Raw genomic sequence first — 224,895 nt, forward strand, 5'->3', positions numbered from 1 at the left:
GAAAACAAACTCATTCACAACAATAAAATGGCCACAGTGTGTGATAAAAAGCCATTAGATATTGTTCTTGAAATAGAGAACATCTATCTGACACATGAACAGGTGATCCAGGTAAGCCATACCAATGCCACAAAATTGGGCAATAATTCACAGTAATACAAAGACTTCAGGTGAATAGGAATAAGAATGGCAGCCACGCTTATTCAAAAGTAACCAAAATGGGAAAAACAGCAGGAAATCCATTTCAAAGTGTTGAGGTTGTGGAGTCAGAAAGCAACACAGAAGCAAGACAGGTCACAAAGTGTTTCAATAGAGTCTAACAGGGTAATTCAAACAGTTTTGCTAATCTAAAGTAAGGAAGTGTCTTTGAAAACCAGAAAATTCAGTAATATATGTTCCCTTGGTGGAGTAAACGACCACAAACAAAAATTGTAGTCAGTCTCTTCAGAAGTTAAAGAATTCTAAACAGTGTTCAAACTGGACACTAGTGCAGTGTAACAGTACTGACTGACTTGATTACATTGGAATAGCTCAAAGCAATAAATAGCCAGCCAAAAAGAATTAAATTGCAAAGTCCAAGTGGCACAGGTCTTCAAGTAAAAGATCAGATCACTTCCACATGGGACAAGCGATTAATAAGACTCTACAGTTTACAAAACCAAAAGAACATTGTTACTAAGCAGAACTGTACAGTTGTTTTCTAATCAACTTGTTCAGACATGCAGTTACACACCACTGAAGCGGGTCAAACTTGAACCTAAGCCTCCTTGTCCCAGAGGTAGGACCTCACCCACTGCATTACAAGAGCCCTGGGTCTTCTGAATAAAGTAGATGAAATATTACAGCAGGATAATAGGGCAATACTCCAATAAGGATTCCCACAGATCCTTCAGGAGCATGGTAGGGTCAAACACAAATAATCACATTGCATTGCTTCAAGGCGATAAACCTATATGTCTATACACTCAAAAAAAAACACAACGCCCATTACTACACCTAGACTCCATGTAGACCTGTCACAGATAAATAAATCAATCCAGAGAGAAACCTATTACTTGTCTATTTTGGATGACAACTGGGCAAAACTTATCCATAGCAACATCATCTGCAAACTTAATGCCAATGGTTGGTTCAGGCCAATACCCTCAACCAACAGTCAAGCCTGTTGACATAGTTTATTATGCCGACCTTCCCGTTGCTGCCTCATCAGTTCCAGAGATATCCCAGCAGAGCATGTTGAACATTCTTAAAGGGAATAAAGGAATAATTAGATTATGTACTTATCAATGGCTCTACAAAACAGATGCTTTATCACAGAATCCATGAAGGTCTGAAAGTGTTACAGGAGACATGTTTCATCTTAAATCACAAATCTAGATTACCAAAACTATCATTAAATTTTTGGGATTCAGAATTCAACAAAAGAAGCATTGTAGTTGTCAGTCAAAAAGACAAAAGCCATCAGCAACTTTCCACAACTGAAGTGTGTTCATGATGTCCAGAGGTTCTTTGGAATGGTCACTCTATTTCAGAAATCCATTCTGAACCAAGCTGTAGAATGGTTGAAAATCTTTTGGGAAAAATTCAGCTATTGTTTTAGGATAATAAATTAATAATTGAGTTTCAGAAGATAAAGATAAGTCATCTCGTCAGATGTACTGGCACATTATAATCCCAGATTGTACTTATTCAAGTCTGGAAAGATGGTAAAAGAAAGTCAGTCTACCAGAGTATTGACTATGGTATGATTCTAGCTTCTGGTAATACCTGGTTGATCAGAACCTAGAAACCTGGCTTGATAGGCTCTTTTTTGTTTAGTTAGTTAATGCGATGGTTAGTCCATGACACATTCACACGAGGCTACAGATGTTCTTTAACAACATATTTTATTACGCATAAAAATAAATCTTAAATAACTATCTAACTATATCTGACAGTTAGGTAGATCACAGAACACACATCAAACAAAGTTTCAACCTGTTTCCAACACAATCTGTTACAAAAGAGGCTTAGACAGGGCAGAATTTGTTAAGAGGATTTCTTGAAACAGTATGTGGATAGTCCACTTAGAAAAGGGACCATACTGGACCATGTGGATCCTGTCCATCTTCTCTCCCACCTATCTGCCCCTCCCACCACACTAACCAATCAGTACCTGAACTCACCTATCACCATACCACCTACCTTCCCCAGCTCCACCCCACCTCTCTCTATTTATTTGAGCTCTTTTACCCCTCCTCATTTCTAAAGAAGGGTCCCTACCCAAAATGTCAACTTCCCTGCTCCTGATGCTGCCTGGCCTGCTGTGTTGTGTTATACTGGACCTCATGTTTGGCTAACAAGTCTGGCTAGGTGACTGACCTTTCAGTGGACAACATTTTAGAAACAGTGATCACAACTCCTTAAGTTTTAAGGTGCTATGAACAAGGATAAATCAGGACCTTGTGGGAAGGTACTAAATTAGATGAAGGCAAATTAGGTCAGTATTAGGCAGGGGTTAGGGAGTTTTAATCAGGAGAAGCTGTTATCTGGCAAGTCCACATTTGACATGTGGGAATTGTTTAAAGACCTGCTAATGAGAGTTCAAGACTGGTTCCAGTAAGAAGGAAGGGCAAGGAGAGCAGGGTAAGTGACCCTCGGATAATGAGGCAAGTTGTGAATTTAGTCACAATGTAAAAAGAAATATCTATCAGGTTTGGGAAGCTAAAATCAGAGAGAGCCCGTGAGGAATATAAGAGAAGCAGGAAAGTAATCGAGCACGGAATTAGTAGAAGAAGAGGCCATGAAATGATCTTTGCATGTCAGGTTAAAGAGAATCCCAAGGCATTCTATAGATACATCAAGAACAAGAGGTTAACTAGGGTGAAGGTAAGACTACTCAATGGTAAAGGAGGAACTTGTGCTTGGAGGCAGAGCATATGAATGAGATCCAAAATGACTACTTTGCATCGGCCCAGTGGTATCTAGACCATTGAGAGAGGCAAGAGAAGAGATTGCTGGCATCTTGACCAATAGCATTGTTTCCCCTCTAGCCACTGAAAGAGGTTATAGAAGACTGGTCAGTAGATCCTGTCATTCCTCTGCTCAAGAAGCAAAATACAGATAATCTAGGAAACTGTAGACCGATGAGTCTCACATCGGTGGTTGGGAATCTATTGGAGAGAATTCTTAGGATAGGATTTACTTGCATTTGGAAAAGCATGGCCTAATTAGGGGCAGCCAGTGTGGCTTTATGCAGAGCGGGTCATGCCTGACTAACTTGATTGAATTTTTCGCGAAGATGACAAAGGTCATCAATGAGGGTAGAGCAGTGGATGTGTGTACATGGATTTTAGTAAGTCTTTCAACAAGGTCCCTCATTGTAGGCTCATCTGGAAGTTTAAGCTGCCTGGGATCCACAGTGACTTGGCCACGTGGAATCAGAACTGGCTTACCCATAGAAGGCAGAGGGCAGTGGTGGAAAGCTCTTTTTCTGGCCACATGTCTGTGAATAGTGGTGCTCCACAGAGGTCTGTACTGGGACCTTTGCTGTTTATTATATATACACATAAATAACTTGGCACTGCACCCGGTGTGTCTTCCTCTACATTGGGGAAATCAAGCAGAGGCTTGGGGACCGCTTTGCAGAACACCTCCGCTCAGTTCGCAACAAACAACTGTACCTCCCAGTTGTGAACCATTTCAGCTCCCCTGCCCATTCCTCAGACGACATGTCCATCATGGGCCTCTAGCAGTGCCACAATGATGCCACCCGAAGGTTGCAAGAACAGCAACTCATATTCCACTTGGGAACCCTGCAGCCCACTGGTATCAATGTGGACTTCACAAGCTTCAAAATCTCCCCTTCCCCCACTGCATCACAAAACCAGCCCAGCCTGTCTCTGCTTCCCTAACCTATTCTTCCTCTCTCTCACCCATCCCTTCCTCCCACCTCAAGCCGCACCTTCATTTCCTACCTACCACCTCATCCCACCTCCTTGACCTGTCCATCTTCCCTGGACTTACCTATCCCCTCCCTATCTCCTCACCTACACTCTCCTCTCTACCTATCTTGTTTTCTCTCCATCTTCGGTCTGCCTCCCCCTCTCTCCCTATTTATTCCAGTTCCATCTCCCCATCCCCCTCTCTGATGAAGGGTCTAGGCCCGAAACATCAGCTTTTGTGCTCCTGAGATGCTGCTTGGCCTGCTGTGCTCATCCAGCTCCACACTTTGTTATCCTGGATTAAAGTGTAGATGGCTTGTTTAGTAAGTTTGAAGACAATACAAAGATTGGTGGATTTGTCGATGGAGTACAAGGTTGTCAAGGATACAGTGGGATATAGATTATTTGCAGATATGGGGAGAGAAATGGCTGATGGAGTTTAATCCAGGCAGATGTAAGGTGCTGCACTTTGGGAGATCAAATGTTAAGAAAAAGCGTATAGTCAATTTCCAAAGTTATACGGGGTCAGAGGTGAGCTTGCAAGATGGAGAAAAAACTGACTCGTTATAAAAGGCAGAGGGTAGCAGTGGAACGACGCATTTCTGAATGGATGGCTGTGACTAGTGACATTTCTCAGGGATCAGTGTGGGACCTTTACTGTTTGTAATATATATATAAATGATTTGGAGGAGAATGTAACTGGTCTGATTAGTAAGTTTGCTGATGGCACAACGGTTGGTGGAATCGCAGAGAGCGATGAGGACCGTCAAAGAATACAGCAGGACATAGATCGGTTGGTGATTTGGGCAAAGAGACAGCAGATGGAGTTTAATCCGGAAACATGTGAGGTAATGCATTTTGGAAGGTCTAATCCAGTTGGAAAATAAGCTGTAAATGGCAAAACCCTTAAGAATACTGATAGGCAGAGGGATCTGGTGGTACTGGTACATGGCTCACTGAAAGTAGCAACACAGTTGGAGCATGTAGTCAACAAGGCATATGGCATGCTCGCCTTCATTGGCTGGGGCACTGAGTTTAAAAATTGGCAGGTAATGTTGCAGCTTTAGAGAACCTTAGTTAGGCCACATTTGGAATATTGTGTTCAATTTTGGTCACCACACTACCAGAAGGATGTGGTGGTTTTAGAAAGGATACAGGAAAGGTTTACCAGGGTTTTGCCTAGTCTGGAGGGCATTCGCTATGAGGTGAGGTTGGCGTAACTTGGGTTGTTCTGACTGGAGCGATGGAGGTCGACAAGATCATGGACACAGTAGACAGTCAGAAGCTTTTTCCCCAGGGTGGAGAGTCAGTTACCAGGGTCCTTGAGTTTGAGGTACGAGGATCAAGGTTTAAAGGTGATGTACGAGGCAAGTTTTTTTTTCAAATAATACAGAGAGTGGTGGGTGCCTGGGCCTTGCTGCTGGTGGGGGGCTTAGTGTTAGGGTTATCATCACCACATTACAGGAAGGATGAGGAGGCTTTGGAGAGAGTGCAGATGAGGTTTTCCAGGATGCTGCCTGGCTTAGAGACTATGAGCTATAAGGAGAGGCTCGAAAAGCTCATATTGTTTTCTCTTGAGCAGCGGAGGCTGAGGGCATAGATGTCTATAAAATTATGAGATGCATAGATAGGGTTGACGGTCAGAATCTTTTTCACACAGTTGAAACATCTAATTTAAGCAGGCTTGCATTTAAGGTAAGGGGGAAAAATTCAAAGGGCATGTGAGGGGCAAGTTCTTTTACACAGAGTGGCAGGAGTCTGAAACACACTGCCAGATGTGGCAGTGGAGACAGATACGATAGGGACTTTTAAATAAGCACATGAATATGCAAGGAATGAAGGGATATAGACCAAGGGCAGGCAGAAGGAATTTGTTTCATTTGGCGTCCTGCTTGGCACAAGAATGTGGGCCAAAGGGCCGGCTCGTGCACTGTACTGTTGTATGTTCAAAAGATTCAATGAATCGAAATTACACATCCATCTCACCTCTTCAGGGTTCTGCTTATCGGACACCTGACAGTTCCCTTGCTATGGACTGAGATGACTATGTTACCAATCCAGATGCCGTTTAAATGTTGTAATTTTACATGCTTCCACCACATTCTCTGGCTGCTCATTCCATACATGCTCTGGGTGAAAAGGTTACCCCTCAGGTACTTTTATATCTTTCCCCTCATACATATGGCCTCAAAATTGGACTCCTCCACCCTCTGGAAAAATACCTTGGCTACTGACCTCATCCACGACCCTCATGATTTTATAAACCTCAATTAGGTCACCCCTCAGCCTCCAATGCTCCAGGGAAAAAAGCCCAAGCGGACTCAGCCTCTAGCTCCAACTCAAATCCTCTAAGTACTGGCAATATCCTTGTAAATCATTTCTACACCTCAAGTTTAACAACGTCCTTCCTATAGACGATTGTGTGCACAGCATAGGCCATCACAGAAACCAACATCCCATTCATCGACTCCAGTTACATCTCTCGTGGCAGCAGGAAGGCAGCCAACGCCAAAGACCCATTCCAGCCCAGTAATGCTCTCCTATAACCTCTTCCATCAGGGTGACGATATAGAAGCTTGAACACACACAAACACAAGAACGTTCAAGAACAGTTTCTTCCCTAGGAGTATTAGACTGATGAATGAACTCTATAACTTGAAATACTGTTGATCTTGTCGATGTTGATCTGACCTCACATACATCCTGTGTAGTGTAACCTGTATGCCTCACTCTGTCCAAGTTTTTTTCATCCTGTGACATGTACATCCCTCCTTATTATGATTTGTGTGTACTACTTCCAAATATTGCCTCTCTTTTCTTAGCTACAAGTGGCAATAAATGAAATCAAATCACATGACATTCCAACTCCTGTATTCAATATTCGGAACAATAAAGGCAAGCATGCCAAACGTCACCTTCACCACCCTGTCTACCTGTGTCTCCAGTTTGAAGAAAATATGCGTCTGCATCCCCAGGTCTCTTTGTTCAGTAACATCCCCAGGGCTGTCCCCATTTACTGTGTAAGCCCTGCCCTAGTTTGCATTACCAAAATGCAACACCTCGCATTTATCTAAATTAAACTCCATGGCCCATTGGTCTATCTGATCAAGGTCCCATTGTACTTGGAGATAATTTTTTTTCACTGTCCACTATACCACCTGCTTTGGTAATATTTGCAAACTTACTGACCGTGCATCCTATTTTCACATCCAAGTCTTTTATATAAATGACAAAAAGCACCAATCCTTGCAACATGCTGCTGATCACATGCCTCGAGCCTGAAAAGCAACATTCTACCATGAGCATCTATCTCCTACCTTCAATCCAATTGGCTTGCCTCCTGTGCATCCTATGTGATTTAACCTTTCTAACCAGTCTACCATGCAGAACCTTGTCAAACACTTAGCTGAATTCCACAGACAACATTTACTGTTCTACCTTCAACGATATTCTTTGTGACGTCAATCAAGTCTTGAAGACTTTTATCATATGACCCCGTGACCCTCTAAATTTTACAGAAAATAAGCCTAATTTGTCTCATCTCTCCTCATAGTTTAGTCTCTGATGTCCAGGTATAATTCATGCAAACTTACATTGTATTTCCTCCAAGAACATAATATCCTGGATGTGAGTTTGCTCGCTGAACTGGAAGGTTAGTTTTCAGACGTTTCATCACTTTTTTTTTATTTGAAAAAATATACTTTATTCATAAGATGTACAAAAAATAAAACATATTTACACACCTACCCAGTCATGCAGGCTGCTCCGGGTTACCCGGGGGTACATACACCAACTAAAGTAAAAAAACAAACAAAGAAGAAAAAAAAACAAAGCAAAGAAAATACCCCGGCAGTCGTCAACCCGCATAGTCCCCGTTGGCCCCCTGACCTGTTGGGGAAGGCGCCAGCTGGGCCCAGTTACCAGATAGGGCCCTTTTTTTCTATTCTGGACGAGGGGTTTCATACTGTGGTCTTTCCCCACCGCGCCTTGGCGGTGGCTGACCCAAGCTTTAGCACGTCCCTCAGCACATAGTCCTGGACCTTGGAGTGCGCCAGTCTGCAACACTCGGTCGGGGTCAGTTCTTTCAGCTGGCAGACCAGCAAGTTGCAGGCAAACGAAAGAGCGTCTTTCACCACATTGATGGTCCTCCAGGCACAGTTGATGTTGGTCTCAGTGTGCGTCCCGGGAAACAGCCCGTAGAGCACGGAGTCCCACGTCACGGAGCTGCTTGGGACAAACCTCGACAAATACCACTGCATCCACCTCCAGACCTCCTGCGCATAGGCACACTCCAGAAGGAGGTGATCGACAGTCTCGTCCCCCCCCGCAGCCACCTCGAGGGCAGCGTGCGGTGGCGCAGAGATTCCGGGCATGCATAAAGGATCTCACTGGCAGAGCCCCTCTCACCGCCAGCCAAGCAATGTCCTTGTGCTTGTTTGAAAGTTCTGGCGATGAGGCATTCTGCCAAACGACTTTGGCAGTCTGCGTGGGGAACCACACGACGGGATCCACCCTCTCCTTTTCCCGAAGGGTCTCGAGGATACTACGTGCTGACCACTGCCTGACGGCCTTGTGGTCAAAGGTGTTTCCTTTCAAAAATTTCTCCACGAAGGACAGGTGCTACGGAATGGTCCAACTACTCGGAGCGTTCTGCGGCAACGAGGCCAGGCCCATCCTTTACAAAACCGGGGACAGGTAGAACCTCAGTAAGTAGTGACACTTCGTGTTTGCGTACTGAGGGTCTACGCACAGCTTGATGCAGTCGCACACAAAGGTAGCCGTCAGGGCGAGGGTGGCGTTCGGTACGCCCTTTCCCCCATTTTCCAGGTCTTTGTACATGGTGTCCCTGCGGACCCGGTCCATCCTCGACCCCCAAATGAAGTGGAAGATAGCCCGGGTGACCGCAGTGGCGCAGGTCCAGGGAATAGGCCAGGCCTGCGCCACAGACAACACTACTGAAAGCCCCTCGCACCTGACAACCAGGTTCTTACCCGCAATGGAGAGGGACCGGATCGTCCACCTGACCAGCTTCTGCTTCAATTTGGTGATATGCTCCTCCCAAGTCTTAGTGCACACCCCAGCTCCACCAAACCAAACACCCAGCACCTTCAGGTAGTCTGTCCTGACGGTGAAGGGGATGAAGGAGCGATCGTCCCAGTTCCCAAAGAACATGACCTCGCTCTTGCCCCTATTGACTTTGGCACCCAAGGCCAGTTCAAACTGGCCGCAGATGTCCAATAGTCTACTCACCGACCGACGATCGGCGCAGAAGACGGCGACATCGTCCATGTACAGGGAGGTCTTGACCTGAAGGCCTCCGCTGCCTGGGATAGTCACGCCCTTCAGGATCACATCCTTCCTGATGGATGCGGCGAAGGGCTCCACAAAGCACACGAACAAGGCAGGAGAGAGCGGGCAGCCTTGCCTGACTCTAGATCTGACAGGAAAACTGTCCGATTCCCACCCGTTGATCGAGACTGAGTTAACGATGTTGGTGTAGAGCAGCCGGATCCAATTGCGGATGCCCTCTCCGAACCCCAATTTGGAGAGGATGTCCCTCATGTAAGCATGAGAGACCCTGTAGAAGGCCTTCTCCTGGTCCAGGCTGACAAGGCAGGTGTCCACCCGCCTGTCCTGTACGTAGGCGATCATATCCCTGATGAGCGCGAGGCTCTCAGTGATCTTCCTGCCCAGCACACCACAGGTTTGGTCAGGGTGAATCACCGACTCCAGGGCAGGCCTGACCCGGTTGACTATGACCTTGGCCAGGATTTTGTAGTCCACGTTCAACAGTGAAATGGGACGCCAATTCTAAATTTCTTCCCTCTCCCCCTTCCTCTTGTAAATGAGGGTGACGATGCCCTTCCTCATGGACTTGCACATTTCCCCTGCCTGAAGCGCACTATCGTACACCTCCAGCAGGTCCTGGCTGACCAGGTCCCACAGAACAGAATACAGCTCGACCGGTAATTCGTCGCTCCCGGGAGTCCTATTCCTCTCCAAGGACTTGAGGGCTCTGGTCAGCTCGTCAGGGATATCGGCCAGTCCAGCCATTCCCTCGTGCCGTCGTCTAAGACCTCCGTGATAGACGACAGGAACGACTCGGAGGCCGTGCTGTCCGTGGGCTTCGTGTCATACAGTCCAGCATAGAAGGATCTGCTGATCCTCAAAATGTAGGGCCAAGACGACGTCACCGAGCCGTCATCCTCCTTCAGCGGGTGAAGCACAGAGCTCTCTTTGTGCACCTTCTGAAAGAAGAAACGCGAGCACGTCTCGTCCTGCCCCACGGAGCGGACCCTGGACCGGAAGATTATCCTGGAGGCCTCCGCAGCGAAGAGCGAGGCCTGCTGGCCCCTCACCTCGCGGAGGTCCTCCGTGACATCAACTGCAGAAGGAGGATGTTCTGCACCCTTTTCTGGAGTCGCGACAGCTTTCCCCGCCTCTCTCTCGCCTTCCGAACACCCTCGAGGACAAAGAACCTCTTGATGTTCTCCTTCACCGTCTCCCACCAGTCGCCCGGAGACTCAAAGAGGGGTTTCACGGTTCTCCAACTGGTGTACTCCCTCTTAAGCTCCTCAACGTTCTCTGGGGTCAACAGAGTCGTGTTGAGCTTCCACGTCCCCTTGCCGGCCGGCTCGTCGTCCTGTAAGTGACAGTCGGCCAGCAGGAGGCAGTGGTCAGAAAAGTACACTGGCTCGACAACGGTGGACCTGACCGAGAACGCCCGTGACACAAACAGGAAGTCTATCCTTGAGCGAATAGACCCGTCTGGCCGTGACCCGGTGTACCTCCGCTGCGCTCCGTCTGCAGGGGTGCTGAAGACGTCGAGCATCTTGACGTCCTTCACCGTGCCCATCAGGAATCTGGACATGACGTCCAGTTGACTCCCCCCACCCGCTGTCCCCATGCTGGATCTTCCATCTGCATCGATGATGCAGTTGAAGTCTCCTCCTAGGATGAACAGCCTGGACGTAGCCAGCAGGGGTGGAAGCCGCTGCAGGACGACCAACCGCTCACTCCGTACCGCTGGGGCGTACACGTTGATCAGCCTCAGGGGAGCGTTCCTGTAGGTGACGTCAGCCACTAGGAGGCGCCCACCCCACCACCTCCTGAACTTGAGAGATGGTGAAGTCGCACCCCCGCAGCAGAATACCCAGGCCCTAGGAGTGACAGTCATTACCCCCCGACCAGATCGAAGGCCCACAGGTCCAGGCACCAGACCATTTCCCGTACCTGCCAAGGTGCGGTATCCCGCACTCCTGCGGAAACAGGAGGTCCGCCTTGATGGTGGTCAGGTAGCCAACGTGGATACACATCTTGCGGTGGACTTGACACTGCGCACATTAATGCTCGCAACTCGTACCCCCATTGTGGGCAGTGACCACAGTACCCTCCCCAATACCAAAGTCCAGCCCCTCCATCTGTCCCTTCATGCCCATTGCCTGGGCTAACTGCTGGACGCTCTCCGGGCTGAGGAAACCGTCCGTGCTGCCTTCCAGGTGGCATCCCCCTGCCGCGGGTACGGAGGCAGGAGGGTCCGGCTCTGGGTCAGGCTGGGGACACGCTGTTTCCTCTTTCCCACCTGGAAGTTCCGGGGGGCCCTCCAGTGCCCCAGCGGCATGTGACTGGGTGTCGGAGGGAGCCTCAGGACGCCTCCCATCACCTGGAAGTGTGGTGCTGCTTTCCTTCTCTCTGGAGATCTTTAACTTCTGCTTCGGGCGGGCCCTCTCCGAATCCCCCTCGTCAGAGGAGCTCTTACAGCCCCCCTGTAGCTATCTCTTCCCGCCTGATGATTGCGGTTCCTGGGCCCGCCGACGCACCTTCCTCCTCGCTTCCCGGACCATCGTCCACTCCTCTGGGTCGCCTGTTGCCGCCTCCATCGACTCCAGGTTGTTGTGGGGGGGCAGCGGAGCCTGCAGGGGAGCTGTGCTGGCCTCGGGCCCATCCTGCGGGGCTGGGGCCTCCTGCACGACCTGGCCCTCCTGCACACTAGTGGGGTCCTTGCAGGGCCCTGGTGCCTTCCTCTCCTCCGGGGGGGCTGGCCCCGCATTGCCCCTGCCAGCAACCTGGGTGTTGGTGGTACCCTGCCGCGGGCATGCCTATAGAGGTTGCCCGCTTCCCCGCAAAGGTTGCAGCTTTTCTCTTGTGGGCAATCCTTTGCAAGGTGTCCCTCCTCCCTGCAGTTCCTGCAGATGGTGGCTTTGCTGTCGGCCGCCACGTGACCTGACCTACCACAGGCATGGCAGACTTTAGGTTGCCCTGCATAGGTCAGGTAGCCCTTGCTCCCGCCGATCGCGAAGCTGAATGGTGGGTGTGCGACGTTCCCGTCCGCGCCCATCCTCAGCGTCACCTTGACCTGCGTCTTACTGGTCCAGATGCCAAAGGGGTCCATGATGTCAGTTAGGTCCCCTTGCACATTCACGTACCTTCCAAGGAAGGTCAGGACATCAACTGCTGGCACATGCGGGTTGTACATGTGTACAGTCACCATACGGCTCCTCTGCACCAGCATCACGAACAGCAGGACAGCGGTCAATACAGAGAGGGGGCCTTCACCTCCTTTCTCCTTGAAAACCTCCAGGAAGCACTCGCAAAGCTTGGCACTCCTGAAGGTCACATCATAAAAACCTCCTCCGGGGATATCCTGCAGGCAGGAAATGTCCGCAGCAGCGAACCCGCAACAGCCCAACAGGACCCTGTTCACGAAGAAGGTGCGGTCCACAGGTGCACCTTCATCCACCTTCTTTACGGAAACACGGATGGTGTTCCGGACCCCCTGACCTGGGGCACGAGCACTTGCCGCAGCCATCGTTGCAGGTTAGCTGCTCCCCTGAACCAGCGTTAGGCCGAAGCCAGCATTAAGATCCACTGGTTGCAAGGGTGTACAGCCAACCCGACGTCTTCCTTTCACCTCCAACACAGCACTCTGCTCCTCCCGGTACACAAGAGAGTGGGTCTTTATTTTGTTCCAGATGTAAGCTGGTTCACTGAGCTGGAAGGTTTGTTCCCAGACGTTTCATCACCATTCTAGGTAACATCATCAGTGAGCCTCCAACAAAGCGCTGGTGTTATGTCCCGCTTTCTATTTATCTGTTTAGGTTTCCTTGGGTTGGTGATGTCATTTCCTGTGTTGGTGTTGTATTTTCCTGTTCTTTTTTCTGACATCGCCAATGCAGGAAATGACAGCACCAACCCAAGGAAACCTAAACAGATAAATAGAAAGCGGGACATAACACCAGCGCTTTGTTGGAGGCTCACTGATGATGTTACCTAGAATGGTGATGAAACGTCTGGGAACAAACCTTCCAGCTCAGTGAACCAGCTTACATCTGGAACAAAATAAAGACCTACTCTTTTGTGGACTGAGAAGAGGAGAGCACAACTGTGTTGGAGGTGGAAGAAAGACGTCGGGTTGGCTGTGCACCCTTGCAACTGGTGGATCTTAATGCTAGCTTTGGCCTGACGCTGGTTCAGGGGAGCTGCCAAACTGCAACGATGGCTGCGGTGAGTGCTTGTGCCCCAGGTCAGGGGCTCCGGAACACCATCCGCATTTCCATGAAGAAGGTGGATGAAGGTGCACCTGTGGATCACACCTTCTTCGTGAAGAGGTTCCTGTTGGACTGTTGTGGGTTTGCTGCTGTGGACATTTACTGCCTGCAGGATTTCACCGGAGGAGGTTTCTACGATGTAACCTTCAGGAGTGCCAAGCTTTGCGAGCGCTTCCTGGAGGCTTTCAAGGAGAAAGGAGGTGAGGGCCCCCCTCTCTGTATTGACCGCTGTCCCGCTTTTCGTGATGCCAGTGCAGAGGAGCTGTATGGTGACTGTACACATGCACAACCCGCATGTGCCAGCAGTTGACGTCCTGACCTTCCTTGGAAGGTACGTGAAGGTGGAAGGGGACCTAACCAACATCATGGACCCCTTCGGGATCTGGACCAGTAAGAGGCAGGTCAAGGTGACGCCGAGGACGGGTGCGGACGGGAACATCGTACACCCACAATCCAGCTTCACGATCGGTGGGAGAAGGGCTACCTGACCTACGCAGGGCAACCTAAAGTCTGCCAAGCCTGCGGTAGGTCAGGTGAGATGGCAGCTGACTGCAAAGCCACCATCTGCAGGAACTGCAGAGTGGAGGGACACCTTGCAAAGGATTGCCCACAAGAAAAAAAGCTGCACCCTTTGCGGGGAAGTGGTCCACCTCTATAGGGCATGCCCGCGGCGGGGGACCACCAATGCCCAGGTCGCTGGCAGGGGCAATGCGGGGCAAGCCCCCCCGGAGGAGACGAAGGCACCAGGACCCTGCTAGCACCCGCTAATGTGCAGGAGGGCCAGGTCGTGCAGGAGGGCCCAGCCCCACAGGACGGACCCGAGGCCAGCAATGCGCCCCTGCAGGCTCCGCTCCCCCCAACCCCGACCCGACAACCCGGAGTCGATGGAGGAGGTGACAGGTGGCCCAGGGGAGTAGACAATGGTCCGGAAAGCGAGGAGGAAGGCGTGCCGGCGGGCTCAGGCACCGCAACCATCAGGCGGGAAGAGGCAGCTACAGGGGGGCTATAAGAGCTCCTCTGACGAAGGAGATTCGGAGGAGGCCCGCCCAAAGCAGAAGCTAAAGACCTCCAGGGAGAAGGAAAGCAGCACCCCGCTTCCAAGTGATGGGAGGCATTCTGAGGCTTCCTCTGACACCCAGCCACGTGCCACTGGGGCAGTGGAGGGACCCCCGGAACTTCCAGGTGGGAAGGAGGAAACAGCATGTCCCCAGCCTGACCCAGAGCCGGACTCTCCTGCCTTTGTACCCCCGATGGGGGGATGCCACCCGGAAGGCAGCACAGATGGCTTCCTGAGCCCGGAGAGCGTCCAGCAGTTAGCCCGGGCAATGGGCATTAAGGGACAGATGGAGGGGCTGGACCTTGGACTTGGGGAGGGTACTACGGTCACTGCCCACAATGGGGGTACGGGTTGCGAGCATTAATGTGCGCAGCATCAAATCCACTGCAAGATGTGTGTCGACGTTGGCCTACCTGACCACCATCAAGGCGGACCTCCTGTTTCCGCAGGAGTGCGTGATACCGCACCTCAGCAGGTACAGGAAATGGTCCAGCGCCTGAACCTGTGGGCCTTCAATTTGGTCGGGGGGTAACGACTGTTGCTTCTCGGGCCTGGCTATCCTGCGGGGGCGCAACTCACCATCTCTCGAGTTCAGGAGGTGGTGGGCGGGTGCCTCCTAGTGGCTGATGTCACCTGCAGGAATGCTCCCCTGAGGCTGATCAACGTGTACGCCCCAGCGGTACGGAGTGAGTGGTTGGCCGTCCTGCAGCGGCTTCCACCCCTGCTGGCTACGTCCAGGCCAGTCATCCTAGGCGGAGACTTCAGCTGCATCATCCATGCAGATGGAAGATCCGGCGTGGGGACAGCGGGTGGGGGGAGTCAACTGGACGTCATGTCCAGATTCCTGATGGGCACGGTGAAGGACGCCAAGCTGCTCAACGTCTTCAGCACCCCTGCAGATGGAGCGCAGCAGAGATACACCTGGTCGCGGCCAGACGGGTCTATCGGCTCAAGGATAGACTTCCTGTTTGTGTCACGGGCGTTCTCGGTCAGGTCCACCGGCGTCGAGCTGGTGTTCTTCTCCAACCACTGCCTCCTGCTGGCCAACAGTCACTTAGACGATGACCCGCAGGCCGGCAAGGGGACGCGAAAGCTCAACACTACTCTGTTGACCCCAGAGAACGTCGAGGAGCTTAAGAGGGAGTACGCTGGTTGGAGAACTGTGAAACCCCTCTTTGAGTCTCCGGGCGACTGGTGGGAGACAGTGAAGGAGAACATCAAGAGGTTCTTTGTCCTCAAGGGTGTTCGGAAGGCGAGAGAGAGGCGGGGAAAGCTGTCGCGACTCCAGAAAAGGGTGCAGAACCTGCTCCTTCTGCAGTTGATGGGGGTTGATGTCACAGAGGACCTCCGCGAGGTGAGGGGCCAGCGAGCCTCTCTCTTCGCTGTGGAGGCCTCCAGGATAATCTTCCGGTCCAGGGTCCGCTCCGTGGAGCAGGACGAGATGTGCTCGCATTTCTTCTTTCAGAAGGTGCACAAAGATTGTGTACAATTCTGGTCACCGCATTATAAGAAGGATGTGGAAGCTTTGGAAAGGGTGCAGAGGAGATTTACTAGGATGTTGCCTGGTATGGAGGGAGCTCGACGCCGGTGGACCTGACCGAGAACGCACGTGACACAAACAGGAAGTCTATCCTTGAGCCGATAGACCCGTCTGGCCGCGACCAGGTGTATCTCTGCTGCGCTCCATCTGCAGGGGTGCTGAAGACGTTGAGCAGCTTGGCGTCCTTCACCGTGCCCATCAGGAATCTGGACATGACGTCCAGTTGACTCCCCCCACCCGCTGTCCCCACGCCGGATCTTCCATCTGCATGGATGATGCAGCTGAAGTCTCCGCCTAGGATGACTGGCCTGGACGTAGCCAGCAGGGGTCTTACGAGGAAAGGCTGAGGGACTTGAGGCTGTTGTCGTTAGAGAGAAGAAGGTTGAGAGGTGACTTAATTGAAACATATAAAATAATCAAAGGGTTAGATAGGGTGGATAGGGAGGGCCTTTTTCCTAGGATGGTGACAGCAAGCACGAGGGGGCATAGCTTTAAATTGAGGGGTGAAAGATATAGGAGAGATGTCAGAGGTAGTTTCTTTACTCAGAGAGTAGTAAGGGAATGGAACATTTTGCCTGCAACGGTAGTAGATTCGCCAACTTTAGGTACATCTAAGTCGTCATTGGACAAGCATATGGACGTACATGGAATAGTGTAGGTTAGATGGGCTTGAGATTGGTATGACAGGTCGGCACAACATCGAGGGCTGAAGGGCCTGTACTGTGCTGTTATGTTCTGTGTTCAAAGAGAGCTCTGTGCTTAGCCGGCTGAAGGAGGCTGACGGCTCGGTGACATTGTCTCGGCCCAACATTTTGAGGATCAGCAGATCCTTCTATGCCAGACTGTACAACGCGAAGCCCCCAGACAGCACGGCCTCCAAGTTGTTCCTGTCATCTATCATGGAGGTCTTAGACGACGGCAAGAGGGAGTGGCTGGACCAGCCGATATCCCTGGATAAGTTGACCAGAGCCCTCAAGTCCTTGGAGAGGAATAAGACTCCCGGGAGCGACGGCTTACTAGTTGAACTGTTTTCCGCTCTGTGGGACCTGGTCAGCCAGGACCTGCTGGAGGTGTACGATGGTGCGCTTCGGGCAGGGGAATTGTGCAAGTCCATGAGGAAGGGCATCATCACCCTCATTTACAAGAGGAAGGAGGAGAGGGAAGAAATTAAGAATTGGCGTCCCATTTCAATATTGAACGTGGACTACAAAATCCTGGTCAAGGTCATAGCCAACCGGGTCAGGTCTGTCCTGGAGTCGGTGATTCACCCTGACCAAACCTGTGGTGTGCTGGGCAGGAAGATCGCTGAGAGCCTCGCGCTCATCAGGGATACTATGACCTGCATGTAGGCAAGGCGGTTGGATTCCTGCCTCGTCAGCCTGGACCAGGAGATGGCCTTCGACAGGGTCACTCATGCTTACATGAGGGACATCCTCTCCAAATTGGGGTTCGGGGAGGGCATCCACAATTGGATCTGGCTGCTCTACACCAACATCTTTAGCGCAGTTTCGATCAACGGGTGGGAATCTGACAGTTTTCCTGTCAGATCTAGAGTCAGGCAGGGCTGACCACTCTCTCCTGCCTTGTTCGTGTGCTGTGTGGAGCCCTTCGCCGCATCCATCAGGAAGGATGTGAGCCTGAAGGACGTGACTATCCCAGGCAGCGGAGGCCTTCAGGTCAAGACCTCCCTGTACATGGACGATGTCACCGTCTTCTGCACCGATCATCGGTCGGTGAGTAGGCTATTGGACATCTGCGGCCAGTTTGAACTGGCCTTGGGTGCCAAAGTCAGTAGGGGTAAGAGCGAGGCCATGTTCTTCAGGAACTGGGATGGCCGCTCCTTCATCCCCTTCACCATCAGGACAGACTACCTGAAGGTGCTGGGTGTTTGGTTCGGTGGAGCTGGGGCATGCACTAAGACTTGGGTGGAGTGTATCACCAAACTGAAGCAGAAGCTGGGCAGCTGGATGCTCCAGTCCCCCTCCATCGCAGGTAAGAACCTGGTTGTCAGGTCCGAGGGGCTTTCGGTGCTGTTGTATGTGGCGCAGGCCTGGCCTATTCCCTGGACCTGCGCCGCTGCGGTCATCCGGGCCATCTTCCACTTCATTTGGGGGTCGAGGATGGACCGGGTCCGCAGGGACACCATGTACAGAGACCTGGAAAATGGGGGAAAGGGCGTACCGAACGCCACCCTCGCCCTGATGGCTGCCTTTGTGTGCGGCTGCATCAAGCTGTGCGTGGATCCTCAGTACGCAAACACCAAGTGTCACTACTTACTGAGGTTCTACCTGACCCGGTGTTGCGAAGGATGGGCCTGGCCTCGTTGCCACGGAACGTTCCGAGTAGTTGGACCGTCCGGTACCACCTGTCCTTTGTGGAGAAATTTTTGAAGGGAAACACCTTTGACCACAAGGCCATCAGACAATGGTCAGCACATAGTATCCTCGAGACCCTTCAGGAAAAGGAGAGGGTGGATCCCGTCGTGTGGTTCCCAAAAGTCGTTTGGCAGAATGCTACATCGCCAGAACTTTCAAACAAGCACAAGGACATTGCTTGGCTGGCGGTGAGATGGGCTCTGCCCGTGAGATCCTTTATTAATACCCGGAATCTCTGCGCCACCACACGCTGCCCTCGAGGCGGCTGCGGGAGGGACGAGACTGTCGATCACCTCCTTCTGGAGTGTGCCTATGCGCAGGAGGTCTGGAGGTGGATGCAGTGGTATTTGTCGAGGTTCATCCCGAGCAGCTCCGTGATGCGGGACTCCATGCTCTCTGGGCTGTTTCCTGGGACACACACCGAGACCAACATCAACTGCGCCTGGAGGACCATCAATGCGGTGAAAAACTCTCTTTGGTCTGCCCGCAACTTGCTGGTCTGCCAGCTGAAAGAACTGACTCCGACCGAGTGTCGCAGACTGGCGCACTCCATGTCCAGGGCTACGTGCTGCGGAACGCGCTAAAACTTGGGGCAGCCGCCGCCAAGGCGCGGTGGGGAAAGACCACAGTATGAAACCCCTCGTCCAGAATAGAAAAAAGGGACCTATCTGGTAACTGGGCCCAGCTGGCGCCTTCCCCAACAGGTCAGGGGGCCAACGGAGACTGTGCGGGGGACGACTGCCAGGTATTTTCTTTGCTTTGTTTTTTTTTTCTTTTTTTTTCCTTTTAGTTGGTGTATGTACCACCTGGGTAACCCAGAGCGACTTGCATGACCGGGTAGGTGTATAAATATATTTTTTTTGTACATCTTATGAATAAAGTATATTTTTTCAAATTAAAAAAAGGTGACGAAATGTCTGAAAACTAACCTTCCAGCTCAGCGAGCAAACTCACATCCAGAACCTTAACCTGAGCTACAAATCTTCTCAAAACTCGCTAAGGTAATATCCTTCCTAAGTTCTGGTGCCCAAATCTGCTCAGTGTTTCAAATGGGGATAACCAGGATTTTCTATAACTACAGCATAACCTCTGTATCCTTATACTCCAGTCCTCTAGACATAAAGTCAATATTCCATTGGCTTTCTTGATTATTTTCTGCACCTGTTTACGACATTTTAAAGTTCTATGCACCTGAACACCAAGTTTCTTTGGACATCCAAGATAATAAAGTGTGAAGCTGGATGAATACAGCAGGCCAAGCAGCATCTCAGGAGCACAAAAGCTGACGTTTCGGGCCTAGACCCTTCATCAGAGAGGGGGATGTGGTGAGGGTTCTGGAATAAATAGGGAGAGATGGGGAGGCGGACTGAAGATGGAGAGAAAAGAAGATAGGTGGAGAGAAGAGTATAGGTAGGGAGGGGCTAGGTCAATCCAGGGAAGACGGACAGGTCAAGGAGGTAGGATGAGTTTAGTAGGTAGGAAATGGAGGTGCGGCTTGGGGTGGGTGGAAGGGATGGGTGAGAGGAAGAATAGGTTAGGGAGGCAGAGACAGGTTGGACTGGTTTTGGGATGCAGTGGGGGGAGGGGGAGATCTGGGCTGGTTTTGGGATGCAGTGGGGGAAGGGGGAGATTTTGTAGCTTGTGAAGTCCACATTGATACCATTGGGCTGCAGGGTTCCCAAGCGGAATATGAGTTGCTGTTCCTGCAACCTTCGGGTGGCATCATTGTGGCACTGCAGGAGGCCCATGATAGACATGTCATCTGAGGAATGGGAGGGGAAGTTAAAATGGTTCGCGACTGGGAGGTGCAGTTGTTTGTTGCAAATCGAGCGGAGGTGTTCTGCAACGCGGTCCCCAAGCCTCCGCTTGGTTTCCCCAATGTAGAGGAAGCCACACCGGGTACAATGGATACAGTATACCACATTGGCAGATGTGCAGGTGAACCTCTGCTTAATATGAAAAGTCATCTTGGGGCCTGGGATAGGGGAGAGGGAGGAGGTGTGGGGGCAAGTGTAGCACTTCCTGCGGTTGCAGGGGAAGGTGCCGGGTGTGGTGGGGTTGGAGGCCTCCCCCTCTCTCCCTATTTATTCCAGAACTCTCACTTCATCCCGCTCTCTGATGAAGGGTCTAGGCCCAAAATGTCAGCTTTTGTGCTCCTGAGATGGTGCTTGGCCTGCTGTGTTCATCCAGCTTCACACTTTATTATCTTGGATTCTCCAGCATCTGCAGTTCCCATTATCTCCTCTTTGGACATCCACTATGTTTAACTTTATACCATCTAGAAATTACTCAGATCTATCCTATCTCAATCCAAAAAGGATAACCTCACACTTAGTTACACTGAACTCCATCTACCATACTTCTGCTCATTCACTTTTTCTAGCAATATCCCTGTGATATAGTATGCTATCATCTGCACTCACAACAATGCTGCCCAAGTTTGATTAATCTCCAAGGTTGGAGATATGACTTTATATGTCATTATCCAAATCGTTAACAAATAATGTCAAAAATTGAGGCCCTAACTCAGATTGTTTTGGGACACTACTGGTCACATCCTGCCAGTTTGAGTCCCTACCCATTATCACTACTTTCTGTCAGTAATTCCATGGGTTTCAATCTTAGATAAGTCTATTCTATGGGACTTTATCAAATGCCTTCTGGAAATCTATATAAACCTGAAGTCCATGTTTGGAGGTCAGCAACAGCAGCAGTGGCAGAGAGAAGGAGAGCAAACCTGGGGGTTAACAGTGGTAATGGCAGTGGCAGCACATAGAGCATCTTGAGCTGCAAATGGACACACTATGGAGCATCTATGAGGCTGAGAATATTGTGAATAGCATGTTTAGCAAGTGATCACACCACTACTAAGAACATCATAGACACAGAATTGGGTGACAACCAAGAAGACTAAAAAGAGTGGGCAGGCAGTGCAGGAATCCCCTATGGCCATCCCCTCTCCAACAGGTAGACCATTTTAGACACTGTTGGGGGCTATGGCCTCTCTTGGGAAAGCAAGAGTAGCAGCCAGATCAGTGGGGCTATGGCTGAAAGTGTCGTACAGTAGGATGGGTCAATGTGTAGGTAAGCAGTTGTGATGGGGGACTCATTAGCCAGGGACACAGACAGATGTTTCCATAACCAAAAGCAAAAATCTGTTTGGAGTTTGCACATTGTCCTTGTGTCTGCGTGGGTTTCCTCCAGGTGCTCCAGTTTCCTTCCACAGACCAAAGATGTGCAGGGTAGGTGGACTGGCCATGCTAAATTGTCCATAGTGTTCACAATGTGTAGATTAGGTGGGTTATGGGGAATGGGTCTGGGTGAGATGCTCTGAGGGTTGGTATGGACTTGTTGGGCTGAAGGGCCTGTTTCCACAATGTAGGGATTCTAAGATCTAAGATTCTGAGAATCCAGAATGGTGCATTGCCTCACTAGCACCAGGGTCAATGATGTCTCTGAGCAGACACCAGATATTTTGAAGGGAGAGGATAAACAGCCAGAGGTTGTGGCCCATATTTGTATGAACAACATAGACAGAAAGAGAGATGAGGTCCTGTAAACAGAGTTCAGGGAGTTAGGCAGGAAGTTGAAAAGCCGAACCTAACTTCTGGATTATTTCCTGTGCCACTTGTCAGTAGGCTAGGAATAACAAGATGGTAGAATTAAATATGTGCTGAAGAGCTCATATAGGAGGGAGAGATTTAGGTGTGAGGACCATTGAGGTGTCTTTGGGAGAGGTGGAACCTGTACAAGAAGGATTGGTTGAGCCTAAACTGGAGGGGCACCAATATCTTGGCAGGAAAGTTTGCTAGCGCCACTCAGGAGGGTTCAAACTAGTATGGCAAGGGGGCAGGAACCAGAACAGTAGGTCAGCAAGTAAAACGACTTAGGAGGCAGAAACCAAGGCCCGTAAACTGAAGAGGAAGAACAGATGAAGATGTCTTACTAAAGACAGTAGGGCTGGCGGGCCTGAGGTATATTTCTTTCAATATGAGGAGTAAGACAGGTAGAGGCATATGAACCTAGAGTTTGGATTAATACATATTACTATGGTATTGTAGTTCTTAAAGGGAGAGAGAGAGAGGGACAAATACGGCAACTTAATGTTCCAGGCTTTAGATCTTTCATCCATGATAGAGAGGGATGTAAAAGAGGCAGGGGAGTAGTGTTACTGAGGAGGGAGAGTTTTACTGCTGACCTAAGGGAGCACACCTCGGAGGGCTCATTCAGTTTGGCCACATGGGTAGACGTCAGGAATAGGAAGTGTGCAATCACATTGATGGAAGTATATAGGAGGCCTTCCAACAATCAGCAGGTGATAGAGGAACAGATTTATGGACAGAGACATGGAAAATATAAAAGCAAAAGGGTTGTTGTTGTGGGTAATTTTAACTTCCCCTACATTGACTGGAACCACCCTGCTCCCCAAGTGTCAGCTGCTTGGATGGAGCGGGGAGTTTTATTAGGTGTGTCCAGACGGTTTTTTTTTGAGACGTTGTGTAAATTGTTTACTTGGGAAGAGGCCATATTACACCTGTTCTTGGGAATGGGCCCAGCCAGATGATCTACGTTTCAGTGGGGTACCATATCAGGAACAATGCCCATAATTCTGTAAGCTTTAAGTTACTTACGGTTAAGAATAAGAGTAGTCCTCAAGTCAAAGTACTAAACTGAGGAAGGCTAACTAACAATATTAGGCAGGAAGAGGGAAAGTAGGTTGGGGCAGCTGTATCAGGGTATATCCTTATCTGGCTTGTGGGAATCTTTTAAAGGCCAGTTGATTAGAGTTCAGGACTATCATGTTCTGATGAAAATGAAGTTAATGATGTCAAGAATCAGAACCTTGGGTGACAAGAGAAACTGACAGCTTAGTCAAAAAAGGAAAAGGAGGCATACCAAAGTTGTTAGAAACTGAAGACAGAGCCTTCAAAGAATACAAAGATATCAGGGAAGAACTCAAACAAGGAATTAGGAGGGCTAAAATATGCCAAAATATGTCTGGGCAAACAGGATTAAGGAAAATCCCAAGGTGTTTCATACATATATAACAGCAAGAGGATGCTTGGGAAAGGGTTGATCAAGGACAAAGGAGGGGATTTATGCATGGAACTGAAGTGGGTGAAGTCCTTAAGGAATAGCTTGTATTAATATTCACAAAGGAAAAGGACATGGTGGATGGTGAGTCTCAGGAAGGGTATGTTGATATTCTAGGGCATTTCGATACAAAAAAAGAGTTGTTGGGTGTTTAGAAAAGCACTAAGATAGACATATCTCAGGATCTGATGTGATCTATCTCAGAATGCTGAAGGAGCCAGGGGTCGAAAATGCTGGGACCTTGTGTGAAAACATTGTATCCTCCGAAGTCACAGGAGAGGTCCCAGAGGACTAGAAAATAGCCAATGTTATTCCTTTATTGAAGAGGGCAACAGGGATTATCTGGGAAATTACAGGCTGGTGATCCTTACGTCAGTTGTAAGGAAATTATTGGAAAAGTTTCTTAGAGATTTGATTTACTCACATTTGGAAAAATATGAACTTATTAGCAATAGGCAGCAAGACAAAGAGAAGGTTGTGTCGCACAAACTTACAGAGTCATACCACACAAAAACAAACCTTTGGGCCAATTTGTCTGAGGTGATCAGACATCCCAATCTAAACTAGTCCTGTTGGGCAGCATTTGGCCCATATCCCTCTAAGCCGTTTCTATTCACATTTCCATCCAGCTAGGTCTGCATGTCATTGACCATTTACCTTAGTCATAATTGTATTGACATACATCAAGTTTTGAAAAAATTTAATATGCAGCAATAAGAATGCATGATAAAGGAGTCCCTTAGAATCTGCAGAGATTCAACTGCTTCCATAACACTGAATTAGGAAGGAACACAAATTGATTTGTGTCCAATTTTGAAAGGGACATCTGAACACAATCTTGTCTTCTTTGAAAAAATATCAGTAACTATGTTGTGATTCCAATCCCTGATAACCTGACCACACTGCTCATAACTGTCACTATAACTAATGAGCATAATTACATATTTAAAATTATTGAGCTTTTCAATAAAACATGCGTACTTTTGAATAAAGGTTCAGAAATAGCCATTCACTTCTGCTTTCCCACAGATTGCTTTAATACTAATGTTAGTTATATTAATATGTAGGAATCTCAGTGTCATAAACTTTATAGTTTATGGCAGCATGGTGAATTCCTTTACTAACAAAACAAAAAGATTAACTGCATAGTGCTACTATGAACTAGCTGACTCCTGTGGCGGAGTGAACGGGCAACTGCCGGAGCAGAGAGAGAGTGAGTCCTGGATGGTGGCTGGCACATGGTGGTAGTCTGGCCTGGTGCTCTGGGGCCTGCAGGCATTGACTGGAACTTACGTATTTATGGTCACTTATTATCATACTGGACTTTTTCACTGCTACATGCTAATCTTTAGTTTTTTTTACTCTGTAACAACACTTTTAGATTTGCACCTAGGTACTTGTACCCAAGATGGTGGCATTAAAAGCAACAATTCTCAAAACTTTTCACTGTATTTCCATATCTCTCTGTTGGAGTACATGTGACAATGAAGGAAATTCTATTCTATCCATCTGCATCAGGATAGCCTGAAGGGTCGCAGCTTCTTCTTTTGGAAAATGGCTATAATGTATCAATATATAAAAAAAGCGCACTGCTGAATATTTACATATTTCCGCGTACCCCCAACTGTGGTTTATAGATCCCAAACTATGTCTCAACCATCTCACATACCCCTTCCCCACCCTCCCAGAACAACAATAGCATTCTCTTTGTGCTCAGTTTCCACTCCAGCAGACTCTGCATGCAAATGATCATTCTCCACCATTTCCATTACTTCCCGTAAGATACCGCTATCTGCCCTCTTCTCCACTGTCCGCATTCCACGAGGATGATTCCGTCTATGACACCCTGGTCCCCTCTCAATCACTACTAACAATTTCTCACTCCCCCATGGCAGCTTGCCAGCAATCGCAGAAGATGTGACACTTACCCATTCACCTCTTCATTGTCCGAGGTCCCAAACATATGTTCCAGGTGAAGCAGTGTTTTCCTTATAGTTCTTTCAATCTCGTCTACTGTATTCGCTACTCACTGTGCAGCTTCCTTTGCATTGGCGAGAGCAAACCCTGAGTGGGTCACTGCCAGGAGGAACACTTCTGCTCAGTCCGTAACAATGACTCTGCCCTCTCAGTTGCTTGCCGTTTCAACAAACCACTTTGCTCCCATGCTAATAAAATGTGAGGCTGGATGAACACAGCAGGCCAAGCAGCATCTCAGGAGCACAAAAGCTGACGTTTCGGGCCTAGACCCTTCATCAGAGAGCCATGCTAACGTTTTCATCTTCGGATTGTCACGATTGAAGCACAACACAAGCTGGAGGAACCACGTTATTTTTTTGCTGAGGCACTTCAAAGCCTATATAACTCAGCATTGAATTTCACAATTTCACTTCCGTTACTGCCCTGTCCTACCCCGTGCCCCGCACCATCTTATCTGTGTCTTTGGGGCATGCACTAAGACTTGGGAGGAGCGTATCTCCAAATTTAAGCAGAAGCTGGGCAGGTGGACGCTCCGGTCCCTCTCCATCGCGGGTAAGAACCTGGTTGTCAGGTGCGAGGGGCTTTCGGTACTGTTGTATGTGGCGCAGGCCTGGCCTATTACCTGGACCTGCGCCGCTGCGGTCACCCGGGCCATCTTCCACTTCATTTGGGGGTCGAGGATGGACCGGGTCCGCAGAGATACCATGTACAAAGACCTGGGAAATGGGGGAAAGGGCGTACCGAACGCCACCCTCGCCCTGACGGCTACCTTTGTGTGCAGCTGCATCAAGCTGTGCGTAGATCCTCAGTACGCAAACACCAAGTGTCACTACTTACTGAGGTTCTACCTATCCCCGGTGTTGCGAAGGATGGGCCTGGCCTCGTTGCCGCGGAACGCTCCGAGTAGTTGGACCGTTCCGTACCACCTGTCCTTCGTGGAGAAATTTTTGAAAGGAAACACCTTTGACCACAAGGCCGTCAGGCAGTGGTCAGCACGTAGTATCCTCAGGACCCTTCGGGAAAAGGAGAGGGTGGATCCCGTCGTGTGGTTCCCCACGCAGACTGCCAAAGTCGTTTGGCAGAATGCCTCATCGCCAGAACTTTCAAACAAGCACAAGGACGTTGCTTGGCTGGCGGTGAGAGGGGCTCTGCCAGTGAGATCCTTTATGCATGCCCGGAATCTCTGCGCCACCGCACGCTGCCCTCGAGGTGGCTGCGGGGGGGACGAGACTGTTGATCACCTCCTTCTGGAGTGTGCCTATGCGCAGGAGGTCTGGAGGGGGATGCAGTGGTATTTGTCGAGGTTCGTCCCGAGCAGCTCCGTGACGCGGGACTCCGTGCTCTACGGGCTGTTTCCGGGGACACACACCGAGACCAACATCAACTGCGCCTGGAGGACCATCAATGCGGTGAAGGACGCTCTTTGGTCTGCCCGCAACTTGCTGGTCTGCCAGCTGAAAGAACTGACCCCGACCGAGTGTTGCAGACTGGCGCACTCCAAGGTCCAGGGCTACGTGCTGAGGGACGCGCTAAAGCTTGGGGCAGCCGCCGCCAAGGCGCGGTGGGGAAAGACCACCGTATGAGCCCCCTCGTCCAGAAAAGGGAAAAGAATCCTATCTGGTAACTGGGCCCAGCTGGCGCCTTCCCCAACTGGTCAGGGGACCAACTGGGACTGTGCGGGGTGACGACTGCCGGGGCGGTTTCTTTGCTTTGTTTTTTTTTCTGTTTTGTTTTTTTTCCCTTTAGTTGGTGTACGTACCCCCGGGTAACCCGGAGTGGCTTGCATGACTGGGTAGGTGTATAAATGTTTTATTTTTTGTACATTCTATGAATAAAGTATATTTTTTTCAAAAAAAAATCTTATCTGTGTCTTCTTCACTTTGCACTCCGCACAGCGGACCTATTTTATATTTTTCACGCCTTCATTTACTGTAGACCTATTTTGTATCTATATCCCTCCTTCACCTCCATCTGCAAACCTATTTGTCTTTTGTTCAGGGCATCCTCACAATCTGTTCTACTTGCTCCTCCTACCACTAGGTCAACAGCATTTAAACCACCATTTCTGAACCGGCCTTCCCTTGAACCATTTTTCTTCTGTTCCGACTTTTACCGTCTAGGCAGTGCAGTCAATGCTGCGATCCGTGTCGCAACCGATTGCCGTGTTTGGAATATCTGAGCGGTTGTGCAGTTCGGGGGAACGTTGTTTCCTGCCCATTCTGAAGGGCATGAAACTTAATTCTGTTTCATTCTCGGCAGATACTGCCAGACATTCTGAGCGTCTTTGTGTTTATTTCAAATGTTCAGCATCGGCAGTATTTTGCTTTTCCTTGAATTGCTAAAGTGGAGACTATGTGAAATGACGTTTTCCCGCAAGAAAACAACCTAACAGAGTTCAATATGTTGGAAGTAAGGAAAACTTTAATTCCATGTCAACAAAATCTCTTCATCTGAAATGAAATGTCAAAAAAACTTCGATTGGGAACAATCAATCGCGTTGCTTTAAAACATTGACAGCTGACTAGGGTCCTACAGATTACAAAGATGTTTTCAGAGATCTCGGATGCCTTTTGAACCATTTTGAATTAACGGAGAGTCAAAGTCTAACTGAATATCAGGAAAGGCAAAAAAAATCAGGTACGAGACCGAAAACTGGAACTGACTGCGAAGACCGGAAGGTGCTTCCAGCGGCGAGCTCGGGGACGTGGCCCTTTCAGCGTCGATGGGATTTGGCACTCTGGTGCTGCTTTACGCCCAGCGCCCGTGATTGGCGGATTTTTATCAATTGTTTGTCGTTTCCTGGTTACGGGGAGTGTCGTTGAAGTAGTGTGACATTGTAGGTGGGTATCCAGTGAATTACAGTAGAATTCGAAGAGAGGTGCAGCCGAGTTTGAGACAGCCAAGAAAAAGACGTTGCGTGTATCGTGATATGGTAAATATTTTGGGTTTATCCCCTCCTGGAGAGAGTTATGATTTTGTTCGAAGCACTCAGCAAACTAAATTACGCTGTCACTGTGATGAAGCCAGAGAGAAATACAGGTCCCCAAAATAGCGTTGGGATTTAGTCAAGCGAGACAAAACGTTGACCTTAAATCAATTATTTCTTAGCCCAAGATTGATTTTAGATGCAAGTGTCAAAAGCAATGTTTTAGAAGCAAATACGACTACATTCAGAAAATAGCACTTTGTAAAGTTCTAATTTATGAATTTTGCCAAAAATCATTGGTATCAACAAAATGTTCTAAAATGTTGTCATGGATTGTTTTAAGATGTTTTCTCAAAGTTGCCAGTTAGGAATGTATACGTAAAGATAATGGGAACTGCAGATGCTGGAGTATCCAAGACAACGAAGTGTAGAGCTGGATGAACACAGCAGGCTAAGCAACATCTTAGGAGCACAAAAGCTGACATTTCGGGCCTAGACCCTTCATCAAAAAAAAACGAAAAATATGTATACGTATGTGCATGACATGCCCATAAGTTTAAGGAGCGAGTTCTAACTAAGCATTTTCCACTTGTGTTTGTACTCGAAAAAGGAAGGTAAGTTTACTTGCAAATTCATCCACTGGCACTTCTCAAAGGAAGTGTCTCACATGCTCAAAGGTTAGTTAGAAGTGAAGATATAATGATTACATACAAAATGTTGAATGGTTTTAAATCTTTCATGATCAATTTTAATCGTTCTGGTCAGAGGGGAGATGCCAGAGGACTGGAGAACAGCTTTGACAGTGGGAGGTCCTTCCTAACAAATCTGGTGAAATTTTTTTGACATGGTGGCCAAGTGTTTGGCTGAGGATAGTGCAGTTGATGTAGTTTATATGGATTCCAGCAAAGCCTTTGATGAGGTGGCCACATGGGAACTGATAAAGAAGATAAAAGATAAAATAAGTAAAAGGATTAGGGATAGCTTGATTGGGTTAGTGATAGGAGACAGAAGGTAGTGGTAGAAGGGCGTTTGCATGTAGCCTACCACAGTGATCAGTGTTGGTTCCCTTATTGTTTGTGATATTCATCAACTGTGTAGATGACAGAGTGTGGGCAATGATAAGTCAGTTTGTGGATGTTACAAAGATTGGCCAGATGGTTGACAGTGAGGAGGAGGGTGTAAAGTGATAGGAGGATTTAAACAGTTGGTCAGATGGGAAGATAAGTGGCGCATGGAATTTAATCCTGATAAATTTGATAACTTTGGAATAAGGACCAAGACAAGAAATTACTCAATGAATGGCAAGTCACTAGGAAGTTCAGAGGAACAGGGAGCTTTTGGCGTGTTTGTCCACAAGTCCCTGAAGGTAGCAAGACAGATTAATAGGGTAGTTCAGAAGGCATCTGGAATTCTTGCTTTTATCAATTGTTGCATGCATTATAAGAAGTGGGACATGGGGTGGCACAGTGGCTCAGTGGTTAGCACTGCAGCCTCACAGCACCAGGGACCCAGGTTCAATCCCAACCTTGGGTGACTGTCTGTGTGGAGTTTGCACATTCTCCCCATGTGTGCATGGGTTTGCTCCGGTTTCCTCCCACATTCCAAAGATGTGCAGGTTAGGTGGATCAGCCATGCTAAATTGCCCGTAGTGTTCAGGGGTGTGTGGGTTATAGGGGGATGAGTCTGGGTGGAATGCTTCAAGGGGGGGTGTGGACTTGTTGGGCCGAAGGACAAGTTTCCACACTGTAGGGAATCTAATCTAATCTAACACTCTAGCTATGACCAAACCAATGGTCATACATGTCCGTATAATCTCCCTGCTCCTAAAACACCCTGCCTCGGCTAATCAAGGCAAGTATTCCATACGCCTTCTTTATGTATCTGTCTCCCTCCCTTAAGGAACCGGTGGACATACACACCAAGGTTGCTGTGAGATCGTAAGAACTGCTGATGTTGGAGTCAGAGATAACACAGTATGGAGCTGGAGGAACACAGCAGGCCAGGGACCATCAGGGGAGCAGGAAAATTGATGTATCAGGTTGGAACCCTTCTTCAGAAAATCTCTGATCCTTGGTACTTCCCAGGGTCAATCCGTTTACATGTATTCCCTTTTGGTTAGACCACACTTGGAATACTGCGTGCAGTTCTGGGCGCCCTATTATAGGAAAGATGTGGATGCTTTGGAGAGGGTTCAGAGGAGGTTTACCAGGATGCTGCCTGGACTGGAGGGCTTATCTTATGAAGAGAGGTTGACTGAGCTCGGTCTCTTTTCATTGGAGAAAAGGAGGAGGAGAGGGGACCTAATTGAGGTATACAAGATAATGAGAGGCATAGATAGAGTTGATAGCCAGAGACTATTTCCCAGGGCAGAAATGGCTAGCACGAGGGGTCATAGTTTTAAGCTGGTTGGTGGAAAGTATAGAGGGGATGTCAGAGGCAGGTTCTTTACGCAGAGAGTTGTGAGAGCATGGAATGCGTTGCCAGCAGCAGTTGTGGAAGCAAGGTCATTGGGGTCATTTAAGAGACTGCTGGACATGTATATGGTCACAGAAATTTGAGGGTGCATACATGAGGATCAATGGTCGGCACAACATTGTGGGCTGAAGGGCCTGTTCTGTGCTGTACTGTTCTATGTTCTATGTTCTATAAGCTTTGCACAGTCAGGACGGAGAGATCGTATCCAGGGTGAGGCACAGTCTCAAATATTTTGGGGATTTTAGAGCAGTGTGGGAATAGAACTGGTAAATATTTTCTTTTGTTAAGGTTAATTAAAAAGCTGACTGAGGGACAGTTATCAGTCAATCACCTGAAGCCTGAATAGGATCTCAATAGGTATTAATTACTATTGATGCTTACCCAATGTAAATTATCTCAGCTCTATTTAACAGAAGGTCTGCATTGCCTTTATCAGGTTTTGCTTGTTAATGTTTCACTAGCTTCATGGGTGGTGGAAAGTGTAGAATAAAATTTGAGCACCATGGCGTCTTTTTATTGTGTTACTGCACACAGCCATAGATGTTGTAGGGAAAATATAAGTGTATTGCCGAGCCCCCTTTGCAGTGGGGGAACAAAGAGAAAAATAAAAGGGAGAACTGTTCCATATTTTGATTTAAAAAAAATAAACAGGAGATTCAGAAGCTATCCTCAGTGGAAACAAAAAGGTGTTAAAAGGTCCATCTGTGTGGTTCACGTCAGGAAGGAGAGTTCACATCTGAAGTGAGGCACAGCTGAGTGAGTGTATTTTGGACAGCTTGGGGATTCATTGCAGAGGGGAGGAAGTGCTTATTACTTAATTTTTTAGGTTCATACTTTATAAGGTCTTCTTAACAACTGAAGCCCAGATTTGGATGCCCAGTGTAAATAAGGGAATGACATCATAGAAAAACCATAAGTTCATTGGTAATTGCTGCTAATTTGACTATCTATTACAAGTTACACTCAGATTGAAGAAATATTTATAGATTAAAAACTAAAAGACCAGGAGGAATTTTCATACAAAAAAATTAAGAAATAAATATAATAGAGATGCAGGCCCAGGCGATGAGTGGAACCTGCATGATGTGGAGCTAATGGAACCCATTGTGTTCAGAGTGGCCATATCTCAAGCAACCAACACTTGCTACAGGAGCTGTGGCTCAGAGTTGATGAACTAGAGTCTGGGCTTTGAACACTGGCACATCATGAAGGAGGATAGTTACCTGAATGTAGTGTTTCAGGAGGCAGTCACACTCCTCAGATTAATTACCACAAATTTGATCATGGCCAGGAGCAGGAGGGTATATGAGCAAGATAGACGGATACAGTAGATAGTGCTACAGGAGATTCAGTCCTTGAGCTTGTCTAACAGGTTTGAAAGTCTTTCTCCCTGTGTGGATGAGCTAGCTGACCATAGCACATGATACAGTGAACCATTCAAGAGGAGAAGGAGGAGGAGAAAAGAGAAATATCACCCCTACAGTTGGAAGCGGGCCATTTGGCCCATTGAGTTCACACTGACCCTCTGAAGGACATCCTATCCTATCCTTGTAATCCTGCATTTTCCATAACTAACCCACATTGCCTCCACATCCGTGAATGTCAGTCCACCTAACTTGCACATCTTTGGACTGTGAGAGAAAATCAGTGCACCCGAAGGAAGACCATGCAGACATGGGGAGAATGTGCAAACTCAACACAGACAGCTACCCAAGGGTGGAATTGAACCTGGTTCACTGGTGCTGTGAGGCTGTAGTGCTAACTACGGAACTACTGTACAGGTATAGTAAAGGCACCAGGAGTGGGGAAGGAGAGATCTAATGGGATGGGCTGTACCTAAATCATGCTGGGGCCGGAATCGGGGGATGAAAAATTATAAATTCAAAGGTAACGGAGAAGATAGGATTGCAGGTTAGTGATAGGGCTGATTGTTACCGGACAGAATATGTGAATGTCATATTGTAGGGATATTTGATAATACCAGCATTTTCCACTTCGAAGATTTGTAACTCATTTGATCATTAAGTCAACTGAGATGTGTAGCATGGCAAAAGGCACTCCAGTCTAACTCGTTCATACTGACCAGATATCCGAAGTAAATATACTCCCATTTGCCTGCATTTGGCCCATATGCCTCTAAACCCTTCCTGTTCATATGCCCATCGAGATGTCTTTTAAATGTTATAAACTGTACCAGCCTCCTCTGGCAGCCCCTTCCATATATGCAGCACCCTCTGCATGAAAACAATTGCCTCTGAAGGTCTCTTTTATGTCTTTCCCTCTCACCTTAAACCTCTGCCCTCTAGTTTTGGATACCCCTGGGGGTAGCACTGGGGGAGAAACCTTTTTGTGTCTCGAGTGTTTAGCACTGCTGCCTCACAGTATCAGGGACCTGGGTTTGATTCCACCCTCGAGCTGTGTGGATATTGCACATTCTCTCCATGTCTGCGTGGGTTTCCTCCGGTACTCCCATTTCCTCCCACAGTCCAAAGATGTGCAAGTCCAGTGGAATGACCATGCTAAATTGCCCGTAGTGTTCAGGGATGTGTAGCTTATGTGGATTATTTGGAGAAGGGTCTGGGTGAGATGCTCCAAGGGTCGGTGTGAACTTGGGCTGAAGGGCCTGTTTCCACACTGTGGGGATTCTGTGAACCACCCAGTTCAATTCCAGCCCTGGGCAATTGTGTGGAGTTTGCACGTTCTCCCCAAGTATGCACGAGTTCTACTAGATGCTTTGGTTTCCCCTTACAGTCCAAATATGTGCAGATTAAGTGGACTGGCCATGTTAAATTGCCTGTAGTGTCCAGGGATCTTCAGGTTAGGTGGACTTGACATGATAAATGTCGGTTTACAGGTTTAAGGTGGGCCTGGTTGGGATGCTCTTTGGATGATCGGTGCAGACTCAATGGGCCAAATAGGCCTGTAGGGATTCTATGATTCTATAAATGGAACCATCTTAAAGGCTTTGTATTTTAATGCACAAAACATTCAGAATAAGATGGCACAACTGATGGCACAAATCAAGATAAATGAATATGATATCATTGGCTGTTGTAGAAATATAGTTGCAAGTAGATCAAAATTGGGAACTTCATTCGTTTGGAGAGTTAGGAGCAATGGGCAAGATGGTGGTCATACTGTTAATAAGTGATAGAATGAGGACAGAGTTAGCAAGAACTGCAGATACTAGAATCAGAGATTTAAAAGAAAGTGTGGAGCTGGAGGAACACAGGCCAGGCAGCATCAGAGGAAGAGGAAAGCTGACATTTTGCGTCGGGACCCTTCAGGAATGAAGAAAAGTCCCAACCTGAAATGTCAGCTTTCCTGTTCCTCTCTTGCTGCCTGGCCTGCTGTGTTCCTCCAGCTCCGCCTTTTCTATTACAGAGACAGGAGCCTCAAAGGTCCAGCTTTCACTCTGAGAGCTGGCTGTGAATGTCAAGCATTTTATACATGTGAATAAAGAATGAGTTGGTGATGCAATACCTGGAGTGAGAGATTATCTAGGCTCAGATGATGTAGAATAAAAATCGAAGAACTTTGGAGCTGTAAATCAGAAACAAAAACAGTAGTTTCTGGAAAAGCTCAGCAGGTCTGGCAGCATCTGTGTATAAAAAATAGAGTTAACATTTTGGGTCCGGTGACCCATCCTCAGATGATGTAGAGGTAAGAATCTTCAAAGAAAAGATTTTAATAGGAGTACTGTACAGATCCCAAAACAGTAGCCATTCTGTGGGAAAGGCAATAATCCAATAAAGAATAGGAACATATAAAAGGAATACAGTAATAATCATGTGTGAATTAAATCTCCATGTTGATTTGGTTAATTAAATTTGAAAGGATAAATATGATAATGAATTCATAGAATGCATTAAGGGAGCTGGTTTGGGAAACAAGGAAATGGCAGAGGAGTTAAACGGACATTTTGCACCAGTTTTTACGTGAAAGGTAACTTGAACATCCCATTAATTAAAGAATAAGGGGGAGGAATTAAGAATCATCATCACTAGAGAAATAGTATTGGATAAAATAATAGGCTGAAAGACAGGTTCTCTAACCCTGATGACTTGCATCCTATGATGCTAGAAGAGGTCGCTACAGACATAGCAGCTGTGTTGGGTAGCAATTCTTCGAAAATAGTTATATTCTGGAGAAGTTGCAGAGGATTGGAAAACTGCTAATGTGACATCAAAAAGGGAGGAAGGCAAAAAGCAGGTAACTATAGGCCAATTAGTCTAATATCTATTGTTGGAAAGGTATTGGAATCAATTTTGAAGGAAACTGTAGTAATTGTAATCAGATCACCCAATTGGACCTCGTAGAATATGAGTTCCCTAAGTGGGCTGTTAACCTTGTCCAACCAGGGAGCCTATGAAGCCAATGAAATAAGATGGGAATAGAGCAATGTTGCCTCTGTCCTCTCCTGTGTGTTGCACCATGCAGTCTCTGTAAAATCTAGGTACATATGGACATTACAAGGGAGTGAGGCTTGTGTGTTGTACAATCCTGACTGCTGCATAACACCTCTCCTCCCACACTCAACCGTGCACAAAAAAGGGACAGAGGATATTGAGCTTATTGTTCAGTCCAAAAGATTTAAGTTAAAAAATGAGGAGAAGCCCTTCAAGCTACAGTTCCATGAGATTGGTAGAGAAGGTTAATTCAATTGAACTCCTTTTGCTATTGATAAGCCCATCAGTCCAGCTTGTCTATATCCTCCTGTAATCTAACTCTATTTTTAACAACGCCACCATTTTGTATCATTGGTCAAATTACTGATGAACTCTCCTAAATCATTTATAATACCAAACTGCTAGGGCCCAACACTGACCCCTGTGAAACCCCATTTGACACAGCTTTCCAGTCACAAAATGCCCTCAACTGTCACTCTTTGCTTCCTGCCATTCAGCCAATTCTGCATCCAATTAGCTAAATTTCCTTGTATCCCATGTGGGACTTTTCATGAACCTTGCTGAAATCCAAGTAGACTATGTCAAATGCAATGCGCCAATCTACACATCTAGTCCCATCCATGAGAAATTCAATCAGGTTAGTCAGACAAACCCTCCCCTTCAGAAAACCATGCTGACCAGATTTCATTAATCCCTGCCGTTCCAAGTGCTGATTAATTCTTTTCCTCAAAATTGCTTCCAATAGTTTCCCTACACCTGAGTTTACACTGATTGTAGTTTTCCGGTTTATGCCTTCCTCCCTTCTTGAATTTATTTTTTACATTCATTTGTGGGATGCATGCATCTCTGGCTGGCCAGCATTTATTGCCCCTTTTAGTTGCCCTTCAGGTGGTAGTGAGCTGCTTCTTGAAATGCTGCAGTCTACCTGCTATGGGTTGACCCACAATACCATTAGGGAGGGCAATTTAGTGTGGTCAGTCCACCTAGCCTGAACATCTTTGGACTGTGGGAGGAAACCACAGCACCCGCCAGAAACCCACGCGGACTTGGGGAGAATGTGCAAACTCCACAGTCGCCCTAAATGGGAATCAACCTGGGTCCCTAGCGCTAACCACTGAGCCATCACGTCACCAGGGGTCTACCTCAGTATGCAAGCACCAAGTGTCGCTATGAACTGAGGTTCTACCTGTCCCCAGTGCTGCGAAAGATGGGACTGGCCTTGCTGCCGCAGAATGCTCCAAGCAGTTGCACCATTCCGTATCACCTATCCATTATCAAGAAATTTGCAAAGCAAAACACTTTGACCATGAGTCCATCAGGAATTGGTCAGCACACAGCGTTTTCCAGACACTGTGGGAAAAGGAAAATATGGATGCTGTCACGTGGTTCCCTGAGCAAGCTGTCAAAGTCATTTGGCAGAATTCCTCATCACCAAAGCTTTCTAACAAGCACCAAGTCATCACTTGGCTGATGGTAAGAAGGGGCAGCGCTTGTGAGATCCTTTTATGTACACCCAGTAAGTCTGTACCACCACACACTGCTCTCAAAGTAGCTGCAGGGGTTTGAGACTGTCACACATCTTGTTCTGGAATGTGCCTTTCAAAGGAAGTGTGGAGGAAGATGCATTAGTTTGTGTTGAGGTTCACCTCGATCAGCTCCGTGATGTGGGACTCTGCGCTCTGCGCACACCAAGACAAACATCAACTGTGTCCACAGGATCATTAACTTGGTGAAAGTTAATTTATTTTTTACATTCATTTGTGGGATGCATGCATCTCTGGCTGGCCAGCATTTATTGCCCCTTTTAGTTGCCCTTCAGGTGGTAGTGAGCTGCTTCCTGAAATGCTGCAGTCTACCTGCTATGGGTTGACCCACAATACCATTAGGGAGGGCAATTTAGTGTGGTCAGTCCACCTAGCCTGAACATCTTTGGGAGAGTCTTTGCCTGAAACTTGTTGTTTTTCCAGAACAAGGAGTTGGCTTGCAGACTGACACATTCCAAGGTCCAGACTGTGTGCTGAGGGAGGCACTAAAGCTTGGGCAGTTGCCGCCAAGGCACAGTGGGGAAAGACCACTGTCGAAGGTCTTTTTGCCAAAGTTAAATAGGGTTCAGTTATTGTATCCTCCCCAGATGTCAAATGTATGTAAATTTAGTCTTGTACAAGTGAGAAATACCTTAGGTTTTTCAGCTGGATACGGTCAAATTCCAATGTTTGTAGTTGTACTCTGTTAGGAATACAGAGTAGGAGTGACAGAGCTGAGTTTGGCAAAAAGCAAATTATATTGTGTAGCCAATTCTTGAATGATTGTCTGAAGTCGATAAGGTTGATTTAGTCAAAATGGTTCACAATGGCAGCAAAATTTGGCCCTATGGAATGCTTCTCCTGCGATATATGGGAAATCAGGGACACTTCCAGTGTCCGTGGTGACTACATATTCAAGAAGTATGTTCAGCTGCTGCTCCTGACTTGCCACATGGAGTGCCTGGAGCTGTGGATGGACTTACTATGGGGCATCCATAAAGCTGAGAATGTCATGAACAGCATATTTAGCGAGTTGGGTACACAACTAGTAAGGGCAACACAGATAGAGAGAGTTGGATGACTCATCAGAAAGTGAGGTAAACGTGGGCAGGCAGTGCAGGAATGTCCAGTGACCATTTTAATCTCCAACAGGTATACTGCTTTGAATACTATTGAGGGTGATGGCCTCTCGGGGGAAGAAGCAGCAACAGCAGCCAATTAATGGCACCATAACTGGCACTGTTATCTAGCAGGGAATGTTGAAGTGTAGGTAAGCAGTAGTGAAAAGGGACTCTGCAGTCAGGTGTACAGATAGGCATTTCTGTGGCAATAAGTAGAACTGTAGGATGGTGCATTGCCTCCCTGGTGCTAGGGACATAGATGTTTTTGAGCAGGCACAGGATACTCTGAAGGTGGAGGGTGAGCAGCTAGAGATTGTAGTCCATATTGGCACGAACAACATGGGCAAAAAGATGATGAGGTCCTGTAAAGTGATTTCATGGAATTAGGTAGGAAAAATAGAACCTCTAGGGTTGTAATTTTGCGATTACTTCTTGTAGCACGTGCCGCTGAGGCTCTGAATAGGAAGATAGTATGGTTAAATACTGTATCTAAAGAGCTGATGTAGGAGGGAGGACTTGAGGTATGTAAATCATTATGATGTCTTCTGGGGCAAGAAGAACAAGTTGTACCAACACTGGAGGGCCACCAATATCCTGGCAGAGAGATTTGCTTGTCCCATTCAGGATGGGGGTGGAGGGATGGAGCCAGAGCAGTAGACGAGCAAGTAGAATCACCAAGAAGGAGTCAGAGAGCAAGTCACTAAGACCAAAAGGAAGAACAGACAGGGAGAGGTTACTGAACACTGGTTGTCTGAGGTGTATTTGTTTTAATGCAAGGGGTATGAAAGGTAAAGCACATGAACTTAGAACTTGGATTCGTACACACAACTACAATGTTCTGGCTTTGAAGAGACTTGGTTGAAAGAGAGGGACAAGATAGGCAGCTTAACATTCCAGGCTTTAGATGTTTCAGGCAACATTGAGAGGGATGTACAAGAGGTGGGGGAGTAGTTACTGATAAGGGAGAATATTATAGCTGTCCAGGGGGACGACACCTTGATGGCTCATCCATTGAGGCTACAAAGATAGAACAAGGGATAGGAACGGTGCAGTGACTTTGATTGGATTGTACTACAGGCCTCCCAACAGCCAGCAGTGAATGGAGGAACGGGCATGTGGACAGATTATGGAAAAATGTAAAAACAACAGGGTTTTTGTGGTGGGTGATTTTTAACTTCTTCTTTAGTGCCGGGGGTTTGGATGGGGACAAATTTGTTTGGTGTGTTGAGGATGGTTTTTCGAAACAATATTTAAGTAGCCCAACTAAGAAAGGGGCTATACTAGATCTGATGTTGGGGAATGAGCCCAGCAAGGTAATCGAAGTTTCAATGGGGAAACATTTCACTAATAGTGACCGTAACTCTAAGTTTAAAGTTACTTATCGGACAAAAGTAGTCCTCAGGTGAAAGTACTAAACTGGTGGAAGGCTAACTGCCTCAATATTAAGCAGGAACTGGAAAATGTAAATTGGGGCAGCTGTTTGAGGATAAATCCATATTGGCACATGGGAATCTTTTTAAAGGCCAGTTGATTAAATTTCAGGACCAAGTCGTTCTTGTGAAAATGAAGGATAAAGGTGGCAAGATTAGGGAATCTTTGGATGACAGGAGAAATTGAGACCTCCATCAAAAAGAAAATGGTTGCATATGTAAGGTTTAGGGAGTAGAAGACAGACAGAACCCTTGAAGAATACAAAGATAGCAGGAAAAAACTCAAACAAGAAATTAGGAGTGCGAAAAGGGATCATGAAATGGCTTTGGCAACAGTATTAAGGAAAGTCATAAGGTGTTTTATACATATGTAATGAGCAAGAGTGTAGCTAAGGAAAGGATAGGCCCACTGAAGGATAAAGGGAGGGATGTATGCATGGAGCCAGCAGGAGTGGTCGAGGTCCTTAACAACTACTTTATATTGGTATTTCACAATGGAGAAGGACATGGTCAATGGTGAGTCTTGGGAGGAGTATGTTGATATTCTAGGTCATGACAGTAGAAAAAGAAGAGGTGGTGTTGGATGTTTTGAAAAGCATTAAGGTGGAAAATTCCCCAGAATCTGATGGGATCCATTCCAGAATGCTGAGGAAGGCAGGTAAGGAAATTGCTGAGACCTTGTTTTGTCATAGGAGAGGTCCCAGAGAATTGGAGAATAGCTAATGTTGTTCTTTTGTTTAAGAAAGGCAATAGGGATAATCTAGGAAATTGCAGGCCAGTGAGCCTGACATTAATGGTAGGGAAATTATTGGACAAGATTCTTGGGGATAGGATTTACTGACATTTGGAAAAATATGCACAAATTAGCGATAGGAAGCTTGACTTTGTGCGGGGAAGGTCATGATTGAGTTTTTTTTGAGGAAGTGACAACGACGATTGATGAAGACAGGACAGTTGATGTTGTTTATGTGGACTTTGGAAAGGCTTTTGATGAGGTCTATCACGGCAGACTAAAGTCACAGGAGTCTGCGGTGAGTTGGTAAGATGAATACAGAAGCGGCTTAGTCATAGAAGGCAGAGTGTTGTGGTGAAAAGGTGTTTTTCAGATTGGAGATCTATGACCAGTGGTGATCTACAGGGATTTGTGCTGGGACCCCTGTTTTTGTAATGTATATAAATGATTTGGAGGAGAATATAAGTGACCTGCCTGGTAAGTTTGCAGACGATACAACAATCATGAGGAGGATTTCCAGAGGATACAGGAAGGTATAGATAGGCTGGAGTCTTGGGCAGAGAAATGGCAGACAGAGTTTAATTCAGGCAAAGGCGAAGTGATGCATTTTGGGAGATATAATGCAGGAGGGAAGTATACAGTAATTGGCAGACTCCTTAGTAGTATCAACATGCAGAGAGATCTTGCCATACAAATCTATGTTCCCTGAAAGTAGATAAAGTGGTCATATGGCATGCTTGCCTTCATTGGTCAGGACATAGAGTATAAAATTGGCAAGTTACATTGCAGCTGTATAGAAATCCTTTAGACAGGTCACTTTTGACATATTTTGTACAATTCTGGTCACTATGCTTCCAGAAGGATGTGGAAGCATTTCAGAGGGTACAGAAATAGTTTACTAGGATGTTGCCTGCTTTGAAAGGTATTAACTACAAGGGGAGACTTGAGAAACTTGGTTTGTTTTCACTTGAATGTCACAGGATGAGGTGTGACCTGATAGATACTTACAAAATTTTGAGATGCATGGATAGTCAGAGCCTTTTTCCCAGCGTGGAAATGTCAGTTATGAAGGGACATAGATTTAATACAAAAGTGGATAAGTTTAAAGGAGAAATGAAGTGAGTTTTTTTTACACACAAGGTGGTAAGTGCCTGAAATGTGCTGCCAGGGTAGTGGAGGCAGATATAAAAGCAGTGTTTAAGAGGCATTTGACAGATACATAAATAGGCAAGAAACTGAGATATGGACCGCATAGAAGTATAAAGACATCATGTGTCAGTTTTGGTGGTCCAAAGGATCTGTTCCTCTATTGTACTATTCTTTGTTCAAACATAGCAGCAACGTACAGCTTGTGACAGATAGTGTAGGAGTCAAGTAGTGGGAAAAACCTAATTGACCTAGTCTGCAGTGTTCAAAGAGAATCCTGCAGCTGACAACTGCTTCCGGTAAAATGTTCCTTGTGTCAAATTGCTTCCACCATCCTTTCTCACAATTTTAATGTGCAAGGCTTGCTAGTATTCAGTGGTGCAGGATAATTACTGATAACTAACAAGATGATCATTACATCATAGCTTGTAGTAGCTTATGATTGGTTCGCTACATTAACACTTGGCAGAGACATTATCTCCTCAGAGATAGTAACTAGGTCCATATTTCATGACTGTAGACTGTAAAACTGATTAACAACCAACAACTGTTCAGAATTTACTTACTCCCGCCACAAACAGTTATTGATATCCAAGTGGCAGAGTGATACCAACGCTATGATGATCAGTTCAATCACGTTATACAACAGAGAGGGTAAAGTGGTTGATGTGGTGTATATGGATTTTAGTAAAGCGTTTGATAAGGTTCCCCGTGGTAGGCTATTGCATCAAATACGGAGTCATGGGATTGAGGGTGATTTAACGGTTTGGATCAAAAATTGGCTAGTTGGAAGAAGACAGAGGGTGGTGATTGATGGGGAATGTTCATCCTGGAGTTCAGTTAATAGTGGTGCACTGCAAGGATGTGTTTTGGGGCCACTGCTGTTTGTCATGTTTTATAAATGACCTGGGTGAGGGCGTGCAAGAATAGGTTAGTAAATTTGCAGATGACACTAAAGTTGGTCGAGTTGTGGGTAGTGTGGACGGATGTTGCAGGTTACAGAGGGACATAGATAAGCTGCAGAGATAGGCTGAGAGGTGGCAAATGGAGTTTAATGCAGAAAAAGTGTGAGGTGATTCACTTTGGAACGAGTAACAAGAATACAGAGTAGATTAGATTAGATTCCTTTCAGTGTGGAAATAGGCCCTTTGGCCCAGCAAATCCACACTGCCCCTTGAAGCATCCCACCCAGACCCATGCCCCTATAACTCACACACCCCTGAACGCTATGGGCAATTTAACATGGCAGATCCACCTAGCCTGCACATCTTTGGAATGTGGGAGGAAACCGGAGCACCCAGAGGAAACCCACGCAGACATGGGGAGAACGTGCAAACTCCACATAGACAGTTACCCGAGGCTGGAATCGAACCCTGGTCCCTAGCACTGTGAGGCTGCAGTGCTAACCACTGAGCCACCGTGCTGCCTCCAAGTACTGGGCTAATAGTAAGATTCTTGGTAGTGTGGATAAGCAGAGAGATCTCGGTGTCCATGTGCATAGATCCTTGAAAGTTGCCACCCAGGTTGATAGGGTTGTAAGGAAGGCGTATGGTTGTGTTAGGTTTTATTGGTAGAGGGATTGAGTTTTGGAGCCATGAGGGCATGTTGCAGCTGTACAAAACTCTGGTGCAGCCACACTTGGAGTATTGTGTACAGTTCTGGTCGCTGCATTATAGGAAGGATGCAGAAGCATTGGAAAGGGTGCAGAGGAGATTTACCAGGGTGTTGCCTGGTATGGAGGGAAGGTCTTATGAGGAAAGGCTGAGGGACTTGAGGCTGTTTTCGTTAGAGAGAAGAAGGTTAAGAGGTGACCTATTATAGACATACAAGATGATCAGAGGATTGGATAGGGCGGACAGTGAGAGCCTTTTTCCTCAGATGGCGATGGCTAGTATGAGGGGACATAGCTTTAAATTGAGGGGTGATAGATATTGGACTGATGTCAGAGAAAGGTTCTTTACACAGAGAGTAGTAAGGGCATGGAATGCCCTGCCTGCAACAGTAGTAGACTTGCCAAGTTTAAGGGCTTTTAAATGGTCATTGGATAAACATATGATGGTAATGGAATATTGTAAGTTAGATGAGCTTCAGTTTGGTTTCACAGGTCAGCGCAACATCAAGGGCCAAAGGGCCTGTACTGTGCTGTAGTGTTCTATGTTCTACAACACTCAGCAATGTACCTACCTCCTGCAGGCACACTTCATAGAAATGTAGAAATTAGGAGTACAAGTTGACCATTTGACTCTTTGAGCATGCCCTGCCATTCAAATGTGACCTGTACTGAACATCCAAATCAGCAAACTGTTGCTGCTTTCTGCTCATAGCTTTTGATTCCTAACTCTAAGATTTATATCTTTCTGCTTCCTGAAAATGTTTGTTTTGACCTCAGCTGTTTTCTGAGGCAGAGATTGCCAGACTTACTACTTTCTGGGTGAAAATTTTCTCCTTGTTGCAGTCCGAAATGACCTACCCTGTATTCTTTGACTGTGAACCTTGGCTCTGTATTTGTTCTGCTTGAATTTTATAGGTTTCTGAGATCTCCCCCTCCACCCGCTCTTCGAATATCCAGTGTATATAGTCCTAGCTGGTGTTTCTTCACATGTCAGTCATCCCCGGAATCAGTCTTTGCTGGAATTGTTCCATAGCCAGATTATCCTTGCTCAGAAGCAAAGTTCAAAACTGCAGAATACTCCAGGCCCTGACCAAGGTCCTGTACAATTGCAGCAAGAAATCTCTGCTCCTGTACTCAAATCCTCTCGCTATAAGACCATTCACCTTCACTACCTGTTCAACTTGTATGTTTATTTTCAGCAATGAGGGGTCTGTTTCCATTTTGTACGACTTTATGACTGTAACAGGTGTACAAGGATACCCAGGTTTCCTTGCGCCCCCCTCTTTCCCAATCTCATCACCAATCAGATTTGTCTTTTCGTTTCTGCTACCAAAGTTGATAATGTTATATTTATCCATTTATACTTCATCAGCCATGCATTTGTCCACTCACTCATAGAGTCATAGAGCTGTTCAGCACTGAAAGAGACCATTTTGTTCAGGCCATGCCGACCAGACAACCTCAATAAATCATCTAATTTGCAAGCATTTGGTCCATATCCCTTTAAACCCTACCGATTCATGTACCCATCCAGATGCCTTTAAAATGTTTTAATTGTACCAGCGTCCACCATTCTGACAGCTCATTTCATACATGCACCATCCTGTATATGAAAAAGTTGCCCCTTAGTTCCCTTTTAAATTTTTGCCCTCTCACCTCCAGTTTTTGACTCCTCCACCCTTGGGGGGGAAAGATTTTGGCTATGCACCCTATTCATGCCCCTTATGATTTTCTAAACCTATATAACATCACCCCTCAGCCTCCGGCACTCCAGGGAAAATAGCCCCATCCCATCCAGCCTCTCCTTATAGCTCAAACCCTCCAATTTCCTTGTGAATATTTTCTAAATCCTTTCAAGTTTCACAATATCCTTCCTAAAACAGGGAGACTAGGATTGAATGTAATATTCCAAAAGTGGCCTAACCAATGACATGTACAGCTGCAACATGACCTGCCAACTTCTATACTCACTGCACTGACTAATAAAGACAACCATACCAAATGCCACCTTCACTATCCTGCCTACCTGGAACTCCATTTTTAAGGTGCTATAAACCTGCACTCTCAGGTCTCTTTGTTCAGCAACAGTCCCCAGGGCCTTACCATTAAGTGTATAAGACCTGCCCTGATTTGGCCTTCCAAAGTGCTGCACCTCACATTTATTTAAATTAAACTCCAACTGCCACTCCTTGGCCCATTGGCCCATCTGATCAAGATCCCATTGTACTGTGAGGTAACTTCCTTGGCTGTCCACTGCATCACCAATTTTGGTGTCCTCTGCAAACGTACTAACCATACCTCCTACTTTCACATCCAAATCATTTTCATAAATGACAAAAAGCAGTGGACCCGGCACTAACCCTTGTGGTACACTCCTGATCTCCAGTCTGAAAAGCAACTCTCCACCGCCACCCTCTTTCTCCTACCTTCAAGCCAGTTCTGTATCCAAATGGTTAGTTCTCCCTGTATTCCATGTGATCTAACCTTGCTAACCAGTCTAGCGTGCAGAACCTTATTGAATGCTTTACTGAAGTCCATATCGATCATATCCATCGCTCTGCCTTCATCAGTCCTCTTTATTACTTCTTCAAAACTCAATCAAGTTAATAAGACACGTGCAAAGCCATGTTGACTATCCTTAATTAATTCTCGCCTTTCCAAATACATGTAAATCCTGTCCCTCAGGATTTTAGCCAACAACTTGCCCAACACTGATGTAAGGCTCAATGGTCCATAGTTCTCAGACTTTTCCTTACCACCTTTCTTGAATAATGGCATCTGATTAACCAACCACCGGGCTTCTCACATCTCGCCTGTGCCTATCAATGGTACAGATATTTCAGCAAGGAGCCTATCCTTAGCTTCCCACGAAGTGTGAGGGTACTCCTGATCAGGTCCCAGGAATTTATCCACTTTTATGGATTGTAAGACATCCACCCACCACTCCTAAATAATACATTTTCCTGAAGTCCTCTAGCTTTTACATCTTATAACGTAGTAAATAGTGATGCAAAATACTCATTTTGTATCTCCCACATCTTCTGCAGTTCCACACATAGGCGGCCTTGCTGATTTTTAAGGGGCCATATTCTTTCCCTTTTGTCCTTTTAACGTATTTGTAGAATCCCTTTAGGCTCTCCTTAATCGTATTTGCCAAAGCTACATCATAAACCCTTTTTGCCCTCTTGATTTCCCTCGTAAGTATACTCCTACTCCCTTTATACTCTTCCAGGGATTTACTCCATCCTTGCCGTTTATACCCGACATATGCTTCCTTCTTTGTCTTGACCAAAACCTCAATTTCTTGAATCATACAGCATTCTCTACACCTACCAGCCTTGGTCAATGTGACATCAAGAAATGGCTGACTGTATTTGATATTGCAAACATTCCGGCTGTAATATTGGAAATTATGCTTCACTGTCACCATGCCCTAACCGAATCTGTTCCAATACAGTAACAACACTGGAATGTACCTTATAGTTGTGGAAATTTGTCAGGGTTCATAATGCTTTAATGGTTTAGGTTCTTGTGTGATTTCAGTGCTTTTAGTGGTGATGGTGCGACTGAATTTATTGCATTCAGATGAGAAATGGTCTGTGCTATGTTGTATTTCTTGTCCTGAACAAACAGCATGGCTCAATCACCAGCAAAAAGAAAAACATGAACTTCTAAACTTTGCTTTCCTGCTGTTCCTCATATTCAAGTATTTACTTTCTCTAAAATAGATCATTCAAAAAGCAGGCAGAAAAAAAAACATGCTGAACAGGTTTGGAACTTGTTCTTCTCCTTTTGAAATATAGCACACAATGCACAAAGCATTTGAGAGATTAGATTCCCTACAGTGTGGAAACAGGCCCTTTGGCCCAACAAGTGCATACCGCCCATTGAAGCATCCCACCCTGACCCTTCTCCCTGAACACTACGGACAATTTAGCGTAGCCAGTCCACCTAGTTTGCACATCTTTGGACTGTGGGAAGAAACCGGAGCACCTGGAGGAAACCCACGCACACGCAGAGAGAATATGCAAACTCCGCACAGACAGTCACCTGACCCTGGAATTGAACCCAGGTCCCTGGTGCTGTGAGGCTGCAGTGCTAACCACTGAGCCACCATGCTACCCTCATATTCAACATATGATATTCTTTCAGTCAGGAAGACTGAGTGCCCAGGTCACGGATGCAGTGCCCAGTACAGATAAAGGAGTTTCAGTCCAATTGAAGGTAAATACTTGCACCATGCAGCGTAGGGCCACTTTATCACTATTGTCATAGTATAACAGCATGCTGAGCAGTCGATGCAGTATCCAAAGATGTCTGTGAGGAGTGATGAGGTTGTCCGTGCCTTCTCCTCTAGTTCCTCCCTCACAGTCCAGATTGACCTGGGTACCAGGAAAATGAAGCATTATCTGGAGAATCAGCGTCATGTCAAAAAAGTTCACCAAGCACCAGAAAACACACTCGCACCTAAATCCAGTATTGCCTATTTCCTAGTGGGTTCCACTACAAGTTGCTGTACCCACACAGATTCTATACCATCTGACCCTACTTCATTTCTTGCAATTGATTTTAATTTCATTTCTTGCCAATAAGGCAACCCCACCCCTTCTGCCCACCTGCATATCTTTTCAATAAGATGTGTATCCTTCGATATTCAACTCCCGATCCTGATCCCCTTGCAGCCATGCCTCCGTGATGCACACCACATCATACCTGTCAATTTTGATCTGCACCATAAACTCATTTACTTTCTTTCTTCTACTGCATGCATTCAGGTATAACATCTTCAGTCCTCTAATAACTATCCCTCTTCTCATTGTCATTATTTTATCCAGTGTGTGTGCTTAACCCAATGCTTAACCCATTTTCCAAAATTCTGTCCTATGCAGTGGTCAGTTGGTTCATCCTCCCTGCAGCCCTTTTTCTTATCCACACAGGGAACAAGATGCGACCTAACCTTCCAGAGCAGCCGACCATGCGGAACCTCCTCAAAGGCTTCACTGAAATCCAAATTGACTATGTCTACCACACGGCCCTCATCAACATTCATCAAAGAACTCTAACAAATTTGTGAGGCATGATCTCCCATGCACAAAGCCATACTGACTACCCCTCGTCAAACCCTGTCTTTCTAAATGCATGTATGTCTTCTCCCTCAGAATCTTCTCAAGTAACTTACCTACCTTAGCTGTAATTTTTTCTCTAGCCTCTTGTGGAGTTCTTTGATATACCTGACCAGGACCGGGAGATTTATCTGCCTTCATACATTCTAATACTTCCAACCATTCTTCTACAGTTATATGGACTGTCCCCAAGATATCACTACTAACTTTCCCAAGTTCCCAAGTCATCATGTCTTTCTCCTCAGTAAACACAGAGGAGAAATAGTCATTGAGGACCTCATCCATTTCCAAAGGGTTCCATACATACATATCTGCATTGGTCTTTGAGGTGACCTATTCTCTGTCTGGCTATTCTTTTCCCTTTCATATACTTAAAGGTTCTTTTTGGATTCACCCTAATCTTTTCAGCCAAAGCTATCTTGTGCCCCTTTTTTTGTGGTCCTGATTTCCTTCTTCAGTAAACTTCTGTATCCCCTAATACTTGCAGGGATTCCCTTGATCCAATCTGCTAGTTCCTGAGACAGGCCTTTTTTTTGGTGAAAACCTCAATATGTCTTGTCACCCAGGGTACCCTGTTTCTGCCAACCTTGCCCTTTACCCTCACAGGAACAAATAGACCTTAAATTCTAGCTATCACACTTTTAAAGACCTCTCACTTGCCAGAGGCCCCTTTGCTTGCAAGCAAACTACTCCAATCAACCCCTGCAAGCTCCTGTCTGATTCCTTCAGAATTCACCTTGCCCCAGTTTAAAATTTGAACCTGTGGACCATAACTATTTTGAAATTAGTAGAACTGTGGTCATTGTTTGTCTTGTTTGTTCAGGCATAGGCAAGTATGGGTTCAATTGTTCTGCTTTTTTTTTGTTCTTCACTCAAATTTTCCCAAATTCTGACTGTAAGGGACCTCCATTTGGCTATGCTAATTTTTTTTTCTCTTCACCATGGAACATAGAACAATGCAGCACAGAAGAGGCCCTTCGGCCCTCGATGTTGCGCCAAACTGTCAACCCATCTAAGCCTCTCCCCCTACACTATCCCATCATTATCCATATGCTTATCCAAGGACTGTTTAAATGCCCCTAATGTGGCTGAGTTAACTACATTGGCAGGCAGGGCATTCCATGCCCTTACCACTCTCTGAGTAAAGAACCTGCCTCTGACATCTATCTTAAATCTATCACCCCTCAATTTGTAGCTATGCCCCTTTGTACAAGCTGAAGTCATCATCCTCGGAAAAAGACTTTCACTGTCCACCCTATCTAATCCTCTGATCATCTTGTATGTCTCTATTAAATCCCCTCGTAGCCTCCTTCTCTCCAGTGAGAACAGACCCAAGTCCCTCAGCCTTTCTTCATAAGCGCCTGTGCTCTAGACCAGGCAACATCCTGGGAAATCTCCTCTGCACCTTTTCCAATGCTTCCACATCCTTCCTGTAATGGGGCGACCAGAACTGCACGCAATATTCCAAATGAGGCCGCACTAGCGTTTTGAACGGTTGCAGCATGACATCACGGCTCTGGAACTCAATCCCTCTACCAATAAAACCTAACACACTGTAAGCCTTCTTAACAGCACGACCAACCTGAGTGGCAACTTTCAGGGATCTACGTACATGGACACCAAGATCCCTCTGCACATCCACACTACCAAGAATCTTTCCATTGACCCGGTATTCTGCCTTCCTATTATTCTTCCCAAAGTGAATCACCTCATATTTATCCGTATTAAACTCCATTTGCCACCTTTCAGCCCAATTCTGCAGTTTATCCAAGTCTCGCTGCAACCTGCAACAATCTTCCACACTGTCCACCACTCCACCGACTTTAGTGTCATCTGCAAACTTACTAACCCATCCACCTATGCCTGCATCCAAGTCATTTACAAAAATGACAAACAGCAGTGGTCCCAAAACAGATCCTTGAGGCACACCACTAGTGACCTGACTCCAGGCTGAATATTTTCCATCAACCAGCACTCGTTGCCTTCTTACAGAAAGCCACTTTCTAATCCAAACTGTGAAATCTCCTTCAATCCCGTGCCTCTGTATTTTTTCCAATAGCCTATCATGTGGAACCTTATCAAAGGCTTTACTGAAGTCCATGTACACCACTTCAACTGCCCTTACCTCATCCACATGCTTGGTCACCTTCTCAAAAAACTCAATGAGGTTTGTGAGACACGACTTGTCCTTGACGAATCCATGCTGACTATCTTCAGTCAAGTTGTTGCTTACTAGATGATTATAAATCCCATCTCTTATAATCCTTTCCAAAATTTTCCTCCAACAGACATAAGGCTCACAGGTCTATAATTACCTGGGTCATCCCTACTGCCCTTCTTGAACAAGGGCACAACATTTGCAATCCTCCAGTCCTCTGGCACTAAACCTGTAGACAATGAGGACTCAAAGATCAAGGCCAAAGGCTCCGCCACCTCCTCCCTAGTGTCCCAGACAATCCTCAGAAAAATCCTATCTGGCCCAGGGGATTTATCTACTGTCACACCTTCGAGAATTGATAACACCTTCTCCTTACTAACCTTAATCTTTTCGATTCTAGTCGGCCGTAACTCAGTCGCCTCCTTTACGATATTCTCCTGTTCCTCAGTGAAAACAGATGAGAAATAATCATTTAGCACGTCTCTGATCTCCACAGAGTCCACACACAACTTCCCACTTCTGTCTTTGACTGGCCCTATTCCTACCCTAGTCATCCTGTTATTCCTCACATACCTATAGAAAGCTTTAGGGTTCTCCTTTATTCTACCTGCTAATGTCTGCTCATGTCCCGTCCTTGCTCTTCTTAGCTTTATCTTTCAATCCTTCCTAGCTAATCTGTAACTCTCCATCACCTCATCTGAACCATCTCGTCTCATCATCACATAAGCCTCCCTCTTCCTCTTAACAAGAGATACAATTTCTTTATAGATAATAAAATGTGAGGCTGGATGAACACAGCAGGCCAAGCAGCATCTCAGGAGCACAAAAGCTGACGTTTCGGGCCTAGACCCTTCATCAGAGAGGGGGATGGGGAGAGGGAACTGGAATAAATAGGGAGAGAGGGGGAGGCGGACCGAAGATGGAGAGTAAAGAAGATAGGTGGAGAGTGTGTAGGTGGGGAGGTAGGGAGGGGATAGGTCAGTCCAGGGAAGACGGACAGGTCAAGGAGGTGGGATGAGGTTAGTAGGTAGCTGGGGGTGCGGCTTGGGGTGGGAGGAAGGTATGGGTGAGAGGAAGAACCGGTTAGGGAGGCAGAGACAGGTTGGACTGGTTTTGGGATGCAGTGGGTGGGGGGGGAAGAGCTGGGCTGGTTGTGTGGTGCAGTGGGGGGAGGGGACGAACTGGGCTGGTTTTGGGATGCAGTAGGGGAAGGGGAGATTTTGAAACTGGTGAAGTCCACATTGATACCATATGGCTGCAGGGTTCCCAGGCGGAATATGAGTTGCTGTTCCTGCAACCTTCGGGTGGCATCATTGTGGCAGTGCAGGAGGCCCATGATGGACATGTCATCTAGAGAATGGGAGGGGGAGTGGAAATGGTTTGCGACTGGGAGGTGCAGTTGTTTGTTGCGAACTGAGCGGAAGTGTTCTGCAAAGCGGTCCCCCAGCCTCCGCTTGGTTTCCCCAATGTAGAGGAAGCCGCACCGGGTACAGTGGATGCAGTATACCACATTGGCAGATGTGCAGGTGAACCTCTGCTTAATGTGGAATGTCATCTTGGGGCCTGGGATGGGGGTGAGGGAGGAGGTGTGGGGACAAGTGTAGCATTTCCTGCGGTTGCAAGGGAAGGTGTATCCACTGTACCCGGTGCGGCTTCCTCTACATTGGAGAAACCAAGCGGAGGCTGGGGGACCGCTTTGCAGAACACCTCCGCTCAGTTCGCAACAAACAACTGCACCTCCCAGTCGCAAACCATTTCCACTCCCCCTCCCATTCTCTAGATGACATCATGGGCCTCCTGCACTGCCACAATGATGCCACCCGAAGGTTGCAGGAACAGCAACTCATATTCCGCCTGGGAACCCTGCAGCCATATGGTATCAATGTGGACTTCACCAGTTTCAAAATCTCCCCTTCCCCTACTGCATCCCTAAACCAGCCCAGTTCGTCCCCTCCCCCCACTGCACCACACAACCAGCCCAGCTCTTCCCCCCCCACCCACTGCATCCCAAAACCAGTCCAACCTGTCTCTGCCTCCCTAACCGGTTCTTCCTCTCACCCATCCCTTCCTCCCACCCCAAGCCGCACCCCCAGCTACCTACTAACCTCATCCCATCTCCTTGACCTGTTCGTCTTCCCTGGACTGACCTATCCCCTCCCTACCTCCCCACCTACACTCTCTCCACCTATCTTCTTTACTCTCCATCTTCGGTCCCCATCCCCCTCTCTGATGAAGGGTCTAGGCCCGAAACGTCAGCTTTTGTGCTCCTGAGATGCTGCTTGGCCTGCTGTGTTCATCCAGCCTCACATTTTATTATCTTGGAATTCTCCAGCATCTGCAGTTCCCATTATCTCTGATACAATTTCTTTAGTAAACCACGGTTCCCTTACCTTATCACTTCCTCCCTGCTTGACAGGGACATACCTATCAAGGACACGCAGTATCTGTTCCTTAAACCAGCTCCACATTTCGATTGTCCCCATCCCCTGCATTTTGCTAACCCATTCTATGCCTCCTAAGTCTTGCCTGATCGCATTGTAATGACCTTGTTGACTATGAGGTTGTTGATTGGATTTGTTAACCTAGGCCAGTCAGGACAGCGCTGTCTGACAAATAGAACTGGGAGATTAGTTCTCCTCAGCAGAGGCGACAAATTCCGAGCTGGCTCACCGCTCAGAGTATTGTCCACAAGTAAATAAAGGTGACTTGGTAATGGGATACCAGCCTTGGTGCAGTTATTCCAGTGATGACGAGAAAAAAACAAGACCTGCCTGAAGAATATTCACTTGCTACAGTCACCTTGGAGTTAGAGTAAGCATTTCTGGCACCGTGCATTTATTTGGGAAGCTTGACTCATTTGATCTAGTATGTGGAAAGAATGTAATAATTCTTTCAGGCAAATGATATTGGGGCAGATGAAAAGTGAGTAATCCTTCAAACTGTTTGTGGACCCACAGCATTTCTAGTGATAAGGGGCTTAACTTTCCCAGAGGCACCAGATGCTAAAACCTTCCACGAGTTGGTTAAGAAATATCACAACCCCAAACCTTCTTCACCTCTGGGACACTACGTGTTTTATTAAGCTGTTAGAAAACCAGGAGAGTCCATGAAAGGGTTTTTGACAAGATTGAGACGACTCGCAGTGGTATGTGATTTTGGGTTAATAATGAATGAAATGCTGAGAAACCATCTGGTACGTGGAATTAATGATGTTACTATGCAGAAGTGTCTACGAGTTAAAGCCCAACTGGACTTCAAACAGGCACTACAACTGACATGATAACAAGGTGTAGAGCGGGATGAACACAGCAGGCCAAGCAGCATCTTAGGAGCAGGAAAGCTGATGTTTTGGGCCTAGACCCTTCATCCGCTTTCCTGTTCCTTAGATGCTGTTTGGTCTGCTGTGTTCATTCAGCTCTACACCTTGTTATCTCAGATTCTCCAGCATCTGCAGTTCCTATTATCTCTCTACTACAACTGACGTTGTCATTTAAAGAATCTGGCGAGTGGAGCATGGGAACTACAGGGCGTCCCAATGGAAGTGGGCTCCAACAACTCTCTGACTGACCTTGGAGAAGACTATTTCTCTGTGGGTAACGGCAGAGCCTCACACAGGGCATATCCTGAGTAGAGAGACCTTAGGCCAGCCCACAGCAGAACCCCACAACAAAGCTGAGTTTCGGCCAAGTGGCTAAAAAGTTCTTCAGAATCTTGGCCAGCAAACCATTATAGTTGCTGTGGGTATGTGGAGTTCAAACTGCAAAGGAGTCCTAGAAGGCCTGACTTGAGTAAGAAAACTTGCAGGCTAGCATCGAGGAGAGTGCACACCATGGAAAGTCACCCTACATATGGGTTGGAACAATTAATTGGCTTAGTGACATCCAAATTGGAACTGATTTAAAATTAATGTTTGGTTAAATGGTCACCGAGTTCCTATGGAGGTCAATACCAATGCAGCTGTATCTATAATGACAGAATCGGTCGTTAACAAGATTCACACCAAACTTCAAATCTTAAATTTGCACAAAACCTCAGCCAGACGAGAATATACACTGGGGAACTGTTGCAGAGTAAGAATACGACCTTGGTTCTGGGCCCCTATGAGAAGCAGTTGGTGCAGTTACCACTGATGGTAGTTAAAACCTTGGCCCTAAGCCTACTGGGGCAGCATTGGTTGAGAAAGATTCACCTAGATTGGGTCAACAATTTTTAATTAGAAAATGGCTGCTTTAGTGAAGTCCGAGTGAAATACCCAGGAATAATTCAGGAGGGGCTTAGGACTATCAAAGGGGCCAAAGCCATTTTACGTGTTGATGAGGAAGCAATTCTGAGATTTGGTCCATCTAGTGCCATTTGCCTTATGGGCAAAAGGAGAGGCAAAGATCAGGAGGCTGCAGAGAGACTGATTTGATGATTCTGTGGAGTTAGCAGAATGGGCAGAACCGGTTACACTGATTGTGAAGTCTGAGGCTCAGGTTGGTTACATGGGGATTTTAAGCAAACAGTAAACTGGGGAGGGGAGTGCTATATTTTACAATGCTTGATATGAGCCATGCCTACCTGCAATTGCGACTGGATGAGAAGTCCCAGAAGTCAGCTACAATTGATACTCATAAGGATTTACATCAACATACAAGACTGCCATTTGAGGTATCATCAGCCTACACCCTTTTCCATCGGACCATGGAGAACATTTTTCAAGCACTACTCCAGATTGCTATTTATCTGGATGATGTACTAATAACAGGGAAGATCATCAAAGGGCTCCTGGTGAATTTGGACAGTGTACTCAAACGTTTCTCACAGGCAGGCATATGTCTTAGAAAGGAATTTTCCTTCTTGAGGTACAGAATCAACAAAACTGACTTACAACCATTGGAAGAGAAAGTGAGGGTGATCAAAGGAGCCCCGACTCCCATGTCCATACTGGAGCTTAGGTTTCTCCTTGGGCTAGTAAAATTTTACAGAAAATTTATGCATAACCTAGCCTCTACCTTGGCACCCTTACACCTGCCATTGAAAAAGGGTCAGCCTTGGATATGGTCGTGTAGGCAAGAAGTAGCCTTTAAGGGGAATGAAACAAAAACAGCTATTGTCATAGAACATAGAAAAGTACAGCACAGTACAGGCCCTTCGGCCCACAATGTTGTGCCGTGGAATAATCCTTATCCAAAAATAACCTAACCTACATTCCCCTCAGTTCACTTCTGTCCATGTGCATGTCCAGTAGTCGCTTAAATGTCACTAATGACTCCGCTTTCTTAACAACCTTATCCACTTGGGTGGCAACTTTGAGGGAGCTATGTACTTGAACACCAAGATCCCACTGTTCCTCCACACTGCCGAGAATCCGGCCTTAAATCCTATATTCAGTATTTAAGTTCGACCTTCCAAAATGCATCACTTCGCATTTATCCAGGTTGAACTTCATCTGCCATTTCTCAGCCCAGCTCTGCATTCTGTCAATGTCTCGCTGAAGCCTGCAGTAGCCCTTGATACTATCAACAGCACCTCCAACCTTTGTGTCATCAGCAAACATACTAACCCATCCCTCCACCTCCTCATCCAAGTCATTTATAAAAACTACAAAGGGCAGAGGCACAAGAACAGAGCCCTCCGAGACACCACTCAGCACTGACCTCCAGGCAGAATACTTAGCATCTACAACCACTCTCTGCCTCCTGTCAGCCAACCAATTCTGAATCCAGACAGCCAAATCACCCTGTATCCCATACCTCCTGACTTTCTGAATGAGCCTGCCGTGGGGAACCTTATCAAATGCTTTGCTGAAGTCCATGTACACCACATCCACTGCTCAACCCTCGTCAACCTGTCTCAATACTTTCTCAAAGAACTCAATAAGATTTGTAAGTCATCTAAGGTGTTGGTCCACTGTGGTCAGAATCAAGACGTAGTACTGACATGCCATGTCTCCCCGTACGGTATCAGCGTAGTGTTGACTCACCAGTGGCCCAATGGAGAGGATCGCCTGATAGTGTGTACTTCCTGGACTTTTGCTGATGCTGAATGCAAATATAGAGAAGAAAGGCATGGCGGTCATCTTTTGGTATGAGGAACTTTCACCAGTACGTTTACGGATGGGAACAGATTACAAATCGCTGCTAGGGCTACTGAAGGAAGACAACGTGGTTCCGTCCATAGCTTATGTAGAATTTAGCATTGGGCCCTTCTCCCTACTGTGTACAAACACAAGTTAGAACACTCTCATGGAAGCCAAGTTACTAATGTGGTTGCCTTGAGCCGCCTGCCACTGACAGAAACTTCACCAGTGGGGTATCTCCTGGAAGAGTCGATTTTGGTTCTGAATATTCTGGACATCCTTTTAGTCATGGTTGACAATATCCGACTGTGGACACAAAAAGATCCAGTCCTAGGGAAACTAAAACAGCTGGTGGTAATCAGGGAAACAGAAGGGGCATTACAACCAGGATTGAAACCTTTCTGGACCTATCAAGACCACATCACCATAGACAATAGCACATTACTATGGGGAGCAAGGGTGTCGCCAGATACTGGCTGAACTCCACCAGGGTTTTCTGAGATGAAGATGCTAGCAAGAACCTATGTCTGGTGGCCGGGGTTGGATGCTGACAAAGCTGTGTTGTTGGGGCTGTGCCCAGAGTGCCACCACGAATGGAAATTACCACCAGCAGTTTCCCCACCTTCGAGGGACTAGCCATGTAAACCCTGGACTTGGTTGCACATTAACTGTGCCGCTCCTTTCATGGGCTGTATGTTTTTAGTCATTGTGGATGTCCATTCAAAGGGGCTGAACATATATAGAGTTCATTTGTCAAACACTGGGACGACAATTGAAAAGTTGTGAGCATGTTTTGCAATACACAGGCTTTCAGAGTTGCTGGTCACAGACAACAAGCTGTCAGTTACCAGCGGGGAGTCCAAGTGTTTCCTAAAGTTGAATGACATTCAGCATATAAGGACAGCTCCATACGGTACCTCATCTAATGGTCTAACCGAAAGAGCAGCCCAGAGTTTGAAGGTCGCCTTAAAAAAAACTTACTGCTTCAATGGATACCAAACTGTCATGGTTCCTGTTTGATTATAGGACCACCCCTCACACAACCATAATGACAGCACCAGTCAAGTTGCTAATGGGGAAAAGACTCTGCACCAGGTTAGATCTTTCTGAACCTGGAGGGCAGGGTGAAATGGCATCAGGAACGCCAACTCTGGACAAAATCCTCGAAGCAAAAGAGACACTTTACTTTAGGCATGAGGTTTGGTGTCAAAACCACGGGAATGACCCTGTGTAGATAAAAAGCATGGTCAATGTACCTCATGGGATTTTACCTCACAAGTTCGGATAGGAGACGTGGTCCTGAACAAGCACGTGGACCATATGAAAAATTGCAAACTCACAAATGGGACAGGAACAAAACATATCTGGCACCTCAGAACATCAGGAGGGGATAACACAGTGTGGAGCTGGAGGAAAACAGCAGTCCAGGCAGTATCAGAGGAGCAGGAAAGCTGACGTTTTGGCCTAGACCCTTTTTTCTGAAGAAGGATCTAGGCCCAAAAATGCCTTGGATATTCCTTAACTCTATCTGCCAAAGACGTTAGATATGTGGTTCTTCTTTGTTCTCCTAATTTCTTTTTTAAGCATCTTCTTATACTCTCTCAATTCCTGAATGGCCTGTACTCTTTTTAAATGCTCTGTACAGATGATTCTTTCTTTTTCTTTATCAACCTCTCAATGTCTCTGACAGCCAGTTCCCTGAACTTTCTGCCCCTGTCCTTCACTCTTAGAGGAAGATGTGAGACCTGAACACTCACAATACTCAAATGTATTGGATTGCAGTTGCCAATCCTCAACCCACTTCCCCATTTGATCAAGATCCCTCTGTAATTTTTGCTAACCTTCCTTACTATCAATGATATTTCCTAATTTTATATCATCTACAACCTTAATAATCTTGCCTTGTACATTTACATCCAGATCATTTATGTAATAACAAATAACAAAGGTTCCAGTACCAACCCCTATGGCACACCACTAATCACACACCTCCAATCTGAGAAACAATCTCCAACCAATTCCCTCTGCTTCCTACCATCGAGCCAATTTTGAATCCAATTAGCTAGCTCTACCCGGATCTCATGCATCCTGACTTTCATGTCTAAACTGCTGTGTGGGACCTTGTCAAAAGCCTTACTAAAATCCATACAGACAACATCCACTCCTCTACCCTTATCTATCATTTTAGATACCTCTTCGAAAATCTCTAATGATTTGTCACACAAATCTATGCTGACAATCCCGAATCAGACCTTAACTATCCAAATCTCACAACCTTCAAATAATATTTGTTTAAGTATTTGAAATGTCATAACATTCAAATCTATGGGCCTAATGTTGGAAAGTGTGGCTAGTGGAGATCCAAAGTAGCATTCTGTCAGTACAGACTTGATGGGCCAAAGTGCTTCTTCTGTATTGTATGATTCTGAGATAAAGAGACATACAAAACTTTGGTTAGGCCACAGCTGGAGTACTTGTGTAATGTAAGGCAAATATGTCATAGTCCTACTGAATCATAAGGCTGCTGTCATTAGAGAGAGATAAATGCTTGTGGTTTAACTTGAGGGTCATGACACCTCATGTGAGGGAGGAGATGAGAAAGAGAGCCCTTCATGGTTACTTTAGCTGATGCGGAAATTGAACCCAACTGGTTATTTTGCTTTGTGAACCAGCTGTCCAGCCAAATGACCTAACTGGCCTCTGAATGAGAGTTGACCTTATCGAAAACATAAAAGATTCTTAGGAAGGGTGTGATTGCACTGGATGGAGTGCAGAGGAGATTCACCAGGACGTTGCCTTGGCTGGAGAATTTTAGCTATCCAAGGATTCACAACATATTGAAAAGACAGGGAGGTGGGCAGAGGGGGTGGGGTTGCCTTGTTAGTTAAGAATGGCATTAAACCTATGACACTAAATGACATAGGGTCAGAAGATGTGGAGTCTGTGTGGGTGGAATTGAGGAACCACAAAGGCAAAAAAAAACTATAATGGGAGTTATGTACAGACCTCCAAACAGTGATCAGGACCAGGGGCGCAAGATGCACCGAGAAATAAATAGGGCATGTCAGAAAGGCAAGGTCACAGTGATCATGGGGGACTTCAATATGCAGGTGGATTGGGTGAATAATGTTGCTGGTGGATCCAAAGAAAGAAAATTCATGGAATGTTTGCAGGATGGCTTTTTGGAACAGCTTGTGATGGAGCCCACTAGGGAGCAGGCTATTCTGGACTTAGTGCTATGTAATGAGCCAGACTTTATAAAAGACCTTAAAGGAAGGGAACACTTAGGAGGCAGTGATCATAATATGGTAGAGTTCAGTCTGCAGTTTGAAAGAGAGAAGGCAAAATCGGATGTAATGGTGTTACAGTTAAATAAAGGTAATTACAGGGGCATGAGATAGGAATTGACGAAAATTGACTGGACTCAGAACTTAGCGGGGAAGACAGTAGACCAACAATGGCAGGAGTTTCTGGGTGTAATTGAGGACACAGTACAGAGGTTCATCCCAAAGAAAAGAAAGATTATCCGGGGTGGGATTAGACAGCCATGGCTGACAAAGGAAGTCAGGAAATATATCGAAGAAAAAGAGACAGCCTATAAAGTGGCCAAGAGCACTGGGAAATCAGATGATTGGGAAGGCTACAAAAACAGATAGAGAATAACAAAGAGAGCAATAAGGAAGGAGAAGATCAAATATGAATGTAGGCTAGCTAGTAATATTAGAAATGATAGTAACAGCTTCTTTCAATACATAAGAAACAAACGAGAGGCAAAAGTAGACTTTGGGCCGCTCCAAATTGATGCTGGAAGGCTAGTGATAGGAGATAAGGAAATAGCTGAAGAACTTAATAAGTACTTTGCGTCAGTCTTCACAGTGGAAGATGTGAGTAGTATGCCAACAATTAGGGAGAGCCAGAGGGCAGAGTTGAGTACGGTAGGCATTACAAAAGAGAAAGTGCTAGAAAAGCTAAAGGGTTGAAAAATTGATAAATCTCCTGGCCCCGATGGGCTACATCCTAGAGTTCTGAGGGAGTTGGCTGAGGAAATAGCGGAGGCTTTGGTCGTGATCTTTCAAAAGTCACTGGAGTCAGGGAAAGTCCCAGATGATTGGAAAATTGTTGTTGTAACTCCCTTGTTTAAGAAAGGATCAAGGCAAAAGATGGAAAATTATAGGCCGATTAGCCTAACCTCGGTAGTTGGTAAAATTCTGGAATCCATTGTCAAGGATGAGATTTCTAAATTCCTAGAAGTGCAGGGTCAGATTAAAACAAGTCAGCATGGTTTTAGTAAGGGGAGGTCATGCCTGACAAACCTGTTAGAATTCTTTGAAGAGGTAACAAGTACGTTAGACCAGGGAAACCCAGTAGATGTTATCTATCTAGACTTCCAAAAGGCCTTTGTTACAGTGCCTCACGGGAGGCTGCTGAGCAAGGTGGGGGCCCATGGTGTTCGTGGTGAGCTACTGGCTTGGATTGAGGATTGGCTGTCTGACAGAAGGCAGAGAGTTGGGATAAAAGGCTCTTTCTCGGAATGGCAACCGGTGACGAGAGGTATCCCGCAGGGTTCAGTGTTGGGGCCACACCTGTTCACCTTATATATTAATGATCTGGATGAAGTGACTGGGGGCATTCTGGCGAAGTTTGCTGATGATACGAAGATAGGTGGACAGGCGGGTAGTACTGAGGAGGTGGGGAAGCTGCAGAAAGATGTAGACAGTTTAGGAGAGTGGTCCAGGAAATGGCTGATGAAATTCAATGTGAGTAAATGTGAGGTTTTGCACTTTGGAAAAAAGAATACAGGCATGGACAATTTTCTAAATGGTGAGAAAATTCGCAAATCAGAAGTTCAAAGGGATCTGGGAGTGTTGTTCCAGGATTCTCTAAAGGTTAACTTGCAGGTAGAGTCCGTAATTAAGAAAGCGAATGTAATGTTGTCGTTTATCTCAAGAGGATTGGAATATAAAAGCAGCGATGTGCTTCTGAGGCTTTATAAGGCTCTAGTTAGCCCCCATTTAGAATACTGTGTCCAATTTTGGGCCCCACACCTCAGGAAGGACATACTAGCCCTGGAGCGTGTCCAGCGGAGATTCACACGGATGAGCCCTGGAATGGTAGGTTTAACTTATGATGAATGGCTAAGGATCCCGGGATTGTACTCATTAGAGTTTAGAAGGTTGAGGGGAGATCTAATAGAAGCTTACAAGATAATGTATAGTTTAGAAGGGGTGGACGCTAGGATGTTGTTTCCGTTAAGCAGGGAGACTAGGACTCGTGGGCACAGCCTTAAAATTAGAGGGGGTAAATTGAAAACTGAAATGAGATGACATTTCTTCAGCCAGAGAGTGGTGGGCTTGTGGAATTCATTGCCGCAGAGTGCAGTGGAGGGCGGGACGTTGGATGCCTTCAAGGCAGAGATCGACAAATTCTTGATCTCAAAAGGAATCAAGGGCTGCGGGGAGAGTGCAGGTAAGTGGTGTTGAAATGCCCATCAGCCATGATTTAAATGGCAGAGTGGACTTGATGAGCCGAATGGCCTTACTTCCACTCCTACGTCTTCAGGTTTTATGGTCTAAAAGAGGCATAATGGCTAAGATTCTTTTCTTCAGAGCACAGGAAGTTGAGGGATCTTGATCGACTTGGGATCAGTGTAGATAGGTTTTTTTTTGTCAGTTCACACTCAGTGGGCCTCTCTTCCATACAAGGAGACTCTATGACTCTAAGACGTTGAGAATTCTGGGCCTGTACTCATTCCAGTTCAGACGAATGAGTTGCAACCTTATTCAAATTTATAAGATTCTTATATGGCTTGACAACGTAAATGCTGAGTGGCTGTTTCCCTTGTGGGAGCGTCATAGAGATCTACAGCACAGAAGAAGGCCTTTAAGCCTGTTGTATCCACACCAGTTAGAAACAACCACCTAACAATTGTAATTTCATTTTCCAGCACGTGACCATTATATGCTTTGGCATCACAAGTGCACATCTAAATATTTTCAAACTGTTATGAAGGTTTCAGCCTCGATCACTCTTACTGGCAGTGAGTTTCAGATTCCTACCACCTCTTGGTGAAAACAGCTTTTCCTTACATCTTCTCTAAACTTTCTACGCCAAAATCTTAAACCTCTGCCCCCAATCATTGATCCCTTCAGCAAGGGGAAAAGTTTCTTCCCATCTAACCTGGCTATGCCTCTCATAATTTCATGCAACTCCATCATGTCCCCTCTCAATCTCCTGAGCTACAGGGAAAACAAATGCAGCTTACCCAATCTCTCTTCAACCTGAAACCCTCCAACCCAGGCAACATCCTGGTAAATCTCCTCCGCACCATTTCCAGCATTATCGCATCCTTCCTATAATGTGTAGGTTAGGTGGATTAGCCTTGGAGAACGTAGACATACAGGGATAGGGTAGAGGGTGGACCTGGGTGTGATGTTCTTCGAAATGTCGTTGTGGACTTGATGGACTGATTGCCCTGCTTCCACACTGTTGGGATTCTGTGATTTAATGTCAATTCCAGTGCCGTACAGAGTACTCTAGGTTTGGCCTAACCAGTGTTTTATACAATTTCACTAACCTCTCTGCTCTCAAATACTTTGCCATGATTAATGAAGACAAGTATCCCTTATGCCTTCTAATCACTTTATCCAATTGTCCTGATACATTTGTTCTGTCCAAGTGATTCACCTTACATTTATCGACAAATTCCATTTGCCTCTATTCCGTCCACTTGGCCAGCCCATCTATATCTTCTTACAGTCTAACAGTCTCATTTTCAGTATTTAGCACCCCACCAATTATTGTATCGCCTGAGAATTTATTGATCAGTTCTTTAACATTCAAGTCCAAATCACTGATATAAACCACAAACAGCAAGGGCCCTAACACTAAATCCTGTGGAGCTCCACTTGACACAGATTTTCAGTTGGAAAAACACCTAATGTGGTGATAATTGGCTGGCTTTGATTTGTCCTGTTTTTTGTGTATCCTCTGCTTCTTGCCACTCAACCAAAGGTGGATCCCAATTGCCAAATTTCTTTGGATCCCATACACTTTTAGCTTTATTATTTGCCTACCGCTCAGGACCTTATCAAAAACATTGTTGAATTCGAAGCCCTTATCCACACATCTGACTATCTCTTTGCAAAAATCAGTCGAGTTGTCAAACATGACCTCCTCTTAACAAAATAATGCTGATTGTTTTTGATTCATCCCTACCTCTCCGAATACAACTTAGAGTCTGGGACCAGAGGGCATAATCTCAGAGGAAGGTGGCACCCAGTTAAACAGAGATGAAGGGGAATTATTTATTTGATAGTGGTGAATCTATGAAATTATTTACTGTGGAGGGATGTAGAGGTTTATCAGATTGTTACATCTGACAATCTCATTGAATGACGGTGCAGAAATGTTGGATTGAATATTACTTTTACTCCTGCGTCTTATGGTCTAATGAGGCCAAAGAAGAATTCTACCCCAGGCTACCTGTCAATGTGGAAATGTGCCCAGTTATGTCTTATACACAAAAAGTAGGACAAACCTTAGCTAGCCAATTATCACCACATCGATCTACTTGATATTAGTAAAATGAAAGGAGTCATCAAAAGTGCGATCAAGCAGCACCTGCTTACTGACACCGATTTTGGGTACGACTCAGCTCCTGGCCGCATTACAGCCTTGGTTCAAACAATTCCAGAGGTGACAGTGACAGCCCTTGACATCAAAGCTGCATTTGACATTGAGCGTGTCATCAAGGAGCCCCAGCAAAACAGAAATCAATGGAATCAGGGTCAAAACTCTCCTTTGGCTGGAGTCATATCTGATGTAGAAAAAATGGTTGTGGTTGTTGGAGGACATCTGTGCTGTAGTTCCTCAGGATTGTGCCATAGGTCTATCTTCAACTGATTCATCACTACCTTCCTTCCATCGTATGGTCAGAGGTAGGATATGTTTACTGATGGTCACACAATGTTCAGCACCATTCTTGGCTTCTCAGATACTGAAGCAGTCCATTTTCATTTGCAACAAGATCTAGATAACAATCAGGCTTGAGCTGACAAGTATAATACCATTATATACAATACAATTCAATACAGCGTGGGAATAGGCCCTTCAACCCACCAAACATACACCAATTCCAACCCTTATTTAGACCGGCTACTTATTGTCCATGTGTGGTTTCTATCCCTCTGTTCCCCTCCCACTCACGTGTCTATCAAGATACACCTTAAACATTGATAACGTGCTTGCTTCCACCACGTCCATTGGCGGTGTGTTCCAGGCACCCACCACCCTTTGAGTAAAAATCTTACCCCACACCTCTCCCCTAAACTTTCCGTCCTCACCTTGAGCCTGTGCCATCTTTTATAGTTGGCCTTTTAACCCTGGGGAAAAGCTTCTGACTATCAAACCCTATCTATGCAATGAAACAATATTAGCCACCCTTCAGTCTTCTGGAACTTTACCAGTGATTAAATATGAAGCACGAATCTCTGCAAGGGTCTCTGTGATTTCTTCTCTTGCCTGCCACAACATCTGAGGATAATCTTGCTGAGGCCCAAGGGATTTATCCAACTTAATCCACTTTAAGGTTTCAAACACCTCCTCTCTGGCAATGTGTATGTGGTCCAAAACATTCCTACTTGTTTCCCTGATTTCTTTAGCATCCATGATTCTCTCCTCGGTAAACACTGATGAGAATGTTCATTGAAAATATCCTCTACCTCCTGTAATCTTTCAGGGAACCTATTCTCTCCCCAGCCACTCCTTTAATCTTAATATAGCTGTCGAACCTCTTGGGATTATCTTTAACCTTATCAGCCAGATCCATCTTATACCCTTTTTTTGGTCTTCTGATTTCCCTCTTCAGAGTGCTCCTACACTTTTTATAATCATGTAGGGATTCACTTGAGCCCGATAGAAAACCCAAAGTATGCATTCTTCTTTTTTCTGATCAGAACCTCAAAGTCCCTCATCAGTCAAGGATCCCTAAATCTGCCAACATTTCCATTCACTCTAACACCCTGTACTGTCCTAGACTCTTGATATCACACTTTTTTAAAAGCCTCCCATTTGCCAGTCATTCCTTTTCCTTCAAACAGAATCACCCAATCGACCTCTGCTTGATCCTGCCTAATGGCCCCAAAATTGGCCCTGTTCCAGTTTAGCACCTTAACATGTAGATCTGTCCTATCTTTTTCCAAGAGAGTTATGGTCACTGGACCCAAAGTGCTGTCCAATTGACACATCAGTCACTTGCCCGATCTTAATTCCTGAGAGGAGATCCAGTGTTCCACCATTCTGAGTACGACCCTCTACATTTTGATTTAGGAAAATTTCTTGGACACATTTGACAAATTCCATTCTATCTGGGCTTTTTACACTCTGGTTGGCCCAGTCAATACAGGAGAAAGAAAAATTTCCGACCAATTCTACACTGTTATTCCCATGGGTATCAGCAATTTCTCTACACATCTGCTCTCCTTGTACCCACTGGCTATTTGGGTGTCTGTAATATAGTCCCAACAGAGAATCCATCCCCTTCTTGTTTCTAAATATAGTTTCTAGTTATGACCTCATTTGATGACACCTTAAGGATATCCTCTCTCGGCACTAACGTTATGTCCTTCCTTATCAAAAGGACAATTCCTCTTCCTTGCTTATTTGTCCTTCTGTCACACCTGTGGCTTTTGAATCCTGGAACATTGAGCTGCCAGTCCTGCCCTTCTCTCAGCCATATTTCTGTTATGGCAATAATATCCCATTCTCCAGAGCCAATCCATGCTCTGAGATCATCTGCCTTACCAGTCAGGTGTGTGCGTTTAAACAAATGCTCTTTAAACCAGAAGTCTTTTCCCTCCTTTTTACTGTGGCCCTGGCTTTCCTGAGCATTAAACTTGCTCTTAATGGCTTTTGTATTTTCCCCTGACTTCTCCATGGCCCCTCTCTTATTAAGAGTCCCACCTCCCTGCCAAACTAGTTTAAATCCTCCTGGGTAACACCAGCAAATCTGCCCCCGAAGACAGTGGACCCCTTCTGGTTTAAGTGCAACCCATCCTTCATGAATAGGTCACGTCTACCCCAGAAGAGATCCCAATGATCCGAGAACTGAAATCTCTGCCTCATACACTGCTCCACAGCCATGCATTCATCTAGCCTGTCTTTGTATTTCTATTCTCACTGGTGCATGGCACTGAGAGTAATCCACAGATCACTATCCTTGAGGTCCTACTTTTTAACTTCTTACCTAACTCCCTAAACTCATTTCATAGGACCCCATCCCTTTGTCTACATATGTCATTTGTACTGATGTGCATAATGACCTCTGGCTGTTCACCCTCCCTCTTCAGAATGTTCTGCAACTGCTCAGAGACATCCTTGACTGTAGCACCCGGGAGCCAACACACTGTCCTGGTGTCTCTTCTGTGGCCACAGAATCTCCTACCTGCCACACTCACTTGGAATACTGCGTCCAGTTCTGGGCGCCCTATTATAGGAAAGATGTGGATGCTTTGGAGAGGGTTCAGAGGAGGTTTACCAGGATGCTGCCTGGACTGGAGGGCTTATCTTATGAAGAGAGGTTGACTGAGCTCGGTCTCTTTTCATTGGAGAAAAGGAGGAGGAGAGGGGACCTAATTGAGGTATACAAGATAATGAGAGGCATAGATAGAGTTGATAGCCAGAGACTATTTCCCAGGGCAGAAATGGCTAGCACGAGGGGTCATAGTTTTAAGCTGGTTGGTGGAAAGTATAGAGGGGATGTCAGAGGCAGGTTCTTTACGCAGAGAGTTGTGAGAGCATGGAATGCGTTGCCAGCAGCAGTTGTGGAAGCAAGGTCATTGGGGTCATTTAAGAGACTGCTGGACATGTATATGGTCACAGAAATTTGAGGGTGCATACATGAGGATCAATGGTCGGCACAACATTGTGGGCTGAAGGGCCTGTTCTGTGCTGTACTGTTCTATGTTCTATGTTCTATGTTCTATGTTCTAAGTATCCCATCAGTACTGTTCTGTCTGTCTGTCTGTCTAAGCCTCGGAGCCGGTTACAGTGTCACTGACATGGCTGCTGCTGCTAGCCCCTGAAAAGGTCATTCCCTGCCAACAGTTTCCAAAGTACTATACCAGCTTCTGAGGGGAATGGCCATAGGGGAATCCTGCATTATCTGCCTTAGTCCCTTACCTCTTCTGGTGGTCATAGAACATAGAACATAGAACATAGAACAGTACAGCACAGAACAGGCCCTTCAGCCCACAATGTTGTGCCGACCATTGATCCTCATGTATGCACCCTCAAATTTCTGTGACCATATACATGTCCAGCAGTCTCTTAAATGACCCCAATGACCTTGCTTCCACAACTGCTGCTGGCAACGCATTCCATGCTCTCACAACTCTCTGCGTAAAGAACCTGCCTCTGACATCCCCTCGATACTTTCCACCAACCAGCTTAAAACTATGACCCCTCGTGCTAGCCATTTCTGCCCTGGGAAATAGTCTGTGGCTATCAACTCTATCTATGCCTCTCATTATCTTGTATACCTCAATTAGGTCCCCTCTCCTCCTCCTTTTCTCCAATGAAAAGAGACCGAGCTCAGTCAACCTCTCTTCATAAGATAAGCCCTCCAGTCCAGGCAGCATCCTGGTAAACCTCCTCTGAACCCTCTCCAAAGCATCCACATCTTTCCTATAATAGGGTGCCCAGAACTGGACGCAGTATTCCAAGTGCGGTCTAACCAAAGTTTTATAGAGCTGCAACAAGATCTCACGACTCTTAAACTCAATCCCCCTGTTAATGAAAGCCAAAACACCATATGCTTTCTTAACAACCCTGTCCACTTGGGTGGCCATTTTAAGGGATCTATGTATCTGCTCACCAAGATCCCTCTGTTCCTCCACGCTGCCAAGAATCCTATCCTTAATCCTGTACTCAGCTTTCAAATTCGACCTTCCAAAATGCATCACCTCGCATTTATCCAGGTTGAACTCCATCTGCCACCTCTCGGCCCATCTCTGCATCCTGTCAATGTCCCGCTGCAGCCTACAACAGCCCTCTACACTGTCAACGACACCTCCGATCTTTGTGTCGTCTGCAAACTTGCTGACCCATCCTTCAATTCCCTCGTCCAAGTCATTAATAAAAATTACAAACAGTAGAGGCCCAAGGACAGAGCCCTGTGGAACTCCACTCACCACTGACTTCCAGGCAGAATATTTTCCTTCTACTACCACTCGCTGTCTTCTGTTGGCCAGCCAATTCTGTATCCAAGCAGCTAAGTTCCCCTGTATCCCATTCCTCCTGACCTTCTGAATGAGCCTACCATGGGGAACCTTATCAAATGCCTTACTGAAGTCCATATACACCACATCCACAGCTCGACCCTCATCAACCTTTCTAGTCACATCCTCAAAAAACTCGATAAGGTTTGTAAGGCATGACCTACCCCTCACAAAGCCGTGTTGACTGTATTTGATCAAGCCATGCTCTTCCAGATGGTCATAAATCTTATCCCTCAGAATCCTTTCTAACACCTTGCAGACGACAGACGTGAGACTTACCGGTCTATAATTGCCGGGGATTTCCCTATTTCCTTTCTTGAAGGGAGGAATTACATTTGCCTCTCTCCAGTCCTCATGTACGACTCCAGTGGAGAGCGAGGATGCAAAGATCTTCGCAAGTGGCGAAGCAATTGCATTTCTCGCTTCCCAAAGCAGCCGAGGACAAATCTGATCCGGGCCTGGCGACTTGTCAATCTTAATGTTTGACAAAATTTTCAGCACATCCGCTTCGTCTATCTCTATCCATTCCAACATGCACACCTGCTCTTCAAAGGTTTCATTCACTACAAAGTTGGTTTCTTTCGTAAAGACAGAAGCAAAAAACTCATTTAGGGCTTCCCCTACCTCCTCAGGCTCCACACACAAGTTCCCTATGCTATCCCTGATTGGCCCTACTCTTTCTTTGACCATTCTCTTATTCCTCACGTAAGTGTAAAATGCCTTTGTGTTTTCCCGGATTCCTTCTGCCAAGCCTTTCTCGTGCCCCCTCCTGGCTCTCCTCAGACCATTTTTGAGCTCCTTCCTTGCTTGCATGTAATCCTCTCTAGCTGAACTTGACCCTAGCTTCCTCCACCTTATGTAAGCTACCTTCTTCCTTTTCACTAGAAGCTCCACCGCTCTCGTCATCCAAGGTTCCTTAATCTTACCCCTTCTTGCCTGTCTCAGAGGGACATATTTACTCATCACTCCCAACAACTGTTCCTTAAACCGTCTCCACATGTCTATAGTTCCCTTACCATGGAACAACTGCTCCCAGTCCATGCTTCCTAACTCATGTCTAATCGCATCATAGTTTCCTCTTCCCCAATTAAATATCCTCCCATTCTGCCTAATCCTCTCCTTCTCCATAGCTATGTAGAATGTGAGGCAGTTATGGTCACTATCACCAAAATGCTCTCCCACCACAAGATCTGATACCTGCCCCGGCTCGTTTCCGAGCACCAAGTCTAGAATGGCCTCTCCCCTCGTCGGCCTGTCAACGTACTGCGTTAGGAAACCCTCCTGAACACACCTTACAAAAACAGCTCCATTCAAATCTTCTGCTCGAAGGAGGTTCCAATCAATATTAGGAAAGTTAAAGTCACCCATTACAACAACCCTACTGCGTGCACACTTTTCCAAAATCTGTCGACCTATGCTTTCTTCAATCTCCCTGCTGCTATTGGGGGGCCTGTAGTAAACCCCTAACGAGGTGACTACTCCCTTGCTGTTCCTAATTTCCACCCATACTGACTCAGTAGGCAGATCTTCCTCGACAAAGGAAGCTTCTGTAGCTGTGATACCCTCTCTGATTAGTAGTGCTACACCCCCTCCTCTTTTTCCCCCCTCCCTATTCTTTTTAAATGTTCTAAACCCTGGAACATCCAGCAACCATTCCTGCCCATGAGAAACCCATGTCTCTGTCACCCAGCTACCTGCAGCCTGCATCTTATGAGTGATCACTTCACTATAGCTCCTATCAATGATGTTCTCTGCATCCTGGATGATCCTAAGTGCATTCAGCTCCAGTTCCCTAACACGGTCTGCCAGGAGCTGTAGCCAGGTACACTTCTCACATGTGTAGCCACCAAGGTCACTGGAAATCTCCCTGATCCCACATCATACAAGAGGAGTATGCGACTGCCCTAACTGCCATCCCCACTAGAACATAGATCTTAGATCCCTACAGTGTGGAAACAGGCCCTATTGGCCCAACAATTCACACCGACCTTCAGAACATCCCACCCAAACCCATCACCCATAACCCACCTATTCGACACATCCCTACTCACTATGGGCAATTTAGCATAGCCAATCCACTTAACCTGCACATCTTTGAACTGTGGGAGGAAACTGGAGTTCCTGGAGGAAACCCATGCAGACATGGGGAGAATGTGCAAACTCCACACAAACTCCCCAAGGGTGGAACTGAACCCAGGTCCCTGGTGCTGTGAAGCAGCAGCGCTAACTATTCAACCACCAGACTGCCGATCTATCTACTACCCTCTGTCTAGACAAAAAGAGAGTTAAAGAGCCTCCAAATTTGTTCCCCCTCCTAGGACAAAAAATTCTGACCCAAAGGCATACAGTTAGAAAATAACTTTTTTCTAAAAAACTTAAATATTTTACTAAAGAGATCATTCAAAAGCTTGTCTTGTCTTTGTCTATTTTATGTTATACCAACAGACTCATACATCTATGTTCATTTTATAGTACGTAAATATAGCTTATGGGAATTACACAGTTCACTGTTTCATATGACAGGCAAAAGACGAATCCAAGATACTATGGAATGAAGGCAAGATTCAAAAAGCAGAATCAACTGAAAAATCAATCAATGGAAGGTAATGGACAATAAAATCATTTGCATGTTTTGATTTAATTGATCATGTGATCCTTTTCTAGCATCACTACACCATCATCCAGAAGGGCAGGATTATGGTTGACTTACTCCATTTCTGTCTGTTTAATTTTAGCCAAAGGTTACTCATCATTGACATCTTTTCCCATTCACGCATAATAACATCTGGTGTCTACAGATCATCAGACCTTGTCCCATTTTTATTGCTTGTTAACGAGTGTCCATGGCAATATTAGTCGAAACATAATGTCAGTTTTTACATTTCCACTATGAAATAACTCAATGAAGGCTCGTATCCTGTCAACAATTCATCCTTTATTTACATGTGCAGAGTTCATGGCACTGATTCAACTAACTCAGAGCCAGCTTCTAGAGTGAACAGAACCCCTGACACTTCTGTTTATATCTGTCAACCAGGACTCCCTGATTTAACAGCCCCAGTCAGGGAACTCGTATTCCATGTTGCCTGACCTCATTCCATTTTCTACATACTACCTCTTGATTTTACACCTCCTCAAAATGGTGAAACTCCAAGCTCAGAGGCAAAACACAACACTCGACAGCAACTAGAAAATGTAAAGTAGTTCTTCCTTCCCCTCTAGTCTGAATTTCTGCCTGCACCAAATTTTTAATTTAATCCATGAAGCACTTTGTGGGATAGCAAACAGTGGTGAGTTTTATACATAGCTTATGTCTCATTCCCCTATTTTGACTGAAAATTCAGTGACTTGCTACATTATTGACACTTAATAAAGCAACTATTTTTGTTTGATTGACAGTTCAGTGCCACTGTCAATATTTAACTAGCTTCTTTTGCAGTTATGAAGTTCAAAATCAAATTCTACCTTTTAAACTAAATGACAGCTTGAGTCTTGCATTGAATTTTCTGTCACTCTGGGAGTGGGAAGCAAGACAGCTCAGGGAATCTAAGTGTTGAGAATAATTCAGGTCCCAGCTGATCATCACTCTCAGGTCCTTCTTGGACTTTGGGAGGAGGACACAGCATTTCCAAGGAGAGCGCTTCTCCTTTATCAAGGCAGATTTGACACTCTACTGGGACCACCAAGATAGGTAGTTGATGGCTGTAACATAGTGTTCCGCATTCATAAGTAAGCTTGACCTTACTTGGCAAAAGTTACAGAAACAGGCAGTTGCTCCAGCCTCTGGTCACACAGTCACAGAGATATACAGCACAGAAACAAACCCTTCAGTCCAACTCATCTATGCCAACCAGATATCCTAAATTAATCTAGTCCCATTTGCTAGCATTTGGCCATATCCCTCCAAATGCTTCCCATTCATGTACCCATCCAGATGCCCTTTAAATATTGTAATTCTACCAGCCCCCACCACTTCCTCTGGCAGTTCATTCCATATATGCACCATTCTCTGCTTGAAGCAGTTGCCTCTAAGGTTCCTTTTAAATCTTTCCCCTCTCATCTTAACCCTCTACTTTTGAACTCCCCTACCTTGGGGAAAAGATCTTGAGTATTCACTTTATCCATGCTCCTCATAATTTAAAAAATTCCTCAAACTCGCATGCAGAGAAAATAACCCCAACCTATTCAGCCTCTCCCTATAATGCAAACCCTCCAACTCTGCAACACCCACGTAAATCTTTTCTGAACCCTTTCAAGTTTCACAACATCCTTCCTATAACAGGGGAACCAAAACTAAACGCACTATTCCAGAACTGGCCTAACCAATGTCCCGTACAACCACACCATGATCTTCTATCTCCAATTCTTGATGTACTGACCAATTCAGGCAAACATGCTAAATACCATCTTTATTACCTTGTCTACTTGTGACTCCATTTACAAAGAACCATAACCATGCCCTCCAAAGTTCCTTTCTTAGGCAATGTTCCCTAGCACCTTACCATTAAGTATATAAATCCTACCCCAATTTTCCTTATCAAAATGTAGCACCTCACAATTATTGAGACTAAACTCCATCTGCCTCTCTTCAGCCTATCTGATCAAGGTACTGTTTTAGTCTGAGGTAACCTTCTCCACTGTCCACTGCCCTCCAGACAAATTTGTATCCAAATGGCTAGTTCTTCCTGCATTCCATGTAATTTAATGTTTTAGTGAGATCACGCACCTGGCTAAATGACCTATTCAATGTTTCATACAGAAGACCAGTTTTTCTCCCCTGAACATCATCACGAAGGCCTAAGAATCACTTGCACTCACAATTCTGTCTCCAGTCATGTATAGTACACATGGAAAGGGCAGCAAAACCTTAAATGTTTCCTACTCCTGTGGAACATCCTTTCCATCAATACTCTCCAAGGCTCAGCATCTGTTGCCAACAGAGGGTTTCTTAGAACAGAGAACAATACAGCGCAGAACAGGCCCTTCGGCCCTCAATGTTGTGCCGACCTGTGAACTAATCTAAGCCTCTCCCCCTACACTATCCCATCATCATCCATATGCTTATCCAAGGACTGTTTAAATTCCCCGAAAGAGGCTGAGTTAATAACACTGGCAGGCAGGGCATTCCATGCGCTTACCACTCTCTGAGTAAAGAACCTGCCTCTGACATCTATCTTAAATCTATCACCCCTCAATTTGTAGCTATGCCCCCTTGTACAAGCTAAAGTCATCATCCTCGGAAAAAGACTCTTACTGTCCACCCTATCTAATCCTCTGATCATCTTGTATGTCTCTATTAAATCCCTTTGTAGCCTCCTTCTCTCCAGTGAGAACGGACCCAAGTCCTTCAGCCTTTCTTCATAGGGCCTGCACTCCAGACCAGGCAACATCCTGGGAAATCTCCTCTGCACCTTTTCCAATGCTTCCACATCCTTCCTGTAATGGGGCGACCAGAACTGCACGAAATATTCCAAATGAGGCCGCGCTAGCATTTTGTACAGTTGCAGCATGACATCACGGCTCCAGGACTCAATCCCTCTACCAATAAAACCGAAAACACCGTAAGTATTATAGGAAAGATGTGGATGCTTTGGAGAGGGTTCAGAGGAGGTTTACCAGGATGCTGCCTGGACTGGAGGGCTTATCTTATGAAGAGAGGTTGACTGAGCTTGGTCCCTTTTCATTGGAGAAAAGGAGGAGGAGAGGGGACCTAATTGAGGTATACAAGATAATGAGAGGCATAGATAGAGTTGATAGCCAGAGACTATTTCCCAGGGCAGAAATGGCTAGCACGAGGGGTCATAGTTTTAAGCTGGTTGGTGGAAAGTATAGAGGGGATGTCAGAGGCAGGTTCTTTACACAGAGAGTTGTGAGAGCATGGAATGCGTTGCCAGCAGCAGTTGTGGAAGCAAGGTCATTGGGGTCATTTAAGAGACTGCTGGACATGCATATGGTCACAGAAATTTGAGGGTGCATACATGAGGATCAATGGTCGGCACAACATTGTGGGCTGAAGGGCCTGTTCTGTGCTGTACTGTTCTATGTTCTATGTTCTAAGCCACCTTAACAGCACTATCAACCTGGGTGGCAACATGGACACCAAGATCCCTCTGCACATCCACACTACCAAGAATCTTTCCATTGACCCGGTATTCTGCCTTCCTATTATTCCTCCCAAAATGAATCATCTCACATTTATCCGCATTGAACTCCATTTGCCATCTTTCAGCCAAATTCTGCATTTATCCAAGTCTCCCTGCAACCTGCAACATTCTTCCACACTGAGCACCACTCCACCGACTTTAGTGTCATCTGCAAACTTACTAAGCCATCCACCAATGCCTGCGTCCAAGTCATTTATAAAACTGACAAACAGCAGTGGTCCCAGAACAGATCCTTGAGGCACACCACCAGTGACCTGACTCCAGGCTGAATATTTTCCATCAACCAGCTCTCGTTGCCTTCTTACAGAAAGCCAGTTTCTAATCCAAACTACTAAATCTCCCTCAATCCCGTGCTCTGTATTTTCTTCAATAGCCTATCATGTGGAACCTTATCAAAGGCTTTGCTGAAGTCCATGTACACCACGTCAACTGCCCTTCCCACATCTACATGCTGGCTCACCTCCTCAAAAAACTCAGTGAGGGTTATGAGACACGACCTGCCCTTGACGAATCCATGCTGACTATCTCCAATCAAAGTGTTGCTTGCTAAATCCTATCTCTTATAATCCTTTCCAAAACTTTTCCTACAACAGACATAAGGCTCACAGGACTATAATTACCTGGGTCATCCCTACTGCCCTTCTTGAATAAGGGCACAACATTTGCAATCCTCCAGTCCTCTGATACTAAACCGTTAGACAATGAGGACACAAAAATCAAGCCAAAGGCTCTGCCACCTCCTCCCTAGATTCCCAGACAATTCTCAGAAAAATCCCATCTGGCCCAGGGGATTTATCTACCTTCACACCTTCTAGAATTGATAACACCTCCTCCTTACTAAACTTAATCCTTTCAATTCTAGTAGCCCGTAACTCAGTCATCTCCTCTACAATATTCTCCTGTTCCTCAGTGAAAACAGATGAGAAATAATCATTTAGCACGTCTCCAATCTCCACAGGGTCCACACACAACTTCCCACTTCTGTCTTTGACTGGCCCTATTCCTACCCTAGTCATCCTGTTATTCCTCACATACCTATAGAAAGCTTTAGGGTTCTCCTTTATTCTACCTGCTAATGTCTGCTCCTTGCTCTTCTTAGCTTTATCTTTAAATCCTTCCTAGCTAATCTGCAACTCTCCATCGCCTCATCTGAACCATCTTGTCTCATCGTCACATAAGCCTCCCTCTTCCACTTAACAAGAGATACAATTTCTTCAGTAAACCGTTGTTCCCTTAGCTTATCACTTCCTCCCTGCTTGACAGGGACGTACCTATCAAGGACACGCAATATCTGTTCCTTAAACCAGCTCCACATTTCGATTGTCCCCATCCCCTGCATTTTGCTCACCCATTCTATGCCTCCTAAGTCTTGCCTGATCGCATTATAATTGCCCTTTCCCCATCTATAACTCTTGCTGTGTGGCATGTTCCTATCCCTTTCCATTGCTAAAGTAAACATAACCGAATTATAGTCACTCTCTCCAAAGTGCTCACCTGCCATTAAATATAACACCTGGCCTGGTTCATTACCAAGTACCAGATCCAGTGTGGCCTCCCCTCTTGTCGTTCCTTTTGACATACTGTGTCAGGAAACCCTCCTGCACACATTGGACAAAAACTGATCCATCCAATGTACTAGTGTTATCGCATTTCCAGTCAATGTTAGGGAAGTTAAAGTTTCCCATAATGACCATCCTGTTTATTTCACTCCTGCCCAGAATAGTTTTGCCAATCCTCTCCTCCGCATCCCTGGAACCTTGCGGAGGCCTACAAAAAAACTCCCAGCAGTGTTACCTCTCCTCTCCTGTTTCCTCAGCCCATACCACCTCAGTAGACGATTCCTCATCAAAAGTTCTTTCAGCCACCGTTATACTGTCATTGACTAATGAAGCCACACCTCTCCTTCTTTTACCACCTTCCCTGATCTTAATGAAAGATCTAAACCCTGGAACCTACAACATCCATTCCTGACCCTGCTGTATCCATGTCTCTGAAATGGCCACAACATCGAAGTCCCAGGTACCTATCCATGCTGCAAGCTCACCTACCTTGTACCGGATACTCCTGGCATTGAAGTAGACACACTTCAATCCAGCGTGCTGTCTGCCAGCACACTCCTGTGACAGTGAAGTCCTGTCCATGTCCTCCCTATTCTCGTCCTCCCGACTGTCATCCTCCTGTGTACTAGAACTGCGCCTCAGTTTCCCATCCCCATTCTGAGCTAGTTTAAATCCACCCGCATAGCACGAGCAAATTTCCCACCCAGGATATTAGTGCCCCTCTGGTTCAAGTGGAGACCGTCCTTTTTGTAGAGGTCCCACCTTCCCCAGAATGAACCCCAATTGTCCATGTACCTGAAGCCCTCCCTCCTGCACCATCCCTGCAGCCGTGTGTTTAGCTGAAATCTCTCCCTGTTCTTTGCCTGGCAGACAGAGATAACCACTATGTTTGTTGTGGCTCTCAGCTTCCACCCTAGCTCCCTGAAATCGTGCCTACTGATACATTAAGGACAAAAGAGTAGGAAGAGAGTAGGGTCCTGTTGTGTGGTGAGGTGGGTGAGATCTTTACGAGTAGTTTGGATCAGTATTTACTGTGGAGATGATATGGAAGCCAGAGAACTTGGGGAAATAAATAGCGATTTCTTGAAAAGTGTCTGTATTACAGAGGAAGAGGTGATAGATGTCTTAAAATGCCTAAAGATGGATAAATTTCCAGGACCGGATCAGGTGTACCCTAGAACTTTATGGGAAGCCAGGAAAGTGATTGCTGGGTCCATTGCTGAAATATTTCAAATCATTTGTAGCCACGGGTAAGGGGCCAGAAGACTGCAGATTGGCTAACATGGTGTCATTATTTAAGACAAGTAGTAAGGAAAAGCCGAGGAACTATAGAACGGTGAGTCTCACATCAAGTTGTTGGACGGGATTCTGAGGGACAGAATTTACATGTATTTGCAAAGGCAAGGACTGATGAAGGGTAGTCAACATGGAAACCACGTCTTAATAAGTTGATGAGTTTTTTGAAGCAGTGTTGAAGAGATTTGATGAAGGCAGAGAGGTGGACGTTGTCCATATGGACTTCAGCAAGGTATTCGACAAGGTTCCACATGAAGACTGTTTAATAAAAATACCATCTGTGCTTCACTCAGTGAAGCAAATTGCGTTCCAGCTAGCACAAAGTATGGTAGCCATGATAGGAAAGATGAACTTCCACATCTGACCCGTGCATCCTCCCGTCATATTGAGACTCCCAAAAACTATTTCCTGTCCTGACGGCCTTGTCCGTTTTGCACAGATATAAGTGAGACAATTTTCAGCAGAATCTTCCTGGCTTCCCAAACCTAGGGGATCTCAGTCAGACCATTTGAACAATTAGAATATAGATACATGTAGCTTGCTTCTAGTTCTGTTGAAGCCACAATGGGAGTACCACATTAGAACAGCAGAAGGAAAATGCTAGAGTGATCTGTGAACTGTGAATTTAGAACCACTCAAATGATACAGCATAGCCATGAGCCATTAGGTCCATCTTATCCATGCTAACCAAAAGACCTTTCCAATCTCATTTTCCTTTTCACGGCCCATGTCATTGCAGCTTACAGCACTTAAGGTGCAGATCCAGGTCCTTGTTAGAAGTGTTTGGGGTCTTTGCTTCCACCACCAACTCAGGCAGTGAATTCCAGACACACACCACCTTTTGTGTAAATAAGTTTTTCCTCACATCTCCTCTAAAACTTGTGAAACTTTTTGCTTGAATCTGCGACCCCTCGTCTCACCGATATCCATTTCAAGCCCACCGACTCCAACATCTACCTAGAATACACCTCCTCCCACCCACCTTCAGGCAAAAATGCCATCTGCTATTCCAAATTCCTTCACCTCTATTGCATCTGCTCCCAGGATGAGGCATTCCACTCCCGTACATCCCAGATATCCTCATTTTTCAAGGACCACAACTCTCCCGTTCAGTGGTCGAAAACACCCTCAACCGTGTCTCCCGTATTTCCCGCAACTCTTCCCTCACACCCTCTCCCCGCAATAACAACCAAATCAGAATCCCCCTCATCCTCACATACCATCCCACCAAACCAGATCCAACGCATCATCATCTGACATTTCCGCCACCTGCAATCTGACCCCATTACCAAAGACATTATTTCCTCCCCATCCTTGTCTGCTTTCCGGAGGGACCACTCTCTCCATGACACCTTTGTCCGCTCCATACTCCCCTCCAGCCCCACCACCCTCAGCACTTTTCTCTGCAACCGAAGCAAGTGTTACACCTGCCCCTGTACCATTCTAGGCCCCAAGAAGATTTTCCACTTCAAGTAGATGTTCACCTGCACATCTGTTAATGTGATATACTGTATCTGCTGTTCCCGTTGAGGCCTCCTCTACATCAGGGAAACCAAACAGAGGCTTGGGGACCGCTTTGCAGAACACTACGCTCAGTTCGCAACAAACAACTACACCTCCCAGTTGCGAACCATTTCAACTCCCCCACTCCCCAACACCCCACTCCTCGGATGACATGTCCATCCTGGGCCTCCTGCATTACCACGATGACGCCACCCAAAAGATGCAGGAACAGCATCTCATATTTTGCTTCAGAATCCTGAAGCCCAATGGTATCAATGTGGACTCCACAAGCTTCAAAATCTCCCCTCCCCCTATCGCATCTCAAAACAAGCCCAGCTAGTCCCCGCCTCCCTAACCATTACTCCCACGTCAAGCCCCAACCCCATCTCCTACCCACTAACCTCATCCCACCTTCTTGACCTGTCCGTCCTCCCTGGAGCCACCTATCTCCTCACTAACTCCCCACCTACATTCACCATCACTGGCTCTAACCCCGCCTCGTTGACATGTCTGTCACCCTGTCTTCTCCTTCATTCATCTTCTATCCGCCGCTCCCTGTCTCCCTATTTATTTCAGAATTCCCTTGCCCTCCCCCATTTCTGAAGAAGGGTCTTGACCCAAAACGTCAAACTTTCCTGCTCCTTTGATGCTGCTTGGCCTGCTGTGTTCATCCAGCTTCACAGTGTGTTATGAAATTATGTTCCCTTGTTCTTTATCTATTTGAATAAGATCACCTTTAATTTTTGTAAACTCCTGAAAATATAGGTGCAATCTATTTGACCATGCCTTGTACGTCAATCTCTCCATTTCAGCTATTAATTTGGTGCATCATTGTTTTATTCCCTCTAAATTATCCTTACATTGTTAAAGTTGATGTAATACCAGGGAAGTAGATTGAAACCTATCTTTGGTGAACATAAGTTTTATGTTTCTGTATATTTGCCATGGAGTGCAGTCACTGAACTTATTCACAAGAGGCAGCCAAAGATGTCCCCTCATGTGGGACAACATAGATTGGGAGAACGGGAGAATGGAATTCACTACCCAGACTGCACTAAATGCTGGGACATTGAGAAAGTAGATTTGCATTGGGTCCAAATTACCTGCTACTGCTCCAAGTTCTTACGTTCAATGTTATTTTAGCAAATAAGCATGAAAATTTATTGCATAAAAGAAAATCAAGTTCTTTATTATGCTACACAAGAACTACTTGAAACAATCCTATTACGAATATCAGAAAGAAAGATTCATACCTTTTTGGCAAGTTCCTGTGCTACTCAAAGTTCCTTAGCATCATGTTCCTTAACATCAAGAGCTTTGTAGGAAATCTTCCTGTTTGATACCTCTGCAGCTTTCAAAGTAACTGGGGATTCTCTAGACTTGGATTCTTAATGACAACACGTCTTCTGCTTGGTGACGTTTGAGTGGACTTGCTTCTGTCTAAACAAACATGTTTTTGTCTAAATGAACTTTTCAAGTCATCTAGACTGGAAATGTTAGCTTGCTGTCTCTCCATGGTCATTATCTGACCTGCTGTGATGTTCAGCATTGTTTTCAGTATACATGCTCCTGCAGTAATTTGCTCCCCTTCTAATTAATTCTGACTTGCTCCTTCCCTTGTCTTTGTTACCATTACTCAACTGCAATACCATTCCATACGATTCAATTTTCTCCCTCTCAAACTGCAGGAGGAATTCTATTATATAGTGATCACTGTCCCCTATGGTCCCTTCATCAGAGCTGATGAAGAGTCACCTAGATTCAAAATGTTAGCTTGCTGTCTGACCCGCTGTGATCTCCAGCATTTGTTGCTTTTAATTAGAAGGAGAGCATAGCATGGAAAATGGTGGGATAGTAATGGCAGGAATTTCTGGGGTATTTTGGGAGGCACAACAGAAATTCACCCCAAGGAATAAGAAACACACTAAGGGGAGAATGAGACCTATCAATTGGTGCAACTTGCCACAATCGCTTCAATAGTTAACTTTTTAAACAAACTGTGTATGTCTAATCCTGTCAACATGGTCCTCCAATTGTGAAATTGTATATGGGTCTATCTTTATTACTAACTTGACTTGGCGATAATCTATACACAATCGTGATTTATACACACATTTTGGTGAGTTCTTCTCACTCACTCAATTTGGAAATGTAATTGTCCATCATTAATTTGCTATTTTTTCCTCGCTTGGGCTAATCGCTCTGGGTTGACTATGTCAGGATAAATACTTTAGCTGCAGAGCAGTTGGGAGGCTGGCATTCTGAGATGAGTAACTCATTTCATATCGCTTCATTGTCTGTATGCCATATCCGAGAAGGGGAGGCAATGGCCTAGTGGTATTATCACCGAGCTGATAATCCAGAGACACAGATAACATTCTGGTACCTGGGTTTGAATCCCGCCATGGCAGATGGTGGAATTTGAATTCAACAAATATCTGTAATTAAGAATCTAACAATGACCATGAATCCATTGTCGATTGTTGGAAAAATCCATCTGGTTTGCTAATGTTCTTTAGGGAAGGAAATTGCTATCCTTACCTGGTCTGGTCTACGTGTGACTCCAGATCCACAGCAATATGGTAGACTCTTAACTGCCCTCTGGGCAATTAGCAACAGGCAATAAAAGCAACCTCGCCAGTGACGCCCCTCATCCCATGAATGAATGAAGAAAAAAAAGTCTACAAGGCACAAGTGAGGTGTGTGGTGGAATGTTCCCAACTTGGCTGGATGACTGCAGCTCCAATAACTTTCAAGAAGCTCGACACCATCCGGGACAAAGCAACCTGCTGATTGGCAACCCACCCATCACTTTAGAAACCTACTCCAGTCACCACCAGCAGAATGGGAGGAGTAAGACACATAGTCGGAACTTGCAAGGCATCTTCAACAGTGCCTTCTAGACCTGCGAGGTCAACGTTCTAGTAGGATACTGCAACTGCAAAGAACACCATCACCAGCATGTTCGTCTTCAAGCTACACATCATTCTGAGTTACGAACATAGGAACAGGAGTAGGTTATTCAGCCCATCGAGCCTGTTGTGCCATTCTGGATCATGGCCGATCATTTCCTCAAAAGCCTTTTACATGCACTATTTCCATATCCCTTAATGTCTGCAGAACCTATACATTTCTATCTTGAACATGGTTGATGATTCAGCTTCCACAGCCTGTTGGGTAGAGTTCCAAAGGCTCCCCACCCTCCGGGTGAAGAAAATCCTACTCATCTCAGTCTTACATGTTCTGTCCTTACCTGAGATTATATCCCCTAGCCCCAAAGTCACCTGCAAGGGGAAACACTGTCTTTCATACTCTGTAAGAATTTTGCCAATTTCAATGAAATCACCTTTCATTTTTTTGAAACTCGACAGAACGCAGACCCCCAGAATCCTCAAATATTGCCAATATGACAATCCTGCCTTCCAAGGATTAACCTGGTGAACCTCAGTTGCACCCCCTATACTCCTGTCTTGGACAAAGACACTGAAACAGAGCACAATTCTTGTGCCATCTCATCATGCTTCTATGCAACTGCATTACATCTGTACTCAAATCGCTTTTGTTGTCCATGTTTTGGTCACTTTGACTGATAGCTTCTGTCTGTTAAAACACCTTTCCCAATGTACTCTCGTCAGTGAGGTGGACAAAGAGACATAGAACTCGGTTTGCAATTCAACTCAATTTTATTAACAAAATATTCCTTATTTATGCTCACAACGTGAGCATTTCCTAAATTCCCACAGTATTTGATCTCTATCTAGTTGTATCTGTCTGAGAAAGGATTTACCCACAACAATCTGCATGTTTAAGCTGAGCCGTTGGAATCTTCTTCTCTGCAGGCTGGTTTTTTTCCACGAAGGTATGTTTTGCAGGTTATGGTAGAATCCCTCGGTCTTCTTGGCTTGCTGCTTGGACTTCTTCCACATATCTTACTATGAGTCTTCCCATGTGAGTCTTCACTGTGTTTTCACTGAGCAGGTGGCTCTCTGGTGTGCGTACTTATTCCTCCTCACCCCTGACCTTCCAGAATGTTCTGAGGTCTTGGTCAATGGAGTCATGCTGTGGGTTCAAATCGTCCAGTGGGATCATGGCAACACCCTTCACTATTGCCATACCGGCTGTCAAGATGTCAGAACATCGGAACAACACTTCTCCAACACACAGCTCTCAGACTGGTTGTAACCGGTTGCCTTTTGAACCTTTGTAACCGCTTGATCTTGGTTTTCACTGTTTTCTGTAGCTGTAGCTATAGCTGTTGGTTGCTCTTCAAATTAGTTTGACCAATTTTCTGTCAAGTCTGACTGCCGCAACTGTGGGTCAATTTAAAATGTCCAATTTTGTGCCTGTGATCACTTGACTCCAGTCCTTCCTATTGATCCTTGAAGCATCTAACCAAAGTGGGATCACGGGCTGAGACTTGTGCAGGCACGTAATAAATCTCTGCTGATAGCCTAACTCCGTCAGTATATGGATTCCCTATTGTGCATAAATTACCGCATAAATTGATAGCCCTGTTTTAAATATACTGAACATAGAACATTACGACACAGTACAGGCCCTTCGGCCCTCGATGTTGTGCCGACCTGTCATACCAATATGAAGCTGTCAAATCTCTTTGGCAATTAGCATCATTTGATGAAGTAAAATTCAAGCTGGGTAACAAGTTACATAGTCACTTTTGCAACGCAGTTTGGGTTCACTAATCTCTCGGCTTCTACTGTAGAAGCATAGAGTCCACAGTTAGTTTCTGGATGAGTTCCTTTGTCTAGCAGATGAATTTAACTATGAGAGCAGTAAGGTAGATCAAAGTAAATAGGATGCACAACACAGCCATTGGAGACATACCCATGGGTATATCTGCACAGTTTGACCCTACCCGTCCTAGAAATCATTGCACCAATTCGTCACCTTTTGTTTTCCCTGTTACCCTTTTGGATTTGCTCTGTCTTCGGAATTGAGGTAAATGCAATACTTTATCTGCATTTGCCAATTGTGTCCAGACATGCTGTAATTTTTTTCTGTTAGGAGCTCAGTGTATATGTCATGCTTTTGCGAATAACTCCCTTTAGGTTTGTCAGTTTGTTGCTGACATTGACAAAGACCTCACTCCTGTAGATGTTTGTGAGCTCGATTAAGCTTACGCTGGTTGTTATGTGTGGCCTGATAAAAAAGCTGGTGTTTGGGCTGTTACGTGTGCAGGTTGCGTACTGGTAGTGTTTTAGGGAAGCTGTGGTGCACGTTATAACCTACGCTGGTGATGTCTGTGTTCAAGCTCCAAATCTCTACATTATAATTTAGAATAGCATTTGCCTAGAAGCCACACAAAGCGTGTTTGTTTGAATATGTGGGATAGGGGCACAAATCACTTCGTTCACCTGTAAGATTTATCTGCAGCTGCACCTCCCAGTCGCAAACCATTTCCACTCCCCCTCCCATTCTTTACATGACATGTCCATCATGGGCCTCCTGCAGTGCCACAATGATGCCACCCGAAGGTTGCAGGAACAGCAACTCATATTCCGCTTGGGAACCCTGAATCCCAATGGTATCAATGTGGACTTCACCAGCTTCAAAATCTCCCCTTCCCCCACTGCATCCCAAAACCAGCCCAGTTCGTCCCCTCCCCCCACTGCACCACACAACCAGCCCAGCTCTTCCCCTCCACCCACTGCATCCCAAAACCAGTCCAACCTGTCTCTGCCTCCCTAACCTGTTCTTCCTCTCACCCATCCCTTCCTCCCACCCCAAGCCGCACCTCCATCTCCTACCTACTAACCTCATCCCACCTCCTTGACCTGTCCGTCTTCTCTGGACTGACCTATCCCCTCCTTACCTCCCCACCTACACTCTCCTCTCCACCTATCTTCTTTTCTCTCCATCTTCGGTCCGCCTCCCCCTCTCTCCCTATTTATTCCAGAACCCACACCCTATCCCCCTCTCTGATGAAGGGTCGAGGCCCGAAACGTCAGTTTTTGTGCTCCTGAGATGCTGCTTGGCCTGCTGTGTTCATCCAGCCTCACATTTTGTTGTCTTGGATTCTCCAGCATCTGCAGTTCCCATTATCTCCTGCTTAGTGATGCCCAGTTTGAGGCACACAATTCAGCTCTGAGATATTGTTATGCTCAGGGACTAGCAGCTGGTTGGATGCTGCATTGGTCAATCAAGGAAGCACTATTGTTGGCCAGCTGATCACAGAAAATATTGAAAAGAAAGAGAAAACAGGGAGTGAACAGTCTCATGGTGGCTCAGTGGTTAGCACTGCAGCCTCACAACTGTCCGTCAGAGTTTGCATATTCTCCCTGTGTCTGTGTAGGTTTCCTCCAGGTGCTCTGGTTTCCTCCCACGGTCCAAAGATGTGTGCAGGCTTGGTGGACTGGCCATGCAAAATTGCCTGTATTGTTCAGGGGTGTGTGGGTTATAGGGGGATGCGTCTGGGTAGGATGCTGCAAAGGGCAGTGTGGACTTGTTGGGCTGAAGGGCCTGTTTTCACACTGTAGCAATCTAATCTAACTGCGATTTAGGCAGGAGGCAGTTTGGCATTAGAAGTTCCCTGAGTAGGAAGCTGAATATTGGTTTTCTTCTTCCTAGAATTCATGAAGGACTGGTATTTCAACCAGTATTCAACCATTGTTGAAATTGTTATTGAACTTGCAAATTTTCATACTATTATTTTCTTTTTACTATGTGCCTTGTCTGTGTTGTCTGACTGTTGGTTGGTGAGTTGGAGTTTATATTCAAAGAAGAGTGAGCTCAGATTGTAGATTTTAATATGTCACTTAAACATTCGTCACTTGACATCCAAGCTTCACGGGATTTGACGGTCCCTCCCTTTCACTTTATTGGAACATGTTGGCCCTTGTTTCCTTCTTGAATGTATCCCACTGTTGTGAAACGGATTTATCTGAAAATATCTGCTTTGTTGAAATTATAAACATTGTGTCCAAGATCTGTTTTGTAAAATTTGGTGGGAACAATTGAGCAATTTTGAGGATCACTGAACATTTTAATTTTACTGTTATTCCAGCAATACTGCCACTGACTGGGTTTGGCTTATTGTGTAGGAACATAATTGGGACTTGGGGCCGAGATTTTCTAATACAGATAATATAGGTCTGAAATTGGATTTTTGGTGCATCTTAAATTCGGCACCCTGACACCAAGTTTGTATACAGACTTAAGATGCCACTAGAAGTTATTAAAGATTTTTTTAAAGAGTGTCACATTTGCCTGTTACTGTTGCATCTAATGCTAAATGACCATAATTTTCCAACCTGGAAATAACCTGGCTAGAGTAAGCTTAAAAGGCAGACTTTATAGATTTACAATTGAGGCAGTTGGATTTAATGGAAATACCAGAGAGGGATCAAGAAGACTAGGCAGGATAAGGGATAAATCAGTGAACCTGAGACAACCTGACCAGAAGACCTGGTCTCCCAGACAGTGGTGGATATATGGCATGCTCTGCCTCAGAAGGCAGTGGAGGCCAAGTCTCTAGTTACTTTCAAGAAAGAGATGGATAGAGCTCTTAAAGATAGTGGAATCAAGGGTTATGGGGATAAGGCAGGAACAGGATACTGATTGTGGATGATCAGCCATGATCATAATGAATGGTGGTGCTCGCTCAAAGAGCCAAATGGCCTACTCCTGCACCTACTGTCTATTGTCTGGGAATTGATCATCCAAGGGTAATGAGAAATGACATAAGTACAGGAGATCAAGATGTAGTATCAGTCTGGGTAGAAATAAGAATTAGCAAAGGGAAGAAGTACTTGGTGGAAGTAATCTATGGGTCCCCAAACAGTTGTTCCACAGTGCGTCATGCAGTGATACAGCCATCAATATAACGGAGGAAGAGGTAAGGGATGGTGCCAGTGTAACAGTGGAAAAGGGATTTTTGCAAGTATCCTACAAAAAGCCAGGCATAGCTTGGACCCATATGGGTGCCCATAGCCATCCGTTAGTTTGTAGGAAGTGGGAGGAGATAAAGGAGAAGTTGTTAAGGTAAGGACGAGTTCAGTTAAGCAGATGAGATTGTCGATGGAGGGAGACTGGTTGGGCCTGCAGGAGAGGAAGGAGTAGAGGGCTTTTAGGCCATCTGTGTGGGGGAGACAAGTGTACAGAGATTGGACGTCCATAATGAAGATGAGGCTTTGAGGGCCAGGGAATTAAGAGGAGGTGGAGGCTGTGGGTGTTGTCCTGGATGTAGGTGGGGAGTTTCTGGAGCGAGGGGAAAAGATAGAGTCAAGGTAAACAGACATGCGTTCAGTATATCATAGAGTCAGGGTAAAATATTTTATTTCTGGATAACAAGAAGTAATTAATGTGGTGCAACAGGCTTCGGTCCTTGGAGCCCACTTGTTTACAATCTACATTAATGACTCAGATACAGGGATAGAAGCCTGTATAACCAAATTTGCAGACATCACAAAAATAGGCAGGATGGTAAGTTGCAGTGAGGAAATAAGAACCTTACAAATGGAAATAAATAGGTTGGGACTGTGGGCCAAAATGTGGCGAATGGAGTTTAACATAATAATGTGAGGTTGTGCATTTTGTTCAGAAAAATGAGAAGGCAGCCTACTATCTAAATGGAGAGGGACTTTGGGGTACTCCGGTGCAGTGGAATCTGGGTGTTCTCATTCATGAGTCACAGAAAACTTGCATGCAGGTACAGCAGATAATAAATGAAGTGAATGGAATGTTGCCTTTTATAGCTAAAGGAATACAACATCAAGGTAAGGAAGTATTGCTGCAACTATACAAGGCATTGGTGACAATGTACCTGGAGAATTGTGCATAGTTTTAGTCCTATTATCTGTGGAAAGATGTAGTGGCATTGGAGGCAGTTCAGAGGACGTTCACTAGATTGATGTAAGAGATGAGGAGTTTTTCGTATGAAAAGATTGAACAGTCTAGGCCTATACTCTTTGGAATTTAGAAAAATGAGGGGAGATCAAATTGAGGTATTCAAGATGATAAAAGGTGTAGACAAAATAGACATGGAGTGGATGCATCCTTTTGTGGACATTCTAGGATGAAATATCATAGTCTTAGGATATGGGGTAGCAAATTTAAAACGTTGAGGAGAAAGTACTTCTCCCAAAGCGTTGCGAATCTGTGGAATTCACTACCACAAAGTGTGGCAGATGCTGGGACAGTGAGTAAATTTCAGGAGGAGTTAGATTTTAATTGGTAATGGATTGACATGTTATGGGGTGAAGGCAGGAAAATGGGCACGAGGAGCATATCAGCCATGATCAAATAGACTTCGATAGGCCAAATAGCTGAATTCTGCCTCATATCTTATGAACTTATGGATGTTTTGTTGCAGTTAAGGCAGCTGAAATGAGAAAATTGGAGATGGAATTCCAAAGAGATTTAGAACTGAAAAAGCTGAGGTAGAAAAAGAATTTCAAAGAGCATTCACGCATAAATTTGAAACAGAGAGGCAAGGGAAAAAAAAGGAAGAAAAAGCAAAAGAAAGAAAATTGACGTTATAAATGACGCAGCTTAAGCAAGCTAAACCATAAGTTAAAGCAGAAACTGGGAAGAGCTTGGAGAAGGAAATTCTGAGTTATAATCCGTAGATTCATAGGTTCATACAGTGCATAAAAGGCCCTTCAGTCCACTGAGTCTGCATCGATATAACTACCAATAAAAGTGCACCAATCCCAATGTCTTGCACTTGTCCCACATCCTTGAATGTTCTCTTTCAAGCGTTCATCCAAATATTTTGTAAAGGTTGTAAGATTTCCAGCCTTGAATGCCTTCCTAGGCAGTACAATCCAGATTCCCAGCCATCACTGAGTGAAACTCTTTTCCCAAATCCCCTCCAGGTCAGGTGATGTTTAAGGTAGTGCAGTCTCTGCCAAAATTTGAAGAGAAAGGAGAAAACTGATGTACTGAGATCAGATACCATTTGGCCAGTGTGGACTGGGAGCAGATACTTTCAAGTAAATCTCAGAACAGTAGCCTTCATTCAAGAAAAAATATGGAGAGGACAGGACCAACACATTCAATAAAAAAAAAGGGTCAGACCATCAAAACCGGTGAGCCCTGGATGTAAGATGACATACAGCATTGGATTACTTTGAAAGGAAGGCTTCTGGCAGACATCGGGGGCTCAAAATAACAGATGACATAGAGGAGCATAGAAACGCAAAAGGGAGATGGGTGAGCTAAAAGGGAATATGAAAGGATATTGGCAGGTAAAATAAAAGAAAATCATAAGTTATTCGACAAGCACATTTAAGGGCAAAACGATAATGAGAGAAATCATAGAGATCATTAAGAACAATATTAGTAATTAGTGTGTAGGTATGGGTCTAAGTAAATACCTCAGGTCATTGTTTATTAGTGAGAGGGGCATTAAGGGTCGAGAAATCAGAGAGAATGTCTGCAATAAAATTAAAGAAATTAGGATAGACAGAGACGAGGTTCTGAGCGATCTAGCCGCTTAAAAGTTGGTAAATTTCCACTGCTGGACAAAATATATCCCAGGCTGTTGAGTGAGGCAAAGGAGGAAATAGCCGGGGAATTGCTAATAATTTGCAATTCCTCTCTGACCACAGGAGAGGTGTTGGAGGACTAGGGGACAAACAGTGTTCAAGAATGTTGGAAGGGATATACCGGAAATGGCACGCCAGTCAGTGTAATCTTGGAGGTGGCTTTGGGAGCAATTCTGAGAGACAGAATTAATCTGCATTTGGGGTGCAGGTAAATAATTCCTTGAGAGTGGAGTTGCAGGTAGACAGGGTAGTGAAGGTGGCCTTTACTGGTCAGAATGTTGAGTGAAGGAGTTAGGACATCATGTTGCATCTGTACATGACATTGGTGAGGCCACTTTTAGAATACTGTGTACTATTCTGGTTGCTCTTCTACAGGAATGATGTTGTTAAATTTGAGAAATTTCAGAAAAGATTGGTAAGGATGTTGCCAGTATTGGAGGATTTGAGCTATAGGGATCAGCTGAATAGGCTAGGGCTTTTTTCTCTGGAATGTTGGCGGCTGAGGGGTGACCTTACAGAGGCTTATAAAATTGTGAGGAGCATGGATAGGGTGAATAGCAAAGGTGGAGTTCTAAGGCTCACCTTAAAATTTAAAAAGAACCTGAGGGATAACTTTTTCACAAGGAGTGTGGCGCGTGTATGGAATGAACTACCAGAGGAAGAGTGGAGGCACATTTGTTCAGGGTGCTTCCGTAAGTTCAAACCTCTGCCTGTATGTTTCTGGGGCTGATTCACATCATAATCTCCAGATGCTTCCACCAACAGGATGCATAAACCTTTTGTGCTTTGCTCGTTAATTTATCAAGTATAGGCAGTGTCCAATCTGCTTTTGATCATGCCATTTGCATGGCTACCTGATTAAACAACATGAGAAATGCTTCTGCGTCCATCTTATACAGCCCATGACATCTATGGTAGAGAGAAAAGCCTTTCAGTTCACTGCATCTGCACCGGTCAAAAACAATCACCTAACACTCGAAGATAACAAGGTGTAGAGCTGGATGAACACAGCAGGCCAAGCAGCATCAGAGGAGCAGGAAAGCAGGATGCTTTCTCCAGCATTGGCAGTTCCTAGTATCTGTACCTAACATTCGAATCCAACTTACACTCGGCCCACAGCCTTGCATGTCTTCGCATCACTTGCTTACATTGATTCTACTTAAATGTTATGAGGATTTGTGCATCTATCACCCTCTGGGTCAGATCAGATCTCCTCTTTGGTCACTGGTTCCTCCATCAAGGGGAAATATTTCTCCCTGTCTACCCTATCAATGGCCCTCATAATTTTGTACATCTCTATCATGTCCCCTCCCTGTCAATTCCTCTGCTTCAAGGAAAACAAGACCAGTCTATTTGATCTCTTTTCATAACTAAACTCACCAGCCCAAACAACTTCATGGTCAATCCCCTCTGCACGTTCTCCAGTGCAATCGCATCGCTCCTACAAAGTGGATTCCAGAACTACACACAGTCCTGTAAGCTGTGACCTAATCAATGTTTTATACTGTCCCATCATAGCCATCCTGCTCTTGAACACTATGCCTCAAATAATAAAGGCACTATATGCCTTCTTAACTACTTTATCCACTTGGTCTGATACTTTCAGGGACTTGTGCACATATATGCTAAGTTCTCGCTGAACCTTGGTGCTTGGCATGGCCCTGCTGTTCCTTTGCCTTTTTTGTCCTGCCCAAGTGCACCACCTCACATTTATCCAGATTGAAATCCATTTGCCACTGTACAGGACATTTGACCAGTCTGTTTATATCCTCTTGCTGTGTGAAGCAATCCTCCTCACACTGTACCATTCCACTAATTTTGTATTGTCTGTGAGCTCACTGACCAACCCTTCTACATTTAATTCTAAATCATTTATATAAACTGTAAACAGCAAGAGGCCCAGCACTGACCCTATGGGACCCCACAAACTTCCAGTTAAAAAACACTACTCAATTGACATCCTCTGCTTCCTGCAACTCAGCCAATTGTGGATCCAATTTGAATTTCCTTGGATCCCATGTTTTTACCAGGATGCTGCCTGGACTGGAGGGCTTATCTTATGAAGAGAGGTTGACTGAGCTCGGACTCTTTTCATTGGAGAAAAGGAGGAGGAGAGGGGACCTAATTGAGGTATACAAGATAATGAGAGGCATAGATAGAGTTGATAGCCAGAGACTATTTCCCAGGGCAGAACTGGCTAACACGAGGGGTCATAGTTTTAAGCTGGTTGGAGAAAAGTATAGAGGGGATGTCAGAGGTGGGTTCTTTACACAGAGAGTTGTGAGAGCATGGAATGCGTTGCCAGCAGTAGTTGTGGAAGCAAGGTCATTGGGGACATTTAGGAGACTGCTGGACATGCATATGGTCACAGAAATTTGAGGGTGCATACATGAGGATCAATGGTCGGCACAACATCGTGGGCTGAAGGGCCTGTTCTGTGCTGTACTGTTCTATGTTCTATGTACTTTTGCAATCAGTCTCCAATGTGGGACCTTATCAAAAGCCTTGTGTAGTCCAAGTAGACTACAACAAAAGCACTGCCCTCATCTACACACCTGGTCACCTCTGAGAACAATTCATTCAAATTGATCAGTCATGACTCCCCTTGACAAAACCATGTTGACTGATAGAGTCATTGAGTCATGCAGCATGGAAACAGACCCAACAGTCCAACTCATCTGCACCAACAAGAGATCCCAAACTGACCTAGATTAATTTGCCAGCCTTTGGCCCATATCCCTCTAAACCTTCCTTGTTCATTTATCTATCCAGGTGCCTTTTAAATGTTAATAAAATGTGGGGCTGGATGAACACAGCAGGCCAAGCAGCATCTCAGGAGCACAAAAGCTGACGAACACGCGCCACACTCCTTGTGAAAAAGTTATCCCTCAGGTTCTTTTTAAATTTTAAGGTGAGCCTTAGAACTCCACCTTTGCTATTCACCCTATCCATGCTCCTCACAATTTTATAAGCCTCTGTAAGGTCACCCCTCAGCCGCCAACATTCCAGAGAAAAAAGCCCTAGCCTATTCAGCTGATCCCTATAGCTCAAATCCTCCAATACTGGCAACATCACTATGACCCCTCGTGTTAGCCAGTTCTGCCCTGGGAAATAGTCTCTGGCTATCAACTCTATCTATGCCTCTCATTATCTTGTATACCTCAATTAGGTCCCCTCTCCTCCTCCTTTTCTCCAATGAAAAGAGTCCGAGCTCAGTCAACCTCTCTTCATAAGATAAGCCCTCCAGTCCAGGCAGCATCCTGGTAAAAACATGGGATCCAAGGAAATTCAAATTGGATCCACAATTGGCTGAGTTGCAGGAAGCAGAGGATGTCAATTGAGTAGTGTTTTTTAACTGGAAGTTTGTGGGGTCCCATAGGGTCAGTGCTGGGCCTCTTGCTGTTTACAGTTTATATAAATGATTTAGAATTAAATGTAGAAGGGTTGGTCAGTGAGCTCACAGACAATACAAAATTAGTGGAATGGTACAGTGTGAGGAGGATTGCTTCACACAGCAAGAGGATATAAACAGACTGGTCAAATGTCCTGTACAGTGGCAAATGGATTTCAATCTGGATAAATGTGAGGTGGTGCACTTGGGCAGGACAAAAAAGGCAAAGGAACAGCAGGGCCATGCCAAGCACCAAGGTTCAGCGAGAACTTAGCATATATGTGCACAAGTCCCTGAAAGTATCAGACCAAGTGGATAAAGTAGTTAAGAAGGCATATAGTGCCTTTATTATTTGAGGCATAGTGTTCAAGAGCAGGATGGCTATGATGGGACAGTATAAAACATTGATTAGGTCACAGCTTACAGGACTGTGTGTAGTTCTGGAATCCACTTTGTAGGAGCGATGCGATTGCACTGGAGAACGTGCAGAGGGGATTGACCATGAAGTTGTTTGGGCTGGTGAGTTTAGTTATGAAAAGAGATCAAATAGACTGGTCTTGTTTTCCTTGAAGCAGAGGAATTGACAGGGAGGGGACATGATAGAGATGTACAAAATTATGAGGGCCATTGATAGGGTAGACAGGGAGAAATATTTCCCCTTGATGGAGGAACCAGTGACCAAAGAGGAGATCTGATCTGACCCAGAGGGTGATAGATGCACAAATCCTCATAACATTTAAGTAGAATCAATGTAAGCAAGTGATGCGAAGACATGCAAGGCTGTGGGCCGAGTGTAAGTTGGATTCGAATGTTAGGTACAGATACTAGGAACTGCCAATGCTGGAGAAAGCATCCTGCTTTCCTGCTCCTCTGATGCTGCTTGGCCTGCTGTGTTCATCCAGCTCTACACCTTGTTATCTTCGAGTGTTAGGTGATTGTTTTTGACCGGTGCAGATGCAGTGAACTGAAAGGCTTTTCTCTCTACCATAGATGTCATGGGCTGTATAAGATGGACGCAGAAGCATTTCTCATGTTGTTTAATCAGGTAGCCATGCAAATGGCATGATCAAAAGCAGATTGGACACTGCCTATACTTGATAAATTAACGAGCAAAGCACAAAAGGTTTACGCATCCTGTTGGTGGAAGCATCTGGAGATTATGATGTGAATCAGCCCCAGAAACATACAGGCAGAGGTTTGAACTTACGGAAGCACCCTGAACAAATGTACATTAAAACATAGAACATAGAACTGTACAGCACAGTACAGGCCCTTCGGCCCACAATGTTGCGCCGAAATTTTACCCAAAACCTAAGATCTATCTAACCTCCAGCCCTCCCTTACACTATCATCCATATGCCTATCTAATATAATGAAATGTGAGGCTGGATGAACACAGCAGGCCCAGCAGCATCTCAGGAGCACAAAAGCTGACGTTTCGGGCCTCGACCTAAATGACCCTAAAGAGGCCAACCTCACTGCCTTCTCTAGCAATGCATTCCATGCCCCTACCACTCTCTGAGTAAAGAACCTACATCTGACGTCTCCCCTATATCTACCTCCACTCACTTTAAAACTTTATCCCCTCAGGCTCAAGCAAGGTATATCAATGGAATTAGGAATGGAGAGAATGGAGGAGCCATGAAAAAGAAACAAAGTGAGTACTAGGTATTATTTCGAGAGGGATGGAAGTGAAAATTAGGGAAGTTATGTTAAATCTGTATCGAACCTTGGTTAGACATCTCAGAGTGTTGTAGGCAGTTCTAGTCTGTATGTCATAGAAAGGATACCGAGGTACAGAAATTGGTCCAGAGAAGGTTTACAAGTATAATGCCAGAAATTTATGAGTATACACAATCAGGAAAAGACTGACAGACTGAGTTCCTTCTCTCTCAAAAATATGGCAAAGGGTGATCTATCAGAAGTGTTTGAAGTTATAAAAGTTTTCAATTGAGAGACAGTATTTTCTCTTATGGTGAAGAGCATAATAGTGGTTGTCAACGTAAGATGATCGGTAAGAGATCCACTAAAGAAAGCAGAAGTAACTTCTTCATCTGAAGGGTGATATGGGTGAAGTGAACAGTGCAGATGGATTGATGGGGAAACTAGACAAGTGCTTGAGGGAAAAGGGAAAGAGGTTTCCAATGGTAAATTTAGATGAGAAAAGACAGGAGGAGACTCAAGTGGAGTTTAAGCACTAGAATAGAACACTTAGGCTGAATAGCCTTTTTTTCTGAGCCGTACAAGGGATATATAAACAGGCTACTTGGCTGACAGCCCATCATGATCTGTATTAGACTGTCGAAGAAAGTCAAGATCTACATCCAGCCATACCTCTGTGCCTTCAGTGCCCAAACCTTCAAAGTGCAAAAAAGGGAAAACAGTGGTGCTGCTTGAAGAGGGACCAGCCACTTAGAGATGTATATCATTTGGATTAGTTGCACTCAGTCATAAATATGAGAAGCTCATTAAGATTTCAGGGCTGACGTTTGTTCCAAATTGAGTTTCATGAAGTGATGTGACCTACTGTTCTTTCCAAAGGAAAGCAAAATCGATCATGTTAAAAAAGTCCAAATCTAACTTTGAGGCACAGGTTTATTCCAGTGTTGGAGCCAGGAAATAGAAATCTCACAATTTACTGCTGTCAAGACAGCAGCATGGAACCTGAACTAAACTCAGCATTCTAAACCTCTGAGCATCTCGCTGCAGCATTAAATAAATCTCATGAGCAAACCGGCTGTATAAAATGGATAAAATACATACCCTAATATAGATGTATTGTCCACGTAAAGAGCCTTGAGAACCATCTAAAGATTAAATGTTTGTTGTTCAGGTGGAGAAAAAAGGCACTGTGACATTGACAACTCCAATCTGTCACACTGCCAAGAGAAAACTGTCGACATTCAAATGACCTGCTTCAGTGCTGGAGATGGGCTTCCAGTCAGTGAGTTAGTTTTGCCCCTTCAGAGTTCTTTATCATGACCATCAACTGATTCAATTAAGTTTGAGAAAATTAAACAAAACAATTTTGATAGGGGTGGAGAACAGCATGGAAGGCTGAAAATACTTATGGTGCTTTCAGAGAAATTATTCTTTTGGAAGAATTTAAAACTCTAAACTTCTGTTATAAAGTCAAAGAGATTTTCAGCGTGGACACAAACCCTTCGGTCCAACTCGTCCGTGCTGACCAGATATCTTAAATTAATCGAGTCCCATTTGTCATCATTTGACCCATATCTTGCCAAACCAGTCCTATTCATATACCCATCCAGATGCCTTTGAAATGATGTATCAGCCTCCAGCAATTCCTCCGGCAGCTCGTTCCATACATGCACCACCCTCAGCATGAAAAGAATGTCCCTTAGGTCCCTTTTAAATCTTTCCCTTCTCACCTTAAACTTATGCCCTTGAGTTTTGGACTGGCCTACGCTGGGGAAAAGGCCTTGCCTGTTCAGCATATCCATGCCCCTCATGATTTTATAAACTTTTACAAGGACACCCCTTAGCCTCCAATGCTCCAGCGAAAATAGCTTCAGCTTCTTCCTCTTCCTATGGCTCAAACCCTCCAATGCAGGCAACATCCTTGTGAATCTTTTCTGAACCCTTTCAAGTTTCACAACATCTTTCCTGTAGCAGGGTGACCAGGATTGAATGCAGTATTCCCATAGTAGCCTAACCAATGTCCCTTATGGCCGCAACATGACCTACCAATTCCTATACTCAATGTCATAAGAACTCACGGAGAAGACCAAAGGTGGCAATGGCAAGATAAGCAACTATAATGGCTGATTGTTATGAACTGATCCATAAACCTTTATTCCATCATCTCCAAAAATCTGAGAAAAATACAAACTGGCAGAGTGAAAGGAAAGCAGATAGTTAGGGTAGAGAGCAGTCAGTAGAGAATGTCTCAAAAATTCAGACTAGGAAGGCAAGTGCCGAGAGTGGTAATGTTCAGTAGCCTAACTGTTTCTATTATATTAAGTTAGAACATGTGCATTTGAAACATTGGAAATTGGGCAGCAAACCCATGAGACTTACAGAAGTTTGTAAAAATAAGTTGGAGAAGGAAACTCAAAAAGATTACATCATGGACCAGACTATAGCAGAAAGACCAATGGTGAATTTGTAATTAGCAAAGAGATACACAAGGTAAATAAGAAATTTTCAGGGATTTTGTCAGAAAGCAAAGTGACTTCTTTGCCTTCAGGTGAGATAGCTAAGTGCATAACCATATTAAAAGATACAAGGACAACAAAATCACTTTTAAAGGGAAAAAAAACTTAGTTTTTCCTCTAGAGTTCAATGGGAAATAAGGTACCAACAAACGGGATTGGTGGAGAATATATTCCTGTTCCATTATCTGAAGTGCCACTATTATGTGATCTATTACCAGAAGTAATTGTTGGAGTAGTGAAGATTCTAGGAAGTCGACTTCTGGGAATGATTTGGCGGGACTAAAAGTCATAGACTCGCCCATAATCACAGAATACCAAAAGGAGATTCAAGAAACAGAACCAGACAGGAACAGGTTCTGGGTAGCTTTTCCTCGTTTGGTAACCAAGCTAACCAGCCTTCAGGTATCCAGAGCAATGGTTAAACAAGATCCAATAATAAAGCTTGATAATGACACAAACGGAACCTGAAATCTTCCTCAAAACTGAATACACTTAAAAGGAAGTATTTGGTGTGACATCACTAACTGAGGCACGGAAAGCAGCTCCTAAATTAAATAAATTAGCACACTCATACTGAAGTTGAGACTAAAAGAGTTCCGGAATGCTATTATCTTAAGAATAGAGTGCTGATAAGGAAATGGAGTTTCCATCAAACCAAAAGATAAGGAATGGAAAATTGTTCATCACATAGTGGTATTGACCAGCTACTGTTGGGAGATATTGCCAGCACCATATGAAAATCAGATTCCTTAACACTGGATTTGCAACACGGTGAAATTACAACAGTTGGTGACCCTCGAAACTGCTCAGTTGTTCTTAATCAGATTTTACAAATATCCAATCTTAGACAGAAATTTTATAAATTAAACAAAAATTAACCATTTATTATTTATAATGCAACTTTAGTGGAACACAAATGAATTACAACGCTATGTAAATAATTTCTACAAACTGAGCCCAATCTTCTTTGATTACCAAGCCTTACTTATCAAAACAGACATAGTTTTTAAAAGAAAAAATTACAAGTTGCCAGTTTGCTGCCTATTCCAATGCTGAAATCCAATGGGAAATATTACAGGCACACTAGATTGAAAAAAGTGTGAAATCTGAAGTCAGTGGTCAATGCAAACAGCTTCTCCAACTTTACAGAAAATTTTCCTGATTTCTTATAGCCTGGGGTTCTTTTCTCTGAACTTTCAACAAGTCAATATCTGGAGAATAACTAGAGAGTGAAACCAAAAAATAGCTTCCCAGTCTTAGCTGCTTTCTTCCAAAAAAAATGTCAAAGATAGTTCACTATTTTTTTTCACTCTTTTTCAACGTTTTGTGTGGCTGGCAGGCAAGCACAAGACCTCCCCCCAGCCCCGCCCCCAACCTTGATTCATCAATTGAACTGCTAGTCTCTGAGCATAGTGACATCTCTATGTTCTGAGGGTCGGTGTGAACTTGTTGGGCCGAAGGATCTGTTTCTACACTGCAGGGATTCTATGCTATATCAGTCCATGTATGGGCAAAGTTTTTCAATCATTCAGCCACATTGAGTGGGCATCCACAATGACCAAGAATATTAAGCCCATTAAAGGTCCTGCATAGTTGACGTTTAATTGAGCCCAGGGTTCACCTGGTCATTCCCACAAATGTAGGGGAACTGCTGATGATAATTTTTGACCTTGTGGGTACTCTCGGTACTGTTACACAAATATGGTTATATCTGTATCCAGTCCTGGCTACGAGACATCACTTCTTGCAAACATCTTCATTTTGGAAACCCCTTGATTACGCTTGTGGGGTTCAGCCAATGATCTTTTCTCAAGACAATCACTCTTGCTCCCACAATAATATGCTGTCCTTAACTGTGACCTGGTTTCTTCAGGTCTGAAAAGGTTTCAGTTTTGGTTGTGAGGGCCCTTTGGTTTCCCCCATCACCACCAGTTTATTTCGCCAGGATCGGATCTTTCTGCTTCCAAAGTATCATATTGTCAGTTGTGACAAAAAGAATGTCCAGAAAATTTTAGAACTCTTACTGAATCTTCAAACTGCTCATCCATAGCAGGACAGTCAGGCCAGTCTGGGTGAGCACTCCAAGGTATAGAAATTCTTTGAACACATCATTTTGTTTGTACAACTACTGTTGCCTTGGTTTTCTGGTGGCAAGCTATGAACAGTATTTACAGGAGTTAGATTTAGAGCGTAGTTTTTGGTAGCCTCAACTTCAACAGGCCTGGATTTGAACATTAATAATGATTTTGCAAGCTTCAGCAGCTGTGATAATTATCTTTCTCCATGCTTTGCACAATAGTTGGCGGCAGCGACACCCTTAGTAGATCTTTGTTCTTATTTCAATTTCTACGTATTCAACTTTGAAACATGACATTTGACTAGGAGCAGCCTCAGGTGTATGCATTATTGATCAGTTGTCGGGTTGGCCTTGTTGACTTGTGAATCTGAAATCATAGAACATAGAACATGACAGCACATTACAGGCCCTTCGGCCCTCGATGTTGTGCGGACCTGTCATACCGATCTCAAGCCCATATAACCTACACTATTCCATGTGCTTATCCAATGATGACTTAAATGTACCTAAAGTTGGTGAATCTACGACCGTTGCAGGCAAAGCGTTCCATTCCCTTACTACTCTCTGAGTAAAGAAACCACTTCTGACATCTGTCCTATATCTTTCACCCCTCAATTTAAAGCTATTCCCCCTCGTGCTTGCCGTCACCATCCTAGGAAAAAGGCTTTCCCTTTCCACCCTATCTAACCCTCTGATTATTTTAAATGTTTCAATTAAGTCACCTCTCAACCTTCTTCTCTCTAATGAAAACAGCCTCAAGTCCCTCAGCCTTTCCTCATAAGACCTTCCCTCCATACCAGGCCACATCCTAGTAAATCTCCTCTGCACCCTTTCCAAAGCTTCCAACTCCTTCGTATAATGCGGTGACCAGAACTGTACACAATACTCCAAGTGCGGCCGCACCACAGAGTTTTGTACAGTTTCATCATAACCTCTTGGTTCCGGAACTCGATCCCTCTATTAATAAAAGCTAAAACACTGTATGCCATCTTAACAGCCCTGTCAACCTGGGTGGCAACTTTCAAGGATCTGTGTACATGGATACCGAGATCTCTCTGCTCATCTACACTACTAAGATTCTTACCATTAGCCCAGTACTTTGCCTTCTGGTTACTCCTATCAAAGTGCATCACCTTACACTTGTCTGCTTTAATCTCCATTTGCCACCTCTCAGCCCAGGTCTGCAGCTTATCTATGTCTCTCTGCAACCTACAGCATCCTTCGTCACTCTCCACAACTCCACCGATCTTAGTGTCGTCTACAAATTTACTAACGCATCCTTCTATGCCCTCATCCAGGTGATTTATAAAAATGACAAACAGCAGTGGACCCAACACCGACCCTTGTGGTACACCACTAGTAACTGGTCTCCAGGACGAACATTTCTCATCAACTACCACCCTCTGTCTTCTTTCAGCAATCCAATTTCTGATCCAAACTGTTATATCTCCCACAATTCCATTCCTCCGCATTTTGTACAATAGCCTACTGTGGGGAACCTTATCGAATGCTTTGCTGAAATCCATATACACCACATCAACCGGTTTACTCTCATCTACCTGTTTGGTCACCTTCTCAAAGAACTCAATCAGGTTTGTGAGGCACGACCTTCCCTTCACAAAATCGTGCTGACTATCCCTGATCAATTTATTCTTTTCTAGATTATTATAAATCCTATCCGTTATAAGCTTTTCCAACGCTTTACCAACAACTGAGGTAAGGCTCACTGGTCTATAATTACCAGGGTTGTCTCTACTCCCCTTCTTGAACAGTGGAACCACATTTGCTATCCTCCAGTCGTCTGGCACTATTCCTGTAGACAATGACGAGTTAAAGATCAATGCCAAAGGCTCGGCAATCTCCTCCCTGGCTTCCCAGAGGATCTTAGGATAAATCCCATCCGACCCAGGGGACTTATCTATCTTCACCCTCTGTAGGATTTCTAATACCTCTTCCTTGTGAACCTCAATCCCACCTAGTCTAGTAGCCTGTATCTCAGTATTCTCCTCGACAACATTGTCGTTTTCTAGAGTGAATACTGTTGAAAAATATTCATTTTGCGCTTCCCCTATCTCATCTGACTCCACACGCAACTTACCACTACTATCCTTGATTGGGCCTAATCTTACTTTCATCACTCTTTTATTCCGTAAATACCGAGAGAAAGCCTTAGGGGTTACCCTGATCCTATCCGCCAATAACTTCTCATGTCTCCTCCTGGCTCTTCTGAGCTCTCTCTTTAGGTCTTTCCTGGCTACCTCGTAGTCCTCAAGTGCCCTAACTGAGCCTTCACATCTCATCCTAACATAAGCCTTCTTCTTCCTCTTGACCAGAGATTCCACCTCCTTCGTAAACCACGGCTCCCGCGCTCTGCAGCCCCCTCCCTGCCTGACATGTACATACTTATCGAGGACACACAGGAGCTTTTCCTTGAATAAGCTCCACATTTCTTATGTGCCCATCCCCTGCAGTTTCCTTTCCCATCCCATGCTCCCTAAATCTTGCCTAATCTCATCGTAATTGCCTTTCCCCCAGCTATAACTCTTGCCCAGTGGTATACACCTATCACTTTCCATCACTAAAGTAAACATAACAGAATTGTGATCGCTATCACCAAAGTGCTCACCTACTTCCAAATCTAACACCTGGCCAGGCTCATTACCCAGTACCAAATCTAATGTGGCTTCGCCCCTTGTTGGCCTATCTACATACTGTGTCAGGAAGCCCTCCTGAACACACTGGACAAAAACTGGCCCATCTATAGTACTCGAACTATAATGTTCCCAGTCAATATTTGGAAAGTTGAAGTCCCCCATGACAACTACTCTGTCTCTCTCACTCCTATCGAGAATCATCTTTGCTATCCTCTCCTCTACATCTCTGGAACTATTCAGAGGCTTATAGAAAAGTCCCAACAGGGTGACCTCTCGTTTCCTGTTTCTAACCTCAGCCCATACTACCTCAGTTGATGAGTTCCCAAACATCCTCTCTGCAACTGTAATACTGTCCTTGACCAACAATGCCACACCTTCCCCCCCTTCTACTATCTTCTCTGTTCTTACTGAAACATCTAAATCCCAGAACCTGCAACAACCATTCCTGTCCCTGTTCTATCCATGTCTCTGAAATGGCCACAACATCGAAGTCCCAGGTACTAACCCTTGCTGCAAGATCACCCATCTTATTCTGGATGCTCCTGGCATTGAAGTAGACACACTTCAAACCAACTTCTTGCTGGCCAGTGCCGTCTTGCTTCCCTGAAACTTTATTTCGGACCACCCTACTCTCAACCTTTTCTATAGTCAAATTACAATTTTGGTGCCCACCCCCCTGCTGAATTAGTTTAAACCCACCCGAATAGCCTTCGCAAATTTCCCCCCCAGGATATCGGTACCCCTCTAGTTCAGGTGAAGACCATCTTGCTTGTAGAGGTCCCACCTACCCCAGAAAGAGCCCCAATTATCCAAGAATCCAAAATCCTCCCTCCTGCACCATCCCTGTGGCCACGTGTTCAACTTCTCTCTTTCCCTATTCCTCGCCTCACTAGCACGTGGCACGGGCACAAACCAGAGACAACTCTGTTCATCCTAGCTCTCAGCTTCCATCCTAGCTCCTTGAATTTCTGCCTTAAATCTCCATCTCTGTTCCTACCTATGTCATTGGTGCCAATGTGGACCACGAATTTGGGCTGCTCCCCCTTAAGGATCCCAAAAACACGATCAGAGGCATCACGAACCCTGGCACCTGGGAGGCAACACACCAACCGTGAGTCTCTCTTGTCCCCACACAACCTCCTATCTGTCCCCCTAACTATGGAGTCCCCAATGACTAATGCTCTGCTCCTCTTTTCCCTTCCCTTCTGAGCAGCAGGGACAGACTCTGTGCCAGAGACCTGTGCCCCACTGCTTTCCCCTAGTAAGTTCCCCCCCCACAAACAGTATCCAAAACGGTATACTTATTGTTGAGAGGAATGGCCACAGGGGATTCCTGCACTGCCTGCCAGTTCCCTTTTCATGCCCTGACCGTAACCCATCTGCCTTTACCCTGTACTTGAGAAGTGACTACCTCCCTGTAACTCCTCTCAATAACCCCCTCTGCCTCCCGAATGATCCAAAGTTCATCCAGCTCCAGCTCCAGTTCCCTAATGCGGTTTTCAAGGAGCTGGAATTGGGTGCACTTCCCGCAGATGTAGTCAGCAGGGACACTAGTGGTGACCCTTACCTCCCACATTCTGCAGGAGGAACATTCAACTGCCCTGACCTCCGTTCCCATTATTCTAAATTCTCAAGACTTAAAAAAAAGAATAAAAAATAAACTTGCTACCTTACCAATCAGGCACACAGAACCTTTTTATTGGTTAGAGCAGGAGGATGGGTGGGAGACACTACCCGGGTAGTGTTTCGGGTAACGCAACCACACAAATATATTACCTCACTTACTCACCAGTCCCATGTCCGCTCCTGCTCAGCGTATCTCTGCCTATTCAAAAACAGTGACTCATCGGCTTCCCGACAGGCCGCTGCTCAACCAGAAATGGAAGGCACCGACGCTCGAGGTAAGCTTTTTATAGATTCAAAAACAGTGACTCACCGGCTTCCCGACAGGCTCCTGCTCCAAGCTCCCGCTCGCGCTGCTGCTCAACCAGAAATGGGGAAACCAAGCGGAGGCTTGGGGACTGCTTTGCAGAACACCTCCGCTCGGTTCGCAACTGCACCTCCCAGTCGCAAACCATTTCCACTCCCCCTCCCATTCTTTACATGACATGTCCATCATGGACCTCCTGCAGTGCCACAATGATGCCACCCGAAGGTTGCAGGAACAGCAACTCATATTCCACTTGGGAACCCTGCAGCCCAATGGTATCAATGTGGACTTCACCAGCTTCAAAATCTCCCCTTCCCCCACCGCATCCCAAAACCAGCCCAGTTCGTCCCCTCCCCCCACTGCACCAAACAACCAGCCCAGCTCTTCCCCTCCACCCACTGCATCCCAAAACCAGTCCAACCTGTCTCTGCCTCCCTAACCTGTTCTTCCTCTCACCCATCCCTTCCTCCCACCCCAAGCCGCACCTCCATCTCCTACCTACTCACTTCATCCCACCTCCTTGACCTGTCCGTCTTCCCTGGACTGACCTATCCCCTCCCTACCTCCCCACCTATACTCTCCTCTCCACCTATCTTCTTTTCTCTCCATCTTCGGTCCGCCTCCCCCGCTCTCCCTATTTATTCCAGAACCCTCACCCCATCCCCCTCTCTGATGAAGGGTCTAGGCCCGAAACGTTAGCTTTTGTGCTCCTGAGAAGCTGCTGGGCCTGCTGTGTTCATCCAGCCTCACATTTTAATATCTTTTATTTTCACATCTTTTATTTTCCCTTGACTTTAAATCATTTTGTAATTCATTTGCAGTGATTTTGATCAAGTGTAGGTCATTCGAAAATATCCTCCAGCCTTTCGCTGGTGTAATGGCGAAGTTTTTTTTCAATTTGTGATATAATGATAAAATCCTCCATTGTTCCTCAGCCATTTTTAGAGTGAAAATACAGAGGGTGACTCCAGATGTACTTCAAAACGGAGTAAATGGGGTATAAAAGCACCATTGCCATCAGCATTTTTCTTATTCATTCAGAGGGTGTCAGCTTCACTAGCCAGACCAGAATTTCTTGCCCATCCATCAGTGGTCAGATAGCAGTTAAGAGTCAACCACATTGCATGTAGGCCAGACCAGCTAAGGATGGCAGTTTCTTTCCCTAAAGGATACGATGAACTAGATGGATTGTTCCCAACAATTGACAGTGGTTTCACAATAATCATTAGATCTTAATCCCAGATTTTTATTGAATTCAAATTCCACCAGTCATGGCAGGATCCAACCTGGGTCCCCAGAACATTACCTGGGTTTCTGGTTTAATAGTCTAGCAATAGTACCACAAGTTCATCGCCTCCACTTCAACTGTGTTTGGACCACCTAAAATAAAGCTTGTTAAAACTGAGCAACTTGTGAAATGACACACAACTGAAAGTAGTTCATGGCCTCATAAGAATGGTATTGAGTGATGCCTTATTTGTATTTCAAATGGAGGTCCAATCTCAGTTCTGAGTCTGGTCATAAACTATCACTCTGAATACACCTTTCTATGAATTAAAACAGTTTAAGCATTGTAATCTTACATGTGCTTCATTAGTCCATCTTCATCTATATGAATATATGAATATTCAGTTCCAATCACAAGGAAATATGATTGCTGGATCCCTAGCTTGCACTGTCATACAGTGAGAGGATGGCTAGTAGCAGCATACTTCAGCACAAGATGCTCAGACCATTTATGGGATTAAACAGTATCATTGTAACCAAAAGAAAATCAAAAGCAAAAAACTCTTAAGCAACTTTGCAATGTCAGGGAAAAATCTCATCCACCCTAGTGCATTACAGAAATTCTACAGTGTTGCACATAATTTTCCACTCCTTACTTGGAAATCATGTAGTGTGGGCTTGAACCTCTGACACGCATGCTCAGTAGGTGATAGTTCCTTTCGTTAGGACTTTAGCCACATATCAAATCAGTCAGAAAATGACCCATAAAGCATCCAATCTGGATTCAACAAGCAAAAATTAAATGCATTTATTTCAGGTTGTTTCCTTCACATCTTGAGTGATATAACTTAGTTAAATCTTTCCATGTGATCCATGTGATATTTAATTTCATGTCTCAGTGAGCTAATACTTGCTTCTTCCACAGGCCTGAGAGTTCTCGAAAGCAGACCTTAGGTAGAACTTATGTTGGAAAAAATGCAAGATCCAGAACAACAGAATCTCGATACTTGGGAACATTAAAAATGTTGGACACAAAGTCTTCAGGAAATGCAACATCTAAATATGAAACTGCAGACACACTCAGAGCATCCATATATCAGGTGATCAATAATATCTGACATATCAGGGAAGCAGAAATATATACCAGTGAAATATTCTGTGTTGTATACCTTTGAATTATTTCATACTATCAGATGGAGAGACACTGTGCTTCTAAATTTAGACATTACACAGAACCAACAACACAAAAATTAGCCATTTAGTCCAAAACGTGCACATTGGTAGTTATGTTCCAGTCAAGCTGCCTTGCATCTCTTTTCATCCAATTGTGTCATTGTGACTCTCTTTAGTTGTCTAACCTTCCCTTAAATGCTCCTATAATGTTTACTTCAACTATGCCTTGTGGTACTGAGTTCCATATTCTCACTTATGGGTAAGACATTTTGTTTGAATTCCCATTAGATTTCTTGATGACTAACTTACATTAATAGCTCCAATTATGCTCTTCCAGCAAGTTTATTTTTATTCATTTGTGGGATGTGGACGTTTCTGGCTGGTCAGCATTTATTACCTGTCCCTAGCTGCCCCATGAGAAGGTGGTGGTGAGCATTCTTCTTGCACAGCTACAGTCCACCTGCTGTGGGGTGACCTACAATGCCATTAAGGTGGGAATTCAAGGATCTTGATGTAGTGAAGGAACGGTAATATATTTCTAAGTCAGGACGGTGAGTAGTTTTGAGGGGAAGTTGAATGCGGTGGTGTTCCTATACATATGCTGCCCTTGTCTTTCCAGATGGAAGTGGTTGTGGGTTTGGAAGGTGATGTCTGAACATGCTTGGTGAATTTCTGCAGTGCATCTTGTTGATACTGCAGGTGTGTCGGCCGTGGAAGGAATGCATATTTGCGGATGTAGTACCAATCATGCACACTGCTTTGTCCTGGATGGTCACAGAGTAATACAGCATGGGAACAAGCCCTTTGGCCCAAACTGGTCCATGCTGCCCACTCAGCTAGTTCCAACTGCCTGCATTTGGTTCATATCCTTCTAAACTCTTTCCATCTGCATACCTATCCATGTTGTCAAGTTTCTTGAGTATTGTTGGGGCTACACTAATCCAGGCAAGTAGGGTGTGTATTCCATCACACTCTTGACTTGTGCCTTGTAGATGGTCGACAGGTTTTGGGGAGTCAGGAGGTGAGTTACTAGCCACTGTTTTCTTAGCCTATGACCTACTCTTGTATCCACTGTGTTTTATGTTCACAGAACCCCTGCAGTGTGGAAACAGGCCATTTGGCCCAAATAATTCACACTGACCCTCCAAAGAGCACCCCATCCAGACCCATCCCCTAATCATATCCCTGTAACCCTGCATTTCCCATTCCTAATATACCTAAGCTGTGTGGACATTGTGGGCAACTCAGCGTGGCCAATCCACCTAACCTGCACATCTTTAGACTGCGGGAGAAAGCCGGAGCACTTGGCGGAAGCCCACGTAGACACAGGGAGAAAGTGCAAATTCCACACTGACAGTGGCCCAGGGTGGAATCAAACTCGGATCCCTAGCATTGTCAGGCAGCAGCGCTAACCACTGAGCCACCAAGTCCAGCTGAGTTTCTGGTCAATGGTAACCCCCAAGATGTTGATAGTGGGGAATTCATTAATGGTAACACCACTGAATGTCAAGGGCGGTGGTTTGATTGTCTCTTATTGGTGATGGTCATAGCCTGACATTTGCGTGGCATGAATGTTACTTGTGACTTGTCAGCCCAAACCTGGATATTGTCCAGATAATGTTGCATTTGGACATGGACTGTTTCAGTATCCGAACAGTCACAAATGGTGCTGAACATTGTGCAATCAGCGACGAACATCCCAACTTCTGACCCTTTGATGGCGAGAAGGTCATTGATGAAGCAGCTGAAGATGGTTGGGACTATGACACTGTCTTAAGGAACTCCTGCAAAGATGTCCTGGAGCAGAGATAACTGAACTCCAACAAAAACGGCCATTTTCCTATGTGTCAGCTATGACTCCAGCCACCGGAGAGTTTGCCCCCCGACACCGATTGATTCGTCTTTCTGGAGCTCCTTGACGCCACACTTAGTAATATGCAGCCTTGATGTCAAGGGCTGTGACTCTCCCCTCACCTCTGGAATTCAGCTCTTTTGTTCACTTTTGAACCAAGTCTGAAATGTGGCCCTAAAGGAGCCCAAAGTGGGCATCACTGAGCAGGCTATTGCTGAACAGGTACTGCTCAATTGCACTTAATGATACATTTCATCGCTTTACTGATGATTGAGAGTAGACTGATGGGGCGATAATCGGCCAGAATTAGTTGCTGCCATAAGAAAGGTCAATATTTTGGAAGAATCTTAAATGACGCTTTGTGGGTAGAGTTTAGGAGTAAAAAGGAGACGGGTCTTAGTGACAGGAGTGTATTTTAGATCACCAAGCAGTCAGTGGGCAATTGAAGAGTAGGCATGTCAACAATTCACTGAAGTGTGTAAAAACAGTAATAGCGAAATTATATTTTGGGAATTTCGACTTCCCCAATGTTAATTGGAATAAGCATGGGATAAAGGGTTTAGCAGGGACAGATTTCTTGAAATGCATTCAGAAGTTTTAATGTTAATAGTCTGATGAGGGACTGTGCAATGCTGAACCTAATTGTGTGGGACCGGTGTTCAAGGTGACAGTAGGGGAGAATTTTAGTGAAAGTGATCACAACACAACAAGTTTTAACTTATTGTGGAAACTGAAAAAAGATTGCCTGTACTAAAAAAAAGGTTTTGCATTGGGGAATGCAGATTTGACTAAGGTAATTGATGCTTCCTATATTCTCATCCAAATTGTTTATATAAATAACGAACAATAAAGGATCCTTGTGTCACACTGCTGGTCACAGGCCTCCAGTCTGCACAACACTCTACCACCACCTTCTGCCTCTTATCGTCAAGCCAGTTTTATTGGTTAGCTGTCCCTGGATCCCATGTGATTTCACCTTAGTAACCAGTCATACCAAACCATGTTGACGGCCTTGCAAAAGTCCATGTAAAGAACGTCTATTGCTCTACCTTCATCTATCTTCTTCGTCACCTTTTAAAAAAAAACTTGTCTGTGAGACGTGATTTCAACACACAAAGCCATGCTACCTATCCCTAATCAATCCCTGCTCTTCTAAATGCATGTAGATACTTCCCGCACCCCCATGCATTGAACTCGTGCTGTCATCTGTGTTGCTTTTTGCCCCATCATAATATCACTCCTTCCCACAACTCCCACAGTGAACCCTATCTGTCCCTTGGACATTTTTATTCTCCACTGTGTTCTCACTCCGGCTTGCTGTTTTTATAGTGAACGTTCACAGTATGCTGCGCTGCTTCTTGCCCATTGTTTACTCACAACCTGCCACAGTCATAATGAATCCCCACTGTGTCTTGTGTTGCTTGATGCACCACTGTTTTCGCTCCTGCCTGTTCTTCTTGCTGTAAGCTCTCTAGTTCCTGCATTTATTAAAGCCTTTCTCTGTTCTTCCTCCCTGCTGCTCCAACACTAAACTCTCGTGTGTCTGCATTGCTTTATTACCACCGTGTTTTTGCTTCTTCCTGCTACTATCACAGCAAAGTTGGTCCAAGGCTTCAGTTAGATGTAATGGCAGGCAGTTAAAGAAATGTTAAAATTGTAGCTTGACGTCTATGTGCTTGCAATTTACCCAACTATCCATTTTTATAATTAACCACAGCGGTCCCTCCTTCATTGTCTCATTTATCCCCCAATTAGCTTTCCATTCAGCCATTTGACCAAGCAAACAAGATTCATTTCATGAAAACATCTTTTAATTCTTCTCCATATTCTTTTCATTAGCAATAAGAATTACATAAAGACTGGATCTTTACATAGGAAGCATGAATCTAGGAAAGTAGAATACATGATTGTTTGCCAACAATGATATATGTCAACTTATGTTTTATAGGTATGGCTAGAAAAGAAAAAACAAGTCATTCGTGAACAACAGAGAAAACAAAAGCTAAAAGAACAGCAGGAAAATGAAAGGAGAGAACAGGTTACCTTATTTGTCTTCCATCTTCCAATGTCAATTATGTTATTGAAACTTATGAAGCAAGCAAATCAGTTTTAAGAACTTGAAAAAGTTTCACTACAATGTTGCACACTGAATGTTACCATGCCTACAAAAATACTGAAATAGAGTCAGAGTTTTACAGCATAGAAAGAGAACCTCTGGTTTATCATGTCCATGCTGGGTATTAAGAGCCTATCCATTTCAAGTCATCTAATTACCTTTTAAGGTGTTGTGATGGTTTCTACCTCCAGCACCCTTTCAAGCAGTGAGATTCAGATGCCCAGTCCCTCTGGGTGAAAAGAATCTTCTTTAAATCCCTTTTAAACCTTCTGCTCTTTATGGACAGGAAACGTTTAGAGGGATATGAGCCAAATGCAGGCAATTCGGAATAGTTCAATTTGAGAAACTGGTTGGCATAGACGAATTGGGTTGAATGGTGTGTTTCTGTGCTGTATGCATGCATTACACTTAACCTTAAATCAATTACTCTTGGTTATTGATTTCTCTACTAAAAGCAAAGATTTCTTTCTACCGATTTATGTTGCATATAAATTTATACACTCCAACCAGGGCTCCCCTTGGCCTTCTTTGCTCTAAGCAAAACAACAGCAGCTGATCTAGTCTTCTTCATAGTCAAAATGCTCCAAACCAGGCAACATCTTAATGAATGAAATATGAAATAACAAACATGAAGAACTGTGGATGCAGGGAATCTGAAAAAAAAATAAAATGTGCTGGAGAAACACAGCAGGTCTCACCATGTCTGTGGAGAGAAACATAGTTAATGTTTAGAGTTCAGTGACCCATTGTCACTTGTAATATTGCGTGCAGTTCTGGTCGCCCCATTACAGGAAGGATGTGAAAGCATTGGAAAAGGTGCAGAGGAGATTTACCAGGATGTTGCCTGGTCTGGAGCGAAGGCCTTATGAAGAAAGGCTGAGGGACTTTGGGTCTGTTCTCATTGGAGAGAAGAAGGCTAAGAGGGGATTTAATAGAGACATACAAGATGGTCAGAGAATTAGATAGGTTGGACAGTGAGAGTCTTTTTCCGAGGATGATGATGTCAGCTTGTACGAGGGGGCATAGCTACAAATTGAGGGTTGATAGATTTAAAACAGATGTCAGAGGCAGGTTCTTTACTCTGCCTGCCAGTGTAGTTAACTCAGCCACATTAGGGGCATTTAAACAGTCCTTGGATAAGCATATGGATGATGATGGGATAGTGTAGGGGGATGGGCTTAGATTAGTTCACAGGCTGGCACAATGAGGGCCAAAGGGCCTGTTCTGTGCTGTATTGTTCTATGTTCTATTGTCAGAATCTTTTCTGCATCCGCTTTCGTGCAATCAAATCTTTTCGATAGTGTGGTAACCACAACTGCACATCGCCCTCCAGACGCAGCCTAATGTCTTACACAGCCCTATTATAACCTGTCTATTTTTGTATTTAGTGCCTTGATTAATAAATGCAAGTATTCCACATGCCTTCTTAACCACTTTATCTACCTGTCCCTCCACCTTAAAGAAGTAGTGAGCATGCACATCAAAGTCCCTCTGATCCTCGATGCTTATCAGGGTCTTACCACTGAACATGTATTTCCTTGTCTTGTTTGTCCTACTGACCTTATCCAGTTTGAAATCGATTTGCCACTGATCAGCCTATCTGACCAGTCTGTGCATATTCTTCTCATTACTTACCACCCCACGAATTTTTCTATCGTCTGAAAACTTGCTGATCAAACCTCCTACACTGAAGTCAAAATAATTTACATGTACCATAAAAAACAAAGGTCATAATTCCATGGAAATCCATGGACACAGGCTTCCAGTTACAAAAACCACAATGACAATTACCCTCAGCTTCCTGGCACTCAACCACTTTTGAATTCAATTAGCCAAATCTCCTTGGATCTCATGGACTTTTAACTTCATTATCAATGCAGAAGACTGATAGCAAAAAACTTGCTGAATCCAAGTAGACCACATCGAATGCATTGATCTCAAATACACACTTGTTACCTCTTTGAAAACCTCAATCAAATTGGTCAGACACAAGTCCTCTTAACAGAACTACGCTGATTGTTCTTGATTAATCCCTGGCTCTCCAAATGCAGATTAATTCTGTCCCTCAGAATTGCTTCTAATAGTTTCCCCATCGGTGAGATCAGACAAACTAAAAACCAAAAGAACTGCAGATGCTGTAAATCAAGAACAAAAGCAGAAGTTACTGGAAAAGCTCGGCAGGTCTGGCCGCATCTGTGACAAAAAGATCAGAGTTAACATTTCGGGTCCAGTGATCCTTCCTCAGATGGATCTTTTCTTCAGAGATGCTGCCAGACCTGCCGAGCTTTTCCAGCAACTGACATTAGACAGCTGCCTTTAGTTTCCTGGTTTATCCCTTGCTATCTTCTTGAATAACGGTACTTCATTGACTGTCCTTCAGTCTTCTGACATTCTCCTCTGACCAAAAAGGAATTGAACATGTTTGCCAGTACCCTTGCTATTTCCTCCCTCGCCTCACTCAACAGCCTGTGATACAATTCAATTCATTCAGCCCTGGTATTTATATACTTGTAAGTTTTAGATTCCGACTCATCCGGCTCCATGCATGAGCCTACTCTTCCCTTGTACCTTTAGTGTACTTAGACCATAGATCAGAGAATTGTATAGCATACGAATTGGACCTTCGGCCTACCGGTCCATACCGACCATGATATTATGACAAACTAATCCCATTCGCCTCCATGTGGTCATTACCTCTCAATTCTCTGTTGTGGTGATTGTAACAAGGTCAGCCAGTGGACCTCATAGAAAATGAGTTCCCTGACTGGGGCTATTAACCTGGCTGACAAAAAAAAACAGGAGTGTCAGAGGTTTTGTTCACTCTGAGAACTGGCTAAAATCATACTGCCGGCAGCTCGCCGACATTTGTGGAAAAGCCAGGTAAACCCTGGACTCGGTCTCACATCAACTATGCCAGACCTTTCATGGGGCGAGCATCTTTTGCAATACACAGGCAACAGGCAATCATTTACCAGTAGGGAATCTGAATATTTCCTGAAGTCAAATGGTATTTGGCATATAAGGACAGCTCCATACCATCCATTCTCTGACAGAAAAAGCAGTCTAAACTTTAAAGGCAGGATTAAAGAAACAGTTTACAGCTTCAGTTGGTACGAACTTGTCACGGTTCCTACTTAATTATCGGACCACCCCTCATTCAACTACAGGAATAGCTCCAACAGTGTTGCTAATGGGGGAAAAGGATTCCACACCAGGTTAAATCTGGTCTTCCCAGTTGGGGGGTGGGGTAGGAGAGAGAAACAGCATCAGGAATGCCAATGCCCCACATAAAGATGCCTGTAAGCTAGAGAAACAGTTTACTGCAGGGGATGAAATTTGGAGATGAAAACACAGAAATGGCCCTGCATGATAAGAGGCATGGTCAATGTGAGGTTGGGTCCAGTGACATTCAACGTTTGATTAGATTAGATTCCCTACAGTGTGGAAATAGGCCCTTCAGCCCAACAAGTCCACACCGCCCCTTGCAGCATCCCACCCAGACCCATCCCCCTGTAACCCACACACCCCTGAACACTACGGGCAATCTAGCATGTCCAATCCACCTAGCCTGCATATAGAACATAGAACAGTACAGCACAGAACAGGCCCTTCAGCCCACAATGTTGTGCCGACCATTGATCCTCATGTATGCACCCTCAAATTTCTGTGACCATATACATGTCCAGCAGTCTCTTAAATGACCCCAATGACCTTGCTTCCACAACTGCTGCTGGCAACGCATTCCATGCTCTCACAACTCTCTGTGTAAAGAACCTGCCTCTGACATCCCCTCTATACTTTCCACCAACCAGCTTAAAACTATGACCCCTCGTGCTAGCCATTTCTGCCCTGGGAAATAGTCTCTGGCTATCAACTCTATCTATGCCTCTCATTATCTTGTATACCTCAATTAGGTCCCCTCTCCTCCTCCTTTTCTCCAATGAAAAGCGACCGAGCTCAGTCAACCTCTCTTCATAAGATAAGCCCTCCAGTCCAGGCAGCATCCTGGTAAACCTCCTCTGAACCCTCTCCAAAGCATCCACATCTTTCCTATAATAGGGCGCCCAGAACTGGACGCAGTATTCCAAGTGCGGTCTAACCAAAGTTTTATAGAGCTGCAACAAGATCTCACGACTCTTAAACTCAATCCCCCTGTTAATGAAAGCCAAAACACCATATGCTTTCTTAACAACCCTGTCCACTTGGGTGGCCATTTTAAGGGATCTATGTATCTGCACACCAAGATCCCTCTGTTCCTCCACGCTGCCAAGAATCCTATCCTTAATCCTGTACCCAGCTTTCAAATTCGACCTTCCAAAATGCAACACCTCGCATTTATCCAAGTTGAACTCCATCTGCCACCTCTCAGCCCATCTCTGCATCCTGTCAATGTCCCGCTGCAGCCTACAACAGCCCTCTACACTGTCAACGACACCTCCGACCTTTGTGTCGTCTGCAAACTTGCTGACCCATCCTTCAATCCCCTCATCCAAGTCATTAATAAAAATTACAAACAGTAGAGGCCCAAGGACAGAGCCCTGTGGAACTCCACTCACCACTGACTTCCAGGCAGAATATTTTCCTTCTACTACCACTCGCTGTCTTCTGTTGGCCAGCCAATTCTGTATCTTTGGATTGTGGGAGGATACCGGAGCATCCAGAGGAAACCCACGCAGACAGGGGGAAAATGTGCAAACTCCGCACAGACAGTCGCCCAAGGCTGGAATCGAACCCAGGTTCCCGGCGCTATGAGGCTGCAGTGCTAACCACTGAGCCACCGTGTTGCCCCGTTTGGGTAGGTGAGGCGACCCTTACTAAGCACATGGACCACATGAAAGCTGCAAACGCACAAATGAGACGGGAGCAAAACATACCCAGCCCCTCAGAACTGAAATGACTGTAGGAACCCAAAGGTTCTCCCACACCATCTAGCATCAAAGAAACTTTGGAGTCTGAGATGGACACAGCTTCAACGGCTTGACCACCTAAAGAGGAGGATGAATTTCTTCCGAGGCCCTTCAAGCGCAAGAAGCAGGCTAGAGTCCAGTACGCATCGCCCATATCCGAGGCTGAGTTGGAGGAACTGGATCTGTTGCGAAAATGCCCTTGGATAGGCTAAAAAAAAGAAAAGAACAAGCCTATCTCCCCAGACGTAGAGGGGGAGAAATGTACCAATTGTAACAAGATTAGCAAGGTGAACCCAATAGAATATGTGTTCCCTTATTGGAGCTGTTAACCTGGTCCACTCTGGGAGCCCTAGCTGACAGATATAAACAGGAGTGTCAGGGCTTCTGTTCATTCTGATAGCTGGCTCCAAGGAAGGCGGATCAGTGTCAAATACTATACTGGCCTCTGTGGAGTTATCTCACCTGCCAGTTCATCTGTCTATCTAAATGCTTCTTAAAATGTTGCTTCAACCAGATCTCCTTGCAGCACATTCTAGGTACCTATCACCCTCTGTGTAAAAACATACCTCATACATTTCCTTTAAACTTTCCCCATCTGACCTGAAACTTATGTTTCCATTTGGTTGCCCCTCAGCCTCCAGTGCTGTGGCAAAAACAATCCAAGATTGTCCAACCTCTCCTCTTAGCTAATAAAATTCAATCCAGGTAACATCCTGGTAAACTTCTTTTGCATCGTCTGCAAAGCCTCCATGGTCTTCCTTTAGTGTGGTGACCAGAACTGTGCACACAACTCCAAATGCAGTCTAAATAAAGTTTTATACTGGTGCATCATGACTTGCCAATAATTATTCTCAGTGCCCTGACCAATGAAATCAAGCATGCAGCATGCCTTCTTTACCATCTTATTCACTTGTGTTCCCACTTTCAGTGAGCAATGAACTTGTACCCCAAGATCCATCTGAATATCAAAGCTCCTCAGGATGCTGCCATTTACAGTATACTTTCCTTCTGCATTTGACTTCCCAAAATGCATCAACTCATACTTATCTGGATTGAACTCCATTCGCCAATTCTCCCCACAACTTTTTAACGGATCTTTATCATCCTGTATCCCTTGATACATTCCTCACTTTCCACAACTCCTCCAATTTTCATGTCATCTGTAATTTCATGTCATTCGAATCAATTAACAGAGGTCCTAGCATTGATCCTTGAAGAACATTACTGGTCACAGACCTCCAGTCAGTAAACACTCCTCCACAAGTACTCTCTGTATTCTAAGACCAATTCAATTTTGTAATCAACTAATCAACTCACCATGGATCCATTGGAACTTAATTTTCTGGACCAACCTACCATTTGGCAAAGTCCAGGTCGACAAAATCCACTGCCAAACCCTCAATCGCCTTTGAGAGAGTAAGAACTGTCAATCCTGGAGTCAGAGATGACACAATGTGGAGCTGGAGGAACACAGTAGGCCAGGCAACGTCAGAGGAGCAGGACTCCGACACGAAACATCAACTTGCCTGCCCCTCTGATGCTACCTGGCCTGCTGTGTTCCTCCAGCTCCATACTGTGATACCTCAAAGTTCTTTGTCACTTCCTCAAAAATCTCAATCAATTTTGTAACATAAGACCTCTCCCACCATGCTGACTCCCCCTAATGAATCCATTATTTTTCAAATCTCCCTAGAATCTCCAATAATTTCCCGACCACTAATGTAAGGCTCACTGGCGTGTAATTTCCTGGAATATCCCTTTTGCCCTTCTTAAACAAAGGAACAATATTGGCTACTATTCAGTCTCTGGGACCTCATTTGTGGCTAAAGAAAATACAATCTTGAATACAAATTCAATCTTGTATTGAGAATGCAAAATCTCTGTCAAGGTCTCAGAAATACTATTCAGTCTCTGGGACCTCATTTGTGGCTAAAGAAAATACAATCTTGAATACAAATTCAATCTTGTATTGAGAATGCAAAATCTCTGTCAAGGTCTCAGAAATCTCCTCCCTTGCCTCCCTCAGGACTCTGGAATATATCCAAGTTATTTTTAATTACTCATGCTGCTAGCTCTCTTCAGCGAATGAGACAAGTTATGCCAGGCTACCACTGGGGAAACCAAGCGGAGGCTTGGGGACCGCTTTGCAAAACACCTCCGCTCGGTTCGCAATAAACAACTGCACCTCCCAGTCGCGAACCATTTTAACTCCCCCCTCCCTTTCCTCAGATGACCTGTCCACCCTGAGCCTCCTGCAGTGCTACAATGATGCCACCCGAAGGTTGCATGAACAGCAACTCATATTCCACTTCGGAACCCTGCAGCCCAATGGTATCAACGTGGACTTCACAAGCTTCAAAATCCCCCCCTCCCCCACTGCATCACAAAACCAGCCCAGCTCATCCCCGCCTCCCTAACCTGTTCTTCCTCTCACCTATCTCCTCCTTCCACCTCAAGCCGCACCTCCATTTCCCACCTACCAACCTCATTCCGCCTCCTTGACCTGTCCGTCCTCCCCGGACTGACCTATCCCCTCCCCACCTCCCCACCTATACTCTCCTCTCCACCTATCTTCTCCTCTATCCATCTTCAGTCCGCCTCCCCCTCTCTCCCTATTTATTCCAGAACCCTCTCCCCATCCCCCTCTCTGATGAAGGGTCTAGGCCTGAAATGTCAGCTTTTTTGCTCCTGAGATGCTGCTTAGCCTGCTGTGTTCATCCAGCTTCACACTTTGTTACCACTTCACCTTCCTTTCTACAATATCATCTGCTACTAATGCTGCTGTCTTTAATCCATTCTGCCTTTTTTCCTCTGAGCTAACAGCTGCTTGCAAACTTAAAATGTTCCATCTTTGGCTTCTTGTTCTCTCAAACTGCTATCATTATCACGTCCTCTTCCAACATTGCTTTTGCTGCACTATCTACATAGTCGTTCACTCTCCGCTCTGATGTCTGAATCTTTGTGTGCTTTAATTTTAAATACCGCTGCTTCTTTTGGCTTAAGTGCAAGGGCCACTAGGTCCTTAACTAGGGTCTCTTACTGAATTAGACTTTCATTAGAGGTAAGATAACCTTGTCTTGCACATGCCATCATGTAGTCGTGGACTACACCAAAAGCATATCTACTGTCTGTATAGATGTTAACCCTTTGTCTTGCACCCAACTGCAGGGCAGCAGTAAGCGCTTTTAGTTTGGCTACCTGGGCGGCGTGACATCCTCTTATACCCTTTCCTGCCAAAATTTCCCCTTTTAAATGAACCAGGTCCCTCTTGTCCAAGCCTCACCATCATAATATTTTCATGCCCCATCTACAAATATGCATTTCATTTCATAGAATCCCTACAGTGTGGAAGCAGGCCCTTTGGCCCACTGAGTCCACATCAAACCTCAGAGCATCCCACCCAGAAGCATCCTCCTGTAATTCATCAAATCTACACATCCCTGAACACCACGGGCAATTTAGCATAGCCATTCCACCTAGCCTGCAGATCTTTGGACTGTGGAAGGAAACTGGAGCAACCAAAGGAAACCCGCGCAGACACAGGAAGAATGTGCAAACTCCGCATAGGCAGTCACCCGAAGGTGGAATTGAACCTGGGTCACTGGTGCTGTGAAGCAGCAGTGCTAACCACTGAACCACTGTGCTGCCCTGAGCCACCGTTCACATCTGGACTCTCTAACAGCTCTTCTTTAATGCAACCCTGTTGCTCTTCTTCCTGTTCCATGCAGGGCATACAAGTATGTGTTTCTCCTTCCTGATTCGCATAGTTTGCTAGGTTTTCTCTACTGTTCTTAACATTTCACATGCTTGTTTCCTGGCAAAAGTGCAGCTTTCCATTTGGCTCGCTGACTATCCATAACACCTCTCAGTTTGCCAGCTTCCAGTAGCTGGACTATACTATGTGGGGAGTGTAATATCACCTTCCCTAGTTGTGTCAAGAGGGACCATGCCGTTAGCGCCCAGGTAGTACACACTGGATGGCTCGAACACGAGTGTTGTCCCAACATGACTGGATCCATTTTAACTGAGTAGTATCCAGAGATTGTCTTTGTGTCTCTGTAATACTACTGCAGATTGATTGCCATTACTTTCACTGCAAAAGAGATTAAAGAGCTTTTTCAGGTCAGGGAGTTCCAGTGCTGGTGGGAAGGCCAGTGCCTGTTTGATCTTGACAAAGGCCATCTCCTGCTCAGGTCCCCTCAATCTTCTTTAAGCGAGCCCTGCTCCCCTTTGGTAAGGTTTTGTAAGGGCCTGGTTAGTGCGCTGTAATTTTCAACAAAGTTCCTGCAGTAAATAGTCCTCAGACTTCTCTTACCCCTTTACTAACAACTGTTTAATTTTCATTTCCGATACTGCAGTTTTTCATTCTAGTGGAATGCTGTGGCTGCCTTGTATTACTATCTGTTGCCATCGGCAACCAGTCATGATGGGAAAACACTCGTGTGTTCGAGCCATCCAATGTACTACCTGGGCACTAACGGCATCCTCTCTCTTGACAAAACTAGGGAAGGTGATATTACAATCCACATACAGTACAGTCCAGCTACTGGAAGCTGGCAAACTCAGAGGTGTTATGGACAGTCGGCAAGCCAAATGGAGATTAATTTGCACCTCGACGTGGTCGAGCAGTTTCAGGGCCCAAGAGATTACAAGAGGGTTGCAGTGGGAGAGAGATCCACTGAGGTCTTTCCAGAGGGAGGAGGGTAAATTCTTCTTGGTAGGCATCCTTAGAAGAGGCTTCACAGTGGGGTTAAAATTGATTCAGAGATAGTGGGAACTGCTGATGCTGGAGAATCTGAAATAACAAGATGTCGAGCTGGATGAACACAGCAGGCGTTCATCCAGCTCTACACCTTTGTTATCTCAGATTCTCCAGCATCAGCAGTTCCCACTTCCCCCCTCTAGCTGTTTTTGACAGGCTCCCTGTCTGTGTGTGCTCCCTGTAACAACTGCTGCTAGTTTCTTCAAATTCCCTTGGTTATTTTCTTTGTTCGTATCCCAACGTCCTTAATTTGTTTTTTTTAATCCTCCAGTTCTCTATCCACAGAATACTTCCCTAACAGCAGTAAAATAACATGCTACATGGACTCAAAATTTCTAAAAATGTATGCATCCATTCCATGTCAAGCAGAATGAGTTAACTAGTACTGATCTACTAAGAAGAGAGGATGGGGCACAAACTCCTGCACATAATTACGTCGTCCATTGTTCCTCTTCCTGCAAGAAAATAAATGTTACACTTTAAGAAAAAGCCCAGCTGCTTTATTCAGTTTGCCTTTCCTAATTCCTCTCAGTTTTGTCAGATTTTACAAAGTACCACCAGAATTTTATTCAAAAAGAACAGCATTTCCCAAATTCCAAATTTTCTATAATTGGCATTCATTCACACCAAAGTGCCTTTACAATGGGAAAATCTTATCATTTGGAATTAAAGATTCACTCCTGTTAAATAGTATTTGGAAGTTCACTATGGCCAGGAAGTGAAATTCCAAATGTGGTAATTTCTGGAATTAAAATTTTCCCAAGTCCAAACACAACATGGAACCAATTCTGAAAGACAAATTTTTACCAAGCTTTACGAACCAAATTTTAAACCAACATTTTGCCACAGATTTCCGGTTTACACAACCGCTGATAGTTTCTTAAAAGATCATTACATTAACTATACATGTCACCACGCTTCTAAAGCACCACTGATTCCCAAAATGCAAACTAACTTTAAAGTATCCTCAGATCAAGCTCCAGGGAACCATCTTCAACTGCTTCATCAATGACCTTCCCTCCATCATAAGCTCAGAAGTGGCGATGTTCATCATTGATTGCACAATGTTCAGCACTATTTGAGATATCTGAAACTGAAGCAGTCCATATTCAAATGTAACAACACCTGGACAATATCCAGGCTTGGATTGGACAAGTGACAAGTTACATTCACACTACACAAATACCAGGGAATTTACTCCAATGAGAGACAGTCTAACCACCACCCCTTTACATTTTACCATCACTGAATCCCCCACTATCTGCCCGCTGTTTACCCTTGACCAGAAAGTCAAATGGACTTGTTAGTTGTTAGATGGACTGGTTAACTCAGTGGCTACATGAGCATGAGCTAGGTATTAATGCACCTCCTGACTCCCCGAAGCTTAGCCACCATCTACAAGACACAAGTCAGGAGTGTGATGGAATGCTCCCCACTTGCCTGGATGGGTACAGCTCCAACAAAACTCAAGAAGCTTGACATCATCCAGGGCAAAACAGCTCGCTTGAATGGCACCACATCCACAAGCATCAATTTCCTTTCCCACTGACAGTCAGTAGCAGTAGCTCAGAGTGTATAATCCACAAGGAAGTTGTGAAACTTGAAAGGGTTCAGAAAAGATTTACAAGGATGTTGCCAGAGTTGGAGGGTTTGAGCTACAGGGAGAGGCTAAATAGGCTGAGGCTATTTTCCCTGGAACATCGGAGGCTGAGGAGTGCCCTTATAGAAATTTATAAAGTCATGAGGAACATTGAAATGGTTGAATTGCCAAGGTATTTTTCCTCGGGTAGGGGAGTCCAAAACTTCAAGGTGTAGTTTTAAGTTGAGAGAGGAAAGATTTAAAAGGGATCTAAGGGGCAACTGTTACACAGAGAATGCTGTGCATGGATGGAATAAGCTACCAGATGAAGTGGTGGAGGATCATACAATTACTTCATTTAAAAGGCATCTTGATGGGTACATGAATAGGAAGGATTTAGAGAAACATACGTCAAATGCTGGTGAATGAGACTAGACTAATTTAGGATATCTGGTTGGCATGGACGAGTTGGACCAAACGGTCTGTTTCGATGCTGCACAGCTCTGTGACTCTAAACGTTTGGCTCTGCTTCTTCACTGATTACCTTACCCTAATATCCCAGTATTCTTCAACTAACTCAGGTTTCATCCCCACACAGAAAGGGGAAACAAATGGGGAATATTTGGAATGCAGATCAATAAAACTAGAGGAAACTAAAAATTCTTAACTGCTTATGTTGTCCAATGAGTCACGGTCATGGAGATGTATGACAGAAACACACACTTCAGTGCTTTTTAAATGTTGTAATTGTACCAGCCTCCACCACTTCCTCTGGCAACTCATTCCGTCATTCACCACCACTGAGTGAAAAAGTTAACCCTCAGGTCTCTTAAATCTTTCCCCTCTCACCTTAAATCTGTGCTCTCTCATTTTGGACTCCACCAGCCTAGGCAAAAGACCTAGGCTATTCAACCCGTCCTTGCCCCTCATGATTTTATAAACTTTTATAATGTTACCCCTAAGCTTCTGATGCCCCAGGGAAAGTAGCCCCAGCCTATTCCGCCTCTCCCTAATTGCTAAAACCCTGGCAACGTCTTTGAAAATCTTTTCTGAACTCTTTCGTGTTTGACAACATCTTTCCTTATAGCAGGGAAACCAGAATTGAAAGCAGTATTTCCAAAAGTAGCCTAATTAATGTCCTGTACAGCTACAACATGACCTTCCAACTCCTTAACTCAATGCACTGACCACTAAAGGCAAGTGTTCCAAATACCATCTTCACTACCCAGTCTACCTGCAACTTGCTTTCGAGGAACAATGAACGTACATCCCAATGTCTCTTTGTTTAGCAACATTCCCCAGGACATTACCATTATACATTCTGCCCTACTAAAATGCCATACCTCACACTTAGCTGAAGTAAACTCCACCTGCTACACCTTGGCCCATTTGCCCATCTGATCAAGGTCTTGTGGTACTCTAACGTAACATTCTTCACTGTCCACTACACCACCAATATTTGGTGTCACCTGCAAGACTAACCATACTTCCTATACTGATATCCAAATCATTTATATAAATGACAAAAAACAGTGGACTCAGCACCAATCCTGGTCACAAGCCTCTAGTTCAGCTGTGTCACCTACCTTCAAACCAATGTTGTATCCAAATAGCTAGTTCTCCCTGTGTTCCATGTGATCTAACCTTGTTAACCAGTCTACCATGCAGACCCTTGTCAAACGTCCATAGTCCAATTATCTCATTTTAATTTTTTTTACATTTTTGAAGACGTTTCTATGTTTTAACTGAGAGTCACATTGTTTCTTTCAAAGGAGAATATGGAAAGCAAAAAAGAAGCAAAGGCTTCATTTGAGGCCTGGAAGGCAAAGAAGAAAGATGTGCTTAAAGAATCTTCCGGCAAGAAGAAAGAGGAGGAAAAGAAAAAGCAACAAGCAGAAGCAGAGAACGAGCAACGGAAGGAAGTAGCAAAGAAGGCAGTGAGAAATATTTATTCTGACACATAATTAGGTGGAAATTTAACCCTCGAAATGATGGGGTGAAGGTGACTGAGAGTCTTAAGATCCCCAAAGTTTATAAAGTATTAATAATGTTCACTAACTATCAATAATACATAAATTATTACAAGAGAATTATTGATCAATTAAACCTCTAGGTTAGGACGCATTTAGAAGGTGAAACTGCATAGCTGAGATAACATGGTGTAGAGCTGGATGAGCAAAGCAGGCCAAGCTGCAACAGAGGAGCCCAGATTTCTGAAGAAGGGTCCAGGCCCGAAACGTCAGCTTTCTTGCTCCTCTGATGCTGCTTGGCCTGCTCTGTTCATCCAACTCTACATCTTGTTATCTCAGATTCTCCAGCATCTGCAGTTCCTACTATCTCTGAAACTGCATAGCTGCTGCCTTAGTGAAAGGCTTGCTCCCACATAACAATATACTTTATGCAGCTAAAGCAGAGATCTTTGCTGAGGTTCAAGAAGAGCTACAGGACCAGCAGCAGCAACCACAGCAAAATGGCACTCCAAAAACAGAGTTCACAGATACAGAACTAAAGCTTGATGAAGGTGATAGCCCCAACACACGGGTATCCAGACATGTTTCCTTGGCATAATAGAACAGCAGGGTCTGAGGAAGCTCAGGCTTTCTAAGCATTATTGCTAACATCTGAACCTTTCTGGAATACCTTTGTTCCAATGGCAATATCATGAGCATATAGATAGGGTGAATAGCCAAGTTAGAACATAGAACATTACAGCACAGTACAGGCCCTTCGGCCCTCGAAGTTGTGCCAACCTGTCATACCGATCTCAAGCCCATATAACCTACACTATTCCATGTACGCCCATATGCTTATCCAATGATGACTTAAATGTACCTAAAGTTGGCGAATCTACTACAGTTGCAGGCAAAGCGTTCCATTCCCTTACTACTCTGAGTAAAGAAACCACCTCTGACACCTGTCCTATATCTTTCACCCCTCAATTTAAAGCTATGCCCCCTCGTGCTCGCCATCACCATCCTAGGAAAAAGGCTCTCCCTATCCACCCTATCTAACCCTCTGATTATTTTATATGTTTCAATTAAGTCACCTCTCAACCTTCTTCTCTCTAATGAAAACAGCCTCAAGTCACTCAGCTTTTCCTCGTAAGACCTTCCCTCCATACCAGGCAACATCCTAGTAAATCTCCTCTGCACCCTTTCCAAAGCTTCCACATCCTTCTTATAATGCGGTGACCAGAACTGTACACAATACTCCAAGTGCGGCCGCACCAGATAGTTTTGTACAGCTTCACTATAACCTCTTGGTTCCGGAACTCGAACCCTCTATTAATAAAAGCTAAAACACTGTATGCCTTCTTAACAGCCCTGTCAACCCGGCTGGCAACTTTCAAGGATCTGTGTACATGGACACCGAGATCTCTCTGCTCATCTACACTACTAAGAATCTTACCATTAGCCCAATACTTTGCCTTCCGGTTACTCCTACCAAAGTACATCACCTCACACTTGTCTGCAATAAACTCCATTTGCCACCTCTCAGCCCAGGTCTGCAGCTTATCTATGTCTCTCTGCAACCTACAGCATCCTTCGTCACTATCCACAACTCCACCGACCTTAGTGTCGTCTGCAAATTTACTAACCCATCCTTCTACGCCCTCATCCAGGTCATTTGTAAAAATGACAAACAGCAGTGGACCCAACACCGACCCTTGCGGTACACCACTAGTAACTGGTCTCCAGGATGAACATTTCCCATCAACTACCACCCTCTGTCTTCTTTCAGTAAGCCAATTTCCAATCCAAACTGCTATATCTTCCACAATTCCATTCCTCCACACTTTGTACAATAGCCTACTGTGGGGAAATTTATCGAACACCTTGCTGAAATCCATATACACCACATCAACCGGTTTGCTCTCATCTACCTGTTTGGTCACCTTCTCAAAGAACTCAATAAGGTTTGTGAGGCACGACATTCCCTTCACAAAACCGTGCTGACTATCCCTAATCAATTTATTCTTTTCTAGATGATTGTAAATCCTATCCCTTATCACCTTGTCCAACACTTTACCAACAACTGAGGTAAGGCTCACTGGTCTGTAATTACCAGGGTTGTCTCTACTCCCCTTCTTGAACAGGGGAACCACATTTGCTATCCTCCAGTCATCTGGCACTATTCCTGTAGACAATGACGAGTTAAAAATCAATGCCAAAGGCTCGGCAATCTCCTCCCTGGCTTCCCAGAGGACCTTAGGATAAAGTTAGGATTTGGTTATGGACTGCTTCAGTATGACAGGAGTCGCAAATGGTGCTGAGCATGGAGGATCATCAAAACACATCCCCATTTCTGATGTTATGATAGAGGGAATGTCATTGATGAAGCAGCTGAAGATAGACGAGTCTAGGACACAATCCTAAGGAATTCGTACAAAATTGTCCTAGAACTGAGCTGACTAACTTCCAACTACTACAATATTTTCTCTGTATGACTCTAGGTAAATCTTAACACCAGAGTTCTTCCAGGCCTCTGGATATATCTGCAGAATTTCACAATCAGGTTCCCAGAAGTGTACTTCACAAGTAATTGACTGGCTGAGGCGACCATGAAGATCCCGTCTTGCCCTTCACCTAACAGGGTACACACTTCCACCATTCAATCTCACTAATGTGACAGCAGTCAATGGTCCTGTGCGATAATGGTAATTTTAAATTTCACTTTCACTAAATGTATGTGTGCCAAATCCCCAGTTATGACCATTGAGGCAAGGATCTTCACATAGAACATAGAACAGTACAGCAGGGGTACAGGCTCTGTTGTGCTGAACACGACAGCAAGTTAAACTAATTCCTCCTGCATGCTCACAGTCCGTTTATCTCCATCCTTGCCTATTGTTTTACTTAAATAAAAGCCCCTCAAACACCCCTAATTGTGTCTGCTTCCACCCCTGGCAGCACATTTCAGACACCTACCATTCGCTATGTAAAAAAAAACTTGCCCCTCACATCTCCTTTGAACTTTGCCCCTCTCATCTTAAATGCATGCCTTCTATTCTGAGACATTTCAACTCTGGCGAAAAGATTCTAACCGTCAACCTTATCTATGCCTCTCATTATTTTATAAACTTCTTTCCGGTCTCCCCTCAGCCTCTGCCACTCCACGGAAAACAATGCTGATATGTCCCTCTAATCCAGGCAGCATCCTGGTAAACCTCTTCTGCAGCATCTCCAAAACCTCCACATCCTTCCTGTAGTGAGGCAACCAGAATTAATAACAATAGTCTAAACACAGCCTAACCAAACTTTTACAAAGCTGCAACATGACTTCCTGACTCTTGTACTCAATGTCCTGACCAATACAGGCAAGTGCACTATATGCCTTGTGGACCACCCTATCTACTTATGTGGCCACTTTCAGGGAGCTATGGACCAGGACCCCAAGATGGCTCTATATGTTAATGCTGCTAAAGGTCCTGCCATTAGCTATAAACTTGCCCTTAACATTTGACGTCCCAAAGTGCAACACCTCATACTTACCAGATTAAACTCCATCTGCCATTTCTCCACCCATATTTGCAACTGATATTGATCCTGTGGTATCCTCTGACAACTTTCTACACTATCCACAACTCCACTGATCTTTGCATCATCTGCAAACTTACTAACCAAAAACCTACATTATCATTCCAAATCCCTTAAATAAATCACAGACTTCAGTGGTCCCAATACAGATCTTGGCAGAGCACCCTGTTGAACTCCATCACTACATTCTATCTTCTACGAGCAAGCCAATTTTGAATCCAAATGGCAAAGTCACTATATATTTTAAATAAAAACTGAAAGAACTACAGATGCTGTAAATGAGGAACAAAAACAGAAGTTGCGGGAAAAGCTCAGCAGGTCTGGCAGCATGTGAAGAAAAAAATCAGAGTTAACTCAGGTTTGGTGACCCTTCCACGATCACTGGACCCGAAACGTTAACTGATTCTTTTCTTCACAGATGCTGCCAGACTTGCTGAGCTTTTCCTGCAACTTCTGTTTTTGTCACTCTGTATTCCATGAATCTTTATCTTCTCGATGAGCCGACCATGACCCTACCAATACGAATCCCTGCAGAGCACCTTTTGTACCTCCATCACTACCCTCTATCTTAATGGGCAAGCCAATTCTGAATCTGAATGCTGTCGTGTTCAGCACAACAGAGCCTGTACCCCTGCTGTACTGTTCTATGTTCTATGTGAAACATTAAGATTGACAAGTCGCCAGGCCCGGATCAGATTTGGCCTCGGCTGCTTTGGGAAGCGAGAAATGCAATTGCTTCGCCACTTGCGAAGATCTTTGCATCCTCGCTCTCCACTGGAGTCGTACCTGAGGACTGGAGAGAGGCAAATGTAATTCCTCTCTTCAAGAAAGGAAATAGGGAAATCCCCGGCAATTATAGACCGGTAAGTCTCACGTCTGTCGTCTGCAAGGTGTTAGAAAGGATTCTGAGGGATAAGATTTATGACCATCTGGAAGAGCATGGCTTGATCAAATACAGTCAACACGGCTTTGTGAGGGGTAGGTCATGCCTTACAAACCTTATCGAGTTTTTTGAGGATGTGACTAGAAAGGTTGATGAGGGTCGAGCTGTGGATGTGGTGTATATGGACTTCAGTAAGGCATTTGATAAGGTTCCCCATGGTAGGCTCATTCAGAAGGTCAGGAGGAATGGGATACAGGGGAACTTAGCTGCTTGGATACAGAATTGGCTGGCCAACAGAAGACAGCGAGTGGCAGTAGAAGGAAAATATTCTGCCTGGAAGTCAGTGGTGAGTGGAGTTCCACAGGGCTCTGTCCTTGGGCCTCTACTGTTTGTAATTTTTATTAATGACTTGGTCGAGGGAATTGAAGGATGGGTCAGCAAGTTTGCAGACGACACAAAGGTCGGAGGTGTCGTTGACAGTGTAGAGGGCTGTTGTAGGCTGCAGCGGGACATTGACAGGATGCAGAGATGGGCTGAGAGGTGGCAGATGGAGTTCAACCTGGATAAATGCGAGGTGATGCATTTTGGAAGGTCGAATTTGAAAGCTGAGTACAGGATTAAGGATAGGATTCTTGGCAGCGTGGAGGAACAGAGGGATCTTGGTGTGCAGATACATAGATCCCTTAAAATGGCCACCCAAGTGGACAGGGTTGTTAAGAAAGCATATGGTGTTTTGGCTTTCATTAACAGGGGGATTGAGTTTAAGAGTCGTGAGATCTTGTTGCAGCTCTATAAAACTTTGGTTAGACCGCACTTGGAATACTGCGTCCAGTTCTGGGCGCCCTATTATAGGAAAGATGTGGATGCTTTGGAGAGGGTTCAGAGGAGGTTTACCAGGATGCTGCCTGGACTGGAGGGCTTATCTTATGAAGAGAGGTTGACTGAGCTCGGTCTCTTTTCATTGGAGAAAAGGAGGAGGAGAGGGGACCTAATTGAGGTATACAAGATAATGAGAGGCATAGATAGAGTTGATAGCCAGAGACTATTTCCCAGGGCAGAAATGGCTAGCACGAGGGGTCATAGTTTTAAGCTGGTTGGTGGAAAGTATCGAGGGGATGTCAGAGGCAGGTTCTTGACGCAGAGTTGTGAGAGCATGGAATGCGTTGCCAGCAGCAGTTGTGGAAGCAAGGTCATTGGGGTCATTTAAGAGACTGCTGGACATGTATATGGTCACAGAAATTTGAGGGTGCATACATGAGGATCAATGGTCGGCACAACATTGTGGGCTGAAGGGCCTGTTCTGTGCTGTACTGTTCTATGTTCTATGTTCTATGTAGCCCATGCATCTTTATCTTCTCGATGAGCCTACCATGTCAAAAGCCTTAGTAAAATCCATATAAGCAACATCATTGCTGTACTCTCATCGATCACTTTCATCACCTCCTCCAAAGAAATCAACTTAGTAGGACATGAACTGCCCCAGAAAAAGCTATGCTGACTGTCCCTAATTAGGCCATGCTTTTCCAAACACGCATTAATGCTATTCCCAAGAATCCTCTCTAATAACTTTCCAACCACCAATGAGAGAGTGACTGGTCTATAGTTTCCTAGATTATCCCTCTTTCCCTTCTTGAACAGAGGAACAGCATTAACTACTCGCCAGTCCTCAGCAACCTCTCCAGTGGCTAGAGAGGATACAAAGATCTTGGTCAAGGCCACAGCAATCTCCTCTCATGCCTCTCCCAATAACCTGAAGTGGATCCCATCGGGCCCTCAAGACATATGCAGTTCAATGCATTTCAAGAGACCTAACACCACTTCCGCCTTGGTCCCAAAGTGCCCTTGCATATTAGCTTGCCCCACGCTAATCTTAATGAATACCAGCACAAAGTATCCATTTACGATCTCACCCATATTTTCTGCCTCCAAGCACAAGTTCTGCCCTTTATCCTTGAGTGGTCCTCTCCCCAGTTATCGTCTTGCTTTTAATGTATGTATAAAATACCTTGAGACTTTCTTTAGCCTGATTCACCAAGGACATTTCATGGCCCATCCTGGCACTCTCAACTTCTCGATTGAGTTTTTTCCTAGTTTCCTTATACTCCTCTTGGGCCCTGTTCAAGAGAACCGTGTGTGAGACACAGAGTGACGATGAGTGAGAGAGAGTCTATGAATCTGTAAGAGCATATTTGTGGAGTTTTAAAAGTGTGCACCAGAGAGAGAGAGAAACAGCATGTGTGTCAGAAACAGAGAGGGCATGTGTGTGAGAGAGGGATCATGTGTCAGAGTGTATGTGCGTGCATGCGCGCGTATGAATGTGCGTGTGACAGTGTATGTCTGAGACTGTGCGCGCATGCATGCGTGTATGTGAGAGTGTGTGAGAGTGTGTGTGCGCGCATGCGTGCAAGTGTGTTGTAGGACAGAGTGTGTATGAAATAGAGTGTGTCAGAGACAGTGTGTAAGAGGAACAGCATGTGTGAGAGAGGAAAGACAGTATGTATAAAATGTGTGAGACGTTGTGTGTGTGAGACAGAGAGAACTGTCAGGGGAAACAGAGTGACTATGGGGGAACTAGAGTGTGTGAACTAGAGTGTGTGAGAGAGTACATGCGTTTGTGAGAGTGTTCTGTGTAAGAGAGTCAGAATCAGAGGCAAGCAGATAGGAAGTGTGTGTTAGTGAGAGCATTAGTGAGTGTTTGAAAGAGATTGTCGGTATGTGTATGTGTGAGAGCTAATGTGTATGGGAGAGTGAACATAAGTGTGTGCTTGAGAAAGGGAAAGAGTGAGAGTTTGTGTGTGTATGCACGTGTGCGTGTGTACTTGCGCGAGCGAGAGACAGCGCACGCGAGGGAGAGCGTGAGGGCGCGAGGGAGAGTGGTCGAGAGCAAGGGAGACAGTGAGAGAGCAAGAGCGAGAGTGCTCGAGAGACCGAGTGCGAATGAAAGTGCGCAAGCAAGAGCAAGAGCGCGAGACAGAAAGCACGAGAGAGAGGGACAGCAAGAGAGCAAGGGTGAGAGCACGAACGAGAGTGTGAGAGAGCGAGAGCGCGAGAGAGAGTGCATGAGTGAGAAAGCAAGGGCAAGACAGCGAGCGCACGAGAGAGACAGCGAGAGCACGAGTGCACGAGACAGAGCGCGAGAGAGAGATCACGTGAGAGACAGCATGAGAGAAAGACAGCGAGTGTGACAGAGCGTGAGAGCAAGCGCAAGTGCAAGAGTGACAGTGCAAGAGCGAGCCAGTGCGCGGGAGCAAGCGAGAACGCAAGAGAGAGGGGGAGCGAGAGTGAGGGAGAGCATGAGAGAGAGAGGGACAGTACGAGAGAGAAAGCGAGCACGAGAGAGACAGCGAGAGAGCGCCAGAGCAAGAGACAGCGTGAGAGCACGCAAGTGAGAGGTTGAGAGTGAGCAAACGACAGGGCACGAGAGAGCGACAGAGCGAGCGCGAGAGCGAGCACGCGAGTGCAAGTGAGTGAGCGAGACAGCACGTGCGAAAGTGAGGCAGAGCACGAGACAGCACGTGCAAGAGCGAGGCAGAGCACCCGAGAGCGCACGTGTGCGCCTGAGACAGAGCGCCAGAGAGCAGCGCGTGCACCCAAGACAGAGCACCAGAGAGTGCGCGTGTGCGCCGGAGACAGAGCGCGAGAGCGAGCACGCATGTGTATGAGAGAACCTTCTGTTGATGTTCCAAAGTAGTCCTCCTCAGCGATGACTCCTGAGTGTCATTCTGATCCAGTGAACTAGTGCTTAGAGTATTCTGAATCTTTCAAGAACTCTCCATTGCTGTCCCTGTCCGTAATGCCTACTGATGCTGACTTGTGATATGCAATTACTGTGTGAGAACATATCCACTCCCCTTGGAATTGACAAAAACAGAAGAAGCTGCAGAAACACAGCGGATCTCAGAGCACCTATGGATTGAGAAACGGAATTAACATTTCTAACATGGTTATTCTTCAGAACTGTAGAAAAAAGGTGAAAGCAGCAAAATGAACAGAATGGGGTAAGTTAGACGGCAAGGAAAATTAGAGATCACAAGTTTCACAGGACAAAAGACAAAGAGTGTAACTATTGCAAAGATAGGCAGATCCAGAGATCCATGAAGAGAAGGTTCATTGGTAGAACAAAGGTCAGCTCAGTTGAAAGCAATATCAAGTAAATCAGACAATAAAGGGTATGTTCAGCAAAAGACCGCCGAATAATGGAAAATGAAATTCATGGTCTGAAGTTGTTTAGATCAAATGCTGTAAAATGCCTAAACAGAAAACAAATTTCTATTCTTGCAGGTTGCAATGAGCTTCCAATTTGAAGAAGACATATAATTGCTTTAAAAGCAATTCAGAAAACATTCACTAGGCTCATTTCTGAGGTGAAGGGTTTATCTTATGAGAAAAGATTGAATGGATTAGGACTATAAAAGGTTACCTTATTGGAGAAGTGCCAGAGGACTGAAAGACAGTCAATGTCATATTGTTTCAAGAAGGGAGCAACAGATAAACCAAGAAACTACAGGCCAGTCAAGCTAACCTAAGACATAGAACATAGAACAATACAGCGCAGAACAGGCCCTTCGGCCCTCGATATTGCACTGACCTGTGAACTAATCTAAGCCCCGCCCCCTACACTATCCCATCATTATCCATATGCTTATCCAAGGACTGTTTAAATGCCCCTAATGTGGCTGAGTTCACTACATGGGCAGGCAGGGTGTTCCACGCCCTTACCACTCTCTGAGTAAAGAACCTGCCTCTGACATCTGTCTTAAATCTAACACCCCCTCGGTTTGTTGCTATGCCCCCTTGTACAAGCTGAAGTCATCATCATCGGAAAAAAGACTCTCACTGTCCACCCTATCTAATCCTCTGATCATCTTGTATGTGGGAAACGGTGGGAAAACTATTGGATGCAATTCTGAGGAACACAATCTGCACTTGGAGAAGCAGGGGTTGATCAAGAACAGTCAGCATGGTTTTGCTCAGGGGAGGTCATGTCTGACAATCTTGATTTTTTTTTAAAGAGATAACCACACGTATAGATGAGGGCAATACGTTCCATGTGGTTTATTTTGAGGTCAGCAAGGCTTTGATAAACTCCCACATGGCAGACTGATAGTGAAGGTAAGAACCAATGGGATTCAATGGGAATTTTTTTTTCATCCCTCAGCTACATAAGTGATCGTTGTCTAAACCCGAGACCCTACCCTTGTAGGGCCTCCCGCCCATCCACCTCCTCTAACCTTATACACCAGGAACAAATCAGTGTCTCTTTTTTTTACTTTCTGAACAGGGGATTAGCAGGGATGGCAGTGCACGTAACGTTCCTCCTGCATGATGGTGACGGACACCATTAATCCCATCCAAATACATCTGCAGGAAGTGCACCCAACTCTTGCTCCTCCAAGACCGCGTTAGGAAACTGGAGCGGGAGCTGGATGAACTTCGGATCATTCGGGAGGCAGAGTCAGTGATAGACAAGAGTTACAGGGAAGTAGTTACTCCTAAGCATGAAGAAAGCTGGGTAACTGTTGGAAGAGGGAAAAAGCAGTCAGTGCAGGGATCCCTTGTGGTCGTTCCCCTGAGAAACAAGTATACCGTTTTGGATACTGTTCGGAGGGACGACTTACGAGGAGCATTCACTAGGGTGCAGGTCTCTGGCACAGAGTCTGTCCCTCTTGCACAGAAGGGAAGGGGGGATAGGAAGAGAGTGTTAGTGGGGACTCAATAGTTAGAGGGACGGATAGAAGGTTTGCCGGGAACAAAAGAGACACACGGTTGGTGTGTTGCCTCCCAGGTGCCAGGGTCTGTGATGTCTCAGATCGTGTCTTTGGGGTCCTGAAGGGAGAGGGTGACCAGCCCCAAGTCGTGGTCCACATAGGCACCAACAACATAGGTAGAAAGAGGGATCGGGATGTCAGGCAGGATTTCAGGGATCTAGTGTGGAAGCTGAGAGCTAGAACAAACATAGTGGTTATCTCTGGTTTGTTACTCATGCCAAGTGATAGCGAGGCAAAGAACAGGGAGAGATTTCAGCTGAATACGTGGCTGCAGAGATGGTGCAGGAGGGACGGCTTCAGGTACATAGACAATTGGGGGTCATTCTGGGGAAGGTGGGACCTCTACAAACAGGACGGTCTCCACTTGAACCAGAGGAGCACTAATATCCTAGGTGGGAAATTTGCTAGTGCTATTTGGGTATATTTAAACTAGCTCAGAAGGGGGATGGGAAACTGAGGTGTAGTTCTGGTACACCAGAGGATGAGCGTAGGGAGGACATGGACAGGATCTCACTGTCACAGGAGTGTGCTGGCAGACAGCAAGCTGGGTTGAAGTGTGTCTACTTCAACGCCAGGAGTATCTGGAATAAGGTAGGTGAGCTTGCAGCATGGATAGGAACCTGGGACTTCAACGTTGTGGCCATTTCGGCGACATGGAATAGTGTAGGTTAGATGGGCTTCAGATTGGTATGATAGGTCGGCACAACATCGAGGGCCGAAGGGCCTGTACTGTGCTGTAATGTTCTATGTTCTATGGATAGAGCAGGGTCAGGAATGGATGTTGCAGGTTCCAGGGTTTAGATCTTTCATTAAGATCAAGTAAGGTGGTAAAAGAGGGGGAGGTATTGCTTTGTTAGTCAAGGACAGTATAACGGTGGCTGAAAGAACTTTTGAAGAGGACTCATCTACTGAGGTGGTATGGTCTAAGGTCAGAAACAGGAGAGGACAGGTAACACTGCTGGGAGTTTTTTTAGAGGCCTCTGCACAGTTCCAGGGATGCGGAGGAGAGGATTGGGAAAACTATTCTGGGCAGGAGTGAAAGGAACAGGGTGTCCATTATGGGAGTCTTTAACTACCCTAACATTGACTGGAAATGATATAACTCTAGTTCGTCGGATGGATTAGTTTTTGTCCAATCTGTGCAGGAGGGTTTCCTGACGCAGTATGTCGAACGGCCGACAAGAGGGGAGGCCACACTGGATCTGGTACTTGGTAATGAACCAGGCCAGGTGTTATATTTAATGGCAGGTGAGCACTTTGGAGTGTGACCATAATTCGGATATGTTTAGTTTAGCGATGGAAAGGGATAGGAACATGCAACAGGGCAAGAGTTATAAATGGGGGAAGGGCAATTATAATGCGATTAGGCAAGACTGAGGAGGCATAGAATGGGTTAGCAAAATGCAGGGGATGGGGACAATTGAAATGTGGAGCTGGTTTAAGGAACAGATACTGTGTGTCCTTGATAGGTATGTCCCTGTCAGGCAGGGAGGAAGTGATAAGGTAAGGGAACTGTGGTTTACTAAAGAAATTGTATCTCTTGTTAAGTGGAAGAGGGAGGCTTATGTGACAATGAGACGAGATGGTTCAGTTGAGGTGATGGAGAGTTACCGATTAGCTAGGAAGGATTTAAAGATAAAGCTAAGAAGAGCAAGGACGGGACATGAGCAGACATTAGCAGGTAGAATAAAGGAGAACCCTAAAGCTTTCGATAGGTATGTGAGGAATAACAGGATGACTAGGGTAGGAATAGGGCCAGTCAAAGAAAGAATTGGGAAGTTGTGTGTGGACCCTGTGGAGATCGGAGACGTGCTAAATGATTATTTCTCATCTGTTTTCACTGAGGAACAGGAGAATATCGTAGAGGAGGCGACTGAGTTACGGGCTACTAGAATCGAAAGGATTAAGGTTAGTAAGGAGGAGGTGTTAGCAATTCTAGAAGGTGCGAAGGTAGATAAATCCCCTGGGCCAGATGGGATTTTTCCGAGGATTGTTTGGGAAGCTAGGGAGGAGGTGGCAGAGCCTTTGGCCTTGATCTTTGAGTCCTCATTGTCTACAGGTTTAGTACCATAGGACTGGAGGATTGCAAATGTTGTGCCCTTGTTCAAGAAGGGCAGTAGGGATGACCCAGGTAATTATAGACCTGTGAGCCTTATGTCTGTTGTAGGAAAAGTTTTGGAAAGGATTATAAGAGATAGGATTTATAATCATCCAGCAAGCAACAATTTGATTGGAGATAGTCAGCATGGATTCGTCAAGGGCAGGTCGTGTCTCACAAACCTTATTAAGTTTTTTGGGAAGGTGACCAAGCACATGGATGAGGGAAGGTCAGTTGACGTGGTATGCATGGACTTCAGTAAAGCCTTTGATAAGGTTCCACATGGTAGGCTATTGGAGAAAATACAGAGGCACGGGATTGTGGGAGATTTAGCAGTTTGGATTAGAAACTGGCTTTCTGTAAGAAGGCAACGAGTGCTGGTTGATGGAAAATATTCAGCCTGGAGTCAGGTCACTGGTGGTGTGCCTCAAGAATCTGTTTTGGGACCACTGCTGTTTGTCATTTTTATAAATGACTTGGACGCAGGCATTGCTGGATGGGTTGGTAAGTTTGCAGATGACACTGAAGTCGGTGGAGTGGTCCTCTGTGGAAGAATGTTGCAGGTTGCAGGGAGACTTGGATAAACTGCAGAATTAGGCTGAAAGGTGGCAAATGGAGTTCAATGCAGATAAATGTGAGATGATTCACTTTGGGAGGAATAATAGGAAGGCAGAATAACGGGTCAGTGGAAAGATTCTTGGTAGTGTGGATGTGCAGAGGGATCTTGGTGTCCATGTACATAGATCCTTGAAAGTTGCCACCCAGGTTGATAGTGCTGTTAAGGTGGCTTACGGTGTTTTCGGTTTTATTGGTAGAGGGATTGAGTCCTGGAGCCATGATGTCATGCTGCAGCTGTACAAAATGCTAGTGCGGCCTCATTTGGAATATTGCGTGCAGTTCTGGTCGCACCATTATAAGAAGGATATGGAAGCATTGGAAAAGGTGTAGAGGAGATTTACCAAGATGTTGCCTGGTCTGGAGCGCAGGCCCTATGAAGAAAGGCTGAGGGACTTGGGTCTGTTCTCACTGGAGAAAAGGAGGCTACGAGGGGATTTAATAGGGACATACAAGATGATCAGAGGATTAGGTAGGGTGGACAGTGAGAGTCTTATTCCGAGGATGATGACTTCAGCTTGTACAAGGGGGCATAGCTACAAATTGAGGGGTGACAGATTTAAGACAGATGTCAGAGGCAGGTTCTTTACTCAGAGAGTGGTAAGGGCATGGAACACCCTGCCTGCCAATGTAGTTAACTCAGCCACATTAGGGACATTTAAACAGTCCTTGGATAAGCATATGGATGATGACGGGATAATGTCAAGGTAGGGGCTTAGATTACTTCACAGGTCGGCGCAACATCGAGGGCCGAAGGACCTGTTCTGCGCTGTATTGTTCTATGTTCTATGTTCAAGGCAATTTGGCTAATTGCACATGGAATCAGCTACGTTGGCAGGAAGTAAACAGTGATGGCTGAGGAATTCATTTGTGACCAGAATCACACGTAAAGTGAATTTCTGTGGGATCGGTGTTTAGTCCCTGACAGTTTGTGGTTAATATAAACTAAACTAATTAAGAAGGTTGATCTGCAAGTTTGCAGAAGGTATGAAATTGATGAAGTGGTAAATAATGAGGATAGCCTTAGATTACAGGATAGAGATGGATTGATCAGATGATCAGCAGCAAATGGAATTCAATCTGGATACATTTAAGGTGACATACTTGGGTAGGAGAAACAAGGCAAAAGGAATAAATAGATTCATAGAAATGTACAGCATGGAAACAGACCCTTCAGTACAACTCATTCATGCTGACCAGACTTTCTACATTAATCTCGTCGCACTTGCCAGCAGTTGGCCATATCCCTCTAAACCCTTCCTGTTCATTACCCATCCAAACACCCTTTAAATGTAATTAAGCCAGCCAACACCACCTCCTTTAGCAGCTCATTCCATTCATGCAACACATTCTGCATGAAAAAATAGCTCCTTAGGTCCCTTTCAAATCTGTCTCCTCTCACCTGAAATTTATGCCTTCCAGTTTTGGACTCCAGTAGCGTAACATGACCTTCTAACTCCTACGCACAATGCACTGACCAATAAAGGCAAGCGTTTCAAATGCTTTCTTCACTACATTGCCTACACGTAACTCTGCTTTCAAGAAACTATGAAGCTACATGCCAGGGTGTCTTTGTTTGATAACACTCTCCAGGACCTTACAATTACGTGTACAAGCTCTCCCCTGATTTTGCCCCACCAAAATGCAGCACCTTACATTTATCTAAATTCAGCTTCATCTGCCACTTGTTGGCCCATTTGCCTAACTGATCAAGGTAACCTTATTTGCTGTCCACTACATCACTAATTTTCGTGTAATCTTCTAACTGTCTAACCACACCTCCTATATTCACATCCAAATCATTTATATAAATGACAAAAAAAGCAGTGGGCCCAGCACCTATCCTTGCAGCACACTGCTTGTCACAGGCCTCTGATCCCAAAAGCAACCCTCCACCACCACCCTCTGTCTCCTACTTTCGAACCAATTTTGTATGCAAATGGATCATTCTCCTTGTAGTCCATGTGATCTAACCTTGCTAACCAGAGTACCGTGCAGAACCTTGTCAAATGCCTTACCAAAGTCCTCAGAGACGTCCACTGCTCTGCCTTCAATCTTCTTCATTACTTCAAAAAAAAACTCGATCGAGTTCATGAGATACGATTTCCCATGCACAAAGCCATGTTGACAATCCGTAATCAGATCTTGCTTTTCCAAATACATGTAAATCCTGTCCCTCAAAATCCCCTCCAACAACTTACCCATCACTGACACCAGGCTCACTGGTCTATAGTTCCCTGGCTTTTCCCTACCACCTTTCTTAAATAATGGCACCATGTTAACCAACCTCCAGTCTTCTGGTACCTCCTACCACTGCCCTCTCCCATCCCCGCTGTGACTATCGATGACACAAACATCTCAGCGAGGGGCCTAACAATCCCTTTCTTAGCTTCCTACTAAGTTCTCCAGTACACCTGATGAGGTCCCAGTGATCCACCTTAATGCTTTTTAAGCTGTCCAACACCTCCCCTTCTGTAATTATGGATACTTTAAGATATCTTAGTGTCAGAGAATCATCCTGTGTAGTAACAGGCCTTCTCTCCAACCAGTCCATGCTAAGCATAATCCCAAACTAAACTAGTTCCACCTGCCTGCTCCTGGTCGATATCCCTCTGAACCTTTCCTATTCATGTACTCATCTAAATGTCTTTTAAATGATGTAATAATACCCATATCCACCACTTCTTCAGAAAGCTCATTCCAAATGCAAATCCCCCTATGTAAAAAACTTTCCCCATCATGTCTTTTTTAAAAATCTCTCCTGTTACCTTAAAAATATATCCCCTCGTCTTGAAATTCCCCCATCCTTCGAAAAAGACACCTATCATTAACCCTATCTATACCCCTCATGATTCTATAAACTCCTTTCAAGGTCAGTCCACAAGCTCCTACGTTCCAGTGAAAAACAACCTATCCTATCCAGTCTTTCTGTATAACTCAAACCTTCTATACCCAGCAACATCCTTGTAGATCTCCTCTGAGCCTTCTTATAACTGGGTGACCGGAACTGGACTTAGCACTAAGAGGCCTCACCAATTGCCATGTACAATCTCAACATGAATTCCAAACTCTCATAACTCAAAAGACTGGGCAATGAAGGCATGCATTCTAAATGCTTTCATACCACCCTGACTATATGTGATGCAAACTTCAAAGAATGACGTACCTGAACTCCTAGGTCCCTCTGCTCTACAACACTATCAAGGCCCTACCATTAATTATATAAGTCCTACCCCTGTTTGTCGTGCTAAAATGCAATACCTTGCATTTATCCAGATTGAACTCCATCAGCCATTTTTCAGCCCATTGATCCATTTGATCAAATCACTTTGTAATCTGAGAAAATCTTCACTGTCTACACTACCACTTTGGTGTTGTCTGCAAACTTACTAGCCATGTCTTCTATATTCTCATCCAAATCATTTATATAAATGACCCTTGGGGCGGCACGGTGGCTCAGTGGTTAGCACTGCGGCCTCACAGCACCAGGGACCCGGGTTCGATTCCAGCCTTGGGCGACTGTCTGTGTGGAGTTTGCACATTCTCCCCAAGTCTGCGTGGGTTTCCTCCGGGTGCTCCGGTTTCCTCCCACAGTCCAAAGATGTGCAGGCTAGGTAGATTGGCCATGCTAAATTACCCGTAGTGTTCAGGGGTGTGTGGGTTATAGGGGGATGGGTCTGGGTAGGATGCTTCAAGGGGCGGTGTGGACTTCTGGGGCTGAAGGGCCTGTTTCCACACTGTAGGGAATCTAATCAAAACGATTCCAATGAAACATCATTTGTAACAAGCCTCCAGTCCAAAAAACATCACTTGACAACCACTCTGTTTCCTGCCATTAAGCCAATTATGTATCCAATTGGCAAGATCACCCTGAATCCCATGTGACCTAATTACTAATTAGTCTACCATGCGCAATCTTCTCAAAGGCTTTACTAAAATCCAGGTAATTATCTACTGGGAGATAGCAAGAACTGCAGATGCTGGAAGTCAGAGTCAATACAGTGTGGAGCTGGAGGAACCAGTCCTGATGAAGGGTCCAGACCTAAAACATCGACTTTCCTGCTCCTCTGATGCTGCCTGAACTGCTGTGTGCCTCCAGCTCCACAATGCATCAAAACAATGTCTGCTGTTCTCATCGAACTTTTTGATAACTTCCTGAAAAAAATGCAACCAAGTTTGTGAGACATGATTTACCTCTCACAAAACCATGCTGACTAACCCTAATCAATTTTTGCTTCTCTCGATGTCCAAAAACCCTGTCTTTTAAAGTCACTTCCAACAACTTACCCACAACCGAAGTAAGAGGTCTGTAGTTCCCCAGTTCCTCCTTATAATCTTTCTTAAACAAAGGTACATTAGCCACCCTTGAATCATCAGGCACCTCACCCGCAGTAATAAATGATGCAAATATTTCTGCAAGTAGTCTGGCAATTTCCTTCCTCACATCCCACATGCCGGGATACACTAGATCAGGTCCTGACGATTTTTCGAACATTATATTCTCTAAGACCTCTAGAGCTTCCTCTTCTGTAATGTGATAATGGGAATTGCAGATGCTGGAGAATCGAAGATAACAAAGTGTGGAGCTGGATGAACACAGCAGGCCAAGCAGCATCTCAGGAGCACAAAAGCTGACGTTTTGGGCCTAGACCCTTCATCAGAGAGGTGGATGGGGAGAGGGAACTGGAATAAATAGGGAGAGAGGGGGAGGTGGACCGAAGATGGAGAGAAAAGAAGATAGGTAGAGAGGAGAATATAGGTGAGGAGGTAGGGAGGGGATAGGTCAGTCCAGAGAAGACGGACAGGTCAAGGAGGCGGGATGAGGTGGTAGGTAGGAAATGGAGATGTGGCTTGAGGTGGAAGGAAGGGATGGGTGAGAGGAAAAACAGGTTAGGAAAGCGGAGACAGGCTGGGCTGGTTTTGGGATGTAGTGGGGGGAGGGGACAAGCTGGGTTGGTTTTGTGATGCAGTGGCAGGTCAGGAAACTGACAGTGGGATACTAATAACGTGCCTGAGTAAAATAGCCATGACAATCTCACCTTCTCTAACAATCTGGTTCCTGACTGGATTTTCAGTTCCATTAAAAATTTTACTGGTTGATTCAAATTTTGTAGTTAATATAAGTAAAACTTGTTCCTGGTCCTCAGAAACTAACCTGTACTTTCCTAGTCATACATATCTAACATTTTGGGCTTTGTCCAGTCCATTTTTATCTATGTGTAGTCAGAGAGAATTAATTAGAAATGTGTTAACCTAGCAGTTACACACCTAAAAATTGAACTGAACATCCTTTTTCTGATAGGCATTTGAAAAATGGAAAGAAGAGAAAGATATGTATCAGATGGGAAAGATTAAGAAACAAAAAGAAATTGAAAAAGAGAAGAAGAGAAAAGAAAAGGAAGAAGTAACTGAAAAGAAGAAGGACAATTTTGCAGCATTAAATAAATGGTAGGCGAATTGTATCCTTGCAAAACTGTATGTTCAGGCCCATACAGAATACATTTGTTAAATTCATGCTATTACCTGCAAATTATTCTATTACATTAAATATTTCTCATAATTAGATATTTATAGAGACCCCTCCCACTGCCCAATATCTATACGATTAACTCCCCTGCACAGAGATTTTCTCTACAGTTTTTTGCTAGGATTGTTGCAGTTAATGAGTTGCATCATGAGTTTGGATTTTGTTTCATAGCACAAGCATGAAAAATTTAACTGTTCATTATGTCACTCTTCTCTGCTGAGCCAAAAATGGGAATTCTGTTTCTGAAATATTTTGTGCTTCCATCTTGTGGAATTGTTATTGTCAAATGACTTGGCACTCTGCTCACAACGTTTCCATGAGTTGCTCCTGGTTTGTAGCAGTTCTGCTGGATGTTCGACCACTAGGTCATTGTTGACGTGGTGAGGCTTCATTCCTTAACACTAAGTAAGAACAAGCAAGACTGCATATTACTGACACTTCTGACAAGTTGGTTGACCTACTCAGGCTTCACACCCCACATCATAAGCACTTGCAAAAAGCAACAGTTTGGTTATTAAGGAATCAATTCATTGAAAAAGTTTTCACTCAGCAGAAGGACGGAAGAAGTCTCCTGCCAGGTATACACCTCAGATATACTTGGGGTAATGAATACATTACCCATACTTGCCTAACAATGTTGTGCCTGCAAATGTAATTTCTGTAGGTGGTAGTCATGGCATGCTAATGAAGACATTTGAGGTTGCCAGCTATTCAAGAGGGATAGGCTGACCCATCTGAAAACAGAATATGAAAACTTTAACCCACCACCTTGAAACAGAACATTTGCTGCCCACCCACTGAAGTTTCCTGGTTCTCCTTCTAAAAACTTCATGTTGGCCTGCAAGATTCCTTCTTATGACTTTTATGTTCCATGCTATTTTATTTTATAACAAGTAATTGTTTGTTTTTTCCAAAAAATATTAATGCATGAACCTGAAATTGTGAAGAGGTAAATAATTATCATTTCCATGCCAGAGATGTAACATATTCCTTACCATTTCCTCACTGTTCAAGGCCCCAAATGTTTCATGGTGAAGTAGCAATTTGTGCATTATCTATTACATTTAGTATTTTGTAATCAAAACTTACAGTGTAGAGTCCTCTGCACCGGGGAACCCTAATGCTGATTGGGTGATTGTTCTGTAGTCCAGTTCTGAAGCACGATTTAGAGTGTCTGGAGACCTGTGCCATTAATTCCCCATCTTGCTTTCATGCTCACATCCTTGGTTTATAGTAATGTTCCAATGAAAAGAGATTACAGCAGAATATAGATAGACTGGAGAGTTGGGCAGATAAATGGCAGATGGAGTTCAATCCAGGCAAATGCGACGTGATGCATTTTGGAAGATCAAATTCAAGGGCGAACTGTATGCAAAACTGTATGTTCAGGCCCATACAGAATACAGAAATCAGGGTGGATAGCAAAAAGCTTTTTTCCCCAATTACTAGGGGTCATGAATTCAAAGTGAGAGGAGGAAATGGAAAAGTCCTAGGGAAAATTGAGGAACAGAGAGATCTGGGTGTTCAGGTCCATTGTTCCCTGAAGGTGACAACGCAGGTCAATAGGGTGGTCAAAGAGGCATATGGCATGCTTTCCTTCATTGGGCAGGGTATTGAGTACAAGAGTTGGCAGGTCATGTTGCAGTTGTATAGGACTTTGGTTCGGCCACATTTGGAGCACTGTGTCCAGTTCTGGTCGCCACATTACCAAAAGGATGTGGATGCTTTGGAGAGGGTGCAGAGGTGGTTTACCAGGATGTTGCCTGGTATGGAGGATGCTAGCTACGAAGAGAGGCTGAGTAGATGAGGATTATTTTCATTAGAAAGACGGAGATTGAGGGGGGACCTGATTGAGGTCTACAAAATCATGAGGGGTATAGACAGGGTGGATAGCAAAAAGCTTTTTTCCCCAATTACTAGGGGTCATGAGTTCAAAGTGAGAGGAGGAAAGTTTAAGGGAGATATGCGTGGAAAGTGGTGGGTGCCTGGAATGCGTTGCCAGCGGAGGTGGTAGACACAGACACATTAGTGTCTTTTAAGATATATTTGGACAGGTACGTGGATGGGCAGGGAGCAAATGGACACTGACTGTTAGAAACTAGATGACAGGTTAGACAGAGGATCTTGATTGGCGCAGGCTTGGAGGGCCGAAGGGCCTGTTCCTGTGCTGTAGGTTTCTTTGTTGTTTGTTCTTTGAAACTCAGTACAAGTCTGAGGAACAGCAGTTCATTTTTTGATTAGGCACTTACAGTATTCTAGACTTAACATGGAGTTCAATCGTTTTGACTTTTAACTCATTGTTATTTCTTTCTTTGCACACTTAAGTTTCTCTTTACTTACTTATTTTTGCTTTAAAATAATAGCATGACTGTTCTTGGTACATCTTTTGTTTCTTTGTTTCTTTCCATGCCAGGTTGGTCTTTTCAGACCAATATTTTTGTCTTTCAGATTCTTCTGTCTTCCATCTTCCTTTCAATTTACCCATCCATTCTTTGATCAAAACTATTCTTGGTTATTACCTGAAAATGAATGAAAACTTGTGCTGTTTCCAGAAGCCAGGCAGATTAATTAAATATGGAGGAGGCCAAAATTATGAATCCTAATGGTGGAATGGACTTTAGCAATCCAATTCTGAGAACTTCAAAGGTGGATTGCACTTCCTGATTGCTAGCATCAGGAGGCTCTTTTACATTTGTATTTGATGCCCATTGGAAGACCAGCTCACCAGAATTACGTTGCCATTCCTAATGAAGTTCTCAGTGGGTGAGAAATATCTTCAGATTGTGTATAATTGGCTTTCAGCTGGCAAAGACATTTAGGGCTGGTAGACAGCCCAGGGGAACACATGCTGAATACAAAAGATTTGCGTGGGCTTAAAGGATCAGAAGTGATGGAGAAGCTTCAAAGACTTTGCTGACAAGATGGACTACTGCTGTGTGTTTGCTCATCATCTCAATCTGTATAATGACACCACAGAACAATCCTGCCATCCTTCCTGACATGAAAGTAATGAAGTTACAGAATATAATATAGAATATCCTTTATTGTCACATGCACTCCATTGCAGAAGTACAACAAAAAGCTTTTACAATGGCTGCCTCTTGTATTTAACATGCGCCACAAGCACTTCAGTACAAGTACCTTGGTACAAATCTTGGATACAACAGAGGAATAAGAATGAGTTCAAAAAATAAGCTAGAAATAAGATATTGTTCAATGATTGACATTCCAGTAAGGTAAAAAATTTTGAATAAACATCACACCACTGCACTTCAGCAAAGGGCATCTGCACGTGGTCTGACCGCCCACACCAGACTCCAGTCCAACATCTGACCCTGCTCTGCTCCAAGCCTCCGTACCAGCACTTAGCTGCTCCAAGGTAAGTTCCGGGACTCCTATGGTCTATATGAAGAGGAAGCAGTGCCGAAGGGTCCACTGACAGGCCAGATACAGCAGCCAAAATACTATATGTTACTAAACAGGAGCCAGTGCAGCACCATGCATTTCTATCCCTCTATTCCCATCCTGTTCATGTATTTGTCAAGATGCCCATTAAAAGTCACAAAGTCAGCAGTTGAGTTACCTGTGGATTAGAGACAATCCAAGAAGTACTACAGGATCATCCAGAAAGTGAATATTCTCAGGTCCAGCTACTCAATGAAAGCTGCCTTCCGCAAGGACTAGGATGCAATCCCATGCTGGTGGCATCAAAGTTGATAGCAGCCCTAAACTTCTTTGCTGGTGGCTTCGTCCAAGTCTTATTGGGAGCCGATGTGAATTTTCTCTGCCAGCCATCCACAGTCCTTCTGTCACTGTTCTGGGGCTCACTGCCCATGTGCTTCTCCGGGATTGTCTTCAGAACATCTGATTTTTCTGAAATTTTATGTGGATCCAAAGAAACAACCAGTGTGTGCAACAGGCTTTGCTGCAGTTTCTTGATTTCAAGTACAAAGAACATAGGGACACTGAAACAAGATGTGACCTTTCAGCCTGTTGAGCACCCATTGCCACTTAATACAATAATGGCTCAAGGAACACGTCAATACCTTTTACCCTCACAAACCCCACAAAAGTTTACACCATTGGGATTCAGAAAGATAAAAATTTCTATTTTAAATATACTCAGAGTCGGAGCTACCACAGCCCCAGTGAAAAATACTCTGGGCATCTGTTCCTCTTAGAACAAAGAACAAAGAAAATTACAGTACAGGAACAGGCACGTCAGCCCTCCAGCTTGCACCGACATGCTGCCCATCACAACTGAAACCCCCTTCCCTTCCAGGGACTGTATTCCTGTACTCCCATTGTATTCACGTATTTGTCAAGACGCCCTTTAAAAGCCACTATAGTATCTGCTTCCCCCAGCAGCGGGTTTCAGGCATCCACCGCCGTCTGTGTAAACAACTTTCCTCGTATATTACCTTTAAACCTTGCCCCTCGCACCTTAAGCACATGGTCCCTAGTAATTGACTCTTCGACACTGGGAAAAAGCTTTTGACTGTCCAGTCTGTTCATGCCCTTTATAATCTTGTAGATCTCGATCAGGTCATCCCTCAACTTCTGGCATTCCAGTGATAACAAGCTAAGTTTTTCCAACCTCTTCTCATAGCTAATGTCCTCCATACCAGGCAACATCCTGGGAAATCCTCTCTGTATCCTCCCAAAAGCCACATCCTTCTCGTAGAGTGGCAACCAGAAATGAACACAATATTCAAATGTGGCCTAAGGATCCATTAGGCTGCAACATTATCTGCCATTTTTAAGCTCAGTCTCCCGATTGATGGAGGCATGCATGCCATTTGGCCTGTTAACTAACTTTTCCACCTGCGTTACCACTTTCAGCAACCTGTGTACCTGTACACTCAGATCCCTCTGCCTATCAGTACTCTGTAGGGTTCTGCCATTTGCTATATATTTTCCATCTGGATTAGACCTTCCAAAATGCATTACCTCACCTCTTCCCAGATTAAACTCCATCTGCCATCTCTCTGCCCAAGTCACCAACTGATCTATATCCAGCTGTATCCTTTGACGGTCCTCATTGCTATCCACAATTCCACCAACCTTTGTGTCATCGGCAAACTTACTAATCAGGCCAAGTACATTCTCCTCCAAATCATTTATATATATATTACAAACAGCAAATGGTCCCAATACTGATCCCTGAGGAACGCCACTAGTCACAGCCCTCCATTCAGAAATGCACCCTTTCACTGCTACCCTCTGTTTTCTATGACCAAGCCAGTTTTTATCCATCTTGCAAGCTCACCCTGTGTGACTTCACCCCTGTATCAGCCTGCCATGCAGGACCTTGTCAAAGGCATTACTGAACTCCATGTAGACAACATCCACTGCCCTATCCCTCAATGATCATCTTCGCCACTTCCTCAAAAAACTCAAAATTAGTGAGGTTCCGAGTTCTCAGCAAGTTACAACTGAAAACTTCCCATCGACCATATGTTGACTTGCCCTCAAGCATCTGCCTCCAACCTACATTCTTCACTTCCTGCCTAATATTGTTGTAATTAGCCTTCCCCCAGTTTAGCATGTTCACCGGACAACTACATCTATCTTTATTCAGCAATATCTTAAAGCTTACCAAAGTGGCTGGCATCATATTTTTCCACATTACATTTCATCTCCTATGTTCTTACCAATTCACAATGATGGGGTTATACTGTAGCCTCCAAACAGCCAGTGAGAGCTGGAGCAGCAGCTCTGTTGGTAGAACATGGAAAGATAAAAACAATAGGATTGTTGCAGTGGGTGATTTTAACTTCCCCACATTGCCAGGCACTCCCTTGTTGTTAAGGGCTTATATGAGGCAGAATTTATTAGGTACATCCAGAAGGGTTTCTTGAAACGATATGTAGATAGTTCAACTTGGGAAGGGACCATACTAAAAATATACAGTAAATAAGCCTGGCCAGGTGATCAAAGTTTCAGCAGGGTAGCATTTTGGGAACAGCGGCACGGTGGCTCAGTAGTTAGCACTGTTGCCTCACAGCATCAGGGTCCTGGGTTCGATTGTACCATCGGGCAACTGTGTGGAGTTTGCATGTTCTCCCCATGTCTGTGTGGGTTTCCTCCGGGTGCTCTGGTTTCCTCCCACAGTCCAAAGATGTGCAGGCGAGGTGGACTAGACATACTAAATTGCCCATAGTGTTCAGGGATGTGTAGATTAGGCGGGTAATAGGGAAGTGGGTCTGGGTGGGATGTTCTGAGGGTCAGTATGGTCTTGTTGGGCCAAAGGGCCTGTCTCCACGCTGTTGGGATTCTCTGAATTATGAAAAATTCCATAAAGCTTTACGATAAGGATAAGGCTAGTCCTAGACAGTGCTGGGGAAGGCTCATTACAATAGTACTAAGAAGGAACTGGTAAAATTAGATAGTAGTTGGCAGTTTGAGGGTAAATCCAAACCTAATGGAAGCCTTTTGAAGGCCAGGTGATCAGAGTTCAGGACCGGCATGTTCCTTTGAGGATGAAAGATAAGGTTAGCAAGATTCAGAAACCCTAGATGACAAGAGATTTTGACTCAACTTTTAATATGACAAAAGGAAACAACTGCAGGTTTAGGAAACTGAAATTAGACAAGCTCCTTGTGGAATATAAAGGAAGCAGGAGGACTAAAGGAGCCATGAAATATCCAAAGTAAGTAAAGCTAAGGAAGACCCTAAGGCATTTTAGGAAGAAGGGGGTAGCTAGGAAAAGGGTAGGTCCACAGAAGGACAAAGGAGGGCACTTGTGGAGGGTGCTTAGTGTGTCTACTGTGTTGTGTTGTGTCTTCCTACTGTGGTCTGTCTCAGAGGCAACTGCAGATTGTGCTTTTTGGGTATCCATTTCTTTTGAAGACTCCATATAGGTGCTCTTGTTCTGCTTTGTACTCCTGGGTTGCTGCAATCTGTTGTGACTCATTTAAATATTGTCCTGATATAGATCCATTTGTGGGCGTTGGGGTGGTTGCTAGTGTAATTGAGCATCTGGTCTTTCTGCAATACATTAGTCTGGAGTTCCCTGTTGTTTTTGTGTTCTACCATTATGTCCAGGAAGGGTAGTCGGTTGTTGTTCTCTTCTTCTTTTGTAAATTCTGTCTCAGTAAGGATGTTGTTTATGCGGCAGTGGGTTTCTTCTAGTTTTGTGTGTTTGATAAGGTATTTACATATAGGACCCAAAGTTTGGGTTGTACCATAGGGTTGTATAGTTCTCTGTCCGCTCTGACCTTTGCATTACTGCCTCTGCAATCAGTCCTGATATTGGGGAATCCATTGCTGTTCCACTGATTTCTTTGTATATGCCATCGTTGAAGTCGAAGTGGGTTACGAGGCACGGATCTAGTAGTTTCATGGTGGTGTCTTCACTGACATTGTTGGTATCCTGGGGTGCCTGCCTTCTTGATTCTTGAGGTTGCTGGAATCCTAGCACTGTAGGAGCTTCTCTAATTTGCCAATGTAGGTATACCATCTTCCCTCCAATGCATCACATTCTACCGTTGCACATGAATCCAAGGCTCAATGCTCTATCAAGATGATTGTTGCTTGCAATAACTTCCCTACTCAATCTCACCACACCCTTCCCAAAAACCAATATCGCAACATCTGTGCTGCCTACTCACTCACTCAGGACACCTCCCTCACCCGCACCAAAAATAATAACTCCATTATCTAATTTTCATCTCCAGTTTGGGTTCCGTCAGTCAGTTCCTGAGCTCAATACAGCCTTCGTTAAAACATGGATAAAGAGCTGAATAGCAGGTGTGAGGTGAGAGTGACAGAATTTGATGCCATGGCTGTTTTAAACTGAGAGTGACATCAAGGAGCCTTAGCAAAACTGAAATCAACAGGTATTGGGGCAAGCTGTCTGCTGGTTTGAGTCAAACCTGCACATACACACATACCTGGCACACAGTTGTGGTTGTTGGAAGTCAGTCATCTCAGATCCAGATCATCTCTGCAAAAGTTCTTCAGGGTACTGTCCTAAGCTTGACCACCTTCGGCTGCTTCATCAATGACTTCTGTCCGTCATAAAGTCAGAAGTGGGGATATCTGCCAATGTTCAACACCATTTGTGACTCCTCAGACACTGAAAACAGTCCATGTTCAAATGCATCAAGATCTGGACAATATAAACACTTGGGCTGACAAGTGGCAAGGAACATTAGGAACATGGTTAGAAACAGGAAAGGAGAGGTCACCCTGTTGGGAGTTTTCTATAGGCCTCCGAATAGTTCCAGAGATGTAGAGGAAAGGATAGCAAAGATGATTCGCGATAGGAGTGAGAGAGACAGGGTAGTTATCATGGGGGACTTCAACTTTCCAAATATTGACTGGGAACACTATAGTTCGAGTACTATAGATGGGTCAGTTTTTGTCCAGAGTGTGCAGGAGGGCTTCCTCACACAATATGTAGATAGGCCAACAAGGGGCGAAGCCACATTAGATTTGGTACTGGGTAATGCGCCTGGCCAGGTGTTAGATTTGGAAGTAGGTGAGCACTTTGGTGATAGCGATCACAATTCTGTTATGTTTACTTTGGTGATGGAAAGGGATAGGTGTATACCACTGGGCAAGAGTTATAGCTGGGGGAAAGGCAATTACGATGAGATTAGGCAAGATTTAGGGAGCACAGAATGGGGAAGGAAACTGCAGGGGATGGGCACATTAGAAATGTGGAGCTTATTCAAGGAAAAGCTCCTGTGTGTCCTAGATAAGAATGTACCTGTCAGGCAGGGAGGAAGCTGTAGAGTGCGGGAGTCGTGGTTTACGAAGGAGGTGGAATCTCTGGTCAAGAGGAAGAAGAAGGCTTATGTTAGGATGAGATGTGAAGGCTCAGTTAGGGCACTTGAGGACTACGAGGTAGCCCGGAAAGACCTAAAGAGAGAGCTCAGAAGAGCCAGGAGGAGACATGAGAAGTTGTTGGCGGATGGGATCAGGGTAAACCCAAAGGCTTTCTCTAGGTATTTAAGGAATAAAAGAATGACGAAAGTAAGATTAGGCCCAATCAAGGATAGTAGTGGTAAGTTGTGTGTGGAGTCGGAGGAGATGGGGAAGCGCTAAATGAAATGAATTTTTCAACAGCATTCACTCTAGAAAACAACAATGTTGTCAAGGAGAATACTGAGATACAGGCTACTAGACTAGGTGGGATTGAGGTTCACACGGAAGAGGTATTAGAAATCCTTCAGAAGGTGAAGATAGATAAGTCCCCTGGGCTGGATGGGATTTATCCTCGGATCCTCTGGGAAGCCAGGGAGGAGATTGCCGAGCCTTTGGCATTGATCTTTAACGCGTCATTGTCTACAGGAATAGTGCCAGATGACTGGAGGATAGCAAATGTGGTTCCCCTGTTCAAGAAGGGGATTAGAGACAACCCTGGTAATTATAGACCAGTGAGCCTTACCTCAGTTATAGAGTACATAGTGTATACAGTACACAGAATACATAGAACATTACAGCACAGTACAGGCCTTTCGGCCCTCAATGTTGTGCCGACCTGTCATACCGATCTCAAGCCCATCTAACCTACACTATTCCATGTACGTCCATATGCTTGTCCAATGACGACTTAAATGTACCTAAAGTTGGCGAATCTACTACCGTTGCAGGCAAAGCGTTCCATTCCCTTACTACTCTCTGAGTAAAGAAACTACCTCTGACATCTGTCCTATATCTTTCACCCCTCAATTTAAAGCTATGCCCCCGCCTGCTCGCCATCACCATCCTAGGAAAAAGGCTCTCCCTATCCACCCTATCTAACTCTCTGATTATCTTATATGTTTCTATTAAGTCACCTCTCAACCTTCTCTCTAATGAAAACAGCCTCAAGTCCCTTAGCCTTTCCTCGTAAGACCTTCCCTCCATACCAGGCAACATCCTAGTAAATCTCCTCTGCACCCTTTCCAAAGCTTCCATATCCTTCTTATAATGCGGTGCCCAGAACTGTACACAATACTCCAAGTGCGGCCACTTGTTGGTAAAGTGTTGGAAAAGGTTATAAGGGATAGGATTTATAATCATCTAGAAAAGAATAAATTGATTAGGGATAGTCAGCATGGTTTTGTGAAGGGAAGGTCGTGCCTCACAAACCTTATTGAGTTCTTTGAGAAGGTGACCAAACAGGTAGATGAGAGTAAACCGGTTGATGTGGTGTATATGGATTTCAGCAAGGCGTTCGATAAGGTTCCCCCACAATAGGCTATTGTACAAAATCCGGAGGAATGGAATTGTGGACGATATAGCAGTTTGGATCGGAAATTGGCTTGCTGAAAGAAGACAGAGGGTGGTAGTTGATGGGAAATGTTCATCCTGGAGACCAGTTACTAGTGGTGTACTGCAAGGGTCGGTGTTGGGTCCACTGCTGTTTGTCATTTTTATAAATGACCTGGATGAGGGCGTAGAAGGATGGGTTAGTAAATTTGCAGACGACACTAAGGTCGGTGGAGTTGTGGATAGTGACGAAGGATGCTGTAGGTTGCAGAGAGACATAGATAAGCTGCAGACCTGGGCTGAGAGGTGGCAAATGGAGGTTAATGCAGACAAGTGTGAGGTGATGTACTTTGGTAGGAGTAACCGGAAGGCAAAGTACAGGGCTAATGGTAAGATTCTTAGCAGTGTATATGAGCAGAGAGATCTCGGGGTCCATGTACACAGATCCTTGAAAGTTGCCACCCAGGTTGACAGGGCTGTTAAGAAGGCGTACAGTGTTTTAGCTTTTATTAATAGAGGGATCGAGTTCCGGAACCAAGAGGTTATAGTGAAGCTGTACAAAACTCTCTGGTGCAGCTGCACTTGGAGTATTGTGTACAGTTCTGGTCACCGCATTATAAGAAGGATGTGGATGCTTTTGAAAGGGTGCAGAGGAGATTTACTAGGATGTTGCCTGGTATGGAGGGAAGGTCTTACGAGGAAAGGCTGAGGGACTTGAGACTGTTTTCATTAGAGAGAAGAAGGTTGAGAGGTGACTTAATTGAAACATATAAAATAATCAGAGGGTTAGATAGGGTGGATTGGGAGAGCCTTTTTCCTAGGATGGTGACGGCGAGCACGAGGGGGCATAGCTTTAAATTGAGGGGTGAAAGATATAGGACGGATGTCAGAGGTCGTTTCTTTACTCAGAGAGTAGTGAGGCAATGGAACGCTTTGCCTGCAATGGTAGTAGATTCGCCAACTTTAGGTACATTTAAGTCATCATTGGACAAGCATATGGACGTACATGGAATAGTGTAGGTTATATGGGCTTGAGATCGATATGACAGGTCGGCACAACATGGAGGGCCAAAGGGCCTGTACTGTGCTGTAATGTTCTATGTTCTATGTTCACACAAATGCCAGGCAATGACAAATTGTAAAAGAAACAATCTATCCACCATCCCGTGACATGTTACCATCACTGAATCTCCCCCTAGCAACATACTTGGGTTGCCATTGACCAGAACTCAACTGGACTCACGACATTAACACAGTGGCTACAAAAACAAGTCAGAGGCTAGGAATATTGCAGTGAATAACTCATCTTGTGACTCTCCAAAGCTTGTCCATCTTTTACAAGGCACAATTCAGGCATGTGAATGGAATACTCCCTACTTGCCTGGATGGGTGCAGCTCCAAGATAGCTCCAGGATGCACTGCAGAAATTCACCAAAGATCCTCAGACAGTACTTTCCAAACCATGACACACCTCCATTTAGAAGACATGGGCAGCAGATATATGGGAACGCCACCACTTGCAAGTTTACTCCAAGTAACTCACAATCTTGACTGGGAAATATATCACCATTCCTTCACTGTAGCTTATCAAAATCCAAGAATTTCCTTACATATGGCTCAGCCTACAGAACATGGACTGCAGCAGTTCAAGAAGGCAGCTCATCATCACCTCCAACAGACACCCATGTCCCACAAGGCAACTATAAAAAAAATTCCAAGTCATCCCCAAACAGGGCAGAAAAATGTAAGGGTGATGGTCTGACTGACATTTGACTCCTCACCTCTTATGTGGCAATCATGGTTAACTGATCATATCAAGCCAATGAACGAGATCAGGAGTTGCCCTTGACTTACTGTGCCAACACCCGTTGTGTAAAAGCTATTACCCTTGACTTGAATGAGGACTGCTGACAACTATGGTAAGCTTCCTGGTTTTGTATCTGTGCTTAATAAACAAAACCATACAAAGAACAGAACAATGATGCAAGACAGAAGTAATAGGAGCCTAGTATTTCTGGCTGAGGAGACAAAGAGCAGGCAAGAACTGCATATGAGCATCTAAGAGTGAATGAGCAATTTCACAAGAAGCAAAGAGTCCAGAGATGCAATCTACTCAAGTCCACAAAATAGATGCAAGTCATAAAATCATACAGCACAGAAGAGGCCGATTGGCCCATCGCATCTGCTGCAACAAAAGAACATAGAACAGTACAGCACAGTACAGGCCCTTTGGCCCACAATGATGTGTCAACCTATTATCCTACTCTAAGATCAAACTACCCTGCGTACTCTACATTTTACTATCATCCATGTGCCTATCCAAGAGTCACTTGAATGTCCCTAATTTAATTGACTCTACTACTACCGCCAGCAGCGCCCAACATTCTCTGTGTAAAGAATGTGCCTCAGACATGTCCCCTATACCTTCCTCCAATCACCTTAAAGTTATGCCCCCTCGTAATAGTCATTTCTGTCCTGGGAAAAAGTCTCTGGGTATCCCACGCTATCTCTACATCTCGTCATCTTGTACTCCTCTATCAAGCCACTTCTCTTCCTTCTTCGCTCCAAGGAAAAACACACCAGCTCCCTCAACCTTTTCTCATAGGACCTTCTGTTTGTCATCTGCAAATTTACTAACCAATCCTTCTATGCCCTCATCCAGGTCATTTATAAAAATGACAAACAGCAGTGGACCCAACACCGACCCTTGCGGTACACCACTAGTAACTGGTCTCCAGGACGAACATTTCCCATCAACTACCACCCTCTGTCTTCTTTCAGCAAGCCAATTTCTGATCCAAACTGCTATATCTCCCACAATTCCATTCCTCCGCATTTTGTACAATAGCCTATTATGGGGAACCTTATCGAACGCCTTACTAAAATGCATATACACATCAACTGGTTTACTCTCATCTACCTGTTTGGTCACCTTCTCAAAGAACTCAGTAAGGTTTGTGAGGGATGACCTTCCCTTCACAAAACCGTGCTGACTATCCCTAATCAATTTATTCTTTTCTAGATGATTATAAATCCTATCCCTTATAACCTTTTCCAACACTTTACCAACAACTGAGGTAAGGCTCACTGGTCTATAATTACCAGGGTTGTCTCTACTCCCCTTCTTGAACAGGGGAACCACATTTGCTATCCTCCAGTCATCTGGCACTATTCCTGTAGACAATGACGAGTTAAAGATCAATGCCAAAGGCTCGGCAATCTCCTCCTGGGCTTCCCAGAGGATCCGAGGATAAATCCCATCCGGTCCAGGGAACTTATCTATCTTCACCCTCTGCAGGATTTCTAATACCTCTTCCGTGTGAACCTCAATCCCACCTAGTCTAGTAGCCTATATCTCAGTATTCTCCTCGATAACATTGTCATTTTCTAGAGTGAATACTGTCAAAAAATATTCATTTAGCGCTTCCCCATCTCCTCCAACTCCACACACAACTTACCACTACTATCCTTGATTGGGCCTAATCTTACTTTCGTCATTCTTTTATTCCTTAAATACCTATAGAAAGCCTTTGGGTTTACCCTGATCCCATCCGCCAACAACTTCTCATGTCTCCTCCTGGCTCTTCAGAGCTCTCTCTTTAGGTCTTTCCTGGCTACCTCGTAGCCCTCAAGTGCCCTAGCTGAGCCTTCACATCTCATCCTAACATAAGCCTTCTTCTTCCTCTTGACCAGAGATTCCACCTCCTTCGTAAACCACGGCTCCCGCACTCTACAGCTTCCTCCCTGCCTGATAGGTCTTATCTAGGACACACAGGAGCTTTTCCTTGAATAAGCTCCACATTTCTAATGTGCCCATCCCCTGCAGTTTCCTTCCCCATCCTATGCTCCCTAAATCTTGCCTAATCTCATCATAATTGCCTTTCCGCCAGCTGTAACTCTTGCCCAGTGGTATACACCTATCACTTCCCATCACTAAAGTAAACATAACAGAATTGTGATCACTATCACCAAAGTGCTCACCTACTTCCAAATCTAACACCTGGCCAGGCTCATTACCCAGTACCAAATCTAATGTGGCTTCACCCCTTGTTGGCCTATATACATACTGTGTCAGGAAGCCCTCCTGCACACTCTGGACAAAAACTGACCCATCTATAGTACTCGAACTGTAGTTTTCCCAGTCAATATTTGGAAAGTTGAAGTCCCCCATGACAACTACCCTGTCTCTCTCACTCCTATCGAGAATCATCTTTGCTATACTTTCCTCTACATCTCTGGAACTATTCGGAGACCTATAGAAAACTCCCAACAGGGTGACCTCTCCTTTCCTGTTTCTAACCTCAGCCCATACTACCTCAGTTGACGAGTCCCCAAACATCCTTTCTGCAACTATAATACTGTCCTTGACCAACAATGCCACACCTTCCCCCCCTTTTACCATCTTCTCTGCTCTTACTGAAACATCTAAATCCCGGAACCTGCAACAACTATTCCTGTACCCTGCTCTATCCAAGTCTCCAAAATGGCCGCAACATCGAAGTCCCAGGTACTAACCCATGCTGCAAGTTAGAACATAGAACAGTACAGCACAGAACAGGCCCTTCAGCCCACAATGTAGTTCACCCACCTTATTCCGGACGCTCCTGGCATTGAAGTGGACACACTTCAAACCAACTTCTTGCTTACCGGTGCCATCTTGCTTCCCTGAAACTTTATTTCGGACCACCCTACTCTCAACCTTTTCTATAATCGAGCTATAATTTTGGTGCCCACCCCCCTGCTGAATTAGTTTAAACCCATCCGAATAGCCTTCGCAAATTTCCCCCCCCCCAGGATATCGGTACCCCTCTGGTTCAGGTGAAGACCATCTTGCTTGTAGAGGTCCCACCTACCCCAGAAAGAGCCCCAATTATCCAAGAATCCAAAATCCTCCCTCCTGCACCATCCCTGTAGCCACGTGTTCAACTCCTCTCTCTCCCTATTCCTCGCCTCACTAGCACGTGGCACGGGCACAAACCAGAGACAACAACTCTGTTCGTCCTAGCTCTCAGCTTCCATCCTAGCTCTCTGAATTTCTGCCTTAAATTCCCATGTCTCTTCCTACCTATGTCATTGGTGCCAATGTGGACCACGACTTGGGGCTGCACTTCCTCCCTCTTAAGGATCCCAAAAACACGATCAGAGGCATCATGCACCCTGGCACCTGGGAGGCAACACACCAACCATGAGTCTCTCTCGTCCCCACACAACCTCCTATCTGTCCCCCTAACTATGGAGTCCCCAATGACTAATGCTCTGCTCCTCTTCCCCCTTCCCTTCTGAGCAGCAGGGACAGACTCTGTGCCAGAGACCTGTGACCCACTGCTTTCCCCTGGTAAGTCCCCCCCCAACAGTATCCAAAACTGTATACTTATTGTTGAGGGGAATGGCCACAGGGGATCCCTGCACTGCCTGCCGGTTCCCTTTTCATCCCCTGACCGTAACCCATCTGCCTTTATCCTGTACTTGAGGAGTGACTACCTCCCTGTAACTCCTCTCAATAACCCCCTCTGCCTCCCGAATGATCCGAAGTTCATTCATCTCCAGCTCCAGTTCCCTAACGCGGTTTTCAAGGAGCTGGAATTGGGTGCACTTCCCGCAGATATAGTCAGCAGGGACACTAGTGGTGACCCTCACCTCCCACATTCTGCAGAAGGAACATTCAACTGCCCTGACCTCTGTTCCCATTATTCTAAATTCCCAAGACTTAAAAAATAAAGAATAAAAAATAAACTTGTTACCTTATCAATCAGGCATACAGAACCTTTTTCTCTGGTTAGAGGAGGAGGATAGGTGGGAGACACTACCCAGGTAGTATTTTGGGTAACGCAACCACACAAATATATTACCTCACTCACTCACCAGTCCCGTGTCGGCTCCTGCTCAGCGTACCTCCACCTATTCACGAGGTAAGCTTTTTGTAGATTCAAAAACGTGACTCACCGGCTTCCCGACAGGCTCCTGCTCCAAGCTCCCGCTCGCGCTGCTGGTGCAACCAGAAATGGAAGGCACCGGCACTCGAGGTAAGCTTTTTGTAGATTCAAAAACAGTGACTCACCGGCTTCCCGACAGGCTCCTGCTCCAAGCTCCCGCTCGCGCTGCTGCTGCAACCAGACATATTCTGATACTACTCCCGTGGACAGTGAAGAAGCAAAGATCATTGCCAAAGGTGCAGCAATCTCTTCCCTAGTTTCCCGTAGGAACCTTGGGTATAAATTGTCTGGCCCAGGGGACTTATATATCCTCATGTATTTCAAAATTTCTAGCGCGTCCTCCTTCCTAACAACCCTTTCGAGTATATCAGCCTGTTTCACACTGTCCTCACAAATGTGAAGGTCCCTCTCACTGGTGAATACTGAAACAAAGTATTCATTAAGGGCCTCCCCTATCTCCTCCAACTCCACACAGAAGTTCCCTTCGCTACCCTGATCGGTCCTACCCTGACTCTGGCCATCCTCTTGTTCCTCACGTAAGTATAGAACGCCTTGGGGTTTTCCTTAATCCTAACCACCAAGACTTTTTTATACCCGCTTCTAGCTCTATGTCCATTCTTTGTTCCTTCCTGGCTACCATGTAGCCCTCTAGAGCACTGTCCGATCCTTGCTTCCTCAACTTTAAGTAAGCTTCCTTCTTCCTCTTGACCTTCTTCTTCTTGACTAATCTAAATCTACACTGGTCCCACCTCCCAGTACTTTTCCCATAGCCTTAAATATTATGAATTTCAACTGCTCAAATTATTCTTAAAAGTGGAGAGATTTCTGAACCTTCCCAGTCAGTGCTTTCCTGATTACCACCACACTCTTGGTGAAAACATTTTTCCTTAAATCCCCTTTCAACCTCTTGCCTTTCACCTTAAATTTATGCCCCCTTGCTATTGACCCTTCAACTAAGGAAACAGGCGTTTTCTATCCACCGTGTCCCTGAATGCAACTTGCCCTTGCCTACAATGTTACATTGGTAGTTAATGATGCAGTCCTAGCTGTGGAACTGAAGTGCTCAAGCATCCTTTAAGTGGATCAGATATGTACCACACCGGTCTTAGAGGTTGGCACATATCAGATGCCAGTAAAGTTATGAGTGTGGCTGGTGCCCATATGGCATTCCCTGAAATGTTGGTGCCCAATGTTCAGGCCAAACGACAAGCTGAAGCTGCTAAATACCCCACTCTGACTTCCATGTTGAGAATTCGTGATGCAGCTTATTTGGTCAGATAGGAGATTGAGTCTTAACGAGGTGAGTTACATCGTTAATTTGGTACATACTAAACTATAATCCCCCTTAATAGTCAACTTACTGCCCCACGAGAAATCTAGTTCGCCTCTCTGCAAAAGTACTGACACTGTAGTTTGCACTGCTGCCTCACAGCTCCAGGTATCTGGGATTGATTCTAACCTTCAGTGAATGTCTACGTGGAGTTTGCACATTCTCCCCGTGTCTGCATGGGTTTCCACTAGTACTTAGGTTTCCTCCCGTAGTGCAAGGATGTGTGGGTTAGGTGAATTATCCATGCTAAATTGTCCAGTAATTCCCAGGGATGTGCAGGTTTGGTGGATCAATAATGGTAAAATGGGGAGGTATTGTTCTGAGTGGGATGCTCTTCAGATGGTCAGTGCAGACTCCATGAGCTGAATGGTACCTGACATAAAGACAGGCCTACCCAGGCTTCCCATTCTGTTTTTCCAAAAATCTCACCCTGGTCCATGTCATTCTTGATAAAATTCCATCCAAAGTCATCATTTATATCCTTTGCCATTTCTGTTACCCATTATAAATTGCCTAACTCTGCATATAATGGAGTCACATTAGTCTTACCCAAGCCTTTTTTGTTTTTGATCCTCCTTTGCTGTATTCAAAAAAAATTCCAATCTTCAGATTTATTCCTAATTCTGGTCACTTTATGGGTGCCTCATATTTTCATAATTTCCCTTATTTAATTACTATTGCTTCAGATTGAACTACCTCATCTTGAACCATAATGTAAAATATTATGATCACTCATCCCTAAATAGTAGAAATTCTGCCATCGCATGACAAGCGCCTCAAAAGTTAACTCAGGCAATAGTTCTTCACAGTGACAACAGCGATTCATTCTAATGTTACCCCCTGTTTCCAAACTGGGAGACCCTTCATATGTAGGTAATATGTAGTAGCATGTAGTATGCAAAGCAGTCCCCAAGCCTCCGCCTGGTTTTCCCAATGTCGAGGAGGCCACAACGGGAACAGCGGATACAGTATAACCCATTAGCAGATGTGAAGGCGAACATCTGCTTGATGTGGATGGTCTTCTTAGGGCCTGGGATGGGGGTAACAGGGGAGGTGTAGGGACAGGTGTAGCACTTGCTTTGGTTGCAGGGAAAAGTGCCAGGGGTGGTGGGGCTGGAGGGGGTGTCGAGCGTCCAAGGGAGTCACGGAGAGCGCGGTCCATCCGGAAAGCAAATAAGGGTGGGGAGGAAAAAATGTCTTTGGTAGTGGGGTCAGATTGCAGATGGCGGAAATATCGGTGGATGATGCGTTGGATCCAGAGGTTGGTGGGGTAGTACGTGATGACGAGGGCGTTTCTGTTTTGATTGTTATTGCGGGGAAGGTGTGTAAGGGATGAGTTGTCAGAAATGCGTGAGATACGGTCGAGGGCATTTTCAACCACGGTGGTCGGGTAGTTGCGGTCCTTGAAAAAAAAGGACATCTGGGATGTCCGGGATTGGAATGCTTCATCTTGGGAGCAGATGCGGTGCAGGTGAAGAAGTTGGGAATAGGGGATGGTCTTTTTGCAGAAAGGTGGGTGACAGGAGGTGTATTCTAGGTAGTTGTGGGAGTCAGTAGGTTTGAAATGGAGATCGGTTTCCAGGTGGATGCCAGAGATGGAGACAGAGAGGTCCGGGAAGGAGAGAGATGTATCAGAGGTGCTCCAGGTGAACTTAAGGTTGGTGGAAGGTGTTAGCGAAGTGGATGAACTGTTCGAGCTCCTCGTGGGAGCATGAGGCAGCGCCGATACAGTCATCAACGTAACGGAGGAAGAGGTGGGGGACAGGGCCAATGTAGGTATGGAAGACGGATTGTTCCACGCGTCTGACGAAAGAGGCATGCATAGCTTGGGCCCTTGCAGGTACCCATGGCCACCCTCTTTGTCTGTAGGAAGTGGGAGGAACTGAAAGAGAAGTTGTTGAGGGTGAGGACGAGATCAGCGAAGCGGATGAGGGTGTCAGTGGAGGGGGACTGGTCATGCCTGCGGGACAAGTAGTAGTGGAGGGCCTTTAGGCCACCTGCATGGGGAATGCAGGTGTATCAGGACCGGACGTCCATGGTGAAGATGAGGTGTTGACCGAGGAACTGGAAGTTCTGGAGGACATGGAGAGCGTGTGTGGTGTCATGGACTAAGGTAGGGAGTTCCTGGAGCAATGGGGGAGAAAATAGAATCATGATAGGTGGAAATAAGTTTGGTGGGCAGGAGCAAGTGGAGACAATCGGTTGACCAGGGCAGTCAGGTTTGTGGATTTTTGGGAAGGAGATAGAAGCCGACGGTGCGGGGTCGGGGAGCCCACCGCCGATGTCGCTCCGCCCACCGCCTCCGCAGCCAGCATCTCCAGACGAGACAACAGCACCCAGCCCTGCTGAGTCTTTACCATCCCCCCAGACCGCCCCCAAACTGAGGACCAATGGTCAGTTCTCAGTAAAGAATTCACCTTTGTCCCTCTCCACCCACACATCGATGGATACTACTCATGTATGGACATTGTGCAGTTTTACTGCTGCATCTGCCTTCGCGTTTACTTCTTCAACTGTGAGCCCATCCCTCCCTCTACTGACCCCTTCTCCTGGGCACCACCCCAGGGTCTCCTACCCTCCCTTGACCTCTTTATCTCTAATTGCTGTTGAAACATCAATCGTGTCCAACTCTCCACCCCCTCACCCACTCTAACCTCTCCCCCACAGAACGTGCAGCCCTCCGCTCCAATCCCAACCGCACCATAAAACCCATGGACAAGGGAGGCACAGTTGTAGTATGGCGCACTGATCTCTACATTGCCAAGGCCAGATGCCAACTCTCCGACACCTCTGCCTACCGCCCCCTTGATCATGACCCCCACGCCCCAAGCACAAAACCATCATGTCCCAAACCATCCACCACCTCAGGTGACTTCCCACCCACAGCCTCTAACCTCATCACTCCTCAGCTCTGCACTGCCAGCTTCTATCGCCTTCCCAAAATCCACAAACCTGACTGCCCTGTTTGACCCATTGTCTCTGCCTGCTCCTGCCCCGCCGAACTTATCTCCACCTATCTCGATTCCATTTTCTCCCCCACTGGATCAGGAATTCCCAACCTACATCCGTGACGTCCTCTCCCCGCAATAACAACCAAAACAGAATCCCCTCATCCTCACATAACAACCCACCAATGCAACACATCATCCTCCGACGTTTCCGCCATCTGCAATCTGACCCCACTACCAAAGACATTTTTCCCTCCCCACCCTTATCTGCTTTCCGGAGGGACCACTCTCTCCGTGACTCCCTTGTCCGCTCCACACTCCTCTCTAGCCGCAGCACCCTGGCACTTTTCCCTGCAACCGAAGCAAGTGCTACACCTATCCCTACACCTTCCCACCCTACCCCCATCCCAGGCCCTAAGAAGCCTTTCCACATCAAACAGATGTTTACCTGCACATCTGCTAATGTGTTATACTGTATCCGCTGTTCCCGTTGTGGCCTCCTCTACACCGGGGAAACCAAGCGGAGGCTTGAGGACCGCTTTGCGGTACACCTACACTCAGTCGAAGCAAACAACTACACCTCCAGTCGCAAACCATTTCAACTTTCCCTCCCACTCCTTGGATGACATGTCCATTCTGGGCTTCCTGCATTGCCACAATGACGCCACCCAAAAGCTGCAGGAACAGCATCTCATATTTCGCTTGGGAACCCTGCAGCCTCAGGGTATCAATGTGGACTTCAACAAGCTTTAAAATCTCTCCTCCCCCTACCGCATTCCAAAACCAGCCTAGCTAGTCCCCCCTCCCTAACCATTCCTCCAGCCTCAAGCCCCACGACCATCTCCTACCCACTAACCTCATCCCGCTTCCTTGGCCTGTCCGTCCTCCCTGGACCGACCTATCCCCTCCCTAACTCCCCACGTACATTCACCTTCACTGGCTCCAACCCTGCCTCTTTGACCTGTCTATCTGCTCTCCACCTATCTTCTCCTTCATCAATCTTCTATCCGCCTCCACCTCACTCCCTATTTTTTTCAGAATCCCCTTCCCCCTCCCACATTTCTGAAGAAGGGTCATGACCCGAAATGTCAGCTTTCCTGCTCCTCTGATGCTGTTTGGCCTGCTATGCTCATCCAGCTCTATACCGTGCACTGAACACTTTTTTTTGCACTAAATCTTAAGTGAAGTGCAGAGAGTCATAGAGATGTACAGCACGGAAACAGACCCTTCAATCCAACTTGTCACTGCTGACCAGATATCCTAAATTAACCTGATCCCATTTGCTAGCATTTGGCCTATATCCCTCCAAACTCTTTCTATTCATATACCCATCCAGGTGCCTTTTAAATGTTGTGATTGCACCAGTGTTCACCACTCCCTCTGACATCTCATTCCATACATGTACCACTCTCTGCATAAAAAAATTACTCCTCTGGGCCCTTTTAAATCTTTTCCCTCTCACTTTAATCCTATGCCTGCGAGTTTTGTCTAGCTATGAAGAGAGGTTGAATAGATTAGGATTATTTTCATCAGAAAGACGGAAATTGAGGGGGGACCTGATTGAGGTCTACAAAATCATGAGGGGTATAGACAAAGTGGATAGCAATAAGCTTTTTCCCCAGAGTGGGCAACTCAATTACTAGGGGTCATGAGTTCAAAGTGAGAGGAGGAAAGTTTAAGGGAGATATGCGTAGAAAGTTCTTTACACAGAGGGTGGTGGGCACCTGGAACGCATTGCCAGCGGAGGTGGTAGACGCAGACACGTTAACATCTTTTAAGATATATTTGGGCAGGTACATGGATGGGCAGGGAGCAAATGGACACAGACCGTTAGAAAATAGATGACAGGTTAGACAGAGGATCTTGATCGGCGCAGGCTTGGAGGGCCGAAGGGCCTGTTCCTGTGCTGTAGGTTTCTTTGTTTGTTTCTTTGTTCTGGACTCCTCGCTCTGGGGGAAAAAGATCCTGCCTATCTACCACATACTCATGATTTTATAAACCTCTGAGGTCACCCCTCTGCCTCAGATGTTCCAGGGAAAATAGCCCCAGCATATTCAGCCTGTCCTAATAACACAAACCCTCTAAACCTGGCAACATTCTTCTAAATCTTTTCTGAAACCTTTCAAGTTTCACAATATCCTTCCTATACCAGGGAGACAAGAATTGAACATAGTATTCCAAAAGCGGCCTAACCAATATCCAGTACAACCACAACATGACCTCCCAACTCCTGTACTTGATGCACTGACCAATAAAGGAAAGCATACCAAACTCCTCCTTCACTGCGACTCCACTTTCAGAGAATTATGAACCTGCACTCTTTGTTCAGCAACACTCGCCAGCACTTTACCATTAAGTGTACAAGTCCTGTCCTGATTTAAATGCAGCACCTCACATTTATCGAAATTAAACTCCATCTACCACTCCTCTGCCCATTGGCCCACCTTATCAAGTTCCTGTTGTATTCAGAGGTAACCTTCTTCACTGTCCATTACACCTCCAATTTTGGTGTTATCTACTATCAATACATCCTATGTTCAAATTCAAATCATATACATGATGAAAAGCAGTGGACCCAGCACCAATCCTTGTGGCACACCACTGGTCACAGGCCTCCAGTCTGAAAAGCAACCCTTCACCACCACCTTGTCTTCTACCTTCAAGCCAGTTCTGCATCCAAATGGCTAGTTCTCCCTGTGTTCCATGTGATCTAAGCTTGCTAACTAGTCTACCATGAGAAATCTTGTTGAATGTCTTACACTTTCCCTTCTGCCTTGAATTCATACTAAGATTCAAATTCCCAATTACTTATTGTTCTCTGTCTCACTCTATCAAAGCCTCCTTCACCCTGACTGTGCAGTTTATCATTTTATACAAGTGTGTTACTGACTCATTGGGACTTCCGCAGAACTTCACAGGCTCCACTCAAATATATCCAGGACCAATTTATTTGCTTCCTCGTGGATCAAGGGAGTCTGACAAACAGGCCTGTCAGTTTTGCTGTCATAGTAAATGTCATAGAGGCAAGATGGATTCAATTTCACACAGATTGCCATCAAAACACCCCATGAACAACCTGCAGTGTCAATCGAAAGGAAAAGTTCTCGCTCCTTTAATGTACAGATCATCTGTGACCACACAGTCAGAGGTCTACAGCACAAAAAAAAGGCCTTGTGGCCTATCAAGTCTGCTCAGGTCGAAAGCAACCATGTAATTATTCTAATTCTTGGCCCATAGCTTGTAGCCTTAACTTCACAAGTGTACATTTAATTATTTCACAAATGCTATCAGGGTTTCTGCCTCCACCAGCTTTACAGGCAGTAAGTTCTAGATTCCCTGATTGTGAGCCCTTCAGTATATATCATCCATGTGTTCCTGAGGTGTAATAAAAATTCCTCCAATTCCCTCTAAACCTTCTACTTCCTAATTTAAACCTCTGTCTTGGTCACTGATCCCTACACCAAAGAGAAACCTTTGTTACGGTCTATGTCCATCATGATCTTATACATCTCATTCATCTCCCCCATCAGATTCCTCTAGTCCAAGAAAAACAACGCCTGACTATCCAATCCCTCTTCATATTAGAATCTATCCAGTCTGGGCAATATTGTGGTAAATCTCCTCTCTACCATCTCCAGGATAATCACTTTCCTAAATTAGACCAGCCAAATACTTCAGGCTTTTCCCAAATCCAGGCAGATGTCATAGTTCCTAGATCCTGGAATGCTCAAAAGGTGATTATTTCTTTTTATTCTCTCACATAAAAGGCTGGCGGGTGGGAGACAATGACTGCGTTCCTCAGGTCCAGGATGTTCAGACCTGTCAAGTATCCTTAGACTGGCTCCAAGGAGAGGTGCAATGCACGTGATTTCACAAAAGCCATTATTAAACTGTCCAAAAACTCTCTGAAAATGAAGTTCAAATGTCTGGACCAGTTGGTGCACTACAGTATTGCCTACTTTTGGAGTGTCCTACATCAATGTGGGATGTTGCGCCTTCCCCAACTGTGAGAGGATGTGATGCCTGCAGTGGACTACACAAATCCAAAAATTTCCTATCCAATACCACCTCACCCACTCAAGCCCCTCAAAAGAATGAAAAACTTCATACCTTAAGAAGGGTCCTGAAGAAGGGTCATTGGACCTGAAACATTAACTCTGTTTTCTCTCCGCAGATGATGCCAAGCCTGCTGAAGTTTTACAGCAATTTCTGTTTTTGCTTCACATCTTATTTGGGCATAGCGTACATCATAGCCTGAGAAATTGGGCCTGGCTATGCAGACCCCAGTTGGGGAAAATACGTTTCCTTCCTAAACCCTACAGAGCCCAAACATTTTATATTACTTAATAAGCTGTCTCTGCAGAATGTCATGATCCCAGATCAAAACTCTGAACTATTCAGCCAAAATAAGTGCCCCTGAAAGCAATCTCAGAAGCCTTGACTACAATGCTCAAATGTTAGGTCTATGCTTTGCTTGATCATGATAGGTAAAGACATATAGTCCCTGCGGAGACATTTAATGATACTGCCTGCACGGCTAAGAACAGCAGATTGCTATGTTCCTCACTAGTTTCTTGCAATAGCCCTGTCTCACCAACAGAGCATGAATGGCCAGAGTGCTCCCTGGAAAGGGGAGAGGACCTGACCCAAGACTGTTCGCTGTGCTGAACACCACCGCTCAGTTCGCAACAAACTACTGCACCTCCCAGTCACAAACCATTTCCACTCCCCCTCCCATTCTTTAGATGACATGTCCATCATGGGCCTCCTGCACTGCCACAATGATGCCACCCGAAGGTTGCAGGAACAGCAACTCATATTCCGCCTGGGAACCCTGCAGCCTAATGGTATCAATGTGGACTTCACCAGTTTCAAAATCTCCCCTTCCCCAACTGCATCCCTAAACCAGCCCAGTTCGTCCCCTCCCCCCACTGCACCACACAACCAGCCCAGCTCTTCCCCTCCACCCACTGCATCCCAAAACCAGTCTAACCTGTCTCCGCCTCCCTAACCTGTTCTTCCTCTCACCCATCCCCCCCTCCCACCCCAAGCCGCACCCCCATCTACCTACTAACCTCATCCCACCTCCTTGACCTGTCCGTCTTCCCTGGACTGACCTATCCCCTCCCTACCTCCCCACCTGTACTCTCTCCACCTATCTTCTTTTCTCACCATCTTCGGTCCGCCTCCCCCTCTCTCCCTATTTATTCCAGAACCCTCACCCCATCCCCCTCTCTGATGAAGGGTCTAGGCCCGAAACGTCAGCTTTTGTGCTCCTGAGATGCTGCTTGGCCTGCTGTGTTCATCCAGCCTCACATTTTGTTGTCTTGGATTCTCCGGCATCTGCAGTTCCCATTATCTCTTATCGCTGTGCCTCCTAGTGTGTTATCTTGACCTGCAAACTGAGTAAGAGAAGAGAAGTAAGACTGTTCATAATATGTGCATGAGCAGCTTATTAGCATAACAGCCCTGCCAAGCTCCAATTCCACAACAGTGAGTGAGCCAGAGGTTGAAAGGATGAGGTGATTATAAGCCCTTCAGTAGGTATCATCCATGTGTTCCTAAGGTTCATAAGCAATGCAATACGCCTTTGCAGTTATACAGTTAGGCTAAATGTGACCTTGCAGTGAGTAGATGGTATCACTTACCCTTGTTGAGTGCAAGAGTTCACTGATTTTGTTCTTTACTGGCATGGACTTCAATCCAGCCATCCAGGTCTGATGGGAGGGCTTCCTACTGTCATCCTTAGATAAGAGGACCTCCCTTCTTCAGTGGACGACCAGCAGGTCTCACAAAGTGAGACTGAACCTTGGGGCCGCCTTCTGCTGAATTAGAGATAACTTAGAATCAGCAATCCTACAGGCCCGCAGTGAGGGAAAGCCTGTCTGGATGGCCTTTTAAGTATGGCACTCGAATTTTTGACCCCAAAAGCTCCCAGCAGGTTGAGAACATCTGGCCCCTGCACCAAATGAGTCAACATTCAACTCATAAAACAACTGGTATTCACGTGTAATGAGCTGAAAAGTGATTGTGTGAGAATTTCGTCCCAAACCCTGGTTGAAGCGATGATTTCCAACATGCCCAACACCATTGATAATGGGAACTGCAGATGCTGGAGAATTCCAAGATAATAAAATGTGAGGCTGGATGAACACAGCAGGCCAAGCAGCATCTCAGGAGCTCTCTGATGAAGGGTCTAGGCCCGAAACGTCAGCTTTTGTGCTCCTGAGATGCTGCTTGGCCTGCTGTGTTCATCCAGCCTCACATTTTATTATCTATGCCCAACACCATTCTTCACTTCCAAAATGGCAAGTGCTGGTTGCTTTCTTTCAGCACTTTTAACAAAGCCAAGTTAAAATCAGTCTTCAAATGGTCTGTAGCCATTTGCTGCAAGTTGCTGTTGGGAGTCCATATTTCTTCAGTCTGTTTGAGCTGGTGTTCCTGTTCATATTAGTTTTCTGCATTATATGTAGCTTTACTACAACTGATTTAAATTTTTTTTCTGTATTTTATGACAACGTAAGGAATTCAAATAAAAAAGTAGCATTGAAGCAAAAGATGAAGGAAAATGCTAAGGAAGAAGAGAAGAAGAAAACTGAAGAAGAGTATACAAAATACGAGAGAGAAGAGATGGCATCAACAATGTATGAGAAGTGGCTGGTAAGATTTGCAGCAAATACAGGAAATATTTTGGTGTACATTTAAAAGAACTCAAATGTAGTTGATGTTTCCATTAAGTAATAATGAAATACTAAGAATAAATTGGTTGTTCAAGATCACTCCAATATCTTTCAAATTTATGAGCAATTAAATTAATTGTAAAATTTCTTAACCTCTCAATGCTTGCGCACTAAGAATACACTATGATGCCGGTGAGCCTGATGTTCGCAATTCGCAGAAACCCTACAGTTTGCAAACAGGCCATTCAGCCTAACAAGTCCATACTGCCCCTCCAAAAGAACATTCCACCCAGACGCATTCCCCTACCCCTGCATTTTCCCCATGTCTAACCCACCTAATCTAAACATCCCTGAGCGCTATTCACAATTTTGCATGGCCAATCTATCTAACCTGCACATCTTTGGATTGTGGGAGGAAACCCACGCAGACATGGGGAGAACATACAAACTCCACACAGACAGTTGTCAGAGGGTGGAACTGAACCTGGGTCCCTGGCACTGAGACAGCAGTGCTAACCATTGAGCCAACGTGCCACCCATCATACATTGTATGATGACTAACTTATTATTTATTGTAGAATGTATTCTAATTTGACATTGGAAGAGTCTGCAACTAGTACATAAATAATAAAAACTTATTATACAGTACCTTCCATGGCCAGTGTTATTCTAAAATACATTAAATTGTTGTACTAGAGGGATATGAACAGGTTAAGCCAGCGGGCGAAACCTTGACAGGTAGAATATAACATAGCTATAAAATGGAAAAGGTGAGGTTATGTACAAGGCATGGCAAATAGAGAAGCTAAATATTATTTAAATGTGAAAGACTGCAGAAGGCTACAGAGTAAGACCTTGTCCATGAAGTGCATGAAGCTAGGATCAACATTCACTAGATAAAAGGGAAGCCAAGTGGAATGCTGGCCTTTATTTCAAAGGGAATGGATGTACAAAAGTAGTAAGGTTTTGCCAAAACCACACAAAACACTAGCAAGACCACAGCTGGAATACTATGAACATGTTTTCAGCCCCTTATCTAAGGAAAGATAAACTAGCAGTCCAGAGAAGGTTCATTGGGCTGCCAGCTGGTGTTACAACACAGGGAAATCAAGCCAAACTTAATCAGCCTTGTGATCACTGGATTTGTAACACAGTGAAATTAAAGTATTCAATGACACTCAAAATTACCCAATTATTCCTAAGCAGACTTTACACGTAAAAGATGTCAGGCACCAGGTGTACAGCTTAAAAAAATGAACAGTTTATTGTTAGTATTGCAACTTACACAGAGGAAAGCTAAACCACAGGTAATCTAATTAATAGCTATGCTTAACACTCAATTTTCTTTGATCGTAACTTCTCCTCACACAGATAGACAGACAGACAGACATAGTTAAAAGGATAACAGTTGTAATTTGCCAGTTCCAATGCTCTTTATCAAGTAAAAAGTCTTTACAGAATCTTTGAAAATTGCATTGTATTCCAGGCAGACTGGATTATGTCCTTCTCAAGTTCTGAAGTCACCAGTCAATGTAAACAGTTTCCAGCAGGCTCCATGAAATGCTCACTTATTTCTTATCAACTGGGATTATTTCTCCTCAGAACATTCAACAATTCTTTAACTGAAAAGGCAACTAGAAAGACTGAAATAACAGCATAGAGGCCAGTATCCTGTCACCAAATTGCCCTTTATTTACTTGAGCATAGTCTACTGGCTATGGCCGGCCAGCTCGGAGTCAGTCCCCTGAACTATGGAAATTTTCAATCCCCCGTTAATATTAGTCAGTCAGGGCTTTCTGATTGACCCAGGTTAACAACCCAAATCAAGGATCTCGTCGTCAAGAGGTCCACCTGGTTCCAATCACTACATAGAGTAAAAGTCAAACATAGCTTTCCACTCCAACAGATTCTGAGCCTTTTGGCCCAAGAAATGTCAAAACAAGTTAAAAATTCTATTTTTTTCTCTCTTTCAACATTCTCATCTGGTGGGCTGGCCAGTAGTGACTTCCCCTTGATTAAACCAATGGAACATCTGACCAGCTGCTAGTTGTTAAGTATCCTGGTGCAAAAAAGTGTGCAACATCCTTAGAACAGTAGTTAACCTGCAGTTATCTTTTTCAGGCTTGTTCCAGTATGTAAGTATCAGTTTGCTTGACCTCTTCTTTTTTAAAGCTGTTCAAAGTTCAATTCTCAATCTCAGCCTACAGTTATGAATCAAAATGAGGAAAATAGAGGGAAAACAGTGGTGGTTTCAACCCAGGTATACAAGGACTGTCTTATGAGAGGATGCTTAGGGCATGGCCTTGTACTTATTAGAATTTAGGAGAACGAAACATACATGTTATGGTACTTGACAGGATAAATATTAACAGTTGTTTTCCCTTTATAGGGGAGACTAGACCCAAAGGTAACAGTCACAGAATAAAGGGTCACGCATTTAAGAGGGGGATGAGGAATTTCATCTCTCAGAGAGTAGTGAATCAGTGGAATTCTTTACCACTATTGAAATTAGGCCATTAAGTATATTCAAATCTAAGGTAGATTTTTAAAAATCAGTATGGGAATCAACAGTTATGGGGTAAAGGCAGGTAAGTGAAATTAAGAATTATCAGATCAGCCATGATCATTCTGAATGGTGGAGCAGATGTGATGAGCTGAATGGCCCATTTTTACTCTTATTTCTTATTGTCTTTAATGCAGCAGCCAATTGGTACACAAATTCCCCCACAAGCAACAGATACTGACCGTTAAATCTGTTTTAGTGATGTTGATAAGTACCTTCTATCCTGCTGTTCCTGAAGCAGTGCTAAATGATCTTCTACATCAACCCGAAATGGAAGTCAGGGCTTTCATTCAGCATCTCATCTGAAAGGGAGCACCAGAATAATGCACAGTGCTTGTTACTGCATTGGAGTGTCAGCCTAAATTATGCATCCCAAACTCTGAACCCATAACTTTCTAGCAGATTCCTTAACTAATAAAAGAAATTTACAACAATGTGATCATTCTCTTGTATCTACAGTCATTTAATTTTAAATCATTCACTGCAGAAATTAAACAGATCATTCAAGTCATGAATAAAAAAATCATAATTATCTTATTTCATGTTCCATTAATTAGTTTCAGAAACTGTACTTTAATTCATTGCCATAAAAATACTAATCTAATAATTTTGTAGTACTTAACAAGTATTCCTCAAGAAAGACACCATTTTGTCAAAGCTTTTTGGCTTGCACTCACTCGTCCTGACAAAGTTTCAGCTAAATGTGTATTTTTTTCAGTGCATATTATTCTGTTGAACTTCAAAACTGGTTTAAAAACTGTATCGTTTAATTATTTTCTGAAAAATAAATCCACATGTCTATATTTGAAATATTTGTACAAGTCTGTTCTTTGCCCATTTTAAAACAGAGCATTCCCTCAGTCAACGGTAATGAATCTGGCCATTCTTAACATTAAATTAGACCAGACTTGGGAAGACTTTGTTAAAGTCCTATGCTTGAAAGGAGTCATATGGATTCACATTCCCATTCTTAAATGAGAATGCAAGAAAGATCTCACATAATGGCTGAGCATTGTAGCCATATGGTCCTTCAAGCCTGCATTACTAATCTGGTTGTGGTATCTGCTCAGATTTCCTGTTTGCACCTCATAACCTGACTCTTGTGCATAAAAGTTCTAACTCAGCTTTGAATGATATTGAAGACCCAGCCACCAATACCTTCAGCAGAAAGATGTCCAATCTCTCATTACCCTCGGAAAGGAAAACTAAATCCTCATCACCGTCTTAAAAGGGAAACATTTTATTATTTAACTATGTGCCCCTAAATTTTAGTCACCTGCTTCTGTCCTCCACCAAGTATCTAGTCCTCTCACGATCTTGTATGTTTAAATAAAATCAGCTCTCATTTTTCAAAACCCCAGTGGATGTAAGCCTAATCTCTTCTACCTGTTTTGTAAGCCCTTCGCCCAAGGAATAGTTCAAGTGACTCACCTCCAAATTCCTCTACAGCAATTTTATCTTTTTTTTTCCCCCAAGTATGCAAACGCAAACTATACTCTAGATATGGTCTCACTAACACACTGTCCAGCTGCAGTAAAACTACCCTTTTATATTCCATTCCTCTTTTATAGAAAACAAGTCACCAATTTTCTTCCTAATTTTTTCTTTGTAATTGCATTCCAACATCATTTGATTAATGTACTAAACACTCAGATCCTTCTGTACCACTAGGTTCTCTGCATCTGTCTCCAAATAAACAGTCTACTGTATTTTTCTAATCTGCTAAAATTGAGTAGTTCTTAGTTACTCATGTTGTACTCCATCTGCCAAATTTTGGCCCACTCAACTAACTTACCTAAACATCTTTGCAGACTGTCTACCTATGCTTAAGGATTTACTTGCCTCCCCATAGTAAATCCTCAGTATCCATGAGTTCACAACTTGTGAATTTGCCTACCCACTCCAAAAAGCAAGTAGCAACAAAATTCAACATCCATGGTTAAACTCAAGTATCCATGAGTTTTAACTAATTTTTTTAACCTCTATTTCTGTGTTAATTGCAAACATAGCTACCATACATTCTATCTGCTCTTATCCAAATCATCGATATAGGTTGCAAACGGTTGAGGACCAAACTCTGATTGATCCTTGTGACATTTGACTAATTTCAGCTTTGCCAACCTATAATCTGAAACACAATTTTTCTCTCAGAACCATGTCAGCCCTACCTGATAATATTATGATTTTCAACATATCCTGCCAATTCTGAAGATTCACTTCCAGAGTATCATAACTTTAGTAACTGTTTTTGCTATTCAAATACTTGGAAAAACTTTCTCTGTTTATATTTGCTACCTAGCTTTCTCTTATTATTCTGATTTCTGCCTCTTTATTTTAATGGTAAATTAATTTATAAAAATTAGCTTCTTCGAGCTGAAGACAATAAGTCCTTCAACATGTTGAGTTATTTAATATCTTCTTTAAAGTCTGCCACACAACTCTATTGATCCACCTTTACACCTAGTTTCACAGTTCACTTTAGCCAGCTGTGACTTCATACCCTCTCTTGAATACCTGTAATTTGGTTTAAAATTAGTGACCTCTTAACTTATAAGAGCATTCCTGCCAATCTTTCAGAGATTTCTGCCATTCCAAATGTAGACATTAGATCAGTAAATGGGACACATCCTCACTCTTTGTTCCACACACTTTTACTGGGTGCTGCTTCCACTCACCTCCTTTTACATAAACAGCCATGGTAAATATCAAATGACAACACAAGAAATAGAATCAGAACAAAGCAGAAATTGCTGGAAAAGCTCAGCAGATCAGGCAGCATCTATGAAGAAATTAAAAACAGAACTGAGGAAGTGTCACCAGACCTGAAACATTAACTCTGATTTTTTTCTTTCACAGATGCTGCCAGTCCTGCTGAGCTTTTCCAGCAACTTCTGTTTTTGTTCCTGATTTAGCAGCATCAGCAGTTAATTTGGTTTTTAAATATAATCAGGAGTAGGCCATTTAGACATTTACCCGGTTTCACTATTCAGTAAGATTATGGTCAATTCGATTCTAGACTTAAATCCAACCACATATTCCCTGACCTCTTGTAAATTGTTGATCTGTCTAACTCAGCCTTGAATATTTTCCACTACCCAGCTGCCACTGTTATGTCTTCCCTAACAATAGAACATAGAACATAGAACAGTACAGCACAGAACAGGCCCTTCAGCCCACAATGTTGTGCCGACCATTTATCCTCATGTATGCACCCTCAAATTTCTGTGACCATATACATGTCCAGCAGTCTCTTAAATGACCCCAATGACCTTGCTTCCACAACTGCTGCTGGCAACGCATTCCATGCTCTCACAACTCTCTGAGTAAAGAACCTGCCTCTGACATCCCCTCTATACTTTCCACCAACCAGCTTAAAACTATGACCCCTCGTGCTAGCCATTTCTGCCCTGGGAAATAGTCTCTGGCTATCAACTCTATCTATGCCTCTCATTATCTTGTATACCTCAATTAGGTCCCCTCTCCTCCTCCTTTTCTCCAACGAAAAGAGACCGAGCTCAGTCAACCTCTCTTCATAAGATAAGCCCTCCAGTCCAGGCAGCATCCTGGTAAACCTCCTCTGAACCCTCTCCAAAGCATCCACATCTTTCCTATAATAGGGCGCCCAGAACTGGACGCAGTATTCCAAGTGCGGTCTAACCAAAGTTTTTGCTCTCAACAATTACACTGTCAAACCCGCGCAAAATGCTTTACTTTGGTAAAATCTCTTAAAGTCAGAGTAAACAGCATGGAAACAGGCCCTTCGGCCCAAACTCATCCATACTGGCCATGGTGCCCACTCAGCTAGTTCCAATTGCTCACCTTTGGTCCATGTCCGCCTAAACCATTCCCATCCATGCACCTGTCCAAATGTTTTTTTAATCTTCTCAATCTTCTAAAGAGGTTCAGCCTACTCAACTTTTCCTCCATATGACAAACTATTTGTCCCAGGAATCAACTTAGTAAACCTCCTCTGAAATGTCTTCAATGCAAGTATATCTGTTCATAAATAAGGTGATCCAAACTGTCTGCAGTGCTGAAAACATAGTCTGCCGTAGTCTCCTCTACAGACAAAGTGTTAGACAATCACCATCTTATGACACAAAGACAGACCCAAAGCAAATTAGCCTTTCTATCTCGGTACTTGCCACAGGATAAATTTAAATCCAAAGACCCTCAAAATTGTTCCCAATGGTTCCAAATCAGACTTTGTTTTGAATAACCATTCCCAGACTCTGCGAATAATAAATTTTCAATGCCAGTTTTGTAGCTTAAAAAAACTGAGCAATTTATTAACCATGTACTAACTTGCTTAAACGCAGACATTAACAGATGACTTTATTATTTAACCTTTATTTTCAGCCCCATTCACAAAGGACAAATAAACACCGAGCCCCGCAGAACCTCACTTGAAATAGCTTGCAAGGGCAGCCATTCACCATTACACTTTGTTTCCTGTTACTAAGCCAACTTTGGAACAATTTCAACTCATTATCCCTGTAACACATGAGCTTTTATTTCTTTGCCAGTCTGCCACATGAGAAATGCCAAATGCTTTACAAAAATCCATGTAGACAGCATTCATTGGACTACCCTCATTGATCCTCACAGTCACTTCCTAAAAGAATTCAACCAAATTTGTTAGATGTAACCTTCCCTTAAAAAAGCTATGCAGACCACCCTTACTAGTCCGTGCCTTTCTAAGTCATCTCTCATAATTGATTCTACCAATTTGCCCACCACTGAAGTAAGGCTAACTGGTCTACATTAATTTGGCATTTCCTTTGTACTCCAGATTCAGATAATATTTTCAGACAACACAAAGCAAGGTTGGTGGGTGAGCTGTGAGGAGATTGCAAGAATGTTTCAGTGTGATTTGGTCAAGTTGAGTGAGTAGGCAAATGCATAGCAGATTAATATGGATAAACGGGAGGGTATCCACTTGGTAATAAGAACAGGAAGGCAGCTTATTATATGAATAGCTACCGAATGAGGAAAATATACAAGACCTGGTTGTCCTTGTACATCGTTCGCTGAATGTAAGTGTGCAAGTGCTGTAGGTAGTAAAGAATGCAAATGGTATGTTGGCTTTTGTAGCGAGATGTTTCATGTAAGGGACAGGGATGTCTTTCTACTCTCATGTGGGGCCTTGGTGAGACTGCGCCTGGACTATTGTGTGTAGTTTTGGTCTCCTTGTCTGAGAAGGATATTCTTGCTATAGAGAGAGGGAAGCAAAAGTTTACTAGACTGATTCCTGGATGACGAGCAGGACTGATGTAAGAGGAGAGGCTGAACCAATTAGAATTTTATTTGCTGGAGTTCAGAAGATTGCGGGAGGATCTGATAGAAAACTATAAAATTTTAACAGCATTAGACAGTTGAGTTCTGGGACTCTGAGAGTGGCGCCATCCAGAACATAGAACACCACAGCACAGTACAGGCCCTTTGGCCCTCGATGTGGCGCCGACCTGTGAAACCAACTGAAGCCCATCTAACCTACGCCATTCCATTATTATCCATATGTTTATCTAATGACCATTTAAATGCCCTTAAACTTGGCGAGTCTACTACTGTTGCAGGCAGGGCATTCCACGCCCTGACTACTCTGAGTAAAGCCTGGAGGGGATTTGCTTGTACCCCATGAACACCAGCTACAGTTCAATGAGGAACCTGGGGTGTAGATACTCTGGAAGGAGCAGTCGATCTCTCTATAGTAGAGAGGCAAGTGAGGAGTGGTGGAGAAGGTAGAGTCAGCCAGTATGTTACTGGTCACAAGAGGGGTAAGATGCAGGGAAACTGGAGACTGGAAGCTTATTTTTTTAATTGCCAGGGTATGATTGGAGGAAAGTGATTCTCCATCCATCTCTCAATCCCATCCTTCGATTCCTAAAGACAAAGACAAACTGACGAATTTGACTGGGTTTGCCCCAAGGCGGTAGATTTAGGGCTTGCAATGGAGGGAGATGCCAGGATAGGTTCCGGGCAGAGGCCTGTCCCCCTCTGATAGAGGCTGCTGCTGCTCACGGTGCCATGCACTGAGAGGCATACACTTAGGTTCTGCAGCGCTTGAGTTCAAGTGGATCCATCAGGAAGCTTTAGGATATTTGTTCCAGTCTCAGTTGTTGTGTCAGTCATTACAGGTATTGCTGATTGGATGTCAGGTAGTTTGTCGATGGCTAAAGGTCAATTTCAGAAGTAAAACATCAAGATTTTATAAGCAATCATGTACAGTGCATATTTAAAAAGTTCTACATACCATTGTTCACTTGCTGCAATTTCTGAATCAATTTATTAAGTCAGTCTTTTCAGTTTTCATCTGAAATAGTTGACATTTCGGGGAAGATGCAAACACTGGTTTGAGATGTGTGTCGTAAGAAGAAATAGTTCAATGGTGAAATAAAATTAGGTATGTTACAGCCTTACAGTTCATGTTGGAAAGAGACCCTTCTGCCCATCATGTCCACACCTGTTCATCGAGCACCTATCCATGCTAGTCCCATGCTCGAAGGGGTGGTTCCTGCTTCTGCCATAGTTTCAGATAGTGAGCTTCAGAAGAAACAAATTATTCCTTAAAATCCCTCTAGACCTTCTGCCTTAAATTGATGTCCCCTGGTTATGAAAGTTAGAGCAGAAAAAATATTTTTAGCTTTGCTTAAACACTTTGTTTTGTTCTTTAAATGTATATGATTATTTATTGCTCAAGAATATTTCACACAAGTGAACTGAGACATTATGATCTTCAGTAAGAGCTGTTTTTCCACAAACAATTTTAAGCAGTTAAGATCAAACTTGTGCCTTCAACGTTAGAATATTATACGCTCGCATGCATACACATTTCCATACACATGAACACACATACATCCATCACCACCCACACCCTAATGGAATCAATTCACCCACCTGTCTAGTCTGACCAACCAGAACTGTGACCTCTTCACAAACCCCACTTCTTCCAACCTGATCTCAATGGGTCAACACCCCTCAATTCTACATGACCCAACCATGCTGGTTAATTTGCCTGATTTTGACCACTGTCAAAGATAAAATTCTTACCAGGTTTTTATAAATAAACAAACTTATCCTTTAATCAAGAGACAAAACAGATTATTAATTACTAATAAGCAAAATTAAATTATACCCCTTAAATCACATCATTTGCCACATCCATTCCCAAATAGGATGGGCAATATAGACAATTCTGCAGAAATATCATGACCAGGAAATACAGGCAAAAGGGAACAAATTCTGTAGATCAATAGTTCGAACCATAAGGATTAACTGAAATGACTTTCTCATGATTCTTTTGATTTTTGTTTAGGATATCATGTTGTCAACCCTGGAAGCCTTTAATTCGGTGGTGAGTTGGACCTAGCTTTTTCCTTTCAGTTAGAAGTTCTTCTTTTCAGAAATGTTTTGAGTGTTGCTTCTTTTCCACTCAAAAGAGAGAGATGTGAAGACCTGACTTGGCTTGCAGGCTTTTTCGAGGTCTGAGTGCAGTCATCCTTCTTTCAGTCCCGTGTAACAATTTACCTATAACAGCTGATCTAGGCATTCCTTTTTTACCCCAAAGATACCAGCTTCTCCAAAAATTACATGGCCTTTTGTAACCAAGAAGTAAACTAAACTGTTTCACTTTTTCTTTGAGTTATGAAATAAACAAACAAATTTATTCATTCTCTGCAACACAGTAGAATCTGAACTTCAAATATTCCTACTTTATTTTCCTTTAAAAATATTTAGCTCTTATAAAATGAATACCTTGCAACTGTCTTTATTATTGAAGGTATGGTGGCTTAGTGGTTAGCATTGCTGCCTCACAGCTCCAGGGACCCAGGTTTGATTCCAGCCTCAGGCAACTGTCTGTATGGAGTTTGCACATTCTCCCAGTGTCTGCGTGGGTTTCCTCCGGGTGCTCCAGTTTCGTCCTACAGTCCAAAAGGTGTGGAGGGTAGGTAGATTGGCCATGCTAAATTGCCTATAGTGCCCAAGGATGTTTAAGTTAAGTGCGTTCAACATGGGAGATGCAGGGTTGGGGGAATGGGTCTGGGTGGGACGCTGCTTGGAGGATCGGTGTGAACCTGTTGAGCCTATATGGCCTGTTTCCACACAGTTGGGATTCTAAAAGATGTTGCTCAGACCATGGTGACGGAGACAGAAACTCAAGACAGTAGAAAGGTTTGAATTGATAAGCAGGATTATTTGACAGTTGCTGACTTTTAAGTTTGATAAGGTACTGGAACCAGGTGAGATACATTCAAGGATGTTGGAGGAAGAAAGTGGAAACTGAAGATGCACTGTCCTTTTTAACATTCCTTTGGCCTAGGAATCCTAGAAAACTGGAAAATTGCAAATGTACCACCATTATTGTGAAAAAAATTGTGGGGATAAGCCCAACAATTATAGTTTAACTTCAATAAACTCCTTGAAACAATTATTTAGGGTAGAATTATTAGTCATATAGAAAAACATGGGTTAATTAAGAAGTGCCAGCATTGATTTGTTAAGTTAAAATTGTGTTCGACTAATTTTGTTTTGCGCAGCTAATGGAGATAATTGATGAGGGTAATGTTGATGTGATGTGCACACAAGGCAGTAACAATAGGATATAAAATTGACTGCCAGACAAATTGGTCGAGTGAGCTAAGAGATACTGTATAAAATAAAGGGAATTATCCTCAAGTGTGTGCAGAAGCATAAACACCCATATAGCAGGGTGTATGGATACTCAACTCACAGCATGGCTAGAGAAAGCAGTTAACATAGTATTCAGTATTCCAGTCTTTATTAATACAGGCGCAAAGAAGAGGAACAATGAGGACTTTTTTTTAGATTAGATTCCCTACAGTGTGGAAACAGGCCCTTCGGCCCAACAAGTTCACACCGGCCTTTGGAGCATCCCACCCAGACGCATCCCCCTACAACCCACACACACCCCTGAACACTACGGGCAATTTAGCATGGCCAATCCACCCAGCCTGCACATCTTTGGACTGTGGGAGGAAACCAGAACACCTCGAGGAAACCTACGCAGACATGGAGAATGTGTAAACTCCGCACAGCTAGTTGCCTGAGGCTGGAATCGAACCCGGGTCCCTGGCGCTGTGAGGCTGCAGTGCTAACCACTGATCCACCATGCCGCCTGGTTGTATTGAACTTGTGTAAAATGTTAATTGATCACCACCTGGTGTAGAACTGGGTAGAGTTCAAGAGCTGCAAAGGAAATAAAGGACCGTGATGGGAGTTACGTACAGACCTCCAAGCAGTAGTTGGGATGTGGAGCAGAAAATAAATGAGGCATGTAAGAAAGGCATTATTTAAATAACTACAGGGAAATCAATATGCAAGTGGACCTGGAAAATCCAGTTGGAAACAAATCCCAAAAATTGAATTTGTAGAATGTCTGAAATGTCTTTTTTGGAGCAAATTGTGACAGAATCCACAGGGAACAAGCAATTTTCTTTTGTGTTAACAATTCAGCCTTGGGCCTGCTATAGTGTTCCAACAAAGCTCAACGCAAGCTCTAGGAACAATATATCATTTTCAATAGCCGTTAGAGCTCAGTACTGAGCTCCATAACTGGGATTACGTCCTCTGTCCTCTATTTCTCTTATGCCCAGGTTGTGGTTTGTTTCTAACTTGTTGAGCTTGTTCTCAGAGAAGACCCAGGCTAGGTGGATTGGCCATGCTAAATTGCCCATAGTGTTCAGGGGTGTGTGGGTTATAGGGGAATGGGTCTGGGTGGGATGCTTCAGGGGGTGGTGTGGACTTGTTGGGCTGAAGGGCCTGTTTCCACACTGTAGGGAATCTAATCTAATCCAATCTAATCTAAATTTTCTCCTTTTCACAAGTTCAGTTACACCCATTTTACATCTGGATCTCTCCTTTAATCACCATTATCACTCCTGTCTTTTGCTATGGCTGCCCTCAATCTGTTCTACTTGTTCGTACGTACATGGACATACATGGAATAGTGTAGGTTAGATGGGCTTGAGATCAGTATGACAGGTCGGCACAACATTGAGGGCCGAAGGGCCTGTACTGTGCTGTAATGTTCTATGTTCTATGTTCCTCCTCCCCCTCTGCCGACAATATCATTTTCAGTTCCAAAGATGAATCAGACTGGACTTGAAACACTAAACAGCGTTCATTAACAGGAGCGGCATGGTGGGTCAGTGGTTGGCACTGCAGACTCACACTATGCGGAACTCCGGTTCAATTCTAGCCTCAGGTGACTGTGTGGAGTTTGGACCTTCTCCCTGGGTCTGAATTGGTTTCCTCCTACAGCCTAGGGGCATGCAGAGTTGCAAGAACTATGTGGTATGCTGTTTGTAGGGTCAGTGTTGATGGGCTAAATAGAATCCCTACGGTGCAGAAGCAGGCTAAGACATATTTCTTTCCACACGGATGCTATCAGACCTGCTGAATGTCTCAAACTTTATGATCTTTAATTTTTTTTCATGGGATCTGAGCAATGCTGACTGGTGCAGCATTTATTGCTCATCCCTAATTGCTTTTGAGAAGGTGCTGACAAGCTGCCTTCTTACACCACGATAGTTCATTTGCAGTAGGTAGACCCTTAATGCTGTTCTGGAGGATGCTCCAGAATTCTGAATTGGCAACACTGAAGGAATGACGATACATTTCCAAGTCAGAAAGGTGAGTGGCTTTGGAATTTGCAGATGGTGGTGATCCCATGTACATGTTACCATCGATGGAAGTGGTTGTGGATTTGTAAAGGTCCTGTCTAAGGAGTCTTGCTGAGTTTCTACACTGGGAGGGGGAAAAAGAGGAGGGCGTGTAGCGTTGCTAATCAGAGTGTGCATCACAGCAAGAGAAATGAAGGTTGCCTGAGTCAGTATGGGTGCAAGTTAGGAACAGCAAGGGAACAGTCACCTCGTTGGGGGTTTTCTACAGGCCCCCAAATAGCAGTAGGGAGATCGAAGAACTCATAGGCCGGCAGATTGTTGAAAAGTGTAAACGCAGCACGGTTGTTGTTACGGGTGATTTCAATTTTCCCAATATTGATTGGAACCTCCTTACTGCAGATGGTTTGGATGGAGCCGTTTTTGTCAGGTGTGTTCAGGAGGGTTTCCTCACTCAGTATGTGGACAGACCGATGAGGGGGAAGGCCATTTTGGATTTGGTGCTCGGCAATGAGCCAAGACAGGTGTCAGATCTCGTGGTGGGAGAACACTTTGGCGACAGTGACCACAACAGCCTCAAATTTACCATAGCCATGGAAAGGGAATGGAGCAGTTACCAGGGGAAGATATTTAACTGGGAAAAAAGGAAACTATGATGCTATCAGGCAGGAGTTGGGAAGTACGGACTGGGAGCAATTGTTCCACAGAAAGGGCACAACAGACATGTGGAGACTGTTTAAGTAGCAGTTGTTGCGAGTGATGCATAAATTTGTTCCTCCTGAGACAGGTAAGAAGGGGTAAGATTAAGGAGCCTTGGATGAAGGGAACAGAAGTGCTTCTCGTCAAAAAGAAAAAGGCAGCTTATGTAAGGTGGAGGAAACAAGGGTCTAGCACAGCTTTAGAGGATTACAGGCTTTGATTACAGATTACAGGTCTTTGCTTCCTCACTCTCCCACGGGAGTCATACCGGAAGATTGGAGGGAGGCAAATGTTGTTCCTCTTTTCAAGAAAGGGAACAGGGAAATCCCTGGAAATCACAGACCAGTCAGTCTTATGTTTGTGGACAGCAAGGTTTTGGAAAGAATTCTGAGGGATAGGATTTAGACTATTTGGAAAAGCACAGCGTGATTAAAGGAAGTCAGCATGGCTTTGTGAGGGGCAGATCATGCCTCACAAATCTTATTGAGTTCTTTGAGGACGTCATGAGACAGGGCGACGAGGGTCGAGCAGTGGATGTGGTGTACACGGACTTCAGCAAGGCATTTGATAAGGTTCCCCATAGCAGGCTCATTCATAATGTTAAGAGGTATTGGGATACAGGGTGATTTGGCTGTCTGGATTCAGAATTGGTTAGCTGACAGGAGGCAGAGAGTGATTGTAGATGCTAAGTATTCTGTCTGGAGGTCAGTGCTGAGTGATGTCCCGCAGGGCTCTGTTCTTGGGCCTCTGCTCTTTGTAGTTTTTATAAATGACTTGGATGAGGAGGTTGAGGGGTGGGTTAGTTTGTTTGCTGATGACACAAAGGTTGGAGGTGCCGTTGATAGTATTGATGGCTATTGCAGGCTTCAGCGAGACATTGACAGTATGCAGAGCTGGGCTGAGAAATGGCAGATGGAGTTCAACCTGGACAAATGCGAAATGATGCATTTTGGAAGGTCGAACTTAAATGTTGAATATAGAATTAAAGGCAGGATTCTCAGCAGTGTGGAGGAACAGTGGGATCTTGGTGTTCAAGTGCATAGCTCCCTCAAAGTTGCCACCCAAGTGGATACGGTTGTTAAGAAAGCATATGGTGCTTTGGCTTTCATTAACAGGGGGATTGAGTTTAAGAGCCGCGAGGTTTTGCTGCAGCTGTACAAAAACCTGGTGAGACCACACTTGAAATATTGTGTCCAGTTCTGGTCGCCCTATTATAGGAAAGATGTGGAGGCTATGGAGAGGGTGCAAAGGAGGTTTACCAGGATGCTGCCTGGACTGGAGGGCTTGTCTTACGAGGAGAGGTTGACTGAGCTCAGACTTTTCCCTCTGGAGAGAAGGAAGAAGAGAGGAGACCTGATCGAGGTGTACAAGGTAATGAGAGGCATGGATAGAGTCGATAGCCAGAGACTTTTCCCCAGGGCAGGATTGACTGCCACGAGGGGTCATAGTTTTAAGGTGTTAGGAAGGTATAGGGGGAGACGTCAGAGGGAGGTTCTTCACCCAGAGTTGTGAGCGCATGGAATACTTTGCCAGTGGTAGTCATGGAAACAGAGTCATTAGTGACATTTAAGCAACTGCTGGACGTGCACATGGACAGCAGTGAATTGAGGGGAGTGTAGGTTAGGTTATTTTAGTTTTGGATTAGGATTAATCCACGGCACAACATCGTAGGCCGAAGGGCTGTACTTGTCTATGTTCTATGCACCTTGTATGTGGTACACACTGGGTGATGAGGATTGATGCGGTACGGTCTCAAGCTTTTTGTTGTTGTTGGAATTGCACTCATCTCAGGCAAATAGGGAGCATTCCATCACACCCCTAGCTTGTGCCAAGTACAGGTTGGACAGGCTTTTGTAAGTTACTGAAGGATTCTTTGCTCCGACCTGCTCCTATAGCCACTGTATTTATATGGTTTGTCCAGCTCAACTTCTGATAAGTGGTAACCCTCAGGATGTTGATTGTGGGGAATTTAAAAATGATGATCTTAAAAGATGGTTACATTCTCTCGTTGGAAATTGTTACTGTCTGGCATTTGTGGGCACAAATATCACTTGCTAATTTTCAGCCCAGGCCTTAATATTGTCCAGGACTATCTGCATTTGAACATGGACTGTTTCCATATCTGAGAAACCATGCATGTCCAACATTGTGCAACCATCAGTGAACATTCCCACATTTACAAACCTCATTGAGTTTTTTGAGAAGGTGACCAAGCATGTGGATGAGGGAAGGGCAGTTGACATGGTGTACATGGACTTCAGTAAAGCCTTTGATAAGGTTCCACATGGTAGGCTATTGGAGAAAATACAGAGGCATGGGATTGAGGGAGATTTCGAAGTTTGGATTAGAAACTGGCTTTCTGTAAGAAGGCAACGAGTGGTGGTTGATGGAAAATATTCAGCCTGGAGTCAGGTCACCAGTGGTGTGCCTCAGGGATCTGTTTTGGGACCACTGCTGTTTGTCATTTTTATAAATGACTTGGACGCAGGCATTGCTGGATGGGTTAGTAAGTTTGCAGATGACACTAAAGTCGGTGGAGTGGTGCTCAGTGTGGAAGAATATTGCAGGGAGACTTGGATAAACTGCAGAATTGGGTTGAAAGGTGGCAAATGGAGTTTAATACAGATAAATGGGAGGTGATTCACTTTGGGAGGAATAATAGGAAGGCAGAATACCGGGTCAATGGAAAGATTCTTGGTGTCCATGTACATAGATCCCTGATAGTTGCCACCCAGGTTGATAGTGCTGTTAAGAAGACTTAGTGTTTTAGTTTTTATTGGTAGAGGGATTGTGTTGGAGCCATGATGTCATGCTGCAACCGTACAAAACGCTAGTGCAGCCTCATTTGGAATATTGCTTGCAGTTCTGGTCGCCCCATTACAGGAAGGATGTGGAAGCATTGGAAAAGGTACAGAGGAGATTTACCAGGATGTTTCCTGGTCTGGAGCACAGGCCCTATGAAGAAAGGCTGAGGGACTTGGGACTGTTCTCATTGGAGAGAAGGAAGCTGAAAGGGGATTTAATAGAGACATACAAGATGATCAGAGGATTAGATAGGGTGGACAGTGATAGTCTTTTTCCGAGGATGATGACTTCAGCTTGTACAAGGTGGCATAGCTACAAATTGAGGGGTGATAGATTTAAGACAGATGTCAGAGGCAGGTTCTTTACTCAGAGTGGTAAGGGCATGGAATGCCCTGCCTGCCGATGTAGTTAACTCAGCTACATTAGGGGCATTTAAACAGTCCTTGGATAAGCATATGGATGATGATGGGATAGTGTAGGGGGAGGGGCTTAGATTAGTTCACAGGTCAGCACAACATCGAGGGCCGAAGGGCCTGTTCTGTGCTGTATTGTTCTTTGTTCTAATCTTCTGCTAGATGGAATGTCATTGAAATTGATGAAGCAGGTGATGATGATTGGGCCTGACACACGACCCTGCAGAACCCCTGTCGAGATGGCTTGGAACTAAGTTGATTGATCTCTAACAACTACAACCATCTTCCTTTGTGCCACGTATACACCTAGCTAGTGGAGAACATTCCTTCCCCAGTCCCATTGAATCCAGTCTTGCAAGGGCTCCTCAATGCCACACTCGGTCAAATGTAGCCTTGATGTCAAATTCTCACTGAGATGAATGTCAGATTTGAAGTGGTTGAAGGCTATAATGAGGCCAGGAGTTAAGTGGCCCTGAAGACCTAAACTGGGCATAACTAGACAGGTTAAAATTGTATCAGAGATAATGGGAACTGCAGATGCTGGAGAATCCAAGATAACAAAGTGTTCATCCAGCTCCACAGTTATAACTAGACTGGTTACTGCTAAACAAATGCTGCTTGATAGCACTGTTCCTGGTACTTTCCATCACTTTGGAGACTGATGGGATAATTGGCAGGGTTAGATTTGTCCTGGATTTCCACATGGCTGGATAGATGTCAGTGTTGTTGCTGTATTGGAACAGCTTGGCTGGGGGTGCAACAAGCAGGGGAACACTTCTTCAGTCCTGTTGTGGGAATATTGTCAGGCACTATTCAGTGTATCGAGCTATTTTTCGATATCACGTAGATCGAAGCAATTGAGCTGAAAACTGCGTGATGCTGAAGATGTCTAACGTAGGCCCAGAGAGATCAGTTTCACTGGACTTCTGGCTGAGCATAGGTTGTCAACCTTTCTCCGACTCTAGTTTCCCTTTCTGATGTGATTCTCTACCCAAGACCAATAGACGATCTTCGCTATAGATACAGTTAGAAAAGAAATCCACACACATCATGGGAATTCTATTCCAATGCCCCCATTACCTGCATCTATAGTTAATATCAGGGTAGTTAAAATACTCTACATTTATTACAATATTTTATTCTCAATTTCGTAATTTGTCTGCATCCTTATTTCTCCAACTTGGTTTTCTCACAACAGCACCATGGTAGGACAGATATCAAAGAATCATGAGTCAGAATACAGAAACAAGAGAGGGTTTGATGACATGGTACAATGATAACCTCTCTCTCATGTCGGCAAAAACTAAAGAACTGATCATTCACTTCTAAAACAAAGGAGAACACGCCCCCATCTATATCACCAACAGAGCAGAGGTTGAGAGCATCAAGTTTCTACGAGTACTATAACCAGTAACCTGGCCTTGTCTTTCCACATAGATGCAATGGTCAAGGTGGTGCAACAACAACTCTTCTTCCTCAAGCAGCTCAGGGGATTGGGCATGTCCATAAGGACCCTCACCAACTTTTACCAGATGCACCACAGAAAGCACACTGTCCACGTGCTTAACAGCCTGGTACGACAACTGCTTTGTCTAGGACCATAAGAAACTACCAAATGCACACCCCAGACCATCATGGACTCCATTTACACGTCTTGTTTATGAAGAAAGGGTGACAACATCAAAGAGCCATCCCACCCCAATAATGCTCTCCTACAATCTCTTCTGTCAGGCAGAGGATACAGTAGCTTGAACACATGCACCAGCTCATTCATGAATAGCTTCTTCACGGCCATTATTAGACTGATGAATGGGCTGTCGAACTTCAAATAATGTTGATCTTGTCTCGCGCACATCCTGTGTGGTGGAACCGCTGCCTCACTGTCAAAGTTTCTTCTTACCCTATGATCTGTATGTCCTTACTTACTATGATTTGCCTGTACCACTTGCAAGCATAGCTTGTTACTGTCCTTCAGTAAACATGACAATAAAAGAAATCAAACTTGGTTCCCCAGTTAAGTAGTCTATTGACTGAATTTGTGGAAATGATTCTGTTATATTTTCTCTCTCTTCATGTTATGTGGCATTTTAAATGTCCCGTCTGCCTCACTCTGTCAAATCTATAAAGATTATTCTGTAAAGCATATGTGTACCTCTTCTTTGGACTTCACAAATGGTCAATACCTGAACACACTTCTAAGGGGGGGTGGTAGAAGCAGATATGACAGCAACATTTAAGATGTATTGAAGAACAAAGAAAATTACAGCACAGGGACAGGCCCTTTGGCCCTCCAAGCCTGTGCCGATCGAGATCCTCTGTCTAACCTGTCATCTATTTTCTAAGGGACTGTGTCTATCCTAAAGCTCTTATCATGGATAAGGTTTTTTTGTTCCTTTTCCTTGAATAAACCCATCATGTTCTTTCAATACCTCTGGCCTAAATTTGCTTTATGTAGTTATGATTATTGGAATGATTTTGATTATATAGCTCTATCACATTCACACTGCTTCAACTTATCTTTTTGCTAATACTATAAATACTGACTTCAGAGATCTTCTGGAATTAAGCCTGTCAGAGTTTTGCGAATTGTTCCAGAATGATGTCATAATTTTCATCTGAAATCTTCCAATGCAGTACCATTTCCATATATGTATTTAGTCCCATACTTCTACCCTTTTGATATTTTGATTGCTTGATTTTCTTCTGTTTTCATGAGTGGAGGCTACTTTAATTATCTTTGTTTTTTTTGTCCCCCTCCATCAGACAATAATTCTCTGTATAATTTTTCCATCAGCTATAAGTGCTATCTTTTAATTCAATATTATTGAGATATGTTACATTGATGTAGTTGCTTCCACTACATGGCTTTATGATACTTTTATCAAATCTAAAAGTGAAAGCAGTTATTTGTTTGAGAGATGTGGATATCACTGGCTAGCAGTTATTGTCCATCCCTTTATTACCAGCGGCACCATTTTGAACTGCTATGGTCCATACGACGTGCCTAACAATTTTATGACGAAGGGAGGATTTTGAACCAGCTTCAGTGAAGGGAGTTCTCCAAAGGCTCTCCCATAACTACCAATTTTCTAATAAAAGTTTTCCCCCCTCCTAAACAGCCTTCTGAGCCATGATGCTTTGTTCAGCAATTTAGCTGCCCTCGCTGCAAGTCTTCCTCCTTATTCTTGGTGATCACAAGTACATCATATCTATTGGACAGGACCAGGGTCTCCTAGACTTCCTTCTTAATGTCTGAATGCCCACTAGCCAGCTCTCAATCAATCATAAATAACCTTTCCCAAAACTGATTTCTCTTAAAGCCTGACTATTATTTGGATAAAGCTGGAAATTATTCCCACTCTCTTGTGTAAGCCAGCATTTCCAACTCTCATTAATCTGAGTTTGTGATTTCAAATAGAGACATCAGCTATAGACATTTTACAATTCCCTGTCCACAACCTCCCACCTGCTGTATTTCCGAGATACTACCGTCATTAATTCATTACATAAAATAAGTCATTTTTTTCAATCCAGGTTGAATAGTTTGACTAGCTAAGCCCACGTTTACACATTCCTGGTTATGGTTAAAAGGGCTCTCGGATTTAGAGAAGAAGAACCATTAAAACTCACCAAGTAATCTGCTGCCTTTCTATTTAAAAATAGTGCTCCTGACTTCAGCTCTTACAACTTGTTCTTCTCTTTCCCTCAGAGATTCTTGCATTGTAAAAGATCAACTTAACACCTCCTGTGTGCCAAATTCCCCACCCAAAAGTACACACTGACAAAGCACTAAAACAGGCATTAGACTGCTTACTTTGTATGTAAGCAAAAGCATTATTTACACCTGCATTAATTTATACCAGCAAGAACAGACAATAGGTGCAGGAGGAAGCCATTCAGCCCGTCGAGCCAGCACCACCATTCATTATGATCATGGCTGATCACCCACAATCAGTATCCTGTTCCTGCCTTATCCCCATAACCCTTGATTCCATTATCTTTAAGAGCTCTATCCATCTCTCTCTCTTGAAAGTATCCACAGACTTGGCCTCCACTGCTTCTTGGGGAACAGCATTCCATTTATCCACGACTCTCTGGGTGAATAAGTTTTTTCCTCCACTCTGCTCTAAATGACCTGCCCTGATTTTTAAACAGTGTCCTCTAGTTCTGGACTCACCCATCAGCAGAAACATGCTTCCTGCCTCCAGAGTGTTCAATCCCTTAATAACCTTATGTCTCAATCAGATCCCCTCTCATCCTTCTAAACTCAAGTGTACACAAGCCCAGTCGCTCCAATCTTTCAACATATGATAGTCCCACCATTGTGGGACTTAACCTCGTGAACCTACGCTTCACTCCCTCAATAGCAAGAATGTCCTTCCTCAAATCTGGACACCAAAACTGCACACAATACTCCCAGTGTGACCTCAGCAGGGCCCTGTACAGCTGCAGAAGCACCTCTTTGCTCCTATACTCAATTCCTCTTGTTATGAAGGCCAGCATGCCATTTGCTTTCTTCATTGCCTGCTGTACCTACGTGCTTGCTTTCATTGACTGATGTACCAGAACACCTAGATCTCGTTGTACTTCCCCTTTACCTAACTTGACTCCATTTTAGATAGTAATCTGCCTTCCTGTTCTTGCCACCAAAGTGGATAACCTCACATTTCAGCCCCTTAAACATCAGCTTTTGCGTTCAACTAAATTTCTATTAGTATGTACAATCACACAACTTATGTACTTTCCATCTTAATACACTGTAACAATTACTAATTTATCAATCTGACATTGTTTTTTGCAAACAGGAACAAAAGGAAAAGCAGCAAAAGCATGATAAGAAGCAAAGGAAAATCAGAAGAATTTTGCTACATAGTGAGTCACCACCTCCCTGGAGCCCCCCTAATAAAACAATACCATTTGGAAAGTGAACATTACACAGCGGTAAATAAACCGAGTTTTGCTTTTTCCATCGTAAGAGTAAATTTGATCTGTATCGTTAAACAAAAATTCCTACAATGAACATATCTGTCATTACTTATTTGGAATGATACTAGAACAGTACCTCTCCAGTGTCACCAGGGAGGGGATTGTGCTGGATCTGGATCTGGAAATGAGACAGGCCAAGAGGAGATTAATCCGAGTTGGCAGGGGCTGGGGGCATTTGGCAAACAGCACTCTTAACACGAAGTTCAAAAAACATGGAAGATAACCAATACAATATGTCAATGATTAAGATTCCAGTCTGGACAGATTTTTGGGGTCTAAAGTTGAACTGGAGCACAATTGATTGGACACATCTTGGTTGATTAAAGCAGTGGCTGAAAACTAGGAGCATTTCAAAAGGGAGATGAATAGGATGCAAGCTAAGTACATACCCTTGACAAATGAACATGGGTATCCAAAGCCAGGGTATTCTGGATGACTAAGGATATTGATGAGAAAAGAAAAGGAGGAAAACTAATAAAACAGCAATAGAAATCAGGAAGAGTATCCCAAGTGCAAGCTAAAGCTACAATAGGGAATTCTAAGAGGAGCAGGAGGAAAGGATGGCAATGTGTGCTAAAACAAATAGCAAAAGGTTCTTTAAACATTAATATTATCATTATTAGTAATAACAATATAATAAAACAAACAAAGGATAGAGTGGGACCAATAAAGGACCAAGCGGCAAAAGATGCTCACCAATATCAGATAAGCCAGAGGGACGAAATGAATATTTTACTTCTGTCTTTACCAAAATCAAAAAGATTGTGACAATGGCCTAGTTGAAAACATGGGTGTTACTGAACAGTATAGTGATAGATAAAGAAGAAGTGCTAAAAGGCTGGCAGCATTCCCGGTTGAGAAGTCACCAGGCCCAAATGTGTTTGCATCCTAAATTGCGGACAGTTGAAGGGAGCAAATAGCAGAGCCATTAACATAAATTTTCTAGGCCTCTCTGAAAGACAGCAGTAGTCCCAGGGGACTGGAAGATTGCAAATGTGATACTGTTGTTTAAGAAAAGGGATGAAGGATAACCCAGGAAATCACAGATCTGTCAGCTTGACATCTTAGTTATACAGCATGGAAATCAACACTTCAGTCCAACTCGTTTATACCAATGTCACAATCTGAGCTGGTCCTATTTGCCAGCATTTAGCCAATATCCCTCAAAACGCTTCTTATTCATATACCCATCTAAATGCCTTTTAAGTGCTGTAACTCGACCTCTTTCACACAATGTGTGTGCACAATGAGCTGTCAGAGGAAAAGTTACCCCTCAGGTCAATTTAAATCTTTCCCCTCAGTCATGGGAAAATTCATGGAGGCCATTTAGAGGATCAGGTAAATATACATTGAGAATAATATTTTAAATACTAGACAGTCAATATAGAACATTACAGTACAGTACAGGCCCTTCGGCCCTCGATGTTGTGCCGACCTGTCATACCAATCTGAAGCCTATCTAACCTACACTATTCCATGTACATCCATATGCTTATCCAATGACGACTTAAATGTATCTAAAGTTGGCGAATCTACTACCGTTGCAGGCAAAGCGTTCCATTCCCTTACTACTCTCTGAGTAAAGAAACTACCTCTGACATCTGTTCTATATCTTTCACCCCTCAATTTAAAGCTATGCCCCCTCGTGCTCGCCATCACCATCCCAGGAAAAAGGCTCTCCCTATCCACCCTATCTAACCCTCTGATTATTTTATATGTTTCAATTAAGTCACTTTTCAACCTTCTTCTCTCTAACAAAAACAGCCTCAAGTCCCTCAGCCTTTCCTCGTAAGACGTTCCCTCCATACCAGGCAACATCCTAGTAAATTTCCTCTGCACCCTTTCCAAAGCTTCCACATCCTCCTTATAATGCGGCGACCAGATCTGTACGCAATACTCCGAGTGTGGCCGCGCCAGAGTTTTGTACAGCTGCAGCATAACCTCTTGGTTCTGGAACTCGAACCCTCTATTAATAAAAGCTAAAACACTGTGTGCCTTCTTAACAGCCCTGTCAACCTGGGTAGCAACTTTCAAGGAGCTGTGTACATGGACACTGAGATCTCTCTGCTCATCTACACTACCAAGAATCTTACCATTAGCCCAGTACTTTGCCTTCCGGTTACTCCTACCAAAGTGCATCACCTCACACTTGTCTGCATTAAACACCATTTGCCACCTCTCAGCCCAGCTCTGCAGCTTATCTATGTCTCTCTGCAATCTACAGCATCCTTCGTCACTATCCACAACTCCACCGACCTTAGTGTCGTCTGCAAATTTACTAACCCATCCTTCTACGCTCTCATCCAGGTCATTTATAAAAATGACAAACAGCAGTGGACCCAACACCGACCCTTGCAGTACACCACTAGTAACTGGTCTCCAGGAGGAACATTTCCCATCAACTACCTTCTGTCTTCTTTCAGCAAGCCAATTTCCGATCCAAACTGCTACATCTCCCACAATTCCATTCCTCCGCATTTTGTACAATAGCCTACTGTGGGGAACCTTATCGAACGCCTTGCTGAAATCCATGTACACCACATCAACTGGTTTACTCTCATCTATCTGTTTGGTCACATCAAAGAACTCAGTAAGGTTTGTGAGCCACGACCTTCCCTTCACAAAACCGTGCTGACTATCTCTAATCAATTTATTCTTTTCTAGATGATTATAAATCGTATCACTTATAACGTTTTCCAACACTTTACCACAACTGAGGTAAGGCTCACTGGTCTATAAGGCTTAATATGGCTTTATTAAAGGCAGATTATGTCTGACAAACTTCAAAAAGTTCTTTGACTAGGTGACACAGGCAGTAGATGAGGACAGTGTTGTGGATGTTGTATATGTGGGCTTTCAGAAAGCATTTGATATGGTGCCACATGGCAGATTGGTTTGCAAATTAGAAATGTTTGGCACTGATAGGTCCTTAGCGGCACAGATTAAAAGTTAGCTAAAAGGATTGATATTGATAGGCATTTCAAAGATTGGAAACAAATTTAAAATAGTGCTCCCCTTGGATCGATGTTGGGAATCTTTGCTTTTTCTGATTTGTATAAATGATTTGTAACAGGGGATTGAGAGCTAAATTTCAAAATTTGCAGACAATACTCAACTCGGGAGAATAGTGAATTGTGACAATGATATTGAGTGACTTCAATACGACATTGAAAAGTTGGCCAAATGGGCAGATCACATTCCTCTGCATGGAATTTTAGGTAATGCATTTTTGGAAGAAGAAACAGAGATGATACAGGCTTGGTGGTAGAACTAGGAGGGCAGTACAGGAGCAGATGGACCTTGGTGTTAACATACCTGATTCCCTGAAGGTGACCAGGTAATTTGCAACAGTTAAGGCTTGTAAGATCCCAGTTATAGTGTTATAAATAGAGGCAGAGCGTATAAAGCAAGGAAATGCTACACCTCAAAACAAAAACCATTCATCAGATCATACTTGCAGTTCTGGGCACCTTATTTAAAAAGATGTTAAAGCCCTGGAGAGACTTCCAAGTTAATTTCCTGGACTGATACCAGAAATGAAGAATTTGAGGCATGGAAAAAGATTGAGAGATTAGGCTTGTTCTCCTCGGAGCACAGAGTATCAAGAGGGGAGCTTAATGAAGCATTCAAAATTATCAGCCATTCCACTATTTAGTACATTAGTGACAAAGAGTTACACGATTGTCAGCAAGACAGCCAGGACTTGAGATGAGAAGAAACTTTTTTTTTGCTCCAAGTTGATAAGATTTGGAATGTGCTGCCTGGGACATTGTTGGTGGCAGATTCCATCAGTGGTTTCAAAAAGAACTGGATGTATATTTGAAAGCAATGATGTTAAAGGACTACTGAGACAGGGCTGAAGAGTGGGAGCCAGCACAGGTTGACCGGTTGAATGGCTTCCAAATCTGAACTGTAAAATTTTATGATTCTACAACGTAACATCTTACATTACATGTCACATAATATTTTGCCAGATAAAATAGCTATAGAGTTCCATGAACCTTCAGACATAAATAATTTTACTAATAATGTTTAATATTATTTTAATGTATTTTTCTACTAATAACCTGCATGTGCCCAATAAAATTCCAAAATCAGCATTATCATCATCATCATCAGCAGCAGCAGTCCCTCACAGGTGAGAATGACTGACTCTCTTCCAATCAGGGCAAGACTGTACATGGCTGGACAGAATGATGCAGCTTCCACAGGTTCTGTTACACTTGAGGCATGGAGTTGTCATGGGCAGGGGCGTGTGCTCTTTTCCCTGTTATCGTAGAATCCCTGGTGTGGAAATAGGGCATTCAGCCCAAATCCACACCAACACACCAAACTGCATTCCACCCAGGCCCATTCCTCTACCCTATCCATATAACCCTGCATTTCCCAAGGCTAATTTTTGAGTGGCATGGTGGCTCAATGGTTAGCACTACTGCCTCACAGCACCAGGGATCTGGGTTCAATTCTACTCTCAGGCGACTGCGTAGAGTTTGCACATTCTCCCAGTATTTGCGTGGATTTCCTCCCACATTCTAAAGATGTGCAGGCTAGGTGGATTGGCCATGCTAAATTGCCCATGGGGTCCAGGGATGTGCAAATTAGGTATGTTATGGGGGGGCGGGTGGGAAAACAAACAGTTCTGGGTGAGATGCTCTGACGGTCAGTGTGGACCGAAGGGCCTATTTCCACACAATAGGGATTTTATGATGATAATGCATTTAGCCTATACATCCCTGAATGCTATGGGTAATTTTAGCAGGGCCCATCCACCTCACTTGCACATCTTTGGACTGTGGGAGGAAACTGCAACACCCAACGGAAACCCATACAGACATAGGAAGAACATGCAAACTCCACACAGATAATCCTACCAGGGTGGAATCAAATCAGAGTTCCTGGCACTGAGGCAGCAGTGCCAACCAGAGAGCCACTGCTTTTGCCTGGCTTCCGTTTTTATCCCCTCAAATGGTGCTCAATGCTTTCCTGAAATGCTCCTCTTCCACTTTGGACAGTCTTGGGCCAGTGATTGCCAGGTGTCTGCAGGAATGCCGCACTTTGCCAGTGAAGCCTTAAGGGAATCACTGAAGCACTTCCTGTCCACTTGGGGCTCGCCTGCCGTTTCGCAGTTGGGAGTAGAGCACCAACTTGGACAGTCTTATGTTGGTCATGCAGATTATGTGCCCAGCCCATTGTAGCCAATCAAGGGTGGTCAGTGCCTTGATGCTGGGGATGTTGGCCAGGGCTAGGATACTGGCACTGATGCATCTTTCCAGCCGATTCGCAGGATCTTGTGTGGGCTGCATTGGTGGTACTGCTCCAGTGCCTTGATGTGGACTGTCTACAACAGACACATCTCAGAGCCAATTAAGAGGGCAGGAACCATCACAGCTCTGTAAATCATGATTTTGGTGTTGGATCTGATATGGTTCAAAACACCCTTTTCCTCAGGTGACCAAAGACTACACTAACAGATTGGTGGGGACGCTGGATCTCTTCAATAGCTCCTTTGGCTGCCAGGACATTTCTGAGGCATTGGAAGTGGTCAGCATTCTCTAAGGCCTCCGTGGACATTCACAAGTGGTAGTTGGCTCCACAATGCCAACCAACTTGATAGAGGACCTTTGTCCTCTGATGTTTACGGAGAGATCAATGCTCTCATATGCCTCCACAAAAGGTGTGGACGATGGTCTGGAGTACATCCTCTGTGACTGCACATATACAAATATCATCTGCATACTGCAGCTTGATGACACTTGGTTAGGGTGATTTTGGTGTTGGGTTGAAGGTGGCAGAGGTTCAGTAATTTCCCATAGGTTCTGCAATTTAGCTCCACTGCACTGCGGAGCTTGTCAGCAGTGATGTAGGTCGAGGACAGTGTTGGGCAGTAAGGCAGCCCTGCTTGACACCAGTCTGAACATGGAATGGTTCTGTGATAGAGCCATTTGTCATTACCACGACATCCACGTTGTTATGGACCAGGTGAAGGATGGATACTGACAAACTCCATGGTGCAACCAAAGTGGAGAAGGACACTCCATAATGCTTCCTGTTTGACAGTGTCAAAGTACAAAGAGCAAAGAAAATTACAGCACAGGAACAGGCCCTTCAGCCCTCCAAGCCTGTGTCGATCGAGATCCTCTGTCTAAACCTGTCATCTATTTTCTAAGGGTCTGTAGCCCTTTGCTCCCTGTCCATCCATGTACCTGTCCAAATATATCATAAAAGCGTCTACCACCTCTGCTGGCAACGCGTTTCAGGCACCCACCACTCTCTGTGTGTAAAGAACTGTCCACACATATCTCCCATAAACTTTCCTCCTCTCACTTTGAACTCATGACCCCTAGTAATTGAGTCCCCCACTCTGGGGGGGAAAAAGCTTCTTGCTCTCCACCCTGTCTATACCCCTCAAAATTTTGTAGACCTCAAACAGTCCCCCCTCAATCTCCGTCTTTCCAATGAAAGTAATCCTAATCTACTCAACCTTTCTTCATAACTAGCACCCTCTATACCAGGTAACATCCTGGTGAACCTCCTCTGCAACCTCTCTAAATCATCCAGCCTTTTGGTAATAATGTGGTGACCAGAACTGTATGCAGTATTCTAAATGTGGCCAAACCAAAGTCTTATACAACTGTAAAATGACCTGGCAACTCTTGTACTCAATACCCTGTCCGATGAAAGAAAGCATGCCATATGCCTTCTTGACCACTCTATTGACCTGCGTTGCCACCTTCAGGGAACAATGGACCTGAACACCCAGAATCTCTCTGTACATCAATGTTCCCCAGGACTTTTCCATTTACTGCATAGTTCGCTCTTGAATTAGATCTTCCAAAATCACGACCTTGCATTTGCCTGGATTGAACTCCATGGGCCATTTATCTGCCCAACTCTCCAATCTATCTATATTCTGTCTTCCGGGACCTCACCCGTGTTTAAGGATGCTGCAAAGATATTTGTTAAGGCCCCAACTATTTCCTCTGTCGCTTCCCTTGAAAATCTTGACCCCGGACGGGGGGTCTCGGTTCTGTGATCGATCAATGAGCACTCACAATCGGTCTGGCTGTTTAAGGCTTTACTCTTTACTTCTTCATACGGCCGGATACAGAGCATCCGGAAACAGAGAAGTTGAACAGTTCTGTATTCCTCAGAGGAGCTGCACACACAACTTAACACAAAGACACTTTTATACTTTTCTTAAAGCAGGGTGCATGGCGTGATCGCATAGTACATTCAATTACCAAACAACGCGTGATGTTGCTTCATTGACAGTTACTTAGTCCAATGATATTAACTGGTAAACAACTTATGTCACAACGCTGAGGTTACTTTTACCTCGCAACACAGTGCCACAACATTTGCACCCGAAGATCAATTAGAACAGTTAGTACTTCCTTACCTTATCGAGTTACTTATGTATTCTAAACGGCGCATTGTCTGCTAATCTTTCTTTGCGACGGTCTGGGGTTAGTTATTTCTGCAACTCCAGCAGAATTAGCAGTTAGCATCCTAGAAGCCATTTTGTTGTGCTAACTTGCATTGAGAAGCCATCTTGTTGCCGTCTAAGTTACCAAGAGCATTGGTCAGGCAGTTGCTCGTAGCTGCAACTAGTCACGTGGGCGCAGGTCATGAGCCTTCATATCCTAGCCTCGCCTGTATTCAAGTTTCAGACTCTCACCTTCAATAACCTGACATAGATTCCATCCAGACCTGGGGACTTGTCCACCTTCATGCCTTTTAGGATATCCAACACTTCCTCCCTCCTTATGCCGACTTGACCGAGAATAAGCAAACATTTATCCCTATCCTCAACATGCGTCATGTCCCTCTCCTTGGTGAATACCAATGCAAAGCATTCATTGTGAATGTCACCCATTTTCTGACTCAAGGCATAACTTTCCTTCTTTGTTCTTAAGTGGGCTAATGCTTTCCCTAGTTACCCTCTTGCTCTTTATATATGAATAAAAGGCTTTGGGATTTTCCTTAACCATGTTTGCTGAAGATATTTCATCTACCCTTTTAGCCCTCTAAATTCCTCATTTCAGATTTGCCCTACATTCCCGATATTCTTCCAAAGCTTTGTCTGTCTTCAGTCGCCTAGACCTTTTGTATGCTTCCTTATTCCTCTTAGCTAGTCTCACAATTTCACCTGTCATCCATGGTTCCCTAATCTTGTCATATCTATCCCTCATTTTCACAGGCACATATCTCTCCTGCACACTAAATCAACCTCTCTTTAAAAGCCTCCCACATATCAAATGTATACTATTTACCTTCAAACAGTTTCTCCCAAACCACATTCCGCAGATCTGGTTGAATTTTGGTATAGTTGGCCTTCCCCCAGTTTATAACTCTTCCTTTAGGACCACTCTCATCTTTGTCCATGAGTATTGTAAAACTTATGGAATTATGGTCACTATTTCCAAAGTAGTCCTTTACTGTAATTTCTACCACCTGGCCAGGCTCATTCCCTAATACCAGGTCCACTGTGGCCCCTTCCTGAGTTCGACTACATACATACTGATCTAGAAAACCCTCCTGGATGCTCCTTACAAATTCTGCTCCATCTTGACCCCTAAGACAAAGTGAATCCCAGTCAATATTGGGAAAATTAAAATCTCCCACTACCATCACCCTGTTGCTCCTACACCTTTCCATAATCTCTTTACATATTTGTACCTCTATCTCAAGTTCACTGTAGGGAGGCCTGTAGTACAGCCCCAACATTGTTACTGCACCTTTCTTATTCCTGAATTCTGCCCATATTGCCTCACTGCTTGAGTCCTCCATAGTGCCCTCCTTCAGTACAGCTGTGATATCACCTTTGACCAGCAATGCAACTCCTCCACCCTTTTTACCTCCCTCTCTATCCCGCCTGAAGCATCGATATCCTGGGACATCTAGAAGCCAATCATGCCCTTCCCTCAACCAAGTCTCAATAATAACAATAACATCATACTCCCAGGTACCGATCCAAGCCCTCATCTACTACACTTCTCACATTAAAACAAATGCACCTCAGACCACCTGTCCCTTTGTGTTCATCATCTGCTCCCTGCCTACTCTTCCCTTTCATCACACTGACTTTATTATCTAGTTCCCTACAGGCTTTAGTTACTACCTCCTTTCTGTCCAATAACTTGTCCAATATTTGGTTCCCATCCCCCTGCCACATTAGTTTAAACCCTCCCCAACAGCATTAGCAAAAGCACCCCCAAGGACATTGATTCCAGTCCAGCCCAAGCATAGACTGCCCAATTTGTAATAGTCCCACCTTCCCCAGAACCAGTCCCAATGTCTCAAAAATCTGAACCCCTCCCTCCTGCACCATCTCTCAAGGTACGCATTCATCCTGGCTATTCTTTCATTTCTGCTCTGATTAGCACGTGACACCGGTAGCAATCCTGAGATTACTACCTTTGAGGTCCTACTTTTTAAATTTGGCTCCTGACTCCCTAACTTCTGCTTGTAGGACCTCATCCTGTTTTTTACCTATATCATTGGTGCCTATATGCACCACGACAACTGGCTGTTCGCTCTCCCTCTTCAGAATGTTCTGCAGCCGATCTGAGACATCCCTGACCCGTGCACCTGGGAGGCAACATACCATTCGGGAGTCTCGTTTTCGACCACAGAGCCGCCTATCTACTCCCCTTACAATTGAATCCCCAATGACTCTTGCCCTTCCACTCTTTTTCCTGCCCTTCCGTACAGCATGGCTAGCCACGGTGCGATGAACCTGGCTACTTCTGCCGTCCCCTGGTGAGCCATCTTCCCCAACAGTATCCAAAACGGTACACCTGTTTTGGAGAGAGATGACCACAGGGGACACCTGCATTGCCTTCCTGCTCTTTCTCTGCCTTCTGGTCACCTTTGTCCCTCAGCAATCCTAATCTGCGGCGTGACCAATTCACTTAACGTGCTGTCCACGACCCCCTCAGCATCGTGTATGCTCCTAAGTGAGTCCATCCACAGCTCCAGAGCCATCATGCAGTCTAACAAGAGCTGCAGCTGGACACACTTCCTGCATGTGAAGAAGTCAGGGACATCAGCCCAGTCCCTGAACTCCCACATTGAGCAGGAGGAGCATAACATGTATTGATTATAAGGTCAAAGAAGGGGTAACAGGAACAGCACCTCATTTTGTTTGGGAAGCCTGCAGCCTGATGGTATCAATGTGAACGTCACAAGTGTCAAAACCTAACCCCCCCAACTGCATCCCAAAACCAGCCCAGCTTGGCCTGCCTCCCTAACCTGTCCTTGCTCCCACATATCCCCTCCTCCCACCTCAAGCCGCACCCCCATCTCCCACCCACTAACCTCACCCCACCCCCTTTACCTGTCTGTCCTATCTCCTCCCTACCTAACTCACCTCTACTGGCTCCATCCCCACCTCTTTGACCTGTCTGTCTCCTCTCCATCTATCTTCTCCTCTCTCCATCTTTGATCCACCTCCCCCTCTCTCCCTATTTATTTCAGAACCCTCTTCCCCTTCCCCATTTGTGATGAAGGGTCTTGGCCAAAAATGTCAGTTTTCCTGCTCCTCTGATGCTGCTCGGCCTGTGTTCTGCACCAGGTTATCTCAGGTTCTCCAGCATTAGCAGTTCCTACTATCTAGGTACAGGGGTAGGTCCTTTTCACTGGACTTCTCCTGCAGCTGTCACAGTCAAACTCTGTCTAATGACCTTTCTGTGGCCAAATGCCACACTGTGACTGCAGGAGAATATCCTCAGCCATTGGGAGTAGACTGTTGAGGGGTTCTTGGCAATGACTTTTCAAACAGTGGATGGCAAAACCAGCAACTGGACGAATGACTAAAGTTTGTATTGAAGATATTAATTAATGTATCTACATTCTCTTTGTTGAATAGAAACATAAGTAAATGTCAGAGTTGCCTATTCTTCTTTTAGATCCTTTGATTTTATTGTCACATGCACCAAAACACAATAAAAAAAAATCAATCATGGCTGATGTTTTAATTCCAGACAATATAGATAATATGGTACAGGTCTGCCTATTTTCTAACCTGATCAGGCCAAAAAGAAAAAGAAAGGTACTTGGTTTTGGAGGATTCTACCTGCGAATTCCCAGGCCATGAGTCTTCCCAGCAGAGACAAACCCTGGAAGTCACAAAGAGATAGGAATGGAGTGACTGACTGTGGAAATCACTTTCTTTTCAGCACTTTGTGATCTGTAATTTAAAAGATCCTGTTGCCACTTTAAAAGCTACCATGAAGCTTGAATCAGCCAGAACTTTAAGAAACCCTGGCTCCAACTCAGAGGCTTCCAGGCACAAGATAATTTTCAATTTCATTGCCAATTTTAAACTAAGTTAGCCCTGTTGTAAGTTCTGTTGTACCAACTAGCGATTGCTGTCTACACTACTGATGGTGGTTGCATAAGGTGGAGGCCTAGCATTTAGTTTTTAATGTTTCCTCTGAAAAGCAGAATCTCTAACAGTGCAATAGTCCTTAAATATGGAACTGAAGTGTTAGCCTTAGACTATATGCTCAAATATCTAAAGTGGAGTGTGAACCCATAAACATTCATCTTCCATTCAAAGCACTAGCATTGACCCTAGGCTGACACTTATTCTGAATGAGATGTGATATCACTGTAAGTGGCATTTGAACAATATTATTTTCAGTATTTCAAGTCATCATTTATAAACTCATGTTCAAAATACCACTGCAATTACATTTGCTGTAAACAGAACAGTGGATCCAGAATCAATGGCAAACACAGCACTGTCCTTCTTGCAAAATCTTTGTTACTAAGTTCACGTGCCTTATGCCAAAATTGGGACAGATGCCCCACACAGTAGCTGAACTCAAGTTTGACAGAGCCATGATAAGTAGGGGCATACATAGGATAGACATGAAGGACATTTTCCCCTTAGTGGCAGGATCAATGAATTAGGAAGAGGGAATAGATTAAAGGTAATAGACAGAAGGTTTAGAGGAAACATTTTTAAAAACAGAGGGTGGAGGAAATAAATTGAAAAATTCTGCAGAGAAGTAGAGGCAGAAAGCTTCATAACATTTAAAGAAGGTATTTATGTTTACTTGTGATGCCGACGTGCAGGAAGCCAGGACCCAAATGCAAGAAAAAAGAATGCTTATGTGGTTGTTTTTGACTCATGCAGACAATGGGCCAAATGGCCTTTTCCTGCGCTTAGACCTCGGATTCTAATCACACAAAATCAAAAAAACCCTTCAATGTCCTAGGCACCATGATTACCATCATGCCTGTATGTCACGTCGAACCGACAGAGGTTGTAGGATCATACATGATAGATAGGGTGAGCTGAAGAGCCTGTTTCTGTATCAACCAATGAATACCAAACTACACTGATTCTATTTACCTGCATTTGGTTCAGAGCCTACTGTGCCCTGGTATTCCAAACACTCATCTAGATGGTCCTTAAAATGTTGCAAGCGTGCCTGCCTTCACCATCTTGTGTGGCAGCATGTTCCATATTACTACCACCCTTCCAGGTGAAAGTCCCCACCCCCCACAAATCTCCTCTGATCTACTTACTCCATACATTAAACATGTTTTCTCTGGTCTTACTCATATCTACCATGGGGGAGTGATTCCCATGACTTACCGTCTTTGCATCTCAATTTTTCATACTTTAATCAGATCCGATCCCCCATCCCCAGCAACCTCTACCTAGGGAAAACAATCCCAGCCTATCTAGTCTCCCCTCATAACTGAAGCTTTTAATCCCAGGCAACATCCTGGTAAATCACATTTGTAACCTTGCTAGTGCAATCACATCCTTCCAACAGTGTGACAACAAGCCTTCTGTCTGTGGCCTAACTAAATGTTTAATAAAGTTGGAGCAAGCAAGTCTTGTTTCTCTATTGTATACCCTAACTAATGAAGGCAAGCATCTCAAATGCCTTCTTCACCACCCTACCTACTTGTGTTGACACATTCAGGGGGTTATGAACTTTGTGCAAGTCCTTCCCTCATCAGACCTCCCAAAATGCATAATTTTAAATTTATCAGGATTAATTCCATCAGCCTTGCTGTGCCCAATTTACCAGCTATTCAACATCTGACTGTAGCAGAGACCATCCTCCTCATGAGAATACCAATTTTCATGCCATCGACAAACTTATTAATTATACTTTTCCACATTAACTTCCAGATGGTATGATTATACAATCTAGAGAGCTCCCCTTGGAATCTTTAATACTGACAGTGGACACCATGAATTCACATCACATCAACTGTTCTTATCCCTCCTCCACAGGCAATGGCATCTGGCATTTCCAATTTCTCCCAGCCATCAGTGCACTTCCAAACTGCTCATGAAGCATAGGCTTGCATTGCAGGGCACATCAGCAGCTAGTGTTGAACGACTGCAGCACAGTAAACTTTTCACACGTGGACAGACAGCCAGCTGACAGACCAAGCTCACATGCTCTGTTTCCTCACAGTGCAAACCTACTTTGCTCATCCAACTGCATGCCTGCACCATCTTGCCTTGCTGTTTGGAAGTCCTCGGTCAAGGGGCATTAATTATGCTGTGCATCAGTATTTTAAAATCAATCAAATCAATCTCACACCTGCACATACGCAAACACACTGCATGCGTATCAAGCAAGCAGCCACATCTCAAAATCTTGATTAGTGCTCAGTAAAGAGCATGGAAGGACTTATCAGTCAGGGAGTCTGAAGCAACAAGTCAAGGTCAGCCCAAGATATCGGTAGAGGGGATTGGTCATGGCCAGCTATCTGGCTGTGTTTTTGATTGGGGTTCGTGTCTCTACAATCCAAGTCATGAATGTCCTGAGATTTAATAGCAGCTAGTCAAATTAGAATGACATCCAGGCACCAGTCAGGGATCTGGGCATTCCTAATTTCACAGACAGGCATTCTTTGGGACTATTGCTGCAGGCTGGGGCAATAGGGAGATAACAGTTGTAAGTAGTTGATAAACAGCATCTGCAACAGGATATATAGTAATGCATGAGGTGCAGTTTGTTCACTGTTAGGAGTGGCTTCAACTTGGCAGAGTGGTGGGATTGGTGACCACATTGTATACCCTAACTAATGAAGGCAAGCATCTCAAATGCCTTCTTCACCACCCTACCTACTAGGACTGGTGGAAAGATGAGTAGATATGGGCTTCACCCTTATACAGGAGCCTATGAGATTCATGAGAAGAGTGACCAGAAAATGTTTGGGAACTCATCAACAAGTAGAAAGAGGCTGATGAGCACTCACTTCCATCATGCTGAAAAACATCACAAAAAGTGCATAATGAGGAAGATAATGGCTCATACCAAATCTGTCTGGATATGTGTATCAACCTATGGGGGAGGGGGCTGCTAGAGCCAATGTGAGGGCATTTAAAGAGAAAGAACATTACACAGAGACTCACGCACTGTACAGGGCACAGATCTACAGGGGCCTTATTCATGGTCATTATAATGCATTGCCTGTTGGCTGTGTTCCTTCCTGTCCCAAACATGTGACCAACCCCAAATAACAATGTGTGGAGCTGGATGAACACAGCAGGCCAAGCAGCATCTCAGGAGCACAAAAGCTGACGTTTCAGGCCTGGACCTTTCATCAGATGAAGGCTCTGATGAAGGGTCGAGGGCCGAAACATCACCTTTTGTGCTCCTGAGATGCTGCTTGGCCTGCTGTATTCATCCAGCTCCACACTTTGTTATCTTGGATTCTCCAGCATCTGCAGTTCCCATTATCAATGTGACCAACCCCATTTGTGCCAATACTTTTAGATACAGAGGCCTGAGACAGTAGAGGTGTTGACGGACAAGGGCTGATGGTGTCAATATGATTCATTGTTCATTTCTACACTTTCTTGCTTCCACAGTCTGCAAGAGTGTCTTACTGCAGACATTACACTCCTTCATTCTGGAGCAGAGGTGGAGGAAGACTAGAGAGCAGTGGTGCTCTTTGTCCTTGAGGTTGCTCAGGCAGGTGCAGTCACTTCAACTGACAAAGGAGCAGCACTCTGAAAGCTTGTGATTTCAAATAAACCTGGTGTCATGTAACTTCTGACCTAGTCCACTCCAGTTCAACATTGGCACCTCTACATCACCACTTCGGGAGTGTCCTGAATAGAGACTTGAGTTAGTTATGTTGTACCAGCTCAGATACTGACACCCTAATTGTAATGGAGAGACAACAATCTAGTGAACATCTCACTATGACAGCTCTGCAGCTGACCGAGAAAGAAAAGTCCAGGCTGCTGGAGACAAGGTGCCTGCTGAGATGCAGTTGGGACAGGATCCTGTTGCACGAGGATCAGCTGTCCAGCGGACAGCCAGATCTAACATTCTAGCATCTGTTGGAGATGCGCACACACCTGCACTCCATTGTCTCAGCTATTACTGCTCAGAACTGTGGGTATGCAACAGATGGGGAATGTGGCAAGCACTCCAGGTGTCCCTTCCTCACAAGGAGATAGGACATTGCTAGGAGGCACCCAGCTAGAGGAGAAACAACACAACTGGAGGTTGTGAATATGCTGCCAGTATCTGCAAGACCAAAAGAGAACATATCAAGCCTATATTTAAGTGCAATGAATCACACTGACAGATCACCAGGCAAATGAAAAAAATGAAAGAAAAAGAGAAAGAAAGGTGGGATTGAATGAAATGCAATGGTGTGGCACAGCTGTTAGTCCTCGTTCACATTGGTGAAAGGTGATACAAGTGAATGAGTATGCTGCACAGGAGTACATGTTGGGTTAATGGAGAGGAGGTTGAAGGAGAGAGTAGGTGATGCAAGATTTTACAGACTTTAGAGAAGGGCCACAATGTGAGCCTTGGTGAAATGTGAATGCAGTAGCAAAGACAGATTAAGAAAAGAACATGGTGCTTACCTTGGCAGCAGGGAAAGTCTATGACACTGCTGGCCATTCCTCCAGACTGTAGAGATGGCATTATCTGGCTGGCATTGTCTGACCAGACTGCCAGAGTCTGTTGGTCTGGCCTCCTTGCCAGTTTTCTAGATAGAAGAATTTTCTCCTTTGTTCCAGCCTCCTGACCAGGACCTCCAGCTACTTGTCAGAGAAGAGGGCTATCTTCCCCTTTGCAGAAATCTTCTGGAAACATGCTTGACCAAGCAAGGCAGCTTCAGAAAGCCTGTGCTCATCCGCTAATTAAACATGGCACCCAGAGATGCTGGTCTTTCAGCTAGTGTCGAGTTCTGGCATAGTGCACATTAAGGAGAACAGAGTTGGGCTAAATGAAGCAACCATCTTCAGGTGCTTCACCTTCCCTCCATGATTGACCCCTCAACCAAGTGGAACAAGCTGCCCTATTCACTCTGTCCATGCTACTTATCAGTCAACTACATTACCCAATTATCTGCTCTAAAAGCGTATATCCAAACGTATCTAGTCTCTCCTAGGTCCATTTTTCCATCCCAGGCAATATCCTGGTGAAAATCCTCTGTACCCACTCAAGTGCTAACACATCCTTCCTGTAGTGAGGGGTCTAGAACTGCACACAGTACTCCAGCTGTGGCCTGACCAATGCCCTATACAACGGCAACATCCCTCCTTGCTCTTATACTCAATGCGTTGACTGGTGAACACAAGTGTCCCATAAGCCTTCTTAAATATCCTATTCACGTTCTCTGCTGACTTCAAGGATCTGTGAATTATTACCCCAAGATCCCTTTGTTCCTCTAAACTACCCAGTGACTCATCTTGTTAAATAATCCGTCCTTTTGTTTCTTCCTCCAAAGTGCATCACATCACACTTATCAGGTCTAAATGCCATCTGCCACTGGTCTGCCTATTGACCAACCCATCAATACCTGCCTGGAACCTACAACCATCATCCTAGCTATTGACCACTCTACCTCTTAGTATCAATTTGTTTAACATTCTCCCCACATTTTCATTATAATTTCTATATACTACAAAGCAGCAAGGGTCCCAGTACTGATCCTGGTGGTACATCATTGGACTCCTGCTTCCAGTCAATCAAACAACCTTCTACCACTACCCTTTGCATCCTATTACTAAGGCAGTTTCTGATCCTTCTCACCATGTTTCCCTCAATTCAATGTGCTTTAACCTTCTCAAACACAGTTTCCCATATGGGATCATAGGTCATAGAATCCCTACAGTGCTGCATCAGGCTCTTCAGCCCAAGTCCACACCAACCCTCGGCATCCCACCCAGACCCATTCCCCTATAACACTCCTAATCTACACATCCTTGAACGCCATGAACAATTTAGCATGGTCAATCCACATAGCCTGCACATCTTTGGTCTGCGGGAGGAAATCTATGCAGACACAGGGAGAACAGGCAAACTCCACATAGACAGTTGCCTGAGGGTGGAATTGAACCGGAGTCCCTGGCACTGTGAGGCAGCAGTGTTAACTACTGTGCCACAATGGATCTTGTCAAAAGCTTTGCTAAAATCCATAAACTAAATCATCTGAACTCCCTCATCAGCACACTTGATCATATTTTTTTAGAAAAGGTGGTTTGTATGAATGAACTGCCAAAGTGGTGGATGCAGGTACAGTTGCATGATTTCAGACATTTGGGTAAGTTTGTGAATTGGTAAGGCTTGGAGGCATATCGGCCAAGCGCAGGCAGATGGCACTTGCTTAATTTAGTCAGCGTGGACTGGAGAGTCTGTTTCCATGCTGTATACTAGGGCATTATGACCTCCCTCTGAAAAAGCCATGCAGACTATCCCTAATTAACTGACATTTTTCCAAGTGGGTATTAATTCTGAAGGAGCAGACTTTCTCCAGTAACTTATCTACCACTAATCAGAGATTCACCCATCTGTAATTTCTTGGTTCATCTCTATCAAACCTCTTAAAAAGGTGGAACCACATTAACTATTCTTCAGACCTCTGGCCTCTCCCTGGTAGCCACAATGTAATTAAAAATCTGTTCAAGCCTCTGCAATTTTTGGCCTTGTCTCCCACAGCAGCCCGAGATGCAATTTATCCAGGCTAGGGAATTTATCGGCTTTTGGGCCCATTAAACCCTCCAATATCTTCCCAGTTATAGGAAGTTTCTCAGTCCCTTTTCCTGAACTCCATACCCATGTTCTCCTTTCCAATAGGAAAGGCTGAAGTTATTCATTCAAGCACCCTTCTAATATCCTGCAGCTTGACACACAGCTTGTCTCCTTTGGTACCTATCTTCTCCTGGTTAACCTCTTCCCTCTAATGTATTTAAAAAATATTGTAGGATTCTCCCTAATCATGTTCACAAGCCCTTTCTCATGCCCACCTTTTTTGCTCTAATTACGGTGTTCCCTCCAGACTTACCAAAAGCTCTACTTTCCTTTATCCAATCCTGAGTTGTTCTAGACATCCAGAGTTCTATGAACTTATTGCTCCTATGTTTCCTACTAAAGGGTACAGGCTGGGTCTGTACTCTCCCAGCTCCTTTTTGAATGTCCCCCACCATTGCTCCACTATAGACTCACCAGTCTACTGGAGCCAGATTCTGCATTATTTTAATAAAATCTGCCTTCCCTTAATCCAAAGGGATCTTTGGCCTGCCGTCTTTTTCCTTGTTCAGAAAAGATTTAAACTGTCGTGTTGTTGTTGTTATCACCTCAATGTTCCCCCAATTACCATATTGAACACTTGCCTGGCTTTTGTTCTAGAACTAGATTCAGCATTGCACCATCCCTTGTTGGGCCTTCTAGGCATTGATCATTAAAAAAAAACACAACAAAAACAATAACTTCCACATTTGCCCCCTCAAACACTTAATACATCCCAATGTGGGATTGCTGAAAGAAGATGAAAGCTAGTACATAAGGTTCCCCATGGTAGGCTCATTCAGAAGGTCAGGAGGAATGGGATACAGGGGAACTTAGCTGCTTGGATACAGAATTGGCTGACCAACAGAAGACAGCGAGTGGTAGTAGAAGGAAAATATTCTGCCTGGAAGTCAGTGGTGAGTGGGGTTCCACAGGGCTCTGTCCTTGGGCCTCTACTGTTTGTAATTTTTATAAATGATTTGGATGAGGGGATTGAAGGATGGGTCAGCAAGTCTGCAGACGACACAAAGGTCGGAGGTGTCGTTGACAGTGTAGAGGGCTGTTGTAGGCTGCAGCGGGACATTGACAGGATGCAGATATGGGCTGAGAGGTGGCAGATGGAGTTCAACCTGGATAAATGCGAGGTGGTGCATTTTGGAAGGTCGAATTTGAAAGCTGAGTACAGGATTAAGGATAGGATTCTTGGCAGTGTGGAGGAACAGAGGGATCTTGGTGTGCAGATACATAGATCCCTTAAAATGGCCACCCAAGTGGACAGGGTTGTTAAGAAAGCATATGGTGTTTTGGCTTTCATTAACAGGGGGATTGAGTTTAAGAGTCGTGAGATCTTGTTGCAGCTCTATAAAACTTTGGTTAGACCGCACTTGGAATATTGCGTCCAGTTCTGGGCGCCCTATTATAGGAAAGATGTGGATGCTTTGGAGAGGGTTCAGAGGAGGTTTACCAGGATGCTGCCTGGACTGGAGGGCTTATCTTATGAAGAGAGGTTGACTGAGCTCGGTCTCTTTTCATTGGAGAAAAGGAGGAGGAGAGGGGACCTAATTGAGGTATACAAGACAATGAGAGGCATAGATAGAGTTGATAGCCAGAGACTATTTCCCAGGGCAGAAATGGCTAGCACGAGGGATCATAGTTTTAAGCTGGTTGGTGGAAAGTATAGAGGGGATGTCAGAGGCAGGTTCTTTATGCAGAGAGTTGTGAGAGCATGGAATGCGTTGCCAGCAGCAGTTGTGGAAGCAAGGTCATTGGGGTCATTTAAGAGACTGCTGGACATGTATATGGTCACAGAAATTTGAGGGTGCATACATGAGGATCAATGGTCGGCACAACATTGTGGGCTGAAGGGCCTGTTCTGTGCTGTACTGTTCTATGTTCTATGTTCTACACATATACACACATACACACCCGAGTAACCATCTATGTACTTCCTATTCTATTTTCCACTGACTCTTGGGGGCCAAGTACACACTCCCAGTAAAGTAGCTGCCCCCTTAACATTCCTAATTTCTGGCCATTTAAGAACTCTTCCAAAATATCACCACTTCTTATTTCAATAATTGGCTCTTTCATTACTAGTCCTACACCATCCTTTTTATACCTTCTGTCTCACTGGAGGATCATAGGATCACATACCCTACAATGTTAATTGCCATTCCAATCCTTCCCTCAACCATGTTTCTGTGATCAACCTACACCATTCACAAAGTCTTACCTATTACGCTCCTGGCATTAACATGAAGACCATCCAGCCTTGCCTTACTCATAACACTAAACATAACTGAACACACTGACTTGCTTCCTTTGCTGTAGCTGAGGTTTCTCTCTATCAATATTCTGTGTCGCCTCCCCTGCCACAGTTTCAACTCCTCCCAACAGCACCAGCAAACCTACTTGCAAAAGATGTTGATCCCAACATGGTCCAGATGGTGACTGTCCCATTTATTCATGGCCCACCTTCCTCAAAAACACAGTCCCAGTGATCCAGGAATCTAAAACCCTCCATCTTGCACCAACACTTGAGACACACATTCATTTATCACAACAGTTCTGAGGAAGGGTCACCAGACCTGAAACATTAACTGTTTTTTTTTCACAGATGCTGCCAGACCTGCTGAGCTTTTCCAGCAACTTTGTTTTTGTTCCTGACTTACAGCATCTGTAGTTCTTTTGGTTTTATTTATTATTTAACTCACTGCCACATCTCTTCTAGGCATGCCAACCTTGAATCTGATGGGATTTCTATTCCAATCTTTCTTCTTGCCCACCGACATTAATTTCACTGTCTCTCCTGGTGTTTGACCAAATATTTGCTAAAAAAAACTTGTTTCCACAGCCATTTCACATTTCAGTGACTGCCTCTGGCTCAGACTCACCCCATGTAGATTCCAACTGAAGTCTCATCCCTCTGTTTTGAATCGTCACAGGATCACATGTCTCTGATGTTCAGTGTTCCATGGACAGCTGCCTCTCACTGCATCCGGAGATGCATGCTCAGTGCATGTGGCGTCACAAGCACACTCAACCTTTCTCTTCAACAGCACTCCACAGTTCCACTTCATCATCTGGCTCATTTGTCGTGCTAACAAACTTGTTCTTTTCCTTTCAGGCATCAAGGCCCACGAGATGCAACAACTCCAAGATACCCAAATCCCTCTGGAACCTTCCTCTCCTCCCCTTCCCTCTGACTCCATCCCCACCCACAGACTCTGCCCAGCCCCAGCCTCCTGTCAAGTATTCACCATCCCTCAACCTTCTGCTCTCTGAAGCTGAACCTTCCATACTCAAAGGCCTCAGGTTTATTCCTGTGCCCCCACCTTAACTAATTTCAGGCATGACGTGACGCCAAACTCCAGTGAAGCCCAACACAAGCTGGAGGAACAACACCTCATTTTCTGCTTGGGGATCCTATGTTGTGACCGGAGGGGCTGTAGAGTTCAATAATTTTAAGGCCTAAACTCTCCCATGTTCCAGCCCCCTAGCCCACACACCAGGCCTGGTTACCTCAGCCTGCCATTAGTCACTAATTGACCCATTTACAACTATTCACCCTTGCAGCCATTGTCATCAACTATGTGTCCACTGTTTTTCTCTCTCTCTTTCAGCTCTATCCTATCGTTTACTCCCTAGCCCAGCCCCTCCCCCTTTTTTCTGCACAAAAAGGGCATTTTTTTCCAGCCACCATTGGTTCTGAGGAACAGTAATCGGATCAGAAACGATCAACCTGGAGTCACATCTTCAGCTGCTGGTCTGCTCTCCCAAATAGAGACTCTCCGGTTACTATTGCTCTTCCTTTCTTCTTCCTCACACCCTTTACAATCAAGCCAATTGTGGCATCAGAAGCTTGGTTCAGATTGCATTCCTCCAAGGTATCAGCACAATTAGCTTCCAGCGGCAAGACAAGTGGTAGGCTGCCCAAATTTGACCATCCTAAACAGTGAATGCCTGTTTCCAAGCCCCTGAACTGGTCTTGCAGGTTACCCATGATGCAACCCCCCCCCCCAAGCAAAGGCTAACCTTTTGATTTGACTAAGGCCTGCTAAAAACCACGGCAGGCTTCACACCCCTGTTAGTGGTGAACCGTGAGATAAGACAAACAATGAGCCTGGTAACACTCTTGAGGGGGAAGTGCACAAGGCAACAATTTTGGGAGCATCCCAGTAGGCTCAGAAAGAGTAAGTGCAATGACAGTGAATGAAGAGCTTGGAGATGCAATTTGATCCAGCCAAACTGGGTGTGTCTGAGCGCATAGTGTTCCTGCAGCTGTATTACAAAGATAAATTGCCAGTGCAGTCTGAGGTGCAACATTGAAGTGCAGAAGCATCTCTTAGGTTGATTAGAGATTGGCCATGAGGATTCTTAGACCTGGCACACCGATGCCAATGTTTGATCTGGCCAGTGTCCATGGAGAATGTTTAGTACCTACATTAGTTCATCACTTGTTCAAATGGATGAACTAAAGTCACCAGGTACCTGCTCTGGATTTCCATGTCAAGCTTTCTCAATGTCTATGGAATCATAGAATCCCTACAGTGTGGAAACAGGCCCTTTGGCTTGTTTAGCAGGGTACTAAACAATATTAATAAGGCAAGTTTTACATTTAAAAAAGATGCTTCACAAGCCATAATCCCCTGGATTAGCAACTTGTAGAACCTGTAAAAAAAACTGCCACGTGACTCAGCAAAAGCAAAAAAGATGTAACACAATGCTCCACGTTGACATAGGCCCCTGTAAGAGTCAATCCAAAAGAAAGTAAAACTTCACATTTATTAAAACCAAAATTACATTTATTAATTCACATGAATATCAGAGTCCAGCAAGCCTTTCACTAAGGAGTTCAGGCAATTCCAGAAGACAAAGGGTTCAATTGTTTTAGATGGCTCAACAAGGTGATGCTTGTAGGCAGAAACCGCTCTGGTTGCAGGCAAATACATGCATCTTCCAGAAATGTACTTTGACCCGGCTTAATTTGATAGGCAGGCATAGTTGGCAGCATACACCTCCACTTTCTAATGTTGACATTTTTAGACACTCAGATCTGGAGGAATTTCAATGAGGTCACCCATTGATGGATAAATTTTAGGTTAATAAGTATCTGTCTGGAGAAAGTGGATGGTTTTTACACCTCTACAGGCATAATGAGTTTCTACTTGTCTTGTTATGCGTAGGTTGAGACTGAAGGTTTGTGCTTTCTATGCCTTGCTGTTTTGCAATGTGTCCAGTGATTGGTGCAAAATTGCCCCAAAATGATCACGTAGCTATCTCTTTCTGTAATTTTACCGCAACTCATGTGATCCACAGCACAAATTTTGCAAGACTTTCAGCGTCCATGTTTAAACAAAATTAAGCAAGTATAGATTTTAAACAATTTATAATATTCATACTTTACTATAGTTAGAACAACTAGAACTTTCCGTCAACATGGGTGGTGCAAGTGGATCCATACTAAGTTATTCAAATGAAAATTGTATGGGCACTTGAATGAAATAAAGTTGCAGGACTAAACGGACAGAACAGAGAGAAGTAGGAGTAACTGGATGACTACTTAAATATAACAGGGACTTAACAGGTCAAATGATCTCCATTTATACCATTTTGACTCATGTCCTGAATTTTACCAGCCCTTTGGAGATGGACTGGGAAACTGGAAAAATAGAAGATGTCTGTTGACTGCCACCCAGAACAGATTTAAAGCATTAGGTAGCTAGTTATGGACCTCCTCCCACCACCATGTTAACAGTCTGATAGACTTTGACCCTTCAGCAGCAACACCAACCTCCATAGTACCCTGAATGACTTACGAGAAAAAAGCTCCAGTCCACAGAACATCACAGACATCAACAAGTGTCCTAGGAGGTAGGAACTGTGATTGCTGTTGAGTTAGTACAGGTGTGTACATCCTAACGTGTGGTCACATTCAAGCTGCACGTTGACATTCAGTTAACAAATACCTATACCTGTCTTGGTGCTTTATTTGTATGTGTGTAATCTATTACACCTTTGCAAATCCTACAGTGTTACTGAAGACTCTGGCTCCATATGCCGGACAGGTATTCTCAACACTGAATGAAATGAATTCATAGGTATGCCTAAACATTGCATCAGTAAAATCCTTTGCACAGCAATTTCAACTGAAGTCTCCAGATGATGCCTGGATGCAGCTGAAAATTCCTGACATGAATATCACAGCAGTAACATGATGACTTCAGATTGCCACTAACTCACTCTTCCAGCATTCCATCAGTTAACAGCATCTTAGAATATACTCCACTAGCAGCCATTGTTCACTCCCATACACTCTACCACCTGCAAGTTTCCTTTCAAGTCACTCACCAACCTGGCTTGCTCGGTAAAATCCTGGAATTCCCTTCCCAAGAGCACTTTGGCTCCAATTAAAGCACATGAGTTGTGGCAGTTCAAGAAAGCAGCTCACCACTTTCAAGGGTAACTTGGGATGGGTAATAAATGCTGGTCAGCCAGTGACATCCATGTCCCACAAGGGAATAAAAAGGAAAATAAAACAGGTACCTGTTGGCAGAGGAGTACACAGAACATAGAACAGGCCCTTTGGCCCACCACATCTGTGGTGGCTACATAGGATTAGTTTAGAATGGCAATCTGCCTACACAAGGTTGATATTTTATTTTCCTGACCGGTTTGTGTGTCTGTCTATGTGCCTTTTTAATTTTGTTAAAGTATCTTTCCACCACCTCCCTTGGGAGAGCATTCTAGGAACCCCTAACACTCTAAAATTAACTTGCCTCGCACATATCCTTTAAACATCCACCCCCACATTAAAACTATGTCCAAGTATTTGACATTTCCACATGGGAAAATGATTCCAAACACACACACTATCTATGCCTTTCATAATTTTATATACTTTTATCAGGTAGCCCCTCAACCCCCGATGCTCTATTGAAAACAATTCAACCTTGTCCAATTTCTCCTTATCGCCAAGGCATGCCAGTCAAGTTAACGGAATGGTAAATCACTTTTGCACTCTTCCCAAAACCTCCAAATCTTTTCCACAGTATGGCAGCCAGAACTGTACACCATGGCAATCTTCCTCTGTCCAATCTGTGGCAATTGACAAAACAATTCAGGGCAATTCTAATTGCCAGCCGAAGATTGTGCTTGTTGCAGCTGCCCATGAGTAGTTGACAAAATGTTGATCGGGTTTTTCAGCTGACATAAGATGGCAGAGATGGAAATGGCACATGCACATAGCAGGCTTTCAGTCAACTTGTCGCCTCCATACAGTCACTAGATAAAATCATGAAACGTTCCATGAGAATCATGATAGAGTCTTGATGATAAAAGATAGGGTAGGATATACATTGAGACATTAAGGGGGGCATAGTTGAGGACCCTTGTTTTGAAGCAAATTAACATTGCTGATGAATAGTCTAGGCCTGAAACATCAGCTTTCCGGCTCCTAAGATGCTGCTTGGCCTGCTGTGTTCATCCAGCTCTACAACTTGTTATCTCAGATTCTCCAGCATGTGCAGTTCCTGTCATCTCTAACATAAGAAGGTTCCTACTTAATATTGGTAGAAGGAAAAACTTGGCCCACCTACTTAAAATACTTTCAGGTAGTTGTAAACTATATAAAAAGCACACAAATTTATATTCATAAAATAGTGCTAGCTTTAGTACATTAGATATTGGGGAATTTCATTAGATTTTTGTAGACAGACAACTCTAAGCACAAGCTTTTTTTTTGATGAGAAGCATCCTTGAAAACCTAGATTAAAAAAAACACACTTGAGCATTAACTACAGTCCCAAGTTTATTATTTAATAAAATGTAGAAGTCTGGCCCCACAGTATTCCAAACATTTTAGCTAATTGTAAGTGAGAAATGCAAGCAAACAAACATTAAGGGATGTAATGGAATTCCATTTAGCAAACAGCTGTTGACAAAAAAAAACTCCTGCTCTGTCAACCAGGACAGAAACTGCAAATGGTATAAACAAATTACATCATAAAAAAGGGGATGGACAGCACAAGTGGAGGAACAAAAAAAAGATGACTGTAAAACAAACAAAGTCATTATGAATAACAATTAGCCTGGTTAGCGATGGAGACAGTCTGAGCAGATCAGTACATCCAATGAACAAGAGAAGAACAACAGATATTATAAGATACGGGTGAGGATGAGGTCATGTCCTATTTTTAGAATTCAGCGAAGTTTCTTTTAATGATTTGGCAAAGCTGTGATGGAAAGTGATCCCTCATTAATGGGATCCAAATAGATGCTGTCTTATTTGAAGTAACCTAGTAAGAAAAGTATTTAGAACAGAGATAGTAGGATTCATCCAAGATGGAAACTTCTGTTTTCATTTATCTCTAAACAATGTTTGTCTGTCTGGCTTCTGTGTGAATGGGTCTGAAAATAAAGATTACTAGATTTAAACAGAAACATTAGACATAAGGTGTAGAGCCTGACGAACACAGCAGGCCAAGCAGCAGCGGTGCAGGCAGGCTGACGGTTTGGGCCTAGTCAGCCATCCTGCTCGGCCTACTGTGTTCATCCAGCTTTACACCTTGTTATCTCAGATTCTCCAGCATCTGCAGTTCCTACTAACTCTGAAACATTAATTAGACCACTTGCTGTTCACGTTTTTCCCCCCTTCTGCAAATGTTACCCTATATTCAAACAAATTTAGTGTTTTGTTTAAGGCAGCAAACCAGTGCCTGGAATTAGTTATTTGCAAATTTCGGGATTGATTATTCCAAACAATAGTTAGAAACCATTGGATTAACTGTTGAGGGTCTTCAAAGGCTTATTTTTACTGCATTGCAAATTCAATAGTAGAAAGGTCGATTTGGTTCAGCTATCCGATTGTTTTAATAATTAGAAGAGAAAGGAATCCCTACAGTGTGGAAACAGGCCATTTGGCCCAACAAGTCCACACCAACCCTTACAGCATCCCACCCAGACCCATCCCCACCCACCTACACACCCCTGAATACTGCAGGCAATTTAGCATGGCCAATCCACCTAACCTGCACATCTCTGGACTGTGGGAGGAAACCTGAGCACCCGGAGGAAACCCGTGCAAGCACCACACAGACAGTCGCCCAATGATGGAATTGAACCTGGATCCCTGGTGCTGTGAGGCAGCAGTGCTAACCACTGAGCCACTGTGTCACCCCTCACTTGGAGATTCTTTTTGGCGTGCAAGACTCAAAAAAGTGGTTGGACCATTAAAATAAACCACCTTCATCACTCACTTCTTTATGCTTCCCAATCCATTCCCAATCAAAAATCCTGGACCTATTTCTTTCTTCATCTTAGGACTGCTTCGAGTTCAAGCAGTGCTGACTACAGAGTTTAGTATTGTTGGGACTACCTGAGCAGTCAGCCAAGCAGACTGGTCAGTGAATTTAGAGGATAGGACTTGCTCTCACTGAGGAGTGAAAGTATCATCTTTTGCCTGTTTAGGCTGCCAACAATGTTTTTTTTAAAACTGTGAGGTGAACATAGATTATTTTAAAATCATCTGTTATGACCAATGGCTTGTAATGAGTGAGGTATTGTTCCTCCAGTATTTCTTTTATCATTCAAGATTCTCCAGACTGCCCTTTATCTTCTTCATGGAATGTACCAATCTCTTCCTGAAACATCCTTAAGAATTACCTATTATTCCAATTCAATTTTTTTTCTATCAATTTGCTTTGTTTTACATTAGCTAGATCCTTTCTCACCCCAATGAAGTTATTCCACTTTCAATTAAATGTTCTACTTTGTATCATACTTCAAATTACAATGATTGTTTGCATTATTTGATCTAATCAAGAATGAGATGGAGAAAGGGAATATTGAATGTTCTACAAGTTTGTTTTTAAATGCATGTTATGTACTTCCTGACACAGCTCCTGCTGTAAAACACTTCTCATCCTTATTTATCATCTATGATTAAATGTTATCAATCTAGTGCAAATTTATGGGCAAGTTAAAGTTTCGAATCCATTTTGAGGACATGATGAATTCACTGACGTGTCAGCAGCATTTTCAGAATTGCTGGTGTAGCATCTCTGATAATCAGAAGTTTAAAGTGTTTAAAATCAAAGTTGTGCATATGTGCATGCTGCATTATCCTCTGGCTTCCGAAGCTTGACAACAGTGAATATTGACATCTTCACTACTACTACCCTTTGGAAGATCTTGGCATATTTTTCATGAATTACTACTTTATGGATCCCCAAAAAATTAGTCACTTTCAAAGTTTTTAATTTTCAATGGTTGAAGTACTTATCTTGCTGAGCTATCTACATAAAAGTGCTTAAGTAATTCTCCCCTTCCTAAAGGATCTTAAACTCTTGAATCAACAATTGAGTTGAGATTTTTGGAGAGGGAAGCATTTAGTGTAGATATGCTTGTCCAGGATCAATTGCTATCCACAAATTCTTACGTACTCCTGTTGTGGCACACAAACCTCAATATACAAGTTGTCATTCAGATTTAGAACACAGAACATAGAACAGTACAGCACAGAACAGGCCCTTCAGCCCACAATGTTGTGCTGACCATTGATCCTCATGTATGCACCCTCAAATTTCTGTGACCATATGCATGTCCAGCAGTCTCCTAAATGTCCCCAATGACCTTGCTTCCACAACTGCTGCTGGCAACGCATTCCATGCTCTCACAACTCTCTGTGTAAAGAACCTGCCTCTGACATCCCCTCTATACTTTCCTCCAACCAGCTTAAAACTATGACCCCTCGTGTTAGCCATTTCTGCCCTGGGAATCAGTCTCTGGCTATCAACTCTATCTATGCCTCTCATTATCTTGTATACCTCAATTAGGTCCCCTCTCCTCCTCCTTTTCTCCAATGAAAAGAGTCCGAGCTCAGTCAACCTCTCTTCATAAGATAAGCCCTCCAGTCCAGGCAGCATCCTGGTAAACCTCCTCTGAACCCTCTCCAAAGCATCCACATCAATCCTATAATAGGGCGACCAGAACTGGTCGCAGTATTCCAAGTGCGGGCTAACCAAAGTTTTATAGAGCTGCAACAAGATCTCACGACTCAAACTCAATCGCCCTGCTAATGAAAGCCAAAACACCATATGCTTTCTTAACAACCCTGTCCACTTGGGTGGCCATTTTAAGGGATCTATGTATCTGCACACCAAGATCCCTCTGTTCCTCCACACTGCCAAGAATCCTATCCTTAATCCTGTACTCAGCTTTCAAATTCGACCTTCCAAAATGCATCACCTCACATTTATCCAGGTTGAACTCCATCTGCCACGTCTCAGCCTATCACTGCATCCTGTCAATGTCCCGATGCAGCCTACAACAGCCCTCTATATTGTCAACAACACCTCCAACCTTAGTGTCGTCTGCAAACTTGCTGACCCATCCTTCAATCCCCTCATCCAAGTCATTAATAAAAATTACAAACAGTAGAGGCCCAAGGACAGAGCCCTGTGGAACACCACTCACCACTGACTTCCAGGCAGAATATTTTCCTTCTACTCCCACTCGCTGTCTTCTGTTGGTCAGCCAATTCTGTATCCAGACAGCTAAGTTCCTCTGTATCCCATTCCTCCTGACCTTCTGAATGAGCCTACCATGGGGAACCTTATCAAATGCCTTGCTGAAGTCCATATACACCACATCCACAGTTCGACCCTCATCAACTTTTCTAGTCACATCCTCAAAGAACTCTATAAGGTTTGTAAGGCATGACCTGCCCCTCACAAAGCTGTGTTGACTGCATTTAATCAAGCCATGCTCTTCCAGATGGTTTTAAATCCTATCCCTCAGAATCCTTTCTAACACATTGCAGACAGCAGACGCGAGACTTACTGGTCTGCAATTGCCGGGGATTTCCCTATTTCCTTTCTTGAAGAGAGGAATTACATTTGCCTCTCCAGTCCTCAGGTACAACTCCAGTGGAGAGCGAGGATGCAAAGATCTTCGCAAGTGGCAAAGCAATTGCATTTCTCGTTTCCCAAAACAGCCGAGGACAAATCTGGTCCGGGCCTGGCGACTTGTCAATCTTAATGTTTCACAAGATTTTCAGCACATCAGCTTCCTCTATCTCTATCCATTCCAGCATGCACACCTGCTCTTCAAAGGTTTCATTCACTACAAAGTTCGTTTCTTTCGTAGAGACAGAAGCAAAAAAACTCATTTAGGGCTTCCCCTACCTCCTCAGACTCCACACACAAGTTCCCTATGCAATCCCTGATTGGCCCTACTCTTTCTTTAACCATTCTCTTATTTCTCACGTAAGTGTAAGATGCCTTTGTGTTCTCCCTAATCCGTTCTGCCAAGCCTTTCTTGTGACCCTCCTGGCTCTCCTCAGACCATTTTTGACCTCCCTCACCTGCCTGTAATCCTCAAGAGCTGAGCTTGACCCTAGCTTCCTCCACCTTATGTAAGCTACCTTCTTCCTTTTGACGAGAAGCTCCACCGCTCTCGTCATCCAAGGTTCCTTTATCTTACCCCTTCTTGCCTGTCTCAGAGGGACATATTTACTCATGACTCGCAACAACTGTTCCTTAAACAGTCTCCACATGTCTATAGTGCCTTTACCATGGAACAATTGCTCCCAGTCTATGCTTCCTAACTCATGTCTAATCGCATCATAGTTTCCTCTTCCCCAATTAAATATCCTCCCATTTTGCCTAATCCCCTCCTTCTCCATAGCTATGTAGAATGTGAGGCAGTTATGGTCACTATCACCAAAATGCTCTCCCACCACAAGATCTGATACCTGCCCCGGCTCATTTCCGAGCACCAAGTCTAGAATGGCCTCTCCCCTCGTCGGCCTGTCAATGTACTGAGTTAGGAAACCCTCCTGAACACACCTTACAAAAACAGCTCCATTCAAATCTTCTGCTCGAAGGAGGTTCCAGTCAATATTGGGAAAGTTAAAGTCACCCATTACAACAACCCTACTACGTCCACACTTTTCCAAAATCTGTCGACCTATGCGTTCTTCAATCTCCCTGCTGCTATTGGGGGGCCTGCAGTAAACCCCTAACGAGATGACTACTCCCTTGTTGTTCCTAATTTCCACCCATACTGACTCGGTAGGCAGATATTCCTCGACAATGGAAGCTTCTGTAGCTGTGAGACCTTCTCTGATTAGTAGTGCTACATCCCCTCCTCTTTTTCCCCCCTCCCTATTCTTTTTAAATGCTGTAAACCCTGGAACATCCAGCAACCATTCCTGCCCCTGAGAAACCCATGTCTCTGTTATGGCCACAACATCATAGCACCAGGTACTGATCCATGCTCTAAGTTCATCACTTTTATTCCTGATACTCCTTGCGTTAAAGCAAACACACTTTAACTGATCCCTTTGTTCCTTCCCAGGAAAATCCTTCCCACTAGCTGGTCTACCTCTTGCTATTGCCTCACCCGCATCAACTCTCACCTCCGGTATACAGCGCAGGTTCCCATCCCCCTGCCATACTAGTTTAAACCCTCCCAAACTACTCGAGCAAACCTTCCACCCAGGACATTGGTCCCCTTTCAGTTCAGATGCAACCTGTCCTTCTTGTACAGGTCCCACCTTCCCCAGAAGGCATCCCAATTATCTACATATCTGAACCCACCCTCCTACACCAGCTGCGCAGCCACGTGTTAAGCTGCGCCCGCTCCCTGTTCCTCGCCTCGCTATCTCGTGGCACTGGTAGTAAACTAGAGAACACTACTCTGTTCGTCCTGCTTTGCAGCTTCCATCCTAACTCCCTGAAATCACTTTTTATATCCTCAATCCTTTTTCTGGCTATATCATTAGTGCCAATATGTAACACGATTTCTGGCTGTTCGCCCTCCCCTTTTAGAACCTTATATACCCGATCGGAGAAGTCCCGGACCCTGGCACCAGGGAGGCAACATGCCTTCCGGGAATCCCGATCCTGACCACAAAATCTCCTGTCGATTCCCCTAACTATCGAGTCCCCTACCACGAGTACTTTTCTATTCTGCCCCCTTCCCTTCTTTGCCACAGTGTCAGGCTCAGTGCCAGAGAACTGACTACTATGGCTTACCTCTGGTAGGTCATCCCCCCCAGCAGTATCCAAAACGGTATACTTATTGCTGAGGGGAATGCCCACAAGGGATCTCTGCACTGTCTGTCTGTCCCCTTTCCTCCCCCTAACTGTCACCCATCTAACCTTGTGTTACTTGTGGCAGGGCAGTAGATGTAGTCTAAATGAATTTCATCAAGGTGGGCTGCTCTCAAAAGGTTAGATCCCACGGAATCCAGAAAGATCTGGCAAATTGGATACACAGTTGACTCGATTAGAGGAAGTAGAGGGCAATACTGGAAAGTTGCTTGGCTGACTGAAGGCCTGTGTCCACTGGTGTGCCTCAGGAGTCAGTGCTGGGCCCATTCGTAATTGTTATCTATAATCAATGATTTGGAGGAGAACGTACAAGGCATGATTAGTAAGTTCACGAATGACACTGAAATAAACATTATCATGGGAAATGAGGAAGGTCATCAGAAATTGCAACAGGATCTTGATCAGCTGCGAGGTGTTGCATTTCGGACAGTCAAATTCAGGTAAGAATTTTGTGAATGGTAGGGCCTTAAGCAGTGGAAGAAAGGGACCTTGGAGTTCAGGTGCACGGTTCTCTGAAAGTGGAGTCACAGGTAGACAGTGCAATGATGACTACTTTTGGCACACTAGCCTTCAGTCAGGATATTGAGTATAGAAATTGGGAAGTTATGAGGCAGTTGTACATGACATTGGTGAGGCTGTAATTGGAATATTGTGTTCAGCTTTGGTCACCTGGCTATAGGAAGGGTGTTATTAAATTGAAAATAATGCAGAAGAAATTTACAAGGTCGTTGCTAGAGTCAAGGGCTAGAGTTACAGGGAGAGGTTGGACAAGCTAGGACTTTTTTCTTTAGCATGTAGGAGACTGAGGGAAGATCTTATAACAGTGTGAGATTATGAGAAAGCATAGGTAGGGTACACTCAGTCTCTTTCCATGGTTAGGGAATCAAAGACTTACAGGGCATAATTTAACACAAGAGGGGAGAAAATACATGGGAATCTGAGGGGTAACTTCTCTTTAAAAACAGAGGGTGGTACGCCAATGGAATGAGTCACCAATGCAAGTGGTTGAGGTGGGTTATTAGCAACATGGATAGGAAATGTTTAAAAAGATATGGGCCAAGTGCAGGGAAATGGACTTGGCATGGATGAACACTTCGGCCCTGACTGGTCTGTGCTGACCAATCTCCATGCTATATGACAATGACTACTTAAATATTATTTCCAGCATTAACCTCTCAAATGAAAGCAAAATACGGTGACAGTTGTGACTGAAAAGAAAGAAAACTATGATCACACTACTGGGGAAATTCTACAGATTTCAAGATAGTGGAGAGAAATTTGGAAAGCAAACTTGCATGGGAAATCCGTGTTGATATTAATAAATTATTATTATGATGTTAATGTTAATTAGGATGTTAAAATATTGTGAAAAGGGAAAGTGGAGATTTCTCAGGTATCCAAGAGAACTTCTTTGACCAATCCATTCTCTGTTACATTGGAAACAAGGCAGAGGGTGCTGCTTGACGGGTGTCTTTGTGGCATGCATCCAGCGGGGTTCCATAGTGTTGGGGCCTTTCCTATTCATGGAACAGAACCAAAGTTGTACCCTAAATCTGTAGAGTTTCCCCTGTATAGGTTCTCAATCTAGCCAAGATCTTGTGCCAACCATACTCGTATTTCCTCCATTAGAATCAGGTGACCATATGTTTCCTTGGATTAGTTCTGATTTGGATGTTGCTGAGCAATTTAACTGATCCAAACTTGACATGGGGAACTTTCCAGGATTTGACCACTTCTGGATACTAGCC

At 44.6% G+C, this 224,895-nt stretch overlaps 1 protein-coding gene across 11 annotated transcripts; it reads left to right on the forward strand.

Moving 5' to 3' along the window:
* Positions 1–27,593: 27,593 nt before the first annotated feature.
* On the forward strand, positions 27,594–212,360 carry LOC125456550 (microtubule-associated protein 9-like). Of its 11 annotated transcripts, none has more exons than XM_059644990.1 (11): positions 27,594–28,354; positions 71,030–71,109; positions 94,518–94,584; positions 105,919–106,093; positions 109,967–110,056; positions 123,155–123,319; positions 141,586–141,731; positions 168,749–168,884; positions 178,783–178,821; positions 190,830–190,965; positions 212,158–212,282. In XM_059644990.1, the coding sequence occupies exons 4-10, from the start codon at positions 106,016–106,018 to the stop codon at positions 190,950–190,952; spliced, it is 777 nt and encodes a 258-aa protein (XP_059500973.1). In that variant the 5' UTR covers positions 27,594–28,354; positions 71,030–71,109; positions 94,518–94,584; positions 105,919–106,015; the 3' UTR covers positions 190,953–190,965; positions 212,158–212,282. The 11 variants fall into 11 exon arrangements, 10 of the variants coding, with proteins under 10 accessions (XP_059500973.1, XP_059500963.1, XP_059500911.1 ...); XR_009445623.1 differs by lacking the exons at positions 94,518–94,584; positions 212,158–212,282 and adding exons at positions 30,340–30,478; positions 187,462–187,598 and having other exon boundaries at positions 28,348–28,446; positions 190,830–190,923; XM_059644928.1 differs by lacking the exon at positions 94,518–94,584 and adding an exon at positions 30,340–30,478 and having other exon boundaries at positions 28,348–28,446; positions 212,158–212,281.
* Positions 212,361–224,895: the final 12,535 nt, after the last annotated feature.

This window comes from Stegostoma tigrinum, chromosome 1, assembly GCF_030684315.1.
Source record: "Stegostoma tigrinum isolate sSteTig4 chromosome 1, sSteTig4.hap1, whole genome shotgun sequence".
Classification (NCBI taxonomy): Eukaryota; Metazoa; Chordata; class Chondrichthyes; order Orectolobiformes; family Stegostomatidae; genus Stegostoma; species Stegostoma tigrinum.

Excerpts from the sequence above, each read along its gene's own strand:
- LOC125456550 (XM_059644928.1), top strand. The coding sequence starts at position 30,416 with ATGGAGCTGGAGGAACACAGCAGGCCAGGGACCATCAGGGGAGCAGGA. Across the intron at positions 141,732-168,748 it reads TTTGCAGCATTAAATAAATG|GAATTCAAATAAAAAAGTAG; the intron begins GTAGGCGAATTG and ends TGACAACGTAAG. Across the intron at positions 178,822-190,829 it reads TGGAAGCCTTTAATTCGGTG|GAACAAAAGGAAAAGCAGCA; the intron begins GTGAGTTGGACC and ends TTTTGCAAACAG.